Genomic DNA, 288,358 nt, shown 5'->3' with positions numbered 1-288,358 from the left:
TGTGTGCATATTCTCAGTCACGTCCGACTCTGCGACCCCATGGACTGCAGCCCGTCAGGCAAGAATACTGGAGGGGGTTGCCGTTTCCTTCTCCAGGGGATTTTCCTGAGCTAGGGATAGGACCCATGTCTCCTGCATTGGAAGGCAGATTCTTTACCACTGCCACCTGGGAAGTAGAGGTGAAATCCAGGTGAAGTCCAGGAAGTTCCCAGACTCCTGGGAAGTCTAACTAGTTAGAAACAAAAAAGAACCAACTAGTGATACCTGCAACAACCTGAATGAGACTCCACAGAATTATGATGAGTGAAAAAAAGTCAGTCCCCAAAAGTCACACACAGTATGGTCCCACTTATATATTCTTGCAATGACAGTATTATACAGAAGAGGCTAGTGGTTTTCAGGCTTAGAGAGGTGGAAAGGAAGCAGATGTGGCTGTGTAAGCTTAACATGAGAAATCCTTGTGATGATGGAAATGTTCTGTATCTTGGTCGTTTTCTCATCAATGTCCTAGATGGGATACTGTCTATACGGTTTTGCAATGTTACCAATGAGGGCAACTGGGTGAAGGGTATGTGGGAGCTCTCTGTACTATTTCATAAAATTGTATGTAAATCTGTAATTTTCTCAAAAAAAAAAAAGTAACTTCAAAAATGTAAATAAAAAACCAAACTGCCAAATAATTCTGCAAGATCTCTGTATTATATAAAATGATAATTTTATTGTTTATCTCTTGCATTCTCCATTTGATGGAGACACCAATAGAAATAATCTGAATAAAATATTAATGTTGAATAACTATGAGATAGCTCCTTCCATTTCCCAAAATTGCAAAGTCTTTCTTCATTTAAGACTCTGGCAACATGAAAAATGATGTCTCATGTTATTGTATGATAAAAGACATGTCTATTCTTTTTGATATTTCAGACAGCTTGCCTACAAGAACATTTTGCCTCTTAAGAACCACCTTAAAATGAACTTCCACAATATTATTTTCCAGCAATACCTCATGACATGTTGATCCTAGTTAATCTTATAAGCATTCTCATCAGTGTCAAGAGAAACTACAAGTAGCCATCTGTTAGAGACAGAAATCTTAAAAGCTCTCTATAAAAATAATTAGCTGGACACTTTTAGATTTCCAGTTTTTTTTTTTTTCCAAAGAAAAAATCAAATGCATACAAACATCATTTGCTAGCTGTGATCTTGACCAATTTATTTCCTGTGAGTCTTAGTTTCTTCATATATACAATGGGATACTTCCTATGAAAAATGACAAAATAAATGGAGTGTGCTAAATAGTAATAATATCTGACAGAACAGTCATTTAATAAGTTTCAACAATACTTGATAGTTCTAGGTTAAGGCATAACTGAAATAATGTAAGTAGAAATCACATCATACTGCTCTTTAAAATCTTTTGAACCAAAGACAGGTTCTTTTGGGGAAGGAAAATAGATTGTTAGTATTGTATCCACAAAGTGGCACAATTAAAGTAAAACCATAAAAGGATATTTGAAAACCTTTCTAGTGAAAACTATGAAACGATATCTGTGTTGCAAGACACTCCTGATGATGTTGAAGATCACGGACACAGTCAGCATGTGGTGAGGTACCAAGATTTTGAGCTTTCCGTCTTCCCATAAATGTTTTGTGTTTTCCTTTGAGGCAAGGGGACTAAATGATACAATTATCACTTGGGGATGAACATAGGGCTTAAAAAATCCTCTCATCTGTATAGTGTTACTATTAGATGCTAATGGCAAGAAAAATACAAAGTTGTTAAGAACGAGAAGCCTGACAGTGAAAATGTAAACATCTATATTCGCTCAGTTGTGTCCAACTCCTTGCAACCCTGTGGACAGTAGCACGCCAGGCCCCTCTGTCTGTGGGATTTCCCAGGCAAGAATACTGGAGTGGGTTGCCATTTCATTCTCCAGGGGAAATTCCTGACCCAGAGATCGAACCTGGGTTTCCTGAATTGCAGGCCGATTCTTTACTGTCTGAGCCACCAGGGAAGCGAAAATGCCTGGGTTTAAATCCAATCCCTACCACTTCTCAGCTGGAAGACTTTGGTCAATTTGTTCATGTGCCTAAGATTGAATTTCCTCAACTACTAAAAGGGGCAAGAATAATATCACAATAAAGCTCTTTGCACAATATTTTTCAGACATTAAAATCAGAATAAATGTTAGCTATTAGTAACAGTACAAAATTGTCATATTTAATAATCATCCTCATATTCATAATTTATTTTTTAAAATACTTAAAATTTTTATCCTAGCTAGAATATGAGTCAATTACCAAAATATAAGGAGTTTTATAAACATATGAATTTGTCTCCATAATAGACAAATAACTTTAGAAATCAAACTGCAATAAACAAACTACATTATGAAACACTTTAAAATTAGAAACTAGATCTCTAAATATTAAAACATTTGGGCATGGGAAGAAGAAATTAACTAAGAAATTCTATAATTGTAAGTAACAGCTGCACAGTCAATACTTAATCACTATATTGTGAGACAGCTCAGTAGTGGAAGACAGGATTAACATATTGCTTTAAAACATTCCATTACTTTCTGCATCTGTTTACTGATAATAAAAGACACAGCTGTTCTAAACGAAACACACTAACAGGTGTAAAGTGCCAATTTGGCATTTTACATAAAAGTTACTCATTATTTCCTTTTGGAATACTCTAAAATTATACTCTAAGCATAGCTACCAATAACTTAAAGAATTTTTATACCAACTTGGATTATTCTAGTCATTGAGGAAAAGATACGCTTCTTTCTCCATGAATTCAAGATTATTTTTAAACAGTACACATCCTGAACTAATTATAATTACCCCAGATGTTTTCCATAAAAGTGGTCACACATCTGAATTGGGTTTCGTTAGCAACTGTTCTATATCAAATTTACTGCAAACAGCATCAAAATTATGAAGAAAGGCTGTATCGGATTCACTATGTTTAAGCTACAAATGATAATGAAGCTTGAGCTTATAATTTATTTTGACAAGTACTCTAGCTAATCTGCAGCCATATGTATTTAATCCAAGGCCACCATGAGGAAATTCAGTATTGTTTATAATAAATTCTCCATAATCACATAAAACATGTGAAAAGTAACCAAAATTTGTGAATACTATAAAGGTAACTATAATTTTGCAATGCTGTTTTTAAATACCACAACCAATTTAAAATGTCCTAAGTAAAAGAGCCGACCCCATTCTAATAACTTAAATATCTTTGACAACTAATTTTTAAATTAGTTATAACAGTGAAATTTTAATTATAAAATCAATGTCAATGATTAACATACTGTTGATTAGAAAGAAAGAACATTGTATAATATTTTAATTTGGCTATTATATTTAATATACAAAACTCAGAGAGGAAAAGTTAAGGAAGCATGTCAAAGGAGTCCAAAGCGTTCCAGTCGCTTTCTTTTCTTTACTAAAATAAAGACATTTGTCAAATTAGCTTTAGAAAAAGAAGTTCGAAAAAGAGTCCTTGAGAATATGTCCATATTTTGAGATATACATCCGAGGAAAAACCTACAAAATATATACATTATATTTAAGATTTCACAAATCATTAAGCTCTTTCTCCAATAGTTCCTTTTCTTTGTTGGCTTCAGTTCAATTCAGTTTGTATAATTTTAAATTCAAATAAAACACTTTGCAGCTTCGCAGTAAAGTAGCCTCAGCAGGTCATTTGGTCATAACAGTTTTTCTGGTCCTTCTGGAAACAAATTATGATCAATGAAAATACTATTAATTTGCTGTTTAACTTCTGAAAAAAATAAGCAATTTTTTACAACAAAAGAATGAAGAAAAACATTAGTTTTATTGTGGAATCTAATAAAGCTAAACTCTGCCTATGATGTGGTAAAATGATGACATGTTACCTTAGAAAGACACCGTGAGATGTTCTGATTTGTAAAATAAATTAAAGTATATAGTCAGTAATCCAAATCATGATGCAGAAATTCATGTGTTATTTATATAGACTTCATAAGGTCTTTAGTTTTCATAACAAGACAACCCACAGAAGGAGAGAAAATATTTGCAAATGAAGTGGTGGAAACAGCTCATGCAGCTCTGTATCAAAAAAACAAACAGCCCAATCAAAAAATGAGCCGAAGATCTCAATAGACATTTCTCCAAAGAAGACATACATTTTTAGATGGCTACAAAGCACATGAAAAGATGCTCAACATCACTAATTATTAGAGAAATGCAAATGAAGGACTACAGTGAAGGACTTTCCTGGTGGCACAGTGGATATGAATCTGCCTGCCAATGCAGGGGTCTCGGGGTTTGATCCTTGGTCTGGGAAGATTCCACGAGCCCTGGAGCAACTAAGCTGATGAACCACAGCTACTGAGCCCGTGCTCTAGAGCCCGCGAACTACAACTACTGAGCCTACAATCTCTGGAGCCTGCACACTGCAACAGCTGAGCCTGAACTCCACAGCAAGAGAAGCCATTGCAAGGAGAAGCCTGTGCACCACGATGAAGGGATGCCTCTGTTTGCCACAACTAGAGAAAGCCTGCAAGCAGCAACAATGTCTCAGTGCAACCGAAACTAAGGTAAAAATAAAATAAATAAATAAATTAAAAAAAACCCCTACAAGCAGGCATTTCCTTCACACTGGTCAGAATGGCCAACATCTAAAGATCTACAAACAATAAATGCTAGAGAAGGCTGGAGAAAAGGGAACCCTCTTATATCGTTGGTGGGAACGTAAATTGGTACAGCTACTATGGAGAACAGTATGAAGGTTCCTTAAAAAACTAAAAATAGAGCTACTACATGATCCAGCAATTCCACTCCTGGGCATAAACCTGGAGAATACCATAATTCAAAAAGATACATGTCACCCAATGTTCCCTGCAATACTATTTACAATAGCCAGAACATGGAAGCAACCTAGATGCATACCAATGGAGGAATGAATAAAGATGTGGTACATATATACAACAGAATATTACTCAGCCACGGAAATGAGTAAGATAATGCCATTTGGAGCAACACGGATGGACTGAGAGATTATCATACAAAGTCAGACAAATATCACATGATATCACTTAAATGTGGAATCTTTAAAAAATGGTACAAATGAACTCATTCACAAAACAGAGCTACAAATGTAAAAAAAGAATCTTATGCTTATGGTGGGGGTGGAAAGAGGGGGAGGGATAAATTGGGAGATTGGGATTGACATATGCTGCTGCTGCTGAGTTACTTCAGTTGTATCCAACTCTGTGTGGCACCATAGACGGCAGCCCACCAGGCTCCTCCGTCCCTGGGATTCTCCAGGCAAGAACACTGGAGTGGGTTGCCATTTCCTTCTCCAATGCATGAAAGTGAAAAGTGAAAGTGAAGTCACTCAGTCATGTCCAACCCTTAGCTACCCCATGGACCACAGCCTACCAGGCTTCTCCGTCCATGGGATTTTCCAGGCAAGAGTACTGGAGTGGGGTGCCATTGCCTTCTCCGGGGATTGACATATACATACTATTATATATAAAATAGATAAATAATAAGGGCCTGCTGTATAGCACAGGGAACACTACTCAAAATTCTGTAATGACCTACGTGGGAAGTGAAAGAGTGAAAGTCGCTTAGTTGTGTCCAGCTCTTTGGGACCCCATGGACTTCTCCAGGCCGGAATACTGGAGTGGGTAGCTGTTCCCTTCTCCAGGGGATCTTCCCAACCCAGGGATTGAACCCAGGTCTCCCACATTGCAGGCGATTCTTTACCAGCTGAGCCACCAGGGAAGTCTAAGAATACTGGAGTGGGTAGCCTATCTCTTCTCCAGTGGATCTTCCAGACCCAGGAATTGAACCAGGGTCTCCTGCATTACCGGCAGACTCTCTACCAACTGAGCTATCAGGGAAGCCCAACCTATATGCGAAAAGAATCTAAAAAGGAGTGTTATATGTATATATATAACTCATTCACTTTGCTGTGTAGCAGAAACTAACACAACATTATATATCAACTATACTCCAACGTGTGCCTGTGTGCCTGCTAAGTTGCTTCAGTCATGTCCATTCTTGTGACCCTGTGGACAGTAGCCTGCCAGGCTCCTCTGTCCATGGGATTCTCCAGACAAGAACACTGGAGTGGGTTTCCATGCCCTCCTCTAGGGGATCTTCTCGACCCAGGGATTGAACCTGTATCTCTTACCATCTCCTGCATTGGCAGGCGGGTTCTTTATTACTAGCGCCATCTGGAAAACCCACAGTCCAATAATTTTTAGAAAAAAATAAAAAGAATAAACAGAACATGAGTGAGCTGTGGGATAACTTCAAGTGAAAATACATGTAACTGGATTCTTTGAAAGGGGGAGAAATGGACAAAAATAATTTGAAGAAATAATGACTAAAATTTTTCCAAATTCAGTAAAAACTTTAAATCAATAAATACAAGTTCAATAAACCCCAAGTGCAAACAATATGAAGAAAACAAAACAAAAAACAAACCAAAAACTCAGTGCCCTAAAGCAATTGATTCAATTCAAGGAAAAATAAGACAAAAAGGCAACCAAGAAAGACAAAATGACCTGTCAGTTGATTGAAGGTAGCAGGAATCACAGTTTAATGCCTTTAATGAACCAGCCTTTAAAGAAACTAGAGAATGGTTATTTCTAATGACTAAGATAAAATAACTTTAAAAAATCCACATTGTATAAATAGTCAAATTTCTAGATTAAACTAAATTTAGTCAAATTTCTACATATTTCTACTCGACTCTTTCTTGTATGTATGAGTATGGTCAGAATCATGAGATATTTGCATAGAGTTTTACTTAAGTAACCACTGCAATTCATCTAACAAACAAGAAACCATTACAGCTGTGGCTTAATGTTAAGAGATCAATAAGTTCTCTAAAGTCTTTTTCATAATTCAATAATCTTATTGCAGGTATCTTCTACTTCAATCTCAAAAACAGATATATTTCCTCCAAAACTAGCAACAATATATAATTATAACCATATGTACAAATGGGTTTTAATAAAGTGATGTGTTAAGACTAACAAAGCTCAGCTGTCTTGTAAAACTTCAAAAATTGCAAAGTATTGACTGTTATTTCCTACAAACACAATGTGGTTATTCAGCTGTGGATTAATTTAAAAATCTAAGTGGTGTGCTTTCCTTCCACCTTACGTAACATTTCCTCAAGAGTTCTTCTTCCCATACATTTTCTAGTTTCATGATTCAAATAAAAGGTTTCATTAATATGTAAATCCATACCCAGTATTTCATAGGGAATTTTATTTAGAAAAGGTATATTAGAAGCTTAACTTAAATGAATGGAATGAATGTTACCTCTCCTTTACTTGAGATGCTGCTGCTACTGCTAAGTCACTTCAGTTGTGTCCGACTCTGTGCAACCCCATAGACGGAAGCCCACCAGGCTCCCCCGTCCCTGGGATTCTCCAGGCAAGAATACTGGAGTGGGTTGCCATTTCCTTCTCCAATGCATGAAAGTGAAAACTGAAAGGGAAGTTGCTCAGTCGTGTCCGACTCTTAGTGACCCCATGGACTACAGCCTACCAGGCACCTCCATCCATGGGATTTTCCAGGCAAGAGTACTGGAGTGGAGTGCCATTGCCTTCTCCAACTTGAGATGCTAATAGTGCTTAAAAAGGAAATAGATATGGAGGTATACTTATATCAGATAACATCCAATTTCTAGTGAAAAGAACAAATTACATAGTGCTTAAAAAGGAAATAGATATGGAGGTATGCTTACATCAGATAACATCCAATTTCTAGTGAAAAGAAAAAATTACAAAATAGTGCTTATAAATCTTTTAAAAAGTTACATATGTTATGTATCACCCTGTCTTACATCCAAAAATAAAAGTTGTGCCCTTGTTTTCACTGAGAACTTAAATATATAAGTTTTATTGCCACCATATTTACAATTCATTTCTGATTCCAGTTTTAAATAGTGATTAACAGTAAAGAAAGCCTGGCCATGCTTCAATTTTTACAATAAAACAAGATAATCATAAGTATGACAATGTATTACTAATGCATATTGACCCAAAGAAATTTCTATTTTATGTAGTAAATAAGTGAATTTTAAAGAATTCAAATTTTATTGTCAGAATAGATCTAAAAATCAGCTATTGAAAATCAAAAGGAATTTTCACAGTGTTCCACAACTGTAGTTTTATTAGGTTTTAGAAAAACAAGGAAAAATTTAAACTCAAATGTCATATATTACAGACTGGAAGATCATCAATGCATTATCTGGGGTGTTAAAGAGGAGGGTAGAGAAAGACGAGAGTGGTAATCAGGAGATTCAAAGAAAACAAATACAGACCTGGGGATATGCTTTTTTTTTTTATCATCTCTGCAAACATTCCAAATTCTTATGACAGTATAGTTGATTAGAAAAGTATAATTTGGCATGAAGTTGTTAGTTTAAATTCAAATTGGCTTGCCCAGGTCCACTTTCAGGAGAATACTCAAGTAAGTATATTACTGTGAATCAAGACTCTTGTCATACTCTAAAGCCAAAATGTTAAGAACTGTAAGAAATACACTGCATCCAACGCTGATTAAGGCTGCAAATGTTATTGTTAACCTTGTTAAATTAGTTACTAAAAACATTCTCTTATTTTCAGACACTTCTTATATAAAAAGTAGATGTTATTAATTAACATGGGTCATATGCAAAAAGTGCTTTCAATGTTTGTTCTAAAGTAACTGAAATATATTTCATTTGCATATTAATTTATTTGACAAAGTATCATAATTCAGATAAACAACTGCCCTATCCATTTCAAATGATAAATTCTTAAATCAATAAAATTTGGACCATAAGGCTAAATTCAGAATATGCCCAATTTCAGAATATATACACATGAAGCTAATCCAAAAACAGAGCTAAAGTAAAACATATATTCTAGATATTTGACCTGTGTTACAGAAACCATTTTTATAACTGAAAAATACTTTCAGTTCAGTTCAGTCGCTCAGTCCTGTCCGACTCTTTGCAACCCCATGAATCGCAGCACACCAGGCCTCCCTGTCCATCACCAACTCCCGGAGTTCAATCAGACTCACGTCCATCGAGTCAGTGATGCCATCCAGCCATCTCATCCTCTGTCATCCCCTTCTCCTCCTGCCCCCAATCCCTCCCAGCATCAGAGTCTTTTCCAATGAGTCAACTCTTTGCATGAGGTGGCTAAAATACTGGAGTTTCAGCTTTAGCATCAGTCCTTCCAAAGAAATCCCAGGGTTGATCTCCTTCAGAATGGACTGGTTGGATCTCCTTGCAGTCCAAGGGACTCTCAAGAGTCTTCTCAACACCACAGTTCAAAAGCATCAATTCTTTGGCGTTCAGCCTTCTTCACAGTCCAACTCTCACATCCATACATGACCACTGGAAAAACCATAGCCTTGACTAGCCGGACCTTTGTTGGCAAAGTAATGTCTCTGCTTTTGAATATGCTATCTAGGTTGGTCATAACTTTCCTTTCAAGGAGTAAGCATCTTTTAATTTCATGGCTGCAGTCGCGAAAAATACCTTAACAAATTCTAAATGTAAAATTATTATAATTATCACTACTGAAATCAGTATTTATTCATAAAGAGTTTGAGATGCATGGAAAACATAGTTAATTAACCATTAATAAAATACCAATTCAAATTTTTGTATATAAATACTACAGCTTACCATGTTAGTGTTGACTTCTTTGCTGAAAAATAAAAGATAATTCAGAAATCAAATGATGTTAAAACATTATCAGGACATGGGTTCATCTTTTAAAAAGCTTGGGAGAAAAAAAATCAATATTGACACACATAATCTAAGCTATTCCTTATGATACCTACTATTATTGAGCATGAACTATATGTGAAATACTATCTATAATTCTGCACATGGATTATTTGTGATCTTTAAATCATTCCTACAAACTGGAGTTTTTCAAATTTTATAAATGAGGTGACCATATGATTTACTGACAAAATTGCTACATTTCTGAGAATAAAGGCAGTGAGCATTATAACAATCATGCTAGGAGGACAGGTTATAAATCATGATTGTTGTAGGAAAAGTATGGTACATAGTCAGTATACAAATCAAGAAACTGCCTCAGAGAGGTGTATTTTAAAACTTAGTTTGAAACACATTATAAGAGAGGATTCTAAGTTTTTTTGTACAAATTGATAAGGTAATGCATGAATATGGTTCTGAATAATTATACAGTAATAATCATTACACTTCTCCAATGATTTATAGCACTTGCTCTTTACATTCTCATAGGTTAAATATGAGTCACCTATTTAATTACATTGATACCTGCTTAATCTTATGTTACTAACACACTGTTTCATGTACTGAAACCATGTAATTATTACCTGGCCCCACCACTTTTTCTATACCTGCTATTGTTGCTTATTTGTTTTTCCAGATTAAAGTTTAACTCTAGATAATCAAACTAGATAATCAAAACAAGATGGAGGAAATAAAACTTCAAAGAGAAGAAAAAAGTTTTTAGAAACAAAAACAGAAACTGACAAAATGTTGGTTAATTTAACAACTAACATGACACTAAGCTGTGGGTTAAAACACTGGAATAAATTTTCAGTAACTGTAGTAGGAAACTGCTTTGGACATTCTGTGGGTTAAACTAAATTTGTCTTAATCAGGGAGAAAAAAGATGATTATTACCTTTGCTAAAAAAAATGTATATTCAAGAATTTATTTTAAACATTTAAACATAACCATTAAAAACAAACAATTACCACCAAACAAAAATCAGGAATATAAACTATTACTTCCAAACCAGGGGAGATTGAAAAGGGAAATTAATTTTATTATTTCCAAACAGAAAGCATTAATAGGAGGAAAGACAGACACAGACACATTAGTTTGATAAACAAAAAGCACAAAATAAGAAACAGCAGTATGTCCAAGTAGATCAGTAACCACAATACATGTAACTATTTAAATTAATCCACTACCAAACAATATCATATTGTCAAGGAGATGAATAAAGCTATATATCCAATACTGCTAAAGGGCTAGAGGCAGAAAAGCCATGCTGCCACTTGATTTCAATCTTCTACATAAAAAAGGATGATGATCTAGTATAAAGTAGTATGAACTCTCTTTTAAATATTCTCTCCCCAATCCCCTCACCAAAATACGATCACCCATATTGAACAATAAGATCTCCTAGCCTTTGGGTTTCTAAAATGCTAGTAAGCCGGCTTACCCTCCAGGAATGAGATTAAAATATTCTTCCCTTAGGAATATGACCAGCCCAAAGAAAAGGCCTAAAGATAATCCTTATATTCTGGTTTCTCCAAAGCAGCAGTCAGACAGACATAACTTTTCCACAAAGCTTTCAATAAACAAGCCCCACTCAGCAAGCTATTTAATGCCACTTACTCTTAATATAAGAAGGCAGCCAAGATCACACATCTGAGAAAACTCACTAATATAAAAGAGTGATGGGAAAAACTGAAAGAACAACTTATAGGGAACAAAGGGATATGAAACCTTCAAGAGAACTAACATTTCCCATGGAGAAAAAGGATCAGTGGTACAATCCCTTAAAATGAAGGTGTATCTAACAATATTTTAAATGCTTTTACCCTTTGACCTAGAGGTCTTATATCCAGAATCTATCCTGAAAATACATCTCCATTAGTTAAAAAAATATGCACAAGGTTATTCATTGTGTCATTAGTTGTAATGAAGACCAGAACAACACAAATGATGATATCAGAGTACTAGCTGAACAGACTGTAAAATATACATATGACACAGCCATAAAAGAAGTGAGGAAGCTCTTTATGTATTGATTCAGAGCAATCTTCCAGATAAATTGCTATATGAAAAAGAGCAAGGTGTAGAACAACGAATTAGGAAAATTATAACCAAGAAAGCAGGGAGAAGCTATATATATGCAGATATGTATGTGAGCATGTCTTCTTTTTAAGCTTTCTCTTTATTATTTTTTTTATCAGTTCAGTTGCTCAGTCATGTCCAACTTTGCAACCCCATGGATTGTAGCACACCAGGCTTCTCTGTCCATCACCAACTCCTGGAGTTTACTCAAACTCACGACCATTGAGTTGGTGATGCCATCTAACTATTTCATCCTCTGTTGTCCCCTTCTCCTGCTGCCTTCAATCTTTCCCAGTATAAGGGTCTTTTCAAATGAGTCAGTTCTTTGCATCAGGTCGCCAAAGTATTGGAGTTTCAGCTTCAGCATAAGTCCCTCCAATGGATATTCAGGACTGATTTCCTTTAGGATTGAGACTGGTTGGATCTTGCAATCATAGGGACTCTCAAAAAGTCTTCTCCAACACCACAGTTCAAAAGCATCAATTCTTCAATGCTCAGCTTTCTTTATAGTCCAGCTCTCACATCCATACATGACTACTGGAAAAACCACAGCTTTGATTAGACAGACCTTAGTCATGAAGTAATGTCTCTGATTTTTAATATGCTGTCTAGATTAGTCATTGCTTTTCTTCCAAGGAGCACGTGTCTTTTCATTTCATGGCTGCAGTCACCATTTGCAGTGATTTTTTGGAGCCCAAGAAAATAAACTCTGTCACTGTTTCCCCATCTATTTGCCATGAACTGATAGGACCAGATGCCGTGACCTTAGTTTTATGAGTGTTGACCTTTAAGCCAACTTTTTCACTCTCCTCTTTCACTTTCATCAAGAAGCTCTTTAGTTCTTCTTTGCTTTTGGCCATAAGGGTGGTGTCATCTGTGTATCTGAGGTTATTGATATTTCTCCCAGCAATCTTGGTTCCAGCTTGTGCTTCATTCAGCCCAGCATTTTGCATGATGTACTCTGAATATAGTTTAAATAAGCAGGGTGACAATATACAGCCTTGATGTACTCTTTTCCCGATGTGGAACAGTCTGTTGTTCCATGTTCAGTTCTAACTGTTGCTTCTTGACCTGCATACAGATTTCTCAGGAGGCAGGTCAGGTGGTCTGGTATTCCCATCTCTTGAAGAATGTTCCACAGTTTGTTGTGTTCCACACAGAAAAAGGCTTAGGTGTAGTCAATAAAGCAGATGTTTTTCTGGAATTCTCTTGCTTTTTCTATGATCCAACGGATGTTGGCAATTTGATCTCTGGTTCCTCTGCCTTTTCTAAATCCAGCTTGAATATCTGGAAGTTCACGGTTCATGTACTGTTGAAGCCTGGCTTGGAAGATTTTGAGCATTACTTTGCTAGTGTGTTAAATGAGTGCAATTGTGCGGTAGTTTGAATATTTTTTGGCATTGTCTTTCTTTGGGATTGGAATGAAAACTGACACTTTCCAGTCCTGTGGCCACTGCTGAGTTTTCCAAATTTGCTGGCATATTGAGTGTAGCACTTTCACAGCATCATCTTTTAGGGTTTGAAACAGCTCAACTGGAATTCCATCACCTCCACTAGCTTCATTCATAGTGATGCTTCCTAAGGCCCACTTGACTTCACATTCCAGGATGTCTGGCTTTAGGTGAGTGATGACACCATCATGATTATCTGGGACATGAAGATCTTTTTTTCACAGTTCTTCTGCATATCTTGCCACCTCTTCTTAATATATTCTGCTTCTGTTAGGTCCATACCATTTCTGTCCTTTATTGTGCCCATCTTTGCATTAAATCTTCCCTTGGCATCACTAATTTTCTTGAAGAGATCTCTAGTCTTTCCTATTCTCTTGTTTTCCTCTATTTCTTTGCATTGATCACTGAGGAAGGCTTTCTTATCTCTCCTTGCTATTCTTTGGAACTCTGCATTCAAATGGATATATCTTTCCTTTTCTCCTTTGCCTTTTGCTTCTCTTCTTTTCTCAGCTATTTGTAAGGTCTCCTCAGACAACCATTTTGCCTTTTTTCATTTCTCTTTCTTGGGGATGGTCTTGATCACTGTCTCCTGTACAATGTCCTGAACCTCCATCCATAGTTCTTCAGGCACACTATCAGATCTAACTCCTTGAATCTATTTGTTACTTCCACTGTATAATCATAAGGGATTTGCAATAAGTCGTACCTGAATGGTCTAGTGGTTTTCCCTACTTTCTTCAATTTCAGTCTGAAATGGCAATACGAAATTCATGATTTGAGCCACAGTCAGCTCCCAGTCTTGTTTTTGCTGACTGTAGAAAGCTTCTCCATCTTCAGCTGCAAAGAATATAATCAATCTGATTTCAGTATCACCATCTGGTGATACTGCATAGGAACCTGGAATGTTAGGTCCATGAATCAAGGTAAGTTGGAAGTGGTCAAATAGGAGATGGCAAGAGTGAACATCGATGTTTTAGGAATCAGTGAACTAAAATGGACTGGAGTGGGTGAATTTAGTTCAGATGATCATTGTTTTTTATAGAGACAGTTTATTTACGTATTTACGGCTGTGCTGGGCCTTCGCTGACGCACAGGCTTTTCTCAGCTGTGGGGACTGGGGGCTACCCTTTAGTTGTGGTGTGCAGGTTTCTTATTGTCTTGGCTTCTCTCATTGTGGAGCGTGGGCTCTGGGGTTCACAGGCTTCAGTAGTCGTGGCATGTTTGCCCAGGCGTTGCAGCTGTGGGGCTCTAGAGCATAGGCTCAGATAGGTGCAGGGGCTTGGCTGCTCCATGGCATGTGGGATTTTCCTGGATCAGGAATTGAACCCGCATCTCCTGCACTGGCAGGCGAATTCTGTACCACTGAGCCACCAGGGACTCCTGAACGCATATGCCTTTGTATATTTTTGCAAAAGGAAGTAATGAGAAAACAAAAACTAATGAAAATGGTTGTAAGAAATAGGAGCAGAATGGGATGGTGGAGGGAAGAAATACTTTTTCATTCAGGTGTCTACTTTGAACATTATACAAATGTTTTACATAGCTTAAAATGAAACTAAATACAAGTAAACTCTAAGACTGAAAACTGAAGCAAAAACAAATGAAACTCCCAAACTGTATCAAACCAAGAGCAAAACCAGATGAAAACCTTATTATATATTCTCAGAATGCTGACTTTCAGATATATTTAAACATAAGCAGAACATGCAGAGTCAATGCTTAAATTTCATCCAGGACTTTTATAGTTAGTAATAACTAATGGTTTCAGATAGTACTACTGGAAGTCAAGACCAAAAACAAGTAAAGCCTTTAAAGTTTTGTGAGAAATTTTATTTTATACTAGAGTTCTCTATCTTATGTAAGTGATTTCGATATGCCAAGTCTCAAAAAATTCAATTCTCAGGCACTATTTTTCAAAAAAACTACTAGAGGAGGCACGCCCTTAAAATAAGGCAGTAAAACAAACCAACCTAGATAGTGTATTAAAAAGCAGAGACATCACTTTGCTGACAAAGGTCTGTATAAGCAAAGCTATGGTTTTTCAAGCAGTCATGTACAGATATGAGAGTTGGCTCATAAAGAAGGCTGAGCCCTGAAGAAATGATGCTTTTAAACTGTGATGATGGAGAAGACTCTTGAGACTCCCTTGGACTGCAAGGAGATCAAACCAGTAAATCCTAAAGGAAATCAACGCTGAACGTTCATTGGAAGGACTGATGCTGAAGCTGAAGTTCCAATACTTTGGCCACCTGATGTGGAGAACTGACTCATTGAAAAAGACCCTGATGCTGGGAAAGACTGAGGGCAGGAGGAGAAGGGGGTGATAGAGGATTAGATGGTTGGATGGCATCACTGACTCAATGGACATGAGTGTGATCAAACTCTGGGAAATAGTGAAGGAAAGGAAAGCCTGGTGTGCTGCAGTTTACGTGGTTGCAAAGAGTTGGACATGACTGAGCGACTGAACAAAAACGGCAAAATAAGAAAGAGCAAGACATGGGATCCAGGAAATGGAAATCAATTCAAAAGAGATGTAAAAGGAATCCCCAGATGATGGTAGACCTCTGGATATAAGCTGTGTATGATGCACTGATGACATTCAAAATTAGAGCAGGCCCAAGTCTCTAGTTAGGTTAAAGTGAAAGTGTTAATCACTCAGTCACGTCCAACTCTTTGTGACCCCATGGACTATGGTGCGCCAGGCTCCTTTATCCATGGATTTGCCCAGACAAGGACTGAAGTGGGTTGCCATTTTCTTCTCCAGGGGATCTTCCTGACCCAGAGATCAAACCCCAGTCTCCTGCTTTGCAGGCAGATTCTTTAACTAGGGAAACCTCTAGTTAGGTGACTTTAAGAAAATAGAAACAATAGGCTGCAAGATGTGTGTAAATATACTGAAAGGCAATTTAGATAACTGGGCAGATTTGGGGGATGAATGAATAACAGATGTAAAAATCTTGAATAAAAATGTGTAGAAATTGTATTTTTATTTACTCTTAGAATGAAAAAAAGGGTTCTTCAAAAAACTGCTATTAAAGCTGTTACATTATACAAGTAATAGTTTTGTCCCCAACATAGCAAAAAAAAAAAAAAAATTATAAAGTATAGAAAAGCATTTGGGAGAAAATTAAAACCACCTAAAATTCTACTACTCAGAGAAAACATTCATTCATTCAATAAATAATTACTGAATGCCCTTTATAAACCCTGCTCTGTTTCAGAGTCTGTGATTCAGCAATGACTAAAATCTTGTTTTCATGAAGATTAGATTCTAGAGAGTAGTGAGAAATGACTAAACACTGACTAGGTCAGTGATAAAAAGAAAAAGTAGGATAAGTAGCAAAAAGTGATGGGAAGAGAGCAAAGCTATTTTTTATAGAGTGACTAGGGAATTCTTTTTTGACAAAATGACACTCAACCAGGAACATCAAGGAAGTCAGTCAACAGACAGTGCTGGTATTTAGAGTGTTTTTGAATGAAAAGTCACTAGAAAGGCCCTGAGAAAGGAGCATGTTTGACACTTTGAAGGAGCATCAAAGGGCCCAGTGTGGCTACAGAAATGAAACAGGGAACCCGATGCAGGATATTAAAATCAGAGAGAAAATGGAAGTTGCAGCTGGGAGGCACAAGTAAGACTTTGCAGGTCACAGTAAGAACTCAAGATTTCTCTATGACAAAAGCACTAGAAGTTCTGTGCAGAGAAATGATTTTAAATGGTTTCTGTAGGTAAAGCAGCTTTGGCTGTTATGTGGAGAGCTGATGATAAGGAAGGAAGAGTGAAATTAAAAGGTCAGTTAGGAAGCTCTAAATATTCTGGGTGAGAGATAATAGCACCTCATTTAAGACTTTAGTGTAATTCCCTCTAGTATTTGCCCATGCATTTTAGCATATGTAAAATTAACATGATTGGGATTAACAGAAATGTATATTTAAGTGTTAGGCTTATATGAAAATATTTTCAAAATTTAAAATTGTCATACAAAGTAATTATGTATCTGACAAACATTTCCTTGGTTCTTTGTTTGCAAATTTAAGCGTTATGTCAAGAAATTTTAAATTAAAAAACTAAGAAACTACATCCTAAATATTAACAAATAAATGAATGTTTTAAAAAATGATAGTATATCTATCTATATGCTAAAATGAAAAGTGAAAGAAAGTGAAAGTCGCTCAGTTGTGTTTGACTCTTTGCGACCCCATAGACTATGCAGTCCGTGGAATTCTCCAGGCCAGAATACTGGAGCAGGTAGCCTTTCCCTTCTCCAGGGGATCTTCCCAACCAGGGGTTGAACCCAGGTATCCTGCATTGCAGGCAGATTCTTTACCAGCTGAGCCACAAGGGAAGCCCAAGAATACTGGAGTGGGTAGCTTATCCCTTCTCCAGTGGATCTTCCCATCCCAGGAATTGAACCAGGGTTTCCTGCATTGCAGGCAGATTCTTTACCAACTGAGCTATGAGGGAAGGCCATATGCTAGAATAGTATGCAGCTATTAACTGGAGCCTATTATATAGAGTGAAGTAAGCCAGAAAGAAAAACACCAATACAGTATACTAACGCATATATATGGAATTTAGAAAGATGGTAACAATAACCCTGTATACGATTCAGCAAAAGAGACACAGACGTATAGAACAGTCTTTTGGACTCTGTGGGAGAGGGAGAGGGTGGGATGATTTGGGAGAATGGCATGGAAATATGTGTAATATCATATATGAAACGAGTCACCAGTGCAGGTTAGATGCATGATACAGAATGCTTGGGGCTGGTGCACTGGGACAACCCAGAGGGATGGTATGGGGAGGGAGGAGGGAGGAGGGTTCAGGATGGGGAACACATGTATACCTGTGGTGGATTCATTTTGATATATGGCAAAACCAATACAATATTGTAAAGTTAAATAAAATAAAATTAAAAATAATTAAAAATAAAAATAACACTCAAAATTATAAAACATGGAATAAAGTTTGTATAATGGAAAGTTCAAAAAGCAGAATAAGACTATATATACCAAATGTTCTCAACTATAATATATATATATATATATATATATCTCAAATATACTGGAAGAGATATATAAAATATTTTTCTATGTGGTAAGATTATGGATATTTTATTTTATTTTGTATCTGTATTCAAATTTTCTTCAGTGAACTGGAATTAATTTTGTGATTTAAAAAATACCTTCATATTTTGAAAAACTAAGTAAAGGGGAGCAGAATCTGTGACCCCCCCACCCCCCCCCCCGCCCCAGAATAAAACACTTTCACACATTATTTTGAGCTGACGGCAATCAAAATCCCAGCAGATTCAAGAAAAGCTCTTTTCCTCCCCCTCAACTGCCTAAATTTATACTGGAAAGGGGGTTGATACTAGGAAGGGAGCAATTACCAGAGGCACTTTTTACCTAAGACATTTATCTGCATAACAGCACAACTTATGTTTTCTCTGCTTCCTATAATGGGGCATTCCTTGACTTTGCATCCCCAGGCCCCTACCCCTTTCCTTCTCTCAGGATGTTTGGCTGCATTTTTATTTTTTATAATTTTACTTATTTTTGGCAGCGCTGGGTCTTTGATGCTTTGTACAGGGGTCACACAGAGTCAGACATGACTGAAGCGACTTAGCAGCAGCAGCAGCAGCAGGCTTTCTCTAGTTGCTGCGAGCAAGGACTCCTCTTGGATGCGGTGTGCAGGCTTCTCGTTGCAGAGCATTGGCTCTGGGTACACGGGCTTCAGTAGTTGCAGCTCATGGGCTCTCGAGTGGAAGCTCAGTAGTTGTGGTGCCGGGCTCTGATGCTCTGAAGCGTGTGGAATCTTCCTGGACCAGGGATGGAACCTGTGTCCTCTGCATTGGCAGGTGGACTCTTAACCACTGTGCCACCAGGGGAGTCCTGGCTGCAATTTTATATTTGGCTGAGTAGTTATATCTTTATGATGGTCCTGTACATATGTATTTTTTTTTTCCCCTCTTGTTAACCTGTCTCTTGTAAATCTGATTAGAAGGACAGCCAAAGGACCTAGAGAGGCAGAAGGAAAAAGGCAGAACCTAGAAAGGTCCTTCATAAGGAATACAGAGAATTGAAAGATATAGGTTCAAATGCCTGATACGACACTAATCAGCTATTTCTTGGACTAGTTTTTCTCTTAAACATCAATTTCCTCACCTTTGAAGTGAAGATAATAGTATCATACTCAAAGAATGACTCTGATAATTATGAGTTTAGTCAACTCAATATCAGTTCAGTTCAGTTCAGTCACCCAGTCGTGTCCGACTGTGCGACCCCTTGAATCGCAGCAAGCCAGGCCTCCCTGTCCATCACCAACTCCCAGACTTCACTCAGACTCATGTGCATTGAGTCGGTAATGCCATCCATCCATCTCATCCTCTGTCGTCCCCTTCTCCTCCTGCCCCCAATCCCTCCCAGCATCAGAGTCTTTTCCAATGAGTCAACTCTTCACATGAGATGGCCAAAGTACTGGAGTTTCAGCCTCAGCATCAGTCCTTCCAATGAACACTCAGGACTGGTCTCCTTTAGGATGGTCTCCTTGCAGTCCAAGGGACTCTCAAAAGTCTTCTCCAACACCACAGTTCAAAAGCATCAATTCTTCGGTGCTCAGCTTTCTTCACAGTCCAACTCTCACATCCATACATGACCACTGGAAAAACCATGGCCTTGACTAGATGGACCTTTGTTGGCAAAGTAATGTCTCTGCTTTTGAATATGCTATCTAGGTTGGTCATAACTTTCCTTCCAAGGAGTAAGTGTCTTTTAATTTCATGGCTGCAATCACCATCTGTAGTGATTTTGGAGCCCAGAAAAATAAAGTCTGACACTGTTTCCACTGTTTCCCCATCTATTTCCCATGAAGTGATGGGACCGGATGCCATGATCTTCGTTTTCTGAATGTTGAGCTTTAAGCCAACTTTTTCACTCTCCACTTTCACTTTCATCAAGAGGCTTTTTAGTTCCTCTTCACTTTCTGCCATAAGGGTGGTGTCATCTGCATATCTGAAGTTATTGATATTTCTCCCGGCAATCTTCATTCCAGCTTGTGGTTCATCCTCTTAACATATTAAATGCTTTAATAAATACATTTCAAAAATATGAAAGTGTGATGGTTTGAGAATTCATATTTCAAGTAATATGCAAAATCTCACTGTCAGGGAACCACTGACCGAAAATGCCCATCTTGGCGAGGCAGGACAATAAATGCTTGCATGAATTACCTCACAATAGGAGGTCCCAATAAGGAACACAGAACTGACAAGCTACCTACTGCCAACTGAAATAACTCTGGAGGGGCCAACAGGAGGAAGGACAGTATGTCTTGCCAGCCTCCCAGAAACCCTCATGCTGGAAACCATCTTGACTGAAAGATGTGTGCACCACCAGGAAGAGCTTTGAATCAGACCAAGTATGGGCACAAGCAAGATGACTGGCCAGAGACAACCTGCAAAGCTAACCCAATTACCATGAAACCTGATGCTGCAAGTCATCTGGTAGAGTAGTTCTCCTGGGTTTCCGTACCCTGCGGCTCTCAGCCCAGGCACCCCTTTCCAATAAAGTCTTTTGTTTTATCAGTACAGGTGTCTCCTTGGCCAAGTCAACAATTCACTTCCGAGTGTTAGACCAGAGCCTGCTCTCAGGCCCTGGAAGGGATTCCCTTCTGGTAACATCACACGAAGACCTGATTCAAAATGAGTGGAAAATGTTATCTACTCTTTTACTCTGCTCACTGTGGTCTGCAATCCAGCTCAAACTGGAGAAAAATGACTCTAAAATTAATGCAAAAGGTAAACCAAATTGTTAACTTCCTTCCTTGGGACATCTGCCTGCCTAAAGTCCTCCCTAATGCTGGAAATAAATTTTCAATCTTTGCTGCAAAAATCTATATTCCTAAAGCTGAATGTAAATGTTAAAGAGGAATCCTCAAGTTCTCTTTCGTTTAAGCAGATGCTACATGAAAGTGATTAAAGCAGTTTCCCACTGCTGCTGAGGGCTTAGAAACTATGTTGTTCTGACTCAATTTAACAGGAATTCACCAACGGACTATAGATTGAGGATGGGCTTCTCTGGTGGCTCAGACAGTAAGAATTCACCTGCCAATGCAAGACACTCAAGAGATGAGGCTTTGATCCTTGGGTCGAAATATCCCTTGGAGAAGAGAATAACTCTTGTGTTCTTGCCTGGAGAATTCATGGACAGACGAGCCTGGTGGGCTACAGTGTATGGGTTTGCAAAGAGTTGGACACAACTGAGCGACTAAGCACAACACAACAGTAGACTGGGAACAGGAAGCACTTTTAACAGAATAAATATCTAAATTTATTTTAGCCAAAGATTCACTTTGGCCAGAGTCAACGTAATTCTGTTGACTACAGATTTTGAAGACAAAGGATAAAAATTTCCTTTCATGACAGGAATCTAAAACTACCTTATTTGCTACAGATTTTTTTCCCAAAAGGATGAGGTTAGATTTTGATGTGTGTGGCAGGCAGGGGAACTGTGACTCTCAGTCACATCCGAGGTACCTACTTCTAGCTATATCCTTTATTCAGCCAGCCCTGGACTGAGGTAAACGTCCTTATTTTCACATTTTTAAAAGAACAAACAATTTCAAATTACTTCTCTAAGCAGCTTCATAGGAATGGTAACATGGTACACTGTGTATTAGGTCTTCCCAGTGGCACTAGTGGTAAAGAACCCTCCTGCCAATGCAGGAGACTCAAGAGACTTGGGTTCGATCTCTGGGTCAGAAAGCCTTTGGAGCAGGAAATGGCAACCCACCCCAGTATTCGCGCCTGAAAAATTCCATGGACAGAGGAGCCTGGTGGGCTACAGTCCGTGTGGTCGTGAAGAGTTGGACATGACTGAGCACATGGAGCACACTGTGTATTGGCAACTAAAGCACTGATTTCCGAGGAAACACAACTGCAGTTGTCTCTACTTTCATGACTAAAAATCTAGGTTTTGAGAACAAATAAATTATGAAATAGTTACGGTACACAATGTATCTTATTCTTATCAAAGACTATATCAAATTTTCTTTTAGATGGAAACTTCAGTCCTGAATTTAAATATTTATTTGTAAATCTTACTTATTGGTGATAGAGTTTTAGAATCAAAGGGGCCTATTTAACCCCAACCTTCTCTTTTGGATAAAAAAAAGTGACAGAGATACATAAATATACATTATTTTAGTAACAATAAATTAAAATAATTATATAGTGTTTTGATATATATGCTCTTGTTCCATCAAATAATTCTGTCAGATGATAACAGTATTCTTTTCCCCATTTTTCAAGTGAGAAAGCTGGAAAAGAATCAAAGGTGATAAATGACTTTCCTACAGTCACTGAACTAGTAAGTACCAGAGTCATTGTTTGAACATAGGCCTTTTCACTCTAGGTCCAGTGTTCTCTGTAGTACAGAAAATCATCTTTCTTTGCCATATTTTCTCTTAAGGTAGGTTTTCTTATGGTACATGTGAGGATTAAGGACTGAAATTCACTATAGTCAATTATGGCACACAGATTTCCAAAACAATTCCTTCTTTACAAATATCTTATCCCAAAAGTGACTTTAAAGAACAGATTCTGCCTTTAACATGGCCAAAATGACTCACCAGGAAACTGTGTTTACATTTCCCACTAAAGAATCCAGTTAGGTAATTTTTCCCATGCTCTGTTAACAAGTTTAATACATTTAGAGATGACTAAAAGAAACAAATAATTTGTCTGTATAACAAAGTATAAATGGGACCATAATTTTGTAAGCAACTATGTAGAATAGGCTCCCCCGGTGGCTCAGATGGTAAAGAATCTGCCTGTAATGGGGAGACCTAGGGGTTCGATCCCTGGGTCAGGAAGATCCCTTGGAGAAAGGAATGGCAATCCACTCTAATATTCTTGCCTGGAGAATTCCATGGACAGAGGAGCTTGGCAGGCTACAGTCCATGAGGTCACCAAGAGTCAGACACGACTGAGCAAACACACACACACACACACACACACACAGAATGCTAGCATGCTTAGAAGAGGAGTGACCCAACCGTACATAGATCTACAGGGACAAACCTTGGTTTAGTCACTTAACATGTTGCATTTCATCTGAAAAACAGAGTAATGATCTATAGCATTTCTGCAAGGATTACATAAAAATGTATGTGATACCAATCTGTAAACCCTCAAGTACTATGCATAAATGTAAAGAGGCAGAGTTACTGATTTGCTGGTTGTATTTTCCTACTGCTGCTGCTAAGTCACTTCAGTTGTGTCCGACTCTGTGTGATCCCATAGACAACAGCCCACCAGGCTCCCCCGTCCCTGGGATTCTCCAGGCAGGAACACTGGAGTGGGTTGCTGCCAGGGTCCAGCCCCAGCAGGATCCAGGGGTACCCTCAGGATGATGGCATAGGCGATAAGGAAAGTAAAAAGACAGAGAAAGAGAGGCTTGATCTTCCTTGGTTTACACAGAAAGCCAATAAATCTCCTGTGTTCCAAGGAGTCATCCTGAAAGAAGAACAGAGAGAGAAAAGGAGAGAAAAGGAAAAAAGAATGACATGGGGAGACCAAGCTTCAGTGAGCGAGGCCCATAACTTTATTTTCAAAAGGAACTTTTATACCTTGACTTGTGTATAGAGGGAAATGAAAGATGGAAAGTCATACAGAGTCAGCCCAAACATTACATCTGTTTTGTCTTTATCGAAACCAGGATTTTCTCTACATACCTTTCCCATAAAAAATGTTGTGTACAATAGCTTCTGGCCTTGGAGGCCTGTGGAAATTTTATGACCCTTTTTTGATAAAGGCTGATCAGCCAGAAAACTTGTTTTCCCTTAAAGTGTTTCTTCTTTATTTCTCCCAGCCTCAGAAAGTACTAAACAGAGTTACATTCTCACGGAGCAAAGGTGCAGTGGGTCACAACAAAGAAAGAACCAATTAGCTCAAAGGTCTGATGTGGTTACTTCCAAGGCTGCTACTTGTTTTTCTTACATTCCAACTATGTTAACCAATGCACCCCCAGGTGCACAATGGATAAGGGATATGGGCACTTGGCAGCAAGCATTGGCCCAGTAATGAAGCCCTTTATCAGTACTATCTATTCTAATAATTTTTCATCCCTTAAAGGACTCTAAGCTCATTAGGACTTTTGGAATGTTTTGGCTTCCCACGCCTTTCAAGGTTGGGGAGTTGTGAACAATCATGTGTTAATTGCAAGAATATGGATAAACCTGTCAGGCAAGCTAGAAAGCCATTAGAGGGGTTAAAATAGAAATATTCCTTTCATGCCCAGGAGACTTATTAACTAAAGCCCTAAGTTGACTTTTTCCAGAGAAGGTGGTTGGGGATAGCCCCCTGTTAATGTCAGAAGAGTTGGTGAAAGGCACAAAATAGTAAGACAGACAGATTCTGGTTTTGGGGTAGATGCTCGAGCAGATCCAGGGGGTCCCTTGAGGCCTGATCCGCCTTTGCCTGTCAGGTTCTCTCCGCATGAGCTTTGTTATGGGTGGGATCTCCCGTGGTGGCTCCCGGCAGGTTGCCATTTCCTTCTCCAATGCGTGAAAGTGAAAAGTGAAAGGGAAGTCGCTCAGTCATGTCCGACTCTTAGCGACCCCATGGACTGCAGCCTACCAGGCTCCTCCGCCCATGGGATTTTCCAGGCAAGGGTACTGGAGTGGGGTGCCATTGCCTTCTCCGTGTATTTCCTAATGCAGATACTAATCACAATTCAATCAACATGAAAAGTTAAAACATATTTTAAGCTACAGAAGTGTTATTGAAAGTTGTACATAAAACAAAGAAAGCAAGTTTTGAATAATTTAAATAATCACTATCACTTAATATTTGTAGGTTAAAATTTTTACATTAAGAATAACTATAAAATGCTGATTTACTTTTAGTAAGTCATATACATAATCAGTCTTGCTTTCTTATCATCTGAAGTATTTTTACAAATTACCATCCCCCTTTTGAATGCTCTAACAATGTAATTTAACTTAATGTTTACATATAAAAGACACTCAAATTATTACTGATTCTAACAGTGATGATAATGTTGGCTGTCAATATTTGAAGAACTAAAATACAATGAATAAGATATATTTAACACAAACTATAGTGAAAAAAATTTAATCTTCTTTAAATGATTAAAAAATCTCTTCAAGATCTTGGCTTGCTCTAGGAATCATCATTATAAATGTAAATTATTATGCAGTAGTTTAGCAAAAACTCAGCTATCTAAGCACAGTGGTAAGGAATTTATTTTAACATGTGTTTTTTAGCATAAGTTAAATATATGCAATCCCAATATTCTCCAAATTATTCATACTATGTTGGATTAATTTTATCAACCATAATATACCATAATTAAAATTAAACCTAATAACATTCAATACTTAGAGTTTTTATACCTTTCAAGGAAAACTATTAAGTAGAATAGAATATGTAGTTATATAAGGTATACACAGCTATCTTACTCAATTTTTACTCTGATTTTCCATTTACAAATGTTCCCTCTATAGTTTATGCTTTGAATTTTTCTTATACTAAGATCTTAAAGAAACCTATTTTAAAAATCTTCACTGTCCTATTAAATCCACAGCCTTTCCTTTCTTCCTCATCTTCCAATGGCTAGTTTCTATCTTTTGTTTACCCCCATTAGCTCTCTAAGAGATCATAAATAAAGAATCATCTTTATTTGATGCATTTGAACAATGAAAGGGAAAGAACATATATGCTGCCAAGTTGAGCAGTAAAAATTAATAATCTTCCTATTACTAGTCTTCTGTACTGTAACGAGTTTAAAAACTCAAAAATGTTTGACTCCTGAAAAAAATAAAAAGAAAGCAAAAGAGGGACACTGAAGTATGAATTTTTCATAGCTGACCCAAAAAAGGTAATTCTGAGACCTATTACTGATAGTGTTTATGTCCTACCCATGTTTACTTTAACAGCATATTTATAAGCATTCATGTAATACTTTTCATAATTATATTATATACCAGTTGACATATTGAATCCAAAGCTTTAAAGAAAAAATAAAGAAAAGCTCTGTAAGAAATCTCTAATCATGCAACTAGTGTAGAATATATTTTGCATTAAAAAAAAAAAGACTTTAAAATTAGAAAACAGGAATTACCAAGAATTCCTGGTGACTTTCTGAATTCTACATTTGTAATTGCACCAAACTTAATTCTCATATTAAACCTCTGAAAATACATGGATAAAATACTTTATGAATTTAGACTGCAGCACTGGAAATAAAAAATAACTAAAAGAAGATAACATACCTAGTAATTTTTCTAGGAAAAATAAGATACCTAGTAATTTTTACCAGGAAATAAAAAGATAAGAACGGTATTTAGATAAAAGATAAAAGAACAGTATTTAGAGCATCAGATGTTTATATACCTTGTAGAGAATAAACAGTTAATAAAGATAGATGAAATTTTAACAGATAAAAATGAAAACAATCTCCTAAGATTCAAAGAATCAAAGTTAAAGTTGGAAATTTTGCCCTATTAAAGGAGGAAACAGACAGAACAGGCTACATCTTGAAAGCAGGACTCCATCTTGGGCCAGACTGTGGACTTTGAGCTAGGTGCCCAGTATCTATGGAAACGACATACCAACTGGAAAACCAGGCCCCCTGGATGGAAGAGCCCCAGGGCTCGTACCTAGACTCTCTGTTGCCTAAAAGAATACCCTAATTATCTGTGTAACTGAATAGAATCATGAAGTCTATTATGCTTATTGGGGTATGACCACAGGCCTATTGATAATTTTCCACTGTTAACTACCTAGGCTTAAGGCATATGAATCACGGGTTAACTTTGATTGTATCTTTCTTTTCCTTTATTCAGACTAGTTTCAGGGAATTTGGGGAGGTGGGTATGGGCATGTACACTTAGGGTACATAAGGTTTTTCAGAAAAACTGGTCAGGGTCTTTGGCTAAGAGGAGACTCTGCCTTGGGCCCGCCGGTGTAATAAACTGCACTCCACTATCTGCATTGTACTTCTGAGTGAGTTTGTTTCCCAGAATGCGTGGCTACAACATTTGGTGCATGGGCCAGGAAACTCCTCACTTTGAGGAGACAAGACCCATTTGGGACTACTTTGAGGCCTTGCGACTCGAATCTTCTAGGGGGAAGGAGCCTTGCCCTTCTGGAAGGATTCTGCTTCTGAATGCCCGCACTTTTCACATTAGCAGGTAGTGGATGGCAGCAGGGGAACTGATTGCTCAGGTGAGGAGGAACCCACCCAGCAGGGTGGAAGAGGGGGCCTGACCACCCCCTGGGAGGGATTAGAAGGGGCACAGACCCACAGGAGCCTAAAATAGGCAGGTGGCAATGATTGCTTGTACACAGGTTGACGAGCGTGTTAGGGCTTAGGAAGGAAATTTGTGAAGGTCATTTAGGAGGTGGTGTCCATGCCGTCTAGGGGAAATTTATTACCAAGCAATTGCCAGGGGATTTTTAGGAAAAGAAACTTGGTTTTTGTGTGCTCGTATTCTGCCCTCCCCAAGGAGGTGTCTCATCTGCTATGAAATTCTTGACCCCCTCGGAATTCTCAGGCTAGAAGGAGGGGGATACATAAGTGAGTACGAATTGGCTTTTCTGGAGATGGCCTGGGACATGGGATATGTAACCCATCTGTATTTTCATCTGCACCTGATAAAGCCCACCAAGGCAGAATGGACTTTAAAAGTTAAGGGAGAAAAACAGTCTTGGATCACGTGGTGTTCTGGTTCGGCTGTTGTGACTGGCAGGTGAAGACACGCTGGTCCCCCTTCTCCCTCTGGGATCTGGCAGGTAAGACTGTTCTCACCCCAATTAGGAAGGAGGCAGAACGGCAATTTAAGTGTCACTGAGTGGAAATATCAGACATACATAGGGTACTGAGAACTTCGTAGACAGAACGAAAAGGAAAAGTAGAAGAAGGTCCGAGAAGGCAAGCAAGATGGGGAGAAGTGAAGCTAAGGCAACTGTGTTGGAGTGCATGACTAAAAATTTAAAGAAGGGATTTGGAGGAGACTATGGGGTGAAGATGAAGCCTAACCACCTCCGCATATTCTGTGAGGTTGAATGGCCCCCTATGGGAGTAGGATGGCCACCAGAGGACACCATGAACTTACAAATAGTGGAAGCAGTATACACTGTAGTCACAGGAGAGCCAGGACACCTGGATCAATATCCATATACTGATTCACGGCTAGGGTTAGCTCAAGACCCTCCTAGTTGGACAAGGTTCTGTATCCAGAAGGGAAAGGGAAAATATTAATGGCACAAAAATTTGACTGATGATCAAAAGGGAAATTCTACAGGATTTGGACGGGGATGACCTGACCCCTCCCCCATACTGGATAATGACGCGCCCGCCTCCCAGTGCTCCACCAGGACCGGAGGCCGCCTTACTGCCCAATCCAGGGCCAGGTGAAGTTCCTGCAGCAGCCACTGCTCTTCCACCAGCTCTCCCGGAGTTCGTAGAGCCGCCCTTTTGGCAGGCTCCAATCCCAGCAATGGAGACCTCTGGTCAACGCCCCAGAATTCCACCTCAGCTGGACTGCCTAGATTGTATCCCCCTCTCCCGGTGAGTCCTGATGGGAAGGGGGAAGAAAACACAGCAATTAGACAGAGGCTGCGCTCCACCAAGGAACAGGGGGAAAGAACCCCACTACAGATGCCCCTCAGAGAGCTACAACAGCCTCCGGTTCAGGACGCATGGGGCACTACCGTCTGCCCCCTGTAGCCTATTATTGCCAGACATTTTCCTTTACGGATATATTAAACTGGCAGAGACATGCTCCACCCTACTCGGGGGAGCCACAAGCCATGATTAGGCTAATGGAGACTAGTTTTCGAACCCACCACCCTACATAGGATGACATAATCCAACTATTAGTCTTCCTTTTCAGCACTGAGGAAAGACACAGGGTCCTAACTGAGGCCAGAAAATGGTTAAGAGAAATGGCACCTGAGGGTACTGCAAACCCGCAGCGGTGGGCAGAAGGAGCCACCCCCGAGGAGAGGCCCAATTGGGACTGTAACACAGAAGAGAGGGGCCACCTGGAGAGATATCAGGTGACTATTTTACAAGATCTCAAGAAGGGGGCCCAAAAAGCCATGCGTATCACAAAACCCTCCAAAGTGATTCAAAGGGAAAGCGAATCACCCTCTGAATTCTACGAAAGACTGTTTGAGACCTGTAGACTTTATACACCAGTAGACCCAGCTAGAGGCTACTGGGTCTCAGATGGTGATAAATGCAGCCTTTGTGTCTCTAGCCTACCCTGAAAATATCAGATGGGGGGACACCAAGTGACTCATGAATTTTTATACATCCCTGAATGCTCAGTACCTTTGTTAGGAAGAGACTTGCTGTCTAAACTAGGGGCACAAGTGACCTTTCCCCCCACAAAAGACCCACTGTTTGAGTGGGCCCAACCACCTATTTACTCTTCCTCTCAGTAACCCCTCAAGATGAATGCAGGTTGCACGATCTCCAGGAAGGGAAACCAGACAGGCTAAACAGTCGCGCGTGAGAGAGTTAACTCAACAATTCCCACAGGTCTGGGTGGAAGACAACCCACCCCAAGCTTGCAAAACAAGTTCCACTGGTAACAGAACTCAAACCTGGTACAATTACATCAGCACCCACCTTGGGCCTGCCAGACTTTGCTAAGCCATTTACTCTTCACATGACTGAAAAGGACAAGGTGGCTGTGGGAGTGTTGTCCCAGACTTTGGGGACATGGGACAGACCAGTGACTTATAATCAGCTGGACAATGTTGCCACTGGTGGCCAGGATGCTTAACAGGCAGTTGCTGCAGTTGCCTTACTGGTCTGGGAGGCAACCAAGCTGACTTTGGGACAAGATTTGTTCGTAAACATGAGGTCAATGCTCTCCTGCGAGGGGACCCCCATAAATGGCTGTCAACATCCCGGATTACTCAATACCAGGGACTGTTATGTGAGAACCCCCATGTTACTACTGAGCCTTGTCAGGCCCTGAATCTGGCCACTCTCTTTCTTGTGGGAGAAGGTGGGCCTTCACATGATTACTAGGAAATATGCCAGCAGACCTGACTTGAGAGACCAGCCAATGCCGGACCCAGATTGGGTCCTGTACACCAATGGCACCAGCCTGGTGAAACAAGGACAGTGACTGTCGGGACATGCAGTAGTCATGGAAGAAACCATCGTTGAGGCTCGCTCTCTGCCATCACACTGGTCCGCTCAACAGGCTGAACTATATGCTCCAATCCAGGCCCTCCAGCTGTCAAAAGGTAAGAAGACAAACATTTACACAGATTCCAGGTATGCTTTTGCCACACTACAGGGCTCGGTATAAGGAGAGAGGCCTTTGACAGCTCGTGAAAAAGATATTAAAAATAAGGAAGCAATTAAGACCCTATTAGATGCTGCCTGGGAACCAGAAAGGGTTGCAGTCATACACTGCTGAGGACGTCAAAAAGAGGATACCCCTCGGGCTCTGGAAACAGTCTAGCAGTTAAGACCACTAAAACAGCAGCCGAGGGCTTGGGGGTGACAAGTGAAGCCCCTATTAAAGCTCTCATATTGGCGGAGCTCCCTGAGCTAACGCTAGACTCTCCAAAATACAATGAAGCCCAAAAGCGACTAGCCAAAGCAGAAGGGGCCATCAAGACTGAAAAGGGATGGTGGGAATTGCCAAGTGGCAAATTCTTGGTACTGGAGGAACTTCCACCCACTCTGGTAAGCCAAACACACCAAGCGACCCATCTAGGCCATGAGAAACTGGAAGAGCTAATTTGAAAATATTTCTTGGTTCCCCGCCTCTCTTCCCTATGCAGGACAATATCTCAGAACTGCACTGCCTGCTCACAGGTCAATGCTGCCTCTCAGCACAGACAGAAACCTCCAGGGATTCAGGTAAAAGGCACGCTGCCCTTTGAACACCTGGAAGTGGACTTCACTGAAATGAAACCTCACTGACACTACCGTTACATGCTGGTCATGGTATATACGTTCTCGGGATGGGAGGAAGCTTTTTCTACCCGCACTGAAAGAGCATCAAAAGTAGCCTGGTGCCTGCTTAGGGAGATAGTTCCCAGATTTGGATTTCCTACCAGCATTGGATCGGACAATGGCCCAGATTTAGTAGCTGATTTAGTATAACAAGTAAGCAAAACTTTAAACATCAAGTGGAAATTACATACAGCATATAGGTCCCAGCGTTCTGGGACGGTGGAAGGAACCAACTGGACACTTAAAGAGACAGTCTCCAAGTGGATCTTAGAGACTGACTGTTCCTGGGTGGACTTGTTTCTGATGGCTCTGCTCAGACTCAGGATGACCCCACAGTCCCATGGCTCTTCTCTGTACAAAATTGTGTATGGGAGGCCCCCTCCCATAATAAAACAGGTGCCAACAAATTTGCCTCAGGTAAGGGGACATGAGATTTCACAGCAGATGGAACAACTGGGTAAGGTAATAAATCAGGTAACTAAGTTTGTACAACACAAGCTGGAATCAAGATTGCCAGGAGAAATATCAAGAACCTCAGATATGCAGATGACACCACCCTTATGGCAGAAAGTGAAGAGGAACTAGAGAGACTCTTGATGAAAGTGAAAGTGGAGAGTGAAAAAGTTGGCTTAAAGCTCAACATTCAAAAAACGAAGATCATGGCATATGGTCCCATCACTTCATAGGAAATAGATGGGGAAACAGTGTCAGACTTTATTTTTGGGGGACTCCAAAATCACTGCAGATGGGACTGCAGCCATGAAATTAAAAGATGCTTACTCCTTGGAAGGAGAGTTATGTCCAACCTAGATAGCATATTCAAAAGCAGAGACATTACTTTGCCAACAAAGGTCCGTCTAGTCAAGGCTATGGTTTTTCCTGTGGTCATGTATGGCTGGGAGAGTTGGATTGTGAAGAAGACTGAGTGCCGAAGAATTGATGCTTTCGAACTGTGGTGTTGGAGAAGACTCTTGAGAGTCCCTTGGACTGCAAGGAGGCCCAACCTGTCCATTCTGAAGGAGATCAGCTCTGGGATTTCTTTGGAAGGAATGATGCTAAAGCTGAAACTCCAGTACTTTGGCACCTCATGAGAAGAGTTGATTCATTGAAAAAGACCCTGATGCTGGGAGGGATTGGGGGCAAGAGGAGAAGGGGACGACAGAGGATGAGATGGCTGGGTGGCATCTCATCCTCTCAGGATGGCATCTCAGGCTAAACATCTGAATATTTGCTGCAAAAAAAAAAAAAGATAAAACTAAATAAGTTTAAAGTATCTTTTTGTCCATATATACCATAAACAGCATTCTCATTAAGTATGGAATTGACATTCTCTAAAGTCACTAACATATTTTATTGACAAACATTAGAATTAGAAAATGGAAAATAAACATATATGATTTAAAATTTTACTTTAAGTTTAGAAATAGCATATTTTTATACCTCAAGAATGTCAAATTCTTCTTCAAGTTCTTCTAAAGAAGCTTCTTCTTCTATATGGAATGAATACAATGAACATGAGATGACTAAGACATTTGGCTATAAATGGAATTTCAGCCATATGACTTTTTTCAACTGACCTCCCCTCCTCTGTTCTTGCTGATTCCAATTCATTTTTCTGATTCCAACACAGTTTTAATCTAATATTCATAAACTACAGTTCTGATGACTATTTTCATGCTCAAAAGCTGCTTTCCCAAAGTTGAAATCTTTAGTCTTATGTTCAGGTCCTCTCAAACTCTGTTCTGAATGAACTGTTATTTCCCAAGACTCTCCTTGGGGAGAGTCTCTCATGGGGCATGAGACTAGTATTGGCTTGTCAATATCAGCAGATTTGAAACTGAAGTGAGAGAATGCTACATAAAATGCCATAACTCAAATTTGCAGCTGTAGATTGCCTTCTAGGTTAGGCACAATTCTAGATGATATACATAAACAGGTAAAACTACATCCAAGAAGTCAGAATAGCTAGTGACTTTAATACTAAGGTGAACACCGAAATCAGATTGATTATATTCTTTGCAGCCAAAGATGGAGAAACTCTTTACAGTCAGCAAAAAAAAAAAAGACTGGGAGCTGACTGTGGCTCATATCATGACCTGCTTATTGCCAAATTCAGGCTGAAATTGAAGAAAGTGGGGAGCCCATTCAGGTATTGAAAGGTTGTTGTTGAATCACACGAAGACACCGGGATTCTTGGCCCCCCGAGGAGAAGAATTCAATCCGGGGCCAGGGACGAGGCTTGATCGCTCAGAGCTTTTGTGTAATAAAGTTTTATTAAAGTATAAAGGAGATAGAGAAAGCTTCTGACATAGACATCAGAAGGGGGCAGAAAGAGTACCCACTTGCTAGTGTTAGCAATGAAGTTATATACTCTCCAACGAATCCAAAGAATGTCTGGAGGTTGTAAAGACCTCACCAGACCTACTCCCATAATTTACATTTTAGGGTAACAGAATTAGCCAGAAGGTTTAATCCAGAGACTGTCCTCAGGCAGGATACATTATTGTTATATAATCCTAAGGAATGTAGAGAAGGAAAAAAAAGTTTGTCCTTTCTTCCTCCTTGAGAATTCCAGACCCCTCTCTCCTTGGGGACCCCTAGACTCCTTATCAACCTGCCTAGGAAATTACTCTCTCATTCCCCCCTTATCTTTTAGGATAATTATGTTGCCTAGGGAAAAGGGGCGTCGTTCTCGTTCCATAACTGCTTCCGAGCTGACAAGGGGCGTTGTCCCTAAATTGGTGAGACAACATATTCTCCTAATCCTCATATTGAGGATATCTGATCCAGGGGCCCCAAATAGTAGTTGGAGGAAGCTACAGCAGTAGCAGGAGTTTGAGCAACCATTTGTAACTTAAAAGCTTTCATGCGGCTAGAAACAAATTCAGTTATACAGTTACAGATGCAGGGAGCCATGTTGGGAAGCGTAGTACAAAATAGCCGTAAAAGGAGAAAGTCCTTGGGAAAATGGTGAAGGGCCAGAAATACCTGGCTTTGTACATGGACAGAAAAACATCTCCTGCCTTTGGTTATGCTCGGTGCCAAGATTTAATAATAAATAGGGATGTTACTTGTGAAAGCGGGTTGTGGGATAAGCCCATGAGTCATTTAGAGCGCGCTGTCCTTGAAATGTTTTTACTGATTATGTGTTAACTCCGTATGCACTCTGCTGGCCGTATACTTTAAGCTCTTTGTTTCTGCTTCTATAAAAAAGTTTGACTGCAGAAATAAACTTGTCAGTCCTTGCAAGAGACTGTCCGAGTGTCATTCTTTCAGGTTCGTTGCTTCCAAGTCCCGGGGAGAAAATCCCCAACAAGTGGTGCCACGAACAGGGACTTGAAAAGAAGGCTGAACAAAGCGATGAGCCCCTGCAGAAAGAGGTAAGTAGGATGGGACAACATAGCAGTAAAATTCCTTTCATTTCTATAATGCATCATTTTTTGAAACAAAACGGTGTTAATGTTTCAAGAGATCAGTTGAACGACTGCTATCATATTTTACTGGAACAATTCATGGTTCCCAGAAGAGGGGACACTCAATCTAGACATATAGAAAAGGGTTAAAAATAATGTTTTGCGAGCATGTCGGCAAGGGTTACATGGTCACTCATACGGGCTATCATAGAACAAATTGAAAGACATACATTGATTTGGAAGTAAAACTATTCAATCTTTACATGAATATGAGCATAAGGAACAAGATATGCAAGGTGCTTTGAAATATAAGAATGTTATGCTCAATCAGACACAATCCTTAGAAAAACAACTTAGAGACATATATATACAGGATATGTCAAAACTGAAGCCACTTGGAACGGAGGTCATTTCATTCAACGGACAGCCCAAATCTAAGGTTTTTCCTTCTGCTCCACCTGTAACAGCAATTGCTAACTTTGCTCATACTAATCATTTCACTCCTCCTCGGGAGATGCCTGCTTGTGCTTTCGCTTTCCCAATGCAATTTAATCAACCTGCCCAAGACCAAAATACTTGGGCTAATCTAGATTTTGGCATGTTGTCTAGCTTTAAGAAAGCATGCACTCTGTATGGACCTACTTCTCCTTACTGTATAGAATTTCTCAGAGGATGGGCTGACCGTTGGATGCCATATGATTTTTTTTCAAGTAGCAAAGATGGTTTTAAATCCTCAACAATTACTGCAATGGCAAATGTGGGTTAATGATGAGGCCCGACAGCTGATGATTGACAAGCAATCTCATGGTAACCCTGCCAATTTAACCTATGATATACTCACTGGAACAAGAGCCATGGCCGATATGATTGTGCAGTTAGCTAATATTACCCCTCAGATGTTACATTTCATTAAAGAAACTGCCTGCAGGGCATAAGCAAAGGTTGATAGCACTAACTCTTATGGTTCATTTGTTAAGAATATTCAAGGACATGAGGAGGAATATTCTCAATTTATAGGAAAATTAAAGGATGCAATTGAAAAATCTATTAAGGATGTGACTTTACAAAATATTATTTTAAAACAACTTGCTTTTGAAAATGCTAATGAGGAATGTCAATCCATGCTTAGACCAATTTGAGAGACTGGCTCTCTTGTGGAATGTTTGAAAGCATATAGGGATATCAGATCTAGTTCCCATAGAGCAAAATTGGCAACATTGGAAACCTTTAATGTACAAAAAGCTGCTAATGCCAAATGTTTTAACTGTGGGAAGCCCAGCCATATGAAAAAGCAATGTCGCATGTCAACACAGGCCAGAAAAAATAATACTACTTCTAATAAGAAGAGACCCCCAGGAATATGTCCAAGATGTAAAAAGGGGTTCCATTGGCTGAATGAATGTCATTCTAAATTTGATAAGGATGGAAACACCTTGAACCCCGGTGCACAGCAAAAACAACAGGGAAACTAATAAAGGGGCCATCCTCTAGCCCCACTACAAAAGGAGGACCTAATGATATGATGCTACAAGCAGTTACATCTAAGAATGCTTGCATTGATATACCTAGTCCTTATGATATGGAACTATTAGAATTATACAACCCCCACAAAATTCCCACTGGATATTATGGCCCGATTCCACCCAGGACAATGGGACTGATTTTGGGACATAGTAGCTGCACAATGAGAGGTTTAATGGTATTGACCGGTGTTGTGGATGAAGATTATGAAGGGGAAATACATATTATGGTAAATGTTGTGAAAATGGGAAATGTATACTTACAAAAAAGGGAACATTTTGCACAATTATTACTTTTACCATATGTCAAACCAATGAAGGCATCTGATAAAGTTCAGCAGGGAGGCTTTGGCAGTACCAACCTTACTGCTGCACTATCTACCTTATTAAAGGAACATCGGAAACCCATGCTTACTTTACGCATACAGGGAAAGAATTTCACAGGCATGTTAGATACTGGAGCTAACATTTCAATCATTAGAGATGCAAAATGGCCCCTTGATTGGGATAAGGTTATAGCTCCTTCTAGACTATTAGAAGTAAATGAAACTAATGCCACACAAACTTTTGTCAATGCATCCTATTTACAAATGTATCAGATCAGATCAGTCGCTCAGTCGTGTCCGACTCTTTGCGACCCCATGAATCACAGCACGCCAGGCCTCCCTGTCCATCACCAACTCCCGGAGTTCAATCAGACTCACGTCCATCGAGTCAGCGATGCCACCCAGCCATCTCATCCTCTGTCGTCCCCTTCTCCTCCTGCCCCCAATCCCTCCCAGCATCAGAGTCTTTTCCAATGAGTCAACTTTTCGCATGAGGTGGCTAAAGTACTGGAGTTTCAGCTTTAGCATCATTCCTTCCAAAGAAATCCCAGGGCTGATCTCCTTCAGAATGGACTGGTTGGATCTTCTTGCAGTCCAAGGGACTCTCAAGAGTCTTCTCCAACACCACAGTTCAAAAGCATCAATTCTTCGGCGCTCAGCCTTCTTCACAGTCCAACTCTCACATCCATACATGACCACAGGAAAAACCATAGCCTTGACTAGATGAACCTTTGTTGGCAAAGTAATGTCTCTAGGGCCCTAATCAAATTGTAGCTTATCTTAAACCATATATTACTAATATCTCAATCAATTTATGGGGACGGGATTTTCTTGAACAAACGAAAGCCACAATTTCTTTAAATGAACCTTTTTAATGGGGGCCATTGAGTTAACAATGCTGCTCCTCGATTGGGAAGCTGATACCCCAGTATGGACACCTCAATGGCCCTTAACTAAAGAAAAATTGGCAGCTCTTACACAATTAGTTAATGAACAATTACAAAAAGCTCATATAGAACCTTCATCTTCCCCATGGAATTCCCCTATTTTTGTAATAAAAAAGAAATCAGGAAAATGACGAATGTTGATAGATTTAAAAAATGTTAATAATACCATGTTACCTATGGGGCCCTTACAACCCAGATTGCCCTCCCCTTCTATGGTACCAAAAGGATGGTCTATAGTTATTATTGACTTGCAAGACTGCTTTTTTACTATACCTTTGCATCCTAAAGATAGAAAACGTTTTGCCTTTTCAATTCCTTCTATAAATCACATGGCTCCTGTTAAAAGATTTCCAATGGAAGGTGCTACCTCAGGGAATGATGAACTCCCCTACCATTTGCCAATATCTCATATCTGTTTTATTACAACCCATTAGAGACAAGTATCCTACTGCGTTTATAATTCATTATATGGATGATATACTTCTCTTTATGGAATCTGAACTCTCTTTACAACAGTTATATAATGAAGTTATTACTACTCTTCAAAATCATGGCCTGCTTGTAGCACCAGATAAAATTCAATGGAAAGCACCCTTTAATTATTTAGGACATGTTATGGAAGAATCTAAAATCAAACCTCAAAAAACTCAAATTTCTATGCAATTTCTATGCACACTGAATGATTTTCAAAAATTGCTAGGAGATATTAATTGGCTGCGGCCATCTGTCAGCATCCCCACCTATGCCTTACAAAATCTATTTAAAATTTCAAAGGGATCCCCTGACCCTAATAGCCCTAGACAACTAACAAAAGAGGCCAAAGAAGAACTGGCCTTAATGGAGAAACACATTCAACAGTCTTTTTCAACTCGGCTAGATTATGATCAACCAGTTTCTTTAGATATATTCCCCACTGAACATTCACCCACTGCAATTATAGCTCAACAGAGCCCAATAGAATGGGTATATTTACACACAAAACAGTCTAAAAAAAGTGTAGCATATATTGAGAAAATGGGGCACTTAATTGTGTCAGGAAGAAGCCATGTACAAACTTTGACTGGATTTGATCCATATGCAATACACGTTCCCTTGACAAAAAAAGAATTGCAAATTGCCTTACAGTATAACTTGACCATGCAAATGGCATTAAAGGATTTTCAAAATGTTATTTCATTTCATTTACTGAAAGGAAAATTATAGGACTTTCTACAATGTACTAAATTCATTGTAACTAATATCATTGCATCCCAGCCTATTTCCAGTGCACCCACCTATTTCATTGATGGCAACAAGAAAAGCGTAACAGAGATTGTCGGCCCTGATATCAAAGAGAAATTACCCACTACCTATTCTTCAGTACAAAGAGTTGAATTGTATGCTTTATATGCTCTTTTGTCACTTCAACCATTATCCTTCTATGTATATACTGATTCCAAATACCTTGCTTCCCTTTTTCATGATTTTGTTACTGCCTTTTTATACAATCTAGATGAAGAATTATATGCTCTCTTTTCACAGACTCAAGCTTTAATTCACTCACGTACGGAACCCTTCTTTATTGTACATATACGTGCTCATTCAAGTTTACCTGGCCCTCTGGTCACAAGAAATGATGCTGTTGACAGGCTCATAGCTCCCATTTTTACATTTGCCAATGACGAACATGCTAATCTTCATACCGATGCTAACAGATTGCACTCTAAATACCATATTCCTCTCACTGAAACACGGCATATTATTAAAATCTGTGATGTCTGCGCCCCTCTGCACTTACGAACTATGATTTCAGGAGTTAATCCCCAGGGGCAACAACCTAATTCCCTTTAGCAATCTGACTTCACTCACTCTCCTTAAAGAAAATTTTCTTTACTTTTTGTCTCAATAGATACATTTTCCAACTTTATCTGGACAATACCTATCTCTTCAGAACCCAATAAACACGCCATTTCTGCACTCTTACTCACCTTCCCCATTATGGGGATTCCTTCTGTCTTGTTAACAGACAATGGACCTACAGTCACCTCTCATTCGTTTCATTCATTTTTATCAGAATGGAACACCACTCACATTACAAGAATACCCTATAATCCTCAGGGTCAAGACATTATTGAAAGAGCCCACTGCACCCTAAAAACTCATTTACTAAAACAGAAAGGGGGAATATGGAAGATGAGATACACTTCTTATCCTATGAACCCTCAATTATTATTATCTTTAACTTTTTATTCCCTAAATTTTTTAAACTTAACAAAAAATAATTCTGACACTGGTGCAGATAGACATTTTGCAGAAGACAAAAACAGCAAATTAGAAATCAATATACCAATATGCTATAAGCAATTTAATCAATGGCTGCCAGGAATCTTACAACTCCTAGGCAAGGGTTATGGCCTTGTCATTGCAGATGGAGAGGAAATCTGGGTTACCCTTCGCCAAGTCCATTACCGAGAGGGACCCCAAGACCGGATTCCCTTAGGAAGTGACGAAATTGACACGAAGGGTCTCGTCAATGACCCTGGAGGAGCCAGTGAGGAAACGCCATCGTCTGAATCCTTACCCGACATGGGCTCAAGTGAAAACATGACTCATCAGGCTGAGCAGACACTGAAGAGTACTGAAACTCCTATGACTCCAGATATGCTGTTTCTGGCAATGTAAACTGTTCTGAAGAGCAGGAGGAACATCATAATTGCTACTGGTTTAATAGATCAAGCATTGGAGGCTTTCATAACTCTAAGACAAGCTTCTGGACTGATAAGAACATATTGCTGAATTGGTATAATGGGGGCTTATCACCCCCCCACGACCCAGGATTGTCGTCCCCATTGTGGGGCCAGAGCAATGGCACATTTAGAAAATTCCAGCAGCTTTAGAGCACTTCGCTAATGTTTATGGGACTGTGGGTATGTTTCGTCCTTCTAATTATACCTTCCTATATAATAGTACTGGCTATGTTCAGTCATGTGTTCACCTTCAGTACTTGTTTATTGTAGGCCATTTTGATATTGACTTATCAGCCAAGATTGTCAATTGTACTGCATGTGCATTGTATACCTGCCTTAATCACACCATTTCATATCACAATGTTAGCATTGCGCTAGTTAAACAAAGATCTGAGTTATGGCTTCCCGTAAACTTAACTGAACCTTGGACTGATTCTGTATCTCTTTCTGTATTGTTGAAAACTGGGCTTAGGCAATCTAAGTGCATCATTGGGTGGATTATTGCAGGCATCTTAAGCCTTATCTCCATTGTGACTGTAGGAACTTTGTCTGGTATGGCTTTACATAATTCTATACAAAATCATGATTTTATCACTGCTTGGCACAAAGACTCTCATGATCTGTGGACTCGACAAGCTCAAATAGATCAGCAATTACAAACAGGAATTAATGAGTTACAAACTGTGGTTATCTACTTAGGAGATCAAATGCAGCAATTGACTTTCCAAACATGTATACGCTGTCACTAGAATTTTACTTTTTTTTTCTGACTAACATGCCCTATAATAGCACTGAATATCCTTGGAATAAAGTTAAGGTGCATTTGCAGGATCTCACAAATAACTCAAGTTTAGACGTCAATTTGTTGAAACAACAAGTTGCTAATTTTCAAGTTAGGGTAACTACAGAATTGTATAGCACTCAATTCTATGATACTTTAACCAAAACCCTATCGTCTCTAGACCCTAGAGCTTGGCTTTCAGGAAGCAATATTTTTATATATGTATTAATCACCCTGCTCTTTTTGTCTTTGCTTATAGGATACAGAAGTCTCTACTCAAGACTCTGTGCCTCCCACAATGGAGTCCAACTAGCAGCCGCCATGCTTAATTTAAAAACAAAAGGAGGATATGTTGGGAAGCGTAGTACAAAATAGCCGTAAAAGGAGAAAGTCCTTGGGAAAATGGCGAAGGGCCAGAAGTACCCAGCTTTGTACACGGACAGAAAAACATCTCCTGCCTTTGGTTATGCTCGGTGCCAAGATTTAATAATAAATAGGGATGTTACTTGTGAAAGCGGGTTGTGGGATAAGCCCATGAGTCATTTAGAGCACGCTGTCCTTGAAATGTTTTTACTGATTATGTGTTAACTCCATATACGCTCTGCTGGCCGTATACTTTAAGCTCTTTGTTTCTGCTTCTATAAAAAAGCTTGACTGCAGAAATAAACTTGTCAGTCCCTGCAAGAGATTGTCCGAGTGTCATTCTTTCAGGTTTGTCGCTTCCAAGTCCCAGGGAGAAAATCCCCAACAAACAGCAAGAACAAAACATTCAGAATCAAAATTAAAAGTCATGTGATGTCCATAGTTAAAGTGCAAAGTGTTGCACCAGTCCATTTTAGGGTTGGTAGATGTCACGTGCTAAAGCGCAGGCGGCTGCGACGGGCGCGCTAAGCGTGGCCAAGAGGAGCCACCCCATGTCTGAGGTCAGGGCAGAAGCCGGGAGGACCCCATGCCCGAAGGGCGGTGGCCAAGAGGAGTTACCCCACGTCCGAGGTCAGGGGCAGCGGCCGAGAGTACCAGACTGCGATGGCGCAGGAACGGCTGAGAGGAGCTACCCCGTGTCCGAGGTCGGGGGAGGGGGTGGTGGCCGAGAGGAGATACCCAGCGTCTGAAGTCAGGGGCAGTGACGAGAGGAGTTACCCTGCGTCCGGGGTCAGGGGTGGCGGGCGGGAGGAGCTACCCCACGCCCCTAAACCCCAGGCAAGGGGCGGCGGGCGGGAGGAGCTACCCCATGCCTCCAGGCCCGAGGCCAAGGGTGGTGGCTGGGAGGAACAACCCCAGGTCCAAGGAGCCGTGGCTTCATGGGCGCAGGAGGGCCTAGAGGAGCTATCCCACGTTGAAGGTCAGGAAGGGCGGCGGTGAGGAGATACCCCTCGTCCAAGGTAAGGAGCAATGGCTGCGCTTTGCTGGAGGAGCTGTCAAGAGATACCCCACGCTCAAGGTAAGAGAAACCCAAGTAAGATGGTAGGTGTTGCAAGAGGGCATCAGAGGGCAAACACACTGAAACCATACTCACAGAAATCTAGTCAATCTAATCACACTAGGACCACAGCCTTGTCTAACTCAATGAAACTAAGCCATGCCCATGGGGCAACCCAAAATGGGTGGGTCATGGTGGAGAGATCTGACAGAATGTGGTCCACTGGAGAAGGGAATGACAAACCACTTCAGTATTCTTGCCTTGAGAACCCCATGAACAGTATGAAAAGGCAAAATGATAGGATACTGAAAGAGAAACTCCCCAGGTCAGTAGGTGCCCAATATGCTACTGGAGATCAGTGGAGAAATAACTCCAGAAACAATGAAGGGACGGAGCCAAAGCAAAAAGAATACCCAGCTGTGGATGTGACTGGTGATAGAAGCAAGGTCCGATGCCTCAAAGAGCAATATTGCATAGGAACCTGGAATGTCAGGTCCATGAATCAAGGCAAATTGGAAGTGGTCAAACAAGAGATGGCAAGAGTGAATGTCGACATTGTAGGAAACAGCGAACTGAAATGGACTGGAATGGGTGAATTTAACTCAGATAACCATTATATCTACTACTGTGGGCAGGAATGCCTCAGAAGAAATGGAGTGGCCATCATGGTCAACAAAAGAGTCTGAAATGCAGTACTTGGATGCCATCTCAAAAACGACAGAATGATCTCTGTTCATTTCTAAGGCAAACCATTCAATATCACAGTAATCCAAGTCTATGCCCCAACCAGTAACACTGAAGAAGCTGAAGTTGAACGGTTCTATGAAGACCTACAAGACCTTTTAGAACTAACACCCAAAAAAGATGTCCTTTGCATTATAGGGGACAGAATGCAAAAGTAGGAAGTCAAGAAACACCTGGAGTAACGGGCAAATTTGGCCTTGGAATACGGAATGAAGCAGGGCAAAGACTAATAGAGTTTTGCCAAGAAAATGCACTGGTCATAGCAAACACCCTCTTCTAACAACACAAGAGAAGACTCTATACATGGACATCACCAGATGGTCAACACCGAAATCAGATTGATTATATTCTTTGCAGCCAAAGATGGAGAAGCTCTATACAGTCAGCAAAAACAAGACCAGGAGCTGACTGTGGCTCAGACCATGAACTCCTTATTGCCAAATTCAGACTTAAAGTGAAGAAAGTAGGCAAAATCACTAGACCATTCAGGTATGACCTAAATCAAATCCCTTATGATGATACAGTGGAAGTGAGAAATAGATTTAAGGGCCTAGATCTGATAGATAGAGTGCCTGATAAACTATGGAGTGAGGTTCGTGACATTGTACAGGAGACAGGGATCAAGACCATCCCCATGGAAAAGAAATGCAAAAAAGCAAATGGCTGTCTGGGGAGGCCTTACAAATAGCTGTGAAAAGAAGAGAAGCAAAAATCAAAGGAGAAAAGGAAAGATATAAGCATCTGAATGTAGAGTTCCAAAGAATAGCAAGAAGAGATAAGAAAGCCTTCTTTAGCGATCAAGGCAAAAAAATAGAGGAAAACAACAGAATGGGAAAGACTAGGGATCTCTTCAAGAAAATCAGAGATACCAAAGGCACATTTCATGCAAAGATGGGCTCGATAAAGGACAGAAATGGTATGGACCTAACAGAAGCAGAAGATATTAAGAAGAGATGGCAAGAATACACAGAAGAACTGTATGAAAAAGATCTTCACGACCCAGATAATCACGATGGTGTGATCACTGACCTAGAGCCAGACATCCTGGAATGTGAAGTCAAGTGGGCCTTAGAAAGCATCACTACGAACAAAGCTAGTGGAGGTGATGGAATTCCAGTTGAGCTATTCCAAATCCTGAAAGATGATGCTGTGAAAGTGCTGCACTCAATATGCCAGCAAATTTGGAAAACTCAGCAGTGGCCACAGGACTGGAAAAGGTCAGTTTTCATTCCAATCCCAAAGAAAGGCAATGCCAAAGAATGCTCAAACTACCACACAATTGCACTCATCTCACACACTAGTAAAGTAATGCTCAAAGTTCTCCAAGCCGGGCTTCAGCAATATGTGAACCGTGAACTTCCTGATGTTCAAGCTGGTTTTAGAAAAGGCAGAGGAACCAGAGATCAAATTGCCAACATCCGCTGGATCATCGAAAAAGCAAGAGAGTTTCAGAAAAGCATCTATTTCTGCTTTATTGACTATGCCAAAGCCTTTGACTGTGTGGATCACAATAAACTGTGAAAAATTCTGAAAGAGATGGGAATACCAGACCACCTGATCTGCCTCTTGAGAAATTTGTATGCAGGTCAGGAAGCAACAGTTAGAACTGGACATGGAACCACAGACTTGTTCCAAATAGGAAAAGGAGCTCGTCAAGGCTGTGTATTGTTACCCTGTTTATTTAACTTATATGCAGAGTACATCATGAGAAATGCTGGACTGGAAGAAACACAAGCTGGAATCAAGATTGCCGGGAGAAATATCAATAACCTCAGATATGCAGATGACACCACCTTATGGCAGAAAGTGAAGAGGAACTCAAAAGCCTCTTGATGAAAGTGAAAGTGGAGAGTGAAAAAGTTGGCTTAAAGCTCAACATTCAGAAAACGAAGATCATGGCATCCGGTCCCATCACTTCATGGCAAATAGATGGGGAAACAGTGTCAAACTTTATTCTTGGGGGCTCCAAAATCACTACAGATGGTGACTGCAGCCATGAAATTAAAAGACACTTACTCTTGGAAGGAAAGTTATGACAAACCTAGATAACATATTCAAAAGCAGAGACATTACTTTGCCAACAAAGGTCCGTCTAGTCAAGGCTATGGTTTTTCTTGTGGTCATGTATGGATGTGAGAGTTGGACTGTGAAGAAAGCTGAGCGCCGAAGAATTGATGCTTTTGAACTGTGGTGTTGGAAAAGACTCGAGAGTCCCTTGGACTGCAAGGAGATCCAACTAGTCCATTCTGAAGGAGATCAGCCCTGGGATTTCTTTGGAAGGAATGATGCTAAAGCTGAAATTCCAGTACTTTGGCCACCTCATGCGAAGAGTTGACTCACTGGAAAAAACTCTGATGTTGGGAGGGATTGGGGGCAAGAGGAGAAGGGGACGACAGAGGATGAGATGGCTGGATGGCATCACTGACTCGATGGACGTGAGTCTGATTGAACTCCGGATGTTGGTGATGGACAGGGAGGCCTGGCGTGCTGTGATTCATGGGGTTGCAAAGAGTCAGACACGACTGAGCGACTGATCTGATCTGAGATGTCATCAGATGAAGAAGAGGCATTGCATGTGATTGTTGTCGAAGGTATTCACAGACTTGGAGAAAGTCTTTTCCGTGAAGTGGAGATGTCCACCATGGGAAGCCTTCCACTGATGAAGAGGGGAGCGCTCCACAGATCCAGCAGTTAGACCGATTGTGGAATGCAGCATAGGAGTGAGCCCAGGACAGGAAGGCATTGTCTTGAGGATCAAACGGCAGACTCAGGATTTTTGGAGTCAGCAGAAGTAGACTCACATAGATTATCAGGCCCATCTGCTGCCCTTTGCTTAACTATAGAGCTCGGGTCAGAGCCACAAGCTCCGCTAACTGAGCACTGGTTCCCTGGAGGAGAGATTTTGCTTCCAAAACCTGTTCAGCAGTCACCACGGAGTAACCTGCTTTATGTTTTCCATGCCGAACAAAAGAACTGCCATCGGTAATTATTTCCATGTCAGGATTGTCTAATGGGGTATCCTTTAGATCCTCCTGAGCTGCATAGTTTTAAGTTAGGAATTGGGAACAATCGTGATCAGGTGTTTCATTTTCCTTCTCAGGAAGGAAAGTGTCAGGATTTAAATTTCCACAAACTCTAAGCTTAGTTACTGGTCCTTCTAACAACAATGACTGATATTTAAGAAGCCTACTGTCTGTCATCCAAATATTAACCTTAGAATTTAAGATTCCACTTACATCATGAGAAGTCAGTACAGTAAGGTTTCATCCATTAATTATTTTTAAAGCTTCAGGTGCTAATAAAGCCACTGCCCCAATTACTCTTACGCAGTGGGGCCACCCATGTGAAATTACATCTAATTCTCTGCTTAGATAAGCAATAGGTTGCTGGTGAGGCCCTCGGGGTTGTGTCAAAACTCCCAATGCCACACCTTTTCTTTCAGTGACAAATTAAATTCTGACCCTGTGGGCAAGCTCAGAGCTGGAGCTTGCAGGAGAGCAGTCTGAAGAACCTTAAAAGCCTTTTGAGTTTCTGGAGACCAAACCAGTTTGTCAGTTTGGGCCTGCTGAGTTTCAGCTATAAGTTTGTATAAAGGCCGGGCAAGTTCCCCATAACCCGGAATCCAAAGCGACAGTAACCTGTAATTCCCCAAAATCCTCTCAATTGTCTTAAAGTCATAGGCAGGGTATGATTTAGTATAGATTTAATTCTCTCAGGGCCTATGGCCCTAGTCTCTTCTGATATGATTAGGCCCAGATATCTAACCGATTGTTGACAAAGCTGAGCCTTTTCTCTTGATGCCTTGTAACCACAGCCTGCCAGAAAGTTTAAGAAATCTTCTGAGGCTCACGAACAAGCTTCCTCTGTCTCAGCACAGAGCAAAATACCATCTACATATTGTTAACACCACCACTTCAGAGCTGTTAAAGTTTTGTAGATCCCGTGACAAACGTTGTCCAAATAAGTGTCATGAAATCCCTGGGGCAAAACTGTCTAGGTTAACTGAGAAGCTGGCTGGGTAGGGTCTTCAAAGGCAAATAGAAATTGACTTTCTTCCGCCAAAGGCACTGAATAGAAGGCATCTTTTAAATCAATTACTGAGAAATATTTAGCTCAATCAGGAATTTCAGACAATAGAGTATAAGGATTAGGCACCACGGGGTGTAAAGGAACTACAGCCTCATTTATTATTTGTAAATCTTGAACTAGTCTCCATTTACCATTTGATTTCTTTATACCCAAAATAGGAGTGTAGCAAGGACTGTTACAGGGAATTAATAGTCCCTGCTCCTTTAAATTTTCTATGATGGGTTTTAACCCTTCCTTAACCTCAGGTTTCAGTGGATACTGCTTCTTATGTGGAAATACGTGTGGGTCTTTGAGCTTAACAACTACAGGAATAGCATTTTCTGCTCGACCCACAGATTTTCCATCAGCCCATACTCTAGGATTTACATTTTGTTCAACTAAAGGGAGAGAAAGGGAGGGCTCCATATTCATGAAAACAGAGGCATGGACCTTGCTCAGTATATCCCTTCCCAAAAGGAGTGAGGGAGATTCTGGCACGATCAGAAACTCGTGTGAAAACAGCACAGAATCCCAGTTGCAAGATAGAGAATAACTGAAATAAAACCTTTGGCTCATCCAGACCGTCCCATTACGGAAGCGGATAGGGAAGAAAGTGGGCCAGGGGCTTCAGTAAGCACAGAATAAGTTGCCCCAGTATCTAAAAGGAAATCAATGGATTGCCCCCCACAATTATTAATACCTGGGGTTCCTCAGGTGTAATTAGGACGGGAGCTTGTGTGGGGACCCCCGGACACATTCAGTCCTGATTGTCTTGAGAGTCCGACCCTGGAGACCTACGCCTCTGGGGGCAGTCTCTCTTCCAGTGTGGTCCTTTGCAGACCAGACATGGAGCCGGGTGGGGGTGGGGGTGGGGGTGTGTGGCTTAGATGCCTGAGGGCAATCCCGCTTGAGGTGCCCCTCCTTTCCACAATAATAGCAAGCCCATCCCTTTTCACCAGGGCCCCTCTGGGCATTTTTCTCGGGCTGTTTAAGAACGTTTTTCATAGCCATGGAGAAGGCTTCCACCTTTTCCTTTGTCTTTTTTTTGCCTTTCTTTCTTTTCCTCATATTCCCTACCATAATAGACTGTCTGAGCCAGTTGTAACAGAGTATCTAAAGACTGATTTGGTCCATATGCCCGTTTTAATAGCTTACCGCGGATATCTGGAGCCGACTGAGTGAGAAATCTATCCTTAAAGATCACTTTTCCCTCTTCACTTTCGGGATCAATCTCAGTGAATCTGCGAAGGGCTTCTCTTAGTCTATCTAGGAGTTTAACAGGAGCTTCCTTCTCCTGTTCTGTCTGCCGATATGCCATAGTTTAAAGGCTTAGAACGCGCCTGCCTAAGTCCTTCAAGATTACTCAGCCATTAAAAAGAATACATTTGAATCAGTTCTAATAAGGTGGATGAAACTGGAGCCTATTATACAGAGTGAAGTAAGCCAGAAAGAAAAACACCAATACAGTATGCTAACGCATATATATCGAATTTAGAAAGATGCTAACAATAACCCTGTATACGAGATGGCAAAAGAGACACTGATGTATAGAACAGTCTTTTAGACTCTGTGGGAGAGGGAGAGGGTGGGATGATTTGGGAGAATGGCATTGAAACATGTATAATATCATATATGAAATGAGTCGCCAGTCCAGGTTTGATGCACGATACTGGATGCTTGGGGCTGGTGCACTGGGACAACCCAGAGGGATGGTACCGGGAGGGATGAGGGAGGAGGGTTCAGGATGGGGAACACATGTATACCTGTGGCGGATTCATTTTGATATATGGCAAAACCAATACAATATTGTAAAGTTAAAAAAAAAAAAAGAATACATCTAACAAAATGACTCTGATCCCATCTTCCTTTAGCTGTGTTTTAGTCCCAGTCTGGTTCTATAGTTGGGACCGCCTGATTCCCAGTGGGGAGGGCCGCTATCTCATTCTCCCTCTTCCCTACTGATTCATTACCAAGCCATTCATCTCCATAAGCAACCGCTTTTCCCAAAACTCGAGTCTTTGACTTGGGAGTCAACGTTTGTCCCAAGATATACATCACATCCTTCCAAGTGAGGTCATAAAGCAGAGTAACACTTTAAAAGCTCTAATATATTTTTCTGGGTCCTCTAAATAGTCTCCCAGATCCTCCTTGATTCTTTGTATTTCTTGATAAGAAAAAGGCTTATTAACTCTCACAGACTGATTATTTCTCCTGGTGGGTGTTTCATCTTTAGGCAACAGCTTGTGTGGCTGTTCCTCAGTCTCTCTGGCTGCTCTGCGCATACGATCCCAGGGATAGATTGGAGAAACCTGTTTTTCTTCTTCTCTTTGTCTCCTGTCCTCCATCTCATCTCTTACTTCGATGGTCTGAGTTTCTACTGAAACCAGACTAGTCTGAGGTCATACTGAGACAGGAGTTGTTTGGACCTCCACGTGGGCAGTTTGAATCTCAGTTTGGATTTCCACTGAGACCAAGGCAACCCTTCTGAGGGGGGTTCTCTGGCTTTCAGTTTGCTCAGCTTGGAGCCCCAGGTACGGGGGCAAAGTAGGAGGACAGGAGGGAGCTGAAGGTTTCACGCCCAAATCTATACCCTTAGGACATAAGTCTGGCATATTTCGAAGAGAGAAAAAAGGGCAACATATATGCTACTTCTACCCATTTCCCTTGTTCCTTACAGAACCGGTCTAATTGTAGAACAGTATTATACTTAAGAGACCCTCCAACTGGCCACCGTTCGCCGTCCTCCAATGGATACCATGGCCATGCAGTATCACATAGGAGGACCAGGTGTGTCTTCTTTAAGCCCTGGGGATCAAATCTATCCCAGTTTTTCAGGATACAGTTCAAAGGAGTGAGGCTGGAATTGTTAGCTCCTATCTGTAAGACAGAAAAAAAGCGACCAAGGCCATTTTTCTACTGGAGGCGTCCCTCCCTGCTCTAGATGGGGCTGTAGACAGACTTTACACCAAAAGCTTTTCCTTCCTGGTCGGACTTAGTCTGTCCATTACCGACGCAGGTGCCGAACTCGTCCCTCCCGGTTCTACCACCGAGATGGGGTGGGGATGTACCAGGGGTAGACTTGATAGCATCCCTACTTGACATCCAGCTCTTCACCCTTAACCTTGCTTGCCTCTGAAGCCACCCGGGGTGCAATCAGAGTAACCTTCCAGAATGCCTCCCAAGCTAAGACTGCTGAGGAAAACATTTGTCACCTGAGTGCCTGTGCACGACCCTGAGTATTTCCTGACCACAATAAGACCAACACGAACATAAAATGGAGATGTTCTTTTCAAGCATCACCACACCAGTATAAGAGCCTCCTCTGATCCACTAAGAGCCAGCGTTACCAAAGGAAAAATCCCATTGCAGTCCCAATCTGAATAACCTTTAACCTCAGAGATGTTCTTGGAGCTAGAGCTCCATCTAGCTTCCTAACTTTTGATTCCTAGCGAGGCTAGATGCTTTCTTGGCTACCAATCCAAGTTTGGGACCTAAGACACAGTACACAGTAACAGTATAGATCACAAGTCCCTTGAAAGTCTATGATCTGATAGATTAGGTTAGTACTTATAATTCCCAAGGAGTTATGAAATGGTCAAAGAGACCGAAAAGTTTGACCGAGAAAGGAGAGTTCGGTCCACATGTTTTGCCCATTTCTGGTCGGTTCCTGAAGGAGACATTGGGTACCTCTTGGCATTGGAAGGTCAGTATAACCCCCCGACAGGTTTCTGCCACAAGCCGTATGAGATCACCGTGGAACCGCAGAGCAGGGCTCCTTACTAGCTTCACGCAGGGCATGTCATTCATTCACACAAGCACACCGTAGAGTTAGTAAAGCACAGCAGAAAACGTACTTGCTAAGAGAACAAAGAACTAGCGCTCCAAGCATCCTTACCTTGTCCTGAAGGATCCCGGACGAGCCCCCAAGATGAAAGGTTTTTGTTGAATCACATGAAGACACCGGGATTCTTGGCCCCCGGAGGAGAAGAATTCAATCCGGGGCCAGGGACGAGGCTTGATCGCTCAGAGCTTTTGTGTAATAAAGTTTTATTAAAGTATAAAGGAGATAGAGAAAGCTTCTGACATAGGCATCAGAAGGGGGCCGAAAGAGTACCCACTTGCTAGTGTTAGCAATGAAGTTATATACTCTCCAACGAATCCAAAGAATGTCTGGAGGTTGTAAAGACCTCACCAGACCTACTCCCATAATTCACATTTTAAGGTAACAGAATTAGCCAGAAGGTTTAATCCAGAGACTGTCCTCAGGCAGGATACATTATTGTTATATAATCCTAAGGAATGTAGAGAAGGAAAAAAAGTTTGTCCTTTCTTCCTCCTTGAGAATTCCAGACCCCTCTCTCCTTGGGGACCCCAGACTCCTTATCAACCTGCCTAGGAAATGACTCTCTCAGTATGACCTAAATCAAATCCCTTATGATTATACAGTGGAAGTGAGAAATAGATTTAAGGAACTAGATTTGATAGACAGAGTGCCTGATGAACTATGGACAGAGGTTCGTGACATTGTACAGGAGACAGGGATAAAGACCATCCCAAGAAAAAGAAATGCATAAAAAGCAAAATGGCTGTCTGAGGAGGCCTTACAAATAGCTGTGAAAAGAAGAGAAGGGAAAAGCAAAGGAGACAAGGAAAGATATACCCATTTGAATGCAGAGTTCCAAAGAATAGCAAGGAGAGATAAGAAAGCCTTCCTCAATGATCAGTGCAAATAAACAGAAGAAAACAGTAGAATGGGAAAGACTAGAGATATCTTCAAGAAAACTAGAGATACCAAGGGAATATTTCATGCAAAGATGGGCTAGATAAAGGACAGAAATGGTATGGACCTAACAGAAGCAGAAGATATTAAGAAGAGGTGGCAAGAATACACAGAAGAACTACACACAAAAAAGAGCTTCACGACCAAGATAATCACGATGGTGTGATCACTTAACTAAAGCCACACATCCTGGAATGTGAAGTCAAATGGGCCTTATGAAGCATCACTACGAACAAAGCTAGTGGAGGTGATGGAATTCCAGTTGAGCTATTTCAAATCCTGAAAGATGATGCTGTGAAAGTGCTGCACTCAATATGCCAGCAAATTTGGAAAACTCAGCAGTGGCCACAGGACTGGAAAGGGTCAGTTTTCATTCCAATCCCAAAGAAAGACAATGCCAAAGAATGCTCAAACTACCACACAATTGCACTCATCTCACACGCTAGTAAACTAATGCTTAAAATTCTCCAAGCCAGGGTTCAGCAATACGTGAACCGTGAACTTCCAGATGTTCAAGTGGTTTTAGAAAAGGCAGAGGAACGAGAGATCAAATTGCCAACATCCACTGGATCATCAAAAAAGCAAGAGGATTCCAGAAAAACATCTATTTCTGCTTTATTGACTATGCCAAAGCCTTTGACTGTGTGGATCACAATAAACTGTGGGAAATTCTGAAAGAGATGGGAATACCAGACCACCTGACCTGCCTCTTGAGAAACCTGTATCCAGGAAGCAACAGTTAGAACTGGACGTGGAACAACAGACTGGTTCCAAATAGGAAAAGGAGTTCGTTAAGGCTATGTATTGTCACCCTGCTTATTTACCTTATATGCAGAGTACATCATGAGAAAGACTGGGCTGAAGGAAGCACAAGCTGGAATCAAGATTGCCGGGAGAAATATCAATAACCTCAGAGATGCAGATGACACCAGCCTTAGGGCAGAAAGTGAAGAAGAACTAAAGAGCCTCTTGATGAAAGTCAAAGAGAAGAGTGAAAAGTTGGCTTAAAGCTCAACATTCAGAAAACTAAGATCACGGCATCCAGTCCCATCCCTTCATGGCAAATAGACATGGAAACAGTGGCTGACTTTATTTTTTTGGGCTCCAAAATCACTGCAGATGATGACTGCAGCCATGAAATTGAAAGACGTTTACTCCTTGGAAGGAAAGTTATGACCAACCTAGACAGCATATTAAAAAGCAGAGACATTACTTTCTCAACAAAGGTGCATCTAGTCAAGGCTATGGTTTTTCTAGTGGTCATGTATGGATGTGAGAGTTGGACTATAAAGAAAGCTTAGTGCCAAAAAATTGACGCTTTTGAACTGTGTTGTTGGAGAAGACTCTTGAGAGTCCCTTGGACTACGAGGAGATCCAACCAGTCCATCCTAAAGGAGATCAGTCCTGGGTGTTCATTGGAAGGACTGATGTTGAAGCTGAAACCAATACTTTGGCCACCTTATGTGACGAGCTGACTCATTAGAAAAGGCCCTGATGCTGGGAAAGATTGAGGGCAGGATCAGAAGGGGATGACAGAGGATGAGATGATTAGATGGCATCACTGACTCACTGGACATGGGTTGGGTGGACTCCGGGAGCTGGTGATGGACAGGGAGGTCTGGCGTGCTATGGCTCATGGGGTTCCAAACAGTCAGACACAGCTGAGCGACTGAACTGAAGTGAACTGAATACCAAGTCTAGAATAAACATACGCAGTAGGATATAGGAGTTGTATCATTGCTTTAGGGGGAAAAAAGGAGTTGTTGGCCCCCTGCAGGATGTCCACACAGTGGGAATACTTATTAGTGCAGGGTCTCATAAAGTATGAGTGAGGTAGAAACAATGGAAGAGCTTTTGTGGTGATCCAACAGTTTCCCCCAGCTAGGGATTCCTCCTCTCCTTTGGTTCTGGCTGTAGCTCTCCACTCCGTTAATTTTATTTCGTTTTTCTGTGTTCCTTCACTTTCTGTTTCTCTTACTATTTAATTTGAACATTTTCTTATATATGAATGGTTTTGCTCTCATTTATTTTTTTTTAACTGTAATCCACTACAAATCCTTTTTGGAAATAAATGGTGTTCAAGGCACCTTTTCTTTCCTCGTTTAGAGACCCTTTCGATGTGGGGGGTCATCTCTCAAGTGCATGTCTTTAAAAATGGGGAACTAAATTTGGGGTTGAACCCTTTACTGCTCAGGGAGAAGCTCTGGGTTTGAGTTCTCTTTAGTCGTAGGTTGCTCAGTGGGGGTAAGGTTGATGGCAAGGTTGTGCCCCAGCCTATCCAACCCATTTTGATAAGATTTTCTTTTTATCTGCCTGATGCAGAGTTGTCATTCAGCAGTTAGGTTTTTAAAGAGGATAGGTTTTTTTTTTTTTTTTTTTAAGTTTTTAAAAAGGAAATTGTCCCATATGTAGTTGTAGCTTCAGTAACCCCATGGGAGGAGGTGAGTTCAGTATCTTCCTATATTACTAGCATCTAGAACTGGCCAGTCAAGTGAACCAAAGGGACCTACACAAAGACACATAATTGAAATATCAAAAATCAAAGACAAGGAGAAAATATTAAAAGAAGTAGGAGAAAAACAACTTTCTAGGTACAAGGGACCCCTCATAAGACTGTTAGTAGATTTTTTAGCATGAACATTGTGGTTCAGAGGGATAGCATAATATTGATATATTCAAAGCACTGAAAGAAAAAACTTTCAACCAAGAAAACTATACGTGATAAAGTTAGTATTCAGAATTTAAGGAGAGAGAGAGAGTTTTCCAGTGAACCAAAGCTAAATGAATTCATCACCACTCAGTTCAGTTGCTCATTCATGTCTGACTCTTTGTGATCCCATGGACTGTGACACGTCAGGCTTCCCTGTCCACCTCCAACTCCCAGAGCTTACTCAAACTCATGTCAATCAAGTCAGTGATACCATCCAACCATCTCATCCTCTGTCGCCCCCTTCTCCTCCTGCCCCCAATCCCTCCCAGCATCAGAGTCTTTTCCAATGAGTCAACTCTTAGCATGAGGTGGCCAAAGTATTGGAGTTTCAGCTTTAGCATCATTCCTTCCAAAGAACACCCATGGATGATCTCCTTTAGAATGGACTGGTTGGATCTCCTTGCAGTCCAAGGGACTCTCAAGAGTCTTCTCCAACACCACAGTTCAAAAGCATCAATTCTTCGGTGCTCAGCTTTCTTCAGTTAGACCAGGTATTAATAAATATTTACAAAGTATTTCATCTAAAAGCAACAGAATACACATTCTTCTCAAGAGCACAAGACAGATCATATGTTAGGTCAGAAAATATGTCTTAACAAATTTAAGAGGACTGAAATCGTACCAAGCAAGTTTTCCAATCACAGTAGTATGAGATGAAAAATTAATGGCACAAAGAAAACTGGAAAATTCACAGACATGTGGAAATTAAACAAGATTCTACTGAGTAACCAGTAACCAATGGGTCAATGAAAAAAAATCAAAAGAGAAATGAAAAAACATCTTGATATAAATAGAAATGGAAACATAACATACTGAATTTTATGTGATGCAACAAAAGCAGTTCTAAGAGGGAAGTTCACAGTGATAAATGCCTACCTCAACAAACTGGAAAAGTCTCAAATAAACAACCTAACTTTATATCTCAAATAACTAGAAAAAGAACAAATGAAGTCCAAAATTAGTAAAAGGAAGAAAATTACAAAGATTAGCAAAGAAATTAATGAAATAGACACTACAAATACAATAGAAAAAAATCAATAAAACTAAGAGTTAATTTTTGGAAAACTAAAACAACTGGCAAAACATTCTCTAGACTTACCAAGAAAAAAAGAGCCCAAATAAAATCAGAAATAGAAGAGATGTTATTATTGATACCAGAGAAATACAAAGAATTATAAGTGACTACTAGAGTTGCAAAGAATAGCAAGGAGAGATAAGAAAGCCTTCCTCAGCGATCAATGCAAAGAAATAGAGGAAAACAACAGAATGGGAAAGATTAGAGATCTCTTCAAGAAAATTAGAGATACCAAGGGAATATTTCATGCAAAGATGGGCTAGATAAAGGACAGAAATGGTATGGACCTAACAGAAGCAGAAGATATAAATAAGAGGTGGCAAGAATACACAGAAGAACTACACACAAAAAAGAGCTTCACGACCAAGATAATCACGATGGTGTGATCACTGACCTAGAGCCAGACATCTTGGAATGTGAAGTCAACTGGGCCTTAGAAAGCATCACTACGAACAAAGCTAGTGGAGGTGATGGAATTCCAGTTGAGCTGTTCCAAATCCTGAAAGCTGATGCTGTGAAAGTGCTACACTCAATATGCCAGCAAATTTGGAAAACTCAGCAGTGGCCACAGGACTGGAAAGGGTCAGTTTTCATTCCAATCCCAAAGAAAGGCAATGCCAAAGAATGTTCAAACTACCGCACAATTGCACTCATCTCACACACTAGTAAAGTAATGCTCAAAATTCTCCAAGCCAGGCTTCAGCAATATGTGAACCGTGAACTTCCAGATGTTCAAGTGGTTTTAGAAAAGGCAGAGGAACCAGAGATCTAATTGCCAACATCTGCTGGATCATCAAGAAAGCAAGAGTTCCAGAAAAGCATCTATTTCTGCTTTATTGACTATGCCAAAGCCTTTGACTGTGAGGATTACAAGAAACTGTGGAAAATTCTGAAAGAGATGGGAATACCAGACCACCTGACCTGCCTCTTGAGAAGCCTATATGCAGGTCAGGAAGCAAGAGTTAGAACTGGACATGGAACAACAGACTTGTTCCAAATAGGAAAAGGAGTACGTCAAGGCTGTATATTGTCACCTGCTTATTTAACTTATATGCAGAGTACATCATGAGAAACGCTGGGCTGGAAGAAGCACAAGCTGGAATCAAGATTGCTGGGAGAAATATCAATAACCTCAGATATGCAGATGACACCAGCCTTAGGGCAGAAAGTGAAGAGGAACTAAAAAGTCTCTTGATGAAAGTGAAAGTGGAGAGGAAAACGTTGGCTTAAAGCTCAACATTCAGAAAACGAAGATCATGGCATCTGGTCCCACCACTTCATGGGAAATAGATGGGGAAACAGTGGAAACAGTGTCAGACTTTATTTTTCTGGGCTCCAAAATCACTGCAAATGGTGATTGCAGCCATGAAATTAAATGACACTTACTCCTTGGAAGGAAAGTTATGACCAACCTAGATAACATATTGAAAAGCAAAGATATTACTTTGCCAACAAAGGTCCATCTAGTCAAGGCTATAGTTTTTCCAGTGGTCATGTATGAATGTGAGAGTTGGACTGTGAAGAAAGCTGAGCGCCGAAGAATTGATGCTTTTGAACTGTGGTGTTGGAGAAGACTCTTGAGAGTCCCTTGGACTGCAAGGAGATCCAACCAGTCCATCCTAAAGGAGATCAGCCCTGGGATTTCTTTGGAAGGACTGATGCTGAAGCTGAAACTCCAATACTTTGGCCACCTGCTGCAAAGAGTTGACTCATTGGGAAAGACCCTGATGCTGGGAAAGATTGAGGGCAGGAGGAGAACGGGACGACAGAGGATGAGATGGTTGAATGGCATCACCGACTTGATGGACATGGGTTTGGGTAAATTCCAGGAGTTGGTGATGGACAGGGAGGCCTGGCGTGCTGTGGTTTATGGGCTCACAAAGAGTCAGATACGACTGAGCAACTGAACTTAACTGACTGATGATTAAAAAAAAAAAAAAAAACTCAAAATGTGGGAATAGAGAGAACACATCTCAAAATAACAGTTTTCCCTGGTTGCTCAGATGGTAAAGAATCCACCTGCAATGCAGGAAACCTGGGTTTGACCCCTGGTTTGGGAAAAATCCCCTGGAGAAGGAAATGGTTAACCACTCCAGTTTTCTTGCCAAGAGAATTCCATGGACAGGGGTCATGGCAGGCTACAGTTCATGGGGTAAAAAAGAGTCGGACATGACTGAGTTACTAATACTCTCTTTTACTTTCACCTCAACATAACAAAACCAAAAGCCATACGTGACAAACCCCAGCTAACAAGCTAATAGATAGAAGCTGAAGGCTTTTTTTCTAGGATGAAGAACAAAACAAGGATACCCACTTTTATTCAATACAGTATTGAAAGTCCTAGGCATAGTAGTCAGAGAAGATAAATAAAAGAAATTCAAACTGGAAAGGAAAAAGTAACACTGTCACTGTTTGCAGATGACATGATACTATATATAAAAAACCTTAAAGACTATCAAAAAACCATTATAACTAATAAATGAATTCAACAAAGGTGCAGTATTCAAAGACCTGTTTTGTTTCCTTACACTAACAATAAACTATCAGAAAGAGAAATTAGGAAAACAATCCCATTTGTAATCACATCAGAAATGCCAAGAATAAATTTAACCAAGGAAGCAAAAGACCTGCATATTATTTTTTTCTTTTTAAAATTCTTTATTTATTTTAATCGGAGGCTCTTTACTTTACAATATTGTAATGGTTTTGGCCGTACATTGACATGAATCAGCCATGGGTTTATATGTGTTCCCCATCCTGAACCCCACCTCCCACCTCCCTCCCCATCCCATCCCTCTGGGTCATCCCAGTGCACCAGCCCTGAGCACCCTGTCTCATGCATCGAACCTGGACTGGCGATATGTTTCACATATGATAATATACATTTCCATGTTATTCTCTCAGATCATCCCACCCTCGCCTTCTCCCACAGAGTCTCAAAGACTGTTCTATACATCTGTGTCTCTTGTTGTCTCACATATAGAGTTGTCGTTACCATCTTTCTAAATTCCATATATATGCATTAGTATACTGTATTGGTGTTTTTCTTTCTGACTTACTTCACTCTGTATAATAGGCTCCAGTTTCATCCACCTCATTAGAACTGATTCAAACGTATTCATTTTAATGGCTGAGTAATATTCCATTGTGTATATGTACCACAGCTTTCTTATCCATTCATCTGCTTATGGACATCTAGGTTGCTTCCATGTCCTGGCTATTGTAGACAGAGCTGCGGTGAACATTGGGGTATACATGTCTCTTCCAATTCTGGTTTCCTCGGTGTGTATGCCCAGCAGTGGGATTGCTGGGTCATATGGCAGTTCTATTTCCAGTTTTTTAAGGAATCTCCACACTGTTCTCCATAGTGGCTGTACTAGTTTGCATTCCCACCAACAGTGTAACCTTTCCTCTGCACTCTCTCCAGCATTTATTGTTTGTAGGCTTTTGGATAGCAGCCATTCTGACCAGCATGAGATGGTACCTAATTGTGGTTTTGATTTACATTTCTCTGATAATGAGTGATGATGAGCATCTTTTCATGTGTTTGTTAGCCATCTGTATGTCTTCTTTGGAGAAATGTCTTTTTAGTTCTTTGGCTCATTTTTGGATTGGGTTATTTATTTTTCTGGAATTGATCTGCAGGAGTTTCTTGTATATTTTTGAGATTAATTCTTTGTCAGTTGCTTCGTTTGCTATTATTTTCTCCCATTCTGAAGGCTGTCTTTTCACTTTGCTTATAGTTTCCTTTGTTGTGCAAAAGATTTTAATTGTAATTAGGTCCCATTTGTTTAGTTTTGCTTCTATTTCCATTACTATGGGAGGTGGGTCATAGAGGATCCTGCTATGATTTATGTCAGAGAGTGTTTTGCCTATGTTTTTCTCTAGGAGTTTTATACTTTCTGGTCTTACGTTTAGATCTTTAATCCATTTTGAGTCTATTTTTGTGTATGGTATTAGAAAGTGTTCTAGTTTCATTCTTTTACAAGTGGTTGACCAGTTTTCCCAGCACTGCTTGTTAAAGAGATTATCTTTTCTCCATTGTATATTCTTGCCTCCTTTGTCAAAGATAAGGTGTCCATAGGTACGTGGATTTATCTCTGGGCTTTCTATTTTGTTCCATTGATCTATATTTCTGTCTTTGTGCCAGTACCATACTGTCTTGATGACTGTGGCTTTGTAGTACAGCCTGAAGTCAGGCATGTTGATTCCTCCAGTTCCATTCTTCTTTCTCAAGATTGCTTTGGCTATTCGAGGTTTTTTGTATTTCCATACAAATTGTGAAATTATTTGTTCTAGCTCTGTGAAAAATACTGTTGGTAGCTTGATAGGGATTGCATTGAATCTATAGATTGCTTTGGGTAGTATACTCATTTTCACTATATTGACTCTTCCAATCCATGAACATGGTATATTTCTCCATCTATTTGTGTCCTCTTTGATTTCTTTTTTTTTTTTCTTGCTCCATGTTTTTAATTAGTTCTGCCACTTTTGTTTTCTTCAGTTGATTTAATTCTCAACATATTGCAGCAATTATTGCTGCCTACTCAAGCACATTTATAAGATTGCTACATATTATGAATATTCATACTGTTACACTAAAGTTAAAGTAAAATTGGCCAGCAAAGGACTTGTACCAGAACATGTACCATTAGACTTATGTCTCATACATAAAACATAATGACTAATTATCACACCCACACACACTTTATGTATACACAGAAAAAACTAAAATTTATAAATATAAACATGTAAATATTAACATAGCCATTCAAAGAGTTTCAAGAAGATATAATTCAGTTAATGTCATGAAATGTACTCTTAAATAAATGTTGTTAATCATCCCCTTAGATAGCTACATTATTTAATTGAATAATAGAATACAAGGCACAGTAAAATTGATAAAATATTCACACAAATGAAAATATCTATGACATTTGACTTGATGTAAGCCAGGCATTTTGAAGACTCTATTGAAGATTTTCAATAATATTATTAGGAAAAAGTTCAATTTTACAAAAAAAAAATATTTTAGTGATAGAAGAACCTTGACATCTAGCAGATAAAATCATAAATATATACTCATTTTTGAGGGGTTAATTTCTAACAAGATGTGTATATAGTTGGAAGAATAAAAGAATTTGATGCATGTAATATTTTACTAGGACAATTAATAGCAACTGATTTTAGTGTTAAAACAGAAAATGTAGTGGTTTAGTTGCTAAGTCATGTCCGTTCCTTGCTAATCCATAGACTGTAGCCTGCCAGGCTCCTCTGTCCATGGGATTCTCCAGACAAGAATACTGTAGTGGGTTGCCATCTCCTTTTCCAGGGGATCTTCCCAACCCAGGGATCAAACCTGGACAATTTCCTACTGATTTCAATTTGCCATTTATTATTTTGAACTCTTACTAATATTGCCATATTTGTAAGCCTTTCTTAAGTTTTCCTCCTGACTCCTGTTTCTTCCACAGATGTTATCCTCTTTGATTTCTTACATCAGTGTTTTATAGTTTTCTATATATAGGTATTTTGTTTCTTTAGGTAGAGATATTCCTAAGTATTTTATTCTTTTCGTTGCAATGGTGAATGGAATTGTTTCCTTAATTTCTCTTTCTGTTTTCTCATTGTTGGTGTATGGAAATGCAAGGGATTTCTGTGTGTTAATTTTATATTCTGCAATTTTACTATATTCATTGATTAGCTCTAGTAATTTTCTGGTAGAGTCTTTAGGGTTTTCTATGTTACAGGATCATGTCATCTGCAAACAGTGAGAGTTTTACTTCTTCTTTTCCAATCTGGATTCCTTTATTTTTTCTGCTCTGATTGCTGTGGCCAAAACTTCCAAAATTATGTTGAATAGTAGTGGTGAGAGTGGGCACGCTTGTCTTGTTCCTGACTTTAGCAGAAATGCTTTCAATTTTTCACCATTGAGGATAATGTTTGCTGTGGATTTGTAAAAGACCTGATATAAAAAAACTACAGGACATTAATGAAAGAAATTGAAGACAATATAAATAAATAGAAAGATATTCCATGCTCAAGCGTTGGAAGAATTAACTGCTAAACTGTCCATACTACACAGAGCAATATAAAAAATTCAATGCAATCCCTATCAAAATTCATATTTAGTTTTCACAAAAATAGAACAAAGAATTCTAAACTTTTTATGGCACTGCAGAAGACCCTGAATAAACAAAGCAACCTTCAGAAAGAAAAAAACAAACAAACAAACAGGTGAAGGCATCATGTTACCTGTTTCAAACTATATTACAAAGACTAGTAATTAAAATTTATGGTGCGGGTGTGGAAACAGATACATAAATTAATGAAACAGAATAGTCCTGGAAATAAAGCTATATATATATAGTTTATATATATATATATATAACCTATTAATTCATGATGAAGAAGCCAAAAATATACAATGAGGAAAGAACAATCTGTTGAATAAATGGTATTGGAAAAATTGGGCAGTCCCATGTAAAAGAATGATAGTGGATCACTAACTTAAACCATACACAAAAATTAACTTGAAATGGATTAAACATTTGAACATAAGATGTGACATCGAGCCGACTGTGGTGTGGCATACAAACACAGCTGGTGCACAAAACCCCCACGGTTCAAAGGGCAGGGCTGGGCTGTTGATAGAGGGGAGGCACACAAACTTGGGCAGCGTACACAAACCTCCTGGCACAGCCCAGAGAACACATAACCCCCAGAGGGCAGGTGGTAAGACAAAACAAGTGCATATAAACCTGGCGACCATGCAAAGGGAGGCACGGGGAGCCGAAACAAGTCCACACAAGTCCCGCGATGCAGAGTGCCGCACCCAGGAAGCTGATACAAGTGCACACAAGCCCCCAGAGAGTCAAAACAAGTGCACACAAGCCCTGTGACACAGAGGGCGGGCCTCAGGAACTGAGACAAGTGATCACAAGCCGGGCGACTCAGAGGGTGAGCTCAGGGGGCTAAGGGAAGCCCGCACAAGTCTCGGTGACGCAGAAGGTACAAGAAAAGATCCACACAAGCCCCTACCTAGCAAGCTTCCGCCAGAAGCGCAGGGCAGGACAGGAGAACAGAAGCACCGTCAATGATCCCAGGGACAAGTAGGGGGCTGGCAGCACTGCAGATATGCTGAGAGGGTCACTTTGAAGGGGCTGCGGAAATAGACGCGCCAAACACTGCCAAAGCCAGAACACTGCCCAAAGGCATACCGAACCTAAAGACACTCCAAAACCTACTACTGGACACTACACTGCCCTTCAGAGAGAGGAGAACCAGCTCCATCAACCAGAACACAGGCACGAGCTCCCCCAACCAGGAAAAGATCATAGGACACTAACGCAACCCCCTTCACAGGAGTAGACTCCACAACCAAGAACTACGACCTTGAGAGTCTTAAAAATTTTTTTTCTTTTTAATTTTTTTGTCTCTAATAAATCACACTGTTGATTCCCGCAACATATCTCCACCTTCACATTAGCCTTTAGCAGTGCTGTGGAGTTTTCCTCTTTGTTTTTCTTGTTATAAAAATAAAAATGTTCATTTTTAAGATTCTTTCTTTTTATAAATCACACTGTTTATTCCCCAACATATTTCCACCTTCACATTAGCCTTTTGCAGTGCTGTGGAGTTTTGGTCTTTGTTTTCCTTGTTAAAAAAATTCACTTAAATCTTTTTTCTTTTTTTCTTATAAATCACACGGTTTATTCCCTCTACATATTTCTACCTCCACATTAGCCTTTTGAGGTGCTGTGGAGTTTTCTTCTTTGTGTTTCTTGTCAAAAAAAAAAAAAGAAAGAAAGAAAAAGAAAAAAATTAATCTTAAGATTTTTTTCTTTTTCTTGATGAGTTTTTGATATATTCAACTGCTTTTCCTATAGTTCTTTAGTTCTTTACTGGCTATTCCTGAATATATATAAATCTCTTTCACATATGTCTATTAATCTTTCAGTTCAGTTCAGTTCAGTTTCTCAGTTATGTCCAACTCTTTTTGACCCCACGGACTGCAGGACGCCAGGCTTCCCTGTCCATCACCAACTCCCGGAGCTTACTTAAACTCATGTCCATTGAGTTGGTGATTCCATCCAACCACCTCATCCTCTGTAATCCCCTTCTCCTCCTGTTTTTAAATATCTGTAAAATCATTCTTTATGAAACAATAAAGCCCCCTTAAGAAACTAATGTAAAGAGCAATATCTAGACAAATCATGGCATGAATCAAAAACAAAAGTTAACATTTAATAAAGAATATTAATCTATTTCTCACTCAGTTTGATCCCATGGATAGGTGACAGCATTTACTGGCAAGAATGGAAAATTCTAGTGATTATGTGGAAGAGCTGAAAATCAGATTTCCAAATTAATAGTATCCCCAATCTCGAAGGCATAATCATAAAATATGACTCAAATATGTTATTTAATACTAGAACATTTTAATGAAAATAAGACTTAGATATTACATGAGTAAGTTTATAATTAAAAAAAACCCTAGCCTACAGTATTATTTACATGAAAATTTCATATGCATTTGCAACCTCTCATTTTCTGTAAGATCCACATGACATCTCAGTTATAAAACTCGTCAAGCTGGCATAAGGTAAACATTCTGTTTATCTATTTCTGCATGCATTATGTGTGCATGTTTAGTTGTGTCCAATTCTTTTGCAACCCCATGGACTGTAGCCTACCAGGCTTGTCTGTCCATGGAATTCTCCAGGTAAGAATAGTGGAGTAGGTTGCCATTTCCTCCTCCAGGGGATCTTCCCAACACTGGGATCAAACCCGTGTCTTTTGTGTCTCATCTCCTGCATTGGCAGGTGGTTTCTTTACCACTTGCAGCGCCTCAAAACTTAGTGGTTTAACAGTTTATCTTTCAAGGTTTGGGCAGCTGATGAGCTCAGCTGGGCAGTCCTCCCTTGGGCACCTCAAATAATCAGATGGAAGCTGAGATCATAATCAATGAAAGGAGTCTCCACTCAACATCCAGCACCTGAGCTAGGATGACTGAACAATTGGGAATCAATTAGTCAAGCATCTCATTTTCAACATGGCCTCTTCACCTGGCAGGCTTGTACTTTTGGCAGACTCAAGGTAGGCTGACTTCTTAGGAGGTGACTGACTTCCCCAGAAGTTTCAAGAGAGCTGCAAGGAAAGCGGCAAGGCATCTGACTTCGCTTTGGGAGGCATATAGCCTCACTGCTGTTATAATCTAACTAATGATAAAGGGAATCAAAAACTAGTGCAGAATCAAGGGAATGGAGGAGTAGATTCCACCTCTTAACGGGAGATGGCTTGTGTGTATAAGAAGGGAAAGCTGATGGTAGTTATTTTGGAGTCAGCTACCTCAGTAGTGCTTCCTTGGTGGCTCAGACAGTAAAGAATCTACCTGTAATGCAAGAGACCCAGGGTCAATCCCTGGGTCAGGAAGATCCCCTAGAGAAGGGAATGGCAACCCACTCCAGTATTCTTCCCTAGAAAATTCCACGGACAGAGAAGCCTGGTTACAGTCCATGGGTTCACAAAGAACTGGACACGACTGAGTGACTAACACACACCCACCCACCTCAGTAATATTTTGAGAATACAGTTGACCCTTGAACAACACAAGTTTGAATTATGCAGATACACTTATTTATGACTTTTCTTCAATAAGCATACAGCCAGATGTTAGTATTAGCAGGTTCCACGTCTGAGGAAACAGAGGGCCCACTATGGACCTGAGCATTCATGGATTCTGATATTCCCCTCAGACCCCAACCTGCACGGATACCAAAGGCCAACTTGTATATATATCCTACTTCTTTATAAAGAGTGATGTCACAAAAGAAAACCTAAATTTGACTTCCTAACAAAAGTGGAGAGCCATAAACACATTCATAATTCTGACTGACTTTCAGCATATTCAGATTAACAATTTATGTGCAGTCTATTTCAAGAATCTATCATTTGGCCAAAAATTATGTGCACTCTTGTTAACTCAAATATAGTTCCTGAACCAGCAGCACCTGTCAGAAATGCAGAATATTAGACCCTATTCCAGATCTACTAAATCAGACATGTATTTTAACAAGATGCCTAGGAGATTCATATGCACATTAAAATTTGAGAAGTGCTGACTTAAGCTATACTGATATATAGCTATCACTTGGTATCCATGAAAGATTGGCTCCAGAATTCCACACAGATCCCAAAATCTAAGAAGATGCTCAAGTCTTTCACATAAAATGGCATGGTATTTGCATATAACCTAAACAGACTTTTCTGTATATTTTAACTCATCTCTAGATTACTTACAAAATATACTACCATGCAAATACTTTGCACATAGTTGTAAATATAATGTAAATACTATGTAAATAGTTGCTCAGTAATGTCCAACTCTTTGCGACCCCACAGACTGAAGCCCACCAGGTTCATCTGTCCATGGAATTCCCCAGACAAGAATATGGAGTGGGTAGCCATTCCCTTCTCCAGGGGATCTTCCCAACCCAGAAACTGAACACATGTCCCCTACATCTCCTGTATTGCAGGCAGAATTTTTTACCATCTGAACCACCAGGAGCTGGTGTCTGGTGTATGGTAAATTGTTGGTATATGGTAAATTCAAGTTTTGCTCCTGAATATTTCTGATGCATGGTCAGTTGAATGTGGAGAGGTACAACCCACAGATACCGACAACTGACCTACTAGAATACACAGAGTATCCTCAAACTTGTCAATTGAAGAAACCTAGAAAAAATGAAGTATTCGTCTTCAACTCTGGGGGCAGAGAAGGATGGTATATTTTATTTGAGTTTTAAATGGGAAAAGTAGTTAAAACTTGATTTCTCCTATAGAACCTTTGAAAAGTTGGAAACCTCATGTGTGGAGGTTTGTGCTTTAATCTTGTTTTTATCTGGGACATCAAGGATCATCACTATGTATGGAGGGAAAAGTTTGATTTAGGAGTTTTTTTATATGACTAGGGAAGCTAAGAACAAAAGACAAAAAAGAGTGCAAAAAACTTGGAAATAGGTAGTAAATATGTTATATACATTTAGTTATTAAGATGGAAAAAATTTCACTATTATTATTAGCAAAATATTTAAAATATGTTTTTAGGCAGGTTAACATCATTGTCTTGTCATAGATAAAATGAAAGCACATTTAGGAAAAAACTGTCCTTTTAAAATAAATAAAATTAACTTTGAAAACATACCATTTCCTTCCCAAAATATGTTACGTCCATTCAAGTCCATTTCTTGCCAGTTTCTTCTTAATTCATCATTCATTTCTATGATCTAAATTGCAAAATAATTAAAATGCCTATGAGAAACTTCATAAAAATCCAGTAAGTTCAACATTCAAATAAGTTCAAGGTAATTTGAAATTTGCCAGTCTTTATCTGTTAAGTATCTGGATGCAGATGTTATCTAGAAAATTATATTTAAGTCCTTTATAGATAAAACTATTTTAGGAATAGTGAACACTTTAGTTTTTTTCCAAATGGCATCATATACAAGTCTAGATTAAAATTTAAGCACCAGATATACCAATTTTTAAAAAAGATACTCAACACTTTGAATAGTTCAGTTCAGTTGCTCAGTCGTATCCGACTCTTTGCCACCTGAAGGACCACAGCACACCAGGGCTCCCTGTCCATCACCGACTCCCAGAGTTTATTCAAACCCATGTCCATTGAGTCGGTGATGCCATCCAACCATCTCATCCTCTCTCATCCCCTTTTTCCTCCTGCCTTCAATCTTTTCCAGAATGAGGATCTTTTCCAATGAGTCAGCTCTTCCCACCAGGTGGCCAAAGTATTGATGTTTCAGCTACAACATCAGTCCTTCCAATGAACACCCAAGACCGATCTCCATCAGGATGGACTAGTTGGATCTCCTTGCAGTTCAAGGGACTCTCAAGACTCTTCTCCAACACCACAGTTCAAACGCATCAATTCTCTGGCACTCAGCTTTCTTTATAGTCCAACTCTCACATCCATATGTGACTACTGGAAGAAACATAGCCTTTACTAGATGGACCTTTGTTGGCAAAGTAATGTCTCTGCTTTTTAATACACTGTCTAGGTTGGTCATAACTTTCCTTCCAAGGAGTAAGCGTCTTTTAATTTCATGGCTGCAATCACCATCTGCACTGATTTTGGAGCCCAGAAAAATAAAGTCTGACACTGTTTCCACTATTTCCCCATCTATTTCCCATAAAGTGATGGGACTGGATGCCATGATCTTCGTTTTCTGAATGGTGAGCTTTAAGCCAACCTTCTCACTCACTCTCCTCTTTCACTTTCATCAAGAGGCTCTTTAGTTCTTCACTTTCTGGCATAAGGGTGGTGGCATCTGCATATCTGAGGTTATTGATATTTATCCCAGCAATCTTGATTCCAGCTTGTGCTTCCTCCAGCCCAGTGTTACTCATGAGGTACTCTGCATATAAATTAAATAAGCAGGGTGACAATATACAGCCTTGACATACTTCTTCTCCTATTTGGAACAAGTCTATTGTTCCATGTCCAATTCTAACTTGCTTCCTGAACTGCATACAGGTTTCTCAAGAGGCAGGTCAGGTGGTCTGGTATTCCCATCTCTTTCAGAATTTTCCACAGTTTGTTGTGATCCACACAGTCAAAGGCTTTGGCATACTCAATAAAGCAGAAATAGATGTTTTTCTGGAACTCTCTTGCTTTTTTTGATGATCCAGTCGATGTTGGCAATTTGATCTCTGGTTCCTCTGCCTTTTCTAAATCCAGCTTGAACATCTGGAAGTTCATGGTTCACATACTGTTGAAGCCTGGCTTGGAGAATTTTGAGCATTACTTTACTAGTGTGTGAGATGAGTGCAATTTTATGGTAGTTTGAACATTCTTTGGCATTGCCTTTCTTTGGGATTGGAATGAAAACTGACCCTTTCCAGTCCTGGGGCCACTGCTGAGTTTTCCAAATTTGCTGGCATATTGAGTGCAACACTTTCACAGCATCATCTTTTAGGATTTGAAACAGCTCAGCTGAAATTCTGTCACCCTCACTAGCTTTGTTCATAGTGATGCTTCCTAAGGCCCACTTGACTTTGCATTCCAGGATGTCAGGCTCTAGGTGAATGATCATACCATCGTGATTATCTGGGTCTTGAAGATCTTTTTGTATAGTTCTTCTGTGTATTCTTGCCATCTTTTCTTAATATCTTCTGCTTCTGTTAGGTCCATACCATTTCTGCCCTTTATTGAGCCCATCTTTGCATGAAATATTCCCTTGATATCTCTAATTTTCTTGAAGAGATCTCTAGTCTTTCCCATTCTCTTGTTTTCCTCTATTTCTTTGTATTGATCACTGAGGAAGGCTTTCTTTTCTCTCCGTTCTATTCTTTGGAGCTCTGCATTCAAATGGGTATATCTTTCCTTTTCTCCTTTGCTTTTCACTTCTCTTTTTTTCACAGCTATTTGTAAGGCCTCCTCAGACAGCCATTTTGCTTTTTTGCATTTCTTTTTCTTGGGGATGGTATTTGTCCCTGTCTCCTATACAATGTCACGACCTCCATCCATAGTTCATCAAGCACTCTGTCTATCAGATCTAATCCTTTGAATCTATTTCTGACTTCTGTATAATCGTAATGGATTTGATTTAGGTCACACCTGAATGGTCTAGTGGTTTTGCCTACTTTCTTCAATTTAAGTCTGAATTTGGCAATAAGCACTTCATGATCTGAGCCATAGTCAGCTTCCGCTCTTGTTTTTGCTGACTGTATAGAGCTTCTCCATCTTCGGCTGCAAAGAATATAACCAATCTGATTTTGGTATTGACCATATGGGGATGTTCATGTATAGAGTCTTCTCTTGTGTTGTTGGAAGAGGGTGTTTGCTATCACCAGTGTGTTCTCTTGGCAAAACTCTATTAGCCTTTGCCCTGCTTCATTCTGTACTCCAAGGCCAAATTTACCTGTTAGTCCCAGTGTTTCTTGACTTCCTACTTTTGCATTCCAGACCCCTATAATGAAAAGGATATCTTTTTTGGGTGTTCATTCTAGAAGGTCTTGTAGGTCTTCAAAGAACCATTCAACTTCAGCTTTTTCAGCGTTACTGGTCGAGGCATAGACTTGGATTACCATGATACTGAATGGTTTGCCCTGTAAATGAACAGAGATCATTCTGTCGTTTTTGAGATTGCACCCAAGTACTGCATTTCGGATTCTCTTGTTGACTATGATGGCTACTCCATTTCTTCTAAGGGATTCTTGCCCACAATGGTAGATAAAATGGTCATCTAGTTAAATTAACCCATCCAGTCCATTTTAGTTTGCTGATTCCTAAAGATGTCAAGGTTCAGTCTTTCCATCTCCTGTTTGACCACTTCCAATTTGCCTTGATTTATGGACCTAACATTCAGGTTCCTCTGCAATATTGCTCTTTACAGCATCAGACCTTGCTTCCATCACCAGTCACATCCACAACTGGGTGTTGTTTTTGCTTTGGCTCCATATCTTCATTCTTTCTGGAGTTATTTCTCAACTGATCTTCAGTAGCATATTGGCCACCTACCAACCTGGGGAGTTTATCTTTCAGTGTTCTATCTTTTTGCCTTTTCATACTGTTCATGGGGTTATATTTATGATTTTCAGTGATTGTATTTGTTATGTAAAATGTTATACTGTATACAGTGTCTCCATATATACCACCTGTAATTTTCAAAGAAAATTACAGAAATTTTCAAATTTCATTAATTTTAAAATTAAGATGTTTGTGTTGGGAGGTACAAATTGTGATACCTGAAATTCTACCTGTACCTGGGACTTTTTTCCTAGCACTGTCTTGTTTCCAACAACTCAAATACTGGAGTCTTTCCCATTATTCCCTTTAAAAATTTGGGGGCCCTCTCTGGGACACATTTCTGGGAGTAATTCTTTTAAATTTATGGATAATTGAGGAAAGAGAAGTTCATAGAGATATATATAATGACAAAATTTGCATCATACATTTGTACCAGACCTAAGCTAAATTTTGGGATCATTTTCCAGCTTACAGTATATTGTAAAAGGCCCTACATGCTCAATTGCTGTTGTGTCTGACTCTTTGTGACCCCACAGACTGTAGCCCACTAGGCTCCTCTGTCCATGGAATTTTTCAGGCACGAATTCTGGAGTGGGTTGCCATTTCCTTCTCCAAGGCATCTTCCCTACATAAGGATTGAATTTGCGTCTCTTGCGCTTCCTGCATTGGCAGCGGGAATCTTCACCACTGGGGCACTTGGAAAGCCGAAGAGGTCCTGCAACGGCTTCTTAAAAGAATAAATTCATTTTGCATTTTCCTTCCAGTACTTTATATTGGATTAAGTTAGTAGTTAGGACAAGTGCTTACCACCAATTTGCTATATACATTATGTACTTACTTTATATGATCTTATTAATCTTCTCTTCAGATTTAGGATTGTAGACTCCTATCAATTGAGACTCCAATCCCAGAGCTCATGTTCTTTACCATTTTCATACTGTTTTGACGTGAGAAACAGGTCCTACTCATTAAGGTCAAGGTAAGTATTTGAGAGGGGCTCCCCTCGTGGCTCAGATGGCATACAATCCACCTAGAATGCAGGGCACCTGGGTTCAATCCCTGGGTTGGGAAGATCCCCTGGAGAAGGGAACGGCTACCTACTCCATTATTCTTGCCTGGAGTTCATGGTCAGAAGAGCCTGGTGAGCTACAGTCCATGGGGTCGCAAAGAGATGGACACGACATAGTGACTAAACAAAGTATTTGGGGAAAGAAATAATTACAAAACAGCCTTTGTCGCCTCTCTAAGGAGTGCTAGATTAACTGAGAGGCGGTTTGTGAAATCCAGCGGGCAGGATAGCTGTGGGAGGGGTGTTCTGTTGAGGCCCCGCCTCCCAGCTCATGGGGAGGGCGTGGAAGCCCCGCCCCCACGCGCGGCCCCCCCATCCCCACAGGAAGCTGCACCCCGCGCAGCTGCCAACCTTGGGACAGAATGGCTGCAGCGGGCGGTGGCCACGGCGAAGCCCTGCTCCCAGGATGGAGGTGACGGCCGCTGCAGTTTGAGAAGCTGGAGATTAAGGGAGAGGCGAGGAGATCAGGAAGGAAAGGAAAGCCTCACCCCCAACTGCCCGTTTTTATCAGTAGGTTACAGCTTGGCAAGGAAGAGGGAGTACTCCTAAGGTGTAAGTCCCCCAAGAGGCTCCTAAGGCCCAAGGGTTTTGCTTGGAATCCCAGTCTGGGCTTTAGCACTAGGGTGACGTGGAAGTCACGCAGAGATGAAGCCTGAAGGCCGCTTTGGATAGATCTTTCTCATTGTGGGTAGCCATGTGTGATCCATTAATGTCTATAAGGTCTCAAATTGTAAACCTACTAGAAAATGTTAGACCTGAATTCAGTGATCTTAGCCAGATTTAATGGCTTCAGGTTGCAGGAATTGCCATCTATTCCACTGCAGCCTATATTTCTTAACTAAGAATGTAAATATGATCTATTTATTGAAGTTGGAGATGGAGTTTGACTCACTAGTATAAAAACCAAAGTTGCTGAGATTAAAAAATACCAGTAATGATATTAAGGTATTTAGATGAACTAGACATATTCTTGAAATTAATTCTAGATTAATTTTGTCAAACCAGTGTTTATGGATTCATAGTTGCTAAAAAGAATCTTTGAAATGGTGATAATCCGACCCATTTTACAGGTGAGAAAATAGAACCCAGAATAATTAACTCTGAGTTGCCTGAGTGGCCACAACTTTTCTAGTACTTAACTAGTTCTACTTCAAATGTTGATATTACCATAAACAAAAAAAGAGTTTAAATACTGAGAGGAAAAAATCACATATTTTACTGCAAAACCAAATAAAAGGTGACTCAAGATATCAATTACTTCTCTTCATGGACATGAATAATTAAGAGTGACCTGTTAATTTATTCTCCATTTTTTGGGTGATATCACCTTTAACATTTTTAATCATCAAAATCTTCATTGTTTCTTGTAATACTAACAACACAGTACTGAGCTCTCTCCACTTCTGCCTTAAAATTGTTTTCTCTGCTTGCTTATATTTTTAATCACACTTTTTACCCTTAAGCCACTGTAAATTAATGTAAAATTCCTTTTACTAGTTTTAAAAGTTCTGTTTCAGTGGTTATCAACTTTGAGCCACATTACGAGAGCCACAGCCACATCCTATATCAAAGTTCTAACAATCTCACGTCCATTTCTTTTAGCCCATACTTTTTCATCTCTGCAATGAAGATGCTGAACTTGACTCTGAAGTACAGTTATTTCTAACACGCTAATTTTTCCCCTTATTTATCATGAATATTCATTAGCAAGACAGGGGATTTCAGTTAGTTTTCAGTTAATATGGCCAGTATTACAATTGACCATATTTAACTGCTTCTGAAGAGGTCCATTTTTTCCATAAAATCTTTTAAACTAATCAGTGGAGGAGTGGGGAGTAGATTTCTTCCACCCTACTGAAATTGGACTCAGAATCACTTTAACTCTCCCATTTCTCCTTTTGTTATATATTTGTCTCTATGTTTATTCAGTGACATTACTGTCACACTCAGTGCTGAACACATTACAGACAAAAGACACTCCTTGCCTTCCAGATGAGAATTATTATTGCAGTGTAGTATCATTGTTACGGGGTTATGTAGCATGTACTACCCAGGTGGTGCAGTGGTAAAGAATCCACCTGCCAGTGCAGGAGACTTAAGAGATGGGTGTTCGATTCCTGGGTCAGGAAGATTCTCTGGAGTAGGAAATGGCATCCCACTCCAATATTCTTGCCTGGAGAATCTCATGGACAGAGAAGCCTGGTGGGCTACAGTCCATGGGCTCCCAAGGAGTCAGACATGACTGAGAACACACACAGCATATACTATGGAAGTGTAGAGGGGCACCTACTCCCTTGGAGAAACCTGTGGAAGAAACTAGCAAGCAGTTAAGGAATTATCCAGGAGGAGAAAAATAAATGTATTTCAAGCAGGAGGAATAGTATGTGCCAATGCATTGCTTAGTGCAAGAAATCCTACATTGCTGGTTCTTGAGAAATGGAGATTGGATAAGAATGATAGGCCATACCTTCATCCTAAAGGATGAAGTACTGGAGTAGGGTGCCATTGCCTTCTCCGCCTTAGAGGCCTAGGAGAAGGCAATGGCACCCTACTCCAGTACTCTTGCCTGGAAAATCCCATGGATGGAGGAGCCTGGTGGGCTACAGTCCATGGGGTCGCTAAGAGTCGGACACTACTGAGCTACTTCACTTTCACTTTTCACTCTCATGAATTGGAGAAGGAAATGGCAACCCACTCCAGTGTTCTTGCCTGGAGAATCCCAGGGACAGGGGAGCCTGGTGGGCTGCCGTCTATGGGGTCGCTAAGAGTCGGACACAACTGACGCAACTTAGCAGCAGCAGGCCTCTAAGGATTTGGTAGATTTTATCCCAAGGATGTGGTAAGCTAATAAAGGTTTTAAGCAGGGAGGCACACATTAAGATTCAGAGAATACTTTAGCCAAGTTAAAAGCTGGCTGCTTGAGAATTCAGACAGTGCATTTGATCCAAACGAGATATAGGCTCTGCAGTAACAAATAGAGACCAAGTTCACTTGACAGTTATTGAGGCCTTCATTGCCTTGTGAGGATCTTTGGTTTAGATTCTCTGGGATGAGACCATAATAGAATTAGAGAGAGGTCTCACATTTGGCTAGTTTGTGGTGATAACAGATTACTGGAAGAATGGAGAGTCATTTATCTTTCTTGTCTACACAAGCAGTATGATTTCAGCTAATATTTCTGTATCCCTAATTCAAAGTGATCTCCGTTCATTTCCAAGGCAAACCATTCAGTATCACGGTAATCCAAGTCTGTGTCCTGATCAGTAATGCTGAAGAAGCTGAAGTTGAATGGTTCTATGAAAACCTACAAGACCTACTAGAACTAACACCCAAAAAAGATGTCCTTTTCATTATAGGGGACTGGAATGCAAAAGTAGAAAGTCAGAAACACCGGGTATAACAGGCAAATTTGTCCTTGGAATACAGAATGAAGCAGGGCAAAGGCTAACAGAGTTTTTCCAAGAGAACACACTGGTCATAGCAAACACCCTCTTCCAACAACACAAGAGAAGACTCTACACATGGACACTACCAGATGGTCAACACAGAAATCAGATTGATTATATTCTTTGCAGCCAAAGATGGAGAAGCTCTATACAGTCCGCAAAAACAAGAGTGGGAGCTGACTGTGGCTCAGATCATGAAGTCCTTATTGCCAAATTCAGACTTAAATTGAAGAAAGTAGGCAAAACCACTAGACCATTCAGGTGTGACCTAAATCAAATCCCTTACGATTATACAGTGGAAGTCAGAAATAAATTCAAGGGATTAGATCTGATAGACTGCCTGATTAACTATGGACGAAGGTTTGTGACATTGTACAGGAGACAAGGATAAAGACCATCCCCAAGAAAAAGAAATGCAAAAAAGCAAAATGGCTGTCTGAGGAGGCCTTACAAATAGCTATGAAGAGAAGCAAAAATGAAAGATATACCCATTTGAATGCAGAGTTCCAAAGAATAGCAGGAAGATATGAAAGCCTTCCTCAGTGATCAATGCAAAGAAATAGAGGAAAACAAGAGAATGGGAAAGACTAGAGATCTCTTCAAGAAAATCAGAGATATCAAGGGAACATCTCATGCAAAGATGGGCTCAATAAAGAGCAGAAATGGTATGGACCTAACAGAAGCAGAAGATATTAACAAGAGGTGGCAAGAATACTGAAGAACTGTACAAAAAGATGTTCATGACCCAGATAATCACGATGGTGTGATCACTCACCTAGAGCCAGACATCCTGGAATGCAAAGTCAAGTGGGCCTTAGGAAGCATCACTACAAATAAAGCTAGTGGAGGTGATGGAATTCCAGTTGAGCTGTTTCAAATCCTGAAAGATGATGCTGTGAAAGTGCTGCACTCAATATGCCAGCAAACTTGGAAAACTCAGCAGTGGCCCCAGGACTGGAAAGGGTCAGTTTTCATTCCAATCCCAAAGAAAGGCAATGCCAAAGAATGCTCAAACTACCGCACAATTGCACTCATCTCACACACTAGTAATGCTCAAAATTCTCTAAGCCAGGCTTCAACAGTACGTGAACCGTGAACTTCCAGATGTTCAAGCTGGATTTAGAAAAGGCAGAGGAACCAGAGATCAAATTGCCAATGTCCACTGGATCAAAAAAGCAAGAGAGCTCCAGAAAAACATCTATTTCTGCTTTACTGACTATGCCAAAGCCTTTGACTGTATGGATCACAACAAACTGTGGAAAATTCTGAAAGAGATGGGAATACCAGATCACCTGACCTGCCTCTTGAGAAATCTGGATGCAGGTCAGGAAGCAAGTTAGAACTGGACATGGAACAACAGACTGGTTCCAAATAGGAAAAGGAGTACATCAAGGCTGTATATTGTCACCCTGCTTATTTAATTCATATGCAGAGTACATCATGAGAAACTCTGGGCTGGAGGAAGCACAAGCTGGAATCAAGATTGCAGTGAGAAATATCAATAACCTCAGAGATGCAGATGACACCAGCCTTAGGGCAGAAAGTGAAGAACTAAAAAGCCTCTTGATGAAAGTGAGAGTGAGAAAGTTGGCTTAAAGCTGAACATTCAGAAAACTAAGATCATGGCATCTGGTCCCATCACTTCATGGGAAATAGATGGGGAAACAGTGGCTGACTTTATTTTTCTGGGCTCCAAAATCAGTGCAGATGGTGATTGCAGAAATGAAATTAAAAGACGCTTACTCCTTGGAAGGAAAGTTATGACCAACCTAGACAGCGTATTAAAAAGCAGAGACATTACTTTGTCAACAAAGGTCCATCTAGTCAAGGCTATGTTTCTTCCAGTAGTCACGTATGGATGTGAGAGTTGGACTATAAAGAAAGCTGAGTGCCAGAGAACTGATGCTTTTGAACTGAGGTGCTGGAAAAGACTCTTGAGAGTCCCTTGAACTGCAAGGAGATCCAACCAGTCTATCCTAAAGGAAATCAGTCCTGAATATTCATTTGAAGGACTGATGTTGAAGCTGAAACTCCAATACTTTGGCCACCTGATGTGAAGAGCTGACTCTCCTGAAAAGACCCTGATGCTGGGAACAATTAAAGGCACGAAAAGAAGGGGACGACAAAGGATGAGATGGTTGGATGGCATCACCGACTCAATGGACAGGAGTTTGATTAAACTCTGGGAGCTGGTGATGGACAGGGAGGCCTGGCGTGCTGCAGTCCATGGTGTACAAAGAGTTGGACCTGACTGAGGGACTGAACTGAACTGTGGGATCTGGTTTTCAAAGAACACATGCGTTATAAAAACTCAAATCTAAATTTTGTTAAAAATCTGTTTCTTACCATGTTCTGACAAATTTTGATCCCACAGCCCAACAATTTCCATATAAGAAACAGCAACTTCTCATCTTACTCTTACCTGGAAAATCCCGTCTGTTACCCCCAAATAGAGGCAAATAACAGGATTTTGGAAGTTATGTTTTATCTTCTTTCTCTAAATTGTATTTCCTTACTTTTTCCCCACCCTGTTACTTTCCCTCTTTTCCTTTACACAGGATGGATAACTTCTGTCAGATATGCCAGGTGAATGTTTTATTTTTCCCTGAATAGCATGGAACCCAGTGTAATAGTTCAGGCTGCCATAGCAAAGTACTATAGACTGGGCTTAAAAAGCACACAGGCATTTTCTCATAGTTCTAGAGGCTAGAAGTCTAAGGTCAAGGTACTGACATGATTGGTTTCTGGTAAGAGCTCTACTCCTGGATTAGAGAGGGCCACTTTTCCTCTCTGTCCAGCAGCTGGAATAGGAATTGAGATGTTGGTGAAAGGGTAACAGAGAATAAGCAAACTCTGTGGTATCTCTTCTTAAAAGGGCACTAATCCCACCAGGAGTGCCCCAGCCCCACTCTCACTAAACCTAACTGCCTCTTTAAAAGGTTCATCTGCAAATGCCATCTCACTGGGGGTCAGGGCTTCAACTGGAAAATTTGGAGGATACAATTTAGTCCATGTTGTTGATGTTCAGTCATCCCGTCATGACTCTTTGGACTGCAGCACACCAGGCCTCCCTGTCCCTCACCATCTCCCGAAGTTTGCCCAAGTCCATGTCCACTGCATCAGTGATAGCATCCAGGCATCTCATCCTCTAATGCGCTCTTCTCCTTCTGCCCTCAATCCTTCCCAGCATCAGGGACTTTTCCAATGAGTCAGCCCTTTGAATCAGATGACCAAAGTAATCATCTGATGAGAACAGCTGACTCACTGGACTGAGTAAATCAACCACCCAAGAACAGTTAAGTATTTTTCAATTTAGAGTTTATAACCAATAGTAATTATGCTATTATTATTAATAGCAGTACTCTTACCTGGAAAATCCCATGGATGGAGGAGCCTGGTAGGCTGCAGTCCATGGGGTCGCTAAGAGTCAGATACGACTGAGCGACTTCACTTTCATGCATTGGAGAAGGAAATGGCAACCCACTCCAGTGTTCTTGCCTGGAGAATCCCAGGGACGGGGGAGCCTGGTGGGCTGCCGTTTATGGGGTCGCACAGAGTCGGACACGACTGAAGTGACTTAGCAGCAACTTAGCAGTTATTATGAAGGTTGGTTCTTGAGAATAAAATGAATTAATAGTCTATATTAGTTTATTAATTTTTTATAATTTTGAAAAAATTTTCAATATACAAACAGGCCAGTGATTCCTTATTTACAAAACAACCATTTAACTCATGATAGTACACAGATAGTTTAAACCTGATTCATTATTTTATGACCATATTGACTTCAATAGTAACAAATTTTCTGAAACATAATTATGTAGCTTCTGGAAGATGGGTTAAATGATGAAAAAATGGGCGACCATGAACACACCGTGTAATTTCATTTCTAAACTGGTGCTTCATTCTGTAGATAATATCTTGCATGTCCTCTTTTGATAAGTACATGGGTAATTGTCTAGACAGACGTACTGCTTCTCCCTGTGGAGAGAAAGCCATACATTTTACTGTGATATACCTGAAGCAGAAAACAGGTTTTTACTGGCAAATAGGAAGACAGAAAATTGATTATATTCTTTAATTATTCACTCACTCAACAAATATTTACTAAACAACAATTATGTGCTAGTCACTGTTGTAGGTTCTACAAATACAGCAGAGAATAAGAAAAGCAACATCCATGCTCTTCTGAAACTGACATTCTAGTGCAGAGAAGCAGAAAGATAAAAAGATAACCTAGACAACCTAGAGGGGTGGAATGGGGTGGGAAATGGGAGGGAGGCTCATGAGGGAGGGAGTATATGTATACCTATGACTCATTCATGTTGATGTATGGCAGAAACCAACACAACATTGTAAAGCAATTATTCTCCAATTAAAAATAAATAAATTCTTTAAAAGACAAAATTTCAGCAAGTAACTGTACAAAATTAAACTGAGTAATGTGATAAAGAGAGTATGGTTAGGGAAAGTTTCCTCCAGGTGACACTGAAGCAGCTTTTCCTCTTGTAAACAGATAACAAACCTTCTAGAATTTCAAAATCATTTACTATTTTATTAAGAGTTAAGTACCTTAAAATCTAGCCAATCTACATAAGCTAATAATACATACCTCTAAATAACTTATCACTTTGCGAGGTCTACATTCGTAAACTTCCTTTGCATTTTTGTTTAATATAGCATTAAGGATTTCTTTTAAATCCATTACTCCGTAGAATGGAAGGCAATTGGCCATTCCTTCTATTTCCAAGGAGTTTTCAGAAATGGAAACTCCTAAAAAAAAAAAAAAACACATATAGTTAAATTTTATTTTAACGGTATTCCAGAAAATGTCTAAGAAAAACAAAATCACTGTTAAAATATTTGGTGAACATTCATTAGAATCTAATATTGTCGGAAAAAGTTTTGTTCCCTAGTTGAAGAACAAATAATAACTTCCCACAGGATTGCACATTCACATTAAGTCATAAGTGCTCAAAGAAACCATATGTACTTTATATCATTTAATCTCAGATATTATTGTTCTGTTCCCTACATTTGTTTAGAACATTTCTTACTTTGGAGAGAAAATGGAGTCCCATGATATTTATTAAAATAAAACTGGTTTAAATGTTTTAACAACTGTTGCTATTCAGATTCTATCCTACTGGTTTAATATCTAAAAGCCTGAATTATTCTGAAGATTAGTTCTTACAAGTTATTATAAAAATACAGTAAGTTATTTTTTGCCAGCTTTATTTAGATATGTTTGACATATAACACTGTGTAAATTTAAGGTGCACAAAGTGTTGGTAAATATACAGATAAGCTATAAAATGATTACCACTATAGTAACATTAATATATTAGCAGTTTGAGGAAATGAAATACTAATGTTTAGTTTTTAGAATAATGTTTAAATCCGACATATCTATTATTTGAACTTCCCAAGCATCAAATTTAGCTTTAGAACACATTTTATGATTTTTTAGAAAATAGCAAAGATTTGGGTTTTTTGGCTCCATCTGTGCAACAGTATTCTTAATATTGCAGACCACAAAATGTTACCTATAAGTAAAGAAAAAGAGATAGTCCAATGTTGGATAAGCCATCAAAGGGAAAATTTTAAAAGAGGAGTGATGTAGCTTGAAGAGTTTCAGGTCCTGAGATGAACCCATTCCTAACCTGCCATTTACAGACTAGTTCCTTGACCTGAATGGCAGATACATTGGTGGTATAATAAACAGAGCAGGCATCCTAATGTTCCTCCCAGGAAATAACTGGAGAACAATATAAGAAGATACATAATCAAGTGTTCAGGGATAAAATAGAGTTCAGTAAAGGGAGACAAAATGAGAGTCTGAGCAACCAACCGAACTTAAATGGGACTTGAAACAGGGATTAGATAGGCAAAGAGGAAGTAGCAGAATATTCCAGTAAACATCTTTTTATACATATATATACAGATAGTAAAATTTATCAGTCAAGAGACTTTTCATTATTGCTAGTTCTATATTATTTGCAGTATGAATAGACTGAAACATTTAATACTGACTACATGAATGCAGGAACATTTTGTGGATATGGGTAAAAATTGCTGTGTGTGCTTAGCCGCTCAGTTGTGTCTGACTTTTTGCAACCCCATGGACTGTAGCACACCAGGCTCTTCTGTCCATGGGGATTCTCCAGGCAAGAATACTGGAGTGGGTTGCCATGCCCTCCTCCAGGGGATCTTCCCAGCCTCAGGACTGAACCCAGGTCTCCTGCATTGCCCATGGATTCTTTACCATCTTGAGTCACCAGAGAAGCCTGGGTAAAAAGTATATGGGAACAAATGAGGAAATTGAACAATATGTTAATCTCTGTTTGCAGAATATAGATAAGGAAAACTTAAGAGACATTTAAAATAATGTTCAAGAAGTTTTCATAAATTCTGTGAAATGCTTCCCCATCTTCTGAAAATACTTTAATAAGTGATCTGACAAGCTTGCAGTTCCCCAAATGGGTAATTCTTACTGATACAGAACAAAAGCTATTCTCATTAACAATCATATTTCTTTAAGGTCACATTAAGAATCCTTTTCCTTAAAGCCAAATGTATTATTCCTCTCTTTCAAGTACTATTATCCAAAGATGTTTTCTGGCAACTGGCGAACTGCTGATCAAAAGTTAGTCCAATACAGTAAAACTCACTAAAAGACGAGAAATAGTCTTTTTTAAGAAATGACAAAGAATAATGAAGGAAAAAACAGCTAAAAAAAATGAAGAAAGGAAACATGAATATTTTTACCTTGATCTGTTACAGAGAAGAGAAACATGCTGATGATAATCTGAGTAAATTCCACTCAAAACAAGTCAGCTTGCAGATGACTAGCTTATTCATTTTTATATCTTGGTGCCATGCAAAGTACCCTGCATTTATAGGACTTTTAAAAACACTATCTACAAGTTAAATGCGTCCATGAAACAGAAACTTATTGGGTAACTCAAAAACAAACATGCTCCTGAAACAGACAGGCTAATTATCCTAACTTAAACAAAAATTGTTGTGATAACATCTTTCATGAAAAAAAAAAAAAAAAAAAAGTACTTGCCACCAATACCACAAAGTTATTTAGGAAAATAGACTAAGAAAAAAATATCTGCTACACACATACATGAACTCCTTGATTCATCAGATCAGATCAGATCAGATGAGTCGCTCAGTCGTGTCCGACTCTTTGCAACCCCATGAATCGCAGCACGCCAGGCCTCCCTGTCCATCACCAACTCCCGGAGCTCACTGAGACTCATGTCCATCGAGTCAGTGATGCCATCCAGCCATCTCATCCTCTGTCGTCCCCTTCTCCTCCTGCCCCCAATCCCTCTCAGCATCAGAGTCCTTTCCAATGAGTCAACTCTTCGCATGAGGTGGCCAAAGTACTGGAGTTTCCACTTCAGCATCATTCCTTCCAAAGAAATCTTCAAATAAATTTTTAAATGCCAGAAGCCCTGAGGAAAAAAGATTTCTAGGAGGACCTAAAAAATGAGTGTAAGTGTTAGTTGCTCAGTCGTGCCCGACTCTTTGCGACCCCATGGACTGCAGCCCACCAGGCTCCATCTGTCCATGAGATTTTCCAGGCAAGGATACTGGAGTGGGTTGCCATTTCCTTCTTTAGGGGATCTTCCCAACCCGGGGATTGAACCCGGGTCTCCTGCACTGCAGACAGATTCTTTACCGACTGAGGTACAAGGGAGGAGGTGCTGGAGAATGGGAAGAGAAGAGAAAATTTAAACACATACCATTGGCACGTACTATGCTAACTGACCTTCATGAAGTAAATATATCAATTTTAATAGGAACTAAACATAAGAGCTAGGTTTTAAAGGCAGATTGCATGGGTTCATATCCTGGTTGTATCATTAACTCTCTATACTTAAGCAAACTAAATTTCTCCTGCCTTGATTTTTCTAACTGTAAAAAATGTGCATAGTAACTGAACCATAGGCCTTTAGAAAGATCAAATTAATTAATACATGTACTGTCATGCCTATAATTATTATTAGCTGCTATTGATGCAGAAACATTGAGGCCAACTCATTTCCCCTGCAACATGTATTTAAATGGCAGATTTGGGACTTGAACTAACTCTTTACTCCAAATCTAAATATCCAGGATTGAGGTAGGGGGTAGTAAGTTCTGAGTAGGTTTTCTTAAAACTGCTAGTCAATAAAATTAAAGTATGGAACACCAAAGCATTTTCTGTATATATCCTATTTCATGGTTTTGTATATCATTTTTACTTATTTTCTCTTCATGTCTCAGTAAATCATTCCTTTAACATTTTTCTACATTGTTTTATTTTTCTACACTTTGCCCGGGGCAAGTTTAGGGGCGAGTGGGCCAGGGGACAGTGGAATCACTCATCCTGGAACCTTTGTGCCTCTTGATACCAGACAGAAGGCAAAGTAACAGGACAAGACTGGCCTGCATTTGCAGATGGGTTCCTGGGTCGGGAAGATCCCCTGGAGAAGGAAATGGCAATCCACTCCAGCACTCTTGCCTGAAAAATCCCATGGACGGAGGAGCCTGATAGGCTACAGTCCATAGGGTCGCAAAGAATGAACACGACTGAGCGACTTCACTTTCACTTCTCTTTCTTTCCTTACCACTAGCGCCACCTGGGAAGCAGGGGTAGACAGGGCAGAGGCAGTTAAGTATGGAAACTATGAAAGAACAGAGAAGGGGCCAGCCAAGGAAAACTGAAGTCTCCTAGCCAGATGAATTTTCCTTTTTCTCCTCACCTGGTGAATCTCCATAGTAAACAAACAGTATTATAACAGGCTTTATAGCAAAGCCTGGACCATAAAGAAAGCTGAGCGCCAAAGAACTGATGCTTTTGAAATGTGGTGTTGGAGAAGACTCTTGAGAGTCTCTTGGGCTGCAAGGAGATCAAACCAGTCAATTCTAAAGGAAATCAGTCCTGAATATTCACTGGAAGGACTGATGCTGAAGCTGAAGCTCCAGTACTTCGGCCACCTGATGTGAAGAACTGACTCATTGAAAAAGACCCTGATTCTGGGAAAGATTGAAGGCAGGAGGAGAAGGGGACGACAGAGGATGAGATGGTTGGATGGCATCACCGACTCGATGGACAACAGGTTGAGTGAACTCCGGGAGTTGCTGATGGACAGGGAAGCCTGGCGTGCTGCAGTCCATGGGGTTGCAAAGAGTCAGAGACAACTCGGCAACTGAACTGATAGCAAAGCCATGGAAGCAAATCATTCACTCTCCGAACAGTAAGACTGTTGATGTTAGACACCTCCTTGGGAAAACAAGTAAATCATTTTAGAAAAGAAAAAGAGATGTCCAATTTTGTTAGCTGATTCCAATATTCTACATGTTTATTTGTGCTTCATCAGCTAAGGAGTATTTAATAATTTAGTTAGACGCAGCAGGCAGTATGCATGTTGTGACAAAGGATGGCAAAAATTATAGTTGTTAGTTATGGAAATGCTAAACACAAAGCAATGGATTGAAAGAGATGCCAAACTTGCTTGTTTCAGGCAGAAGTGACCTTTTGGAAATACAGTGTTTTTATACAGCTGACATCATACTTGTGGTGAGACAAAAACATACCATCCTATCTATAAATTATGAAACCCAAAAGTAACTTTTGGAACAAGATTTATTTTTCCGACTCGGGAAATATTAAACCATAGTATCATACCTGGTATCAATTTTATCTTGAAACCATTTGCTGTAAGACGAGGATCGGACAGGTAAATTGATCCGCTGTACCTTTGGTCATCTGCTGTCATTTTATGTAAAATCTCTAAATAATGGGATCCATTAAAAAGACTGAAAAAGAAATTATGGCCCTTTAACTTCTTAAATATTTAAAGTAAAATAAGAGAATTTATGGAAAAAAGTTAATCTGAAGGCCCTTTAAAAAATGTTATTATCAGTAACCAAAATACAACGGTGTAAGGAGCCCTGTGAGAAACTCTACTGCTTTTACATTTGCTTAATACTTCATAGACCTACCACATACAGTGTACAGAAAGGAATAGACAAAAGCCAGTTTCTATCTTCTACAACTTTACAAACTAAATGTGAAATTTAAAAAGTGCTTTCGATATACTACAAATGAAAACTTTATTTATAAATAATGCCATGACACAATACACTGTCAAGTTATTGATGCAGTCCACCTTGCGTAATATTCTGTCATTAGTCAAGGCTTCTTCAATAAGAAGATAAGCATGTAACCTTTTCTCCCAGGAACGTAAAAATTTAATAATTCAGGACTCTGGAGAGATTTCTTCTGTATACTATAGGCATGATATGTTTGCCAAAGGTGGCCTATGACATGGTTCTGAGTGGTAAAAGCATTAAACAAAATTTTGAGGTGGTGAAAGATTATCTAGGGCAGAAATTAACCTTTCGTGTTGGTTTTAGGCCTGCTCAGGGTGCTTCATAACATGTTATTCACAGTAATGTGTCTCTTGACACCCACCATATGGTAGGTGTGTAAGGCACTATTCTACATTCTATCCGGCGCAGGATGATAAGCTGCCTCTTGTTCATTAAAATCCTGAACTCCTCGAGAAAGTAAATGGATAATGTCTTTGCTTATCATCTCTGAAAGGTTGAGGAGAGCGGATACCACAGAGAGGAGAACTTTGGCTATATAGCAGAGGTGCTCTGTCTGGTGCAACCCAATATTCAGAAGATCAATCTGAGAGCCAGCAGTGGTGGCAGTGGTGGTGATGATGATACAGTGTAGAAAGCAGTGGTGCAGGATCCAGAGTTACTGTCAAGATTGGAATCTTACATACACCACTTACATACTGACTGTATGAACCTTGGTAAGTTACTTGATGTTTCTGTACTTGTTTCCTTATTAAAATGTGGATACCTCTCATTAGGTTATTGTGAAGGGAGGATCATGAAAGCAAAAACCTTAGTGAAGTTCCTATCATACAGTAAGAGTGCGATAAATATTAGCCACTTTTGTTATTATTATTGAGCTCTTACTTGGTATTTTATAGATCTCTATTCTGTTGAGAGATAAACTATACAACCTGCATTAGAAATCTGATGCAAAAGCAGTCCAACACTTAATTATCCTACTTATGACTCAGTTTTTAAAAACTTATGATGGGGATGGCACATTTCAGAAGAAAGGGGAAAAGAATTTTGAATGAAGCTTTGCTGCTATTCAAATATCATGTATACCTGTGGCGGATTCATTTTGATATTTGACAAAACTAATACAATTATGTAAAGTTTAAAAATAAAATAAAATAAAAAAAAACAAATATGAAAGATTATTCTCAGGCTGTATGGACCCAAATAATAATTTTAATGTAATTTTTAATCTATGTCATATATTTTAATAATTTTAATGTATTATAATAGAATATCATAAAGAAAAATATTTTTAAAAACCTGTAATTCATACAAGCACAAAAAGATTTTTGATATAAATGAAAATTTACAAACATCATTTAGAATAACAATCGAGTATAAAATTTGAAATACACTCTAGCTCTTTTAAAGGGAAGAGAGAGAAAACTACTGTCAAATTTTGTAACTGTTTAAACCTAAGGGTGTATTAATTCTTTTAAATTCTTCCTTTCACAATTTCCTAAGCCAGTTTAAAGAGAATACTGTGAAGGTAACTGGATTTTAGTTACTGTTATTACTACTGCAGTATTCTCTTTAAACTGGCTCAGGAAATTGTCAAAGGAAGAATTTTAAAAAATTAATACACCCTTAGGTTTAATTAAAAGTTAAAAAATTTGACAGTGCTTTTCTCTCCTGTTAAAAACTGCTGGAGTGTATTTGAAATTTTATACTCAAAGACAGCTTTATCAGATGTTTTTCTGTTTCTAGCCCTGTTTTTCTTTCTGGAGGAAGTGTCTGTAACACAAGGGTTTGAATACATTTTTAAAATGAGTTTTGATTTATTTCTGTATGTTCTGATACAGATTTTTGTCCTACAAAACAAACTCACATCTTTTAAATTTTAGGTTACCTCCTTTATCATAACTTCTACCTATGCAAGGCTAAAAAAATAAATATTAAGTATAAAAATGTGAAATGTTAGTATTTTAGTTAATAGATATTTAAGCGAAAACAATTTGCTCATGTAGGATATGAACAGCAAATATTCCATTTTATAATCTATATTAGTGCAGGCAATAATCATCTGTGGATAAAACCATTATGGAAAAGTTAACCGGGAACTTTAAGGTGGAATGTCAGTTTGTCAGTAGCTCATTTCAGTTCAGTCGCTCAGTCGTTTCTGACTCTGCAACCCCACGGACTGCAGCACACCAGGCTTCCCTGAACCTAGTGATGAGTGCCTTTTGATGTGATGAAATATGAAGCACACAGCATCACCTATTAAGCAGTCTTACCAGAAAGTATAATCTAAATCTATTCAATCCTCCTGAACTAATATCCATTTAAAGATGGGAGAGGGAAAAACAAGTTAAACATCACCACAAGGAAACAAGACAGACAAATAGAGACAATGGGATATTCTAACAAATAAGTGACTAAGTATCCACAATAAGTTAATGGTATGATATTAGAAAACATTTAAAATACATAACAAAATGTAGTGGCTGGACCTGGGTTAGATGTAAATTAAACTTGATAATCCAAAATATACAAAAATACATTCTGACACAATGAGAGACAATCCCAATGAATTAGTATTGTGTAGAGAGAACACAATTCTTGCCTGGAGAATCCCAGGGATGGGGGAGCCTGGTGGGCTGCCCTCTACGGGGTCACACAGAGTCGGACACGACTGAAGCGACTTAGCAGCAGCAGCAGCAGCAGGGTATGAAAAAAGGCATTGTAGCTACGTAAGAAAATGGCCACTTTAGTGATACATTGAAAACTCTTTTAGGTGGGAATCATTCTAAATCCTTTACCAAAAGGAAAAACATACATGTGCATATATAAATATCAAGGACAGAGAGAGGAAATGTGGGAAAACCTTGATAACTACTGATAAAGGCAAGCATTGTATAATTCTATGTTGGTATATGTTTGAAATGTTAAAACAAAGACTACACAAGAAGCGCCATGGCAATCCAATGTCAGAATTACCCTGGGGAAGTTACTAATGTACGGGTGGTGGGGGACTGAGCTTACTATTTATTAAGTGCAGAAGTAAACTATCTAGAATATTCTAAAATTATTTAAAAGCAATTAATTCTACTAAATATTAGAAATCAAATTATACAATTTCTTTAAATAAATACCACTTTTCCATACTAGGAAATTCAACTTTTCACCTTCAATTTCAATTAGTAAATGTTGTTAAGGGTAAAAAAAAAATATTACTTCACCATACCTCTCTGTTAATATAATTGGTTTTTCCAGTGGCTCTGCAGGAAGTTTGTGATTCTCAAGAAGTCTTTTAAATAGCAGAGCTTCTTCCACTCTATATGGATTTAACAACATTATTTCTGTTTTGGATGTAATCAGCCATGCGTCAGGAAACTTGAGATTGTGGATCAAGCAAAATTCGTCCTTTTCTTCTAAGTCAAATTTCTTCTGTGTATCAAAATTCTTTTTTAAGTTTTCCATAGAGAAGGGGATCTGAACTATTTTAATGTTTTGGTTCTTTTTTTTTTCGATTTGGGCCTGAAAGAGCTCATCAAGTTTTGGCTGATTAGATGGTGAGGTTTTCAACTTGTGCTTCTGTGCCAAATTCCACACACTGGTGGGTTTCATCCTTTTTTTTCCATCTTTTAATGATACTTGTGACTCCTGTTCAATGGCTCTCTTTATTTGCTTATTGTATCTTTCCAAGTCTTTAGCAGCTTTCTCTTCATATCTATGAATAAATATAAAGATGATCTAATAAAGTCATGAGAAATATATTAACCATCTTAAGTAAATGTTATAAAAAATAAAGAGGTGGCATTCCAGGCACAGTAATGCAAAGGGGCTCATATTGCACTAACCCACCCATATATAACCATGATAAGCTGAGAACAAAATAACGAAATCGACTAATACAGGCACTGAAGAGTACTGAAAAGCAAGAGGATTTGGAATGGATTCAACCCTTGAAGAGATCCACATTTATACCACTTTTAACCAGATGCAGTCCCCAGCATTATGGGAGAATAGCAAGACCTCAGTCAGAAAGCTGAACTCACAATAGACTGAGTCATCAGAGCATAGAACCCCTGCTTCGAAAACAACTGGAAATTGAGGAAGAAAATCTCAGAAAATCCTACGTGTGAGAATCTAGAGGAAAGTAAACACTAGACTCTAAATGAACTAAACAGAGATTTCAATAGCTGCCTGCTGCAAAAGAAAGAAGAGTTTGGAGCTTAAGTTTCACATAATTAGATGACTCGGAGAACAGTTTGTGCTTTCAATTAAAATTGGAGAAGGGCTACTTCTTAGGGAAAAAACACACAACTATATTATAGAACTCAGGAAGTTGCCCTAAGACTAATAGCAAAATTTAAAGTCTTTGCCTAAAGGAAGTATAAAACAAAGCCTCCGCAAGCTCCAGGGGACCTGTCAGTAACTTAACTGTGTGGTAGAACAAAACCCAATACTTTTCAGAAGATAATAGAACCCAGGGTTTCTGCAACATAGCATCAAAAATGTCCATTACACAAGCAAAAGATAACACTCAAGCAATAAAACAGGACAATGTGAGTTATGGGAAAGAGAAAAAATGACCAGTAGAAACCATTTTCAAGATGACATAGATGTTTGAATTTCAAACAAATTTTTAATAGGTTTTTGACAGACGAGTCACGGTAGAGAGTTATGACAAAACATGGCTCACTGGAGAAGAGAATGGCAAACCACTTCAGTATTCTTGCCTCGAGAACCCCACGAACAGTATGAAAATGCAAAAAGATGTAACACCGGATGATGAGCCCTCCAGGTTGGTAGGTGTCTAATATGCTACTTCAGAAGAGGGAAGAAATAGTTCCAGAAAGAATAAAGAGGCTGGACCAAAGCAGAAACGATGCTCCACTGTAGATTTGTCTGTTGGTGAAAGTAAACTCTGATGCTGTAAAGGTTGAATAGGTATTTGGAATGTTAGGTCAATGAATCAGGGTAAATTGCACGTGGTCAACTAGGGCTTCCCTGGTAGCTCAGCTGGTAAAGAATCTGCCTGCAATGTGGGAGACCTGGGTTCGATCCCTGGGTTGGGAAGATCCCCTGCATTAAGGGAAAGGCTAGCCACTCCAGTATTCTGGCCTGGAGAATTTCACTGACCATATAGTCCATGGGATCATAAAGAGTCACACATTACTGAGAGACTTTCACAAGCAAGAGATAGCAAGAGTAAACATCGACATTTTAGGAATCAAGACTGCCAGAAGAAATATCAACAACCTCAGATATGCAGATGACACCACCCATACGGCAAAATGTGAAGAGGAACTATCAAGCCTCTTGATGAGGATGACAGAGGAGAGTGAAAAAGCTTAAAAAGTCAATGTTCAAAAAAACGAAGATCATGGCATCCTGTCCCATCACTTCATGGCAAACATATGGCAAAAAAGTGGAAACAGTGGCCGATTTTATTCTCTTGGGCTCCAAAATCACTGCAGACAGTGACTGCAGCTATGAAATCCAAAGACGCATGTCCCTTGGAAGAAAAGCTATGACAAACCTACTCAGTGTATTAAAAAGAAGTGACATCACATTGCTGACAAAGGTCTACATAGTCAAAGCCATGGCTAGACTCAGGTAGATTATGATAAATTAAGGATGTATAATATACTCCCCAAAGCAAAAAATCTGGCAAAGCCAATAAAGAAATTTAAAATTAAATATGAAATTATATTCACGTAACCCTAAAGAGTCTGTGTCTCTCCCAAAACAAGGAGGAACAGAGAAACAAAACTGAGAAGGAACAGGAAAACTGGTAGACCAAAACAAAACTGTATCAATTACTACATTACACAGACTATTGTATTTGAATGTCATAGACCATCAGACAGAATTTGAAAAGCAAAATTCAGAGATGCAAAGGTGTGGCCAACAAAGTAGAGTAGGAAGATCCTGAGCTTATCTCCTCCCATACATGTGTGCTAAGTCACTTTAGTCATGTCTGATTGTTTGTCACCCTATGGACTGTAGCCCACCAGGCTCCTCTGTCCATGGGATTCTGCAGGCAAGATATACTGGAGTGGGTTGCCATGCCCTCCTCCAGAAGATCACCTGCCATAGGCACAACAAAATTACAAGTATAGTCCATGGGGTTGCAAAGAGTCAGACACAACTGAGTGACAAATACACACACACACACACACACACAGAAACACACAGTAATTATCAATTAGAATGAACTAAAGACCACCAGAGATTTTCTACAACTAAAGACAGAAACCTGTATGCAGGTCAGGAAGCAACAGTTAGAACTGGACATGGAACAACAGACTTGTTCCAAATGGGAAAAGGAGTACGTCAAGGCTATATATTGTCACCCTGCTTATTTAACTTCTATGCAGAGTATATCATGAGAAACGCTGGGCTGGAAGAAGCACAAGCTGGAATCAAGACTGCCAGGAGAAATCTCAATAACCTCATATATGCAGATGACCCACCTTTATGGCAAAAAGTGAAGAGGAACTAAAAAGCCTCTTGATGAAAGTTAAAGTGGAGAGTGAAAAAGTTGGCTTAAAGCTCCACATTCACAAAACGAAGATCATGGCATCTGGTCCCATCACTTCATGGGAAATAGATGGGGAAACAGTGGAAACAGTGTCAGACTTATTTTTGGGGGCTCCAAAATCACTGCAGATGGTGACTGCAGTCATGAAATTAAAAGGCGCTTACACCTTGGAAGGAAAGTTATGACCAACCTAGGTAGCATATTAAAAAGCAGAGATATTACTTTGCCAACAAAGGTCCATCTAGTCAAGGCTATGGTTTTTCCAGTGGTCATGTATGGATGTGAGAGTTGGACTGTGAAGAAAGCTGAGCACCGAAGAGTTGATGCTTTTGAACTGCGGTGCTAGAGAAGACTCTTGAGAGTCCCTTGGACTGCAAGGAGATCCAACCAGTCCATCCTAAAGGAGACCAGTCCTGGGTGTTCACTGGAAGGACAGAAGGACTGATGCTGAAGCTGAAACTCCAATACTTTGGCCACCTCATGCAAAGAGTTGACATTGGAAAAGACCCTGATGCTGGGAGGGATTGGGGGCAGGAGAAGGGGACGACAGAGGATGAGATGGCTGGATGGCATCACTGACTCGATGCTCATGAGTTTGGCTGAACTCCGGGAGTTGGTGATGGACAGGGAGGCCTGGTGTGCTGTGATTCATGGGGTCGCAAAGCGTCGGACATGACTGAGCAACTGAAATGAACTGAACTGAACCAACTGTCTTGACTTAATTGTCACTTTAGCACACTACATCTAACTATAGAATTCAGATTCATTTTAGATGTCCATTCTTCAAGATATGCTGCTGGGCTTGATTCTCAATAAATTTCAGAAGACTTAAATCTAACAGCATTTTACCTGTCCATGGTAAAATTAATTAGAAATTAGTGGGCTTCCCAGGTGGCACAGTGGTAACAAATCTGCCTGCCAATGTAGGAGACAAAAAAGACGCGGGTTCAATTCCTGGGTGGGAAGATCCCCTTAGGTAGGAAATGGCAACTCACTCCAGTACTCTTGCCTGGAAAATCCCACAGATGGACGAGCCTGACAGGCTACTGTCCAAGAGGTCACAAAGAGTAAGACATGACTAAGCACTCAGCACACGCAGCACAGCAATACAATATTTAGAAAAACTCGAAGTATTTGGAAACTAAACAACACAACTTAATTCATAATATCCAGAATCTGGAAAGAAAACAATTTTCATCAGGTGGAGACTGAGAAAACAAATTGTGGTACACTTACACAACTGAGTACTATTTATGGATTAAAAAGAATAAAGTATATGGATACATTCAACAAACCTGAATGAAAACCTCAAAAACATTTTCTTGGGGGAAGCTGGACACAAAGGAGTACGTATCATTATGATTTTATATATAAGAAGTTCAAGTACTGGCAAAACCAAACTAATGTGACAGAAATAAAAATAGTGGCTCCAAGTGGTGACTGGCTTGTAGGTGACATTAAAGAACCTTCTGGGCTGAAGGAGATGTTCTGTATTTTGTTTGTGGTGGTGGTTTCAGCAGTGTGCACACGTGCAAACACACTGAACTATCTACATACAGTTCAGATCTATGCACTTCACAGCAGCTAAATTTTACCCAGTTTTAAAAACCATTTAAGGTACAGGAAACTAAAAAGGAAAAAAAGAAAGAAAGAATTAAATAGAACAGTAAGGAGTCAATTTCAGATCTGAAGAATTCCTTAAATATGTGGTGTAACATCAACATAGAAGAAATGATGCTCTGAGGACAACAAAACTTACATACATTTAGTAATTATATTGTTGTTTAGTCACTAAGTCATGTCCTACTCTTGCAACCCCACGGACTAGCCCGCCAGGCTCCTCTGAACACAGGATTTCTCAGGCAAGAACAGTGGAGTGGGTTGCCATTTCCTTCTCCTGGGGCTCTTCCCGGCCCAGGAATCAAAGCCACTTCTCCAGCATTGTGCAGGATGATTCTTTACCAATGAGCCACTATGGAAGCCCTAGTAATTATATACTAATAAGATCAGGGTCAGTCTAATAGTAACGCTCAAAATAAACATTCTATGATTAAATTTATAAATTTATAATTTAGTTTTATAGCTAAATGTTAATTTCTTCAGTTACTATTTCTCATTTTAGAATTAGCAATAAAAAAATAAGTTCAAATAAACTGAACACAAAGGTCAATTTGGACCTTTTAAAATTATACTGGGTTAAAAACTAAAAAGCCTCTTGATGAAGGTGAAAGAGGAGAGTGAAAAAGTTGGCTTAAAACTCAACATTCAGAAAACGAAGATCATGGCATCTGGTCCCATCACTTTATGGCAAATAGATGGGGAAACAGTGTCAGACTTTATTTTTGGGGGCTCTGAAATCATGGCAGATGGTGACTGCAGCCATGAAGTTAAAAGACGCTTACTCCTTGGAAGAAAAGTTATGACCAACCTAGATAGCATATTGAAAAGCAGAGACATTACTTTGCCAACAAAGGTCCGCCTAGTCAAGGCTATGGTTTCTCCAGTGGTCATGTATGGATGTGAGAGTTGGACTGTGAAGAAAGCTGAATGCCGAAGAATTGATGCTTTTGAACTGTGGTGTTGGAGAACTCTTGAGAGTCCCTTGGACTGCAAGGAGATCCAACCAGTCCATTCTGAAGGAGATCAGCCCTGGGACTTCTTTGGAAGGAATGATGCTAAAGCTGAAACTCCAGTACTTTGGCCACCTCACGCAAAGAGTTGACTCACTGGAAAAGACTCTGACGCTGGGAGGGATTGGGGCAGGAGGAGAAGGGGATCACAGAGGATGAGATGGCTGGATGGCATGACTGACTTGACGGATGTGAGTCTGGGTGAACTCCGGAGTTGGTGATGGACAGGGAGGCCTCCCGTGCTGTGATTCATGGGGTGGCAAAGAGTCAGACACGACTTAGCGACTGAACTGAACTGACTGAAATGAAAAAGTTAAAAGGTCTTTTGTATTTTGATTAATAATAACAGGGATAAAATTAACTTCTAGCGCCAAAAACAGTCTTGTATAGTGGTTATGCTGCTGCTGCTGTTAAGTTGCTTCAGTCGTGTCCAACTCTGTGCGACCCCATAGACGGCAGCCCACCAGGCTCCGCCGTCCCTGGGATTCTCCAGGCAACAACACTGGAGTGGGCTGCCATTGCCTTCTCCGGTTATATCATCCCTTTTCTACTGGTCTCACTCTCAAGAGCTTACAATTCTCCATACTTAGGCTGAGTTTGGGCAATAGTGTTTTTAGAGAGCTCCATGGGTGATTCTAATACAAATCTAGAACTAAAAACTACTATCTGTATTCAGCAAATTGTACTGGCTAAGAGCAGAGACCTTAGAGACAGACTGCCTGGCCTGTCTTTGCATTTAGCAGCTCTACACAATGAATTAACTTTCCTGTATTTCAGTAGGCTCATCTGTAATATCTAGATAATATACATCTTAAATACTTTATAACTTTGATGTGAGGAATAAAATGAGTTAAAATGTTTTAGGTAATTAGAATAGTTCCTGGAACCTAGTGAAATGAAATGAAGTGAATTCACTCATTCATGTCTGACTCTTTGCGACCCCATGGACTGTAGCCTACAGTCTCCTCCATCCATGGGATTTTCCAGGCAGGAGTAGTGGAGTGGGGTGCCATTTCCTTCTCCAGGGGATCTTCCCAACCCAGGGACAGAACCCAGGTCTCCCGCATTGCAGGCAGAGGCTTTTTCGTCTGAACCACCAGGGAAGCCTATCATTTACTGGAACCTAGTAAATGATAGTAAATATATGGTATCATTATTTTCTATCAAGAAACACCTATCTTATAATGAATGGGGCACATAGTTGATTAAAGATTGGTAATTATTTAACCAACCTTGCTAAAAAGATTTTAAAATGAATTTTTAAATGCAGACTAGAGAATGTAATTCTGAGCTTTAGAAACTCTTAAAAAACTGGTTGAGTTATATTGTAGGTAATATACATACATTTTAAAGGAGAAATTTGAATAGGTATGTATTAGAAAATAAAAATACTACTATTGGGAGAATGGTATTAAATGTAGAAAGTGAGACTAAAACACAAGAGACATGCACATTGTGTAGCTTGTACTCAGTACGTATTTGTTGAATAAATAAATACTAGCTGAATAAGAATGTAAAAAAAAAGACTCTATTTCACTGTAAACTAGGTAAAGGAAAAATGCTTCTTGTAGTTGCTGGCTAGGCAGGCCATGCTCATAACGTTATTTTCTTCCATCTCCACTTAGAATCTCAAAGTCTAAGTTATAATGCACAAAGTTTTCAATACAGTTTGCCTTCAATTAGTACTATAAATAAGTATTTTTAGCTTTGGGACAAATTCAAAATTTTCTCCCACAATGGAGTGAGTTCAAGATGAAGGTTACCATTTGTAAATAACTATAATGTGCAACTTTTCACACATGATACTAATCTTTTGATTTATTCAAGAAGTCAATTTAATTAGTTCCTTGGGAAATATAAAAGTTATGTCCAAAGGAATATTAAGTAAATATTAAGTAAAAAGAGATGTTATCTTTGACTTTATGTCATTAAGGGATTTAGTAACTTAAATGAAAAATACTAATTCTGATTTATCACTAACCAACTCAAGTGACTCTATCTCAAGATTACATGTAATTACAAAGTTTATTTACCATTTTCAGTATTATCCCAATTACAGTATTATTCTTAGTTATTCTAAGTAGAAATATATTCATGGCTACTACAAACAAAAGTTCAAGTCAACTGACTGAGATACTAGTAGGAGGACAAAGTGTTTTCTAATCCACTAGAGGAAAAGAGGTGAAAGCAAGGTGGGGTGGGGTGGGGGAGAGGAATCCAGAAAGGAAAAAATTGTAGGAACCTTCTACTGTAAATTTTAAATGTAGGAACCTTCTACTGTATCCTAAGCTGTTGGTAGAAAACCCTGATCCTAGGTCTTATTTAAAACTCTTCGAACCTTCGATGATCTGACTGGATCCCATGATCTGTTTTTGGTAACTGTTCCCTTCTCCAGGGGATCTTCCCAACCCAGGGATTGAACCCAAGTCTCCTGCATTGCAGATGCAGTAAAAAACTGGCTGAGCCACCAGGGAAGCCCATCTTTACTACACTCCCCCATAATACATTCCTGTCATAAAGGGCATCTTTCCATTCCTCAGTAACACTGTCTTCCTTCTAGCTTCTGGGCATTCTTATGTGCTGTTCCTACTAAACAGAAAATTCTCTACACCATCCTGATCAATTTCTATTCAGGAAGTATCTCCTGTCCTATAGATATGATTAAGCCTAACTGCTAAGTGTTTTCATAACTCGTTTCTTTAAGATTGTACTTTTATTAGTGAAAGTATTGTTTTATTTGTCATTTATCACTGTATCTGAAATGATGAGCTAGAGTACACTGGCCTTGTACACAGAATATTCTCAGTATTTCCTGAAAGTGAAGTTGCTCAGTTGTGTCCGACTCTGCGACCCATGGACTGTAGCCTACCACGCTCCTCCATCCATGGGATTTTCCAGGCTAGAGACCTGGCATGGGCTGCCATTTCCTTCTCCAGGGGATATTCCCAATCCAGGGACTGAACCAGGGTCTCCTGCATTGTAGACAGACGCTGTACCGTCTGAGCCACCAGGGACACCTAAGTATTTCCTAATTGAAAGAAATAAGGAAAGAAAAGACAGGAGAGGAAAGGAAAGGAAAGGAAGAAAGAAAAAAGGGAGGAAGGAGGATGGGGAAAAAAACTGGAAACAAGAGAAAAAAGAAAAGAAAAGGAAGAATAGATGGAAGGACTGATTATCTGTAGGAGACTGCTCTCACATTCCTTAGCACTCCTTGTAGAACTTAAGACCATGGAAAAGAATTCTAAGATAGATAAAGATTAGAAGAGAAATGGTAGTTAATGCAATTCTTGAATGTTAAACATTTTTGCTCTACCTTTTCACTAATCATGATTTTCAACCTGGTCTGCCATGATCATCAGATTCTGGCTCTGGAAGATTCTAATAGAGCTTAGACATGTAGTAAGCTCTCTGATCCCAAGAAACCTAAATTTTCTCCACAGGTTTCTATTTCTGACCTCCAAATTAAATTTAATCTTGAATAAGCAAATGAAAAATAATGTCAATCACAAGAGAGAAATCTTTACACAGATTAAAAACTCTGATTAATATCATGAACATTATTTACTATGTGCCAGTCATTTATCTTATAACAAACACATAATATATCTTATTTAATCCTCACAACAACCCAAAAGATACTGTGCACACATTTTTACATAATGCTAGAAAAGAGAGGAACTGAGGTTTGAACCCAGGTGTAGCTTCAGAGGTCTTCAACAATGCTCTTCTGTTTACCTTATGGCAATAAGAAAGAGAAAACTTTGAATTCCAGAATACTGCCTGATCATTTTTAGATGAGGTCTATTAACGATAACCCTTGTATCTTAAAACCTTGGGCCTGCAAGGAGAAACAACGCTGAGACTGGGGTAATAACTGCTGTTTTGAGGTTGAAAGGGAATAGCTACCTTGAGCTGCTGCACTGTACCTACTTCCATGAGAACTGGGAACATCTATGCTTTTTTCCCCCTATTCTTAGACAACTCTCAATTCATCACTTCCTGATCAATGTCATTTAATTTTTATGGGCTTGCTGTATTAAAACTTAAATGCTCTCATCTTTAAACTGAATGTGTCATTTAGGTAAAACTAAAAATCATCATCATTATCATCATCATAGTGTATGACCTTCATTTGCATCTTGACTTAACTTTTAAAATTTGACACTTATGAAATAATTAGCAATTTGAACACTGAAGATTAAGAAATTCATGTTTTAGAAGGTGATGACAATTGTATTATGCCTCTACTGAAAATAAGAGTATCTTAAGCAGCAAGGACCTACTGTATAGCACATGAAACTCTACTCAATGTTATGTGGCAGCCTGGATGGGAGGGGAGTCTGGGAGAGAAGGGATACATGTGTATATATGGCTGAATTGCTTTGCTGTTCACCTGAAACTATCATTGTTCACTAACTGGCTATATCTTCATACAGAATAAAAGCTTAAATAAATTAATTAAAAGATTATGTTTATCTTTTATAGATACACATTAATATATATATATCATACATAAATATGTTGAAAGAAAAAACACAACCACCATCCCCACTAAACAAAAAGAAAAATGTAGAAGTTAACTTATAAAGGTTTTGCCAATTGGTGTTAATAGTGATCTTTATTACTTTAATATTGATAGTGTTTTTACAAGACTGAATAAGCTAATAAAAAAAGAAAAACAATTCGTCAAGTACCCATGTAGTTTATCACCAAATATAAACTGCAGATGACCAGTTACACTTAAAAGTTTTTCCAGATGTCTGACATAGTATTGAGATGCCTCAGGTAATAATATATGATTGGAACTATAATTGCACTCTTTCATTTTCTGGTGAGCTAAATCACTCAAAACATAATATCCTGTGATTATACCAAGTGCCTTCAGTCAACTGGAAACAACCATCATATTTTTTTGGATTTATTCAGGTAATTTGAATTTATTATTGGGTTATTTTTATTTACTGTTAATAGGGTATTATCAGATACTGACTTAAACTTATGCAGGGAGAAAGTGTTTCTTAACATTACTTCTATTTTCTAATAGATTAGTCCAGTATTAGGGCTAGGAGTTAGTTGTTTATTATTGGGATTGGTGTCATTTTTATTGTTGAGCTTTAATGCTTTCTTAATTGGTGGCTGTTTTTAGGCCTACTATGGTGTTGTTGGATCTTACTCTCTAGTTAAGGTTGTATTCGTTTCTAAAAGGCTGTACCTTTTTAGATTAACTTTCAAAGATACAGTAGGATCTATTTGGATTTTTGGTATCTTTAAAGCTGAACATCTAAAAATAGCAAATAATATGTAGTTTTTAAAGAAGAGATCAAACCATCTATTTTACCTACTCCTCCAAACCCACCATAGTTTATAAGTTGCCAATAAATAAAAGATTTTAGAAGAAAGTCTTTTGAGTTATACTGAAGAGTATAAGGAAGAGTATTAAAATCACTGAATTAAATCTGCAACGTTATACTTTTTGTATTGTTACATGTTTTAAAGAACAATTTAAAAAGGGAATATTCAAGATCTTAAAAAAGAAACCCGGTTCTAATATAAAAGTTTAAAAAAGTCCTATAATAGGAAGATTAGTATAAAAAAGAAATAGAAGAAAATGGTAGTCTTAAGAATGTAAAACTTTTAATTACAAACTTAAACCAGAAAGTAGTTTTATACCAAAATAAAAAACAAGCAAAAAGAAAAAAAAGAAAGTAAAAATCTCTAAATTAACCCCCAAAAAAGTGATGTCAAAAAAGTACTCTAGGACAAGCCACAAGGTATTTTCCATTCTGCTTTTCCATAAATAAGAAGAAAAAGAAGCTTTTTCAACCCAGTGAGTCATATAGAATGGAAATATCTGAGCATTCAGGTCACATGAAAGCTCTGGAAACTTACTTCAGTTTTTCCTCTTCACTCAATGTCTTCCACAGTTCTTCAATTTGTACTGTTGCATCTTCCAAACTGGTCTTGGAATTTTCTGTGAGAAACTGAGCACGATGATCTTGAACAAAAAGGGCGCTTGCTGACATGGGTTTCTTGATTACTCGATTGCTAATTAAATCATAAGCTGTAAGCTGTCCAGATTTGTTATCTACCACATTTGAATTTTTGTCACAGGAACTTTCACAGAGATTCTTTTGTTCAGGACTTGTATTATTATTATTACTATTTACATTACTCACTAAACTTTTTTGAGGCACTAAAATTTTCACAGGTTCAATGTTTTCTCCTCTAGAATTAAGTATATTTCCTTTGCTCCAGTCATCTGCACAAATTTCCGCAGACTTCTCAGGAACTGCTGCTTCTTCATTTTCTCCACTCTCATCTCTGTGGCCTTTATTGCCATTTTCTGATTGGGCTTGCCCAACAGAATCCACAGACCAAGTTTCACTATTCTTCTCTTGGGTGTCCTCACACGATGACTTATTCTCTGGGATTTCTTTAAACGCATTTCCATCATTCTTATCAATGCTAGAATTTTCACTATTAAAATAATCATCATAATGGTCACCAATATGTACCTGATGATTTAAACAATAATTAGTGTTTTCCCCAGATGTATCATTACGCACATCATTTTGGAAAGGAATGGCTGAAGTATCAACATTTGGATAATTATTTCCAGATGTTTCCATCTTAGTAAGAAGCACATCTGTTTCTGTTGTTTTACTAACAACCATGTCAGCTGAGGAAACATCTGTTTTATTACTTTCGTAAGAATTTGTACTAGGTAGTGATCCGTAACGAGTCGTCATCAGATTTTCAAGAGCGATTAAAACAGATTCCTAAAAATACAAATTAACAAGTATTAGGGGAAATTATGAGACTAACATTAAAAACATCTATACAGAAAAGTAAATCTTTTTCATATGAAAACAGCTAGGATTGCCTAAGTTTATAAATAATACAAAAAATTATCTGAAAAAGGTTACCTTATTCTGTAACAATACTTGACTTTTATCAGGTGTTAAATTCACATCTACATCAGCTGTTGGAACGTCAATTTTCAGAAAGAAAATGGGATACAATCGAGTAGATTCCTTTAGACATTTCAGATTGTAATAATGTCGGATTAGCTAGAAATACATGTAATGAAGACAAAAAATGACAGAAATATACTAAAGTATTATTATTCTTTAAAGTATTTATAAAGATAGAATTATTTAAGTAATATTATCCTTAAAATACCACCAGAAGAAGCACATTCAACTGAGAAACTGAGTGGATGTAACTGCTTATTAGGAAAAGTAGTATCTAAATACTAAAGCTCATTTAGAAGCTTTGAATTTACGTAACACGAAGTGCAAGCATGCATCCAGTGCAACTGACTTCATGGAAAAGATCACAGTGTCATGGGTGTTTTCAAAGTCCTGAGTTCAAATTCAAATTCTGTTACTTCCCGGCTATGTGGTCTAAGGTAGTCACTAACATTCAGTTTCTTCACTATGAAAGTAAAAGTGAAAGTCACTCAGTCATGTCTGACTCTTTGCAAACCCTAGGACTATACAGTCCATGGAATTCTCTAGGCCAGAATACTGGAGTGGGTGGCCTTTCCCTTCTCCAGGGGATCTTCCCAACCCAGGGATCGAACCCAGGTTTCCCGCATAGCAGGTGGATTCTTTACCAGCTGAGCCACAAGAGAAGACCTTCTTCACTATAAATAAGGATAATAATTCACCACGGAATTGTTGTGAAGAGTCATATGTAAGGTGAAAAGTGAAAGTGAAGTGTTAGTTGTTCAGTTGTTTCTGACTCTTTGTAGCCTGCCAGGCTCCTCTGTCCATGGAATTCTCCAGGCAAGAATACTGGAGTGGGTAACCATTCCCTACTACAGGGGATCTTCCTAATCCAGGGATTGAACCCAGGTCTCCTACATTGCAGGCAGATTCTTAATCATCTGAGCCACTAGGGAAGCGCCATACTATAATTTTTCCTTTTCCTTATTTTAGAACAAATTATTACAAATAGTCCTTATAAGAAGCTGACAAATTACTTTTTTCTTAAAAAGATTACCTTCAATATATCTTTTTGGTGTACTGGTCGACTGTTTATAAAGATGAAACTCCTTTCTGGGGTTGAAAGACTTGTGCAAGAGTGGTCTGCATCATGCTTTGGAAGAAATCCACTTAGAAAAATCTACAATTGTAATAAATAATTATAGTATTGATATGCAATGTCAACAGTAAACATGAGTCCATGGATCTGGTTATATACATTTAAAGCTATAATCAAAATTAACAAATGGATTTTCATTTTAAGGTCTAAACAGCCATAAACTTCTTGATAACCATGTCATGAGCATTAAACTTAAATTACTGAAGCATGTTAAATTGGTGTTCTCAGCTAACTCTCCCTTCTTGCAATTTTAAGGGAAAACTGGCATTCATTAAAGTTTCATGAATACGTATCTTATTGTCATAGGACATACAGTATAAATACTGCTGCTCTCTGCTCAACCCTATTTCCTACTATTTTCAAAAAAATTTCTTCCCTTATAATGTAAATTTCCTCTGGCTGTTCATCCTTTTCTTTTCAGCCACCATTTTCTGTAAAGAAGTAGCTGTTTCTATCTTTATTTTGAGTATGCCATGAAGTCAATCTGACTAGTTTTTCATTACTGAGGGAAAAAAAGATCTCTTACTCTTTGACACATTGCAATGTACTTTATCTTCATTTTTGTTTAGAAAACTATTTCACAAATGTATGAAAAGGAAGAGAGATTTAGTGAACAGAAAGCAAGGAAAATGCTCCTACTTTTAGAGATAATACAAAGAACTGTTAGGAATACAGCAAAGAGCCAGATTGAAATGGTTTAAACTCCGGCTACACTACTAATATGATCTTGATCAAATTATTCAAAATACAGGCCTATAAAATTTCTTATCTGAAACAACTGGAATCAGATGTTTTATTAACCTGTTAAGAAACAGTAATAGTGAGAAATTTTCTGCTTAGGTTTAAAAAAGCAAGAGTGTCAGGGGGTTTGCTATTTTTAGTTAAGTAGAAACCATGAGGCTCCCTACCAACACAGGCTGTAGGCTGCCACCTATGTCTGTGGCTATCCCTACCCTTGGAAATAAGTGTTTAAGGAGATGGATGCATTACCAACTTTAGAACACTAAGTGCGTTACTGTCACAGAGCCAAACTGCGCCAATTAAAAAAAGTTAATACATACAGCAAGATAATCCATTATAAAATGAAACTACTTAATTAACTATAAAACTTCACAACCCTTATAAATGGTTGCATAATTTACCAAGTAATATGAGAGCCTTCTTAAAGCACCTGCTGAGCATCAGGGAGAGCTGTTCACCCTCTGAAAGACTTACTAGGCTTGTTGATGGGGAAAAAAAAAAAAACAGAATAGGTAAGAATAAAGATTAAAATGAAGAAAACATCAGTAATATTGCTAGTGTTTTTCTTCCACACCATCTTGGTTGGCCACTGAATAAATAGTATTACTTCCAAATACTGAGCTTTAAAAATGGTTTAAGATAGATAACCTTAAGAATGAACACATGGTAAGTTACATGGAAAACTAAAATCAAATGGCAAAGTCTTATAAAATGTTACAAAAAGTGAAAATCAGGCTAGTTTGTGGGGAAAAAAAATCTCTGTAAGAGACTAAATCAGTGCAACAAAATAAAAAATAAGATAGGCCTTATAAGATTCTATACCCAAGTATCACTCAAGTAAAAAGCAAAACGAAAATCAAAGGCAAAATATAAACAAAGAATACTCCCCTGATTGCTCTTCAACTATGAACCCTTCTCTCCCTCCCTTCACTTCCAGCCTTTTATCATCTAGCTTCTACCTCAATGACCAACTCCAATAGACACTTAGCTCTACTGTGTCTACCTGACTCTCTGCAGACCCTGACACCAATGGAATTCTCTCCTTTGGGAAGCATGACACTGTTTCAGCCTTCTCTGTTGGATTTTCTACTTCCTCTCTGAAACTTCCTCTTTAGGGAGATTTTCTCTCCCTTTGCTTACAGCCTATAAGGGAGATAGTCTCCCTCAGTCTCCTCATCAGACCCCTGATTTTCTTGCTCTCTATCCCGTCTGATTAATTTCATTCCCATCTATACAACACACACCAGTGATGCTAAGATATAGGTGTACAGCCTTTATTTCTTTCATCTCTAAATGCTCAAATTTTTTAATCTTACCACATTCAAAACTTGATAAAATATTTCAGCTAACTTCCATGCTGCTGTCTAATAGCTCCTCTTGTACTCCTTTACCAAAGTAAAGACGTCTGTCCCCTACTCAGTCTGTCAAACTAACAAGTTTCCAAGCAATGCTAATGCTGCTGGTCTTCAGACGAAACTATGACAGGTAGACTCTCTAAAGCAGAACATAGGTAGCACGTCTGAATCTCCTGTCACAAGCTTCCTGGGTTATCAGCATGGGCAACAAGTTCTAGGAAACCACAAGAACCCAGCAAAATTTAGACAGTACCCTTACTATCCCAAGTCAGCCAAGAGGACCAGTCCAAAACGGCACTAGTGTCTAAACTATTAAACAACTATTAAGGGTGCTCTGAAAAACAGAACCCAAGTCAGATCATGGCTACCTTCTAAGGTAGAGAGAATTCTTAATACATTAATTGAGCACAAGCTCCATCCAAGACACTAATAAAATGATAATTATTAAGAACTCAATATTATACAAGAGAATAGGAGGGGAACTAGTAGCCAAGAGACTGCAACAAATTACAGAAAAGAAAAGAAGTCATAATAATGTATAGTCCATACAAGTTTTCAACTTTTAACATGAATCTTCAAATGAAAGATGGTTACATAAGACACAGGTTCTGAAGCTAGATGACCTGAGAGTGGAGCGGGCACGACAGAGAGCGAGCAAGCAAGACTGGGAGTGTTAGTGGCCTCATCCAGTGCTACAGGGACTCAAGAGACTCTCTAGAGCCGACAGGTCGGAAAATAAAGCTGGAAGACATACTCAAGATGGGAAAGGGAAAACAAAGGTAAGAGGGCTCAACTCCATTTCTTTCATTGAGGAAAGCAAAGAGATGAAGATTCTAAACTGAAAATCACTTAAACAACTAATGTAACCATGATACTTAAAATTAAAAACAATAAACAGAAGAGATAAAAACAGGAAGTAGGGCAGGGAAAAGAGATTTAATATGAGCTTATACATCCTTTGTCATTAAAATTTTTAAAGAGACACTTCTTGTTACCTCAACCCGACAAAAAGGACATAATTAAACAGCTTCAGTGGTAAATTAGAATTATTAAAGAACATCTTTGTTGTATACCTGAGATTCTTCACAGTGGTACTGAAAGGATTCCATATTGCCCATAACAGCAGTCCCCAGAACAGACATGAGAGCCATTTTATGATCTGATACTCTAGTTTTCTGCCAAATAATTGCCTAGGGACAAAACGACACAGACAACTTTTAGCACAACTTGGATTTAGTTAACTCAAGTACTTACAAAATATATTTCTGTATTTAGCATTCATCCCTAGTTTATATTTTCTGCATCATTTATAAGGTATCTATAGGCTATAAAGTTTGAGAGAAGCCTGGTTCTGAGTTTCAGTAGCTGTATATCCTGTAGTGTAGAGTCTATTTTAACTTACCTTAACCTTAATTTTGTTTTCTCTATGAGATGACTAAAAATACTTATCTCCCAGAGTGTTAGAAAATGAAAATATACAATGTAGATAAACACACAGGCCAGAGCCTGGCATGAAAAAATTTCATTAAATATTAATTTTCTCCCCCCTTCTAATCCTAAACTTCAGAATATATATTGCAGAGTGCATTTAAATTAAATTGCTACTTCAAGTAAACATTACTGTTTTATTGAGGATGGACATCAATGCTATAAAATTTCTGTAAACAGTTAACCTGGTATAAAAATTTAGGGTAACGCATGCTTTTTAAAATTACCATTTATATACAGAGAACTTTAAAAAAGCTAACTAAACTTGATGGACAGAAAGGCTGAATAATGGACTTGTATTTTTTTCACTATAAGCATGTAGTAGCTTAAGAGAATCATGGCTCAGACAGACAGCACTAAAGTGTGGCTGTGAAGTGCATGTTGTAACATACTGATATTTTTTCAGTTAATGAGGTTCAGTTATAGTCAAATCTCTTGAGAAACTATCAATATATAGACACATTCATTCAACAAATATTCACTTAGAAGTGTTAAATCCTACAGAAAATGTGTCAAGGGCTTAGGAGAAAACATCAACATTCAAGAGTCAGGCAGAGGAAGAGGAAGAGACTGAAAAGCACTGACACAGAGGCAAGAAGAGCCACAGGACAGTATGGTACACTGACCAAAGAGGCTTTTTAGGAAGAAGTAGGGCTTCCCTGGTAGCTCAGTGATAAAGAAACTGCCTGTCAATGCAGGAAATGCAGGTTGATCCCTGATTCACGAAGATCCCACATGCTGCAGAGCAACAAGCCATGCACTGTGACTAACGAGCCCACGTGCCACAATGAATGAAGCCTGGTGCCCTAGAGCCCGTGCTCCGCAACAGGAGAAGCCACCACAATGAGAACCCATGCGCCAGAACGAGAAAGCAGCCACTGCTCACTGCGAGGAGAGAGACATGGCCACAGGATTTAGCAATCAGCAGTGAAAGCAGTTCTGGGGTAAATGAAGCCAAATTTTAGTTACTGGATAGTGACTATACGGAAAACATATGAAAGGGACAGCTCTTTTAGGAAGTTTGGCTGTAAAGTGGACAGTAATAACTGGAGGCAGGTGGATCAAGGAAAGCTCTTGATGACACTCTTGAATAAAAAGCAGTGAGGGAAATGGGTTTACACAAGCAGGCTTGTATCAAACAGAGGGAATTGAAAACGTTCTCCTTTGTTCTTTCTCTCTCCCTCTTTTTTCTTTTTTTGTAATGTAGAAAGGTTATTTGTTACTTGTCACAAAAGGTTATTTGCAAAACGACACTGATTTAAATATCTGATTGTGGAGAAAGTTTAAAAGAGAGACACTCTGACTGGCTAGATCAAAGGATCCTAGCCAAATGAATTCCTTAACATAACCAGGAACCTATGTAGGCAGGAAAAAATACTAACATTATTATACATAATAAAATGAAAGGGGAAGCAAATGAATTTATGTTGTTCTTTAACTGGCATGTCAGGGGATAGTAGTGAAGGACAAGAAGACAACAGTCCCTGACTCTGCTTCTTGATCTGTATATCTGTAAGCCACTTTTGTTTTTAGAATCTCAAAGACCAATCTCCTTGGGAAAACAGTGTAACAACGGCTCAAGAAGACAAATTACCCAATAATTAGTGTAACAGGAAACCCTTTTATCTATTCTCAGGGTTTTATTAATACTAAGCAAGTAGGAGTTACAATTTATGAAAAATTTACTTAGTAGGCACTAACTACCATCATAGAAACCATTAATTTTCACAACCATTTCAGGCAGGTATTAGTATTTCATTTTGCAGATGAGGAAACAGGCTCAAAGAGATTTATTCACTCAAAGAATCATGATTTACACCTAACCTTTCTGGCTCCAAACTTTTACTTTGCCAATATCTCTTTCCTCACTAGTCAAAGATATTAATAAGTTACAGCCAACTCCAGATCCTAATTGGGAATTCTCAAATAGTGTCTTTGACAAATGCATTTTCATGTATGAATATGTGATATGTTATGAAATACCCAGTTTCTTGAGAGTACTAATACATTCTCAAAATTATTTTAAAAATTCATTTAAAGTTAAATAAATAATCTACTGTTAGAAGAAGGACAAGGAGTAAAAGCAGGGTCTCCATATTAAAGAAATCACACCAGAATAACAGAAGTCCAAAAAGATTGGGAGCTACTCTCACAGCATCCTAGATCTTATTATTGATAAGATTATTGGTAATCCTTATACCTAAAGAAAGAAAGAAAGTCACTCAGTCGTGTCCGACTCTTTGCGACCCCATGGACTGTAGCCTACCAGGCTCTTCCATCCATGGGATTTCTAGGCAAGAATACTGGAGTGGGTTGCCATTTCCTTCTCCAGGGGATCTTCCCGACCCAGGGACTGAACCCGGGTCTCCTGCATTGTAGGCAAACGCTTTACCATCTGAGCCACCAGGGAAGTCCACCAGGAATCTCAGTAGAGGCAGATGGCAAATGCCTTTTGTTAATCCTTATACCTAAGGATTTCTAAATTTCCAATAATTTTTATTTATTAATATTCATACAAATACAGATAGGCAGTTATTTGTCCCAAAGTGCACATTAAAAGGACAGAACTAAAATTTAGGTTTTTTCTGTTGTACATGCCAATTTTTCATTATCTATTGTTTTGAAAGTGATCTGAACTAGAAAAAAAGACTTTAATTAGAAAATTTTTAAAAAGTACATGAAATCAAATGGAAAAATAAGTTGTAAAAAATTTAAAAATTAACATATAGCTTCAATGTGTATATTTTTCAACAAAAAATTATGTCTTGGTAACTACATTAACACTTCAAGAATCTAGACTCTTTAAAATTAGAACTGCTCCAGGAAACACAGGCTGTCATATAAGTATTTTTAATCTTCAATTTCATCATGTAATATATAAATGCTCTGGTTAAATTAAAATTTTTGGAGAAACTTCTAAATTTATTCAGCAAATATTTATTAAACATCTACTTTGTACTGCTGCTGATGCTAAGTCCCTCCAGTTGTGTCCGACTCTGTGCGACCCCATAGACGGCAGCCCACCAGGCTCCCCCGTCCCTGGGATTCTCCAGGCAAGAACACTGGAGTGGGTTGCCATTTCCTTCTCCAGTGCATGAAAGTGAAAAGTGAAAGTGAAGTTGCTCAGTCGTGTTCGACTCTTCGCGACCCCATGGACTGCAGCCTCCCAGGCTCCTCCATCCATGGGATTTTCCAGGCAAGAGTACTGGAGTGGGGTGCCACTGCCTTCTCCGCTACTTTGTACTAGATTCCTGGGAATCCTAAAAGCTGGGAATACAAAGATAGGAGGACAAAGTCCCAGCTTTCAAGGAGCTAAAAATACAAAAGGAGAATGAGGTATTAAAATAATTATAATGCATTGTGAAAACTGCAAATATAAAATATAGTGGGAACATTGTAGATGAAATCTAAGTCTACTTCACAGAGCAGTTGTGTGTGTGGTGAGACCTGAAAGGAGTTTGACACCCACAAGTTATAGGAAGGGCATTTGTGATCGGTAGAAGAGCACAGGCAAAGGCGTGAAAGCATAGAGATATGCCTTGCTGGAGATGAAGCTGGACAGATACCAGATAGACAAGAACAAGATCATCAATGACCTAGCACATCAGGCAAAGAAAGAAGTTTACAGTTTCTTTTATCCACAGTGCAGAATCAATGGACAAACCTAATTGGGAAAAATACCATGATCAGATATGGATGTTAGAAAGAGATCTTTGGACCTTGAGGACTTTCTGCTAAGTGAGATAAGTGAGACAAAAACAAATATTGTGTGATATTACTCATATGCAGCAGTAAGAAACAGACATGGAACAACAGACTAGTTGCAAACTGGGAAAGGAATATGTCAAGGCTGTCTCTTGCCACCCTGTTTATTTAACTTTCATACAGAATACATCATGCAAAATGCCAGACTGAATGAAGCACAAGCTGGAATCAAGACTGCAGGAGAAATATTAATAACCTCAGATATGCAGATGACACCCCCCTTACGGAAGAAAGTGAAGAAGAGAACTAAAGAGCCTCTTGATGAAAGTGAAAGAGGAGAGTGAAAAAGTTGGCTTAAAACTCAACATTCAAAAAACTAAGATCATAGCATCCAGTCCCAACACTTCATGGCAAATAGATGGGAAACAATGGAAAACAGCGAGAGACTTTATTTTCTTAGGCTCCAGAATCACTGCAGATGGTAACTGAAGCCATGAAATTAAAAGATGCCTGCTCCTTGGAAGAAAAGCTATGACCAACCTAGATGATACCATATTAAAAAGCAGAGACATTACTTTGCCAACAAAGATCTGTCTAGTCAAAGCTATGGTTTTTCTAGTAGTCATGTATTGATGTGAGAGCTGGACTATAAAGAAAGCTGAATGCCAAAGAATTGTTGCTTTTGAACTGTGGTGTTGGAGTAGACTCTTGAGAGTCCCTTGGACTACAAGGAGATCCAACTAATCAATCCTAAAGGAAATCAGTCCTGAATATTCATTGGAAGGACTGATGCTGAAGCTGAAACTTCAACACTTTGGCCACCTGATGTAAAGAACTGACTCATTGAAAAAGACCCTGATGCTGGGAAAGATTGAAGGCGGGAGGAGAAGGGGACAACAGAGGATGAGATGGTTGGATGGCATCATCAACTCAATGGACATAAGTTTGAGCAATCTCTTGGAGTTGGTGATGGACAGGGGAGCCTGGCGTGGTGCAGTCCATGGGATCACAAAGAGTCGGACACGACAGAGCGACTGAACTGAACTGATCACTCCTATGTACAATCTAATAACAAACTCATAGAAACAAAGTAAAATTGGTAGTTTACAGGGCACAAGGGTTAGGGGAATAGGACAGATATTATTTAAGAGTACAGACTTGCAATGAGTAGTAAATAAGTCCTAGTGATCTAATAAGTAATAAGTCCTAGTGATTCACAGTACAGTGAATACAGACAACAATTTTGTATTATAACCCTCAAACTTGCTGAGAGACTAATAAACCTAATTACTCCAACCACTAAAAAGACAAATTAATGTGATAGACATGCAATTACTGTTACAATGGCAATCATATTATAATATAAATGTATCAAGTCAACATGTTATACACCTTAAATTACACAGTTTTATGTCAAATGTATCTCAATTAGGAAAAAGATCTCTGGCAAGAGTGATTTAGTGAGATCTTAAACTAAAGCAATATGGATTAAAAAACGTGACTGTAATATTTCAACTCAGAGAATCTCAAATTTTACTGAGCACATACAAAATGGATGAGGTTCAGAGTCACAAAATATTCTCATAGGCACTGAAGATGGTGTGTTATTTCTGGCACACTAGATACAACAGTGCTGCTTTCTCTTCCACTCACAAAAACACAATGGAATGCAAGTCAGTAAAAGTGGTATTTATAAGATTACTTCTCTAATTTTTTAAAAGATAAAACATGTGCAAACTTTAGTATTCTACTAACATTAACACCATGGCTAAGAAATACTGGACCAGGTAACAGAACTAAGCCACAATGCTAAGAGTACAAGACAACAGAGATAGACTGAAGGGCATGAAATAGACTTGATGTGACTTGGCGACTCACTACACATGAAGAGGAAGGAGAATCGGGAATGTGACTGAATCCGTAGTACCTGAAACAGTGTCAAGTACTTAGAAGGGTCCAGTAAACAATTTGCTGAAGGAGTGAGCAAATGAATACATTTTTCTAAAGTAATCCTAATGGCGTTGAAAACTAGCTCTTTGTGCTTAAATATTAAGACTGCTGGTTGTCATAACACTACATGGATCTCTATTATTTTAGGAAAGCCAAAGCAGCCTTTGCTTTTCTTTCTTTTCTTTAAAATAACAGTTTCATTACAATAGAATTGGCACACGATTCAATTTAAGTAAACAATTCAATGGTTTTTAGTATATTTACAGAGTTGTGCAACTAAATCACCACAATCTAATTTTTCAGAACAATTTTACCACTGCAAAAGGAAACCCTGTACCCATTAGCAGTCATTCCGCATGTCTCTGCACTTCGCCTGAGACCATCACTAATCTGTCTTTATAAATTGCCTATTTTGGGTATTTAACGTAAATGGAATCATACAATTTTTCTGAGTTGCTTAGAAATTTAGAAATACTAAGTTTCTTCACTTAGCATAACTTTTTCAAGTTTTATCTTTGTATTAGCAATTCATTCTTTTTTTAAAATCCAGTTTTATTTAGCTACACAATGCTGAAGACCTTATAGATTGTCTCAGGAGTGTCTTGTAGTAGTGATACAATTTAATTTGCACAAAAGGGTAAAATATAAAATATACGAATTTAACTTTGAGTTTATAGTCAGGGAAGAAGCTAGCATAATTAATATTATATGATCTAAAGAAATAATAAAGCTAACAAATTCTGTAACTCAGTGTGAATCAGTCAAGTTAATTAGCATTATTTAGTTTATACAGTCACTATTTTTGGTTTTGTCTCCTTTTATTTTCATGCCACCAACACCTCCCCTCTGGTAATCACCTATTGGTTCTCCATGAATCTTTTGGCTTGGTTATGTGTGGTCTTTTGTTTTCTAGGCTCTGCATTTAAGTGAAATCATAGTTTCTCTTTCACAGTTTTATTTCTCTTAGCATAAAACCCTCTATATGCATCTATATAGTTGCAAATGGTAAGATTTCATTCTTTTCTCATGGCTGAGTAGTATTCCAACGTGTATACATACTCCATCTTCTTCATCCATTTATCTGTCCGTGGGCATTTAGGACCCTTCCATATACTGACTATTGTAACTAGTGCTGCAACGACAAAGGGGTGCATATATTTTGTCAAGTTAGTGTTTTTATTTTCTTTGGAAAAATACTCAGAAGTGGAATAGGTGATGTGATAGTTATATTTTTAATTTTTTGAGAAAGTTCCATGCTGTGTTCCTTAGTGGCTGTACCAATTTACATTCCCAATGGCAGTGCATGAAGTTTCCCTTTTCTCCACAACCTCACCAGCACTTGTTATTTGTTGCTTTTTGATAATAGTCTTTCTGACGGATGTGAGGTGATATCTCATTGTGGTTTTGGTTTGCACTTCCCTGATGAATGGTGGTTTTCAGCGTCTTTTCAGGTGTCTGTTGGTCATCTATATGACTTCTCTGGAAAAACATCTACTCAGGCCCTCTGCCATTTTTAAATCAGGTTATTTGTTTCTGATGTTGAGTTCTTTGTATATTTTGGATATTAAATACCTTATCAGATATACTGTTGACAAATATCTTTTTCCATTTGATAGGAAGCCTCTTCATTTATTGACAGTTTCCCTTGGTGTGCAAAGCTTTTTAGTGTAGTCCCATTATTTTACTTTTGCTTCTGTTTTCTTGCCTGAGGAGAGAGATCCAAAAAAATATTGCTCAGACCAATGAATGTGCTGCTTATGTTTTCTTCTAGGAGTTTTATGGTTTCATATCTTACATGTAAGTCTTATTCATTTTGAGTTTATTTTTGTAAACTGTGTGAAAAAGTAGTCCAGTTGATTCTTTTGCAAGTAGCTGTCCAGTTTTCCCAACACCATATATTAAAGAGACTACCTTTTCCCTGTATATTATCTCCTTTGCTGTAGATCAAATGGCCATATACTGCTGCTGCTACTGCTAAGTCACTTCAGTCGTGTCCGACTCTGTGTGACCCCATAGATGGCAGCCCACCGGGCTCCCCCGTCCCTGGGATTCTCCAGGCAAGAACACTGGAGTGGGTTGCCATTTCCTTCTCCAATGCATGAAAGTGAAAAGTGAAAGTGAAGTCGCTCAGTCGTGTCCGACTCTAGCGACCCCATGGACTGCAGCCTACCAGGCTCCTCTGTCCATGGGATTTTCTAGGCAAAAGTACTGGAATGGGGTGCCATTGCCTTCTCCTGGCCATATACTTGTGGGTTCATTTCTGGACTCTATTCTCTTCCATTGATCTTTGTGTCTGGTTTCATGCCAGCATCATATTGTTTGGATTACTGTAGCATTGTAGTATAGGGTAAAATCAAGGAGCATGATAACTCGTTTTGTTCTTCTTAAGACTGTTTTGGTTATTTTGTCTTCTGTGTTTCCATATAGAATTTAGAATTATTTCTTCTAGTTCTGTGAAAAATGCCACTGGTACTTTGATAGGGATTGCACTGATTCATAAACTGCTTTGGGAAGTGTGGTCATTTAAAAATATTGATTCTTCCGATGAATGGGCATGTTTTATCTTTCCATTTGTTTGTGTAGTCTTCAATTTCTTTCATCAGTATCTTATAGTTTTCAGAGTCCAGGTTTTTATTACCTCCTTGGTTAAATTTATTTCTGGGCATTTTATTTTTTTGATGCAATTGTAAATGGGGTAGTTTTCTTAATTTCCCTTTCTGATACTTTACTGTGAATGTATAGATATGCAACAGGTTTATGAAAGTGAATTTTGCAACCTACAATTTCACTGAATTTATTTATTAGTTTTAGTAGTTTTCTGGGGGCATCTTTAGGATTTTCTATATATAGTATCATATCATACACAAAGAATTAAAGTTTTACTTCCTTCCAATATGGATTCTTTTTCTTATCTAATACCATGGCTAAGACTTCCAATCCTATGTTGAATAAAAGTGGTGAGAGTGGGCAATCTTGTCCTGTTCCTGATCTCAGAGGAAAACCTGTCAGATTTTCACCTTTGAGTATGATACTAGCTGTGAGATTGTTTTGTATGGCCTTTATCAAGGTGAGGTACATTCTCTCTGTATCTACTTTGTTGAGAGGTTTTTTTTTTTTTTAATCATACTTGAATGTTGAATTTTGTGAATAGCTTTTTTTGCACCTGTTGAGATGATCATATAATTTTATCCTTCAATTTGTTAACGTGGTATATCACACTGATCGAAGCATGGATACTGAATCATTCTCGCACTTCTGAGATAAATTACATGTGATCATGGTGTATGATCCATTTAACATATTGCTAAATTTGGCTTGCTAATGTTTCATTGAATATTTTTGCATCTATGTTCATCACTGATACTGACCTGTAATTTTCTCCTTTTTCTAGTGCTTTCGTCTGGTTTTGGTGTCAGGGTGAGGCTGGTCTTGTAGAACGAGTTTGCAAGCATTCCTTCCTCCATTATTGCAGACAGTCTGAGAAGGGTAAGTGTTAATTCTCTTTTAAATGTTTGTTAAAATTCACCTGTGAAGCTGGCTGGTCCTGGACATTTGTCAGGATTTCATGCCTTTTTAATGGCTAAATGATATTCCCCTATATGGACATACATTTGAAATATTATTGCCTCTTCTTATGGACATGTGGGTTACTCCCACTTTTTGACTATTATGAAAGATGCTGCTATAAACATTCATGTACATGTTTTTGTGTGACATACATTTTTCTTGTGTATATACCTAGGAGTGAAATAGCTAGGTAAAGTGGCAACTCTGTTTATTTTTTGAGAAACTGCCAGACTGTAATCTTTTCATTTGCTCCACACATCTTTGTGTTTATGTGTGTGTCAGTGTAAAAAAACACAGAGGTGCTGGCTTTTGCTATTATGGCTATTATTTTAAGCCAGCCAGGAGCTGCTGATTTAAGGAACAGTGCTTAAAACAAGAGAAAGTAGGTTCTGAATAATCTGCAACTGCAGAGAAATTAAATGTCATCTTCTTCACACCTTCTATGTCACAAGTTATTTTTAACAAAGAGTAGCTGAGCAATAAAAACTTATTCACAGAAAATTTCTCTCTTTAAAGCTATGCTAGCTCTGTGATTCATACATATGTACAGAATGTATTTAAAATGAGTAGCTATGAAAATATTTCAAGAAAACTAATGTTTTCAATTTCCTGCACTTAATACAGCTATAAAACCTGTGATATTTCTAATGGAAACATATTATGTATTTTAGTTTGTATTAGTGATGTCTCAGATATAAATCTTAACTGCTGATTAATGCAAATATGCTAATGTACTGCCTGACCTACTAAGAAGTTAGTATACAGAATTGTAAAATGATCACTTGAGGAAATGGGTTCTAAACAAGCTATGAAACATGAGAACCACTGAATGTGAAAAAAAGAATTTAACTACATACTGCTAGTAGTTCCAGAGCATTATTTCACACTGGGCAATTATTGCATCAGATCAAGCGAGCTGATTAAGAAGCATTTTCTAAGTATTTATAGTTAGGCTAACGATAAAGAAGTCTGTCAATAAATTAAACCTTCACTATTACTTAGGCAATTAAGATTCATTTTAAAAATGGGACTTATTATTAAAGAACTAAACAATAAAAGGTAGTAATTAAAAGCTAAGGATATAGAAAATAACAGAATTTTTAAATGCTACATTTTTTACAGCAAAGTTTTTAGTTTGCTTTCCCCACCATTTCACGAATCCTGTATTATTTTCTAAAATACAGATCTGTTCATTTCCTGAAGTTTTTCATATATTCTGCCATTAGGCTGATAGCTTAACATGTTCTAAAAATACACACACATACCCCCATATGTTTTCTATCTAGGTCACACAAAGCTGGAGCATCTGGATGTGCCAAGTAAGAATCTGACTCTAGTCAGTATGATGACAGAGCAAAAACATCTCAATAAAAAATATATTATTACATGCATACCATGTAATTGATTGAAGTTACCCAAATATATCTTACCACTGTTTCTACTTCATTGACATACACTATCTGAAGCTAGATGAGAATATTCAGTATTTAATTAGTAAAGCTCAACTGTGAAAGCAATTTGTGATAATGAGAAAAAGCAGGTTACGCAAGGATAATGCACAATTAACCAAAAACTGTAATGCTAATAAGACTGCCTGAGCAAAGGTGAATCCTAGAATATGAAATCATATATGTATTGGTGAACTGTGCAACCAAACTTTTCATGCAAATTATCTGGAGAGATGTACTAAGAAGTTCACGTTTCAATCTCTTAAAAGTCAGAAGTATTAACTACTTCCAAAGTCTTACTAGTTAATGTAATTGGATCTGCATATATTGCTACCTACTCTTGGACATGTATTTGCACTGAATGGTTCAAAAAAGAACAGGAGCAAAAATACAATATAAGAAAAGATTCTTTTTATACTGGCAATATAACAACATTAACTACTGAAGCTTATAGAAACTTTATTGTTGAATGTTTTGAGTTCGGTGTAAAATTAATATTATTCCATCATTATACAAATACTATTGTTAAAAGAATATCACATTCTATTAACATAATAAGCATTAATATAATTTGATTCTTACTAAGTAGCCCAGTCCAGTGTTCTTGCCTGGAGAATCCCAGGGACGGGGGAGCCAGGTGGGTTGCCATCTCTGGGGTCGCAGAGTCGGACACGACTGAAACGATTTAGCAGTAGCAGCAGCAAGTAGCCCAGAGTTCAAAACTGGTAAAATTTATTTAGAACATTCAAAATTTAAAGCCTCTTATGCAGGAATTCCCTGACAGTCCAGTGGTTAGGACTTGGTGCTTTCAATGAAAGGGCCCAAGTTCAACCCTGGTCGGGGAACTAAGATCCCACAAACCCATGGTACAACCAAAAAGAAAAAAAGATAAAGACCACTCCCTCCCCCTTTAAGAAAAAGAAATAAAATCTCTAATGCCTACTTTACTCTGCTTATTGTTTATTTTATATTCATGTTTTAGAATACAGTATGCATAGTATTTTTTCATTCTACCTATTTCATACTTTCTGATTCATGTAAAAAAAAAGTCAAAAATTTAAGCAAAAACTTGAAAACATAAGTTACATTTTGCATAACTTTCAAAGGGAGATTGCAGATACTCTTTATGGTCTTTAAAGCAAGAAATATTATTTCCAATTGCTAATCAAATCTTATCTACATCAGAAATGTTTTTCTTGCCCATAACCTCTTACACATACTCTGTGCAATTGCCTGGACTACTGAACCAGCTTGTTCTGTTACACAACTATAAAACATAATTGGGTCCATTCTCCAAATGCCATAAGAATTATCATTTTCTATTAAGTCTCCTTCTAAATGTCCTTAAAGTTTTTACAATAATTTTTTACATGGACCATTTTTAAAGTCTTTGTTGCTTCCATGTCCTGGCTATTATAAACAGTGCTGCGATGAACATTGGGGTACACGTGTCTCTTTCAATTCTGGTTTCCTCAGTGTGTATGCCCAGCAGTGGGACTGCTGGATCATAAGGCAGTTCTCTTTCCAGTTTTTTAAGGAATCTCCACACTGTTCTCCATAGTGGCTGTACTAGTTTGCATTCCCACCAACAGTGTAAGAGGGTTCCCTTTTCTCCACATCCTCTCCAGCATTTATTGCTTATAGACTTTTGGATCGCAGCCATTCTGACTGACGTGAAATGGTACCTCATAGTGGTTTTGATTTGCATTTCTCTGATAATGAGTGATGTTGAGCATCTTTTCATGTGTTTGTTAGCCATCTGTATGTCTTCTTTGGAGAAATGTCTATTTACCAACCTAGATGTCCATCAGCAGATGAGTGGATAAGAAAGCTGTGGTACATATACACAATGGAGTATTACTCAGCCATTAAAAAGAATACATTTGAATCAGTTCTAATGAGGTGGATGAAACTGGAGCCTATTATACAGAGTGAAGTAAGTCAGAAAGAAAAACACCAATACAGTATACTAATGCATATATATGGAATTTAGAAAGATGGTAACAATAACCCTGTATACGAGACAGCAAAGAACAGTCTTTTGGACTCTGTGGGAGAGGGAGAGGGTGGGATGATTTGGGAGAATGGCATTGAAATATGTATAATATCATATATGAAACGAATTGCCAGTCCAGGTTTGATGCACGATACTGGATGCTTGGGGCTGGTGCACTGGGATGACCCAGAGGGATGGAATGGGGAGGGAGAAGGGAGGAGGGTTCAGGATGGGGAACACATGTATACCTGTGGCAGATTCATTTTGATATATGGCAAAACCAATACAATATTGTAAAGTTAAATAAAATAAAATTAAAAAAATAAATAAAGTCTTTGTTGAATTTATTACAATATTGTTTGTATTTATATTTCGGTTTCTTAACCATGAGGCATGTGGGATCCCAGCTCCCTGACCAGGGACTGAATCCACACCCCCTGCACTGGAAGGCAAAGCAGTAACCACTGGACCTCCAGGGAAGTCCCTACATGTCCTTATTTTGTTTCCATTCACCACCTGGCAAGAAGTTCATATTCTAAAGTAAAGTGCACAAGATTCTTTAGAATTCAGACTCAACCTTTCCAGCCTTATCTCTTACTTTCTTATAGAAGCTTTCTCTGATCTCTCATGACTCCTTAACCTTGCATATGCTCTGAATGCTTTTGCCCACTGAGGTCTTTCTCAAGAACCAGTTCTAAAACCACCTATTCTGAAAATCCTTTTTGAATCCAACCAGAGTTTAATAACTGCTTTCAGATTACTCGTATTCTTAATACTGTTTGCAAAGATCTTTCAGATAGGTCTTTCTGATCAGCTCTTTTTGTTGTTGTTGCTGTTGTTAAGTTGCTTCAGTCGCGTCTGACTCTGTACTACCCCATAGATGGCAGCCCATCAGGCTCATCCGTCCCTGGGATTCTCCAGGCAAGAACACCGGAGTGGGTTGCCATTTCCTTCTCCAATGCATGAAAGTGAAAAGTGAAAGTGAAGTCGCTCAGTCGTGTCTGACTCTTCGTGACCCCATAGACTGCAGCCTACCAGACTCCTCCGTCCATGGGGTTTTCCAGGCAAGAGTACTGGAGTAGGGTGCCATCGCCTTCTCCGCAGCTCTTTTTAATATATATTTATTTATTTGGCTGTTGGGTCTTAGTTATGCATGTGAGATCCAGTTCCCCAACCAGGGATAAAACCCAGGCCCCCTGCATTGGGAGCACAGAGTCCTAGCCACTGGACCACCACGTTAAGTCTCATCTCGTCAGCTCCTTAATCTTGGATCTCTGAGGCAATCATTACATCCTCCCATATTTAACCATACAGAAAAGGTTATTTGCAAGTCAAGCTGGTACTGCTTTATATGATATTTGATTTCAGCTTTTCCTCTTTATTTGCACTGAATAGAACACCTTCCTATTACATTTTGTTTTTCAAGAGACTTTTTCTCTCCAAACCAACTCTTTCTTCTCCCTAATGTGTTCTAAAGGAAGCCACCCAAACAATCTCTTCTGCAATGCAACTCCATCCTTTACAGGCTTCTCTAGTTTTTCTTTTTTCAGATCAAGACCAATAACAGACAGAAAATTTAGACAGAAAGTCAGTAAGGAAACAAAGGATTTGAACAACAATACAGATCAAATGGACCTAACAGATATATGGAGAACATTCAACCCAACAGCAACAGAATACACATTCTTCCCAAGCTCAAGAGGATTTTTCTCAGCATAGATCATATGTTAGGTCACAAAACAAGTCTTAAAAAAATTTAAAAGCTGAAACATACCAAGTACGTTTTCTGATCACAATGCAATGAAACTAAAAATCAATAGAAAAAGGAACACATTCACAATATGTGGAAATTAAACAACATACTCTTGAACAACCACTGGGTCAAAGAAAAAATAAAAAAGAAAGTTATAAAATACCTTGAGACAAGGGAAAATGATAATACAACATACCAAAAGTTAAGGGGGCAGCAAAAGCAGTACTAAGAGGTAAGTTTGTAGAAAAACACTTACTTTAAAAAAGAAAGATGTCATATAAACACCCTAGCTATATATCTCCAAGAACTAGAAAGACAAAAACAAACTAAGCCTAAAGACAGGAGAAGAAAAAAATAAACATTAGTGTGGAAAATAAACAAGATATAAAATAGAAAAAAACAACATAAAAAGAATCAACAAAACCAAGAGTCGGTTTTTTTAAAAGAGACACAATTAATAGACCCTTATTAGCTAGTCTAAGAAAAATACATTCAAATAAAGAATATTGAAAGTGAAGAGATATTACAACCAATATCACAGAAATAAAAATAATCATGAGACAATATTAACAATTATATGACAACAAACTAGATAATCTACAGGAAAGGCTCGATTCCTAGAAACATTCAACATATCAAGATTAAGTTATGAAAGAAGAAAAAGCCTGAAGAAACTTATAACTAGTATGAAGCTTGAATTAGTAATCAAATACCTTCCAAGAAAGAAAATTCTAGGATCAGATGGCATCACTGGTTAATTCTACTGAACATTTAAAGTAAAATAAATTCTTCTCAAACTCTTCCTAAAAACTGAATAGGAAGGAAGAGGAAGGAAGGAAGAAAACTTCCAAATTCATTTTATGAAGGCAGCATTATCTTGATATCAAAGCCAGACAAGAATATTATCAGAACACAATTGATCAACATCCCTGATAAATACAGATGCAAATGTTCTCAACAGAATACTAGAAATCAAACCAACAGCATATTAAAAAGATCATACACCACAGTCAAACAAGATTTATCTCTAGGATGCAAGGATGGTTCAACATATCCATTTCAATTAATGTAATACACCATACTAACAAAATAAAGGATAAAAATCACATGATCATCTCAACAGATGCAGAAAAAAACCTTAGACAAAACTGAAAGAACCTTCACAATCAAAAACATTCAACAAACTAGGAATAGAAGGAAGTGATGTTGCTCAGTTGTGTACAACTCTCTGCGATCCCACTGACTGTAGCCTACCAGGCTCCTCCATCCATGGCATTTTCCAGGTAAGAGTACTGGAGTGGGTTGCCATTTCCTTCTCCAGGGGATCTTCCTGACCCAAGGCTCGAATCCAGGTCTCCTGCATTGCAAGCAGACGTTTTACCTGCTGATCCACCAGGGAAGCCCACGGAAGGAAAGAAATTCAAAATAATAAAAGCCGTCTAGGTAAAGCCCACAGTACTCGGCAGTGAAAAACTGAAAGCTTTACCTTTGAGCACAGTAACAAGGGCAAGGATACCCATATTGCTATTTCCATTCATCAGAGTTCTAAAAGGCCTAGCCAAAGCAATTAGGCAAGAAAAAGATAAATCAATAAAAGGGATCCAAACAAGAAAAGAATAAGTGAAATTGTCCCTGTTTCCTGATGACAAGGTCCTATTTCTAGAAAACCCTAAAGACTCCATAAAAACCCTGTTAGAACTAATAAATTCAATAAAATTACAGGATACAAAATGAACACAAAAATTGGTTGTGTTTCTATTCACTAACAATGAATTATCTGAAAAGGAAATTAGAAAAACAATCTTTTTAACAATAGCACAGGAAGAAAAAAATACTTAGAAATAAATTTAATGAGGGGAAAGACCTGTATGATGATAAAAACTACCAAATGAAAGAAACTAAAGATGATGCAAATGGAAAGGCATTCTGTGCTCATGTATTTGAAGACTTAACATTGTTAAAATTTCTATACTACTCAAAGTGATCTACAGATTTAATGCAATCTCTTTTTTTTTTTTTTAAACCCAGTGGTATTTTTTTACAGAAGTAGAAAAATACAATTCTAAAACTCATATGGAACTATAAAAGAGCATGAATAGTCAAATGATTCCTGAGAAACAAGAACAAAGCTAAGAGGCATCACAGGTCCTGAGGCTGAAATAGATTAAAAAGCTATAATAATCAAAACAGTATGGCAGCATACAGACAGACATAAATACCAACAGAAAAAATAGAGAGCCCAGTAAAACATCCATGCATATAAGGTCAACTGATGTCTGATAAGGGGCAAAAATACAGTGAGGAAAGGATAGGTTCTTCAATAAACAGTGTTGAGAAAACTGGATATCCTCATGCAAAAGCTGGACCCTTATATCACTCCACACATAAAAATCAACTTAAAACAGATTAAAGACATAACTAAACACCTGAAACTGTAAAACTAGAAAAGAAACACAAGAAATGCTTTATGACACTGGTCCTGACAATTATTTCCTGGATATTACACCAAAAGTACAAGCAACAAAAAGCAAAAATAGTCAAGTGGGACTATATAAAATAAAGACGCTCCTGCACAACAGAGGAAGCAATCAACAAAGTGAAAAGGCAAGCCATGAAATGGGAGAAAACATTTACAAACTATACACCTGATGATTGACATCCAAAATATACAAGGTACTCCTACAATGCAAAAGCAAAAGAATCTAATAACCCAACAAAAAAAACAGGCTAAGGATTTAAATAGACATTTCTCCAAAGAAGAAATACAAATGGTCAACAGGTATATGAAAAATGCTCAATATCACTGACCATGAGTGAAATGCAAATCAAAAGCACAAAGAGGTATCACCTCACACCTGTCAGGATAGCTATTACCAAAAAAAAAAAAAAGGAAAAGACAACAAGTATTGGTAAGAATATTGGTGGAGAAACTAGAACTCTTTATAGTTTGTGGAGATGCAAAATGGTGCAGCTGATACAGAAAACAGAATGGAGATACTTTCAAATATTAAAAATAGAAATATCATATGACCTAGATATCCAATATCTGGGTATTTTCCAAAAGGCAAATTTCAAAGAGATATTAGCATTCCCATGTTCACTACAGCACTATTTACAATGACCAAGATGTGGAAACACCCTAAGTGTTCACTGATGGATGAATGGATAAAGAAAATGTATTATATACATACAATGAAATATTATTAGGCCTCAAAAAAGAAGGAAATTCTACAACATGTGACAACACGGATGAATCATGAGGAACATTATGCCAAGTGAAATAAACTAGTCACACAAAGACAAATACTGCATGATTCCATATATATCAGGCATCTAAAATGGACAAATTCATAGCATCAAAGAGTCGAATGGTGATTAACAAGGACTAGGGGTAGGAAAAAATTGGAAGTTACTAACAAATAGGCATAAACCTTCAGTTAGGGTTCATAAGTTCCAGAGACCTGCTGTACATCATACCTCTACTCAACAATACTATATTGTACTCTTAAAAATTTGTTAAGTGTGTAGATCGTATGTTAAGAGTTCTTAATACAATAATACTGAAAAAAAGAAAAAAGAAGACCAAATCCACAGATTCTGAGCTGCCAACACTCCTATAATCAGCTGGTTCCCTGATGCTTAGTTGATGGCATTTCTTTTCCCATACATCCTGTTCAGGCAAATATCCCAACAATTACCTTATGGTTCTTTATTTTTCTAATTCTGTCCTCTTATTTAAAAAACAAGCAACAAGTTTTAAAGCTAACAAATAATATCCAGTATGGAGTTGATCAGCTTTTCTTTCTTAACAGACTAGTCAACAAAAACTTTGTTGATGAGGTAACAAATAACTTCACTTCCAAAGTTTTGCTTGATTCTATTAGGTCCTTTCTGGAGAGAAATCAAAATTATGCCAGAGTAATTCATGAGTGCATTGTCACTCAGTCATGTCCAACTCTTTGCAACCACGTGAACTGTAGCCCACCAGGCTCCTCTGTCTATGGAATTCTCCAGCTAAGAATACTGGAGTGGGTAGCTATTCCCTTCTCTAGGGTATCTTCCTAACCCAGGGATCACATCCAGGTCTCTTGCATTGCAGGCAGATTTTTTTTTTTTTAACCTTCTGAGCCACCAGGGAATTCATGAAGGTGCTACATATTGGAAAAGAAAGACAGACGCACCCATTCAGGAATAAAACAGGGATGTAATATTACCATTTTCCTAAGCATATAAAGTTAAATAAATCAGGTATCCTCATCCTTGTATCTTCATTATCTACGTGCAGTCTCATGGATTTTTCCTTACAATAGTGATCACCCTCTTTGTTTTCCATGCCCAATCTGTTTATCCTAATTCAGCCACGTAGTGTCTGGATTTTTGTTATAGTTTCCTAACTAAGGTCTCTGCTTATAGCTTCCTATAATTCCTCCCAGCACGTTACTACCAAACTAACCGCCACAGGTTAACACCTTGATCAAGTCACTTCCCTACTCCCAATTTTCTACTAAAAACAAAACAAAAAAACAGCCTAGCATTAAAGACCCTTTATAATCTAGACTCCAACTGTCTTTCAGGATTTATCTTCCTGTATTCCTTTATATAACTACCTACTCACATAACTTGACTTATTCACTGCCTCTAAATACTTTCCTACCTCCATCTTTTATATTCATACTATTCCTATACCTAGAATGATTTTGATCCATTTATCCCTATTAGCAAAGTATACTGTAGTAAAATCAGCCCATGACCCACCCATTTGTGGAATCCTAGGTGAGACCACTTTGATAGGTTGTTCCTACTCCACTGAAGCAATTAACACCCACCTGCCAAGTGGCTTAAGTCAGCCCTCCCTCTTCTGTGACTTTCAAGCAGGCCTCCAGAAAGAAAGGGAAAGGTCTGAGTATAAAAGTTGATGCTTGATATTTTGCACTTCTCTGTTCCAGTTGTTATTTTTAATTCTATTGATACCATCTACCCCTGTATCTTTGGTGCTTTAATATCTATGTTAACAATCCAGTATGGGCTGGTGCCACCAATGGGATGGAATTCTCCTGTCCTGCGTGCTCTCAACCCGTGATCACACTCATTAATTTAACATATATTTTTTGAGTACCTACATGAAGTACTACTGTCAGCACTAGGGACACATCAGTGAAAAAAGTCAGAAGTCTCTCCCCTCATGGAAGTTGTATCTAGAGGAGGAAAGAAAGACAATAAATTAAGGTAGGTACAATATACAGCATGTTAGTTAGAAGTTTTAGTAAGAAAAATAAAGCAGGAAAACGTGTGTGTGTGTGGGGAAACAGTTATAGTTTTAGGGTGACTAAAGAAAACGTCACTGAGGAAGTTTTAAGTAAAGAACTGAGAGATAAGGATTGAGCCAGATATACAGAAGAATGTCTGAGGCAAATGAACGACAAATAAAAAGGTCCTGAGTTGGAAGTATGATTGGCAGGTTCAAGGAAAAAACAAGGAGGCCAGTTAGCTGGAGCCAAGAAAATAAATGAATGAGATCAGACATAGTAGTGGGTCAGATTACCTATATCGGATCAGCAAACTATAGCCTATGGACTGAATCCAACCTACCACCTGCTTTTTAAAGTAAAGTTTTAATACCTCTACTTTCATGCTACAACAGCAGAGCTGAACAGTTGTGAGGCAAACTGTATGAGTTAGAAAACCCCAAATATTTATACTGCGGTTCTTTACAAAAAAGGTTTACTAATCTTCCAGATGCCTCAGTAGTAAAGAATCTGCCCACGATGCACGACACACAGGTTCGATCCCTGGATCAGGAAAACCCCTGAAGAAGGAAATGGCAACCCATTCCAGTATGATTACCTGGGAAACCCTATGGAAAGAGGAATCTGGCATGCTACAGTCCACAGGGTTTCTTTTACAGAATCACTTTAGCTGTTAGGCTCAGAATAAAGACAGCAAGGTAGGAAGTGGGGAGAATTAGAAAATTACTACAAAAATCCAGGTGGGCGATCATGGTGGCTTGGATCACACACATGGTGAAAAGTGTTAGATTTTAGATATATTTTGAATGCAGACCAACAGAATTTACTCTTTTATCAGATTAAAGTGTGGGAGAATCAGTAGTTAAGGATAACCCTAAGCGTTTTGGTTTGCCAAGAGAAAAAACAGAGTTCTCATATACTGATGGGGAAGGATATGTAAAGAGCAATTCTGAGAGACAAGGGAGGGAGCTTTACTGTTTGTCATGTTAAATGTGAGGAGCTTATTACTAAACAAAGAGAAATTTGGGGAGGTAGTTAGATCTATGAGTTTGGAGTTCAGGAAAGTTACAGAATGGAGATAAAAACTGAGGAGTCATCACTGTATAAATGACACCCAGAAACATGAGATGCACTCATCAAGAAAATGAACATATACATGTGTGTGAGTAACTATATATATATATGTGAGAATGAATTATATACATAAACTCCACAATTGAGCCACAGGACACTAAATGTTTACAAGTCAGGATATGAAGGGGAACTAGAAGACTGATAACAAATGGTAGAAAGATGAGGGAAAAAACCAAGGATGTGTGTTGACCTAGAAGCCAAGTGGAAAAGTGTTTCAAGGATGAGATCAACTGTGGTAAACGTTAAGTAAGATAAAATCTGAGAAATGACCACTGGATTCAGAAATCTGAAAGTCAATGGTGACCTTGGTAAAAGTAGTTTTGGTGGAGTGGTAGAAAGAGAAAGTCTGACTAGAGTGGGTTCGAGAGAATGGGAAGAAAGCTAATTGGAGACAGTGAATACAGACACTTATTTTAAGAAACTTTGCCCAAGTGAAGCAATTGGCCTTGCCTAAAAACATGAGGCATGCATCTATAATAATAGAAGAGAAGGTTGAATGTTATGGGCACAATTGCAGACAGGTGGATAGTTTATAAAAGTTCTCTCAATTTTCTCAGTAAAATAGGATGTAAGATCAAGTAAGAGTGAAGACAGGGAAGAAAGACTTGATTGTCTGAGAAGAGAGATGAAATAGCTTTTTGGGATTTTGCAACTCAACATATGGATTATGGACCAGCAGCAACTGTACCACCTGGGGACTGGTTGGAAATGTAGAATCTCAAGTCCTTGCTGAGCTACTAAATCAGAACCTGTTAACAAGATGCCCAGGTGATTTGCTTATACAGTAAAATTGGCTTAAAGCACTGTGGATATAGGAGACCAGGAGAGAAAACAGACCACAGAAACAGTATGACTACCAGGCAGTACTAAGATTAGTGATCATGAATTTAAAGCGGTACTAGTCATTCTGATTTGCATTTCTCTAATAACTGGCAACGTTAAGCATTTTCTCATGTGCCTTTTGGTCATCTCTGTATGTCTTCTTTGGAGAAATGTCTTAGATCTTTTGCCCATTTTTTGACTGGGTAGTTTGTTTTTTTTGTTTGATAATGAGTGTATGAGTTCTCTGTACATTTTGGAGATTAATGCCTAATTAGTCACATCATTTGTAAATATTTTCTCCCATTCTGTAGGTTGTCTTTTTGTTTTGTTTATGGTTTCCCTTGTGGTGCAAAAGCTTTGTTAGGTCCCATTTGTGTGTGTGTATATATATATACACACTAAGACATAAAGTTGGAATATTACTCAGCCATGTAAAGGAATGAAATAAGGCATTTGCAGAAACACGGATGGACTTAGAGATTATCATACTAAGTGAAGTTAAGTGAGTCAGAGAAAGACAAATATTATGTGACATTGCTTATATGTGAAATCTAAAAAAAAAAAAAATGAACTTATATACAAAACAGAAATAGATCCCACAGAAAATAGAAAACAAACTTATGATTACCAAACTGCCAATCTGTCCTTCCCCCACACCCCACTCCCACTTGGCAACCACAAATTTGTTTTCTTTGTCTGTGGGTCTGTTTCTGTTTCACAGAGAACTTCATCTATGTCATATTCTATATGCCATATATAAGCTGCATCATATGGTATTTGTCTTTTTCTGGCTTACTTCACTTAGTATGATAACCTTTATGGCATCATTTCATTCTTTTTTATGATCCATACTCAGTATCTTGTAATACTAAGTGAGAATTAAAAGGAAAACAGATATAAGTAAAATGCAGCCCTCCCTTCCACAAAAGGCTGTTGGGACAGGGAGAGAGAACGCAAATCATTTCCAATAAAGCAAAAATCATATAATAGGGATAGAGAAAATGCTATGGAAAAAGTTACAGAATAAGTCTTGCTGAGAGACAGCAGAAGGCTTTAAAGATTTCTTAAAAATAGTGTCAGCAAACATCAAAATTAGAAATCAACTAAACTAAAATTTGACTTATATATGTCTCTTATCTTTTCTATATAGTATTTCTCAGAAGTCAGGTGAAAAGTAAAAGAATTTAATATAACAAAGAAGAAAACATGAGAACCATTAAAAATTTTATCCTTAATTTGCAAGTAAAAACAAACCAAAAGACAAACAACCAATCATAATTGATAATTAGCCCCAAGTTAACCTTAAAACATATCTGAAGGAACATTCACTTTCACTAATGAAAAAAGAAATAAAAACAATTCCACCCAAACTTTCAAGATTGGAACTGGAGGGATATATTCTTCAGAAGAAAGGAGCATTCAAACCATAATCCTGAACTGAAATTTCTCTTTGATTATACTGCCTCCACAACACTGGAGGGGATGGGAGAGGGAGGTGGCCTTTAACACTGGTCCAGTTACGGGCAAAAGACTTTTCCTTGATTCCTCACAGCACAGGTGAAACAAAACTGGGACATTCACAAAATATGAGTAAAAGGCTAAAAGATGCAAAGTAGAATAAAATGAACAAAGGGAATGCCACAAATGTACAGGATACAGATTGTAAACTACCATTTATTTATCTTCAGTTTATTACCCAATAAATGTGTCCCTTCTTTCTCATTCTTAGTCATCATTCTTCCAGACTTCAAAAATAAATAAATTAATCTCAATAAGCCTTAACAGTCATGTCATATAAAGGAGAGATAGGTAAAAAGTCATTAATTAATTTCCCTCTTGTAACAGTAAGACCTTATATCCATAATATCCAATTCAGCTTTTGTAATACCAGTGGGCCTCTAATTATCAAGATAGAATTAAATTCAAAATAATTTTTAAAAACACAAATGATACTTTAGGCAAAGGAAAATATTCCCCAAAATCAACAAGTATGAAGTATTAAAGTATCCATTATTTGAAATCACATATTTATCATTATGTTTGAACTAGTGCTCTGTAAAATTACTCATGAACATATGAAACAGCTAATATTAAGTGGGTTTCAGATCTTACCAAATTGAGAAAAACTCCTAATTCTGTGAAATAACTATTTTATAAATGAAAAAAAAAAAACATTTAACAGGACCTCACAGGGATTCAGTTACAAAACTAAGGCTGAAGACTGTAGTGCTTATCTAAGGAATGGCTCTAGCATTTCTCCAAATAAAATCTACTTTAAATAAAGTCACTGAATCCACTTGTAAATTATTTCCCTTTGGCTGTCTCATTATTCAATATGCTTTCAAGGAACATGGTGATGAAAGAAGAAAAATACCTCTTTCTAACATAACCATACTGGCAAGAACATTAACATTATCAGTATTCAAAGAATGTCTTGGCAGGTTATAAACCTTCATAAAAAGAAGGAACACTAATCCAAGATGTCAAAATAGCAATAGTACTTCTCATAGTATGTGCAATATGATTGTTTGTAATGCAGAAAAAAATTTTTCAAATGAAGAGAAACCAATATTGCCATGTTTAAATTTTAAGCTAAGGCAAAAAAAAATTTCTCAGAAAAGCACATAAAGTATGATAAACATAAGCATTATTTGTAAGAGTAGAGCATAACTCAATGTTCAGAGAGATTTATGATAATGTGTTGATGCTATTTTTGGAACTTAAACAATATATTTAACATTTGAGGTACAACAGCATACTAAAAAATAAAAGAGTGAAATAATAATTTATACTAAAAGAAAAAAGCTTAGAAATATAACTGAGTCCATGATTTACTTGTGTAGGTAATACTTAATTTTACTACAAGACTTTATTTGGGCTATATTAGTAGGCACAATTTACTTTAAAGTCATAAGAAACTTTTAAATACAGCACTATCTTCAGGTCTCATAATCTAGCTCTATTTAAATACTCAATGCTAAAAACTGATGCCAAGACAGTGACATTTTACTTACAGTACTTGCACCTTCAGAAATGTCAAATTCCCCAAGAGGAAGGCAGAGCCAGTTACCTCAGCATGTGCATTAAAAAAAAGATGACTGATGAAACTTTTGATTAAACAAAGACTAAACATACTGTGTCCACAATTATTATAAAACTATTTCATGTGCTATTTTCCACTTGAAGGTTTTTACCTTCCTTTAAGCTTTTCATGTGGCTCTTCCTGTCCACAAACTGATTTATAATTTTATTGTAAGACTTTTGATAGTATTACATTACTTTAATAGTGCAATACTCTCCAAGATTTGCACTGCATCTGAAATTATTGAAGGCCACTGAGAGACCTGTGTTTGCTCAATATAAGCTCAGATATGGTGTACATGAAAAGTTATAAAATACATTGTATTGAAAAATACTACTTTCCATTTTCAAAAGAAAATACCTACACTGATGATCTTACACAGGTTGGGAAAATAATAAACTTATCCTAAGTTTAGAAGATATATATTTGACTTCAAATACTCATCTCCATTACATTAGACAATAATCTTATTTTATTCTTCTGTTTTCTCTTCCTCAAAACTTTTCTCTTTGGTTGTAGTCACTATTCTGCTATAAAAACGTAGCTCTTGTCTTCATGTTTTACCTTTCGCCATCTGTTTTCCTCTCCTGATCATTCTTTCTTTTGCCTTTGATATTTTCTTAACTTGGGTACATTCAACTTTTAATAACGAAATGTTCTTTGGATCAAGAGGTCATAGGGTTATTTATATTAGCAGGATGAGCCTCCATCCATCAACATCCTGAGGAATTCTAGCATGATAGAGCTGGAAGAGATTTCAAGGTATCATTTGGTTGAGCTCTATGCCAGCAGTAACAGGTGGCTGACTATTCTTAATGTTTTTCTTTCTTTTTTATTTTTTTAGGATGACTAAAAATTCTGATCATAAATATTCCACTGTAATTTGGTTTAATATGAGAATCTTCTTGGACTTCCCTGGTGGTCCAGTGGTTAAGAAGCTGCCTGCCAAGGCAGGGGATGTGGGTTTGATCCCTGGTCTGGAAAGACTCCACATGCTGCGGGGCAACTAGGCACACCCAGCACAACTACTGAGCCCACACGCCATGACCACTAAGCTTATGCACTCTAGACCCCACAGGCCGCAACAGGAGAAGTCACTGCAACGAGAAGCCCAGGGACTGCAACTAGAGAAAGCCTGCTCGCAGCAATGAAGACCTGGAGCAGCCAAAAATAATTAAATTAAAAAACATATGGATACAGGAAGCTTGGGGCTGGTGCACTGGGATGACCCACAGGGATGGTATGGGGAGGGAGCTGGGAGGGGGGTTCAGGATGGGGAATACGTGTACACCCATGGCAGATGCATGTTGATGTATGGCAAAACCAATACAATATTGTAAAGTAAAATAATAATAAAATTTTTAAAAAAGAAAAGAAAAATGGAGATTAAAAAAAAAAAACATATGGAATCTTCTTAATAACAAGCATAAAGACATGGAGTAGAAAGAAAACTGGATGAAAAAGTGCTTGGATCTCAGTAGAATTACTTACCGTAAAATAGAAAACGGGGCTTCCCTCATCTGCCTGCCAATGCAGCAGACACAGGTTCGATACCTGATCCAGGAAGATTCCACATGCCACAGATCAACTGAGCCCATGTGCCAAAACCATTGAGCCTGCGCTCTAGAGCTCGGGAGCCAACACTACTGAGCTCACATGCCACAACTACGGAAGCCCACATGCCCTAGAGCCCATGCTCTGCCACAAAATAAGCCACTGAAACGAGAAGCCCGTGCACCGTAACTGGCGAGCAGCCCTTGCTCGCTGTCACTGCAGAAAAGCCCATGCAACAACAAAGACCCACCACAGCCACGAATAGAGATAAAATCAGGAAAACTGCTAGTTGATGTTTAAGAAGGAAATTTATTAACAAGAACAATTCCTTAGATCATTCTGAGCTTCCCTATACAAATAGAGGTAAGGCTGTCTACCCTACAAGGTTATTCTAAGTGCTCTGAAACCTAGAAAAGAACTACACAATGTAATATAGTATTAAAATACAAAGACAAAACAGTAGAGTGTGAAGAATCTATACTCAGTAGGCATGTAAAGTTTCAAAACCAATCTCAACATTTACCAGCTGTGCAATACTGAGCAAACCTCTCTAAGTCCAGTGTAGAGGACCACTGCAAGTTGATATAATGTCTCTTCACTCGGCTGCTGCTGTGGAGTACAGGAGTTTCATGAAACTAGCACAGGCACTGGCCCTGTGCACACCCTCAATAAATGTTACCTCTCTACTCCCCACCAGGTTTACAAACTTCTACTCTCCTTACAGTAAATATTTTGAGGTGCACATGTAGAATTTTATGAAACAGAACATTCAGAAGATATGTAAACCTTCCTTTCCCCTAAGATTTATCAAGCAACAAGAGGAATTCCTCATCAGCCCTGCTTTGAAAAATGGAAAGAAATGAGTAGAGTTTCCTTTAAAAAGCAAACACAAAACTCTTCCAAAGAAGAAACCATTTAAAATAAAAGGAAGAAAATATCACTAAACAGTGAACTTTTTTTTTTCATTTGTTTGTTTTTATTTTTATTTTTTTTTTCATTTGTTTGTTTTTAAACAGTGAACTTCTTAAAGGAAAATAACAAGTCTCAGTCATCTTCATATTTAGGAAGCACTCAAACATTCCTTGGATGAAAAAGTCTCTTGATGGAATAACTTATCTTAGAAATTAAAAAATAAAAGGTTCAATCAGATTTCATATAGATGTGAGGTAACAAAGATGCTCTTTATACAATAAAGAAAAAAACTAAACAAATGTGGACAAATTTTGAAAGACTCTTACACATCTGATTTAGACAAAATGCACTGTCCCGTTACTACGTCACGTATCAAAAAATTCTGTAGAAAGTACAATAATGCTTACCTTGTTATGTATAAAAACAATCCTTACATCAGGTTTAAGTATACCATAGCTTATAAGGAGATCTTGAATCTTTTTAATTTCATCTTTACATTTTTTAGCAGTTGAGTAAAATTGCTTTCTTACAGGTAGATTCTTAAATAATCGTAAAGCAGTTACAGTTGTACCTGTTGGCAGATAAGAAGAAAGCATATTTAGATGTAAAAGGAACCTCACAGATCTTCAAATCCACATACAATCAGTAATTAACTCCTTTTATTACTGAAGGCCATTTCTCTTCAAACTGTGGGAACCCAAAGAAGGCTCAACTGTGTGAGCTATTCTGATCTCTTGCTAGGCTCTCCTCTTTCTAACAGGTCTGACCCATTAAGTATGATCTCTTTTATGTGGGCTTCTCACGTGGCGCTAGTAGTAAAGAACCTGCCTGACAATGCAGCAGACTTAAGAGCTGTGGGTTTGATCCCTAGGTTGGGAAGATCCCTGGGAGGAGGGCATGCCTTACCCACTCCAAAATTCTTGCCTGGAGAATTCCATGGACAGAGAAGCCTGGCGGGCTACAATCCACAGGGTTTCAAAGAGTCAGATATGACTGAAGCAACTTAACATGTGTGATCTAAATAGGAATAATCTTATTTCTACCACTACTGAAAAACATGGGCTTACTGCTGATAGAATGTAGTATCTTAAGAAATCTGCTGATATTCTAACTACCTGGGAATGATGCTTATTCTGCACTTTAAAACATACAGATGATATAAGGCTACACAGCATATGTATAACCTTAATTATTCAAGTAAAAATTCTTATCTGATGTGCAACACCATTAATTATCAGAGAAATGTATATCATAATTACAATGAGGTATCACCTCTCACTGGTTAGAATGGCCATCATTAAAAAGTCTACAAATAATAAATTCTGGAGAGGGTGTACAGAAAAGAGAATCCTCTTACACTGTTGGTGGGAATGTGAATTGGTACAGCCACTATGGAAAACAGTATGGGGGTTTCTTAACAAAAGCTACCGTATGATCTAGCTACTCTGCTTCTGGGCATATATCCAGAGAAAACTCTATTTCAAAAAGATACATGTACCCCAATGTTCAAAGCAGCACTATTTACAAAAGTCAAGACATGGAAGCTACCTAAATGTCCACTGACACATGAACAGATAGAAAGTGGGGTGATAAGGGAAGTCCGAGATGGAGGGGATATGTATACATATAGCTGACTCACTTTGTCATACAGCAGAAATTAACAAAACACTGTAAAGCAATTATACACCAGCACAATTAAAAAAAAATAAAAAAGAAGATGTAGTACACACACACACACACACAATGGACTGAGCCAGAAAAAATAAAATAATGCCACTTGCAACAACATGAATAGACTTAGAGATTATCATACTAAGTGAAATAAATCAGAGAAAGACAATGTATGATATTACTCATATGCAGAATTTAAAATATGACACAAATGAATTTATTAACAAAACAGAAATAGACTCATGAACACAGAAAACAAATCAAAAGGAAAATAGCAAGACGGAGAGAAAATCAGGAATTTGGGGTGAGCAGATACAAACTACTATATATAATACAGGTAAACAACAAGGTCCGACTGTACAACACAAGGAACTATATATTCAGTATCTTATTTATAATAACCTATAATGGAAAAGATATGAAAAAGAATATATATGTGTATAACTGAATCACACCAGAAACTAATACAATATAAATCAACTATACTTCAAGTAAAAAAATTCTTATCTGAAATAATATCTAATTGCCTGGTTTAATTTATCTCATCTTCTGAAATATGCAAAACTAGGATAATGAAACAAAAGCTTTTTTTTTAAATTGTGAACTTATTTAACCAAAAACTTGAGGGGTGGGGTCAAGATGGCAGAGTAGGATACAGAGCTCACTTCCCCCTACTAACACATCAAAAATACATCTATGTGTGGAGCAGTTATCACCGAAAACAAAATGGAGACTGGCATTCAGACTCTTCCATAACCAAAGGTGTAAGAAAGACGCACGTGACACTGAATGCAGGGGAAGGGACGCAAGTCCGTGCAATTGCCCGCCCCTTCCGAGAGAGGGCGCAGAAGAGGAAAGCGCACACGGGCCCAGAGGCCCTTCCCAGGGAACAATCAGCTGGAACCAGTTACTGGGCTCCCTATCCCTGGGGTCCAACACCAGGAAGGTGAGTCCCTTCAGGTGGTTTCAAAACCAGTGGGACTGACAGGCTCTAAGAAACCTAGACTCCACTCATGAAGAGTGAGCAGATGCTTGCTTACTCCTGAAATAGGACAGAGGGAGCAGGTCTCTGGCCTGTTTCCCACTACCACCTCAGCACACACCTTGGACGAGTTGAGCAGCCACTCTGGCACAGCTCCACACTATAACAAGGGCTGCCTTAGCCAACGGAAGTGCACAGTTGCAGGGGACCAGCGTGGCTTGAATCTGGGGCAGCATCCAAACAGGTCAGGGGCAATCGTTGCTGGTGCCTGCAAAGGAGGTGGACTGGGAACAGTCTGGAACTCTGACTGGTAATAGGGCATCCACGGTGCATGCCCAGTCCACACAGGGCATCTGCCTTGGCCCTTCCTGCTCCACAAAAGAGCTCCACATTAGGGCAAGGGCTGCCCTGGCTGTGGAGAATGTAGTTGTAGAGGGTGGAGCTGGCTCAGGCCCGAAGCAGCATCTGAACAGGGAAAGGCAACCACTGTGGGCACTCCTGGAGAGAGTGGATCAACAGCAGTCTGGTACTCTAAAATGGTGCCAGAACCACAGGGCATGGACCCCAATCCATGACAAGTGCCCACACGTGCTCCTCTTGCTTCAGCCCCCCTCGAGGGCAAGTGTGCCAACGCTGGGAGGGGGAGCACACATACTTAGAGAAAACAGAGCCAGCTCAGACCTGATCCTCAGGCCTTGTATTCCGGCAACACGGAACCTGATCTCATCCACAATCGGGTGGTATTGGTCACTAGGCAGAGAAGCCCCAGCTCACACTTGACTCTGTTCCAGCCCATCTGTCTGTATCCCTAGACCCAAATAAGCTGAAAGCTGCCAGCACTCCGTGGAGGAAGATGTAATCGTGTTCATATAAAACCCAGCTCTCCTACCAAAGGCACCTGGTACTAACTAGGGATGACCCAACAGACACCCCTACAAGACTGCAATAGGTAACTGTTTCACCAAGTTTCATAGAGAAACAGAAAAGTAAGCAAAATAACAAGACAGAAGAATTTGCTTCAGATGAAAGAACAAGACAAAACCCATGAAAAAAAAAAAAAAAACTACTAATGACACTGGTAAATAATTTACTAAATAAAGAATTCAAAGCATTACTAATCAGAATGGTAATTGGACTTGGGAAAAGAACAGATGAACACAGTGAGAACTTTAACAAGGAACTAAAAAAAGAAAAAAGTCAGAACTGAATACAATAACTGAAATGAAAAATACAGTAGAAAGAAATAACAGTGGACTTGGTGATACAGAAGAACACTTTTTAAGTGGTATGGAAGACAAAATAATAGAAATCACCCCATTAGAACAACAAAAAGAAAAACAAATTTTAAAAAATGGGAAGAGTTTTTAAGAGACCTCTAGGACAACAACAAACATATTAACATTTGCTTATAGGGTCCAAGAAGGAGGAGAGAGAAAAGGGTTGAAAATATATTTGAAGAAGTTATGGCTGAAATTTTCCCAAACCTGAAAAAGAGATATCCAAGGACAGGAAGCATAGACGGTTCCAAACAAAATGAACCCAAACAGAGGTACATCAAGACATATCATAATTAAAATGGGAAAGGTTAAAGATAAAGGGACCCACTCCAGTGTTCTTGCCTGGAGAATCACAGGGATGGGGGAGCCTGGTGGGCTGCTGTCTATGGGGTCGCAGAGAGTTGGACATGACTGAAGCGACTTAGCAGTAGCAAAGATAAAGGGAGAATTCTAAAGGCGGCAAGTGAACCCTCATAAGGCTCACTGGATTATTCTGTAGAAACTTTGCAAGCAATCAGGGACTGGCAATGATATATTAAAGTGCTGAAAAGAAAAAACCTACAACCTAGATATATTACTCAGCAAGATTATCATTTAAAATTGAAGGCAAGATAAAGAACTTCTCAGACAAGCAAAAGCTAAAAGAGTTCATCATAAACTCTTAAAAACAACCCTAAAATATATGTTAAAAGATAGTTTCTAAGGAAAAGGAAAGGTTACAACAAGAAAAATAAAAATCTATAGGAAAGATAAAATCCTACTATACAAATATAGGGGATTCCCTGGCAGTCTAGTGATTAGGACTTGGCACTTTTACCACTGAGGGCCCGGATTCAATCCCTGGCTGGGGAACTAAGATCCGACAAGCTATATGGTGCAGTCATAAAAAAAAAAAAGAAGGAAGGAAACCCCAAAACCAAAACAAAAAAATTCACAAAAGCAAATACATAGTAAAGGCTACAGATCAACCACTTACATGATATGCACTCATCTTCTCCTGCAAGAACACCAAAACTGCAATCACCTGCTGAACAATCATCAACAGGATAATGTTGGAACCCACCAAAAAAAGATACCCCACATCCAAGGGCAAAGGAGAAGCAACAAGACAGTAAGAGGGATGCAACTGCATTCAAAATCAAACCTCATAGCTGCCAGAGACTCCTGGAGGGCATGAACAAAACCTTGTGTACACCAGGACCCAGGGAAAGGAGCAGCGACCCCCATGAGACTGAGACAGACCTACTTGTGAGTGTGAGGGTCTCCTGTACAGGTGTGAGTCAACAGTGGTGTGCCGCAGGGACAGGGGCTCTGGCAGCAGCAGTCCTGGGAGGTAACACGTGTGCGGTAAGTCCTTCTGGAGGAGGTCGCCATCAGCCCCACTGCAGAACCACCAGGTGGACAATCACATAAGTGAAAGTGAAGTCGCTCAGTCATGTCCGACTCTTTGCAACCCTGTGGACGGTAGCCTGCCAGGCTCCTCCATCCATGGGATTTTCCAGGCAAGAATACTGGAGTGGATTGACATTTCCTTCTCCAGGGGCTCTTCCCTACCCAGGGATTGAACTCCGATGTCCGGCATTGTAGACAGACACTACCATCTGAGCCACAAGGAAGCCCGATCCACAAACTGGAGAACAATTATCTCTGGTGGAGGCACAGGTCAACAGTGGCCTGCTGCAGGGTCAGGGACACTGACAGCAGCAGTCATGGGAGGCACAGTGTGCAGGCGAAAGTCCTTTTGGAGAAGGTCACCATTGCCCCTATCATAGTTTGGCCTCAGCCCAAACTACAGGAATGGAACACAACCCCACCCATCAGCAGAAAGTCAGATTTAAGATTTACTGAACACAGTCCTACCCACCAGAGCAAGACCCAGTTTTCCCCATGGCCAGTTCCTCCCATCAGGAAGCTTACACAAGACTCTTATCCTCATCCATCAGAGGACAGACAGAATGAAAACCACAATCACAGAAAACTAACCAAACTGATCACATGGATCACAACTTTGTGTAGCCTAAAGAAACTATGAGCCATGCTGTATAGGGCACACAAGACAGACAAATTATGCTGGAGCAGTCCCACAAAACATGCTCCACTGGAGAAGGCAATGGCAAACTGCCTCAAAGTTCTTGCCTTGAGAACCCAATAAACAATATGAAAAGGCAAAAAGATAGGACACTGAAAGATAACTCCCCAGGTCAGCAGGTGCCCAATATGTTATTGGAGAAGAATGGAGAAATAACTAGAGAAAGAATGAAGAGACTGAGCCAAAGTAAAAATAAGACCCAGTTGTGGATGTGACTGGTGATGGAAGCAAAGTCTGATGCTGTAAAGAACAATATTGCATAGGAAGCTGGTCCATGAATCAAGGCAAATTGGAAGTGGTCAAACAGGAGATGGCAAGACTGAACATTGACACTTTAGGAATCAGTGAACTAAAATAGACCAGAATGGGGGAATTTAATTCAGAGGACCATTATCATATCTACTACTTTGGGCAAAATCTTTTAGAAGAAATGGGAGTAGCCCTCACAGTCAACAAAAGAATCGAAATGCAGTACTTGGATGCAATCTCAAAATTAACAGAATGAGCTCTGTTCATTTCCAAGGCAAACCATTCAATATCACAGTAATCCAAGTCTATGCCCTAAACACTAGTGCTGAAGAATCTGAAGTTGAATGATTCTGTGAAGACCTACAAGACCTTCTATAACTAACACCAAAGATGTCACAAAAAAAGATTCCCTTTTCATATTAAGGGATTGGAATGCAAAAGGAGGAATTGAAGAGAAACCTGTAGTAAGAGGCAAGTTTGGCCTTGAAGTACAAAATGAAGCAGGGCAAAGGTTAACAAGAGTTTTGACAAAAGAATGCACTGGTTCCAGCAAACAGCCTCTTCCAACAACATAAGAGATGACTCTACACATGGAAAACCACGAGATGGTCAATATCAAAATTGGGTTGATTATATTCTTTGCAGCCAAAGAAGAAGCTCTATACAGTCAGCAAAAACAAGACCAGGAGCTGACTGTGGCTCAGATCAAGAACTCCTTATTGCAAAATTCAGACTTAAATTGAAGAAAGTAGGCAAAAACACTAGGCCATTCAGGTATGACTTAAATTAAATCCCTTATGATGATACAGTAGAATTGACAAATAGACTCAAGGGATTAGAACTGATAGACGGAGTCCCTGAAGAGCTATAGAAAGAGGTTTGTAATATTGTACAGGAGGCAGTTATCAAAACCCTACCAAAGAAAGAGAGATGCAAAAGGGCAAAACCATACTCCTAGGAGGTCTTACAAACAGCCGAGAAAAGAAGAGTAGCAAAAGGGAAGAGAGAAAAGGAAAGATATACCTATCTGAATGCAGAGTTCCAAAATGAGAGATAGAAAAAGCTTTAAGTGAACAATGCAAAGAAATAGAGGAAAAGAACAGAATGGGAAGAGATCTCTTCAAGAAAATTAGGGATACCAAGGAAACATTGCATGCAAAGTAGGCACAAAAAAGGACAGAAACAGTACAGAGCTAACAGAAGCAGAAGATATTAAGAAGAGATGGCAAGGATACACAGAAGCACTGTACAAAAAAAGCTCTTAAAGACCCAGATAACCATGATGGTGTGATTACTCAGCTAGAGTCAGACATCCTGGAGTGCAAACTCAAGAGGGCCTTAGGAAGCATCACTAGGAACAAAGCTAGTGGAGGTGATGGAATCACAGCTGAGCTATTTCAAATCCTAAAAGATGATGCTGCGAAAGTGCTACACTCAATATGCCAGCAAATTTGGAAAGCTCAGCAACACAACTGCACTCATTTCACATGCTAGCAAGGTAACGCTCAAAATTCTCCAAACTAGGCTTCAACAGTACATGAACCGAGAACTTCCAGATGTTCAAGATGGATTTAGGAAGGGCAGAGGTACTAGAGATCAAACTGCCAACATCCCCTGGATCACAGAGAAAGCAAAGCAATCCCAGAAAAACATCTACTTCTGCTTCATTGACTATGCTAAACCCTTTGACTGTGTGGATCACAACAAACTGTAGAAAATTCTTCAAGAGATGGGAATACCAGATCACCTTACCTGCCTCCTGAGAAATATGTATGTAAGTCAAGAAGCAAATGTGAAAACGAACTGATTCAAAATTGAGAAAGGACAACGTCAAAGCTGTATACCGTCAACCTGTTTATTTAACTTATATGCAGAATACATCATGTGAAATGCCAGGCTGGAAGAATCACAAGCTGGAATCAACATTGCTGGGAGAAATATCAATAAACTCAGATATGCAGATGATCCTTCCCTTGTGGCTCAGCTTGTAAAGAATCCACCTGCAATGCGGGAGACCTGGGTTCAATCCCTGGGTTGGGAAGATCCCCTGGATGCAGATGATACCACCCTAATGGCACATAGCAAAGAGGAACTAAAGAACCTCTTGATGATGGTGAAAAAGGAGAGTGAAAAAGCTGGCTTAAGACTCAACATTCAAAAAGCAAAAATTATGACATCCAGTCCTATCACCTCATGGCAAACAAACGGGGAAAAAATAGAGTGACAGCCTTTTATTTTCCTGGGCTTCTAAATCACTGTGACAGCTGACGGCAGCCATGAAATTAAAAGATGCTTGCTCCTTGGAAGAAAAGCCATGACAAACCTAGGCAGCATATTATAAAGCAAAGATATCACTTCCCTGACAAAGGGCCATATAGTCAAAGCTACGGTTTCCCAGTAGTCATGTACAGATGTGAGGCTGGACCAAAAGAACACTGAGATCTGAAGAAGTGATGCTTTCAAACTGTGGTGCTGGAGAAGACTCCTGAGAGTCCCTTGGACAGCAAGGAGAACAAATTAGTCATTCCTAAAGGAAGGCACAGAAGAACTGTACAAAAAAGATCTTCACGACCAAGATAATCATGATGGTGAGATCACTCACCTAGAGACAGACATCCTGGAATGGGAAGTCAGGTGGCCCTTAGAAAGCATCATTATAAACAAAGCTAGTGGAGGTGATGCAATTCCAGTTGAGCTATTTCAAATCATGAAAGATGATGCTGTTAAAGGGCTGCACTCAATATGCCAGCAAATTTGGAAAACTCAGCAGTGGCCACAGGACTGGAAAAGGTCAGTTTTCATTCCAACCCAAAGAAAGGCAATGCCAAAGAATGCTCAAACTACCACACAATTGCACTCATCTCACACGCTAGTAAAGTAATGCTCAAAATTCTCCAAGCCAGGCTTCAGCAATACATGAACCATGAACTTCCAGATATTCAAGCTGGTTTTAGAAAAGGCAATTTCTAACCAGAGATCAAAATGAACCAGACAGCAAATAGCCAACATTTGCTGGATCATCGAAAAAGCAAGAGAGTTCCAGAAAAACATCTATTTCTGCTTTATTGACTATGCCAAAGCCTTTGACTGTGTGGATCACAACAAACTGTGGAAAATTCTGAAAGAGATGGGAATACCAGACCACCTGACCTGCCTCTTGAGAAATCTGGATGCAGGTCACGAAGCAAGTTAGAACTGGACATGGAACAACAGACTGGTTCCAAATAGGAAAAGGAGTATGTTAAGGCTGTATATTGTCACCCTGCTTATTTAACTTCTATGCAGAGTGCATCATGAGAAACACTGGGCCGGATGAAGCACAAGCTGGAATCAAGATTGCCGGGAGAAATATCAATAACCTCAGATATGCAGATGATACCACCCTTATAGCACAAAGTGAAGAGGAACTAAAAACCCTCTTGATGAAAGTGAAAGAGAAGAGTGAAAAAGTTGGCTTAGAGCTCAACATTCAGAAAACGGAAATCATGGCATCTGTTCCCATCACTTTATGGGAAACAGTGAAAACAGTGTCAGACTTTATTTTTGGGGGCTCCAAAATCACTGCAGATGGTGACTGCAGCCATGAAATTAAAAGGCACTTACTCCTTGGAAGGAAAGTTATGACCAACCTAGATAGCATATTCAAAAAGAGACACATTACTTTGCCAACAAAGGCCCATCTAGTCAAGGCTATGGTTTTTCCAGTAGTCATGTATGGATGTGAGAGTTGGACTGTGAAGACAGCTGAGCGCTGAAGAATTAATGCTTTTCAACTGTGGTGTTGAAGAAAACTCTTGAGAATCCCTTGGACTGCAAGGAGATCCAACCAGTCCATCCTAAAGGAGACCAGTCCTGGGTGTTCATTGGAAGGACTGGTGCTGAGGCTGAAACTCCAATACATGGGCCACCTCATGTGAAGAGCTGACTCACTGGAAAAGACTCTGATGCTAGGAGGGATTGAGGGCAGGAGGAGAAGGGGACGACAGAGGATGCGATGGGTGGATGGCATCACCGACTTGATGGACATGAATCTGAGTGAACTCCGGGAGTTGGTGATGGACAGAGAGGCCTGGTGTGCTGTAATTCATGGGGTTGCAAAGGGTCGGACATGACTGAGCCACTAAATTGAAATGAACTGAAAGGAAGGCAATCCTGAATATTCATTAGAAGGGACTGATCCTGAAACTCAGGCTCCAATACTTCAGCCTACTGATGCAAAGAGCCAACTCACTGGCTGAGAAGGACAAAAAATTTTTAAATCAACTATAACTATATACAGGATATGGAATAAAAATGAAGATGTAAAATATGACATAAAAAACAGAAAATGTGGGAGAAAGGAGTAAAAATATGTAGATTGTTTATAATGTGTTTGAACTTAAATGATTACCAGTTTAAAACTAGTAGATATAGCTACAGGTCAACATGTATAAACCCCATAGTGAAGTCGCTCAGTCGTGTCTGACTCTTTGTGACCCCATGGACTGTAGCCTACCAGGCTCCTCTGTCCATGGGATTATCCAGGCAAGAATACTGGAGTGGGTTGCCATTTCCTTTTCCAGGAGATCTTCCCAACCCAGGGATCGAACCCGTGTCTCCCGCATTGCAGGCAGACGCTTTACCATCTGAGCCACCAGGGAAGTACATATACACCCCATGGTGGTTACCAAATTGAAAACTGCAATAGGAGTTTCCTGGTGGCCTAATTGTTAGGATTCCAGTCTTTAACTGCCACAGCCCAGGTTCAGTTCCTGACTGGGCAACAGATCCCACAAGTTACTAGGTGCAGCGAAAAGAAAGAAAAAATATATAGGGTGGCTGACTGAATTAAAAAACAGGATCTAACAACATGCTGCTTAAAAGAGACTCACTTCAGAGCTAAAGACCCACATAAGCTGTAAGTGAGAATATGGAGAAAGATATTTCAAGCAAATAATGACAAGAAAGCTGGGGAAATAATCCTCATGTCAAAAAACATTTTAGCACAAAATCTATAACAAAAGACAAATAATAAAGGAATCAGTGTAAAAGCAGGGCTTAACGTGCATTAACATATATGCCCCTAATATAGGAACACCTAAATACATAAAGTAAATACTAACATATATAACTGGAGGGGGAAGTGGCAACCCACTCCAATATTCCTGCGTAAACATCCCATGAACAGAACACCTTGGCAGGCTACAGTGCATGTGGTTACAAGGAGTCAAACACGACTGACCAACTAAGCACAAACACAACATATATAAATGGAGAGACAGACAACGATACAATAATAGTAGGGCACTTTAAAAACCCACTTACACCAATCATCTAGAAAATAAATCAATAAGGAAACAGTAATGGGTTGGCCAAAAAGTTCCTTCTTCTTCTTCCTTAAGTTAAAAAAAAAGACACATTTTTCATTTTCACCAAGAAGTGAACAATGTATTCACTGTTTTGTTCCACTGCTGCTGCTGCTGCTGCTGCTGCTAAGTCGCTTCAGTCATGTCTGACTCTGTGCGACCCCATAGACGGCAGCCCACCAGGCTGCCCCGTCCCTGGGATTCTCCAGGCAAGAACACTGGAGTGGGTTGCCATTTCCTTCTCCAAGGCATGAAAGTGAAAACTGAAAGTGAAGTCGCTCAGTTGTGTCTGACTCTTCATGACTCCATGGACTGCAGCCTACCAGGCTCCTCCGTCCATAGGATTTTCCAGGCAAGAGTACTGGAGTGGGGTGCCATTGCCTTCTCCTACCTTCTGCCATTTTTCAGGCAACTTCATAATTTCATCTTCCCTAAACTTATCTTTTGAACAAAGAACTGTTTCAAGCGCCTTTTACAGTCTTCCAGTGAACTGAAATTTTTTCCATTAAGAGAATTTGTAAGCCAAAACAAATGGAAACCTGAAGCTGCAATGTCTGCTAAACGTGGGAGATGAATCAGAACTCCTCAGCCAAGCTGTAACAACAGTTTTGCCTGGTGATCAAATAAACATGGTCTTGTGCTCAAAATTCTCCAAGCCAGGCTTCAGCAATATGTGAACCGTGAACTTCCTGATGCTCCAGCTGGTTTTAGAAAAGGCAGAGGAACCAGAGATCAAATAGCCAACATCCGCTGGATCATGGAAAAAGCAAGAGAGTTCCAGAAAAACATCTATTTCTGCTTTATTGACTATGCCAAAGCCTTTGACTGTGTGGATCACAATAAACTGTGGAAAATTCTAAAGAGATGGGAATACCAGAACACCTGACCTGCCTCTTGAGAAATTTGTATGCAGGTCAGGAAGCAACAGTTAGAACTGGACATGGAACAACAGACTGGTTCCAAATAGGAAAAGGAGTTCGTCAAAGCTATATATTGTCACCCTGTTTATTTAACTTATATGCAGAGTACATCATGAGAAACGCTGGACTGGAAGAAACACAAGCTGGAATCAAGACTGCTGGGAGAAATATCAATAACCTCAGATATGCAGATGACACCACCCTTATGGCCGAAAGTGAAGAGGAACTCAAAAGCCTCTTGATGAAAGTGAAAGAGGAGAGTGAAAAAGTTGGCTTAAAGCTCAACATTCAGAAAACGAAGATTATGGCATCCGGTCCCACCACTTTATGGGAAATAGATGGGGAAACAGTGGAAACAGTGTCTGACTTTATTTTTCTGGGCTCCAAAATCACTACAGATGGTGACTGCAGCCATGAAATTAAAAGACGCTTACTCCTTGGAAGGAAAGTTATGACCAACCTAGATAGCATATTCAAAAGCAGAGACGTTACTTTGCCAACAAAGGTTCGTCTAGTCAAGGCTATGATTTTTCCTGTGGTCATGTATGGATGTGAGAGTTGGACTGTGAAGAAGGCTGAGTGCCGAAGAATTGATGCTTTTGAACTGTGGTGTTGGAGAAGACTCTTGAGAGTCCCTTGGACTGCAAGGAGATCCAACCAGTCCATTCTGAAGGAGATCAGCCCTGGGATTTCTTTGGAAGGAATGATGCTAAAGCTGAAACTCCAATACCTTGGCCACCTCATGCGAAGAGTTGACTCATTGGAAAAGACTCTGATGCTGGGAGGGATTAGGGGCAGGAGGAGAAGGGGACGAAGGAGGATGAGATGGCTGGATGGCATCACTGACTCGATGGACGTGAGTCTCAGTGAACTCTGCGAGTTGGTGATGGACAGGGAGGCCTGGCGTGCTGTGATTCATGGGGTCGCAAAGAGTCAGACACGAATGAGCAACTGATCTGATCTGATCTGTGTTATTCTGATGGAAGACTATGCATTCCTTGTTGACTGATTGTGGTCACTTTATACACAACATATTCTTTGGCTGAAGACTGGCCTTTGGTGTGGTTGTTGGTGGTTCATTTCACTTGCCCCATGTTCTCTTCTGTTCCACATTACTGTACAATAATCCACTTTTCATCATCTGTCATAAGTCATTTTAAAAACGGAACATTTTCACATGTAGAAATACGGTCAAGAAGATTTTTTTTTGCTTTGGAATGCAAACATCAATATGACAAGCTGGTACAAATGATATTCAATGTTGATTTGGATATTCTTTGTATGATGGCTATCTCCTGCATTGAATAACATTGACTGTTCTCAGTTAATGTCTCAATTTGATTGCTGCCAACTTCAACTGGCCTACCCAACTGTGGAACATTGTTCAGTGAGAAATCTCCAGCACAAAACTTTACAAACCACTTTTGACATGTTTAATCAGTCACAACACCTTTCCATACACTGCACAAATCTTTTTTTGCATTTCAGCTATGTTTTATCTTTTGTGAAACAATACAGCATAATATGCTGAAAATGTTGCTTTTTTTCTCCCATCTTGAATATTAAAATGGCTATACAAAAATTCACCAATATTGATAAGCTTCTTAAAAACTGTATGCTGAAATGACTCAAAGATTTAAGAGAAAGAAATAAGAAAAAAATTTAAGAGAACAGAAATTATATCAAACATTTTTCCTGACAGCAACAATATATAACTAGAAATCCATTACAGAAAGAAACTGGGAAAAACGCAAACCACATGAAGACTAAACCACGTTATGAAAAAACCAACAGATCAATGAAGAAACTAAAAAGGCAATCAGAAAATACCTTGAGACAAATGAAAAAAAAAAAATTTCTCCAAAATCTACCCAATACAGCAAAAGCAGTTTATTATTTTTTTTTCAAAAGCAGTTTAAAAACAGAAGTTTACACAGATACAGGACTATTTCAAGAAATTAAAAAATCTCAAATAAACAATCCAAACGACCATCTAACGAATTAGAAAAAAGAAGAACAAGCAAAACCCAAATCAGCAGAAGGAATGCAATAATAACACTCAGAAAGGAAATAAAGAATCCAAGAAAACAATAAAAAGATCAATGAAACAGAAAATTGTTTTCTTAAAAACACAGACAAAATTGATAAGCCTTCAGCCAGGTTCATCAATAAAAAGAGATTTTAAATAAATAAACTTAGAAAATGAAAGAAGAGAAACAGAGATAAAACACACACATACAAGACAATAGAGATACAAAAAAAAAAAAAAAGCCACACAATAAGAAAATATTGTTAACAGTTATATATCAACAAATCAGACATCCTACAAGGATAAATTTCTAGAAACATATAATCTTCCAAAACTGAACCAGGAAAAAACAGACAATCTAAACAGACTGATCACTAGTAATGAAACTGAATTTACAATAAAAAAAACTTTCAAGCAAAAATTTCCAGGACCAAAGAACCTCACAGGTGAATTCTACCAAACATATAAAGAAGAAATAATACCTATCCTCTCAAACTATTCCAAAAAACTGAAGAGGAGGGAACACTCCCAAATTCATTTTATAAGGCCTCTGTTAACCAGATACTATAAAAATAAAATTATAAGCTAATATCTCTGATGAATATAGATATAAAAGTCCTCAACAAAACATTAGAACCAAATTCAACAGTATATGAAAAAGGATAATACACCATGATGAAGTGGGATTTATTCCAGGGATGTAAGGATGGTTTGACACCTGTAAATCAATCTATGTGATATATACCACATTAACAAAAGGATAAAAATCACATGACAACAGACACAGAAAAAGCATTTGGACAAAACTGAACAACCATTCATGATAAAAACTCTCCAAAGCTGGTATAGAGGGAAGTTATATTAAAATAATAAAGACCACTGATGAGAAATCCACAGCTAATACCATGCTCAAAAGAGTAACACAAAGATTCCAAATCTTGCCATTTCTATTTAACATAGTATTGGAAGTGCTAACCACAGCAATCAAACAACAATAAGATGACCTGATATTATACATAGAAAACCCTAACGTCTCCACTAAAAAACTACCAGGACTAATAGATGAATACATTAAACTTGAAGGATACAAGATTAATATACAGAAATGTGTTGATAATAATGAAACAACTAATAACTAATAATTAACTATCAGAAAAAGAAAATAAGAAAACAATCCTATTTAAAATTGCATCAAAAATACCGAGGAGTGGTTTCTGGTTCAAGATGGCGGAGTAGAAGAACATGAGCTCATCTCCTCCTGTGAGAGCACCAAAATTGCAACTAGCTATTGAACAATTATCAACAGGAGGATACTGGAACCCACCAAAAAAAGACAGCCTAAGTCCAAAGACAAAGAAGAAGCGGCAGCAAGATAGTAGGAAGAGTGCAATCACAATAACATCAAATCCCATACCGGCCAGGTGGGTGACCCACAGACTGGAAAACATTAATAGTGAAGAAGTTCTCACACTGTTGTGAACGTTCTGGACCCCACGTCAGATTTCCAAGCCTGGGGATCTGACAAAGGGACTGGGAATTCCCAGGGAATCTGACCTTGAGAGCCAGGGGATTTGATGATAGGACTTCCAGAGGACTGGAGAAAACAGAGACTCCTGTCTTGGGGGGGCACAAACAAAATTTTGCATGCACCAATAAATACCCAGAGGACAGGGGCACTGACCCCACAGGAAACTGAACCAAGACAACCTGATGGCGCTGGAGGCCTCCTATGGAGGCATGGGTCGGAAGGGGCTCACCACAGGGACGGGGCACTGGAAAGGCCCCCTTGTAAGAACCTTTTGGAGTTTGCCGTTAACCCTACCACAGAGCCTGCAGACCCCAGGGCTAGGTTGACTAGGGCAAACAAGTACCAGGGAGGGAGTGAAATTCCGCCCATCTGCAGGTTAACTGGATTAAAGCTCTACTGAGCAAGGCCCTGCCCACCAGAGCAAGACCCAATTCTTCCCATCACCAGTTCCTCCCATCAAGAAGCTTACACAAGCCCCTTAGCCTTAGCCATCAGAGGGCAGACAGAAGCAGCGGCGAAGCAGTGTCACAGAGGCTAACACAAAAACCATTATCACAGAAAGTTAATCACAATGAAAAAGCAGGAAGTTATGCCCCAGATAAGGGACACAATAAAACCCCATAGAAACAACTAGATGAAGTGGAGATAGGCAACCTTCCAGAAAAAGAATTCAGAATAACCACAGTGAAGATGATCCAAGATCTCAGGAAAAGAATGGAGGCAAAGATTGAGAAGTTGCAATCAGTTCAGTTCAGTCGCTCAGTCATGTCCGACTCTTTGTGACCCCATGAATCGCATCACGCGAGGCCTCCCTGTCCATCACCAACTCCCGGAGTTCACTCAGACTCACATCCATCAAGGTGGTGATGCCATCCAGCCATCTCATCCTCTGTTGTCCCCTTCTCCTCCTGTCCCCAATCCCTCCCAGCATCAGAGTCTTTTCCAATGAGTCAACTCTTCGCATGAGGTGGAAGTTGCAATAAGTGTTACCAAACACCTAGAAGAACTAAAGAACAGAGATGAATAATACACTAAAAGGAATCAATAGCCGAATAATGGAGGCAGAAGAATGCATAAAAGACCTGGGGGACAGAACGATGGAAATCACTGCCACAGAACAGAATATAGAAAAAAGAATGAAAAGAAATGAAGACAGCCTAAGAGATTTCTGGGACAACATAAAATGCACCAACATTCACATTATATGGGTCCCAGAAGGAGAAGAGAGAAAAAGGACCCGAGAAAACATTTGAAGAGATGATAGCTGAAAACTTAGTCAACCAAGTCCAGGAAACACAGAGAGTCCCAGGAAGGATAAACCCAAGGAGGAACATAGTAATCAAACTGACATAAATTAAAGACAGAGATAAAACATTAAAAGTGACAAGGGAAAAATGACAAATAACATACAAGGCAACTCCCATCAGGCTATCAGTTGATTTCTCAACAGAAACTCTACAAGCCAGAAGGGAATGGCATGATGTATTTAAAGTGATGAAAGGGAAGAAGCTACAACAAACAATACTCTACCCAGCAAGACTCTCCTTCAGATTTGATGGAAAAATCAAAAGCTTTCCAGACAAGCAAAAGTTAAGAGAATTTAGCACCACCAAACCAGCTTTACAACAAATGCTAAAGGAACTTCTCTAGGCAGGAAACACAAGAGAAGGAAAGACCCTACAGAAAATAAACCTAAAACAATTAAGAAAATGGTAACAGGACCATACATATCAATCATCACCTTAAATGTAAATAGACTAAACACACCAACCAAAAGACACAGACTGGCTGGGTAGATGAAAACATGTGTATGTATGGATTTCTACTCACCACATCACTCTGCTTAACCCCTCCAAATTCTATCTAATTAATTTATATTGTTAAGTTTATCATGTTCCCATTATGGCATGCAATTGTAATTATCTTTTATTTTTTCTCTGGATGGTGATTGTGAAAGCTGATAAACATCTTTTACTACTGTGATTATGTAACTGTTATTCACTTAATACCATTATATCATGACCGGTCAACAGAAAAGTAATAGAACTCTATATCACCCAAACTAGAATCTAATAGAAAAACCTGCAATTGCTTTTTAAAATCGAGATGCATATCAGAAGTATCTTGAAAGTTTTTGAAAAATACAAATGCTCAGGTATTGCTATTTTCTCCAGAGTTCCAGATACGTTTCTAATGAGCAGTCATGTTTAAAAACAACTGGATTCTATGATTGTCTTTTACTTTTACTAGTTTTTTTCACTTTTTCTATTTCATATTCAGTGCTCCCATTTCATTTAGTTTATGTTCTCCAGTTTTTCCAATTGGAAAAATTTCTCCAATTTCTCTCTTTTTTTAATATTCTTTCTCAAGCATTTATCAAGTATATTAGAAAAACTTTTGTATAAATACAAATATGCATAATATGTATTTTAGAAAACTTAAAATTTTTGGCTTACTTAAAAAAAATGACATTTTGAATCCACTGGTTTGACTTAGTATGAATAGAATGCTAGATTTCTAATTAATAAGTAGATATGCAACAAGTAACAAAGGTTTAGTGTATACCATAGGAACTATAGTCAATATCTTATAATAACCTATGATAGGAAATAATTTCAAAAATAATGTTGCTTTTATTTATAATCAAATCACCTTGCTGGGCACCTGAAACATTGTAAGTCAACTCTACTTCAATAAAACATATATATTTAAACGTTAAAAAAATTACTAGAAATAAGGAATAGAACTACAGTATGACCCAGGAATTCCACTACTGGGCATATATCCTTCAGTTCAGTTCAGTTCAGTTGCTCAGTCGTGTCCGACTCTTTGTGACCCCATGAATCGCAGCACACCAGGCCTCCCTGTCCATCACCAACTCCTGGAGTTCACTCAAACTCACATCCACTGAGTCGGTGATGCCATCCAACCATCTGATCCTCTGTCGTCCCCTTCTCCTCCTGTCCCCAATCCCTCCCAGCATCAGAGTCTTTTCCAATGAGTCAACTCTTCGCATGAGGTGGCCAAAGTACTGGAGTTTCAGCTTTAGCATCATTCCTTCCAAAGAAATCCCAGGGCTTATCTCCTTCAGAATGGACTGGTTGGATCTCTTTGCAGTTCAAGGGACTCTCAAGAGTCTTCTCCAACACCACAGTTCAAAAGCATCAATTCTTTGGCGCTCAGCTGTCTTCACAGTCCAACTCTCACATCCATACATGACCACTGGAAAAACCATAGCCTTGACTAGACAGACCTTTGTTGGCAATGTAATGTCTCTGCTTTTCAATATGCTATCTAGGTTGGTCGTAACTTTTCTTCCAAGGAGTAAGCGTCTTTTAATTTCATGGCTGCAGTCACCATCTGCAGTGATTTTGGAGCACCAAAAAAATAAAGTCTGACACTGTTTCCACTGTTTCCCCATCTATTTCCCATGAAGTGATGGGACCGGATTCCATCTTTGTTTTCTGAATGTTGAGCTTTAAGCCAACTTTTTCACTCTCCTCTTTCACTTTCATCAAGAGGCTTTTGAGTTCCTCTTCACTTTCTGCCATAAGGGTGGTGTCATCTGCATATCTGAGGTTATTGATATTTCTCCTGGCAATCTTGATTCCAGCTTGTGCTGCCTCCAGCCCAGCATTTCTCATGATGTACTCTGCATATAAATTAAATAAGCAGGGTGACAATATACAGCCTTGATGTACTCTCTTTCCTATTTGGAACCAGTCTGTTGTTCCATGTCCAGTTCTAACTGTTGCTTCCTGACCTGCATATAGGTTTCTCAAGAGGCAGGTCAGGTGGTCTGGTATTCCCATCTCTTTCAGAATTTTCCACAGTTTATTGTGATCCACACAGTCAAAGGCTTTGGCATAGTCAATAAAGCAGAAATAGATGTTTTTCTGGTACTCTGTTGCTTTTTCAATGATCCAGCGGATGTTGGCAATTTGATCTGTGGTTCCTCTGCCTTTTCTAAAATCAGCTTGAACACGTATATCCTTAGAAAACCATAATTGAAAAAGATACATGTACCCCAACGTACACTGCAGCACTATTTACAACAGCCAGGACATGGAAGCAATAAATAAGCTGTGGTGCATATATACAATGGAATATTATTTTCAGACATAAAAAGGAATGAATCTGAGTCAGTTCTAGTAAGGCAGATGAACCTACAGCAGGTTATACAGAGTGAAGTAAGTCAGAAAGAGAAAAACAAATACTGTATATTAACACATGTATATGAAACCTATAAAAATGGTAGTAATGAACCTATTTGCAGGGCAGGAATAGAGACTCAGACATAGAAACAGACTTCTGGACACAATGGAGGAAAGAAAATGTCAGATAAATTGAGAGAGTAGCCTTGAAATATATACATTACCATACGTAAAACAGATAGCTAATGGGAAGTTGCTATATAACACAGGGAGCTCAACCTGGTGCTCTGTGACAACCTAGACAGATAAGATAGGGTAGCAGGTAGGAGGGAAGTTCAAGAAGGAAGGGACATATGTATGCCTATGGCTGATTCATGTTGGTGCATGACAGAAACCAACATCACACTGTAAAGCAACTATCCTCCAATAAAAAGTAAATAAAATTTTTAAAATGCCTAGGAATAAACTTAACCAATGAGGTGAAAGATCTATATTCTAAAACTATTAATACAAAACAGTGAAGGAAGTTAAAGGTACAAAGAAATGGAAAGATATATTGTATCCACGGCTTGAAAAAATAGTATTGTTAAAATGTACATCCTACCCAAAGCAATCTACACACTTTAATGCCATTTCTGTCAAAATAGCCCATGACATTTTTCACAGAACTACTACAACTAATCCTAGAATTGATATGAAACCATGAAAGCTCCTAAAGGATCAAAGCAATCTTGAGAAAAAAGAACAAAGCTGGAGGTATCATACTCTCTGACTTCAGACTGTACTACAAATCTTCAGTAATAGTATGTATGGTACTGACACGAAACAGTATGTATAATTGTTGTCTAGTCACTGAGACATGTCTTTTACAACCCCATAAGGCTGTAGCCCACCAGGCTCCTCAGTCCATGGGATATCCCAGGCAATAACACTCTGGGTTGCCATTTCCTTCTCTAGGGGATCTTCCCAACCCAGGGACTGAAACCACGTCTCCTGCATTGGCAGGCAGATTCTTTACCACTGAGACGTCAGGGAAGCACATGTATGTACAGTACTGGCACAAAAAAACAGGCGCATAGATCAGTTAAACAGAATAGAACCCAGAAATAAATTCAGATAGTTATGGCCAATTAATGACAAAGAAGGCAAGAATATGCAATGGGGAAAGGACAGTCTCTTCAGTAAGTGGTACTGAGAAAGCCGAACAGCTACATGTAAAAGAATGAAATTAGAGCATTTTCTCACACCATTTACAAAAATAACCTCGAATGGATTAAAGATCTAAATATAAGACTGGAAACCGCAAAACATCTAGAAATTATGGGCCTAACACTCTAAGATAAATCATAGCAATATTTTTTTTAGAGTATCTAAGGCAAAGGAAATAAAAGCAAAAATAAACAAATGAGACTTAAAATATTTTGCAAGGCAAAGGAAATCATTAATAGAACAAAATGGGAGAAAAATAGGAGAAAATATCTAAAATAATAACAATAATAAGGGATTAATATCAAAAATACAGAAACAGCTCACACAACTGAATATCAAAAACAACTCACCTGGTTAAAAAGTGAGCCAGAGACCCAAATAGACATTTTCTCAAAGAAAATATACAGATGGCTATGAGACACGTGAAAAGATGCTCAACTGTTCTTAATCATTAGAGAAATGCAAATGAAAACATGAGTTATCAACTTAAGAATGGCTATCATATGACTGCAAACAACAAACTGGCAAGGATGTGAAGAGATGTGAAATCTAACACACTGTTGGCAGAAATGTCAACTGGTGCCGCCAACTGACTATGGAAATACATTATGACAATACACTATGGAAAACAGTATAGAAATTCATCAGCTAAAACTAGAACTGCATTATGATCCTGCAATTTCACTCCTGAGTATATATCTGAAAGAAAAAGATAACACTAAGTCTAAAAGATATATGCACCCCCCAATAATCACAGCAGCGTTATTTACAATTGCCAAAATATGGAAGCAACCTAAGCATCCAACCACAGATGTATGTATAAAAAAGATGTGAAGTGAAAGTCGCTTAACCGTGTCTGACTCTTTGGGACCCCATAGACTATACAGTCCATGGAATTCTCTATGCCAGAATACTGGAGCAGGTAGCCATTCCCTTCTGCAGGGGATCTCCCCAACCCAGGGATTGAACCCAGGTCTCCCACATTGCAGGCAGATTCTTTACAAGCTGAGCCACAAGGGAAGCCCATAAAAAAGATGTAGTGTATATATATAACAGAATACTACTCAGCCACAAAAAAGAATGAAATTCTGCCATTTGCAACAACATGTATGGACCTAGAGGGTACTAGGTTTAGTGAAATAAACCAGAGAAAGACAAATATTGTATGATTTCACTTATATGTTGAATCTAAAACACAACGAATGAATACAATAAAGAAAGATTCACAGATGTAGAACAAAATATCGGTTACTAACTGGGTGAGGGGCAAGATAGGAGTAGAGGAATAAGAGTTATAAGCTGCTTTGTATAAAAGAAATAAACTACAAGAATATATTGTACAGCACTGGGAATGTAATCAGTGTTTTTTATAATAACTTTAAATGAAGTATAATCTATAAAATCATTTAATCACTACACGGTACATCTGAAACTATTATAAATCAACAATATTTCAATAAAAAAAGGAAAAACTCGAATAAAGGTATAAAAATCATACCAGTTAAACATCAAGTTAATAATTAGCTTTTGTTGGAAAAAAACCCATGAAATTAGTACTAGATGCTTTTTCAGGGCCATATACCTTAAGTTACTATTTTTTCAAATACTAAGCAACTTCAACGACCAGTCACCAGCTAATCCAGATTTAATGAGTCAATCTCCTCCTGTCATTCTAATGAATGTACAGTAGGGCTGAGATACAGAGCACTGAAAAGCCAAAGAGTCAATGTAGTAGACGGTTTCTCAAACTTAGCACTGCTGACGTTTATTGTGGGGGCTGTCCAGTGCATTTCAAGACGTGTACCGGGATCCCCGGCCTCTACCTACTAGATGCAGCCAGCAGCCAACCCAGTGTGACTATCAAAAATGCCTCCAGACACTGTCATATGTTCCTGGGGGGGTGAGGGGGGGACCATCATTGGCTGAGAATCAGTGATTCAGTATACAGCAACTAGCATTAAAAATAAAAAAATACTAAAATACAAATAGACTAAATGATAACAAAGTACATCACCCATAATAAGTATATTTTTTGTTTTGATTGGATTTGTATAAACTAGGTTGCTATGTAAAATGTACTTCTTACTGTGAATCAGAATCAAAACACCTGAAAGTTGCTGCAAAGGTGCAGCAACTGACCTAATGTGACCTACTTCTCATGCTATGCAATGCTAAGTCACTTCAGTCGTGTCTGACTCTGTGCGACCCCATAGACGGCAGGCCACCAGGCCGCCCTGTCCCTGGGATTCTCCAGGCAAGAACACTGGAGTGGGTTGCCATTTCCTTCTCCAATGCAAGAAAGTGAAAAGTGAAAGTGAAGTCGATCAGTCGTGTCCGACTCTTAGAGACCCCATGGATTGCAGCCTAACAGGCTCCTCCGTCCATGGATTTTCCAGCCAAGAATACTGCAGTGGGGTGCCATTGCCTTCTCCGACCTACTTCTCATAACAAATGGCAAAAACACAAATGGCAATCATGAAGGAAATATAAGACTTAGAAAGCCTAGCTTAAAATCAGGAATTCCAGGAAAAGGAAAAGAAACAAATGCAGATGTATTTAAATAAATAATAGAAGAAATTTTTCTTGAGTTAAAGGTTTGAGTGCAGATTTCAAGAGCTTAAAACCATTACAAATAGGAATTTAAAAAATCTAAAAGACACCACATTCCACTGGAGGTCCTAAATTTTAAGGAGAATGAAAAACTTTACAAAAACTTCAGAAAGAACAAGTTCTTTATTAGGAAAGAATAACATTAAGTTTGCTATCTATAATACTAGAAGACAGACAATCTCAAACTACTGAGGGGTAAATAAGAAATGTATACCCACTCAAGATAAATATGATATGCGTAATGGGCAAAACATAGACTGTTCTGTACCTGCAGAGATCTTAAAGTATATTACCCAAGTATATTTGATGAAAACAGTGGAGGATAAACACTAACCAAATGGCAATTACATAAAAACCAAAGAATTACATGATAAGAGAAGAAAAAAACTTTATGAGCAAAAAATCATCAGACAGAAGATGGCAATGTGGCTGCCATTTGAAATATAACTGTTAAATAAACACTAATAAACATTCTTAAAATGTAAGCAATACAACATAGGGGAAATCCTAACTATAGCTTGGAACTCAATGTTTTAAAAGAAAAAACTCTTAATGATACTGGGTAAAAACTGGAGAAAAGGGTTAGGAATAAAAAAGATAAAAGCTTACATGATCTTATTTAACTTTCACTATGGAAGGCAATGGCACCCCACTCCAGTGCTCTTGCCTGGAGAATCCCATGGATGGAGGAGCCTGGTGGGCTGCAGTCCATGGGGTCGCAACTGAGCGACTTCACTTTCACTTTTCACTTTTCATGCATTGGAGAAGGAAATGGCAACCTACTCCAGTGTTCTTGCCTGGAGAATCCCAGGGACGGGGCGGCCTGCCGTCTATGGGGTCGCACGGAGTCGGACTCGACTGAAACAACTTAGCAGCATGGCTATCTCCTTTCCTCCAAATGTCCTTCCTTCCATTACTTCAGCACATCAGACTTCTTTCCACCTCAAGGCTTGTGGACATGTGTTCTTTCCCCTACGCTTTGCATTGCTAACTCCTTTATCAAGCTTCAGATCTCAATCTAAGTAACACCCCTTAGAGAATCCACTCCTAAATGCCCTATCAAAGGTTGCTGCTCCCGAAGTTCAATCATGTTTTCTCTCTTCCTAGAGATTATCAATATTTGAAAAAACATGTGTCTACCTCTTCTTTTAGAATACAAGTAGCATGAGAACAAGTTAGGGTTAGGGTCTGCCACGTTTGTCATTATTTCTCTAGCAATTCAAACACTGAATTGCTAAATAAATAAACAAAATTTATTTAAAAATTTTGAATGAACAACAAAAGAATGCATGAATGAAGGAATGCACTGAAGAAAGAAAATAAACAAGGTAGTAAGAATAAACTTTGTATTTGTTTAAATTGTTTCTGCAGTTAAAGAATTACACATGGTATTTTTATAGTTTTTGAAAGGGAATTTACTAAAAGAAAAAATAATAATAAAAAAACAAGGTTAAGAGAAAAAGATCTTTGTGGAATAGGACCAAAGAAAATCCGTATTTCTACTTGGCTCACACTTGATGTTCTTCTGCTTTTCTCTTGATCAGGTGCATCATTAGCATATCACAGTCAGTCTCCCTTATCAGTGGGTTCCACATCTGTAGATTCAACCAACTACTGAGCCGAAATAGTTGGGAAAAAAATTTCATAAAGTTCCAAAAAGTGAAACTTGAATTTTCTGCAACCAATGGCAACTATTTACATAGCTTTTACACTGTATTAGGTATTATAATTTAGAGATGATTTAAAATGTATGGGAGGATGCATGTAGGTTATATGCCAACGACTACACCATTTTACATAAGAGACTTGAGCATCTGACAATTTTGGTATCTGTAAGGTGCCCTGTAACCAATCCTCTGTGAATACTGAGGGATGACTGTACAAACACTTTGAAGTAGGGTTTTCTTTTTTGGCCTCCCTCCAGGGTATTTTCTTGGCCTAAATCCAAGTCACTTTCACACACAGAACAGAAGTCCTTGGAACACCACAGCACTCCTCACTAGTAACACTGTGGTGCTGCTATTCCCTGCCTTAGGGAAGTAAAAATACCACTGCTAAATTCCTAGGTAAAGCTGACGGAGAATAAGGTGTGCACGCACCCAGCAATCAGAAAAGGTAGGCACTCTGTCTCCATTGCTAAAGAGAGGTCACACACTCACACCAAAATTCGCCTCACACCGTATTCTGAGACCTCTTATGCCTCCTCATCTCACTCTGCGTTCTCCCTAGATACTTCCTCCACTCCCACAGCTTTAAATGCCACTCATATGCCAATAATTCCTTTCAGCAAAGCTGTAAGAAATACACTTTTATGACCCTCTAAAAAATAAAAAAACAATATGCCAATTAAACTATGCTACAATGCCCAAATAACCATCCCAGGCAACAGAACTAGTCACACCAGCCTTTCATTGCTCTGAAATTTCTTTTAAAGAGCCTGACAGATAAGGCAATTTCCTTGGGTGTATTGAATTTCAATGCTGGGCCTGTGATGGCAATCCCTTTCTATTTAACACAGCTTTTTCACTTGTGGCTATTTTCCCTTTTTAGGTCTCATAAAACACTTGTTTTGGAGGAAAATGTAAAATTGTTGTTTATCCCTGCTATCAATACACAAATTACAAACAATACACACAACTGCTTATCCAAAAGGGATTCAGTTCAGTTCAGTTGCTCAGTCGTGTCCAACTCTTTGCGACCCCATGAACCACAGCACGCCAGGGCTCCCTGTCTGTCACCAACTCCTGGAGTTCACCCAGACTCATTTCCATCAAGTTGGTGATGCCATCCAACCATCTCATCCTCTGTCGTCCCCTTCTCCTCCTGCCGTCAATCTTTCCCAGCATCAGGGTCTTTTCAAATGAGTCAGCTCTTCTCATCAGGTAGCCAAAGTACTGGAGTTTCAACTTCAGCATCAGTCCTTCCAATGAACACTCAGGACTGATCTCCTTTAGGATGGACTGGTTGGATCTCCTCACAGTCCAAGGGACTCTCAAGAGTCTTCTCCAACACCACAGTTCAAAAACATCAATTCTTTGGTGCTCAGCTTTCTTTATAGTCCAACTGTCACATCCATATATGACTACTGGAAAAACCATAGCCTTGACTAGATGGACCTTTGTTGACAAAGTAATTAGGGAGGCCATTAATTATAAGCCACAACCTGTTTTCTGAGATGTCAAAATGTGCATCTTATAAATAAGATATACATGTCTGAGACCTACAATACTCAACTTATATATAGGTACTTATTCAAAATTATTACCTGGATACAAAATTACTACAAAGATACTTCAAATCACCATGCCTAGATCTTTCTCCTGGAGTCCGATACTACATTTATCCTCCCGTTCTCGTATAACATTGACATCAAACAGTTTCCAAAAACAGGTACTCTATATTGAACTGACTCTTTCCCCCATCTCTTACTACCAATATTGCCTAAGTCACCTAGGCCTAGCCATTCTATGCCCAAAAGATCTCTCAAATTTATGTCATGTCCTTTCCTTCTCCTCAAACCTTAGTTCAAGATAACATCTCTTACAGTAAGACATAAATTATGGTAGGAGTTATAATGTCCTGCTGGTTTATTTTGTAAATGGCATGATATCCATCCTCTACCTAAAAAGTTTCAGTGGCCCAACACTGGTTGCAAGAAGGGGTAAAAAACTCCTCACCATAACATAACATAACCTAATATCCAAGCTACCATTTTCTAACTTCATCTCCTGCATCCACTATCTCCAAACATTCTCACAGAACTCTGCTATGTCATTCTTAGTACACCAGTTTAATCTACCTTATTGGTTTTTCAGCTTTACTTATTGTATTATTTTTATTTTTTTAATTTTATTTTGTTTTTAAACTTTACAATATTGTATTGGTTTTGCCAAATACAGAAATGAATCCGCCACAGGTATACATGTGTTCCTCATCCTGAACCCTCCTCCCTCCTCCCTCCCCATACCATCCCTCTGGGTCGTCCCAGTGCGCCAGCCCCAAGCATCCAGTATCGTGCACTGAACCTGGACTGGCGTCTCGTTCCATATATGATATTATACGTATTTCAACGCCATTCTCCCAAATCATCCCACCCTCTCCCTCTCCCACAGAGTCCAAAAGACTGTTCTATACATCAGTGTCTCTTTTGCTGTCTCGTATACAGGGTTATTGTTACCATCTTTCTAAATTCCATATATATGCGTTAGTATACTGTATTGGTGTTTGTCCTTCTGGCTTACTTCACTCTGTATAATAGGCTCCAGTTTCATCCACCTCATTAGAACTGATTCAAATGTATTCTTTTTAATGGCTGAGTAATACTCCATTGTGTATATGTACCACAGCTTTCTTATCCATTCATCTGCTGATGGGCATCTAGGTTGCTTCCATGTCCTGGCTATTATAAACAGTGCTGCGATGAACATTGGGGTACACGTGTCTCTTTCCCTTCTGGTTTCCTCAGTGTGTATGCCCAGCAGTGGGATTGCTGGATCATAAGGCAGTTCTCTTTCCAGTTTTTTAAGGAATCTCCACACTGTTCTCCATAGTGGCTGTACTAGTTTGCATTCCCACCAACAGTGTAAGAGGGTTCCCTTTTCTCCACACCCTCTCCACCATTTATTGCTTGTAGACTTCTGGATCGCAGCCATTCTGACTGGCGTGAAATGGTACCTCATAGTCGTTTTGATTTGCATTTCTCTGATAATGAGTGGTGTTGAGCATCTTTTCATGTGTTTGTTAGCCATCTGTATGTCTTCTCTGGAGAAATGTCTTTTTAAGTTCTAAAATTTTCATTAGGTTCTTCCTTAGAATTCTATTTCTCTGCTCAAATTTTCCACTGTCTTATCAATTTTGACTATCTTTTTCTCTAAATCCTTTAACATGAAAGTTCTTGTTTCCTAATTCAAACATATGCAAGTTTGTTTATATCAACTACTTTTTCTCTTGACTATGAATCCATTTTCCTTTTTTCAAGTCTCTCAATATTTTTATTTTTACGAGACATGATGCATAAAGGAACAATAGATACTGAAATAGATATTTTCCCCAGTGAAGGTAAATTCATTTTCTCTGTCAAACAGCTAGAGTGAAGAGTAGCTCTCTTCAATACAAAAGGAGTTCATTTGGGTTGGAGCTGAGTAGCCCTTTAGTTCCAGTTCACTTCTGGTTTCAAATGTCTTGAAGATGGAATCAGGTGTCTTCCTATGGCAAGGCTTTGGGATTTAAACACTGTAAGACTTTAAGATACTTCTCTCTTTGCTGCTAAGTCACTTCAGTCATGTCCGACTCTGTGTGACCCCACAGACGGCAGCCCACCAGGCTCCCCGGTCCCTGGGATTCTCCAGGCAAGAACACTGGAGTGGGTTGCCATTTCCTTCTCCAATGCATGAAAAGTGAAAAGTGAAAGTGAAGTCGCTCAGACATGTCTGACTCTTAGCGACCCCATGGACTGCAGCCTACCAGGCTCCTCCATCCATGGGATTTTCCAGGCAAGAGTACTGGAGTGGGGTGCCATTGCCTTCTCCTCTCTCTAGCTCAGTCCTAACTTTCTTCATCACTGCTTACTCAGCAAGAGTCCTGATAAGATTTGGCTTCTCAGGTGAACCAGTATTTGAGGATCAATCCTATCCTCCAATCTGTCAGGTCAGCTCGTATGCAACTAATAAAGTTCAGCTGGTTTCTCTTAGGGCCATAAACAATCCCATATAGCAGGCTTGCTCCATTGCCTGCCTACGCCTCCAGGCTCAGTTAATGCTCTCAGGGACACAAGCAGCCACCAGTCTCTTTGTGCCTAAGTGTGTCTAGGAAGGCACAAAGGTGCATCTTGAACTTGGTTCATTTAACTTCTTTGTGACACAGCTTTCCAATGAATTTTAAAAAATACAACTTTTTAAATCATGTGCTTCCCCCTGTCATTACACAGAGAGCAGTCGTCTCCTGACATCTTCTACATCCATTCTTCTCTTATTGAAAAGTTATATTCCCTCCTTTTCTTACCATCTTCAAACTGAAATATTATGTTTTCTGAAAAATTTGCTTTCCGTCCTCTAGATAGCTATCATTACCTCTTTACTCATCTGTATTCTCCACTAGTCTGTGAATTCTGTTCACTCACCTGTGGTCTCCATTAGCCTGTACAAATATAATGACGTATACTGTAGCTGTGGACAGACAGTGGTAAGGAAGGTAGGCAGAAATCAGAGCAAATATATGTTTATGAAATGAAGAAGATGTATGTTGGCTTTTAAATATATGTTATGCATTGAAGACCACACTGTACCTAATCTGTACATTAACTGATGGTTTATTGCTTCACCAGCTAAAAACATTTTCTCTCAACAAATTGAGAATTACCAATAAGCCAAGAATTATACACATATATTTGAACAAAACTTAATGATGGAAAACTTTGCTGATTCCAAATGAAATGTATATCCTTAAAAAAATACCAAGCAATATTGGCCAATAGGGAGGAGGCCCTAGTATACTATCATATTTTACAAGAGAACTGCTCAGCTCTCTAACTTTAGCACATTCTATAAACACCAGAATTAAACTGCAGTCCTGTAATATGCTCCCTGTTATATTTTTACATGACCCTATGTTATGCCATAAGGCAGCTATTTATATTCCTAATGTAAAGAGGTATGGTTGCTTGAATATATCAATGTTTTCTTATTCAATGAATAAAGTTCTATTCTCAAGAAGAAAAAAAAATTTTTTCAATACATACACAATCACACATACCAAGCATTTACAAAGAACATGATGCTCTACTCTAAAAAAGGGGTAGGGAAAAGATATACCCTGATCAGAGTACTTTAAATATACTAATTTTGATATCTGAGAAATTCCTAAGGCAGAATTACTAAGAGGTGTTAAAACAATTTGTCTAGGATGGTAAATCAATTTAGAAAGCTTAATGCTGATTATCTAGGGTAAAGGAAATAGAATCGATGACAGAAAAAAGATATCAAAACAAGTCATTTAGTCAGAGTTCTTGGTAAAATAATTTGAAAGCTAGAAACTTATTTTTACATTTCTTGTTAATTTTTTAAATGTCTTAAAACAGAAGTGAACAGAAGGTAAGGGCAATTTAAAATGATATTCCATTAAACACACAAATTATTTTAAATGATTAAATTAATCCATAAAATAAATACCTATATCTGGAAAAATCAGAACTGGGACCTCTAGTAAACAATTCTGAAACATTTAAAAATATGTTTTAAAGGGGTAATGAATTTTAAAATGCCTAAGAAAGATGTTGCTATGAGCTGTCCCTCCATCTACAGTTAGGTTATCTACAGGTATCACCATTCTATCAGATGATATGAGGAGTAACTGCTAAGCAAGGACATTCACACCACAGAAGAAATTAATGTGCAAGAACCCTAAATGCACAGGTATTAATTAGGATGGTTGTACTGTAGTTTTATCTTACACAGAAAATATTTAAATGGAAGCTGAATGACAGCTGGTGGTGAAATGTGAGTCTGTGATTTAATCACTCAGAAACTATCAGCACTAAGGCAATATAAGTGTAAAGGGCTTTCAAAAGTGCTTGTGGGTTTCTATAATATGCTTACCTGGAGCAACAACAAACTAGGGGTTTGATTTTGTGTTGTTTATCTAGGCAATTGGTGGGGGGAAGTGAGTTATGAAAGACACTAACTACCTTCACAACCACTGACCTTCTAAGTAAGTAGTTTCTTAAGATAAGAGGAATATGCTAAGAAAATAAGGTTCACTTACTGACTGGAGAAATTTCTTAATATGCCTACATGGTCTCACTAAAAGTACAGAAGGCTTAGGTCACCAAGAAAAAAAATGAATCAGCAAATGGGCAAAGATCAGAAGGATTCCATATTTAAGGACTGTTATTTCATAGTTCCCATGGAAATGAATATAGAAAAGCATGAGAAGTATGAGTGATGCAGAGGCACTGGCCATCCAGATTAGACTGGCTACTACTAAGATCAAAATAAATACATTTAAGTTTTATAAGGTGACTAGATTACTTCAAAGTCCTCCACAGGATAGCCACTCAAATATCTCCTAGTGGTTTAACTTGAACTCCTAAGAACTGGGGTAAGAGCATTTCTGGATAGGGACCATATTAAAAAATGCCTTGTCTTTGTCTTTATTTTCAGCACATAAAAAAGAAAAGAATCACAATCTATTACTTTTAATTAAAGCATGCACAATATAATACATCAAATTAAACTGCTATTAGACTTGAGCTCATTTTTATTTACCAAATAAATTAGGGGGAAAAGTGTGTTTTCTTAAGGGTTCATATTAACTCTTTCCTTTATGTAGATGGAAAAATATTAATTTTTAATGATCAAAAGTACAAATGAAGATTTATAAAATAAGAGAAAGAATGAGAAAATTTGGTATCAGTATTATGATACAAGAAAATAAATTTCAATGAAGAAAGAAATCATTTGAAAAAATACATCCAATAATTTAACATTAAAATTGGAGGGAAGAAACCACAGAAAAAAATACCGTGCTTTGATAAATTACAATGAGGGACCAAAAACTTAAAAATGAATTTACAACACAAATCAGAAGGACAACTAACAAAATACTCAACAATGCAAGTCCTTTTTCGGATCTCATAATTCTTTTGGGAATGACTCTAAACAGGCCGTATCTTTAATATTCTCTCAACTTCATACATCCCATTACCAGAATTTAATAGCAAAAGATTAAAGTAGATATGTGAAACTCACACCTTAAGAGATATTTTTCTCTAGATGTAAATAGGTAGCTGTTCAGTCCCTAAGTCATATCTTACTCTTTTGCAAACCCATGGCCTGTAGCCCACCAGGCTCTTCTGTCCATGGGATTTCCAGGCAAGAATAGTGGAGTGGGCTGCCATTTCCTCCTCCAGGGGAACTTTTCGAACCAGGGATTGAATCATGTTTTCTCCATTGGCAGGTGGATTCTTTAGGGGAGGGACTTAAAAAGATGTCAAGTAAAATGTACTAACATTGTGTAAGTGTATAAAATACTAAAGAACTAAACTACAAATAGCAAGTATAATGTATTTATTTGCTTCAAATAATATGTGAAACATTAGCAATAAGTTGATAATTACTGAAACCGAGAGATGGGTACTTATTCCTTTTGTACATATATTTGAAGTTTTCCATAAAAAAAAATATTTTAAATTATTTATTTAATAATATCTTGCTTAGTATGGTTAACTGCCATACATTACTAAATCAATAATGTTTACTGCCATGGATTACTAAATCAATAATATTTTAGTCATTTCAAAAAATATATTATCCTTCATATAAAGAAGACACTAATGACCAAGTAAAACAGCTGCTCTGACAATTTTTATAGAATAACCAATTCATGTTGTTGCTCAAAGTCTTTCACACAGTTCCTCTTGAGAACTCTATGTATTTAAAAAACTCAGCAGCTAGAGTAAGGCTAAATGTTCAATTAGAAGTTAACCAGACTTTATGAGAATCAAACACAAAGCAATACCTTTGAATTTAAAGAGAAAACAATTTTTTTTAAAAAATAAGAAAGAAAAGCAAAGAATGCTACAAAGCTTCTGTCTTACCTTGACCAAGATGTGAAGGTTTTTGAGAAATTATGTGACCACCACCATCTAAAACATACTGGGTACTAAAGTTATCAGCAGCTGTCTTTGTTGTAATTGAAACCTAGAATAAGAAAAACTCAAATAAAATTATGATTTTATATACTGCAGTGGGCTCATTATAAAATGAGGTTTAAAATAACAAATGTATATTCTCTCAACTGAAAAAAGTTTGACTTAGTAAGTTCTTACAACCACTTCTCTTTGAAATATTCCATAGTGATACACTAATAAACAATAGGCTAGCTTACATTTTTCATGTTGCAAATTACTGATTTTTATTCCAAATATATTACCTTAAAACATACACACACATCAGTAAACTTGAATGGCTATTTGTACTGTATGTATTAAATGACTTAACATCTGTAAAATCAAATACTTCAATTGCATTAGGGAAGCTTGCTTTTCAACGGACAATTCCCACAAAGTTGCTGGCAAAGTGAAAAATTCTTTTGTAAAGTGACCATTCACTCCTTCCTTTATGTTGAGTATAAAATTGCACTTCTGTATTTCAAGTTAATGGTTCAAAAGAATAAAAATCAATTAATCAAACATATATGTTGATTTATCAGCAATATTTCTTAAACCCAAACTTTAAACTCACTGTTTAAGTGGAAACATTTTATTATTTAAAAAACTAGAATTAAAACATATAAAAAAGGATTCCATTCAGCATGAAAATATTTCCTAAGATATTACAGTCATAGAAATATAAATTTAAGAATGTCTGAACTCTTCTGAGCCATCCTCACCCTCAGCTTTCTACTTACCAACTTTTGTGAGATTACTAGAAGAACACATGCTATAACAATGGTAAAACATTCCATTATGAGAAAACACCATAGTTGGTGAGTGGGAATGCTGGCAAAAAAGCAGGGTGGATTCAAAAAAGCCTTCTCACATTTTGAGTGAGCAATGACCACCCAAAATTGGGAGCAATCTTTCTCAGTCATCCTTGGACTAAGCAGAGCTGACTATCTTAAAATACATCTATATAATTTAGAAAGAAGCCACAAAGATTCAGCACCACTACTGGAATTCATCTAGGTCCAGTTGGGTCTACATGTGATGATTCTGTCACCAAGTCCTAACCATGCCCTGATTTATGGTAGGCCAGATGGCTCTGTGGAACATGTGGGTACCACGAAGGCAACACCAGTCACCACAAATACATATGTGTGTATGTATGTATATATATATATATATATATATATATATATATATGGCATATAAATATATGGCTTCTCTAGCTCACAGTACTAGCATACTAGCAGAGTCTGTTAGATTTTCTCCAAGGGTGATGTCCATAAAATCATTATTAGAGGCTCATTGCTGCAGGCTGCTATTTCTGTCATAAATGTTCCCCCACCCCCGCAAAAGTTGTACCTGAGGACTTCCCTTGGGGTCAAATGGTTAGGAATTCACCTGCCAATGCAGGGGATACAGGGTTTGATCCCTGGTCCAGGAAGATTCCACATGCTGTGGGGCAACTAAGACCGTGAAGCACAACTATGAGCCTGAGCTCTCAAGCCCGTGAGCTGCAGCTACTGAAGCCCATGCACCCCAGAGCTGGTGCTCTGCGACAACGGAAGCCACCACGATGAGAAAACTGAGCACTGCAAAAGAGAGGAGCACCCACTCGTCACGACTAGAGAAAGCCTGTTCACAGCCAGGAAGACCCAGTGCAGTCAAAAATTAAAAACAGATAAATAAAATAAACAACAACAATCTTGCTACCAAAAAAAAGTTGTACCTGAAACAAAGTTGTGAGCCTCTGTATACTCTCCAGTGATTCTTCTATTTCCAATAATACACTTCATGGTTCAAAAGTTGTATTTTAAAAAAGTTTTCCTGATAACCAATCTCAATCTTCCCAGCTGCATCCCAACTCTATAGTGTCTAATTGTGATTCCCTCTAGTGAAGTGAAGTCGCTCAGTCGTATCCAACTCTTAGCGACCCCATGGACTACAGCCCGCAAGGCCCTCCGTCCATGGGATTTTCCAGGCAAGAGTACTGGAGTGGGGTGCCATTGCCTTCTCCAGATTCCCTCTAGTAAAGTTTGTTAAAAACAAAGAGTACAGAAATTCCTAGAGATTTTCTTTCCTATTTCTAATTTAATCACTTTATGATTGTCCCTCTAAAAATAATTCTACATTTAACCAAACACTGCTCCAAGATGCCAAGGTCAACTGAATTCTTTTTCTATTCTCCAAAGAGCTAGCCACTTGACGTAAGCCGGTGTCACTGAGTAAAGGCAGCCCTGGAACTCTGAGTTCTAGTGCTAACTCTGCCAGTGGCTTGCTAGATGGTCCTGAATAAATGATTACACTATCATCTTAGGAGAAGGGTGATGATAAGATGAAGATGATGCTAATACTTTATAAGGTTACACGGGTTTTTGCTTTAACTACTTCAAAGCACTTTACAGATTTAGCCTTAAACCATTAGGGAATAGTAAACAAACTCCAGCCTAGATGAATAAACAGAAGTGCTAAAAAGCAAAATAGAACCTTAGTGGTCATAATGCAACATTTACGTTAAAGAAGTTTAAAAAAAGAAAAAAAAGAAAGAACATAATATCGTCTTCCAGTGTTAAAATTTTAAAAACTAAATTGTTTATGGTACTATGGAAATTTATTTAGATAGGAAATCCTTTGTAATTCCCTGCAAAAGACAGTGAAGGATAACACACACACACAGTTTCACAAATTCATAAAACACAGTGTGTTCCTCAGAAGAAGGAATTGTATTTCAAGAGTTCATTTCATCATATGATCCTGTGTCCTGGACAGGAAACCTTTTTTTGGACCAGGCACAGGTTCAGAATGTGTTAGCTGCTATTAGCTGTGCAGCAGCTAACACATTTGAATTGGTAATAACTCCACCATCAGAAGCATCTTTAATATTACAAATTATTACTGGTGCTTCTGACTAGAGACATTGAGGAATTGTGGCAGTGAATGACTCCAGTGGTGTTCTCAAGAGAAAAAATAAATTTATTTTAAAGAATTTTAAAATGAGTTTATTTTAAAAGAAGTTTTAGAAGTCCTTAGAGGTTATATTAATTATCAATTGTTAAAAACTGACTCTCTGGTCTAGTTAATGAATTTCAATAAATTATAATACTATTACAAAGTTAAAATTGCATAAAAGCATTTAAGCTTTAGATAAGTACTATTTTTCTCAATGTTTCAGAAAGTAAGTAAATTAAAAGCTTAGTATATATCTTTAAATTCATGAGAAAAAAAAATCCTCTCCTAACAAAATTTCATTTAAGATAATTAAAGTTTTGTGGAGGTTTTTTGGTTTTGTTTTGCTTCTGCTGACTTTTGGACAAATACTTTACTTTGGCACAAAAACAAAATCTGAAAAGTAAGGTAAATGGTCCTCGTGATTCAGCTGAAATGTGAACCACACATGGATCACTGACCTGTCTTTTCTTCCTCAGTGTGAGTATGCCTGCCTGTCTGCCTACAGCTGTACGTTATGACTTCCCCCAAATACTCCACTGTGGGACACTAGCAACAGGGAGATCCTGGTCTTGGCTTTTCCCCTTTCCACAGTTTTATTATCAGTGAGAAAGTTGCATTTACGAAACATGATATACCAACTGCTTAAAAAATTCTGTGCCTATTCTAATTAAAGGCTTACTACAATGGCTCTCAGGGACACAGGAGGCATCCTGCGCCGTGTCACAGGGAGCAGGAAACATCAGAACGAAACTAGAGGCTTCCCTCTGCTCTTCCACAGCTCTGTGGGACCACAAATAAGGGCATCCCAACTTCCATCTCGGAGAAGGCAATGGCACCCCACTCCAGTACTCTTGCCTGGAAAATCCCATGGATGGAGGAGCCTGGTGGGCTGCAGTCCATGGGGTCGCTAAGAGTCGGACACGACTGAAGCGACTTAGCAGCAGTAGCAGCAGCTCATTTTAGTTAGTATGTTTAGTAATACGTACCAGGAATGTAACACTGAAGACTGATGAATATTCCAAAATTACTGTTCCACAACAATAATAAATTTCAAGAGATGTTATGCTTAATGATATAATTTAAAAAAAAAACATGAATCACTTTGTTTCAGTCACTGATACATTCATCAGATTATGAAAACAGGTAATTCCAGTTTTAAATGCCACTCTGTTATAAAAATTTATTTTTTACTGTTTTGGACTGATTGGAAGTCATTTTATAACTGAAAAATTAGGAAAACTGCTTATTCTTTTAAAATGCATAAATTAAAAAAACAGAATTAGATATATTTTAAATTTCGACAGCCAATTTTGCTGAAAGTCTACTTAATTTTTCTTTTTATAACTAAAATTATGATTAACTTTAAAATAATCTAACACAAGATAATTTAAACAGCTGGAGTTTTGAGTGATGGCTGTGTGACAAAACTATATCCCAATTATTTATTATCAATTTACCTAGTCAGAGATGATTTACATCTGTATGACTTTAAATCTATCTACATCAGTTAGTTTGGCCAATAGAATAACCAAATCACTAATTTTTATTATGTAATCACAATCTCTATCCAAAAATTTTCAAAATAAACTGGAGCCTTTAAAATAAACATGTAACTTCTATCCTTGCAACTTCAATTCTTTCTGAATGGTGAAGTATATTGTTTAAAAAGTAATATTTTTCCCCAGAAAAGCACTCATTAGTTTGTCTTCCTAAATAATGTTTTAATTTTAAAATATAATTGACTTTAAGAACTATATATTACTATGTTTCTGAAATAGTATTCAGAAGCCTCCGATATACATTTCAACTTGACTACTCCTTGATAAAATCTCTATTGAGCACTATGGACCTGAGTATATTCATTATTTTAATATGAGGCATTTTTAAACTTACTAATACCTTTTTAATCATGCTAGTAAGAAAGCAGCATGAGGTACTGTGGAAAACCCAGTACTGAGAGGTGTGAAATTATAAATGAATTTTTGGCTTTGCCATGGATACATTATGTGTCTCTAAAGAAATCACAATTTTCATACTCCATTTACTTCACTGTGCACAGTTCCTCTGAACTAAACCACTCACATACAGTAGGTAAATAAACTTTAACTGAATTATTATTAGACTGTTTTGAAGTTGGGTTAAGAAAACCTGGCATTATTAAAAAGAATGCATTTGAATCAGTTCTAGTGAAGTGAATGAAACTGGAGCCTATTATACAGAGTAAAGTAAGTCAGAAAGAAAAACACCATTACAGTATACTAACGCATATATGTGGAATTTAGAAAGATGGTAACGATGACCCTATATGTGAGACAGCAGGAGACACAGATGTAAAGAACAGACTTTTGGACTCTGTGGGAGAAGGCGAGGGTGGGATGATTTGAGAGGGTAGCGTTGAAACATGTATATTATCATATGTGAAATAGATCGCCAGTCCAGGTTCGATGCATGAGACAGGGTGCTCAGGGCTGGTGCTCAGCACTGGGATAACTCTGAGGGATGGGATGGGGAGGGAGGTGGGAGGGGGGTTCAGGATGGGGAACACATGTACACCCATGGCTGATTCATGTCAAGGTATGGCAAAAACCACTACAATATTGTGAAGTAATTAGCTTCCAATTAAAATAAATTTTTAAAAAAGAAAAGAAAACCTGGCATTTGGCTTCAGAAAACCTCATTTTCTTATCAAAAATATAGGGAGACTAAACCATAAAAGACTAAGATGGAGACTAGCACTGGGGAGTGCTCCAGAGATGATCATTTGTGGGGGCAAGACAGAAAGAGAAGTGGGGCTGTGCCACAGTCACAGCAGGCCTTGGCAGGCCCCAGGGGGCACTCTGGAGCAGAAACAGCATGGCAGAGTTGTTTCTGAATCAGAACAGGGCCTTTACAAGGTTGCCCTGTATAAGGTGGGTAAGGGTCCACTACTCATACCGGAATCCTTTGTATCAGAAAGAATCTAAATCATCAAAACATTTGTGACGAAAGAGTATATACTGTAAGAGTCCATTTAGATCAAGTTCAAGTACAGGTATGACTAATCTCTGTGATACAGACCAGAAGAGCCACTACCTTTTGAGGCATACTAGCTGGAAGCAGGAATGAGAGAGGCCTTCAGGGGTGCTGATAATGGTCTAAATCTTGATCTGAAGTATACATACATAAAAATTTACACACACACGCACACACATCTATGTGTGATTTTCCCAAAGACTTATAAGACTTAACAATATTCCATAAAATACTGGAATATTTTCTAAGATAAACTTTGGACTCTAAAATATGTAAATTGAACATAATGTCTTAAAGCTTATAGTTTTCTATCACTGTGATAATTTGACAATTCTTCTACTCCTTTTGTAATTTTGATGAACAAAATTATTTTAAGTATTTATACTCAAGACATTCAAATACTTCAAAAATGAATCAAGAGATCAAACGATAAATTTGGATACTAAGTGGGCTTAAGTAATCAAATGAAAAAACAATGCTGAGTACCACTGGATAAAGACTTGCCAAACTGCCATCAAAAATTGTAACTACAGTGAAGATTTGGATAAATTATGACTTATGTACAGTGTATTTTAAAAGACTAAGTATAGTACTGCCACCTAGCAGACAAAGTTGATAATGACCAACTTCAGTTCTGAAAGGCCAATATACACATCTTATAGAAAATACAAAAAGGCTGAACAATATATTATTTAACAATACCTGTCAAAATAAAGCTTAACAACTATTTGCCAAATTTGGACAACACAGTTAGAAAATCAAATACTTTACTCTCAAGTAAATAATACAATTTTTAAAACAGCCCTGAGAACTCAAACAGCAGTATTTAGTACTGGGAGCTTCAAAGCCTCTCTGGTACAAATCACACCCCAATTAAAAAAAAAAAAAAAAAAATTTCTACAAGATTTCAGGACTATAGATTCCAACGTACAGTCTACGGTGATAAAATTGGGCAATGGCCAGTAAATTGTGGAGACTCAGCAAACTCTAAATAAAACAAGTGCTGAGAAAGATAGAGAAAGCACAGGGTGTGCAAGATTTTGGATAAAGATTTTTACACAGTATACACTTAAGGAATGACAAGGTCTTTTCTCCTTTAGTGATGTCTGAACATCTGGATTCTAATAAGCAAGGTCCTCTGAGCTAGAACAGCATAACTTCACCCTTTAAACTCCTGTCCTCCACAACCCACAATTTTTTTTTCTTTCTTAGGCATCAGCTTACAGAGCCCTGAAGTTAAAGAGTGAATACCTAGATGGGACCTTTCCACCAAAAGTGGAGAAAACCTACTTTATGCAAACACTCTAAGGGAAGGGCTGAGGGAAGACGGAGAAGCCTGGAGAAGGGGTCACTGTTGGGGAGACTAGATCACTAAATAGACAATGAAAGCAGCAATATCTCATATCTTTGCCACTTTTCTGAGACAAGTCCCATCATTTCACTGCACCTGAGCATGCTCACCCAAACAGCAGTCAGCACAAATGAAAGGATACATGGCCACCAGGCAAAAGCAGGTAGCTAAGGAGACCCTCACAATTACCATGTAAAACAGTCACCTTGGCACACAATCACACTGTAAAACAAACCCGAACACAGAAGAGAGCAGTACAGCACAAAGCAACTAGTGATCAAACACAACGGATATACATGGAGATGGAGAGATTGAAAGGTTGTTATTGAATCACACGAAGACTCCGGGATTCTTGGCCCCCAGAGGAGAAGAATTCAATCCGGGGCCAGAGACGAGGCTTGATCGCTCAGAGCTTTTGTGTAATAAAGTTTTATTAAAGTATAAAGGAGATAGAGAAAGCTTCTGACATAGGCATCAGAAGGCGGCAGAAAGAGTACCCGCTTGCTAGTGTTAACAATGAAGTTATATACTTTCCAATGCATCCAAAGACTGTCTGGAGGTTGTAAAGACCTCATCAGACCTACTCCCATAATTTACATTTTAAGATAACAGAAGGTTTAATACAGAGACTATCCTTAGGCAAGATACATTATTGTTATATAATCCTAAGGAATATGGAGAAAGAAAAAAAGTTTGTCCTTTCTTCCTCCTTGAGAATTCCAGATCCCTCTCTCCTTGGGAACCCCTAGACTCCTTATCAACCTGCCTAGGAACTGACTCTCTCAAGATAAGGTTCCAGATGGGCTTTGCCAAAAACCAGTTGTGAGATCTAGGGAAGAGGCAGTGACACAGAATTGATACTATGCAACGCGGTGGGTCAGACATCAACTGAATGAAGGGTTTATATACACTGAAAACATCCAGCAGTCAGGAGAGGAAAATTCTAACTAGGGTTTAGCCCAAGCCATTGCACATCTCTAGTGAGTGACTGAGTGTTTGCTCAGTCGTGTCTGACTCCTTGTGACCCCCATGGACTGTAGCCCACCAGGCTCCTCTGTCCATGGGACTCTCCAGGCAAGAATACTGGAGTGAGTTGCCATTTGCTTCTCTACATATCTCTAGAGCACAGTCCAATTATCTGTGTTGACCAGCGTAGTATTTCCAAAGTGTGTTCCACAGCAGAACAGAATTAACAGTGATAGCTATCTCAATAAATGGGCTTCATAGCGAAGTGTGCAGGAAATGTCCCTATTGTAAACCACCAACCTCAGAGATTCACAATGCACTTTAGTACAGTAAAGGCTCTGAGAAATGCTTATAGTTACCTGTATAACTTTAATACTTTTCCAAGCCATTAGATGATCAAACCATTTTTTCCCTGAAAAAACACTGAAAAACACTCTTTGCCATTCCTCAAAAAATTAATTACAGTAGTCCCCCTTACCCACAGGAGACATGTTGCTAAATCCCCAGTGGAGGCCTAAAACTGCAGATAGTATCAAACCTTACATACACTATGTTTTTTTCTAAATACACATATCTAACATAAAGTTCAATTAATAAATCAGGCACAGTAAGAGAATATCTGAATTGCTGGCATCACTACTCTTGTACTTTGGGGCCATTATTAAGTAAAATAAGGGCTCCTTTGAAAACAAGCACTATGATACCTTGACAGACCTGATAACTCACCCAGCTAGAAAGCGACTAAAAGGCTGTACTGTGTGCAGTGTGGATACGTAAGACAGACAATTCACATCCTAGGCAGGACAGAGCAGAACCACACCATATTTCATCATGCTACTCAGAATGGCACACAACTTATGAATTATTCCTGGAATTTTTCCACTTAATATTTTCTGACAGTGGTTGACTGCGGTAACTGAAACCACAGAAAGCAAAACCAGGGATAAGGGGGGATTACTGAACCATTTGACCCAGCGATTCCACTTCAGGGTATATACCCAAAAAAGTGAAAGCAAGGGCTCAGACATTTGTACACCAATCTTCACAAGAGTCAAACACTGGAAACAACCCAAATGTCTCTTGATAGATGAATGAATAAATAAAATATGGTTTATACATACAATGGAGTATCATTCACCCTTAACGAGAATGAAATTCTAATACACATTATAACATGTATGAACCTTAAAGACATTATGCTAAGTGAAATAAACCAGACACAAAAGATAAATATTGTATGATTCCAAGTATAAGACACACCTAAACAGTCAAACTCATAGAGACAGAAAGTAGAATATTGGTGACCAGTGGACAGAGGAAAGGAGAATAGGGGCTTATTGTTTAATGGGTACAGCTTCAGTTTGGGATGATGAAAAAGTCCCAGAGATGGACAGTGGTGATGCCTACACAACAGAGCCAATGCATTTAAAGTCACAGAACTGTAAACTTAAAAATGACTAAACTGGTAGATTTGATGTCTATTTTACACAATAAGATGGTAAATGTTACATGTATTTTACACAGTTAAAAAAAAAAACTGCCAAATTCTGGGTGAGTTTTCTCTTAATTCTAATACCATGTTATTATGAAACTGCTAAAATGATCAATACAAATTACCTTACCTCGGCTATACAACAAATTGACCCCAAGGCTTCTCCACGAAAACCATACGTTGTCAAATTTTCAAGGTCTTCATGACTACTTATTTTGGAGGTGTAGTACTTTACTGCCATTACAGGTGCATCAATAGCCTTGATACCTTCACCATTGTCTCGCACCTCAATTTTATCAAATCCATAGTTTTCCTAGGAAAAGTTCAACAATACTTTTAGTATATAAAGACAATAAACTATTATCACATTTAGACAGAAGGTAACACAAATGAAACAGTTTTGTTATTTATCTATCTCTTATGGAAACTTAGGACTTCCCTGGTAGCTCAGTTGGTAAAGAATCTGCCTGCAATGCAGGAGACCGTGGTTCGATTCCTGAGTCAGTAAGAAACCCCAGAGAAAGGATAGGCTACTCGCTCCATTATTCTTGTGCTTTCCTAGTGGCTCAGATGGTAAAGAATCCAGCTGCAATGCGGGAGACCGGGGGTCAATCCCTGGGTTGGGATGATCCCCTGGAGGAGGGCATGGCAACCCACTCCAGTATTCTTGCCTGGAGAATTACCATGGTCATGGAGCCTGGCGGGCTACAGCCCATGGGGTTGCAAAGAGTTGGACATGACTGAGCAACTAAGCACAGCACAGCAGAGCATGTAAACTTAACATTAAGGAAGTTAAAGAGTTTAAATTCTTAACTCTACCAATTCCTACTCATGGTACAATGGGCAAGTTCCTTGTTTTCCTTGGACTCAGATTCAGTGTAAAATAATATCAGTATGATCTTCATGGTTCCCTTGAATTGTTTCCATATAATAGGTATTTACATTTAAATTTATGTTTAAACTTCCCCAGAAATATTCTCCAAAGTTATATAGACCTTTTAATATATTGTTGCAGTTGTTCAGTCACTAAGTCGTATCCAACTCTTTGCAACCCCACGGACTGCAGCTACCAGGCTCTCTGTTGTCCTCTATCTCCTGGAGTTTGCTCAAATTCACATCTACTGAATTGGTGATGCTATCTAACCATCTCATCCTCTGCTGCCCCCTTCTCCTCCTGCCCTCAATCTTTCCCAGCATCAGGACCTTTTCCAATGACATGGTTCTTCCCATCAGGTAATCAAAGAACTAGAGCTTCAGCATCAGTCCTTCCGATGAATACTCAGGGATGATTTCCTTCAGGATTGACTGGTTTGATTTCCTTGCAGTCCCAGGGACTCTGAAGAGTCTTCTCCAACACCACACTTCAAAATAATCAATGATTCAGCACTCAGTCTTCTTTATGGTCCAACTCTCACATCCACAAATGACCACTGGAAAAACCAAAGCCTTGACTATATGGACATTTGTTGGCAAAGTGATGTCTCCGTTTTTTAATATACTGTCTAGGTGTGTCACAACATTTCTTTCAAAGAGCAAGTGTCTTTTAATTTCATGGCTGCAGTCACCATCTGCAGTGATTTTGGAGCCCAAGCAAAGAAAATCTGTCACTGCTTCTACTTTTTCCCCCTTCTATTTGCCATGAAGTGATGGGACCGGATGCCAAGATCTTAGTTTTCTGAATGCTGAGTTTCAAGCCAGCTTTTTCACTTTCCTCTTTCACCCCCATCAAGAGGTCCTTCTGTTTCTCTTCACTTTCTGCATTAGAGTGGTATCATCTACATATCTGAGGTTGCTGGTATTTCTCCCAGCAATCTTGATTCCCGCTTGTGAGTCATCCAGCTCAGCATTTTGCATGAAGTACTCTGCCTATCATCCATCTGTCCGGGGTGGTCCTGCATGGCATGGCTCATAGCTTCACTGAGTTACGCAAGTCCCTTCACCATGACAAGGCTGAAGGGTGCTTTGTGTATATATAATCTCCCAAATAAAACAGAACACCATCACCATCAAAACAACACCCAGTTCTACCCACCAAGAGCCCAGCAATTATCAACATTCAATCTGATTTTTACTACTTTCTCTCTTGAACTACTTATTGTAGTCATAAATAAATAAAAATCTGTTAATTATGACTTTCTGAATTTCTTTCTGCAAATAGTCACCTAACAGACTGCTCAGAAAATACGCCTAATTAGCAATTTCAGTGAGTTTTTAATTTGAAAATGGAGGAGGAAAAACAAATCATAGCTTAATATGGGTAATTTAATACTAAAAATATGCATATATTGCAAATACAAAGCATAAATTCCTATGGTCATCACACTTTCTATGAGTACACATTTTAAATTTGGTAGCAAACTTCTATCATAAGCTTTACTTCACAGAGTTTTATGTGTATGGCCATAAATGCAAGTTATATAGGGAAAAAAAAATCTTCCTACAATTATAATGACTGTTATTTAAAAATACTACAGTACCTTTTTAATAACCTAAAATTATATGATACTGTGTCATTCTTTTTTAGATAAATTAGAAATACAAGGTGCTGGGGAGAGTCACCTAAGATTTAGTTTCTTATCTCTCCCTTAATCTAACATTATGATTCTGGAGATAGCTTGTCTACTTTGTTTTATAGAAAAATAATTAATTATAGAAATGCCAGTCTTTAAATACAAGTAAAAACTCAAGGGACCTGAGTAAAATAATACAAACATCTGTTTAAATGTCTGAAATAATGTCAACACATTTAATTTACTAATTATGAAAATATTCATACCCAGGACAATTATTACTATATGAAACTACAATAAAACAGATCTTATTATATAGAGCAAAAGAGCTGTTTTAAAATTCTACAAACCAGAAACTGATAAATGTCAAGAGACTTAAATATATAACCAGGTAAAAATGTGTACTCTAATTTCCTTTTTAAAGAGGACTTCTGTTGGCTCTGTAAAATTATTTTTTAAAACTATATTTTTCTTCCAAGACCTTTCAGAATAAGATTTATGTTTGCCTGCTTAAGATTCTTATGTTAAATTTGTCAGTTATAATTATCTAATCCTATTTAAGTATTATCAACTGTATTCTAATCAGACTGAACTGTATAAAATGTTTAAGAAAAAGGAACTGTCTTTCATTTTAATTTTTTCATATTTATAAAGCTTTTACTGTATCATTTAAAATCAAAGTACAAGTTTGACATAGGATAGAACAATGCTTCTCATTATCAACCAGAAACTTTTTAGAAACACAAATTTGGGGCCCTACCTAGAATATGAAATTCTAGGGCCCAATAACTGTTTTAACAAACTCACTAAAATTACTGATGCACCCAAGTGTTGTGAGAACCATTAGCATTGACAAAAAATCTTGAAAGGTTTTAGAGTCATAAAGATCTGGAATATAATCTCAGCTCTACTACTTACTACCATACTTACATGACTTTGGGAAAGTTCTTAGAACCTTTGTTATTTGTAAAATGGGTAGTGGTAGCTAATTTATAGTTTTTATAAGGATAAAAAGGGATAACATATATATAATATATGTACATGTATATGAAAAGGGAAGGTCTCTTTCCTACAAAGATATTCATATCAGTATTCTTGCTAATGCCATAATACCAGAAATAATATAAATATCTGATGATCAGGAGATTACAAAAAAAATGCATTCTTACATTCACTCAAACAAATTTATTTACCATTTATGTACCAGATACTGAACAGGTATAGACAACACAAAAAAATATAGACCTTACCTCCATGAGCTAGTAATTTATAATAGAGGTGGTAGAGGTTCAGACTCATTGCAATAAATCATAGTAAGTGTCATAAGTCATATTAACTCAAATGATTTAATATGTAGCACTTAAATTTAAAAATGTGAAAACTATGAAACAACAAAGTTCTGAAAGAGGATTAAGTAGAAAAAACAAAATACAAATGAGAATATATAAAACAAATAAGCACATATAACCAAGGGTAAGTAATAGCAGAAAATATGGACAAATTAAGTTCATTTATGTGAAAGAGTCCTCAAGAGTAAGTTTTCCTTTATGACTTCCTTTAGTGTTACTGTATATTGATTTAAACTAAAATGCATTTTTAAGGATTTACTCTTAAATAAGACAAAAGATTTAATGTTCTAAAAATAATTTACTGGTATATAAAAAAAAAAAGGTAATAGTTGTAAGGAGAAAACATCTGTCCAACTCCTTTTTGTTTTAAAGGTAGTTGGCAGCATCTCAAGAACACTCACCAGTTTAACATCTATGCTTGTGGCACGGGCATCCAAGGAGTTTTCAATGAGCTCTTTTACAACACTGACCACGGAAGTGATTACTTGAGAGCTTGAAAGTAGGCGAACTGTTGCTGCAGACAACTGTTTCATTCTAGCTTTCAGCACAGTAGCTAGAAAATAAACCATAAGGTGTAAAAATAAAAATTGTTAAACATTCCTAACAGAACTGATAGCAGTTTGGTTACGAGTCTCATTGTATGTCAGGCTCTACTGTTAAGCACGTACAGTATTAAATTGCTTATTTCTTATGAATATCCTTTAAAATCAATGCCATTATCATCTGCATATTGTTAAGTCTAAGGCACAGATATATTATTTGGTAAGTCACACTAGTTACTAATTGAAGAATGGTAAGAACAATTGTGCAATAAGTGTAATATATGACCTGCCTGGCTAGGAATGACCAGATGGTGCTGTCAACTGATAAGCAGATAATGTCAGTCATGTGCCTTAATGGCAGTGGCTCTTGAACATCATTAGTCATCGATACATTTCAATGAATTACAATTTTCTCTTTTAATTACTGAGCTCTTTTAGGGTTAGGAAATTTAGACTATAGAATTACCCTTAATCTAAACTAGTCACATCTCCGACATATCACATCAGATTACCATCCTGTACACTACTCAGCCTAAAACATCTTTCTAATCGTATGGCTCCCCAAAGCCAAAATAAGATAAAGCTCAAATCCATGTGCTGGCATTCAAGGTCCTTTACCTGCCGATCCAACTTGTACATCCGAATCTCTCTACCAGTAATTGTTTAAGCCATGAAACTCTCTGTCATGAAACTTTTGCAAAGAAACAAAAAACCTCCTATGGAAGTCATATATACAAAATCTGCAGGGAGAGGGGTTTGCATCTACTTTAATGCCTAACTTCAGAAAACATTTCAATAAATTAAAAAATACTAGCTTGACAACATACAAGTTCCTCTAGAGTTATGATTTTATCTGACAATAAAACGGGGGAGGGGAGAACCCAAAGTACATCCTTAATTTACCACGACTTGTTACATGCACACATGATGGTATGATCCTATGGAATCTAGGTCCAAACAAAACAACGATACCAAAGACAAACAAAATTAAAAGGTTTCTGTTTAGGATTCTTTCTCAGGCAACTTAGATGTAAACAAGCAGAGTGACATGAAGTTTAAGAATAAGTAATTGAGCAAGAAATGGAATATAGCCACTAAGATTACACAGAATTTTGAGAGATGCATTTCTGGGAAGCAGTCAATATACTGACTTCTGAATGGTGTTAACTGTTCACAATTCATAACTACATTTTGCTTTGCACAAGGCAAAGCTGATTAGCACGATGGAGAAATACGCCAGACCAGAGTCTAAAAAAACAGGTTTGGGTGTTCATCTTTAGTCACATAAACTGAAGTTTACTTAAATCCCTCTGTAAAATCAACTTATCACTTGTATGCTGTTGTTCAGTCGCTAAGATGTATCCAACTCTTTGTGACTTCATGGACTGCAGTGCCCCAGGCTTCCCCGTCCTTCATATCTCCCAGAGCTTGCTGGAACTCATATCCATTGAGTCAGTGATGCCACCCAACCACCTCATTCTCTGCCACCCTCTTTGTCTCCTGCCCTCAATCTTTACCAGCATCAGCGTCTTTTCAATGAGTAGGCTCTCCGCATCAGGTGCCCAAAGTACTGGAGCTTCAGCATCAGCCCTTCCAATGAATATTCTAAAGGGTGGATTTCCTTTAGGATTGACTGATTTGATCTCCTTGCAGTCCAAGGGACTCTCAAGAGTCTTCTCCAACACCACAGCTCAAAAGCATCAATTCTTCAGCATTCAGCTTTCTTTATGGTCCAAATCTCACATCTGTATGTGACTTCTGGAAAAACCACAGCTTTGACTATATGGACCTGTGATGTATCTGATTTTTAATATGCTGTCTAGGTTTGTCATTGTTTTCCTTCCAAGAAGCAAGCATCTTTTAATTTCATGGCTGCAGTCACCATCTGCAGTGATTTTGGAGCCCAAGAAAAGAAAATCTGTCACTGCTTCCACATTTTCCACTTCTATTTGCCATGAAGTGATGGGACCAGATGCCATGGTCTTAGTTTTTTGAATGTTGAGTTTTAAGTCAGCTTTTTCATTCCTCTATTTCACCCTCATCAAGAGGCTTTTTAGTTCCTCTTCATTTTCTGTCACTGGAGTGCCATTACTTAAATCCCTCTGCAAAATCAACTTATTACTTGTATAAATGAGGATAATCCCTCACTAGTCTGTTGTGAGAATCATATAAGAAAATACACACAAAATGTTATGTAAATGATAAAGCCATATAAAATATACAGTATTCTCATTACCATGATCATTATATACAGAAACACTGAAAATCTTTTTCTAACAATTAACTTCTAATTACACTATGTATGTAATTTGGGGGTAGCCCAGTCTTAGGAGAGTAGCTGTCAACAACCACCTTTCAGTGTTTCTTTGTGGCTCTCACTGGGCGGGAGGCCTTCCCAGTCAGTCAGGAAAACAGCACACGGTCAGCTGCTCCATTGCCATAACAGTCACACAAATTAATGCTGTCACAACAAAAGGCACCCTCAGGCTTCAGACTGGCCTCAGGTCTAAAGGTACAGAACTACATGGTACTATTAGCAACTAGCACACACACGGTCGTCACCAGCCACTGTGACGGCTCACACATGAAACAGGGCTACTCCAATTGCGATGTGCTAATGCACTCTGGATGTCAAACTTGGTATAAAATACGTAAATAAATTTAATTTTTTACATTGATTAAAATTAAATGATATTCTGAATATACTGGATTATATATTTTTTAAAATTAATTTCCCTTAATTTTTTCCCCTTTTAATGTGACTTACCATAAAATTTAAAAGTGCGTGTGCATACATATATGCAACCCCATGGACTGTAGCCCCCCAGGCTCCTCTGACCATGGTGATTCTCCAGGCAAGAATACTGGAGTGGATTGCCATGTCCTCCCCTCCAGGTGATCTTTCCAACCCAGGGATTGAACCCAGGTCTCCCACACTGCAGGTGGATTCCTTACCACCTGAGCCACACCAGAGAAGCCCATGAATACTGGAATGGGTGGCCTATCCCTTCTCCAGGGGATCTTCCTGACACAGGAATCGAACCGGGGTCTCCTGCACTGCAGGTCAACTCTACCAGTTGAGCTACCAGGAAGCCCATATATGGCTTGTATTAGTGTTCTATTGCACAGTCCTGGTGAGAGTAGTGGTTACAAGATCAAGTTCTGAAATCACACTGCTTTGGTTCTAGCTTAGCCTTTACACTAATAATTATATAAATGTTGAGAAAATTAAACTCTAAAATTTAATCATCTAATCTACAAACTAGAGATAATAATGGTATCATATGGCTGTGGTGAGAAGTCAGTTCAGTTCAGTCGCTCAGTCATGTCCGACTCTTTGCAACCCCATGGTCTGCAGCACGCCAGGCCTCCCTGTCCATCACCAACTCCCAGAGTTTACTCAAACTCATGTCCATTGAGTTGGTGATGCCATCCAACCCTGTCGTCCCCTTCTCCTCCTGCGAAGTAAAAAAAAATAATGTATATAACTCATTGGGCTTCCCTAGTGGCTCACTTGGTAAAAAATCTGCCTGCAATGCAGGAGACCCCAGTTTGATCCTTGGGTCAGGAAGATCCCCTAGAGAAGGAAATGGCAACCCATTCCAGTACTGTTGCCTGAAGAATTCCATGGACCTAAGTGTTGGCAGGCTACAGTCCATGGAATCGCAAAAGTAGGACACGACTGTGCGACTTTCACTTTCATACAACTTATTATAGTGCTTGGCATATACATGCTAAAAGATCCCAGGATCTTTGGACTAAATTGAATTCCTCCAAACTAGTAAATGAATCCCACCCCCACCCCTACCTAAACACACGCAGCAGACCTCTAACTACCCCAACAGGAGCTAATCCACAGCTTGAAATCAGATGAGGGTTGGGTTTAAGAAGTCTGCTTCCTCAGTTTGAGAGTCTCAAGGATGTAAGAAAAACACTTTTGGGGTATTAACTTAGCCTCACCTCAACCTTCCCTTTCTGCAGAATCTTTTTATTCATCTCATCATCTTCATCTAATTCTAACTTCTCTTTCAAAATCTATTTCCTGCTCCCCAATCCCTAAATTCACCCCAACCTTCCTCCTCTTCTACCTACTGAGATCAAGGCAGACCACAGCATGATCTCTATTTTCACACACTTTACCTTCTCACCACAGTGTTCTTTGGTTTTTTTAAATGTTTACATACTCTTCTTCCCTCAGTCTCAGACTAATGTCTCTTTCTTCTAAGCTAACAATTTCACCTAGTTTCTTCAGTCCCACCACACCTCTAGTCATTCTGGCCTTGAAAGCAAAAACAAACCAAAAATTCTTCCCTCAACCCTATTACCTCTATGATTATCTTCTTTCTTTATGAAGCCAAACTTAAATAAGTAACCTATATTCACTGTCACCAATTCTCTATCACAGACTCACTTCTAAAACCTTGCAAAACAGGGTATACAACCACTGATAGGATTCTGTTCTCAAGCTCACCAATGAGCTCTTATGTCATCAAACCCTTTTCTCAGAACTCATGTTCCTTGACATCCCTGAAGCATGTGACATCGATGATACTGTTTAATTCTCAAGAATTATATCATCTACCTATACCTCTTGAATCTCTTCATATTTTCCTCACTCTCCTCCCAGAAAATGGGCATTCCATAATCCCTCCACACTCTTCTTATCTACCTTAAAACCCAAAGCTTCAGGTATAGAATCACATCTAAATCTACATCCCAACAGTGATCTCTCTCAAGTTAAGACAAGCATTTCTTACAATCAGCATCACTGATACCTCAAAATAGGTATTTATAAAAGAGAACGTCTCTTCTTATTCCCCCTTCACATCTCCCACTTAACTTTGTTATGTATCTTATTAGCACATTGTTCTTACTGACAGCAGTCAAAAATGTCAATCTTGGTTTGCCAGCAATCCCACCCTATTTGCACCTTCACACTCTCCTAATGCAAAACTATCTACCATTCTAGACCCAATTTCAGTATCATTTATAACCTGGTCCTTTATGATCACTGAGCCACGAATGACCCTTTGCTCACCCTACATTCTGAAAGAACTTGGCTCACTTAACACACCTGTGTCCTTATCTGAACAATGTCTGAATGCAGGGAATTATTATTTCCGGATGCAACAAAAGAGTAATCAGAGTACTTCACAAATTAATAAAGCGGGACACAAAAAATACTTTTATCAGCACTTACCTCTTGCAAAGGTAAACATTAGGAAGAGTGACCTCCCTTCCTTTATGTATTCTAATTGGCCTCCGTACTATCCCCTACACACCACTCGTACCTCCTAACCAGGCTTTTTTTCTAGAATCCAGGGCCTTATTTCCAACTACTTTCTAAATATCATCATTTAGATGACAGGGAGGCACCCGAAACTTAACATGACCCAAGGGGATCTCAGATCTTTCTCTAACCTTCTTCTTGAATTTATTTGATAATAAAAAAAAAGCTTACATAAGCTACTTTATATATTAATACATACAAAATTAATCCTCACAAGTTTATGTATACTGTCATTCCTCTATCACAAACAAGATTTAAGAGCTTGATAACTTGTTCCAGAATCACACAGCTATTAAGTGACAGAGGCACACCTGCATATCTTGGCATGCTTGACTCCAAAGGCTATGTTCATCCATTCTCACAAAGCAAAATTAGAAACCTTGAGTCATCCCTGAAATTCTCCTCACCCTCTACATCCTGCCACCCAGTCCTATCTATCCTACTGTTTAAATCTCTCTCAAACCAGTTCTTTCCTGTCTAAAGCTATGGTACTACCTCTGTTCAGCCTCTTAACAATTTTCCCCTGAACTACTGCCATAACCAGGTAACTGAGATTTTCCTGGGATCTCAACCACCTACACTGTTCTTTATATAATTTAATCATGTTGCTATCCTACTTAAAATTTTATAAAGATTTCCAACTATTAGGTTAAATCCAAACTCCTTAACAATTGGACCTCTATCTCTCTAATCTCATCCTACTCTTCTCCAAATAACACACTAGACCAGTCACACTATATACCATTCGTCTCTCTTAATGTAGCAGCCCTGATTCCTTCCTCAGAACATAAGGTTCCCTTTCTCTACTAATGACTTCTAACTATACTTCTAGATTTAGTTCAAGTACGACCTCCTCCAGGAAGCCTTTCTTATCAGCTCCAATCCTTGCCCCAACAAATTATACCCTCCTTCCTCTGTACTCCCAGAGCACTTTTCCCTTATTTCTAACCCCAAACTCATCACAGATTATTCTAAGTATTCTATTTCTGTCCCTTCCCGACTGAAAGCTCTTTGAGAACAGAGATTGTATATTAATTTATATCCCAGGCAATGGCACTCCACTCCAGTACTCTTGCCTGGAAAATCCCACGGATGGAGGAGCCTGGTAGGCTGCAGTCCATGGGGTCACTAGAGTCAGACACAACTGAGCGACTTCACTTTCACTTTTCACTTTCCTGCATTGAGAAGGAAATGGCAACCCATTCCAGTGTTCTTGCCTGGAGAATCCCAGGGAGGGGGGAGCCTGGTGGGCTGCCGTCTATGGGGTCACACAGAGTTGGACACGACTGAAGTGATTTAGCAGCAGCAACATAACTTTTGGAACAAGCACCGATGTGTACCAATCAGAATCTTTTGAAAAGGGATATCAGGCTTACGAATCACAGCACAGATTGTCTAAGAATGTCAGAAATCAGTCTTCCATATTTGCTGAGGGGTAAATCAAACATTCCCAAAAGAGGGCTGATAATCAGGAAAATCAATTAAGCATAACAATGTATCTAAAAAAGAAGCAAAGATCAGAGAAGTCATAGATAAACTTTAGGGAGAATAAATGAAACAATTAAAAGGAAAAAAACAACTGGTTTCATAGGGCCAATAGAAATGCTATTATACATACATATAATAAACCCATATGTATATAGGGTTTCCCACATAGCTCAGTGGTAAAGAATCTGCAGGCCAAAGCAAGAGACACAGGAGATGAGGGTTCAATTCCTGGCTAGGGAGGATGCTCTGGAAAATGAAATGGCAACCCACTCCAGTATTGCCTGGAAAACGCCACGGACAGAGGAGCCTGGCAGGTTACAGTCCACGGGGTCACAGAAGGTTGGACATGACTTGACAACTGAGCAACCACGCATATATATAGTCCACCTTCTCTTACACCAATTTTGAAATGCCCACTTAAAGTTATTTCAGAATTACAAATAAACTCTGTGTATTGCCAAAGTAATAAAATTCAACTTCAAAGATAACTACAAATAATCTGATTTTTTCCCTCTCTTATCTTGAATAAGATCAGAGACCACCAGGCGGTCCAGTGGTTAGGATTTCACTTCGCTACCAAGGCCCGGGTTCAATCCCTCGTTGGGAACCAAGGTCTCCACAAGCCTCCCTGCAACCCACGGGGAGCGGCAAAATAAATAAACTCTTGGAACCCATATTTCCTCAGCAAACAAGTACCCGTCTTCTGCGTGTAGAGAGATCCAGAATGACATAAGTAAAAATCATAGTCAACCTTAAAGTTTGCTTGCCCCACTTGCATGATGCTACTACATACAATATTATGAAGCCTACCCTCACACTCAAAGCCAGGCTGAATTATGGCTGTCCGGAGGTAAAATTCTGCCTGGCAAACTTTAAGACCTGCACTCAAAAGGATCTGAGGAGTGGGCTGAGACACCGTTTAGTCAAGAAAGCTCAGACACCAAGGAGGTCCGCAACTGGTGGGAGGCCGCTACCCGCGTGTGCGCGCCCGCTAGCGCCGCTGCGCCCGCTTCCCGCTCCGCGCGTGGAGAGGGGGAGGGGCGCCCCTGCCGGCCCCCTGTACTCGCGCCAGACCAGGACGAGGTCAAAGGAGGACGCTCTCGAGCCTACGACAATGTAACAATGAATGCCCGTTGGCCACACGACACTACCTGCTTGCTCGCGCGAAGTGGGCAATTACAATCCACTAGCGGACCGGCCAGCGTTCGGACGGGAGCCCAGGCCCGGCCTCGCTGAGTCCCGACTCACCCACCGCGCGCGCGGGGCGGGGCAGACACGGAGCGCACCGCCCTCAGTCCCGCCCAGTCCGGCGAACGTGGGATTGGCGCCGCTCTCAGCCAATCCGCGGGCAGCGCTTTCCGCAAGGAACGCTTCCGCCAGCCGCGCCGCGCTGCGCGGCACTGAGGCTGACTACTTGCCTCCGGCCTGAGGAGACGCCGCCTTCGCCTCCGCGGCACTGGTACTGCTTCTGTCCGGCCGCCGGGAGTGGGGCGGCGGGTGAGTGGCCACAAACGGCCGCAGGGGCTGTGATGCTGCCTGTGCCGTGGGGAGCTGCCAGCAGGCCCTCGGCTTGAGGGGAAAGGTGGAGTTTGGCTTCATCCGTGGCGCCCTGTCTGGCGATGCGGGCCAAGTGGCCCCCACGACTTGCTCCCCAAATCCTCGTCGTCGCGTCCCGGCCCTGACGGGATGTGCAGCTCCGAGAAGAAAGAGTCGGGAGTCGGGGCGGTTTGTCGATAGCACAGCGGCTTTTGCTGAGCTTCCACTACCCGGGAGCTCCGGCCGCTGGGGAAGGCTGCCTGCCCTTGGCTGTGTAGCGGGTGGTCGCTGGGTTCCCTGCATCCGCGAGGGCAGCGCCGAGAGGGTTCTTTGCTCTGTGAAGTCATTGTTTGCCAGTCCTTAAGTGGCGCGGCAGACTCCCTGGAAAGGTTTTCCGTCCTGCGGTAGGATCAGTCTTTGCCTTCCGCCTCAGATGTAGATTTTTAAGGTCTTTCGAGCATTAAAAAATATCTGTCGAAAGTGGGAAAAGCACCCTGTGTGGTGGCACGTTCTAAGTACAATTTATGGCGTATAAAAATTATATATTATGTACGGTGGATATTTAGACTGGAAGACATTTACACGTTTAATTTTGAGACTGACTTGATTTTAGTGTAACTTTCATCACCGTAAGCCTATAGATTTTTAGAGGGAGAGGGCCATTGTACTCTGGAAATACTTGTTGGATGGAGTTAGGAGAAATTTCCTCTCTCAGTGCTAACTCTGTAATGGAAAGGGTTTGTGTATTTTTAATTCAGCTGTTCCCAATACACTGTAGCACGCCCGCCCCCCCCCCGCCCCCCCCGCCAATCTCAGAAAAAAAGGGGAGAGGGAGGAAGGAAAGAGAAAAAAACAGTATTTTAGGGACGGTGACTAGAATTACAATGTGCAGAAGAAAGACTCCTTGTTTTAACCTTAATTGTATCACAAGATTGAGAAAGAAACCTTATCCTTTGACCATGTAAATTTTCCACCTCTTTATGTTCCTCTCATTTTCGGTGTTCCTGAAGGAGTGATTTGAACTCTGACCACTCTATGGATACATTGTTAGGTGTAAGAGTCTGGCTACTCAGAACAGACTGGTTTAGGTTAACTTTGTTTTTTTGTATATTAGTTTATTCTGTTGGTAAACTTACTTCCTGAGTTTTCACTTTGCTCTCATGATATAAGAAAATGTAGGTTTTCTCTTTGAGTTTTCCTGCCCATTGTTTCATTTAGTAAAACCAACATGCTTGAAGACAAGCTTTAGGAAAGGAATTTTAACTTTATTTTCAACAAGAAGCATAAAAATAAGTCTTGTCTGTCTTACCTTAGAGTCGGATGTGAAGAAGAACTATTGACCTCCTGGGCATATGGAAGTAGCATATATTGGAGGGTCTGTTCGATTTCAGAGCGATGAGGCGGCGGAGGTGGAGGGGGCAGTAATCCCAGTAGCACACTTATTTTGTCATGTCAGAATTAGGAATATTTGGGTTTCCAGTTACATCAGTGTTGATTCATTTCATTGCTTTTCTACAGCGCAAACATGAATGTTGGCGTTGCCCACAGCGAGGTGAATCCAAATACCCGTGTAATGAACAGCCGTGGTATGTGGCTGACATATGCATTGGGAGTTGGCTTGCTTCACATTGTTTTACTCAGTATTCCCTTCTTCAGTGTTCCTGTTGCTTGGACCTTAACAAATGTTATACATAATCTGGTAAGAATTTCACCTTATACTAAACACTTAAAACCTTAAGGTTTAATGATTTTTCAGAGACTGGGCGAGGGAAAATGGGGAGTTACTGTTCAATGGGTAATGTTTTGTAAGATGAAAAGTTCTGGAGATGGATGATTGTAATGGTTGCATAACATTGTGAATGTACTTAATACCCTAGAACTGTACACTTAAAAATGGTTAAGATGGTGTATTTAAACAACTTTTTAAGAAAGAAGCTTAAAGTTTTATATAAAAAGAAAAACACATGACTTAGTTTTTAAACAATTTGAGTTATATAAAATTCACCCAGTTAAAGTGTATAGTTCAGTGATTTTTTTGTATCTCTGACAGTTTTGAAGAATTCTTATCTCGAATAAGATTATATTTTTCTATCACTTTATATTTAAACATTGGACCCTTTTTATAAGTAAGACCTTTTTTTTTCTTCCTGTTGGTTTTATAGAATCTGAAAAAAGTAATTTTAGCAAAAATTACAAGATGCTTTAACTCAGACTACTATAATATATTGATTAACCAGAATGCATCAGAAGTAATTATGTTTTTTGGTTAACTAGAATCTAATGAACATCTTTGGCTTAAATCCTGGTTAAGTCTTTCTAAATTGTATAAATATACTTTTCTGTTTCAGTGTAGAAAATTTGAGTTTAATCTGTCTTAAATGATTCAAAAACTTATGATGCCTTACCTTCTTCTGTTAACTATTGCTCTTTTGTTATTATGTGATAGCTCTACAAAGTACCAGAGGTTAGACCAAATACTCTGGAAATTGCCTATTTAAATAAACAAAAAACCTGAGGGTGACTTTTTTTGTCTTTAACAAACTATTAATGTAGAATGAAAGGGGAGAAATCTAGTTATTTGAGACTTTTAATTGAATCCAGATTAACTCTATTTGTTTAAAGATATATCCAAAATGAGAAACTTAGAACATTAAAACAGAAAAGTGTAGGATAAATAGATTTTTTAAAAATTAATATGATTTATTTTAAGTCTTCTGGAAAGTATATGAAATTGGCTGTGCGTGCTCATTCATGTCCAGTTCTTGTGACTTGGTGGTCTGTAGCCTACCAGGCTCCTCTGTCCATGGGATTTTCCAGGCAAGAACACTGGAGTGGGTTGCCATTTCCTCCTCAAGGGGATCTTCCTGATCCAGGGATGGAACCTGCATCTCCTGCATTGGCAGGTGGATTCTTTACCACTGACCCACCTGGGAAGCCTTGAAGTTGACTGGAGAAGGACAAAGATGATGTGGTAGAAATAAATGAATGTCCAATTAGTTTATTTTATATGATAGACTTTGAAAGGAATGTTTAACTCTATTTTTAAATAGTGATCTCTGAAATATTTGATGCTAATCATATCCCTTTTCCTTTGGCTTCCTTGGGACTGCTTTTTCCTGGATATATTTTGGATCTTTCCTTTACTACTTCCTCTTACAGTCTTCTCTTTTGCTCTCAAGTATTGCTATTACCAAGGTTTTCTTCTTTATCCCTTCTTATGATATGTATTCTACCTAGGTTACTTCATCTATCTGTATTTTCAGTTTCTACCTGTTAAATGATGATGACCATGTTAATACTGCCAGATCACCTTGCACCTTAAAACCAAACAAGTATAAATTACACTCACTCCTGATATATTCCTTGCCACCCACCACAATCTGTTCCTGGACTTTGTTCCTAATCTAAAGGCACCACTATCTCCACAGCAAGCCAAGCCACATAGCTGAATGTCAAGGTAAAGTGATTAATAAATATATCATCCAAACCAAGACTGTTTTGAGGGTAAAAGAGAGCTCTAGTAATAACAACCTTAAGAGAATAAGTATAAATCAGGACTACCCATGCAAACTAGTACATATGGTCACACTAGTCTTAGGGTAACTTTTTTCTTTATATTCCACAGCCATTTAGTCAAAGCCATGTCCTGTTTTACTGTCTTCAGCTTGATCCTTACTGACACTACTGTAATTCATGCCCTTTTTTACGCTCAAGTAGATTACTCCTACTTGGTCTCCTTGATGCTCCTCTACTCTACTTTCCTTCATTCAAGTTTGGCAGAGTGATATTTTTAAAATTCATGTTTGTTCAAAACACACTCTTAAGTCTTTCAATGATTCTATTGCATTCATAGTAAAATGCCAAGTTCTTTGTGTGACATACAAAACTAGTTGAAAATAGTACAGAGGCAAGAAAGAGACCCAATATTAACACATCTCCAAACACAACTATGGTCTCACAATAATGAAAATCATCTCTCACCTTTCTGCTTTGACTTAGGCTCTTCTTCCACTATTTTAATACCCCTCCCTCCTTCCTGCTCTGCCTGGGTGATCCCTGCTTGTCCAGGGAAACTTCTCAAGTATCACCCTTTCTAGGAAGCTACAAAATTCCCATGCTGCATTCTTTTGTCATGTGTTTATCATACTTTTATAATTAGCAATTTATCTCTTTTCTATTTTTTAACTTTTATATCTCTAAAGACCTATTTAAATGTTGCTGAATAAATTACGTATGTTCTCACATAATTTTCCCTTCTCCAGTGGCACATGCATTAAATGAACTTTAGAAGTCATCTGCCCACTTCATGTTTTCAAGTTAGTTGACTGAGACTGAGACACAGTATATGGCCATGGACAAAGGATCGAGTAATTGAGAACATGTAGGGAAGTAAACTTCCAACTTCTTAGTCCTCTATACTAAAAACCTGACTAACCAGCCATAAATGTTGCAATTACATGATGCCAAATGTAAATTTCTTTTGATGTTAACCTACATTAAACCAATTAAAAGTGTGAAATATGTACTGCACGCTTTTTAATATGGAAAAGTAGACCTAATTGTTATCCATGGTTAGAAAAAACATGGCCTCTGTCTTTATAAACTATATACTAGAAACCTACAGCAGTTGTTTTACTCAGAGCTACAGTTCAGTCTTACAAGTTTTAATACTTCACAAAGTTCTTACCCTGGCTTTTAAAATGAAAGAAAACTCTTCACTTTGAGTCAGTAAATATTTGTTAAGGGCTAATCATGAGCTACATACTTATTTCCCTAATTCTTTTAATGTGGGCATAAATCATCACTAAAATTTTATAGAAAAACTTAATAAAAATAATGGAGTAAAAGATAAATGGTTAGATAAGATTTTTTTCATTAAAAAGAATACATAAAATAAGCTTTGAATTATCTTCTAGACCCTGGTGAGTGCATGTGGTTTGAAGGACATAATGATAGAATTATTTTTTCTCTTCAATAACGTCTAATACATATATGGTCTAAAGCAGAGATTTTTAACTTTTGGGGGTCACATTCCCCTGAGAATTTGAAAGCACAGAATTCCCGTTTTATACTCTTTTAAAACCAATGTGAAAGTGATTTCCTTGTGCTTACAGAATAAACATTCCTTGGTTTAATGTCATCTTGGCTTAGTATCTAATAGTTGCTTTGTATGAGTCCCTGTTCCTGGGGTATTCAGGCTAATGGGAAAACAAACATTATATAAATAATTTCAATACAATGTATTGTGCTATAATAAAACTATTTTATTTTCTTTAACTATTTTCAATAAAATTCCATATATGCACATAGGGAAGAGGTTAATTAATGCTAATGTGAAGCGCTTCACTAAGGAATTATCATTGAGCTGAACCTTCAAGAATAAGGTAGTTGACAAGGTACCATCAAGGCTTTTGCTTTGCATTTCCTGTATTTCATTATACCTTTGACAGAAATTTCTGTCCTACATTGTAGTTGTTTATGCATATCTTTTCCTTATATCTCAGAAGATTGAACTTTCTCAAGGGGTTGCACATGTCTTGTTCAAGTTTCATATATGTATACAGGTCCTGTGTTCTGTACATATTCAGTTCAGTTGCTCAGTTGCGTCCAACTCTTTGCGACCCCGTGAATTGCAGCACATCAGCCCTCCCTGTCCATCACCAACTCCCGGAGTTCACTCAAACTCACATCCATCGAGTCAGTGAGCCATCCAGCCATCTCATCCTCTGTCGTCCCCTTTTCCTCCTGTCCTCCTGCCCCAATCCCTCCCAGCATCAGAGTCTTTTTCCAGTGAGTCAACTCTTCGCATGAGGTGGCCAAAGTGCTACAGTTTCAGCTTTAGCATCATTCCTTCCAAAGAACACCCAGGACTGATCTCCTTTAGAATGGACTGGTTGGATCTCCTTGAAGTCCAAGGGACTCTCAAGAGTCTTCTCTAACACCACAGTTCAAAAGCATCAATTCTTCAGTGCTCAGCTTTCTTCACAGTCCAACTCTCAAATCCATACATGACTACTGGAAAAACCATAGCCTTGACTAGACGGACCTTTGTTGGCAAAGTAATGTCTCTGCTTTTTAATATGCTATCTAGGTTGGTCATAACTTTCCTTCCAAGGAGTAAGTGTCTTTTAATGGCTGCAATCACCATCTGCAGTGATTTTAGACCCCCCAAAAATAAAGTCTGACACTGTTTCCATTGTTTCCCCATCTATTTCCCATGATGGGACCAGATGCCATGATCTTCATTTTCTGAATGTTGAGCTTTAAGCCAACTTTTTCACTCTCTACTTTCACTTTCATCAAGAGGGTTTTTAGTTCCTCTTCACTTTCTGCCATAAGGGTGGTGTCATCTGCATATCTAAGGTTATTGATATTTCTCCCGGCAATCTTGATTCCAGCTCGTGTTTCTTCTAGCTCAGCGTTTCTCATGATGTATTCTGCTTAGCCACTTATTAAACATTTGTAGATTTACATCCAGTTGAACATGAATCCATGCTTCTGTTGCTTATGTGTTATTGCAGGTAAACAACTTTTAAACTGCCTAATGGAATAACTAGGAAGTAGGTAGACTAAGCTTTAAAGAAGGGCTGTCTTAAGCTATAACATAAAATTTCAAATCACTAAGTTTTCTATTTTTTCCATATATTTATTAAAAGTTGAAGTTAAAAAAAAAATATCACATCATGGGGTAAAACTTCATTGGGTAAAACTGTTCCACAATAATATATATGCTTTATTCTGTTTACAGTGCCTTAGATGGTAATCCTGTTACCTATAAATCTAAGTGGTTATCTCCAAGAAACCAAATCTAGCATACATTGTTTTTTTTCCTAATTAACCACAAAATTAGATACTTAAACGTATCACTGGCCAGAATGGCTCTTAGTAATTTTTTTTACTTTTATTTTTAAAAACTACCTTCTAAAAACACACTATTGACTTACAGTGGTGATTTTAAAAGCAGATTGTGTTAAACATTATACCTAGTACATCAAACCATCTTTGTTCAGACATATTGACAAAGAACTATTGAGACAAAGACTAATGTTAAATATTTTCAAACAATTTTCCCCTATACAGATTATAATATTTGCCAATTTATATGTTTTTATCATTACATAAATATCATCAGACTTACTAATATAACACTCTAAACTTTCTTACACACTGGAGATAAGGTAATCCTATTTCCTAATAGGAAATGTATTAGAAAATCTAAATGTAATGATGCAAAGCTACCCTAATGGTACTTTTTCATTTATTTTCAGTTTAATAAGAGATGAAAACAGGTTATTTTTGGTGGACTTTATAGTGGTTTTCACCAAATAATATTTCCATATAAGCCCACAGAAGTTTAGTTTTACTATGAAGAAACTGGCCACAATCTTTCACAATAATATGAAATCTTAAAACATGAGCTATTAAGTTTATCATGCAGTCTGACACAGTCTGGAACTATCTTAATGCTTAATGACAAATACTCATTTTGTATTTGATATTAACTGTATACCCCCTTGCTTGTTTTTCAGGGGATGTATGTATTTTTGCATGCAGTAAAAGGAACACCTTTTGAAACTCCCGACCAGGGTAAAGCAAGGCTCCTAACTCATTGGGAACAACTGGACTATGGAGTACAGTTTACATCTTCACGGAAGTTTTTCACAATTTCTCCAATAATTCTGTAAGTGGTGGAAATTTTAGGTGTGAGGAGGTCTTGATGAGATGAAGCCATTCTTTTATTAGATTAAATTTGAAGTAGAAACAGATTGTTTTGTTTATAAATTGTTACTTCATAGAGAATATAAAATACAGGCAAAATTTAACAGTTAAAACCAGTTTTCACTTCAGTCAAACATATGGAGACAACATTACATGTTCCTCAGTATGCCAAGACATTCTAGAATGTACAAGTCAGATATATTCTAGTTCACTTTCTTAAGCTGCTTGCAAGAAAACTAAACACATAATCTTGTTCTGTTGTCCACTATCAAATTAATTTCCCTCAACAAAGATTTAGATGATTTCAGATGAATTTCACTGACTACCTGCTGCATTTGAATGCTCAAACTCCCTGGGAGAGACAGTATGGTTTAGAGAAAACAAGTTAGGCTTTCATTATAGGACAGACCTGGGTTGAATCATGTAGCTGTCACTCAGCCTGCTTGGTTTGTTCATAAATAAAATTCTAGCCAGTGGTACCTAACTCAAATCCAATGATATAAAAAATGAATGAGATAAGATCTATCTGTAAAGCATCTAACCTTATATCTGGTATCTGATTTCCTCCTAATATCTGATATTCAGGATCCTCCACAAAATGGTTCCTACTTTATTTTTCCTTTATGTGAATATTTTACCTTAACCCAACTCCCACCTAGCCACACTCTTCTAAGCAGCGTTTCTTAAATATGTTATGTATAATCCTATTTCTATGCCTTAGTTCAAGTCATTTTTTCCACCTGAAATGCTTTCTCCTTTCTTAATTTATCTGTCTTGTTTTTCTTTCAAGATTTAAATAGTGACCATCTCAGTGAAGTCTTTTCCTTAGCAACCAACCTTCAGTGAAATGCTCTGCTTTGAACTTCTGTAGTAGTAGTAGTTATCGGAGAAGGCAATGGCACCCTGCTGCAGTACTCTTGCCTGGAAAATCCCACGGACAGAGGAGCCTGATAGGCTGCAATCCATGGGGTCGCAAAGAGTCAGACACGACTTAGCGACTTCACTTTCACTTTTCACTTTCATGCATTGGAGAAGGAAATGGCAACCCACTCCAGTGTTCTTGCCTGGAGAATCCCAGGGACAGGGGAGCCTGGTGGGCTGCCGTCCATTGGGTCGCACAGAGTCGGACACAACTGAAGTGACTTAGCAGCAGCAGTAGTAGTTATACATCCCTTAATTTATGCCACTTTATATTATTTCTCTATTATTTTATTTCTGCAAAGAATTTATAAGTGCATAGAGTGCTTTGAATTCTACACTCAGATGCTTTCATACAATGGATATTTAACATATATCCCAATCACTCACCCAGTCACAAAGAATATATATAATTACATATCCATTATAGAATCAGTGTGGTCTGCAGTAACTGGAAAGACTTCTTAGAGGCGTTGTTGTTGGTCAGTTGCCAAATTGCGTCCAGCACTTCACAACCCCATGACCGCAGCACATCAGGCTTCTCCCTCACCATCTCCCGGAGTTTACTCAAACTCATGTCTATTGAGTCGAGGCATTAGAATCCCTTAAAATGGAACTTAAGGTAGGTTAGGTGTTACATTGATGTTTAAGATAGGGAAGGCATTTTCAAATGAAGAGAATGAAGTAATCATAAAGTGGTAGATTTCTTTTTCCTTATGTAGATTTCGTTCCACATAAGAGGAAATTTTTTAAGTTTTTAATTATTTTAGCCTGACATAATATCAAAAGAAAAATATGTATGATCTAACAAAGTGACAGTGAAGTTGCTCAGTCGTTTCTGACTCTTTGTGACCCCATGGACTGTAGCCTACCAGGCTCCTCCGTCCATGGGATTCTCCAGGCAAGAGTGCTGGAGTGGGTTGCCATTTCCTTCTCCAGGAGATCTTCCCAACCCAGGGATTGAACCGGGTTCTCTCGCACAATAGGCAGATGCTTTACCGTCTGAGCCACCAGGGAAGTCCAATGCAATAACAAGAATAATGGCTATTCAGAGAGCCCTAAATTTGTATTTTAGCTCTACTACCCTCTAGCTATCTGACTTTCAGCCATATTCTTGAAAGTCTCAGTATCCTCATCTATAACATGTTGAAGATTGCATTATAATATGGCTGACCATTGAATAATGTGGGGCTTATGTGTGCCTAGCTTCTGTATAGTTAAAAATCTTGAGTATAACTAGTTAGCCTTCTGTATCAAGTACAGTACAATGCTTTATTGTTTACAGTCTTTACATCCTCTTTATATTAGGATACTCTTTTGGTGGCTTCTTGATGTGTCTTCATCCTGATGTACCCTTGGGTCAAACTTGGGCATTCTGAATTGATGATTTATAGTCTTAAAGGTGGCTTAGGCTTCTTAAAACAAATTCTCAGATATTGGATATCCTGAATATATACACTCAGATGTTCAATTATAGAAAAACAGCTGGAATCTTACAGTAATATCTTTCAAGTTGCCAATTATACTGGTTATATCCCTGTTCAACTACAGTATGGAAAAAAGAACATCAAAAGGGCAATCAAGTATTTGTTTGCTTCCGCAGATGCTATTACAAATTGTACTAATGCACTAACACCCTGTTTTTCACAACTTTACAGCAGTGGCTTTTAACCTTTTGGTGGGTCACAATAAACCATTTGAGAATATGATGGATGCTCTGAATCTGGATCTTCTCTTTAGATATATACACATTAATACAAAACTATACCTAAAGTTTCAAGAAGCATACGAACCCTAGTTTGAAAGCATTCTGCTTTAAAGGATGCTAAGTAGTAACTGTCTTCCATTAAATACATTTTACACAATTGCAAAAATGCAAAATGTGCATATATGCCTCTATTCAACCAATGTTTCAGTCTCAATTAAAGTTAATTTAGGCCCCCAAACTAAAATGTTTGCTCTTGTTCTAGTGCTCAAAAAAAATGGTTCTGCTTTTAGGTATTTATGTTTCAGTGGCCTTTTTCCCACCTTTAAATATTTAAAGACTTCTAAGCAATTTCACTTTTAGATATTTTATATATATATATTCTTACTTTTGTTTCTACAGATATTTTCTGGCAAGTTTCTATACGAAGTATGATACAACTCACTTCATCCTAAACACAGCTTCTCTCCTGAGTGTGCTAATTCCCAAAATGCCACAGCTACATGGTGTTCGGATCTTTGGAATTAATAAGTATTGAAATGTTTTGAAATGGAACAGGAAGTTTTACAGCTCCTGAGTTTTCTGTAAGGAAGGAGTGGTTAGTAAACTGCATCATGTGAAATGAGAGGTAGCTACATTGGAAGGCCAGTTGCTAGTTCTTCATAGGCTGTTTTGAAATGCAGATTCTTATAGGAAGATGTCTCTGTTTAATGCATCTGGTATCTTTCTGAAGAGAGGCTTTATGGGCAGGCTGGGCAGGCCCAGCTTATAAGTTAAATGTCTGTAAAGTAAGGGTGTAGTAGATAAATCCAAGAAGTAGAGATTTATAAGAAACTAAGTCTGGCTTAGCTTATAATGAATGGGCATTATGTTGGGAGAAGAAAATTTTCAATCATTCAGTCATAGTCAGTTTAAGCCGACTTACATGTAAACCAGAATCATTTCTTTACAAGTTTATTATAAATTGTTTTTATTACCATACATATTCCTCTTGTGTTATATAAGAGGATATATATATTTGTTTTATACAAACCAATTCCTACCTTATGAACTTTTTTGGTTTTGCAGGCTCCACATTGTTTGATAAATGAGTTTATTTTTACATTTATTACTGAGTTCATGAAAGTCCACTTTCATGACTGATTGATGATAGAAGATAGTCAGGCATCTTAGAAGCAGCCTCTGAGCTGGCCTTCTAATTTTGGAATAGAGTGGGTTTTGCTGCCTTTCCATATACAAGGCTGCTAAACCAATTAAGAAAATAATTTATTTTTCATAATTAAAGTATATGGTAACTTAAAGTCTCTGCTTATTTGGTGGAGCAATTTAATTGTTGCCGTCTGCCATTCTTTAGTAAAGAAAATTAAAATGGACAACTACCTAGCCCACCTGTGACCTGGCAGAAACTGCTTCTCTAGTAATAGTATCAAAGTAAATAACGGAGTCTTCTTGTAGCAGGTCTGCAGTAAAAGATAACATCATCTTTTCTTAGTCCTCCTGCTCTCAACCCCCATCATTTACCCATTCGTATTTTACCTTTCAATATGTGAGTCTTAGTGTAGATAACTCAAATTTCCAAAGCAGCAACCATATTGAATTTTTGTCACATAGAGAAGCTTTCTATAGTTGCTAACATTAATTCCAAGAAATAACTATATACTACTTTGAGAAGTAAACATGTCAGAAAAAAGTTCTGATATGGAATGAAACCGAAAAACCTAGTAACGTTTGTAAGCAAGAGTGAGTAAAAAGAATTATAAAACCAACTCAAAAGTCAGTTTGTTTCAAACTGACTCTTAGGGTAATGATCATTGTTTTGTATTTTAAAAGTATTGAGTTTAGAAATCAGTTGTATGATAATGCCTTTGTATGTTTGTATTTTTAAATAACCAGTAATCTATACTTAAATAAAATTTTTCTTTGGTGTAAGGTTATTGCAAAAGCTTTCTAAATTCAGTCATTAAGTTATGCTTAAATTTTTTGTTTTAAGCAACTGAATTTGCAAAAGTCAAAGTGTTAGTGGCTCAGTGGTCTCTGACTTTTTGCGACCCCATGGACTATAGCCCATCAGGTTCCTCTGTCCATGGGATTCTCCAGGCAAGAATACTGGAGTGGGTAGCCATTCCCTTCTCCAGGGAATGTTCCCAATCCAGGGATTGAACCTGGGTATCCCACATTGCAGGCAGATTCTTTACCATCTGAGCCACCAGGGAAGCCCTTGTAAAATTAAGGCAGCTAAAAAGTATTCTTTCATTTTTCTTCATTTTAAAGTTTATCTCAAAAGGCTTAAATTTTTTTCCACAGACTTCAGAGACAGAATTCTGCCTCTAATACAGGCCTTCTGCTCTTTCCTCTACTTTAGCCCTTCAGTGTGTTAAAAGATATTTATTCAATAGATATTTGAAGGCCCACTCCATTGTAGGAACTATTTTAGGTATTGTGGGTACAGTTTGTAGCAAGACAAACCAGGTCCTTTCCCCTATGTGCTTACATTCAAGTTGGAGAACAGATGAGTAAACAAATACATATTATTTTACATAGTGATAAATGTCATGGGGCGGGGGGGCGGGGAGGAATAAACCAGTAAAAGGCAGGGGAGCCTGCCTCAGAAAAGTCTTCCATAAAGATCCTAACTAATGTGACACTTAGACAGAGACTTTCCTGATGTAAAGGAGCAAGCAATACAAAGATCTGGGGAAAGAGGCTTTCCAGTACTGGTGATGGCAGGTACTAAGGCTCTGGGGCAGGAAGGAGGTGGTATGTTTGAAGGACAGTCACTGTGCCTGGAAAGGAGTAATAAGCAACAAGGATAAGAATGGTAGCAGGTGAGTTCAGAGAAGTAGGTAGGGGTCGACCAAGGTAAAGAGCAAATTTTATTCTAAGCCTGACAAAGCCATGAGAGCGTTTTGCACAGGAGAGTAAAGGGATCTGGGGTTTTTGTGGTGCTTTGCTTGTGTGTCTGCGAAGCTCACTGGCTAATATTGGAAATAAACTATAAGGGAATGGGAAGCAGGAAGAACAGTTGAGAAGCTACTGCAGGCAAGAGGTAGCTTAGACTAGGGAATTAGCTGATGCAGTGGTGAGAAGTGGTAAAATACGGGATATACTTTGCAAGTACAAATCCACAAAACACTCATACAGTGAAAGTAAGTAGGGGGAAGGGAACTAAAATAACTCATAGTTTTTTAGCCTTAACACCTAGGTGAGTGGTTGAATGGTAAATAAGAAAACTTCCTAATTTCACAAATTTGTACAGTTTAGTGTAAGATAAAACTTTTTTAAACAAAATCTATAATGACTATTATTTGGAGTAAAATCAATTGCTATGCTATAATTGCTCCTAATTTCAAGTCAGGACACATAATACCAATTTCTAAATAGGTCTGAGTTCAGAAATGCTACTAATTTTAGCATGCATTGGTGACTCTTTACTGCATTAGTTATTACTTTGGAGTTCCAATGGTGGTGTTTTATTTCCCTCATTCCTTCTACATGTATTTACTGGAATTCTTTTGTAAGGAAGATTTTTCCCTTCTCTCCCATTTATTCAGTCATTTATATTATGAGCTCATGGATGTTTTATTCTTTGTTTATAATCCATTATAACACTATTAATTTGTTGCTCAAATTGTCCTCCAGCTTTGACCAATGGGAGTTCCCACTGGAACGTCCAAAGTTAACCCCTGTATTCTTTTCACTTGCCCCATTTTTCATTTTTGTTTTTAAGCATAGACTGGTATTTGTTAGGTTTATGTCACTATAGTCTGTTAAACTAGAAAGATCTTGAGGGGCATAGCTGTCTCCTTAACTAATATCTGTATGAATTAGCCTTATAAAACTATATGATGCCAAGAGTTGGAAAAGACCTTAGAGGCTATGTAATTGAACCCCACCACGCCTCTGTTCAGTCCTGTGTTAGCACTAATAAAGGAGGACTTACAATAATACAAGGCTGCATTTTTGTAATGGAATTTATAACCTGTTTTAGCCAAAATTTAATGCTTATTCTACATAACTTTTCAGCTATTTAACTTTTAAACTGTTATCAACAGCACTGAATAAATACTACCAGAGCTCTCACCATTGTCCATTATGATACGGTTTCAAATTTCTCCCACTGTCCTGATAATTCTGCTCTAAGTTGCAGTTTATTATATTTCACACTAAGGTAACTACAGATATGATGTCACTCCAACAGTACCACTTCCCTTGCTCTGGATACTTTTTATTTATTTTTTTTTTTTTGGATACTTTTTATTTTTAATGAAGCATATTATTTTAGCTGTTTTGAGAGCCACATATCACTGATTCACTTTATGGTCACTAAAATCTCCAGTCCCAACATGCAGTGCTGTTCAGTGATGGTTTTCCCTTCATGTACTTACTTAATGGATTTATCTATATTCCTGTAGATCCCCATGTTATTGGATTTTAACCTGTTGATTCATCTTGTCTAGCTGATGTTGAATCTTCTCATGCAATGTATTTTTCATGTCTCTTGTATTAATCTGTGTGTGTGTGTGTGCACGCTCAGTCATGTCCTACTCTTTGCAGCCCCGTGGACTATAGCCTGACAGGCTCCTCTGTCCATGGAATTTCCCAAGCAAGAATACTGGAGTGGGTTGCCCTTTCCTCCTCCAGGGAATCTTCCTGACCCAGGGATCAAACCTATGTCTCCTGCATTGGCAGGCAGGTCTTTACCACTGAACCACCAGGGAAGCCCTTTATTAATATATATCACTAGTAAATATGACTCCAAAATATCCTCATGCAAAAGACAAATGCAGGAACCCAGTATAGACCAATGCAGTTTAATATTCTTTCTAACAGGACAGAAAAGTGTAATTCCCAAAACAGTTACATGGATATTACATATTGATGTTGGAAGTGTAAACAAGTTCAGTACTGGGAAGATAGGTCTAGGTTAAAAAAAAAAAAAGTAATTTTTGAATAGCACTGGGCCGAGAAGTAGGTAAGAGCATAGCAAGGATAAACACCTTCATTTTGCTTGATGTCAAAAAGTAGTGAGATGTCTCAGATTTTTATTTTACTCCATAATTATAGTTCCAGTTAAAAATGATTCAGCAGATAGTTTGTTATGGGGAGTTTAAAAGTTTTTGTTTAGGGCTTCCCTGGTGACTCGCTGGTAAAGAATCCACCTGCCAATGCAGAAGACACAGGTTCGATCCTTGATCTGGTAAGATCCTACATGCGACCGAGCAACTAAACTTGCTCCACAACAAGAAAAGCCATCACAATGAGAAGTCTGTGCACCACAACTAGGAAAAGCCCGTGCAGCAACGGAGACCAGCACAGCCAAAAATAAATACTTTTTTAAAGTTTTTGTTTAGCTACAAGTGAATGAATACATAAGAATTATAAACATCAAACTTAGAATACTGAATATTGGGGTATACAGTACACAGCTTAACTGAAGGGTGACACTTTAGCTCTTAAATTGGGTGTTTGGTTCACAGAAGTTGATTATATTATTTTTGACACTTTCATAATTAAAATATTTCATAATTTAAAATAGCTAATAATATATTTGTATTTTATGTTCAGAATAGTATAATTATTCTATTTTTTGACTCATTCAAGCCTTTAATAAAACAACTAATGCTTATGAAAGTGACTCAACCTGTAGCTCTAAAGATCTATGTAATCTCAAATTAGCACATAAGCTAGTTTTGTTACTGTGACCTTTAACTGCATAATTACATGAATAAAAATAATTCTCAAATTCAAGAATTGAAAGAACATCATTAATGCTTAGAATAAACTCTTTACAATATGAAAGGAGTTTTACAATATATAAATTTTCTGAATTTCCAATTATGTTGTTCAGTCACTTAGTCTTGTCCAACTCTGTGACCGCATGAACTGCAGCACTCCAGGCTTCCCTGTCCTTCACTATCTGCAGAGTTTGCTCACACTCATGTCCACTGAGTTGGTGATGACATCCAACCATCTCATCCTCTGCCACTCCCTTCTCTTACCCTCAATCTTTGCCAGCATCATGGTCTTTTCCAGTGAGTTGGTATTTCACATCAGGTAGTTACAGACTTTTTGACACTTTTTTAAAAAGTTACAGATTTTGGAAAATATGTGTTACTTTGACCATATTATAAAGAAGATAAGCATGCATCATTTTATTCATTTTATAGTTTTCTAAATGAGAACAGAAGAGCCAGATGATTCATTGGCTATTGCCCAGGAAAATACCAGTATACCAGCTACTACATGAAAACCTGATACAGTGATCCTGCTTTGAAATGTGTCCCTCCTTGGAGTTACCAAACTCGTGCTTCTACCATGGCACTTAATGGTCCCAGGGAGTTTAGGGGAGCAACAAAGAGATTCACCCTCTCCATCTACTACCAAAAACAGACTCCACACACTTGAAAAATAAGATCATCTGAGTATGTTAGTTTCTCAAAAAGTTAAACAATTACCATATGATCCAGCAATTCTACTTTGGGGTATATACTCCAAAGAAGTGAAAGCAGAGATGTGAAAAGATAGTTGTACAACTCATGTTTATAGGAGCACTATTCACAAGTCACAAGGTGTAAGTAGCTAAAGTGTCTGTCCATTGACAGATGAATGTGTCAACAAAACGGTTTATATACACAATGGAATATTATTGAGCTTTAAAAGGAAATTCTCACATATGCTACAACACTGGATGAAACGACATTAATGCTAAGTAAAATAAGCCAGTTACAGAAGGACAAGTACTGTGTCACCTAGAGTATGAGGTACCTAGAGTGGTCAAAGTCATAAAGACAGAAAGAATGGTGGTCGCCAGGGGATGGGAAGAAAAGGAAATGAGGAATTAAGTGTTTAATGGATAGTTTCAGCTGGGGAAGATGAATTTTGGAGATGGATGGTAGCGATGGTTGCACAACGATGTGAATGTATTTAATGCCACTGAACTGTACACCTAAAAATGGTTAAAATGGTGATTTTCCTAACATTTAACATGATTTTTTTAAAAAACAGTAAATTTGTGATACAAGCATCATGGTTCAGCAAATGAAATAAAACATGTTCCAAAGATGAGACCTGCCTGATGAATGGTATTACCATTAATTAAAGAATGTAAAGTCAAGTGTTAGTTGCTCAATTGTGTCTGACTCTTTGCTACAGACCTCCTACAGCCTGCCAGGCTCCTCAGTCCATGGGTTTCTCCAGGCAAGAATACTGGAGTGGGTAGCCATGCCCTTCTCCAGGGAATCTTCCGAACCCAGAGATGGAACCTGTGTCTCTTATGTCTCCTGTCTGAGCCACCAGGAAAGCTGTGATGAAAGAATGTTCCACATCAAAAAAGATATTTGTTAGCAAAGAAACTTAAGAGAAAGGCAAATGACTTTTTTTTTTTAGCACAATTCAACCTATGAAAAACAAGACAGCTCTGTGACTCAAGTGGAAAGGGGTGCATCAAGCCTGAAATATTAGCCATTAAAAGCACCAAACTCATTTCTATTGCTTCCATTCCATTATGCCAAACAATCTGGTTAAAATTTGGATCTGGCTTTCATTGTAATTTGATCAACACAGAAAAGGTGAGGATCAGCAGGCTCAACTATCCTAGACCCTTCATCATTTCTCTTAATACATTAGTACTATGGTTTTTACATAGCAGTTTATTAGCAAATTGTGACACAGCACTCCAGAGTCCAATCACTTCTAGACCTGATAAACTGATTTCAACCCTAAAAGAAAATCAGATGTTGAAACCCAATAAGCACACTATGGTCCTGCTAAACTGTGGATAAATCTGTGGCAAGCTGTCCCCTTCCCCAAGTGACTCCTCTCTTAATGTACATTTTCCATAATGCTGAATTGTAATTGCCTATTATCAGACTCATGGGGCTTCCCTGGTAGCTCAGTGGTAAAGAATCTACCTGCCAATGCAGGAGATGCCAGTTCAATCCCTGGGTTGGAAGATGTGCTAGAGTACCAAATGGCAACCCACTCCAGCATTCTTACCTGGAAAATTCCATGGACAGAGGAGGCCTTGCAGGCTACAGTCCATGGGTCTCAGAGACGGACACAACTGAGCATGCACACATTATTAGACTCCATTCCTTGAAAATAGAAAATGGATATTTTATCTTTTATCCCTAACAACTAGTAAACTGCCTAGAAAAAGGAAAGAATCCAATAAAGATGTGATATGTGAAAATCCAATTTAGTATGACATAATTAGGATAAAGATTCTTCTATATAAAGTTTTCCTCTAAAGTTTACAAGTGGAAAGCTAAGCAATAGCAGAGAATGTGAACATACTTATAATTCCAAACTCTCAATTCATGTTGCAGTTACAGTGGTTAGGCCATGTTTTCTTGAGAATGCCCATGAGAGTGGCATTCAAACCATATGATGTGATCTGCATAAAAGCCCAGACAAGCCCCAGAGAGCATACATCTTTCCCCCAATAACTTCTCCAGTATAATAAAGAATGTGGAAGAATTATACCTTCCCTTGCCAAATATCAAGGACTGGTGTAAGTGCCATTCTTTCCACTACCCATATTGTTCCTGTTGTTCAGTCTCTAAGTCATGTCCAACTCAGCGACCTACCAGGCTCCTCTCTCCATGGGGTTTTCCAGACAATACTGGAGTGGATAGCCATTTCCTTCTCCAGGGTATCTTCCCAACCCAGGGATTGAACCTGCATCTCTTGCATTGAGATGAGGAGCCACTGAGCCACCAGGGAAGCCCCAAATTCCTTCCTAACATCCTTAAGTTCTGCTCTTTCACCTAATGCAGCATTCAGACTCGACAGCAGCCAAGGGTACCCAGATAAGGAGTGCCCAAATAAGGTATCTATTGATACAACCAAACACAGCAGGGATAATTCTGACAACACAGGAGAGCATTGGGATAATGTAATTCAAGCTGCAAGAAAATACCAGATGTGAACGACTTTATGTTCAGAATAGATCCCAGTGTATAAGAGAAAGTAATTCCTGGCCTATCATATGCAATCAGGATGACTAATTATTCTTAACCTTTAGGTCTTAATTTTTCTTTTTTCCTCTTTTTGGGTCAACAACACATCTTAGGGAAAATATGAGCTATTTAATATTCTATCAGTTAAGAGAACAGACTCCAGGGCAGCTGGCCTGACTTCTAATCCTAGTTCTGCATTTACTAGCTGTGTAACCTGCAAATCACCCAAACTCTGTTGTCCAGTTGTCTCATATGTAAAATGAGGGCAGTAACTACCTCATGGGGTTGTTACGAAGATTAAATCTGCAACAGTGCCTAGCGCACAGTAAACTCCACTTTATTGTTAATTATGTGCATTATTTCATACATAAATGAAATTTTTTATAAACATTAAGTTCTACCTTAAAAATTCTTAGTAGTGCTGATAATCATAAATTTCATACCTGGTGATTATGAATTACATATCTGCCACTAGACCATAGCTGTGACTTTCCCTACCTCATACCAAGACCTTCACACCAAGAAAGGCATAAACATGAGCCGGCCTTGTCCAGCCTTGAATTTATAAAGACCTTGCGGTAAGATCTTAACGCCTTGCGGGGAAGAAGAAAGAATAGATTCGGACAAAGCTATTCAAATGGTAATAAGTTCACTTACGAATAAAAACAAAAAAAGACTGAAGGAGGTTAAAGAATAGGAGTACATACTATGGTGAAGACTGCCTCCAGAGTAAGCAAAGACCATACTTTTCTCACAGTGGCGTCCAAATTCCAGCCTAAGGCAAAAAATTTTTTTTTCTTTTACTGTAGCGTACGTAGTGTTCGGAACTAAATGCTACATAGTCGAATCTGTGCTCTCGTAGTCGAATCTGTCTCCGCTGTATCAGTCAGTAGCCGTGTGACCTTGCAGACTACACCTACAGGTCTGGGAGAATTGCTTGAGCGCACGCAGAGCATCTAGGGAAAAGACAGCCTTTGCGATTGTATTTATTCTGAGTGACGCCCTCGGGGAAACAGCTGCTGACCCTGGCGACGGGACGCTGGCCCCATGTTGATGACATCACTTCCGGGGTGGCAAGTTCAGGCTTTCCTGCGCCTGGGAAAGGGCATTCAATCGGCTTTGCACGGAAAGGAGATGAGTACTAGCTACTAACGTTGACGAGTAAGGTGGGTGAGATAGCTCAGCCCTCTTCTCTCTGTTGCTTTCGCGCGGCTAGAATAGCGGTTCCAGTTAGAATCCCTCGCCGCCTTAGAGCAGAGACCAGCGCTGGCCAAGTCCCAAGACAGACCAGGTTCACTTGGGATCCGGCTTGGCTCCAACGAGAAGGGCTTCGCACAAGCTTCCTTGGCTGGATTTAGTGACTATAAATCTAATTTTTCATGGCGCGTCTGTTGGGACTGCATCCTCTGCAGCTGTCCTCTGTGATTACGTCGCTCATCTCCAATCCCTGGACGCCCCTCTGCCCCTGTGGAACAATAAAAGTTCCAATATTTGCTCTTCCCGCCCCCACCCCCCACCGCCGCATTCTGTCCACTAGTGTGATAGAGAAAGAATCTACTAAATTTCTAGAAGGTTCTAGAACAAGGTGATTTGGGCGACATGAGATTAGATACTTGGCAGTGTGAAAAAAACAAAGTGCTTTAATGATGGACAGCTGTTATTGGAGACAAGAGGATTTGGGGAGATCTCTATTGGTGGCTCAGTAATAAATCATCCCTGGGTGGGAAAGATCCCCTGGAGCGGGAAATGGCAACCCACTCCAGTATTCTTATCTGAAAAATCCCATGGACAGAGAGGAGCCTGGAAGGCTACAGCCCATAGGGTCGCAAAGAGACAACTGAGCATACACACCAGTAGGATAAACCTGTGGCAAAAGTGGAGATTTAATTAGAAAAATTGTAATTAATAGATAAAATAGGTATTAGGTTATGGTCGTTTTAGCTGATGTGTTCTTTTAAGATGAGCTTTATGAGAACGCCTGTGTCTAAACTTACACGCCTGAATCTTACTGTGTATTTAATGCGAACTCTTGTTTTTCAACCACATGATTAAATTTTTCTTTGGAAAGATGTTTCCGGGAAATGGAATGCATTAGTTTTCATTAGTTTTGCTTTGCCTTTATTGTGTTGACTTTTTAAAACAACAACTTGTCTTAATTTTGGCTATAAAAAAATAAATAGCACTTTTCAAGGGACTATGTAACTATTGTACTGTAATATTAGCTCTTTTATAAAGAATAATCGTTTGCTAAGAACATACAAGTATTAGTAATACAGAAATTTTATATATAATTTTATGTCTATCTAATGTTCCCTTAAAAGAGCATTACTTTAATTCATAATTATTTTAAATAACTTTAAAATATTGTGCTAACTTTTAACAAAACTTTCCTAAATTTTTATAAAACTATATATTGAAAAATAAACCAAGTTTTCAGGAATTTTGCTTTACTGAATGGGCTAGTGGCAAATGTCAGTTCCAAATAATAGTTTGTTTCTTTCTGTTCTAGGAATTACCCATACAGTAAATATGCTAATATTGAATAAGACAGCAGGAGTCTTTTTTAAACCATCAAGAAGGAAAATTTATGCATTTTTAGGAAGTTTTCATTTTCATCCTGGAAAACTATTCCTTCATAAACTAGTATTGGGAATTGAAACCAGTTGTGATGATACAGCAGCTGCTGTAGTGGATGAAGCTGGAAATGTTTTGGGAGAAGCAATACATTCCCAAACTGAAGTTCATTTAAAGTGAGTAGGCATTATCTTGGTAGTTTCCACTTTTTTTGAAAAATAAAATGAAATAAAATCTTAATGTATTACATATAAAAGGCAAATTTTAGAATCTAATTTCTTCTTTTGTGCAAGTCTTAATAACTGATGTATAAAACCTTACACCTTTCAACCTGGCTTTTAAGGACCTCCACAGTAACTTCCCGACCTTAGCTAATCCTGTTGCCAAAAACAAACAAACTTTGGTGTTTAGCCATGAATTCCCTTCAGCAATGCCATTTCCTTTTGTCCAGCTGTATGTTTCGTGGTCTCCACTGAAGTCCTAGGAAAGTATGACCTGACCTACAGCCTGTGTTAATCACTGAAAAAGAAAATCCTATTACAAATATAAATATAAATATATATACGTCATGTCGATACTTAATAATATACCATTGTATTAAAACATAGAATGGTGCCAGGTTTATAACCTCAGCTATTTCCAGAGGGCCACCAGGCAGATTGCATAAATAAGTGGGCTGGGAATAATGTAGAAAATAACTATAGGAGGTCACTGCTCCACTCCAGCCAGTTGTTGCCATACAGGAATGTAGGCCTTATATTATTTGATCATAAGAATTTTCAAGAGAATGGAAATCCGGAATGTTATGGTAATATCTCCCAAATTTTAAAAATTAGTAGGTAACTCCAACATATTAAAATACTGTGCAGTACAACTACACCAAGCCATTGATTTCCAATGTCTGAGTAGTGAAAAAGGCTGGCGTTTTGAGACCATAAACTAGTATTTGAATCATGAAGTAGCAGTCAGTATTGGCTCTGACTTTGGGAAGTTCCTTATCCTCTCTGAATCTGTTTTTTTTTTTTTTTAATTTATTTTTAATTGGAGGATAATTGCTTTACAATGTTGTGTTCTTTTCTGCTATACAACACCACGAATCAACCATGAGTATACATATAGAATCAACCATGAGTATACATATGTCCCCTCTCCCTTGAACCTCCCTACCACCCCTGCCCCTATCCCATCCCTTTAGGTTGTCACAGAGCAGCAGGTTGAGCTCTGTGTGTTATATACAGCAGCTTCCTCCTAGCTATCTGTTTTACACATGGTAATGTGTATGTTTCAGTGTTATTCTCTCAATTTGTCTCACTCTCTCCTTCCCCTGCTGTGTTCACAAGTCTATTCTCTATGCCTGTGTCTCTATTCCTGCCCTGTGAATAGGTTCATCAGTACCATTTTTCTAGATTCTGTATATATGTGTTTATATAAATATTTGTTTTTCTCTTTCTGACTGTTTTACAGGCTTTAGGTTCATCCACCTCACTAGAACTGACTCAGATTCATTCCTTTTTATGACTGAGTAATATTCCATTGCATATGTATGTGTGTGTGTGTATACCACAACTTCTTTATCCCTTCATCAGTCTATGGACATCTAGGTTGCTTCTGATTCTGTTTTCACATCCATAAAATAGGAAAGATAATACCTGCCTTATGGAATTGTGGGTTGCATGATACTTATAACAACAGAATATTATAATTAGAAATAGTATACTTGAAGAGGCAGAGTAGGCCTCTAATGGTTACATATTACATCAAAGGGGCTGCAGTGGGCCTTAATAAGGCGCAGTGACATACTAGCAAGTCCTTACCTCCAAGAAGCTTAACCTACTCTTTGAGACATGATATATAGACCTACAAGGAAATTTAGGAGTGCAAGGCAGCATAAAGTAAGTATCACAGAAGTAGTACAGACAATAACTTATTACCATACCTCAGTTTCACAATCCTTTTACTATTTTGGGGTTATTGGACATCTGAACAAAGGAATGTTAACTGCACAGAAAAGCCTACCCTGACCACTTTATCTGAATTAGGTACTCCCACCCAGTTTATTCTATATCATCATATCCTGCTTATTTTCTTAGTAGTTCTTTTCATAATTTTTATGTTTACTTATTTAGTGTTTCCTCCAAATAGACTCTAAGCTCCAAGGTGATGGAGGCTGTGTCTGTATTAATCACTACACTGTACCTAGTGGCCGGCACAACACTTGACATGTTGCATGGGTCAGCGGCCTTGAGAGACAGATAGGCCTTTAATGAATGGAGATGAAAGACTTGTAGACTGAGATAGTGTCATTGGCAAAGGAAAGAGGTGAGAAAGTGCTGGACAAAAATAAACCTTTCAGTTTAGCTAGGGTGAAAGTCACGTGAGAATACTATACAAGCTGTTGGATACCAGCTCATCTCAGCATGTATTGAACACCTATAATTGCAAGGTAGCCTCTGAGGCACTGTGGGTACAAATATATGATTTTTTTCCTCTGAGCAACTTACCATATAAAAGGGTTTAGATTCTGATTCAGCCACTGACTAGCTTGGAGACCTTGCACCATTTTATGTGAGTCAGTATCCCTATCTGTGAAATGGGGATAATAATGGCTCCTAGCTCATAATATTGTTGTGAAGATTAAATGTGAATTCTTTTAAAGTATATGATGTAGTTCTTGTCAAATAGGAAGGGCTGCAAAAACCCCATCTATTACTGGTAACAATACTACTCTTTCTGTTATATATTAGTGAAGAAGACAAAGAGGCAAACAGGTTGTTGTAAAACAGCATGTAAAGTGAAGTAATATAGGTCTGCTCAGGAGAGGAGTTCCTTTCTTCCAAGCCAGAGACCTGGAGGACAATCTTGACTTCTCCCTCACCACTCTGTACCCAAATCAGTCATCGGTCATGGTAAATCTACCTTCCAAATATGGAAACTTTCCTCTCCCTATTCTCTGACTTAATTCAAAACCCTTACTGTCTCTTGTCTGAACTCCTGGCTCCAGCCTTGAGGCTAAATGGTTTCCATGCATCTTTAGTAGCTTTGTTCCTTAATCATCCATTTCCATACTGTCTAAAAATTATTTGATTATTAATTGACTTGTAGCAATCATTGTTAATTGTTTGAGAATAAAGCCATTGTGTTTTTCATCTCTTTCATCTCTGATGCTTAGCATAATCCTTAGAATACAAAGAAGAGGCACAGAAAGAAGGGAAGTGTAGGCAAGTGGGGGAAGGAAGAAATACGTAGAAGGGAGAGGATTTGGATTTAAAGTCTCCCAAATTCAGTCATCACTGCTTTTTTTCTGGCAACACAGTATAGTACAACTCCAAGGATCAGAGAAAGTATCTGGAGAAGTATAGTTAGAAGGCTTTGAACAGAGTGACTTAATGAGAGCTTTTTGAAATTGCTGGTGACAATCAAACAGCCTGACCTCATCAATACTTATAAATTTAATTAAATGTGGAAAGTGAGGGAAAGGAAGGAGATAAAAGATGAGCCTTGAAACCTAAGCAGTTTGGAGGTTATTGATGCCATTAACAGAATTGAGGAATATAGAAGAAAAAGTAGCTTTAGAGAATTAAGGAAAATTGTATTACAATATGAATGTGTTGAAATAAGGTAATTCCTCTTAAATAGCGCTCTCATTGACTGACACATACATATTTTAACTATTAAATAATTGAATGCCATTTGTATAGAACCTGCAGATCTTACAACATCAAATCGTCAAATATTTGAAGTTCTTTTTTGAGAGTAGAGGTATATCTTGCAGACCCTCTACATTTTTGCTCTGCCCTCTGATCAGTCACATGCTGGCCGTTGTTTTGCTAACAACCTTTGCCTTCTAATTCTTTACTCTTGACATTTGGAGTGATCTTCCTCTGCTTGTCCTACATGGACCAAAAATCAAAATTGGATTCTTGGATTAAGATTGGATCCCAGAATTTATTTCAGGATTGCAAGCTGTCTACTGTCCTACCATGACCTCAAGTGCAGTGTGTTTAAAAATAAACTCATCTTCATCACAAAACTGTCTTTGTGTTTCTGTTAGGATTTCTTTTCTCCCAGTTATTCCAGCTCAGGATTTACCTTTGATGGCTTGGTTCCCCCTTCCCCTGATATCCAGTTAAAATTATTACAGTTTTTGGTTCTTGGTCCCTTTCCATTCTCATGATCACTCAGTTTAAGATGTAATAACCTTACACAAATACTTTTGCAATAACCTCTTTAAAAATCTCCCTGCCTGCATACTGATTCCTTCCCCCAAAATCCTGATTTCCTTTCCTAAAACCCAATTTTATCCTGTCCTTTCCTTATTCAAGACGTCTTCCTTAGAATGCTTCTCAGAATTATTTTGGTGATTTCTTTTATCAAGAAATAAATGTGTGGGAGTTGTATACAATTTTGCAAAGTCAGCAACAGTAAATTACATCCTTAATCATTGCATGTTGAGTTCTTATAATGTCCTACATATTATAAGGCACACATAATTAGAAAATACTTGACTTACTGATGTTTTTAGTTATATAATGATAATTTGAAAACATGCCTTCAGCCATAATACATACTTTTTCTTCCTCTATTTTTACAATCTTAAACTTACAAAAGTTGGGGGTTTTTTTATGTCTTTCAGAACAGGTGGGATTATTCCTCCAGTAGCTCAACAGCTTCATAGAGAAAATATTCAACGCATAGTACAAGAAGCTCTCTCTGCCAGTGAAGTCTCTCCAAGTGAACTCTCAGCAATTGCGACCACCATAAAGCCAGGACTTGCTTTAAGCTTGGGTGTAGGTTTATCATTTAGCTTACAACTGGTAGACCAGTTTAAAAAGCCCTTCATTCCCATTCATCACATGGAGGCTCATGCACTTACTATTAGGTTAACAAATAAGGTAGAATTTCCGTTTTTAGTTCTTTTGATTTCTGGAGGTCATTGTCTTTTGGCATTAGTTAGAGGAGTTTCAGATTTTCTTCTTCTTGGGAAGTCTTTGGACATAGCACCAGGTGACATGCTTGACAAGGTAATTATTTAAGAATTAATATCTCCATTCTTTTTTGTTAGGTGTCTGTTTCAGCTAAATAGTAATTTCACTATTCATCTAAATATTTCTGGATAATATCATATTAAACTGAAAATATTATGTGAGCAAAACAAAAAGTAAGTAGTGCATAATTTTATGAAAGATTCCTTCTTACCCACTCTGAATAAGATGATATGAGGTTTACATCAGTATATAAAGGTTCTAATAGTTTGCATGTATTACATTTATGTTTTTAGTCAAATGTGAAAGAAAGTGCTTTGTGAAGTGTAATGTACCTTTTAAAACTGAACAAGAGGATATATAAAATGACATAAGGACATTAAAGATGCACAATGTTTCATTATTAAATGTTATCATTGCTGATACCACTGACGAGCAGATTTATTTTCCTTTGTTTTAGCATTCTAAAAATGACTTCTTTATGTAAAAAACCTGCTTCTATCAAGCTGAAATTCAAAAGAAATAGGGCAGGTTCTTATTCTGAAGTTTATAATTGAGCAGTCATTGTCATTTTCAAACCTATTTTCCATCCCCAATAAAAGAGCAAAAGTAGATAGGAAGGCAGTGATTGGCCACTATTGAGCACTTGTCAGAAGGAGCAAGATGTCTGTCTTGACCGACCACCAGGTATAGTCCTTAGTTGTAGAAGTATAGCATGTCTTACTCATCCAGGGTAAAAATCATTTCCTTTGTATCTTGGTTTCAAAGTGTACAGTTTCATGATGTTACAAAATTTTTTATTTTGTTTTTGGTAGGTAGCAAGAAGACTTTCCTTAATAAAACATCCAGAGTGCTCCACCATGAGTGGCGGGAAGGCTATAGAACATTTGGCCAAACAGGGAAATAGATTGCATTTTGATTTCCAGCCTCCCATGCAACGTGCTAAAAATTGTGATTTTTCTTTTTCTGGACTTCAACACGTTATTGATAAGATGATAATGCAAAAGGAAAAAGAGGAAGGTATATTTGTAATTAGTAAAGTTGGACAGATAAGTAACACTGGATGGTACCTGAAAATACCCGCTCATTCTTGCAGGTATCGAGCAGGGGCAGGTCCTGTCTTCAGCTGCAGACATTGCTGCTGCGGCCCAGCACACCGTGGCCTGCCACATTGCAAAAAGAACACATCGTGCTCTTCTGTTCTGCAAGCAGAGAGGCTTCTTACGTCAGAGTAACACAGTACTGGTGAGTCTTGTCATAGAATAGCAGTAATCCTTTACAGTACGTTCCTTTGCTTTCCAGAGCTTAATTGACCATAAGTGTAGGATGAAAAGATCTTTATGCCATAAGTTGTCCCTGACAGTAAGAGATTATTTAGAATGAAAACTAACAGCCATTTCTTGTACAGGTGTGGCACTTTTATAGGACATCTGTACAGCCTGTGTGGCAAAAATGTTCAAGGCTGCATCTTACTGAATTTAAAAGAGGGTTTACAGTATGAAACAAAATGCAGTGTAACTGCTATCACTGTCTTTAGAAAAATGGACTGTTTCCTTCAAATGTATGTTCCTTTGATGAAATCCCTTTAAATGTGCTTAAAAGGCTTGATAAATTTCCTGTGTAAGTGTATCTTAAACTTCATCCTTTTGAAAATTGTAAAGTGGGAAAATATTTAAACAGTAGGTTCACAAAATGGAATATAAAGGTAATAGTTTAAGAATTATGTAGTAAAATTTAAAAAATGCTTATAAGCAAAAACTACAGGGTCTAAAATACTGTATAATGATTGTACTGTGAGGAAAGGGTTAGAATAAAATGTACAAAAATGATATTGATCATATGGTAATATTGAAGTTGTTTTTTTTTTCTTTCCCAAATGTTTATTATATAGATATACTACTTAATCATTTACCCACCTACCAAAATGTGATATGGTCTTATTGTATAATCCTGGTATTTTCCCCAGGTTTACCTCACAGCTTACCTCATATTCATGTGTGCTATTTGTTCACTTTGGTTTTCTGAACTTTTTCAGGTTGTATCTGGAGGCGTCGCAAGTAACTTATATATCCGAAAAGCCCTGGAAATCGTGACCAGTGCAACACAGTGCACGTTGCTGTGCCCGCCCCCCAGACTCTGCACTGACAACGGCGTTATGATTGCATGGTAAGCCGCAGCGCGTTTGTGGCTCACTCAGAATTATGCAGATATTACTTGCTATTTCATCCTGCTAAAGTTTCTTCCTTTACATCTTCAGCTAGTTATTTTATTTTTAATGGTTCTTATTTAGGAATGGTGTTGAAAGACTACGTGCTGGCTTGGGCATTTTACACAACACAGAAGGCATCCGCTACGAACCAAAGTACGTGGTACCATTCATAATCTCTCTGCAGGCTGTACCGTAAAAGTCAAAGCCTGGATTTTGCTTTTACAGTTAAGGTTTTCATTGACATACTGGTGGTACTTGAAGAAAGATCACATTAATTTTTTTTCTTCTAACCTAGGTGGTAGATAACTTACAGGAAATATTTTTGTTATAGCAATAAATTATACAAATGTTGGCCAATTATAGATTAGAAACACGGAATAGGTAAGGATGATGAATTCTCTCGTTTGGGACCAGAACGGAAACCATGTCCGTGACCTGGACTTCTGCAGCATCAGAACCATCTCAGCACCAATTGCCATGCTGAAAATAACAGAAATGTGCAAAAAGGATTCAAGTGTGAGATGGGGTTGTGAGTATACAGCTCCACAGGATTCTGAGAAAGTGCCAAAAGATAGTTTATTTTCTGCAGTCCTTGGATTTCCCCTCCCAAATTGAAGTTCCTAGGAGTAGCACAGTTTTTCAATTTGTTATCAAGTTCTGGTCTAAGTTAATTCTGGAATAGTAAAAATAGTAAAGCATGATTATATTTCATAATCTAACATAATTCTATTTTCAGTATTGTTTCATCTGCTGTTTTAAAACTTTTCAGCATTTTAGTACATAACTATCAGCCACGTGAACCATAGACTATTAAAGCTGATCATCAGTGGACAAATTTTAGTTAGTAGTGACAAAAAGAACCCCTTTAGTTGTTGCCAGCCTGGCCTCAGGTGGAATCCACCATCTGACCCAGCACAGCCTTCTCGTGGCAGTGTTGAGGCTGGAGATGATGGCTTTTAGGTTGGGCTCCAGCTGAAGCCTAGCATAGGGCAACATGCTAAACACATAAAAAAGCAGAAATCTGAGGCCAGAGTTATTTACTGAGGAAGAACAGAGGCCAAGGGTAGGATCTAAGGCCTCTCCTGTCACCAGTGACAAAGGAATGTAGAAAGGAGCGAGCCTGCTTTTGAAACCTCAGAGAAGAGCTGGTGGAAACCTAGTGAATTTCTCAAGTAGGAATGGATAGTTTAGCTGTATGGTAAACTTTTTAGCCTTTTAGCTTTGTAGAGCATAAAGCATTTTTTTAATGTTTTTGTTTCAACTTTAACTTATTTACAGTATTTGAGAGCAATAGAACTCTTTCAAAAACATCTCAACCCCAAACTCACTAAATTGTGTACATTAAATATGCATAGTTTTTAACATGTCAGTTATACCTCAAAGAGATTTCTTTTGTTTGTTCACTTTTTTTTTCTTTTAGAATAATGAAAGAGGTTTTAAAAAATTGCCAAATTTAGATTTCTAGTCTTTCTTTACCTGTTTTGCTAGTTTGAGGTCCTACTCTATATGTATTCAAGAACCACCATCACATATGATAGTTATACACTAGATACATATATTTTTTGTCAGAATTCTAAACAAATAGTTTGCAGAACTAGTGACAGATCAGTAAGCAAATATTTGAAATAATGTGATTTGTCTGGTTTTGATGCAGATGTCCTCTTGGAGTAGATATATCAAAAGAAGTTGGAGAAGCTGCTATAAAAGTGCCAAGATTAAAAATGAAGATTTGATTTTTGCTTAAAAAAAAAAGTCCCTAAAGGTTTTATTTTTTTGTATATAAAATATATAATATTAACTGTTCATCAAGACTTTCTTTGTTATTACTTTTCTTATGTTTGATGTTTAACCTGCTCTTCTGAGAGACAATAATAGTCTTACAAGAGAGTATAAGGGTTTTTCTATTTAATTATCAAAAACCAAAATAAAACACCTTGTGAGGAAAATAATATACTGATATTGGCAGGTGAAAAGAAAAATCTTGGAAAAAATGTAGCAATTCTGCTAAATCATGGCCCCATGTTAACACAGGCATAGATCTTTTCCCACCTCTCTCATATCAGAATAGTATAAGTTCCTATGGAAACATTACCCTGACTTTTCTAGTGAGACAGCAATTTTTGAATGGTAGCCAGGTCAAAGTCATGTCAACTCAGAATTCTAGGACAAAACAAAAGGAGACTTTCTCTAAAAAATGTAAGTTAATAATTATAAAAAATATATATTATTAGGTATCTTCTCTGGAGCAAATGGGATTTCTATACATTTCTTAAGATCCATCTGAGATTTTAAAAAATATGACATGCAAGTAATCCCTCAAGGGTGTATTGTACTTTTTAGTTGGCCACATATATTGACATTCATTATTTTAGAAAGTATATTTAATCAGTGAAAATACATGAGATGAAAAAGGTTTGTTTTTTTGGTTTTTTGATAATGTCCTTTGAATCTGAACTTTTACTGCAGATATCATAACAGTTCATGACTTTTCTGCCCAGATTAAAGGAACTGAATGTACTGTCCTTTGAATTTAAGGATGATGCTACCAACTGTTCAATGTCCTTTGAGAGGTTTTGCTAGTAGAGATTTATGTTACACCATCCATAACTAGATCAAGTTGTTAAAAGTCCATAGGGTCACAAAGAGTCAGACACAACTGAAGCGACTTAGCGTGCATGCACAGGTTAAGAGGCAGGTGATTTGATGAATTGAGGCCTTTCTCATTTTACATATAATTTTTAAAAATAAAAAGAAAATGCAAGGTAATAAAAATAATCTTTATTTTTGCCCTGTACTTAAAGAGAAATACTGTAAAGTTTTAAGCATGGTAGGATGGTCTGTCTCAGAGAAGGCAATGGCACCCCACTCCAGTACTCTTGCCTAGAAAATCCATGGATGGAGGAGCCTGGTAGGCTGCAGTCCATGGGGTAGCTAAGAGTCGGACACGACCGAGCGACTTCACTTTCACTTTTCTCTTTTATTCATTGGAGAAGGAAATGGCAACCCACTCCAGTATTCTTGCCTGGAGAATCCCAGGGACAGCAGAGCCTGGTGGGCTGCAGTCTGTGGGGTTGCACAGAGTCAGACACGACTGAAGCGACTTAGCTTAGCTTAACTTAGGATGGTCTATCTAGGCCAAGATACTCAGAAAATGCCTATGTTATTGAATGCAATAATGATCCTCAACTTTGAACCCACCTGAATCTAGCAACAAAGTTCAAAATTTGCTTCTAAAGGCTTTTTTCTTTTAAAAGTCTACAGAGGCTTAATGTTTCGTTGATGTGAATTCTTAACAATGCTGAATAAATGATACTGGTTTTTATCATTTGAATTATTTATCCCTTTCTAGTATAAAATTCTCCCCAGATTTTTCCCTGGAATTCCTGTATTTTAGTCTCTCCACCAGGAAGTTGTGACTCTGGACTGTTAAGATAATTTAGAATTGAATTGGAGATTAAGGAAGTCTCTTATTGTACAGTGGTTAAAAGCACGGGCTTTGGACTGTGACACATAGAAAGCCCTAAGTACCTGTAGCCGCTGTCACAATCACCATCACCATCGTTACGTGAAGGCATGTTGGAGAAAATAACTGCTGATTAACATATATGTTCTAGTGCAGACCAGATAGACCATAGAGACAACTGAGCAAAGTGGACGAAGAAAAAGGAGTACTCTTTAAAGGACTCACTGAAACCCAGTTAGCTTTTATGTCAAATCTGTTTGCTGCTGTAAAATATGAGAAGCGGACATACATCAAAGCTTGCACCCACTGGAAACAGTAGTCTTTGGGCAAAGACATCCTGTGATTCTGAGCCATAGAGAATATCATCTGTTCCAGCTGCAAACCAAGGATACTCTGTAGGTGTGGAGTCTGGTCAAAAGTGGTGGCCACAATTTTTAGCCACACTTTTATGCTTGATAGGAAGTGATTTCAGATTTTTTTCAATAAAGTATTTTTAAATGTATACATTTCAGATTTTTAGAAGGCTCATGCATCTGTGGTATCTATCATTAAATATCTTATGGTAGCACAATGAGTGTTAACATGTAGGCTACTCTGAATCAGACCTTTTTAGCCCAGCATACCAATTAAAAAAATCTTTCTATATACACTAATTGTGTCACTTGTGTCAGCTGCTTAATGGTTTTAGGTGCAGGCATTCTATTTTAGAAAATGCTACTTAATTTTTGAAGCCATATATCAGACCTGATGTTAAATTCCAGTAGACATGCTAAGGAAATTTTGTTAAACATCAATATCAAGAATTTGCATTCAAAAAGATGATTCAGTTATGTATATTTTAGCATAATTGAAAATGAAAAATTTTACAAGATTGCTCGGGAATCCTTTCACACTAAAATGCTTTTATTAGCCTTCTCCAGGCTCTGGATTAGCTTTCTGTACATGTTTCCCAAGTTGGTTCAAAAGCACTATTCTTGGTCTTGATACCGTTATGATATCTGATGAAATTGCAGATGAAAAGGAAAAAATATTATGAGAAACAGTAGTCTTTTTTGTTGTTTTGAAGAGTCCCATGAAGTTAGTTACAGGAGGTATAAAAGTCAAAGAATCTCTTGGTTGAATTTTGGGTTTTAATTTTCTTCGGTGCTCTTTCCCTAAAAAGGAAAGAGCCATAATTAAGTGTCTCTTAAGCCTAAGAGCCCTAGGAATAGTCTCATTGCTTTTCATTCTATATATTTCTAATTCTTCACATCGCTGAAACATACTAAGAGAACAGATCAGTAGCTTCCAGACTTAAGATGCTGGAATGCAAAAATCTGTGGAGATCAATATATGTTGCAAACTTTTTATCATGCCAAGTTGGCACTAATGAAAGAACAAATGCCAGCTACTTTAACATCATTTTGGAAAAGAAGGGATATTTTCATGTCAAAAGAAGGTGTAAAAGCCATTATCTTAAAATGGAGGACTTTACTTGAATGAAATTAACTTTATTAGACACCTAGTTGTCCTTTTTCCTTTTTGTCTTATGTTATCACAAACCTGGTCTGCACTTTGCAGACCATTACTGGTATACATATTATTCAGAAGCCAATTCTAAAATGAAGGAATAATCGAACCAGCTTTATCCTTCTAGGTAAATTACTCTTACACTAAAGAAGCTATCCAAAAACCAGACCATACAGAAACCATTCTACTACCGATGATATTCAAAAATATAGCTTCTCACACATACCTACCTTCCCTCAGATACTCCCTGATAAATGAAGTTCTTCCCTGTCCTTTTCTTTTCCTATTCTCTGTCTTTCCATTTGTGACTCCAACAAAGTGATCTTGATTTCAGAAAGTTCTGTCTTTGCTTTTACAGTGAGGTAATATACCAAGTGGACTGATTTTGGGTCCTACACTAAGCACACATGATCAGGCACGAAGCATGTACATCAAGTCAGTACGTAATTTATTTTCCCTATTACTTGTCTAGTAGGAATTGGACACTAACATGATAAGATCTGGATTCTGATCTCACAGGCCTCAGCCACTCAGCCATCAACTCTATAAACTTACCTATCAAGTCTATAAAACAACATAATATCAACGGAAAGAATGTCATCTCTGCTGTAAGAACTTATAGGCAAGTGGTACATGAAACGGAGTAATAGCAAGATCGTAATTAAAGTCATATGTTTTTCAATAATGACATTTCTATGCATGGCTTGTGAGAAAAAGCAAAGTAAGAAAGGGATTTCTGTCAAATGCTTTAAGTGGGGAAGCCTTAAAAGGAATGATTAACACAGCATGGGCTTGTAAATGGGAAGATATTTTAGGTATGTAAAACTAGAAAAGTAGAAGTTTACCGGGAAACATTTTTTGGTAGCCTCAGCATTTTGAATTCTTAGAAATAAAACAATTATAAAAGGTCTGAATTGAAAGTATCTTAGAGATAAAAGAAAAAATCAATTACCTTTCTTAAAGACAGGAATTATGGATGGTCCTCCATTTTTCTCCAGACTGAAAGGAAAACACTTTTATCACAAAAACTAGAAATATATAAAAACTTAGTATACCCAGGTACCATATTCAGTGCCTAGGGGTCTAATTTATACGTGTTACCTGTACTAACTATGCATGTTACCTGTAAGTATTTTATAGTCCATCGGTCATTTATTCACTTACCACCCAAAACATGTGGAAGATTCAGTATGCTTGAAGTGAATAGGAAAAGTTTCCTGGAAGAAGAGACACTTCAGCTAGGTTTTGAATAAAATAGGTCTTTAAATAGATGAGTTAGGGGAGTGTATTCCAGATATGGGGAACAGAATATGAAAAATTACAATACTATAAAACAGCATGGCACGTTCGAAGGGCACTAAGTACTTAGTCTAGTGTGATCAGAATTAAAGTTACCTGGAGACATGATGGGAGGTAAGATTGGAGAATAAAGATCAGTCATTTTGTGTACCATGAATAAGAGAAAATTTAAACTTTATTTTCAAAGTAATGTGATACTAATGAAGTATTTCAAGCTAAAGAATAATAAGCTATACCTAAGTTGATATGATGTAGCTTTAATAGAAGTATTTTAATCATTATCCTGTACATGTAACATAAATATGGTGTTACAAAATTTGCCTGGTAATAAAATGTAATTTTAAATATTAAATATTAAAACTTCTTATGACGGATGTGTTCCTGGTTAATTTGATGAGGAAGGAACATTTGCTTTTGTCAACTTTAATAAGACAGACCCCAGTCTGTTCAATATGCCAACTTCATGGCTGTAGGGTAACATGAAACTGGCTGGTACTTTAGGCTCAGATTATTTTCACATAGGGTCAGTTAACAGTAAGATTTTGTTTGTCTACATACTTCAAAATTTACACATCCAAAAACTTCTAATCTGCCATTCTTGGGGCTGAATGAGGGTGTGGGAAGAGAGAAGTGGTATATACTCCAAAACAATGCTGCCATGACCCCAACCAAAATCAATCTACTTTATGTTTCCAATAGTGGTATCAAGGAATATTTTGTGGGAATTAATAATCTTTTAGCACATTCCCCATAGTTTCATTTAAATAAAATTCCTTTGTAGGATTGTTATGAAAATTAAAGGGAATAGTCAATCTATATAAATACTGTAAGGAGACTGCATAGAATTATTAGTTATGGGAGTAATTGTTATTTGTTTACCACTTCTACCTCACTTGGTAGTCATTCCCATCAGTTTGCTGATCACTTGTTATTGTTTATAATCCTGAAAATTGAGAGTTCACAACTCCAGGGGATGCCGTATAAAACCTCACAGTAATTGTAGATGGCAGTAAAGTGCACCGAGGAAGGAGTATCTTATTCTAATTCCCCAAAAGTTGCCATATGGGCTAGCTGTGAGAGTGATTTCGTAAAATAATACTTCCATTATTTAAAGTATATTAATTTTTTGAATAAGTAAATATTATTTTAAACATTTTTTAAATTAAAAATTTTAAACCCAGAAATTTAAAGCAATTGTAATTTAGTTTTCCCTGGATTATATAAAATTAGATAATCAGTTTTAGGTATTCAGTTTTTCATTCAAATTAAAGTGACTGAAGATATACTCATTTTTCTCTGTACTTAAAACTGATTTATAGAACCATGATACACTTCTATTATCATAGAGTTAATATATATCTTGAGTAGTTCTGTTTCCTATGTGTAAATAGCACTATTTGCAGAGACTTAATTCAGCTGTAATTACAGAAGAAGAGAAAATATGCCCATTGTAAGGAGATTCTCCTCTCCTTTCTTTTTACAGAAACTTAAGTTCATGGTAGAACTGCAACACTGAAGCAAAATCCTCTGAATAAATGCCTGGCAAACTTTGCCATAACTTTAGCCACTGGGTCTGATTTAGCCCTGTTTATACCCTGTGAATTTGGCATAGCTTTGAATCATGTGTAAAAGCCCCATTTGATGCCAAGGTCATAGTGGCATTCCTGGTTGCCTCAGAGCTCTCCGATATACCCCAAACCTACCAAAGAATGACTTCCTGAATCACCCCGCCAGGCTCCTCTGTCCATGGAATTCTCCAGGCAAGAATACTGGAGTTGGTAGCTATCCCCTTCTCCAGGGGATCTTCTTGACCCAGGGATTGAACCCCAGTCTCCTGCATTGCGGGCAGATTCTTTACTCCTTTGAGCCACCAGGGAAGCCCAAATTGAACTTGGAGGCAACTAATCTTCCAAAAACTTCTGAAAAGGGGGATGAATAACCCTGACCAGACAGGACCCCCAAGATCAGTTGTATTCTTGTCTGCACTCTAAATTCTGTTGCTAAGTTGGAATTAAAAAGAGGCTTTGGCAATGGACATTTAGAATGAAGTCTTTCCTTTGTTACACAGTGCATAGATTCATATCAAGGATAGTTCTCTTTGTTTAATCTTCCTTAAACTTCCTTAAAAGTTCGTCTCAGTAATTTCACTACTGCCACTTCAAATATAGGAATAATACCTTAGGGAAGGAAGTCCCACTTTTTGTTGCATTTTAAATTCCTTTAAAAATGCTGGGTTTATACTTGCATCTCTGCTGATATTATTTGTTATACGAAGGAACTGATTAGGCTTATTCCTGCATTCCTTTAATAAGAGTCGGAAAGCATTTGCATTGTAAGTTAAGTAACCAAGAGCACTGGAGCAAGCCATGCGAACCTAAGCGAAGAAAAAACAATTTCCCCTTAAACATTGAGCTTTGTTCTTAAAATATCTAACCCAGTGTGCTCATTAAATATTTCATAGGAAATCTCTGTAGATATCATACAGCAAATACGTATGTCAGCTGATGGCAATTTATAGACAGGCATAGCCATATTTTTCGGGAGGGCTGTGAGTTGCCATTGATTTCGAGTAGTTGTTCTCAGTCCTGGCTGCATTTTGGAATCACCGGTAGTTTTTTGTTTTTTTTTTTAAAGCCCGTCAACTAAATACAATCTCTCTTAGTAGAATCTGGTATTAAGTGCCACAGGTGATTCTAGGGCAAGTAAGAACCTTTGAGTTTGAACTAAGATAGTAGGTCTCAGTTTTCACTGTGAATTGGAATCACCTGGATAGCTATGAAAATCTTGTCTGTATTCCACCCCCTAGAAACTGATTTAATTATTTTGGAGTGCAGGGAACTGAATATTGGGACTTTTCAAAACTGCACAGATGATTATAATATAGGAAACTAGGTAAGAAGCCAGAGCATAAGAGTAAGTTAAAAATAAGCCACCCAAGGAAGGAAGCAACTCAGTTATCCACTGAAAGAAACAAGCACAAGTTCCAGGCCATGGGACTCCAGGAAAAGTAATCCTTCCTTTGAAGGAAATACTCTCTGCATTTCACTCTGAAGTAATTAGGTTGTTCATATAATAAAGTACACCCCTGGGAAGTTCTTAGGAAAATCTCTTCGTGGTGGCATAAAAAACGTTGAAAAAATGAATGTAAACCAAACCCATGCAGGGTACCAGAAGGCTGACATATTGGTCTTTACGTTGACATACGACTTCTGTCTATGCCCCCAAATCTTCCATGGCTTGCACAGTGCTTCTGGAGCAGCAGCCTCAGCTTCTGGGAACACGTTAGAAATGCAAACTATAATGCTAATTCTACACCATAATGCTAATTCTACACCAGATCAGAAACTTTGGGAACGGAGGCCAGCAGTCTACGGTGTAACGAGTCCTCCAGGTTATACAGCCTTAAAGTTGGAGGAATACTGCCTTAGCCCTTCCAGGAAAAGCAAAAGAAACAGAAGCAACACTATCATAGCCAACTGGGCTTCACACACCCTCACTCTTAACTGTTGGGCAGGTAAGGAAAACGTTCCAATGGATTCCACTTTCATCATTACAAATAATCACAGAAATGACTGAGTGACTTTAATTATAAAACATTTTATAAATAAGTATTTTTGTATCATCCACGTACTTATTCATAGACTGCACCTTAAAGCCTGAAGTTAAAACCAATGTGCATATTTTGTGGGAACCAGAATTGTGAATGGCAAAGGTAGGACTAGAAAACTCATAAAATTTTGAGTTAGTAATATGAACTGTTAATATTATATAACACTCAACCTGTGGAGAAATTGGCCCACAGAAGTGAGAGAGAGGCAAATTATTTTTAGGATATTCTGTTTTAGAATTGCTTTTTCATACCTCTTCTTGTCCTGAGTACAAATGATAGCAGAGCTGTTGGATTGTCCCTAATGTGGTAAATGCTTCTGGAATACCAGCTCTAGAATGAGCCAAGGTAGCTATTAAGTTCCCTATAAATTAAACAAGAAAAAATGCATGTGTCATTTAACTGATATAAACCAGTATACTGTGCCTTCATTCATTTGCATATATGAAAGTATTAAAAAGCTTTTGAGTCACATCTCTATTAATGAAGAACTGCTGAGGAAAAATATGTGTGTGTTAAATATAAACTTTTCCCGAAATTATGGTTTGGTTTTCTGTCACTAACAGTAAAAGTTAAATAGGTTCATTTAAGTGTGAAGAATTTTGAAAAATCAGAGGTTGTCTTCCTCTTGGCTTCAGAATATATTTTATTTTGAGGTTTTATGTTTTTCAATGATTATGAACATAATGTTTGAACTATGTAAGAAAATTTAATGTCCTTTTTGCAATTCAAATGGTTTTGAGTTAAGAGCTTAATTATATTTGTAAAATCAAGCAATATATCGCTTATTGACATTTAAGATCATTGAAGTTTTTCCCATAAAAGCAGTGTTTTGAGATTGAAGTAATAAAGTGATCTAGTAATTAAATAACACAGAGAAGGCAATGGCACCCCACTCCAGTGCTCTTGGCTGGAAAATCCCTTGGACGGAGGAGCCCGGAAGGCTTCAGTCCATGGGGTCGCAAAGAGTCGGGCACGACTGAGCGACTTCACTTTCACTTTTCACCTTCATGCATTGGAGAAGGAAATGGCAACCCACTCCAGTGTTCTTGCCTGGAGAATCCCAGGGACGGGGGAGCCTGGTGGGCTGCCGTCTATGGGGTCGCACAGAGTCGGACACGACTGAAGTGACTTAGCAGCAGCAGCAGCAGTAATTAAATAAAGGTGCAGCTACCAACTTAAAATTGTTTCATTACAATTTGTGTTTTATTTTTAGAGATTTCATGTGATATTCTTTCACAATATTGTTGCTGTGTTGGAATAAGTGTAACACAATAAATCCATTTTTACATTTGTGGGTGGATACTTTATTGAGGTATTCACTGAGTTTTTGTTCTCCTTTTGTTTTTTCCAGCCTCCATTAAAAAGCCAGAAAGACTTCTGTATTTATGGCCTCAGGATGAGTTGGGTGGTATGGTCTAAACCAAAAATTATCTAACAATAACCTTACTTTCAGGCTTATATTTTCTAAAGCCTGAGTTTATAGAAGGGGAGGATGGGAAAAAGTGTCTTTAAATATAGGGAGTAAGAAATGGGTAAGGGCAGAAAATCTAAGACTAAAACAGAGAGCAGGACTTTTTGTGAAGAATGGCTAAATGGTACACATAGGAAAAACTGAACTGCTGGCAACAGAAATATCAGCTTATGTAAAATTTCTGTGCTTTTGGAGCCTCTTCTGGAAACCATACCAACCTGGACTTGAGCATATCACTTATTTCACTTTATCCCTGAAATCTAAATACCTGGCTTTGCTTGAGAAATCCAAGACATGCATATGACTCTGGAGGTGCATATGACTCCAGTGATGGAGTGCAGAGAAAGCCAAATAATTTTTGAGATTCAACATCTACCAGCCTGGGAAAATTAATATTTGAAAGCTAAAGTAATACGTCATTTCTTGCACAGAGGAGTTTATGAGGTAAAATTTAAACCCACTACAATTGTTTTTCAGAGTCATAGAATTACTATGACTATGAATGTCATTTAGATAAAATATATTTAATAACTTATATTAAACATGTATTTTTTTCTAGCTAATTTTTGTTTGCTTGAATTTACCTTACACCATACAAATGTAACTTTGTGGCAGCAAGTGAAATTTTTTTTTTTGGTGTGTTCAATAATCCCTTTCAGTTAAAAAACAAATACTTTATTTTTTGGTAGCTGTCTGTCCATATGGCTGTCATTTTGATACTGTTTTATGTTGAATTGAGCGTGATAGATCAAGCAAACTAAGATATTTATCATCTGGAGAGTTAGATCTGGATAGATACAGTCAAACAATTACCACTAACTGTGTCAAGAGTGCTGCTAGACCATTTTGCTCTGCTACATCGCATAGCAACATAGAGAACTCAGACATTAGCCAAATATGCACATTTAGTCAAAAGGAAACACAGGTTATCAGCGTAAGTCTGCCAGTATGACTATAAATTAGTGTATAAATTTTGTGGTTGGTAGTTCATAGTTGAATTCTCATTTTACATTCTGAAAAAATTAATTATAGGTTTAAAAAAGTTAATTAGGAAATCAGAAAGGCTCTAATTGGGGTGCAGAATAGACTTCATTTCATTCCATGTAGACTTAACTCTGGAGTTCCACGTAGACTTACATGAATTCATTCTTAAAACCATTTGACAGAGTATCAGGCTTATTTTATTACTCCTCAGATTACCAAAAAAAAAAAAAACTTTTTTGAAAATAGTTTTATGTGGATATGATTGACTTCTAGTTATTTCTTACCTGTCAAGACAATAGTAGTGGAATCAGCTGAATATAGACTGTCAACTAAAATAGTAACACCTCTTGCAGTCAAAGTAATGTGGTCCACATCTATAATGACTTTAGCTAATACAATAATCTAAAAATAAAAAAAGCAGAGACTCATTGAACATTTTGTACTCCGCTTCTGTAGTTAACCTTTCATTTCTGAGGGGATGCTTCTCAGGAAAGAGGGTCAATTTGGTATGATCCAATAGAAGAAAAGCAAGCTGTGCGGCGAGGACCCAGAGTGTGTTTCCCTATCTGATTACTGAGTAACCATCGTAGGCCATATTATCCTTCCATCTTCTTTCCACAATGTTTGCAACTTTTGCATCTGTAAAGTATGGGTTCACAGAAAACACTTCTCCTAAAGGTCATGAGATAGACAAAGAGGAGAGAATAAGATCAAGAAGAAGCCAGAGACATATGGTTGTCTACGTGGTTGAAGAATCAGGTGATCAGCTAGAGATCCGCAGTTAGAAAACTTGTTTCTCTACCTACTGCCTGGTAAAATAGGGGTGATGAAAATAATACTACCTGCCTGTCAACCTGATGGGGTGGTTTTAAGCATCAGATGAGGCAAAACCGCCTATTAATTTGTAAAAAACAAACAATAAAACCCACATCATGTTGTTTAGTCGCTAAGTCATGTCCAATTCTTTTGTGACCCCATGGACTGTAGCCCACCAGGCTCCTCTGTCCATGGGATTCTCCAGGCGAGAACACTGGAGTGGGTCGCCTTTTCCTCCTCAAGGGGATCTTCCTGAGCCAGGGATCAAACTTGCATCTCCTGCATTAGCAGGTGGATTCTTTACCACTGAGCCACCAGGGCAGCACCTAACCTTGTAAAACTCTACATAAATGAAGGACTCCTCATAAATAATGGAATTCTTATGAGGTGGAAGGGGGAGGTGTAAAAAATACTGTGAATTTTACAAAATCAGTTAATATTTTCCAGATCCAATGTTTTTTCTAACTTTTCAGTTTTCACTAGAAAGATACATTGATTTGAAATTTTAACCCTCAAATTTATACCTGAAATGCTGCCATTGCCTTCTCAGTTTCAATTGTTGATTCAAGGAAAGGTTCAAAAATTGATATGCTCATTTTTCCATTTTCCAATATTAAGTATTGTTGAAAGCGATTATTGAAGGCAAAAAGGGTTAATGCATAGCCTGCTCGTAAACAAATATCCTGGAAACAGGAGAAATGCATTATCTTTAGTTTACTTCATTTATCATGTTACTCAAGGCAATAGGTTTTGAATTCTTGCATATTAGGATACATTTCATTCTTATCTCTGGGAGTAAAATAAGACATTATTAGGGAAAACAGGTAGTAGAGTTGCCCCAGAGTGTTATTGAACAGATAAAACAGAGAATTAGGTAGTGGTATCAGGGAAAAGAGAAGAGAAAAAATTTTTAAATTTTAAATGGAATGTTAGATTACTGATTATATAAATGAATACCTAAATGGTAATAAGAATCTCCATAATTGTATTAACCTTCAACTTTTTAAATCATATTTTTATTTCAACATTTCAAAATACAATTGATAAAAAATTAAAATTTCTCGTATAGCATGATATATATTGAATTTTATGCATTCTGAGATGATACCGCTCATTTCTTAAATTTACTTATAAAATTCTGCTGTAGTCTAAGGGAGAATAAAAAATGATTTCCTTTTTAAAAGTCGAATTTTAACATTCTGGGACTGGGCACAGAGCAAAAGTCAGTTTTCCCTTTGGCAGTCCATTTGCCAAAGATTTACAAGTATGGTTGATCTTCTAGAAAGACCCAAAAGATAGAATCTTATCACTAAATCTTATTTTTAATATTTTATTTGAACACTGTGATAGAGAACCATTATTTTCAGTGTGAGAGAACATTAATCTTAGTGAGTTTTCTTGTCACTGTTAATCATATTAAAATGCTATAGGTACCTATGAAATATTCACAGATAAAAGTATATGATGCCTGAGATTTGCTTCAAAAGTAATATATGGATAGTGAGGGAATATATAAATGAAATAACTGCTGAAGACAGGTCATGGGAATATGTGAGTATGCTACTTTGTCATTCTATTTGTTTGAATTTTTCCATAATAAAAAGTATGTACTCACCAAGTACTCTGATACAAAGTAGCTCCAATACTTTAGCCACCTGACAAGAAGAGCCAGCTCATTGGAAAAGACCCTGATGCTGGGAAAGATTGAGGGCAGGAGGAGAAGTGTGTGCCAGAGGATGAGATGGTTGGATGGCATCATCAACTCAATGGACATGAATTTGAGCAAACTCGTGGAGATAGTGAAGGACAGGGAAGCCTGGCGTGCTGCAATCCGTGGGGTTGCAAAGAGTCCAACATGATTTAGCAACTGAACAACAACTTACAAAGGAGTCCCCTGATCACAGGCAAGAAGAAAGGTATTAGGTATAAAAGGGAAGGGTCCAGAGAGTGGCGTAAGTGGTGACAGCCCGGGAGGGGTTGTAGAATGATGGAAAGTAGAATGGGCAGAGGGAAAGGGAGAACCTGGTGTCCCTGAGGAGCGCGTTAATGAGAGTAGCACGCAGATGGAACAGAGTAGAGGGCGCACACGTGGTTTAGAAAGTCAGATGATTCCTACCCTATTATTGCCCATATTACAGCAGCCCTGCTCATCTTTTTGTGTACTACAGTAGAGTAAAATTCTGTTTAAAAAAAATAATGCAGTGACTTCATTTCTCCCCTTTACCACTCCCCTTTCTTCCTCAACATCTCCCTGAGCTGAGACATAATTGGCAATGTTCTTTCCTTATTGCCCAATGCACCGTAGAATAACAATAGTTTGGGAGTTTCTCTATTTCTCTAGGGTTAGTGTGGCCCATGGACCGGTGATAGTTCACAAAATAGTTGACAAAAGGATTATACAAACTGAGAATACTTAAAAGAAACAGCTCTTCCTTACAGTTAAATACCAGTTAATAATAAAGGGAAAAAATTTTAAATCACCATTAGACATATCACAGTAATTATTATTGCATCAATGGATCCTGAAACCAGTGAGCAAAAGTACAATGCGTAACACAGTATTTGCATAGTCTCAGAGACACTCACCTCCAAATACTTGTTCATTACAAAGGGAAGAACGGTAACTAAAGGGAGAAATATGGAGACACCACTTTAACCAGGCACCCAAAGTTAACACGGCCAGTTATGAGACATCAACATCGTGTACTCCCTGCAGTGATGCACTGGGAAAGTGAGTGAAGACTATGGTGTTCTCGACCAAAATGCATGACCTCAGTTTAACCATGAGAAACAGCAGATAACTCAAATTGAGGGACTTTCTAGAAAACAACTGGCCTGGACTCATCAAAAATATCAGTCATGAAAGGCAAAGGACTTGAGTGTCACAGATTAAAGGACACTAAAGAGACATGATAACTAGATGCCATATGGGTTCCTGCATTGGATTTTGGAATAGGAAAAGGACATTGGTGAGCAACGGGCAAAAGTTAAATGAAGCCTGCAGATTAGCTAGTAGTATTGTGTCAATGTTAATTTCCTGATTGACAGCCAAGAAAGCTGTGTACTTTCAGAACACTCTGTACTATTTTTGCAGATTCATGGAAAGTCTAAAATTATTTCAAATTTTACAGCTTGGTTGCTTTAAAATTATCTCCTCATAACAGATTGCTGGGGAAAAAGCTATTCCTTTATCACAAGTAGTTTGAGAACCACCACTCTAGAATACTGGGTAAGAAGTAGATGACTGAAGATTGAAAGGTCATAAAATTAAGTTGAAATCTGATGCATCCAGGACAGAAGAGATTTGTTTTTTGGCTTGTCACCAAGCATTAAAATGGCTACATTTCAAAGATGAAATATGACAACTATGAAAAATATGGAACAATATTATTACATCATTACAAACTAACAACCGACCAAAGATATTTTACATTTTTAAAATAATACATTTGAATATTGTATGAAAAAGACAATGAAATTTTAAGGATGTAGTCTAAAAATCATTTTCTTCTAAATGAGCTCTAACATTTCATAATGTTATTACCTTATCTTCTGAGTGAAGAAGATAAAGGACATCAGCATAATCAAATCCTTCATTTTCTTGTAATTCCTTCTGTAGGAGATCATTCCTTAGGACAATGCATGCCAAGGAAAATGCCACTTCAACCTACATATGTAATTTTCAGAAACATATTTTTCACTCATGGTTTATCAAATGACACATTTCATCATTCAGATATTTATATAGGATATACCAACTCAAAGATACCATAGAATACCATTAATTCCATTTCTCTGACTAGTATTTAGAGAGTGGCAATTACAACTTCTGGAAAAATCCCCCTCATAATTTTTAACAGCTGAGAAAACAATCTTTCTGTGTACTGTGCAACCACAAAGGTCCGTGTGAGGGCACATGGGGAGGTAACCAGGGCTTGCAGTGCGTGTGAAGAAATTTATCATAAGTGCATAGCTGCATTCCTTCTACATTAAAAAAAAAAAAAAACTTTTTTTTTTTTTTAAATTTCCTAGCATGGTGCTTGTTAGCTACTGACCATTGAGATATAATGCTCTAATGGAATGCTTTCAACTGAAGCAAAGCATTGGGGAATAATCCAGAGGAAGTTTTCTTCTTCTGGTTCTGGAGTTGTTTAAGGCACATTCTGAAGCCCTTTAAGGAGACTGTTAATGAACCTTGGTATTACTGGGCTCAGTAGACAAATTTTTAAGTACTACACCATGGATTTCTATACAAAGCATTGTGAATTCGAAAAGCATGATTATTATTGCAAAATATTTACTATACAATCTTACTTGAGGAAAAGTTTTAAAATGTTAAATATTTATGTTCTGTTTTAATAAGTTTAACAACTCATTGAAAATATATGCTTAAATATAGACACAACTGAAATAAACTGTTTTGCCATGAAAATGTACATTTTTAAATAAAAAAATGTATTCTATATGTCATTTTCCTTAGTCTTGAGAAATTTATTTGTACTTTGAAAGTCAGTGCTGCTGCTGCTGCTAAGTCGCTCCAGTCGTGTCCGACTCTGTGCGACCCCATAGACGGCAGCTCACCAGGCCGCCCCGTCACTGGGATTCTCCAGGCAAGAACACTGGAGTGGGTTGCCATTTCCTTCTCCAATGCATGAAAGTGAAAAGTGAAAGTGAAGTCGCTCAGTCGTGCCCGATTCTTTGCGACCCCATGGACTGCAGCCTTCCGGGCTCCTCCGTCCATGGGATTTTCCAGGCAGGAGTACTGGAGTGGTTGCCATTGCCTTCTCCGGAAAGTCAGTGCAGTTTTTATATATAATTCAAGCCAAAAAGTGCTAGCATGTGCCTCTTTGTTTCCCTAATCAACATCTGTAATGACATAATCTCTTCATGGCAAGAAAAGCCAGATAACGTATAACATCTTTTCTGATAGCAAAATAACAAACACCTTCCTTAAAAGAAATCATGCTATATTTACTTATATATTTTCTTCATATGTTATATTTATTTTCTGATTTCCAGCAGAGCCCTTACCAAATTTTAAAGAGAAAATAAATTCTTGTCATTATAGTTTGTGTGGCCAAGTATAGATGTCCTGAATTTCTAAAACCTTGGTAAAGGATTTTAATACATGTGAATGTCATTTTACTAAAGGCATTTAACTAGAAGTAAATAGAAGAATGAATGACTCTGCAGCAACTCGTAGTAATTCCTAGCAGTGTCCACCCTTGAGAAAAGTATTGCTGCCAGCCAACACAGGTTGCTTGGTGGAAGGTAGGGCTGTTCTGATGGTGTAAACACGGACAGGATTCATTTATATTTGAGAAATTTTACTACATAAATCACACATCCTCCTTATCCCCACCCAGGTTTAGCAACCAGTATCTGAGGAAGAAGGGAAGAAATTCTATGAATAATCAAATATCTGAGGAATAAAACTTCTTTGATAAGTAAGGACAGAAGACTAAGGCTCTCTTGTTAAATCTGAAGAAACCACATTTTAATAAAATTTAGTAATATCTTTGCTACTATCTTTGTAGCAATTTTTTTCACTTTAAAAAGGGGTTTTAATTTCCTTCATATTTTTGTTTTTGGCATTCTAGTCTTAAAATCTAGATAGGAAAATTAACCCAATTCCCCAGAATTCAGGTTTTTTTTTCTTTTGAAGTATCAAAGAATCCACAAAACCTCTTCCTATGGCAACGGTTTTCTTTAAAACTTCTGGGATTTTGTGATTTTGTGTTTGTCAGAAAAAACACAATTCTGTAAAGCAATTATCCTTCAATGAAAAAATAAATTTAAAAAAATTAGGATTTTTCTTTGAAAGGTTAGATATTTTTATTATACTTCTTAGCTTGCCTAAAGATAAAAATTATTCTTTAAAAAGTCATTTATGTTAATTTTTACCATATCACACAAAAGTCTTGTATATACCTTAATATTAGGAGAAGGGTGACTTCTCAGTAGTTGAATAAGTACTGGAAAGGCATTTTCATCTACAACAAATTGTTGACTAATTGGATTGCTTGTATGAGCGACACCTGTAAGAACCCACATCTCAATGAGATAACATTTTTTCCATTTTGGAAATGTTACAGTCAAACATAGCTCAATCTGTTTGGTTCTCAATGTGTCCTAGCATAATACGGTTGGTAAATTACAAAAGGAAATGCTTTATTGACACTATTTTACCTTAATTAACTTTTTAAAAGGCAAAGTGAATAATCCTGGAAAATTTACTGTTAGAACAGTTTTCTAATAGTCACAAAACTAAGAAATTAGAAGTGCTGGACTATCAGGGAATAATAATGTAATAGCTATCATTTATTTAAAAAAATAATTACGTGCAAGGTACTTCAGCTTATAGCTGCTACTGTTTTCCATTAAAAGTTTGTTTTTATAAACATAACGAGTAATCACCTGGTTAAAATTTCTGGATTCCTTAAATACTCATACTAAAAAGATAATCTTACTTCTTCTAAGCATACTGCTTTAATTTGCAGCTCTAATCTCAATTAAGAGACTCAAATCATCTTTCTAGTGGACATGAACGAACAATTTAAAATTTGTTCTTTTACCAATAAATGCCACACTACAAATACAGTGGGTTTACATACTTAAATATAAGTACAAGATCGGGCCCCTTTAGGAACAATGAAGAGAAAGCACCTACTTACTATTACCTGGTGCTTGAAGTTTGAAGCAACTAAGGGAATAGGGAATAGGAGCAGGGAATAGGAACAGCAGAAAACACTTTTGTTTGCTTACTCCTTGGAAGGAAAGTGATGACCAACCTAGATAGCATATTCAAAAGCAGAGACATTACTTTGCCAACAAAGGTCCGTCTAGTCAAGGCTATGATTTTTCCTGTGGTCATGTATGGATGTGAGAGTTGGACTGTGAAGAAAGCTGAGCGCCGAAGAATTGATGCTTTTGAACTGTGGTGTTGGAGAAGACTCTTGAGAGTCCCTTGGACTGCAAGGAGATCCAACCAGTCCATTCTGAAGGAGATCAGCCCTGGGATTTCTTTGGAGGGAATGATGCTGAAGCTGAAACTCCAGTACTTTGGCCACCTCATGCGAAGAGTTGACTCATTGGAAAAGACTCTGATGCTGGGAGGGATTGAGGGCAGGAGGAGAAGGGGACAACAGAGGATGAGATGGCTGGATGGCATCACTGACTCGATGGACATGAGTCTGAGTGAACTCCGAGAGTTGGTGATGGACAGGGAAGCCTGGCGTGCTGCGATTCATGGGGTCTCGAAGAGTCAGACACGACTGAGCGACTGAACTGAACTGAGAGAATAGGAGCAGCAGAGAACACTTTTCTTTCATTGTTTCCTACTCCCCTTTTCCATTGGCCACCAGGGGATGCACACAAGCAATAATTACATGAATATTCTTCATTCAACACACAAGTATTGAGTGCCGGGTGCACCAGGCACTGAGGTAGGGAGTGTTGCATGCATATTATATGAAATACCTAAGATAAAATTGGCAAAATATTGTGCAAGAATTGTACATTGGAAACTATAAAACATTGCTGGGATATATTAAAGGCCTAATTAATGAAGAAGTATGTGTATTTATGGAAAGGTTGATTCCTTTGCAAAGAAAGGAACAGCAAGACCTGGTGGCCCCTACATAAACAAAGAATGACTATGCAAAGAGAATGGAATAGAAAAATGTGCCGCAGCATTAGAAACACTTCTATATCTTCAAAAACATATAGTTCCTAAGATTCAAAATAAGAAATATTTTTCTCTTAAACTTAAAAATAAGAGATTGCTTTAAGTCAAAAGAGCCAAGGCTCATGGTCCTCATTTCTCATTCTAACCAGAATTCAAAGCAAGACTGATACACTATGCTTAATTACATCAGCTCTACTCATTAAGGTCTTTGAGAAATAAAAATATTATAATAACAGATTAGATATGGTTAAGGGCTGCAACAGTAGGGATAGAGAGGAAGAGTAGTACCTTACTAATATTTTTAGAACTGAGAATAAATTTACAAACCAATACAGATGGACCCCACTGCTTTGATGACGCTTAGCAGCGTGCCATCGGCTATTTTACTAATCCTTAGTAAGCGGACCAGTGGTGCGATCCCATTCCCTTCACATATTTGATTCTGGTGGATCTTGCTGTCCTTACTTAAAGCTATGACGGCTTCACCTCCTGACAAAGAAAAGCAAGAAACATGTCTAACCCTCCAAAGTCCTGTTCTGTATTGTGTAGATTTATGCACAGAACATAACTTACCAACATACTGCATTTTAGCTGATGGTGACAAAAGCATATTTATGATAAAGTTGTATCCAATCTGTTCTGCCATATACTTTTGTTGTTTCAGTGTTTGTCCTGCCAAGGCCCAAAGCGCTACAGCTCCTTGTTCCTTAACATCTATTTGAAACGCCTATAAAAAAAATATTCCATTCAGTCAATGAGGATTTACTGAATACCACAGGAATGTGCGTTTAATAAAACATTTATTCTAGAATTGGCTTTAGTTTTCTTTTCACTTAATTTAAATTCAATATTGGATACTTTAAGAAAAATGAAAAGTAATAAAATTCCTACCTTGAGAAGTTTTAAAAGATATTTACTCAATGATTTTTCTAGAAACGCTCTCTGGATAGCAGGGTTGTAACTTGCCAGTGCTTCCACAGCCATTGCACCCTTCACTTGGACACTAAGCTGCTTTCCTTTAAACAGAGCCACCAGAGGAGGAATGGCTCCTTCCAGAGCCATAGCATCCTGAACTTCTTTATTGTCACGAGCAACCTCAGCAATTGTAACAGAAGATACAGCTGTCAACACATCTTCAAATGAATTCAAGAACCAGTTAAATAAATCTTTTAAAAAGTAGGAATATAAGCATGCAGCATATCACTAGTTTTCCATATTTAAAAGTCAAGTTTATAGAGTCTAGAAAATTTAGAAAATAAAGAAAAAAAGAAATAAAACTCTTCAGACTTTACCACCCAAGCACAAACATTCCATGTAATATCATCCACTATTTTTGTAAATATATAATATAGATTATATAAATATAGATAACGTTGTGCTTAGTCACTCAGTTGTGTCCGACTCTTTTGTGACTTTATGGGCTGCAGCCCACCAGGCTCCTCTGTCCATGGAGATTCTCCTGGCAAGAATACTGGAGTGGGTTGCCATGCCCACCTCCAGGGGATCTTCCCAACCCAGGGATCGAACCCATGTCTCCTGCATTGCTGGTGGATTCTTTACCATCTGAGCCACCAGGGAAGCCATAGATAACTTTGGATAGTGTTGTACTTAACACAGTTGTACATAAACACAGTATCCTGCATTTTAATTTACCAGTAAAAAAAAATTTCTCCCATTCCTTATGAACATCAGTGTCTCCTAAATATTCCATTAATGCATGTCTCACATTTCCTTAAACATTTACATGTTTAAAAATAATGGGTTGTTTCTAACTCTTCACTGTTTTAAACAATGCTTAGGAAAAATCTTGGCACATTTCCTTCCTGTCTGTATATTTTTCCCCTTAGCATAGAGTCCTAGGAATTATTGGAATAACTGAATACATTCATGGTAGATTCATTTTCACTTTTCCCCCTTTTCTCTTTTTTAAATTGAAGTATAGTTGACATACAATATTATGTTCGTTTCAGATGTACAGGAAACTACCACCTCAAAAAGTAACTGTCTATTCCCATACAAAGTAATTTCAATATTATTGACCACATTCCTTGTGCTGTATATTACAGCCTCATGACTTATTTTATAACTGGAAATTTGTACCTCTTAATCCCTTTCACTTACTTTACACAACTCCCAAACCCCTTTGCCTGTGGCAATCACAGTTTTTTTCTCTGTATCTACAAGAGAAAAAGTACACTCTTTTCTCTGTATCTACTTTTTGTTTTGTTTGTTCATTTGTTTTCAGTTTTAGACTTCACATATAACTGAATACAGTATTTCTTTGTCTGACTTATGTCACTTAGCATAATACCCTCTAGTTCCATCCATATTGTTGCCAATGGCAAGCTTTCATTCTTTCTGTGGCTGTGACTATTCCACTGTGTAAATATACTACATCTTCTTTATTCATTCACCTGTCAATAGCCACTTAGGTTGCTTCAATATCTTCATTATTGTAACTAATGCTGCATGGAACATGAAAGTGAAAGCCGCTCAGTCCTGTTTGACTCTTTATGACCCCATGGACTCTACACTCCATGGAATTCTCCAGGCCAGAATACTGGAGTGGGTAGCCTTTCCCTTCTCCAGGGGATCTTCTCAACCCAGGGATCAAACCCAGGCCTCCCGCATTGCAGGCAGATTCTTTACCAGCTGAGCCACATGGAACATAAGGGTGCTTTGATCTCTATAAATTAGCCTTTAAGTTTTCCTTGTGCAAATACCTAAAAGTGGATTTGCTGGATCATTTGTTAGTTCTATTCCATGTTGGCTGTACCAATTTACATTCCCTCCAACAGTGCACCAGAGTTCTTTTTTCTCCACACCCTTGCCAACGCTTGTTATTTGCTGTCTTTACAGTGACAGCCCTTTGGACAGATGTGAAGTGACACCTCACTGTGGTTTTGATTCACGTTTCCCTGATGGTTAGTTATGTTGAACATCTTTTCATGTGTCTGTAGGAAACTGAAACTGTCTTAAAGGGTGCATGCAAAATCTCACACGCTCGGAGGCCCAGTGCAGAGAGGCAGCAGTGTGAAAGGTGCCTGGGTCAGACCTACTTGCTCATCTTGGAGAGCCTCCAGGGAAGCAGGAGGCAGCTGGCACTCCACAGGGGAATGAGACACAGAGACAGCTAGTTCTGTGATCTCCTTCCACTGTGCTGATGCCGGCGGGCACATTTTGGAATCCTCCTTCTAGCCTATCAGTTGGAGAAGGCAATGGCACCCCACTCCAGTACTCTTGCCTGGAAAATCCCATGGATGGAGGAGCCTGGTAGGCTGCAGTCCATGGGGTCGCTAAGAGTCAGATACGACTGAGCGACTTCCCTTTCACTTTCATGCATTGGAGAAGGAAATGGCAACCCACTCCAGTGTTCTTGCCTGGAGAATCCCAGGGACGGGGGAGCCTGGTGGGCTGCCCTCTATGGGGTCGCACAGAGTCGGACACAACTGAAGTGACTTAGCAGCAGCAGCAGCCTATCAGTGCTAGGGGCCTGCTCCTCCCCTTCCACCAGCTTGCCTGTACCAGTTAATGACAGGCCTCACAACTAGCTACCCATCAGAATCTGCCCTGCCCGCCAGTTGCCCATAGCAACTACACAAGGCAAGGCCTCTCAGCCAACGAGACCAGAGGCCAGCCATGCCTACCAGTGTGCCTAGAGTAGCTGGCCCCACTACAACAGGAGGGGGCATACAGCCCACATAAGGGCTGTATTGAGCATCTAGGTCTGATGGCCAGAGGGTAGCCTGAGGCTGGACTCCATAGGACATCTCCTACATGAGGCCACTTCTCCAACCTACCCAATACACAGAAATAGATTCAGAGAATTAGGCAGAATGGGGAGACAAGTGAATATATTCCAAATGACTTTATGAATTTGTAACAAAGGAAAAGAACTTTCAAATGATTTCACTACATGAAAGAAGTTCTTAGATGATAATTGCTTAATTTGAAGTACTAAAGTAAAAGAAAACCTTCTGCAACAAACCCCTTATCCATAACCTTGTCTTACATTATAGCCAACATAGTTATTCTGTATTCATTCTTAGAGAGCTAGAATAGAAAAAAAGATGATAAACTGAGCAGGAAGGAAAACATACAAGCTTTTCCCCAATTTTTTATTCCTCCTGCTTTCTCCCAATTTTTATCTCCCCATATGTGGGGGAAAACCACAGACTTGAAGTTCACACTGTTACGTGTATGCTCATTGGGATGAGAAAATTCTGACAGAGTCTAAGAGACCATTTGCAGTAGCTGCAGAAACTGCCTCATAGCTTCTGGTGTTCTTGGTATTTATATGCACTTCAGAGTCTGACAATTAGCCTAATTACCTCCTTATCTTGAATTTTGATATCCAATATCTCACAACAAATCTAAAGTCCTTATGTAACCTGAAAAATAGCTTCCAATGATCAAAATGTGTCTTATTCATCTAAGGAGACGTCTACTGGCATCCCTGGGCATATTAACTACATTATTTTTATTACTTGTGCCAATGTTTCCATTTTTTTAAATGTCTAGTTCAACATTTTTATACTTAATGGCTTTGAGAATCAATTCTTTTTATAAATCCAGTGGTTTAAATTTAAGTGTTTCAGAAGTTAAGTTATATTACACATGTCTAGATCCATCCTAAGTTAAATCCAGGACATCTACTCATCAATGACAAGTTCAAACCTTTATTTGCTTCACTTAATATTTCTGGTCACTTTAAAATATATAGAAATAGAGACTTACCTGAGTCAGAACTCAGAAATGAAATAAGGTATGGGATGCCTTTATGGTCTCTCACTGCTCTTTGGTTATTTTTGTTTCCCATACATAAGACCCGCACACAGTTCATCACATTTACTAGCACGCTTTCTATGTCTAAGTTTAAGAGATTTATCAGAGCTGGGATTCCATTCTAAAAATAAAATAGTATTTAATTATAATCAAATTTATTTAGGAGGTCTGCCATCTTTATTTAGAAACACAAGTCTATAATCTTTCTTGATATAAATATCTGCTTATTTAGGACAGAACAATTGCCCATAAACAAATGTGTGTACTGCTATGGTACATGAAGTGACAGTTGTCACAACTTTGAGCATGTCTTGAGCTTTAATTTTAAGGTGAGTATTCTATAAATATATTTTCTCTCATTTTTGGCCGTGCCATGCAGCATGTAGGATCTTTGTTCCCCAACCAGGGGTCAAACCTGCATTGGAAGTACAGAGTCCTCACCACTGGACAGCCAGGGGAGTTCCTATAAATATATTTTCAAATAGCTTCCTTTATACCAAAATAATTTGAGGCTGCAAGTTCACTGTAACATTTAAGTGTCTAAAAGTGAAACAACTGAGTAATATCAATTGAATACAATGCCCATTTGGAAATATCTGTCATTGTATACATTGCACTGGTAATTGGCAGTTATATTTATATAACACAAAATATTCTTTTTAAATGTAAATATAGTTTACTAATTTTAAGTGGAGTAAAGATGGCACTTCTCCCTACTAGCAGTAATAATGAAAGAATATTAAACAAGACAAGAAACAGAGGTGTAACATTATCTTCAATAAAGCTAGGAGACATCTGTAATGCTAAATGATAATAAATGTTTATGAGTAACCAACAGAGCGCCGAAGAATTGATGCTTTTGAACTGTGGTGTTGGAGAAGACTCTTGAGAGTCCCTTGGACTGCAAGGAGATCCAACCAGTCCATTCTGAAGGAGATCAGCCCTGGGATTTCTTTGGAGGGAATGATGCTGAAGCTGAAACTCCAGTACTTTGGCCACCTCATGTGAAGAGTTGACTCATTGGAAAAGACTCTGATGCTGAGAGGGATTGGGGGCAGGAGGAGAAGGGAACGACAGAAGATGAGATGGCTGGATGGCATCACTGACTCGATGGACATGAGTCTGAGTGAACTCCGGGAGTTGGTGATGGACAGGGAGACCTGGCGTGCTTCGATTCATGGGGTCGCAAAGAGTCGGACATGACTGAACGACTGAACTGAACTGAACTGAACTGAGCCAACAGAGATGAGAGAGATTTCCCATGGCCACTGGCTACAGGAAATACTGGCAGAACACAGTTTTCTAAAGTAAATGGCTCTACTTTAAGGGACAAGGAAAATGCACACACACACAATTCCCTGTCTGGAACAATAGGAATGGGCGTGGAGGATGGCAACAGGATCTTCCCTGGACCAGTTAGTCATAAAGTGTTGAGAGTTAAGGAAGGCAAAGATGAATAAAGAATTATACTGATAAGATGTTTAGAAGAAGTAGACTTATTGGTGAGATAAAAAGAAAGAGACAGATTTTTACACTGTGGAGGAAATAGAAACGACATGATGGGTACTGTATCGCTGTCAGCTAAGGGAAAGCAAAGCTGAAAGGTCCCATGCATACAACCCTGCAGCCTATGTCATATTCTTGTAGCCTAGAACATGGACCTGGGCTCTTTCCCACATGCATTTCCTGCAAATAGCTAGATTAGAAAGAACGTATTTCATTCAAGCTGCTGCTGCTGCTGCTAAGTCACTTCAGTCGTGTCCGACCGACTCCGTGCGACCCCATAGATGGCAGCCCACCAGGCTCCCCTGTCCCTGGGATTCTCCAGGCAAGAACACTGGAGTGGGTTTCCACCTCCTTCTCCAATGCATGAAAGTGAAAAGTGAAAGTGAAGTCACTCAGTCGTGTCCAACTCCTAGCGACCCCATGGACTGCAGCCTACCAGGTTCCTCCATCCATGGGATTTTCCAGGCAAGAGTAATGGAGTGGTGTGCCATTGCCTTCTCCGCATTCAAGCTGAGTACTGATCAAAAAGGACCTAGAACGGGATCTGTTCAAACATATTATAAGAGAAAAAATAGAAAGAACTTATGACAGATAAAGAATGCTCATCAGAAAAAATATATCACAAGGTATACGAAAAACTTTAACTGAAAATGATTTTGATACTATCAGTGAAAAAAAATTATATTAGGCAATCACCTTTATAAAACAAGGGTGCACAGAAGAGACAGCAGGGCTCAGGGAAGATTTTTTGAGACAAGGGGCAGTGAAATGAGTTGGAAAAGCCCAGGAAAGATGTGAAGAGATATAAAAGATAAACAGTAGTCCACACAAAAATAAATAAGGCCAAAAACATAGCAAGAGACAAGGAGGGTAGGACTGGGTGGGGGGAAATGAAATAAAATCAAACAGTGGGACTTCAGGACAGGGTTGACACACAGCCCTCACTGGGCCTGTTCTGGGCACAGAGCTCTTGTTCTTACTCTTGTTCACTTTGGTACTCATGGTATTGTGGCTGGTTTGCTCTTTGCATCCTCACTGAGATTGGAATTCTCCCCTGGGAGTTTATGAGGGCCACTGCAGAATGAAAAGAGCATCTTTCTAGCTTCCACATGAGAGAGTCACTCAGTCAAAATGATGTTCTGTGAAAAGAGCTTACGTGTTTGGCAACAACATCCTTGTTTTCAAGTTGAGCGATGTCATATAGAATGACAGCGCAGCGAGAGTGTAGTTCAGGTTCCTCAGAAACCAGTAGGTTAATCAAAGCTGGAATGGCTCCTGCCTCTACTAAAGCATGCACTATACTTGGGTGGGTTGAGATATTACTCAATAACCCAACTGTTTTGCACTGTAATTTTATTTTGGAGCCTTTTAATAGATTGATTAATGCAGGAATGGTGCCTACAATGAAAAGATCAAGAAAGAGCGTGGTTTGTAACTATTTGTAGCCAATTTATCATGATAGACTTAATATTTATGGGCATTGCCATATAAACAATTAGCAAATAATTTGATGACATATTTATAAAATTATCATTTGAAACCACACCAATGCACGTTTCTGTCTTGTCTATAGTATGGGCAGTTCTCATTGTCTACACATTGGATTTTCACACAGCACACAATCATACATTTCATAGTGGCAACACTAAGCCACCTTTGAAACACTGAATTTTGGCTTAAGATAATTGAAAAATAAAGTATTTGCACTACCATATGGTAGAGTTCACTTTGGTTATCGCATCAACTTTGCGTGGCAGTGGTATATGCAATTCTTTGAGCACTTTATTATATTTTACCCATATTTTATATAAGTAGCCGTGAAAAATGAAAACACTTGGTTCAAAGATAGAAGTCAGTGGGCACGGTGAACATAGAAAATATGGCTTCAGTTGGATGCTTGTTACTTAGGTTCAGTGTGAAGGAAAAACACTATTCAAAAACTTTTTGTACTTGTTTTTAGGAACATGTTAGGGGACTGCCTATAACCTTTTCATTCATTCATTTATTCAATCAATCAATATTTCTGAAGCATCTCATTTGGGCCCAATATTCACATTAGAGTAATGGCTACCATAATGGATAGTGTAGATAGAATATTTCCATCATTTCAGAAAGTTATAATTGGTAGTGCTGTTCTCAAAACAATCCTATGAGGTAGCAACTATTTTACTAATGAGGAAATTAAGCATACAGAAAAGTAAGCAATCAGTCTAAGTTCTAAATTCAGAGCTAGTTACAGACCCAGGCCTGATCCTGTAACTGCTATTTTTATAAATAAAGTGTACAAATAGAGAAAAGGGATAATTTTTAAGTGAAAGTAAACATACGGGTAGTATGGTAAATTAATTTAATATCACTTTTAAGCTTGCAAAGTTTTAGAGAAATGAGCTTTATATAGTTTTTAGTCCTGTGCCACTTTCACTTGAAATATAAAATTCAAGGTTTACAGGTAAAGGGAATTATCTTAGAAAAAAAGAAAAATAGAAACTTAAGATCAACTGAAAAGTTTTCTTCACAATTAAAAATACGTTTTAAAGTTAGTGGGCATATCTCTGCATAAAATAGCATGAGTAAAAGATAGCTGATAGATTTTACATCACCTGCATCCAAAATACATTTCCAGTATTCATCATGTGCTAAGCAGATAACTTCTAAGGACATGACGGCCATCATCCTTCGCTTATAGCTTTCGCACTGCAACATTTCTGATAAGTATTCAACAGAAAAATACACGTTGTAATTTCACAAGAGGTAAGAGAACGGTTGACTCTGTTTCTGTATAGGCCAACTGAAGCCATGAGTTGAGATCACCAACGTCACCATCAACTGCATTCTTTAAATTTCCCTCTGTGCACGTGAGGTGCTTAGACAGACTGAACACCTATGATCTTCAAAGTTTATAATCTATAGAATTAGCATAAAATATCCTAAAATTCTTTATCTTTGGCCTGAATGACTTAGATTGGGCAGTCACAGGGTTCAAAAATCATCTGGAAAATAATATAGCTCTTATGCCTGAAATCACTTGAATAAAATTTGAGTATAGGTTTTCAAGCATAGCAAAGTAAACTACATTACTGTCAATAAAAATCCGTTGCTTTTGTTCAGTTGCTAAGTTGTGTCTTACTCTTTGCGACTGTACCACGCCGGGCTCCTCTGTCCACAATCTCCCTGAGTTTGCTCAAATTCATGTCCATTGAATCAGTGAAGCTATCTAACCATCTCATCCTCTGCCACCCCCTTCTCCATTTGCCTTCAGTCTTTCCCAGCATTAAATCATATATGAAGCTTTATACATTGCCTGAGTATGAAGAAGATACTTTTAAAAACCTTGAATGAACTTATACTCCAGATGGGAAATAATACAAATATACAGGATTCTAAACAATTTATCTGGTGCAAACAAAGCCTCATAGAAATATCTTCATTCATCTCTTTTTACCCAGCCCCCATAATAACAAATCTAGTCCCAGCTTCTACCTAGGTAGCTGACTCCATGGTATTCTCTTTTAAAATTCAGGTTCCAATCCAAGAGCTAATCCTGGAAAGTTTTAACTCCTGTCCATCAAGTCAGTGATGCCATCCAACCATCTCATCCTCTGTCATCCCCTTCTCTTCCTGCCTTCAATCTTTCCCATCATCAGGGTCTTTTTTCAGTGAGTCAGTTCTTCAAATCACGTGGCCAAATTACTGGAGCTTCAGCTTCAGCATCGGTCCTTCCAATGAATATTCAGGACTGATTTCTTTTAGGATCGACTGGTTTGATCTCCTTGCTGTTCAAGGGACTCTCGGGAGTCTTCTCCAATATCCCAGTTCAAAAGCATCAATTCTTCATCACTCAGCTTTCTTTATGGTCCAACTCTCACACCCATACATGAGTACTAAAAAAAACATAGCTTTGACTAGACGGATCTTTGGTGGCAAAGTAATGTCTCTGCTTTTTAATATACTGTCTAGGTTTGTCATAGCTTCTTCCAAGGAGCAAGCGTCTTTTCATTTCATGGCTGCAGTCACCATCTGCAGTGATTTTGGAGCCCAAGAAAATAGTCTGTCACTGTTTCCATTGTTTCCATCTATATGCCATGATGGAACCAGATGCCATGATCTTCATTTTTTGAATGTTGAGCTTTAAGCCAGCTTTTTCACTCTCCTCTTTCACTTTCACCAAGAGGCTCTCTAGTTCCTCTTCACTTTCTGCCATAAGGGTGGTGTCATCTGCATTTCTGAGGTTATTGATATTTCTCCTGGCAATCTTGATTCCAGCCTGTGCTTCATCCAGCCCAGCATTTCGCATGATGTACTCTGCATAGAAGTTAAATAAGCAAGGTGACAATATACAGCCTTGATGTACTCCTTTGCCGATTTGGAACCAGTCCATTGTTTCCTGTCTGGTTCTAACTGTTGCTTATTGACCTGCAAACAGATTTCTCAGGAGGCAGGTAAGGTGGTCTGGTATTCCCATCTCTTTAAGGATCTTCCACAGTTTTTTGTGATCCACACAGTCAAAGGCTTTAGCATAGTCAATGAAGCAGAAGCAGATGTTTTTCTGGAATTTTCTTGCTTTTCTATGATACAACTTACCACTGTATTTCAAATGTGTTAGCCTTTATCAAAAGTAACAAGATACTCTTCTTAGTTTCTCCTATATATATATATATATACACATACTATCTATATATATGGGTATATTTATACTATTTATATATAAATATACATAATATCTATATACATATCTATGGATAGTATATATATGCATATCTATATATCTGATACAGATATACAGATATATATTTGAAGGTAAGTGAAAGTCATTTAGTCATGTCCGACTCTTTGCAACCCCATGGACTCTACTGCCCATGGAATTCTCCAGGCCAGAATACTGGAGTGGGTAGCTGTTCCCTTCTCCAGGGATCTTCTGAACCCAGGGATTGAACCCAGGTCTCCCACATTGCAGGCAGATTCTTTACCAGCTGAGCCACCAGGGAAGCCCAGATATAGATTTAGATAGATATATATTATATATACATATCTATAGATATCTATAGATATATTGGAGAAGGAAATGGCAACCCACTCCAGTGTTCTTGCTTGGAGAATCCCAGGGATGGGGGAGCCTGGTGGGCTGCCATCTATGGGGTCGCACAGAGTCAGACACGACTGAAGCAACTTAGCAGCAGCAGCAGCATAGATACATACATCTATCTATAGATATGCATCATATATACAATGTCACAGCAAACACTATCCTCAATGGTGAAAAATTGAAAGCATTTCCTCTAAAGTCAGAAATAAGACAAGGGTGCCCACTCTCACCACTACTATTCAACATAGTTTTAGAAGTCTTAGCCTCAGCAATGAGAGAAGGAAAGATATACAGTGATATATATGCACACAAATAAACATTGAAAACCCTATCCAGTATCTCTTGGGCTGATATAGTATATATCTACATTTATTTCTCTGTCTATATCTATAGATAGTATATATATAAACATATATCTATGTATCACCTAGAGGTGATAATTTCCTTATTTTATTTCATCTGCTTAGTTTTCTCTGTACCTGTTGGTCATTCCTCCCACATTTTCCTGCTGGTCTGGGTACACTCTTTCCATTCTGGGACTTCCCTTTGCTATCATCTTTGAAATTTGCTTTGCTTTTCTCTTGGTTCAGATTCCCAGTTTCCAGTTAGTTGGAGAGAATTCCCTCTTTAGATCTGTAGGTCTTTCCAGGTTAGCCTTTGCAGAAAGCTCTCCAGCCAGCCTAGTGGGGATTTGTAGTCCAAATCTGAGATGTTCTCAGCTTTCCCATAGTTGGCTTGGAATGGGTTTCTCTGGTCTGCTAAGTCCTGGGATTTGCCTGTCTGCTTTCAACATTTTATTGCTTCTTCTGGTTTTCTCTTCAGTGCTTGCTTGCTGCTATTTAATTGCCATGTAATTTTAGTTGGGACTTAGGAGGGAGTAAAATTAGATGTGTACATTCAGTTGGCCAGTAATTCTTACCTTTATAATATTTCTGGCTAGATCAAATAAAAATTGAGTGGGGGGAATGCAAATAGAATTTTTTCATACAACATTATCAAAATATGAGGAAAGATGTTGCTGAAACTGTTTCTAAAATTAGGAGGTGAGGAATAAATCTTGTATTTTCCACTCAAACTTTAATTTCCTATTTCTTCTCTTCTTTTTTTTTTTTTTTTTGATGAAACAGAGGATGGTTGCTTTTGGAGAAAGTTTAAAAAGTAAAAACAAATATAATTGTATAAATTATCATCTGGGTTATCTTATTTTAATTCAGAAATAAAACTAATTTTTCACATACAAAAATAGTTCAGTATTTTTGTATTTTTGGTTTTAACTCAAAATATGATGCATGCTTTATTTGTTCTATTTCAGAGTGCATATCAATAATTAAATTGAATAATGATAAGAACATTTATTTATAAAGAGAGTATGTGTTCCATACTCACCAACCAATGTTTTCCAAACTGGGAGTTCAGGAATATTTAACTCTATTATATGCTTGAGCACCTCTGTGTGAAAGGTTAGCACTGATAAATGAATGATGTTATTTCCTTTAATATCTGTTTTTCTCCAGTTAGCACCAAGAGAAAGCAGGTATTGAATAGAGTCCAGGGCTCCCGATGTGGCAGCAAGAAGCAGTGGGGTACACTGATTCCTAAAAACAGAGGAAAACCTGGTAACAACTGAGCACACGTATAGTGTCGAAATCCCTTTTTGAAAGCTATCCAAACCGCTGTTGGAGGAACTCTGGTGGCTACATCACCTTCTCTTCCTTCCACAGTGTTCTTCTGTAGATACCATAGGTAAATACATTTGCCTCCCTGGCCTTAGTTGTCCCCACCCTCCCTCCCAACTTAGTTATCATGCCTTGTAATCTGTTCAGAAGTTGACATAATCTGTACAGAGGTCTTAGAATATGCCATCTCACTGATTCGTCACAACAAGTCAATGAATGAAGGTGAGGAAGCAAGGCAAGTATGATCAGCCCATTTTACAAATGATGAAACGGAGGCTCAGACAGTGTGTCAACCCGTCTCTTTAGAACTCACGTCCACTTCTCAAATGCCAGCGTCCTCAGTGTGGCGGAAACCAATACTTTTTGTCAAAAACTCAGGATCTGCTTTTTAGACAAGTGAAGGTCTTTTGGCTGGGCACAAGACCGGCCAGCCCAATGCCATGTTTCCTCGCTTCCCATGTGGACAGGTATGGTCACACGACTGAGTTTGGCCCGTGTGGTGTTAGTAGAAGTTACCTGGCGATTTCTTAAAGAGAAATGGAGTGTGCCATCACTTGTCCTCTCTCTTTCTCTCAAGGCTAGAATGCAGGCACAATAATGAAAGCAGAAGTGGTCATTCTGTACCAGAATAGGGGAACCACACACGAAGACGCCACAACAGGACCTCTGGTTTCTCACACTGCCAGCCCATTACACCAGCGTTCGACCGCCAGCCTAGACTTCACGAAAAAGAACTACATTTATCCTTATTTAAAATACAGATACTTGGGGCCCTCTTTGTCAAGGCAACCTCGACTATAACTTTACTAACAGATCTATTGAATAACAATGTGACCTTAAGCAAACTGGATTACTTTATTGTCCATAAAAGAATGAGAGTACCAACAATCAGCTTATTAGCACAGCCTTCATGCATAGTCTCCTTTCCTTTTTTCACCATATTACATGGCCTCAAATATTAATTTTCTAGTCCTTACAACCATGCCTTCTGAACCCCTTTCTCTTGCTGCCTGTCCTTAAACTCACTAATATCCAGCTGGCCCAGGCCTCTCCTCTATCCTCTTTTTCCTGGGCCCAGGGAAAACTTGTCCTTTATGAGTAAACATCTCTTCATTTTCTCCCTTTTCTATTTGAACAAGAATGTTTTCTTCCTGTTCCTTTCTTTCTCCTACTCAGTGGTAGGAATAAAGGTTACTTCTATAATACTTCTAACACCATTGCTCTGATTTCCCTCGCTTGAAAAATAGGTTATCAGATTATATTACCCTTTCCAGGTCCGCACTGCCACTGCCCTCCTGCCAGTGGGTCCCTTCCACCATCCTAGCTCATGCATTGGCTGCCTCACCAACATGCCTCCTTTCTGTTATCAGTGACTTCAACACCCATGCTAACCACCATCTGTGTCCTGATCGCGCAGGTCCCCGTCATACCCTCCTGATCTGTCTCCATATCACACATGGTCACACTTCTCATGAGCTCCACATAGATCTCAACCTTGGTAACTGTCCTCTCTATAAATCCTTGGCTTGTTCCTTATGTTCACAGATAGCTTCGTACTTCAACTTCTCATTTTCAACTGTTTGACGTTTTTAGTGCTTCCAGTCTTTTACCCCACTTGCGCTCAAAGACACACTGTCAAAGCACGACAGAACTAAGAACTGCACTCTGACCTCCACTTCTCTTGGCTCTTTCCAGAGTCTATTTGCCAGAGATCCTGGTTTCCAGAAAGCTTTCTCCACACGCATCTCTGCCCCAACCTAGGGAGGATTTGTTTCTACAATGAATAATAATGGATAAGTTGTTTGAAGATTCAGAGATATCTGAAACTCTGCCTAGATCAAAACAATAGCCTGGTAGCTAGATTACTGGCCAAGAAAGTACCCTCAGGAGAAGTTTGCCTTCACCCTAAAGGTCGCGAGCTAGCTAAGTTGTAAAACAGAACATTGCATGGGATGTTGCCCTGTTGCAAAGTTTTTCCCTCTTTGTATTGTCTTCCTATCTTGGATACCACTAGATATTTCTCCTCTTGTCCATGGTCTGTCCACCTTGGCCTGGAGCGGCCTCCTGGTTGTATAAGGCTCAATTTAGAACAAATTCCTCCTTCCCTTGTTTCGTGTTTCTTCTAAGACACTAAGTAGTTAACTTGATAAACTAATCTGTAGAACCACCCTTTGGGAAAAGGTTAGGAAAAAGTTCCTAGGACTTACTCCTTATTCTTCCAGAAAACTTGTATAGGTTAACAGAAGTTCGATCTTTATAAATTCTAAAGATAAGTGGCAGAAGAAGAGAGTGACCAGAAAAGGCAGCAGAGTAAGCCCAACATAGCCTTTGAAATCAGTCATAACAACCGTTCCTTTTAGGGTCAGTGCTTGGGGCAAGACATGAAAGCAGAAATTTGTATTTTTACAAATGATTAGTAACTTACTCAGCTGTTGCCTCAGCTTCTAGTAAACTAGGATCCTTCCTGCAGAGAACAATTATGATGCAGATATTGTCATAGAAAGCAGCAAAGTGAATTGGCATCCAGCCTCTTTTTTCAGAAAGTGTATAATCAGCTTTGAAACAGAGTAGACAGATGGTTGTTTCTAAGGAGCAAGCCTGAGCTGCCAGGTGTAGAGGTGTTGGACCTAGAATGGATAGACAATTACTTCAGTGCTCAAAGATCTAACATTCCTAAAAAAACGTGCCTTTTTATTAATCATGCCCAACCACTGAGCTTAGTTCTGTGTGATATAAAAGCTCTAAGAAGATCACTAAAAGGATTTAGGCAACTCTATATTTCTTTAACTTGGGATACCTGACCATTAAAAATAAATACTTCTTTATAAGTTATGAAGAATAAATATAACACTCAAAATATTAAATATTTGAAAATTTAAGTCAATATATAAAATAGTCTTATCAGTGTTATAAACTATTTCTTGTTTAAATAATTTTCCATTTTATTCAAATGCTTTGTAGTAAGATAAAGTTCTTTAAAATTAAAAATATATATATGCTCATAAAAGATCTCTATGTCACTAAATCCTGGTGGGTATTTTTCAATTCTTATCGTCTCAACAGTAAGTTGAACACTTCAGTTTTAAAATGGTTTCTTCCCCTGGCTTTTGAGGTATGAGACCCTCTTATTTTTCTCCAATTTATCTGGCTACTTATTGTGCAGTCTCTTTTGGGACCTTTTCATTATCCTGATGTCAAAATGAGCCTTAAGACTTTTAGCTCCTCAATGGCTTCATTTACAACCTATAAATTGATGACTCCTAGGATTATGCCTCTAGATCTGATTTATTCTCCAAGTTCCAGATCCGTTATCTCGCTAGGCATCTCCACACCCCCTTCAAACTTATCATATTCAAAACTGACCTCCCATCTTTTCCTCCAAACTTGATCCTCTTTCATTGCTCCCTAATTCATGAAGGATGTTGTCATCCAGCCAGTTCTACAAACCATAAACCTGGAAGAGTCCTCTTATTTCAGCTTCATAACCAGCTCTCATTACTAAGTCTGGGGATTCCCAAGAGGCTCAGCATCCGCCTGCCAAGGCAGGAGATGCGGGTTCAATCCCTGGGTTGGGAAGATCTGCTAAAATAAGAAATGGCAACCCACTCCAGTATTCTTGCTGGGATAATCTCATGGACAGAGGAGCCTGGTGGGCTACAGTCCAGGATGTTGTAAAGACCTAGACATGACTGAGTAACTGAGCACACACGCACATCACCAAGTCTAAGTATCTCTAGAACCTCAACTGATATCCCCACTTTGCTCTTGCCCTTCCCAATTCACTTTTCAAAATGTAAATCTGATCTTTTTTACCTCTTGTTTAAAACTCTTTAGTGGCTTCCTGAGGCCACTTGATAATGATGCACAAAAAAGGGATGCACTAGCTCCAACTTAACCTGAACCATCTCCCCTCCAAGAAGAAAAAGAAAGGAAGAAAGAGGGAAGAAAGAGAGAGAGGTAAGTTAGATGGAAAGAAATGCAACACACACACTGTGCTCTCTTCATTCTTGTAGCTCCTCAAACATACAGTGACTGACCACACATTCCAGGCTCCCAGGAAAGTACTGGTCTATGCCTGTTGCCCAGCATAATAATTAATAGTGCCCATTCATTTTCAAACTCCTTGATTTGGATGATGAATTATTGATCACTCTGGGCTATTTCTGCTGTCTGAAAGCTTCCTTCTCCCAAACAATACCTCTATGATTGGGGTCTACCTAAATCTTATTTATTCCTCAGCCAAAATGGTATTTCCTCAGTGAAGCACTGTTTTTCTCCCAACTCAGAAAATTTCAATGGCTTCCTGCCTGTCTTAGCAGTCTAAGTTCTATATCATCAGTTCAGTTCAGTTCAGTTCAGTCACTCAGTTGTGTCCGACTCTTTGCGACCCTATGAATCACAGCACGCCAGGACTCCCTGTCCATCACCAACTCCCGGAGCTCACCCAAACTCATGTCCATCGATTTGGTGATGCCATCCAGCCATCTCATCCTCTGTTGTCCCCTCTTCCTCCTGCCCTCAATCCCTCCCAGCATCAGAGTCTTTTCCAATGAGTCAACTCTTTGCATGACGTAGCCAAAGTACTGGAGTTTCAGCTTTACCATCAGTCCTTCCAAAGAAATCCCAGGGCTGATCTCCTTCAGAATGGACTGGTTGGATCTCCTTGCAGTCCAAGGGACTCTCAAGAGTCTTCTCCAACACCACAGTTCAAAAGCATCAATTCTTCAGCACTCAGCTTTCTTCACAGTCCAACTCTCACATCCATACATGACCACTGGAAAAACCATAGCCTTGACTAGATGGACCTTTGTTGGCAAAGTAATGTCTCTGCTTTTGAATATGCTACCTAGGTTGGTCATAACTTTCCTTCAAGGAGTAAGCGTCTTTTAATTTCATGGCTGCAATCACCATCTGCAGTGATTCTGGAGCCCCCCCCCCACACACTCCCCCGCCAAAAATAAAGTCTGACACTGTTTCCACTGTTTCCCCATCTATTTCCCATGAAGTGATGGGACCAGATGCCATGATCTTCGTTTTCTGAATGTTGAGCTTTAAGCCAACTTTTTCACCCTCCTCTTTCACTTTCATCAAGAAACTTTTTAGTTCTTCTTCACTTTATGCTATAAGGGTGGTGTCATCTGCATATCTGAGGTTATTGATATTTCTCCCAGCAGTCTTGATTCCAGCTTGTGCTTCTTCCAGCCCAGTGTTTCTCATGATGTACTCTGCATAGAAGTTAAATAAGCAGGGTGACAATATACAGACTGACATACTCCTTTTCCTATTTGGAACCAGTCTGTTGTTCCATGTCCAGTTCTAACCGTTGCTTCCTGACATGCATATAGGTTTCTCAAGAGGCAGGTCAGGTGGTCTGGTATTCCCATCTCTTTCAGAATTTTCCACAGTTTTTGTGATCCACACAGTCAAAGGCTTTGGCATAGTCAATAAAGCAGAAATAGATGTTTTTCTGGAACTCTCTTGCTTTTTTGATGATCCAGCAGATGTTGGCAATTTGATCTCTGGTTCCTCTGCCTTTTCTAAAACCAGCTTGAACATCTGGAAGTTCATGGTTCACGTATTGCTGAAGGCTGGCTTGGAGAATTTTGAGCATTACTTTACTAGTGTGTGAGATGAGTGCAATTGTGTGGTAGTTTGAGCATTCTTTGGCATTGCCTTTCTTTGGGATTGGAATGAAAACTGACCTTTTTCAGTCCTGTAGCCACTGCTGAGTTTTCCAAATTTGCTGGCATATTGAGTGCAGCCCTTTCACAGCATCATCTTCCAGGATTTGAAATAGCTCAACTGGAATTTCATCACCTCCACTAGCTTTATTCGTAGTGATGCTTTCTAAGGCCCACTTGATTTCACTTTCCAGGATGTCTGGCTCCAGGTGAGTTATCACACCATTGTGATTATCTGGGTCATGAAGATCTTTTTTGTAGTTTTTCTGTGTATTCTTGCCACCTCTTCTTAATGTCTTCTGCTTTTGTTAGGTCCATACCATTTCTGTCCTTTATCGAGCCCATCTTTGCATGAAATGTTCCCTTGGTATCTCTAATTGTATTGAAGAGATCTCTAGTCTTTCCCATTCTGTTGTTTTCCTCTATTTCTTTGCATTGATCGCTGAGAAAGGCTTTCTTATTTTTCCTTGCTATTATTTGGAACTCTGCATTCAGATGCTTATATCTTTCCTTTTCTCTTTTGCTTTTCGCTTCTCTTCTTTTCACAGCTATTTGTAAGGCCTTCTCAGACAGCCATTTTGCTTTTTTGCATTTCTTTTCCATGGGGATGGTCTTGATCCCAATCTCCTGTACAATGTCAGGAACTTCTGTCCATAGTTCATCAGGCACTCTATCAGATCTAGTCCCTTAAATCTATTTCTCATTTCCACTGTATAATCATAAGGAATTTGATTAGGTCATACCTGAATGGTCTAGTGGTTTTGCCTAGTTTCTTCAATTTGAGTCTAAATTCGGCAATAAGGAGTTCATGATCTGAGCCACAGTCAGCTTCCAGTCTTGTTTTTGCTGACTGTATCATAGTCTTTAATAATACATAACATCTGAGCCAAATCTAATTATTTAAAATTATTGCTTAGTCTTCTAGTTTCTGGTCTAGCATGTAGCTTAAAATTCCCCAATCCTTCCTAATAGCAAAGAAAAACTTGAACAAGCTGAAAAATGAACAGCTCTTCTCAGATCCATTAGAGAAGTGAGGTCACAGGGCAGAAATGCTGCTCCTAAAACTAGAGAGGTAGACAGGAAGATTACAGAGAACCACAGCTTACTGGAGCAGAAACCCAAAAGCAGAAACCTCCACAGGGTCTTCTCCTTCTCCTCTCTATCCTCTTCCAAAAAATACGTCAGCACAACCTAGGGGCAGGAATAATATTCTTACATCCCCCTCTTACTCCTTTTAAAGTATGTTTAATAGGAATTTAGGATCTTGGCTCGCACCCAGGCCCTCTGAATCAGTCTTCATTTAACAAGATACATGTGATTCCTACACACTTGAAAGTTTTACCCCATAATAGTGGGATAAAGTGCCCTCCCCTTGACATAAGCAATGTCTGATGGTGTTTTTGGTCGTCACGTCTGGAGTGCGGGTCACTAGTGGCATTTAGTGGGTAGAGGCCAGGGACGCTATTAGACATTTTACAGTGCACAGGCAGCCCTCACATCACAGAACTGGCAAGCCCACCACATCAGGAGTACTGAGGCTGAGAAACACTGTCCTAGTCTCCTCGAATCAGGGACGTTCTGGAGGGATTTATATAGTCCGAAGAAATTCTCGGGTAAAGAAAGAACTCTGGTCTAAAGAACAGATGCTTTCTTGGGACCTTTCTCTCTCTCTCTCTTTCCTGAACGTCTACAGTACATTACTCTATACGAATAATGTCAGTGATTGTGAAATACTTCCCTGCCTTCATCCATCATGTGTTCACTCAATAACCATTCCTGACCACCTACCATGCTGGGCTTTCTTCTAGGATACCAATGCAAAGTAAACCAAATTCTTGCCCTTTATAGACCTTATATTCAATTCAGGGAGTCAGAGTAAACAAATAAATATTATACAAGGTAGCCATAAGTAATATTTAGAAAAGAAAAAGAAAAAAATAGAGCATGAATGCAAGAAGCATACCATTGCTCAGCCATGTCCTATTCTTTGTGGCCCCATGGGCTGTAACCCACCAGGCTCCTCTGCCCATGGGATTCTCCAAGCAAGAATACTGGAGTCAGTAGCCATTGCCTTCTCCAGGAAATCTGACCCAGGGATCAAACCCAGGTCTTCTGCTTTGCAGGCAGATTCTTTACCATCTGAGCCACCAGGGAAGCCTTACTGGGCTGTAAATTCCTACAGTGTAGATGGGCCAGTAGATAAGCTTCCTTTGTCCCCCCAGGCCACTCACCTCCCTCTACCACCCTTCTTGCTCTCTTCAGACTCTGCAGGCCTCTGCAGATTTTGCAGCCCCTGCCCTGTGTCTTCTTGTCTGTAACTTCCCGTGGGAGCCCTGGCAGGAGACTGGAGGAGGAAAAGGTGAAGTCAGGATACCTAACCCCCTGGTCACCTCTGGTTAGTTGTTCTTCCATCAACGGCAAGAGGCTGGTTTGCATAACTATTGCCCTTCCACTAGGCTTCCCTGGGGGCTCAGATGAGAAGAAATCTGCCTGCAATGCAGGAGACCCAGGCATGATCCCTGGGTTGGGAAGATCCCCCGGAGAAGGAAATGGCAACCCACTCAAGTATTCTTGCCTGGAGAAGCCAATGGACAGAGGAGCCTGGTGAGCCACAGTCCTTAGGGTTGCAAAGAGTCAGACACAACTGAATGACCATCACTCTTCCCCTTACAAAATTCAGGTCTTTGCAAATGATTTCTTTAAAAATAAACCCTCTTTGAATTATCTTATATAGAGTATGAAGGTATAGTCTTATATATATATATATATAGTATATCCTTTAAAACTTTTTCTGATTTCTGCATATGCAACACTTGGGTTAAAGTCTCCCCTCAGCAAGAACGATGCATTCTCAGACTGCACAGAATGTGCCTGTCACTAGGTGGCACATATCTAAATAATATTAACTGCTCATTTTGGGGGCATAAAACCCATTTTAGGCCCTGATTTTATAAAAATAAGTAGAGATAATTTGCAAATTCCGTGGTTAAAAAAGGATCTACTGCCCAAACTGAAAAAATATGAATACATAATCACAGGTAGAAAAAATGTACACTTCAAATTGTACAGAAAGATCATTTTGTGTTATCCTCATGTGACAGAATTTGAAGATTATATACTATAAGTTTTAATATATGCAGTGAACTTTTAAAAATGTGAAATATTTTACTTAAGTCTTACCATTTCTTTCTTTTTTCATGTCTACTTTTGATGACTCTGTTTTAAAAAGGAATACATATAGAAGTATGATTATTAATACGTAACAGTTTCCCAAATTAGTCAAAACTGACTCATATGAAGGTGAACAAAATGACTATGTTGAGATGCAGGTGACAGGATTACATCAAACAGGACTGAGTGTAACTTCTGGCAGAGCCACCTAGGCGTGGGTATGCGCCTGGTATGCCATCAGACAGACCCAGGAGTGCTGCCTCCCACAGGGCTGGCCCAAATTCACAGGGGACAGCTCTGTGTTGGTGAGGTCATAATACACAGACATTGCTGGTAGTTAGATATTTTCCATATCTCAAGCTCTACTCAGTTCTCAGCAAATGGAAGTCTATGTAATCACAATACGACACAGAAACTTTAATTATGAAAGCTTTTTTTTTTTTTTTTTTTTTTAACATCAAAAACTCTTAAAACACATCTTCAAATAACAGGCCATCTACTACATTTTGACTGGATTTTGCTCTATTTTAACTAAGTTCATTGTCTGCTGAATATTTTAATTAAGTAATAGAAGCATTTTAGTGCCAAAACATTTCAATTATACTGACAGAGTACGAAATCGTTCAACAGTCAAGAGGATTAAAGCAGCACATTTTGTTTTGGTGTGAAAATTTAACACAGCTTCTTAAGACAACATATTAAAATATAAAATCACCATTTCTTACTGCCAATATTGTTGCATCAGACCTTATTTCCCCTCTTCAGTTATGGAGGGCTTCTACTTTCATTTTCGATTGTATTATTTTTATACTGGTTAAATTTATTCCAATGAACATATAAATATGTATGTAATTCTAATAATCAGGAAATTTTGCTTTTTAAAGTTTAAACCAGGTTAGCCTTAAAGGGGTCATTAATCCTAAAATTATGGTTACAGAGGAATGTTTTGTTATTACATATGTTTATGTAGTATGAAGAAACTATTACCTGGTTAAGAACCTGGGATAAGAACAGGGTGTTCTGTCGGGATCTCTAATTATCTCCCTTTTCTCAGAATTTCTACGGAACATCAGTGTATATTAATTATGTCAGTGATTAACAAATACTACCCTGAATTCACCATCATGCCATTCATTCAACAAGTATTTCTCAAGCATCTACCAATGCCAGGTTTTCCTCTGGGCCCCAGGGCACCATGGCAAACAAAGCAAGCCAAATCCTTGCCCTCACGGAGCTTCTATTCAATGAAGGAAACACAGTAAACAGATGAATAATACTATATAAGAGAGCAACAGGTGATACTTAGAAAACTAAAAGGAGCCCCTCTGAGATAAGTAAAACCGAAACAACTGTGCTCTCGTCTCCAATACTAAATTTTAACCTTGTGTTAAAATCAACATGCATTTGTAATGCTGAAGTAAAAGAAAAACATTTCAAGAGATAAAAACGTGATGGCACCTTGGCTAAGTATAATGAAGCGTCTCTGATTGACGTTGAAGTTGGCATTGCACAGCTGACATATGATCGGGACTCTGTTGTGTAGAGCAGCATGATGGAAAATAGCGTAACCTGCCTCGTCCGAAATGTTGATCGTCGAGCTTGAGGTTTTACGGCTAAATGTATGGAAAACAGCATATAATCCTCTTTCAACAGCAGACTTCATACCAAATGGGATACTCTAAAATTATGAGGAAGGTCAGAATTAGTGTTTTCCAAATGCACCTAAAATTTAGTGAAAGGACAAAAAGGACAATGAACTATATTTATGTAATCACATGATTGGTGTTTTATTACAGTAGAATTTTCACAAGATCCATGTGTAAAGTGTCTCACTGGGCAATGAAGTTGTTAGGGCTATAAAGAAACTCTGAGAACTTCAAAAACATTTGGGGGGATTTTTTTTCCTTCTTTTTTTTAAAGGAGAAGTTGTAGATCTTTCTTCTTAGGAGACAATTCATGCAAGGTAGACAAATACCCTTCTGAAATATTTAAAAAGCAAATGGACATCAAATTCCTTCTCTAACTTAAGAGCAGTCTAACTTAGAAGTCCAGAGACTTGAAATATATAGCTACAAGAGTAGTCTTCTTTGCTTTATGTCTCAAAGTGGAGAGGTGAAAATGTCCCATTTTTAGATGTTCTGACTACTCAATATTTTAAAATTAAACTAAGTTTATCAATACTTATCATTTATGGACATTAAAACAAATAAATGCCAATGTGTCCTTTGAAACTGGTGAGCTCACCACTTAATTTATCAGTTTCAAAAGTTGTAAGTCAAGGCATATTGAAACAGAGATGTGATTTAGGATGCCAGGGTTGTTCCTTAGATTTGGTCCCCACAACTGAAGCCTGATTCTGTAATTTACTAGCTGTGTGATTTGGGAAAGACCTCAACTCACTGCATGTCAAATTTCTCATTTGTAAAATAGGATTGATAACAATAGTACTAGTGTCTAGAAAGAGTTTGTTGAAAGAATTTGTAGCAGTGCCTAGCATACAAAATAAGCACTCCATAAATATTAGCCATGATTAAGATTAATCACAATTCCATTCATAAACAGTTTGTTTTGTAACTTGGCCAGAAATGTATAACTCAGAATTTTCAGCTACTAAAATGTAGAATCTTAATTGTATATTAAAGACTTCATTTAACCCATTATTTATCCCTATGATAAAAATTTGAGATACCTACTTATTTATAATTTCTTATACTAAATTATGTGGTAATCACTGAAATACCTTGCATTTCATAGCTTTCTTGAAACCAAATTTTTTCTTAAATTGTTCATGTAATTGAGCATCTGTCAGTGGAAGTCTTTTTAGCCTCAAATTGTTCACTATTTCATTTATGGCTCCCCACCACTGTGTCTTATACAGTTGCTGATAGAAAATTTCAAGTTCAAAACTGATCACGTAGTAGCTGTTAAAAAAAATTTTTTTTTTAAGTTTTTCTGACTGGGAATGCTGGCAAAACTTTTTTATAACAGTTACAATTTTCTATGACAAAAACACCTCCATCCCCATTTAACCATTGTGTTCATTATAAGAATGAATTACCATGTCTAAGGATTATTACACAGAATGTATCAAGGTGTTATTGTCATTTAGACGCTAAGTCATGTCAACCTTTTTGTGACCCCATGGACTGTAGCCATGAGGCTACGGAGGACTGTAGGCGCCTCTGTCCATGGGATTTCCCAGGCAAGAATACTGGGGTAGGTTGCTGTTTCCTTCTCCAGGGGATCTTCTCCATCCATGGAGTGAACCCTAATTTCCTGCATTGGCAGGTGGATTCTTTACCACTGAACCACCAGGGAAACTGTATCAAGGTATACGGAGTCATAAATCTAGTATTTAATACTTTAGAGAGTTTGCAGTCATTCATGGTGGAGAAGGCAATGGCACCCCACTCCAGTACTCTTGCCTGGAAAATCCCATGGACGGAGGCGCCGGGCAGGCTGCAGTCCATGGGGTTGCTGAGAGTCGGACACGACTGAGTGTCTTTACTTTCACTTTTCACTTTCATGCATTGGAGAAGGAAATGGCAACCCACTCCAGTGTTCTTGCCTGGAGAATCCCAGGGACAGGGGAGCCTGGTGGGCTGCCGTCTATGGGGTCGCACAGAGTCGGACGTGACTGGGGTGACTTAACAGCAGCAGCAGCAGTCATTCACGGGGACTGTTATTGTTCTGGGATCTCCATCCTGAAGTTTGAAGTTAGCCTTTTCATTTTGACAGTTTCCTCTTTTCTTCTTTCAACAAGTTGTAAGACTGTGAGCAGTTACTAAAAGTTCCTTACCTTTTTCCATTAAATTTCACAACTGGTATTGAGTAATGTTCTTTGTATCCTGAGTCTTCTGCAAATGTATTAACAGCACAATCCCGTATTTTTTCTAAGTTATTCTAAAATATAAATTATGTTACTAAAAAAACAAGTATAAACAATTGTAAGACTTATTTTAGATGAAATTTTATACATGTAAAGAACACATTTTTAATAAAATATCCCAAGAGACCCTGATAATAACTGAATGTATACAATCCCTAATTTGGATTAGAGGGAAATTTTTTTTTTACAAGAAATATAATATGGAGAAGGTAGAAAAGCAAAGACAATTGAAATGTATTGTGTTTTCCAGATGAAGAACTATTGTTCTCAAACTCTGGAGGATCTCCATTTTAATGCTAATCCTTGAGAAAAAAATGGAAGGATACATAGTTAATGTTCAGGGATTTCTTCTGTACTTGGTTAACTATTCCAGGGCAAATATGGCCTATAAAGTCTGCAGGGATGATAGTTGTGACATTTAACACAGGACCTTACACAGACCTGCACTTAATTCGTGTATGTTATGCAATGTATGAAAGACTAGCGAGCTGTGGAGGTCATCATCTGGAGAGCTGCCTAGGGCCTGCACCAACAGAAACTCCTTCTGGTTGGAGAATAGGATGAAAGAGTTGTGAAATGACGAACAATTTCAGGAACAACAATAATGTAAACCTTAAAATCTTCCGAAGCATTCTCAATTGAAGGGGTGCTGATGTCAAATTCAATTCCTCCATGAATATGAAAATACTGATCCTCTTTGTAGTGAAAATTTTGGCATTTAAAATCTCGTCCATAAATAAATGGAGGCAATTCTCGCTCTGTCTTGACCTTGTCATCTCAAAAAAATGAAAACAAAATTTTGTTTAAAAGTTCAACAATAGAATATAAGCAGTCATATTTTGGAGGTCTCAAATCATTTTTACATAAAGTGAAAAGAATCCATGTGAAATGGAAATCTTCACAATTGTAGTCTATAAAATATATGCTCAATGTATATTTTAAATATTGAAATATATTTATATCATATGTTTCGGGCATTTTTGATAGTTTCCTTGTACAGACATTTCAAAAGAATACTCAAAACATTAATTCACTTATTAATTACTATATGTGAGCTCACAACTAATATTATACCTCCATTATCAATAGAGATTTGAAACTCTGTGCCATGGAGACTCTCTAGTTAAATAAACAAAAGTTACCCAAGCTAGTTAAGGAAGAGAGACATTATAAAGAAAATGTGAGTATCTCTCATATGACAAAAATAATCAGTTCATTTTTCTAGAAAGCTACACATATAACATTTATTTTTAAAAATAATTTTCTAAAATCCTGGCAAGGATTAGTTTATTCAGTATTTTGACTTGTGAGCAGAATATAGTTTCATCAATATAAGGTATATATTATAAGAAATGCAAAAGGTCCAGAAAATTACAAAGAAAAATGTAACACCCACATCTCACCACATGGAAATTAATTATTAACATTTAGTCATATTTGTTTCCAATAATTTAAGTAGTAAGTCATTACAGGTACAGCTAACATCCTCTAAGAGCACATTAGTTCCATACACGAGACACTGCCCCCACCCGCATCCCTGGACAAGATTGTCATGAGTTCATTTTTAAATAGTTTACAGGTATGGATTATAAGCTTCACTATCATAATTCTCATGACACAAATTTTATTAAATGATTTGCAAAATTTCTACTGAAAATCTGCTATCTGAATAGAAAACCTGCTATAAATAAGCCTATATGTTTAACCACCAACGAAAATATGCAATTTGTGTGCTAATCTGGGTGGGAGGAATAGTTTTCTCTGTATTCCTGTCAAATTCCATATAAACATGACCCTATTTCAGCTCTGTCTACTCTTTTGTTATAGGACCAATTACTAAAGCTTTTAATATATTTTCATCTTTTTTTTCAGAAATGTAAGACCATTCATGATCTTTTACTGCCCCATATTAATCTGGATCAATTTCTAATTTTCCTGAAAAACACAATAGGGATGTTGAGCAGAAGTGCACTGAATTTCTCCTGTGCATGAACTATGATATAGCGTCATACTGTCATGGACATAACATATCTCAGAAATCATTTTGTTTTTCAATCATCCTCGTACTTGATAAAGATATGTACCTTGCCTTGCACTATGTGAATACACCAGGCATTTTAAATTATTTTGGAGACATCACATTTTGTTTTGTATTTATTTATATTTTAACTGAAGGAATTGCAGATTGCTTTTTTGTAATTGCTTTACAGAATTTTGTTGTGTTCTGTCAAACCTTAACATGTTTTTCATTTTTAACATGCTATAGCTTGGTTATATGCTTGGATCCACATACTATAAACAGAATTGAGTTTAAACATAAATTCAATATATATCTACATTTTAAATATAATTTGGGCAGTATTCTTACCTGAAAAAGGCTGAAGCAGACCACTTAAATATGGAACTTTCATCTTCTTTTTTAAGCTCAGTAGAAATGGAGTCAGAAAACATATTAATTTTAGGTATCCTATCCCTTTCCTGATTTCTTTTTTCTTCTCCAAGTGTTTTTGAATAATCTTTTTTTGAAGATATAATCTTTGATGTAATCTCTGGTAGGTACAAATATCAAGATTATCCTGATTACATTTTATAGCATTAGTAAGCCAGTAGGCTGTTTCAAATATAAAAACATTTTCACACTGTTGAACTTGTGTGGTGCTGAATGTCATCTTTAGTAGGATATATTCTGCATATTTCATAAATACAGCTTTTTCTTCAGGGCTATTGGGATTATATGTTGGATCTTCATTCATGTCTTCATCATAGATTCCATCAAAGTCTGGATCCTTTGTAATATCAATCAAACCTTCACAGTAAAAACGAAAAATTTAAGATTGTGAAATTTTCATACTTGGCTTCTGGATAAATAGATTGAATACAGTTTCATCTCAAAATTCTACCAAAATGACAGCAAAGGAATAATGAAATACCACTGAAACTGTCAAAGAAGAAAAGCAGACAGATACATGATAACTAAGCAGAGTAAAGAAAGAGAGAAGCTGGTGAAATTGAAAAGAATTGATTTTCATTCTCTTTGAAAGAATAATACAACACCATGGAAAGATAATAACATGTCTCATGTTTAATCAAAGAAAATATGGAAGAACAAAAGAGAAATGTGATCTTCCTTTAAGCAAAGACTCCGCTTCTTACTTGGGCATAAAGTATATTTGTTTATTCAGTTCCTATAACACACATTTCTTCTCCTTGCTGATAACAGAAGCTAAATATATACAATAAATAACTTTCCTACTAACTAATCATAATGAAACAAGAATTAAAACTTAGTTTTATTCTATACTATAAATGACAAATTTATTACATTTTCTTTCCATTTATAATGAAATTGTCATTTTCTTGTTGTCAAATTGTCTTTTTTAAGACAATTTGTCTTAAAGTTGTCTTTTTTAAAGCAACTTTAAAATAGGCTTGAGACAATGGCTTAGAATCATAAAATATCACTTGGTAGAAAATATGGTGCTTGTGTGTAACATACGTGCCTTACAATGTAAATAATACATCAGTGTGCCTCCCCACTTTCTTTTTCCTTTTCTTCTTCCTCAAATCTACATATTTAAAAAGCAAGAATAGGCTTGGATTTTTAAGATGACCACTATGATTCATATCCCTTTTGCAAAAGACTAAGATAAATTATTGAGATGAAGAAGAAACTGAAGTGTTTCTGACAGTTAAAATAGATCTAAATACAAGCTAGAGCATTGCTGATTCCTCTAAAACTTTGTGGCTTGGGTGGATGGGAGTCAAAATGCAGCGAGTCAGTTCTCACCCCAGAGAGGCAGGAAGGCGGAGATATTGGAAGAAGAGGGAATGAAGAGCTCCACAGCCCCTTCCACTTCTCGGACACCAGACTCACTGCCCCCTCAAAGCAGGAGACAGAAGGAAACAGACCAGTCAGAAAGATAATGGCATCTGGGGAGAGGCCCCCCAGCGATTTACTAAAGGAAATCAGTCCTGAATATTCATCGGAAGGACTGATGCTGAAGCTGAAACTCCAATACTTTGGCCACCTGATGTGAAGAGCTGACTCGTTGGAAAAGACCCTGATGCTGGGAAAGATTGAAGGCAGGAGCAGAAGGGGATGACAGAGGATGAGATGGTTGGATGGCATCACCAACTCAACGGACATGGGTTTGGGTGGACTCTGGGAGTTGGTGACGGACAGGGAGGCCTGGCGTGCTGCAATCCATGGAGACTCAAAGAGTCAGACATGACGGAGCGACTGAACTAAAATGAATAAATATCTTTACTTGAATGTCCTAGAGGCACTCCCAAACAAAATCCATTTTTCCTCTCCCCCAAATTTGCTTTTCTTTCATTCCTTATCATAGTTAAAAGCACTATTTATCCATGATTCCTCAAACTAAAAGGGCTTCCCTTGTGGCTCAACTGGTAAAGAGTCTACCTGCAATGCAGGAGACCTGAGTTCGATCCCTGGGTTGGGAAGATCCCCTGGAGAAGGGAAAGGCTACCCACTCCAGTATTCTGGCCTAGAAAATTTCATGGACTATATAGTCCATGGGGTCGCAAAGAGCCGGACACGACTGAGCGACTGAACTGAGCTGAACTGAAGCACTGTAGGGGGCTTCCTGGTGGCTCAGTGGCTTGGTGGATAAGAATCCGCCTGCCAATGCAGGAGACTCAGGCTCGATCCCTGTGTCAGGAAGATCTTGGAAAATTCCATGGCAGAGGAGCCTGGCGGGTCCATGGGGTTGAAGAGTTGGACACAACTTAGTGACTAAATAACAACAAAGCACTGCAGGTGTAATGAGAATTTAAAGACAAAAAAAGACACATTTCTGTGCTCTCAAGTTCTCAAGCACAGATCTATTAAGGAAGACAGAGATGAAGCCAACAATTCCAATAAAAAGTGGTACAATGTGCACAGAGGAGGTGGTGTCTGAATCAAGCACTCAAAAATGAGTAGCAATAACCTGGGAAGGAATGCAGAAGAGTGGGGAGTGGGGTGAGGGATAGAGCATTCCAGACAAAGATCAAGGAATAAAAAAATAACCATTTCACTCTACCAGCTTTGGGTATTAAATAAGGTCCTCAGATCAAGGGACCTGCCCTAATTAGTATCTTTCTCAGCAAACTGGAGAGTAGGACCAGATTTTTGGTGTGCTGCATTCTCTACTACTGTTGCTACTGTTTTCCTAAGGGTGGTGTTTCCTGGTGGTTTTGTGCTATGCAAAGCTCTTAGAGAGCTGAACTTGGTCTTGTCCTCATTGATTCACAAAAGTCTTCCTTCCCCCCAATATTGATGGCTTCCTGCAGAGTTCCTTGGAAATCCGTTTTAGCACAGTTTTTAAGACAATCACATGGTCAGTTGCAAGGTTTGAACCCAGACTCACAGTCAAGAGAGGAGGTGCTCTTTCTCCAACCATGAAAGATGAAATAGCAAGTCTTCCCAGCCTCTTGCCGCTATATAGCAGCAACTATCAGAACTAAACTGGGAGCATGGGGCTAAAGCCAAATTGCCATGAGTCACACTCTATATCAGACACCTTGCGTTCCCTGGCAATCTATATTTCACTCTGGCTCTTATTGCATGGACCAGCTCCACACAGATATAACCTGACCACACCTTGCCTCAGATGCGCCATCTGGCCCTTACTTTTGCCCTGGGGTTTCTCTTCACTGCTGTGTTGGACTCCTGATGGAATCCAGTCAGCCACTCTGATGGATGAACAAATCTGCACACAGAGTTAACTCCCACGTAATCTTTGACCAATGCAGGAGAGGAGCCAGGGAATACATGTTCCCCTCCTCCATCCCTCAGGCTGACAATCCTGAAGTATATTCTGTGTGACTCCACAGGGTCCCAGCCAAACCGTAACTACTTATCTAAGTGGTGAAAGTTCAGCAGCGTATCCTTGGGTTGATGATTCCTCCTTTTCTATGCATTTCCTGTCCCTTGGAGTCATTTTCCATAAACTGCCCTGACTTAAGTCCTCATTTCAGACCCTAATTTGGGGGGCAACCTAGGCTAGTCCACTTTGCACTGGTATGCTGGTACCTGACCCTGTACATCCTTAAGCATGCAGCATAAAAGCTCCCTCTCCTAAGGGTCCAGGTGCCTTTCCCGCAATCTGATGCTTGGCCCTGCAGGATTTCACGGGATGCTCCTGCTGTGGTGGCTGATGGGAACCTGTACCAATCCGTGCTGCCTCACTGAGGTTCCCCCTGCAGACTGCGCCAGCACTCTGGTGTCTGCGTCCTTTACCATCGTTTGCACTATACCGTCCTTACAGTGCCTGGGGCATGCTGATGCTGCCAGGTCTTCAGCAGACTCCTGAACAGTGTGAGGGAGAAGAAAATCTCTATCCACATAAGAGGCACTTCTTTGACTGCTCGGCAGCCAATATTACAAAGTGCTTTGGTGTAACACAGTATTTCTCCCAAGGCACATGGTTGTAGAGTGACAGGATTTGCACGATTTCTAGCCTCATTCATTTTCAGTGAAAAGGGATCATAAGCAGAGAGAGCAGTCAGAAGGCGGTTGCAGTATGTCAGGCTAGAGAACAGGATGTTCTGTATCAGGGTGCTGTAGCTGAGATGAACCAAAGTGGATGATTTTGAGATAGTTTAAAGGGAGGATCATAATAGTCAAGGCATGAATTCTCATCCAGGAAAGAAGAATTAAGTAGAAATATCCAGGACTGATATTTAGCTATATACCAATATGGCTACATTGTTAAAATACTGAAACCTTTGATATTGTTTGGTAAACTGAATTGCTCTAGCCCTGAGCTCTTTGAATGCCACCCTCCTGGGGGACAGTCTAGAAAGCTTCATGATCCAGCAAAGGGTACATATGGCAAGCGGGAGGCCTCTGAGATCTTGTTCCAGCATTATTACTGATGCCTGTTCTAGCTGGCCAGTGCTTATGATTAATTCTGAATATCATCCCTGAAAATGTAGACAATGGAAGACAGACAACTTCAGTCTCTGGGTGCTCCCCAGCTCCACCCACAACTTGATTAGAATGTTTCCATGTGGCTCTGATCCCCTCAACCAGGAGCACCCCTGTGAGGGAGTCCTCATAGAGAGTGGCCTCAGACGTGACCGACAGCTGGATTCAATAGACCAGAAGCTGGGCTGCGAAGTTGCTTGATATAGTTGATTTTATCATCGACTAGGCGGGAGCCCTCTGTCCTTAGATATAAAACAGGGCATGTGCTCCCTCCTGCCCTGCTGATGTCTCTTCCTACGACTGACGCTCTCACACGATGGCCCAGAGGCTCTTGGGACTTTTACATATGAATGGCTGAATCCTCCATGTGTGCCTCTAACTCTCATCATGCTCCAGAATTTGACTTCTATACTGGAAGTTTCCACCTGGGTACCTACCTAGTTTCTACCTAGAATCTAAAGAGGGGCCATTGTTTCTTTACCAGTTAATCTGTCATGTCTGGCCTGTGCTTTGCTTGACACATGCCAGCTTGGAATGCTGGTTCTTTAGTCCTACCTCTTCTCCAACGAGGGCCTCAAAATGATTTTTGTGAAAACAGAAAAAAGGCAAAACCCCAATTTTTGTCGGGATTGTCAAAGCTCTAACATTGTCAAAAGCTGCCATCCACTCCTGCTGATCCTTCATACCCTCCATGGAGCTCAGATCTTCACAGAGCTTCTGTCACCATCTCGATCAAGGAAAGCAAATCATGAAACCTAGTTTTCCAGACATGTCTTGGTCAATGCAAGCAGGCAGAAACATCATCTGACTTGTGCCATGCTCCTTATAGCCTTCCAGTGACTAGTTAGTAGATCACTAGACAATTTCCAGGATAGAAGAGTCATTGACTACTAAAATTATATCCTAGTTTAGTTATATTTTATGTGACCTGAACTAGCCTTGAAGGTCCTAAACTACCAGAAATGATAGAACTTCTGGGTGAATGCTAACAAAAGTTTTTAAGATTTTGACCATGCCATATTCTCATCAACAATGTATCTATAGGATGTTCAAAATATCAGTACCCTTTAAGAGAGAACTACCAGACCAGTCAAGGGAATGCAGAAATTAATGGAATTTACTAGCTATTACTGGCAGTCTTTCACATTACTTCACCCTAATCATCCCAAGATCTGAACAACAAGAAGAGATTTTTAGGTTCCAGTTATGGCTATGATTTTTTAGTAGCCAGTGACCCTTCAGTCCTAGGAGCAGAGGATATAAGCACTTATCCAGTGGCATTCGTGCTGATTCCAGCAACATCACAGACTAATTCTCCCCCAGAGGAGGAGAATTTCTGCCTAAACTCACTACTCTTGGACTCTCCTCTGAACAGAAGTTGATGACCTTGCATGGAAATGAGTCAGATTACCAGACATAGTCAGATTACCAGACAAATGACTCTATTACCGGACATAGAGGGACCATCTCCAAGAGATGGTACTGCTTGCTGGCACACAAAAAGCTTCAGAACCTGAAAAACACCTGGATACCCAACCCATAGCAGGTGAGTCAGGCTGCCTTGTTGTGATCAAGTAAATCTTATTCACATACATTTGAACTTCACAGCAGTCTAGCCACAGATGTAGTAAAAAGCAAACGAACACTTCTGTGGTTCGGGTTCTAACCAAGATTCAAAAGGTGACATTGAAAAAAAAAAGGTTAATTATTGAAAAGATAGATTCTTTGGAATTAAAAAAAAAATCTTTTAAGAAATATGGCTAAAATAAAACCAAATCACATATAAATTACTTTTAATTTCTAAAAGAAGATTCTAATAAAAATAAAACATGTTAAATTCTCTTACCTGCTGAACTAAATTCTGCAAATATATCTCTGTTTGTTTGAGGCTTCCCATCTGGATTAATGTCCATGATGGTACGCCACAATTCAGAAAATCTAGCTCGTTTTTCTTTGGGCATATATATTCCATGCCATAGTGCTTTCAACATGTAGTCAATATTGATCAGAATTTGCCCAATTCTGGTATCAAAATAAGCTGGGGGTAATTGACAAGAAGAACTCTGATCATAATTAGCTTCTAAACTGATTGAAGGAATTTGATTTAAGCAATAAATTCCAACAGCCAATTCTCTTATGATCTGATGGACTTCTCTATAGTCTAAGAGGGCAGTAGGGTCCACAGGAGTTAGTAGGATTGCAGTGGAGAAGCCTACGTTATTCATTTGACTCATAATTCCACATGGCATGTCTAGTTGAGAGCGAACATCTTCTTTGGCAGACAACCAGCTAACTAGTGCAGTAGTTAGCAACTCTTGTACTTCACTCCGATCATATTTTTCAAAAAAAGCAGAAGCATTTCTCTGGACAGCTAAATTTTCCAGGTAAGTTTCTTCATCTTGATTTTGATCAAATCTAGGTGCTCCTTTTTTGGGCAATCTTAACATTTCTAATTAATTCTAGTGTGTCCTTTTTGAAGTTTCTGCAATGAAATGAAAAAGAAAAGACAAGCAATAAAATTTATCATGGCAATGAAGCTGAATTTCTCAAGAAATAAATCTATGCCTTTCATCTTTATGGTTAATTGTTTCATGGTCAACCATTACATAATTGACATACATTATGTTAGTTTCAGGTGTACAACATAGTAATTTAATACTTGTATATATTTTGAAATGATCACCACAAAAAAATCAAGTTAACATCTGTTACCATACATAGTTACAGAATTTTTTTTCTTATGGGAACTTTTAAGATTTACTCTTAGCAATATTCAGATATGCAATATGTTATTATTAACTATAAACATTTGTTTATTTTTGGCTGCTTTGGGTCTTTGTTGCTGCAAGGGCTTCCTCTAGTTGTGACAAGTGGGGGCTAATCTTTGTTGCAATATACGGGCTTCTCAGTTGTGGTGGCTTCTCTTGTTGCAGAGCACAGGCTCTAGGTGCACGGGCTTCAGACGTTGCAGATCACCAGCCCTAGAGTGTGGGCTCAGCATTTGTGGCACAGGGACTCAGTTGCATGTGGAATCTTCCCAGACAAGGCACTGAACCTGTGTCTCCTACATTGGCAGGTGGATTCTTATCCACTGTGCCACCAGGGAAGTCCTGGTGTTATTAACTATTGTTGCCACGCTATACATTACTTCCCCATGACTTATTTATTTTATAACTGAGGTTTGTACCTTTTGACTCCCTTCACCCATTTTGCCCACCTCACCCTCTGCCTCTGGCAACCACCAAACTGTTCTCTGTATCTATGCTACGGTTTGTTTTTTGTTTGTTTTGAGATTCCACATTAAGCAAGATTATATAGTATTTGTCTTTCTCTGTCAGACTTATTTCACTTAGTAATGCCTTGAAGGGCCATCTGTGTTGCCACAAATGGCAAGATTTCATTCTTTTTTTATGGCTAAACAATATTTCATTGTGTATGTGTAAATAAATGCTCCACTTTCTTTATCCATTAATCTATCAATAGGTTGTTTTTATATCTTGGCTGTTGTAAATAATGCTGTAATAAATATGGAGGTCTATATATCTTTTGGAGTTAGTGTTTTCATTTTCATTGAATAAATACACATAAGTGGAATTACTGGATGATATAGTTGTTCTATGGGCTTCCCTGGTGGCTTAGACAGTAAAGAATTTGCCTGCAGTGTGGGAGACCTGGCTTTGATCCCTGGGTCAGGAAGATCCCCTGGAGAAGGGAATGGCAACCCACTCCAGTACTCTTGTCTGGAGAGTTTCATGGACAGAGGAGCCTGCTGGTAGACAGTCCATGTGGTCACAGAGTCAGACACGATTGAGCAACTAACACTTTCATGGTAGTTCTAATATATTTTTCAGGCTTAAACTAATTGCAGCATAAGAAAGTTGAAATCTGAGTTAAACTTGTAGAAGTTTTAACATTAATCATAATATGCTTTTCAAAAGAGGTAAAAAGATACGAAGAAGTATATCGAAAAGAAACACGTTTATATATAAGAAGATACTGCTGCATACCTATTCTTTTGTTGTTGTTGTAGAGGCATTTTCACAAGGTCAATTTTTTCAGGGTTTTTGTTTTATTTTCTTAAAGCAAGAAAACAAACACTTGCTTTAAAAAAAAAAAGCGAAGGCAAGAAATACTTCCTTAACGTTGTATCTCTGTTCAATAGAAATGGGATTCTATGCTGCTGCTGCTGCTGCTAAGTCGCTTCAGTCGTGTCCGACTCTGCGACCCCAGAGACGGCAACCCACCAAGCTCCCCCGTTCCTGGGATTCTCCAGGCAGGAACACTGGAGTGGGTTGCCATTTCCTTCTCCAATGCATGAAAGTGAAAAGTGAAAGTGAAGTCGCTCAGTCGTGTCCGACTCTTAGCGACCCCATGGACTGCAGCCCACCATGGGATTTTCCAGGCAAGAGTACTGGAGTGGGGTGCCGTTGCCTTCTCCAGGGATTCTATGCAGTGCCTCTCTATTTCTGGAATAATAACCTAACTACTGTTTACTGAGCATCTATTTACCCAGCACTTTATACACAAAATTTTTCATTTAACTGGCCTCTCTGTACAACGATTCTCAAAATCTAGGCTGTGTTGAAATCACCCGGGGCTTGTTCCGGCAGACTGCTGGATCCTACTCTAGAGATTCTGAGTGGGGTAGGAGTGGGGCCAGAGGATTTCCATTTCTGAAAAAGTCAGATGCTGCTGGTTCTGGCAGGATACTTGGTGAACCCAGTTCCGCGACAGGCGTTGGGAGCCCAACTCCACAGAGACAGAAACCAGGCTAGAATAGAGGATGCGCCGGAGGTTTCACACCTTCAGAATCAGAACAAACTGATTCCTCAAGTCAGGTCCAAGCCCTGTGCCCACACAGACACGGGAAAGGGAAAGGACAGGGCAAAGGAAGAAACCTGCTCTGAGATGACAGTTTATCTAGGAAAAGAAAACGTCATCCACACCGGCTCCCAGAGTACTCCCGGGGTCAGGGACGGTAGTCTTCTCCAAGGGTCTCTAGCCTGGACCCGAATTCACCGTCTGGAATCCCGAGTGACCGAGGGCGAGGGGAGGACTGGGCGGGACTCTCCTGAGCAGAGGCCTGGGAGGCCCGCTTCCCCCGCGGGGTCCTGGGAGCCCTCGGCCTCGCCTGCGGTCCTGCCACCCGCGCGGGCAGCAGCCGTTAGTCCTCGGGCTTGGGGCCGCTGGCCCGGCGCCTCCGCGAGAGGGCGCTCCTATACACCCGTGAGAGGGGCCTCGCCCAGAGGCCGCAGGCGCCCATCCCGGCTAAGATTCGTCCCTCACCACCACCCCTCGCACCACCCCTTTACAACTCAATGTGGACTTGGGCTTAGGAAGTCAAGTGGGCCTTAGGAAGCATCACTAAGAACAAAGCTAGTGGAGATGATGGAATTCCAGTTGAGCTATTTCAAATCCTGAAAGATGATGCTGTGAAAGTGCTGCACTCAATATGCCAGCAAATTTGGAAAACTCAGCAGCGGCCACAGGCCTGGAAAAGATCAGTTTTCATTATAATCCCAAAGAAAGGCAATGCCAAAGATTGTTCAAACTACTGCACAATTGCACTCATCTCACACGCTAGCAAAGTAATGCTCAAAATTCTCCAAGTGAGGCTTCACCAGTATGTGAACTGTGAGCTTCCAAATGTTCAAGCTGGATTTAGAAAAGGCAGAGGAACCAGAGGTCAAATTGCCAACATCCGTAGGGTCATAGAAAAAGCAAGAGAGTTCCAGAAAAAAAACATCTGCTTTATTGACTATGCCAAAGACTTTGTGTGGATCACAACAAACTGTGGACAGTTCTTAGAGAGTTGGGAATACCAGACCACCTTACCTGCCTCCTGAGAAATCTGTATGCAGGTCAAGAAGCAATAGTTAGAACCAGACATGGAACAACAGACTGGTTCCAAATCGGGAAAGGAGTACATCAAGGCTGTATATTTTCACCCTGTTTATTTAACTTCTATGCAGAGTACATCATGTGAAATGCTGGGCTGGATGAAGCACAAGCTGGAATCAAGATTGCTGGGAAAAATATCAATAACCTCAGATATGCAGATGACACCACCCTTATGGCAGAAAGTGAAGAGGAACTAGAGAACCTCTTGATGAAAGTGAAAGAGGAGAGTGAGAAAGTTGGCTTAAAACTCAACATTCAAAAAATGAAGATCATGGCATCTGGTCCCATCAGTTCATGGCAAATATATGGGGAAACAGTAAGAGACTTTATTTTCTTGGGCTCCAAAATCACTGCAGATGGTGACTGCAGCCATGAAATTAAAAGATGCTTGCTCCTTGGAATAAAGCTATGACAAACCTACTGCTGCTGCTGCTCACATCCATACATGACTACTAGAAAAATCACAGCTTTGACTAGATGGATCTTTGTTGGCAAAGTAATGTCTCTGCTTTTTAATATGACAAACCTAGACACCATATTAAAAAGCAGAGACATTACTTTGCCAACAAAGATCCATCTAGTCAAAGCTATGATTTTTCTAGTAGTCATGTATGGATGTGAGAGTTGCACCATAAAGAAAGCTGAGCACCAAAGAATTGATGCTTTTTAACTGTGGTGTTGGAGAGTCCCTTGGATTGCAAGGAGATCCAACCAGTCAATCCTAAAGGAAATCAGTCCTGAATATTCACTGAGAGGACTGATGCTGAAGCTGAATCTCCAATAATTTGGCCACCTGATGCGAAGAGCTGACTCATTTGAAAATACCCTGATGCTGGGAAAGATTGAAGGGAGGAGGAGAAGGGGATGACAGAGGATGAGATGGTTGGATGGCATCACCAATTTGGATTGGACATGAGTTTGAGCAAGTTCCAGGAGTTGGTGATGGACAGGGAAGCCTGGCATGCTGCAGTCCATGGGGTTGCAAAGAGTCGGACACGACTGAGCAGCTAAGCACACAACACTCAGCCCAAGTCCAGTTCAGTTCAGTTACTGAGTCATCTCTGACTCTTTGTGACTCCATGGACTGTAGCTTGTAAGGCTCCTCTGTCCATGGAATTCTCTAGGCAAGAATAGTGGAGTGGGTTGCCATGCTCTCCTCCAGGGGATATTCCCAACCCAGGGATTGAACCCAGGTCTTCCTCATTGCAGGTAGATCCTTTACCATCTGAGCCACCAGGGAAGCCCAAGAATACTGGAGTGGGTAGCCTATTCCTTCTCCAGGGGATTTTCCCGACCTAGGAATCTAACCTGGGTCTCCTGCATTGTAGGTGGATTCTTCACCAGGTGAGCCACCATCTCTATCATTTCTTACTTTGACAATTTGTCTCCGAGGAAGCACAGAAGCAGAGGTGGCGTTGGCAAGGCGCCAGGCTCTGAGGTAGTCCTGAAATGGAATCCCTCCTCTACCATCATTCTTTCCTTCAATGAACACTTATAGAACGCTGGTTATGAGTTAGGCACTGGAGACCCTGGAAAAGGCAGATGTAAAGCCCCAAGGTTAGTTCCTCCAGTAAGCATACAGCTGTATTTAAACAATGCCATAAGTGTATGGTGTAATAATAGCACGTGAAGGAATGCTAAGACCAGGGCTGGGAAAGGCTGCCCCGAGGAAGTGATCTTTTAAGCTGAGCCTGATAAAGATCTATCCACGCAGAGAGTTCAGAAGTAGATTTCTGAGGATAGGAAACAATAGGTGACGAGCAACTGAGCTGAGAAAAAAGTTGAACTTTTGAGCAATGGAACAAAACTCTGTATGGACAACATGAAAGATGTGGACACAAAAATATGATGAGGGCTAGACTACACAGGCTATTTAAAGATTTTGAACTTTATCCCAAGAGTCTGGGCTCGATTTGTGGCAGTAGAGGGTAGGTACAGGCTTGAGTAGGGGCGTTTGAGAAGTAAGGAGAGACGATTGGTAACAGATCGAGTAGTGGGAGAGTTTAAAAAGAAGGTGGTCGTGTAGCGACAACTGTTTGTCAGACATGCAGGATCAGGGCAAGATTAAGAGTTCAGTTTTACCCATGAGAGAACCAAGCAGAGATGTCAGATGTGCCTTAGATGCAAAATTGGAGTCGCTCAGTTGTGTCCGACTCTTTGCGACCCCGTGGACTGCAGCCCACCAGGCTCCTCTATCCATGGGATTCTCCAGGGAAGAATACTGGAGTGGGTTGCCATTTCCTTCTCCAGGGGATCTTCCTGACCCAGGGATTAAACCCAGGTCTCCCGCTTTGCGGGCAGAGACTTTAACTTCTGAGCCACCGGGGAAGCTCAAAGATCTGAGTTAAAAGCAGCAGCTTGGGTTAGATGAATACACTTGGGCTGGCTTAGGGTAAATGAAGCCAGGGAAATGGCTGGAATCGCCATGAAAGAGAATAGAGACTTGAGAACCCAGGATGGAGACCTGAGGGATTTAATTATTTAAAGGTCACGTGGAGAGGGTGGAGGCAGGAAAGAATACCAACAGCGAGCAGCCAGGAGAGCAGAAAGCCAAGTCTGGTCATACAAGCCAAGAGAAGAGACTGGCCAACTTCACCGGATGCTGCTCTAGGTCAAGGGAGATGAGAACCCAAGCTTTTCACTGAATTTAGCAACAGAGGGGGTTTTGGTGGGAGAAGGAAATGGCAACCCAGTCCAGTGTTCTTGCCTGGGGTCCCGTGGACGGAGGAGCCTGGTGGGCTGCTGTCTGTGGGGTTGCACAGAGTCGGACACGGCGATGTAGCACACACGCGTGCATTGGAGAAGGAAATGGCAATCCACTCCAGTGTTCTTGCCTGGAGAATCCCAGGGACGGCGGAGCCTGGTGGGCTGCTGTCTATGGGGTTGCACAGAGTCGGACACGACTGAAGTGACTTAGCAGCAGCAGCAGCAGCAGGGTTTTGGTTAACTGTTTGAAGGTAGAATTTCTTAGTCCAACCATGTCATTATTTTAGCTGCTGTGGTGGTAGTATTAGTAAATTTGTTATTGCTTTCCCAGGGCAAGGGATGTCAAATCACTGTCTTCTTTAGGAGTTGCATGTTTGCACTTATGAAGTATGAGTAATGTAAATTTCTCTACCTAAAAGGTTTTGTTCAGGTACCCAGATGGTTTGTTTTACTTGGGATCTTGGGAAAAGTCTTTTGCTTTGTTTGAAGGATTAACAGAATTTCATTCCAGTTTATGGGATTAAGTATCAAAAAAGTTGTAAAAAATCAGGCCCTCTGGGGACAGAACAAAAACCACAAAAAAACCCCACAAAAAACATGCACACAGAGTATCCTGCCAGAACAAGTGAACTAGAGATTCCCTTTAGAGATTCAGTTGATTAAATTAATACACATAAAATTCAGACTAGTGCCTGGCTTGTCTTTAGTATTGAACTATATTGTTATAAAAATCATTACATTCAACTCTGGGGTGCAGGGCAAACCTCAAGTTTATCTACTCCCATTAGGAGCATCAATTTAATGCTCAGGACCACGAAGTCATCCAGTTGAAAGCTATTCAGGTAACACCTAAATCTGGTTTGAACACTGCATTTGACGGGAAATAAATTCAGGGCGTGTGAAAATCTGGACACATGCTTGTGGTAAGTTGCTTCAGTTGTGTCCAACTGTGTGACTCTCTGGACTGTAGCCCACCAGGCTCCTCTGTGCATGGGATTCTCCAGGCAAGAATACTGGAGTGGGTTGCCATGCCTTCCTCCAGGGGATCTCCCCGACAGGGATCAAACTCACGTCTCTTACGTCTCCTGCATTGGCAGGCAGGTTCTTTACTAGAGCCAGCTGGAAAGCCCTGATACACGCCTGCTAGTATCCTTTCTTTCCCACTACACTTAGGAGAACCACAGTTACGTCCAGACCTAGAAAGGGTGTCAGCCCTAAACGGGGATGGATGCCAAATGTGACCTTGGTATCATGGTCACGAATGAATACTGTGGGTGGATGTCTGGTTGGAGTGAACTTCAGTAAACAGGTGAAAAGGCTGAAAGGGGGAAGGTGAATGGGAGGCAAGAGATGGAAGATGAGGGACCAGGAATATGCATTTTACATTGGTATATACTGGAACACTTTAAATACATTTCTCTTTCTAATAGCAAGAAGGGAGAAAGGATGGGTGCACGCACAGGTAAGTTAGGACTTTGGGTGTCAGAAAACCAAGTAGTCCTTGGCTTGATTTTGATTTCTCTGTGAAAATCAGGTCACGAGCTGACAATGGGAAAACAGAGGGACGTTAGAGATTTGTGGGACAGGAGAATATTCAAAATGGTCTTCAAAAGTTCTCGGAGCAGGGCAGTGAGCTGTCTTTTCAAAGAGATGTACCACACATCAATCAGAGTGTGAACCCCCAAAACCTTAGTTCTCTCGTCTGTTAAATAATAATGATAACAAATTGAGTTACTAGTATTTCTGGATGTAGCTACCATGAAGAGAGTCCATAAAAGCTGCCCTTTTTTCAGTGTTGCTGGTGGGACATAACCATCTAAGAGTTCAAAACAATATTAATATCACAGTTTAAAATATCCAGGTTGTTCTTTCAAGTGTAATCTCTTTCTCTAGAGTATCAATTTGATTAAATTGGTTGCACTACAAAGTTATATAAAAATGCATGTAATGAACTTTAAAACCACATTATACAATAATAAAGCAGCAGAGTATTTTATTTTTTTAAAAAACCACCATTCAGTAAATGTTGTTACACTATGAAACATCTAGTTTTCAACAGAAAGGTTTTCTAAGGAGATGATTTGGAGCCTTCCACATTTATCAGACGCCTTTTCATTATTCTTTTCCATTTTTGCAATTCTGGATCCAAATTGCATGGCCCGCTTTGGCAGAAGAGCAGAGGCTGTTAGACCGAGTTCCACCGCTGCAAGACGCAAAATTAGTTTTTCACCAATTCCACGGGGTAAAGTCAAGTTTGCCTTTTCCCAGACTGGTAGGGAATTTAGCAAGGAGACAACATTTTCATCCAGGAAAGGAAATCTAAAATAAAAAGTATAACCACTATTAAAAAAAGTTTTCTCTTGTGATTATTGTGTTTGTATTTTATTCAGTATGTTAAAATTTAAGGTATAATTTAATTATTGAGGGCACAATTTTTCTAAATTAAAAATATTCGTTACTTATAAATTTTTACAGCTAAAATTTAATCACATTAAAAATTATTTCACAACACTTGTTTAATTTTAATAGACATCCTAAAATGTAAAAAAATTTTCCGTCAATAAATAAACAAATTAAGCCTATGATGTCAAGAAATAATTTCAAATTGTTTCATAAGGTGTCTTCAGGAATGCCTTGAAAACAAGCATGGTCTTGAGTTAATGATTCAACCTGTGTCTCCTCTTTACATGTCTAAAGAAACTGAACTTTTTACAACTCACTGCTCTTTAGGCTCCCCTAATTTCCTAGCAAATTCTGTTCTTTTTTGGTTTGTTTAAAATACTCTAATCCCTCCCCCATCCGCAATTACACTAGTGTTTTACATTTTACTTTAGCTTAAGCAGAGAGATCGGAAAGGGTAAAGGCATTCTTTAAACAGAATATTTTATAAAAATGAATTGTGAAAGCAAATTTAAATGAGAAACTAATTAACAGAGTATGGTTAATACTCTTGCCAAAATCCATAATAAACTGGTTCAGATCTGGCCACTACAGTGGTATTCATTCAATTACAAATTCTGCATTAGCTGTTTTAAACATTATTCATATCCATTTTTACCCATGGGTATCATATGGAGGGGGGTCCCTTTAGAATTAACTGCTTTTACTGAATAAAATAAATTTCCTTTTCTCTAACTTAGCTGAAATGGGTTGAATTTTTTTATCTCTCATATACAGATACACGTCAAAAGGAAAACATTTTACACACTTTGTACTGTGGTGTTACTTCTTTATGATAAAATTTTGAAAATTATGTTAATTTTACATGTCAGAACTGGCAACACAGGAATAACAAAGTAGAGACAAGAAACAATGACATCTCAGAGCTGGTATATTATGATGTTCCAACTCCCACAAAGCTCATTTGGACTCCTTGCATGCTTGTACCCCTGCAATAAAACTACCACTTAATAAATGAACAAACTTCTGCTTTTTATAATTAAACGACACATCTTTTTCCTTAATGCTTCAAAAAGTTGTATTCAAGCATTTGTTTACTATCATCAGAAATATGTTGTAGGTAAACACAAACCCCTAATATGAAAAAAGAATATACACATTAAGTGCCTTGATCTCTGAAACTATTAAGAGAACTTGGAATGTTTATGACTAAGTTGTGTTCAAAACACCTATGATAGAGGGGATCCAGTACTGGAACCACCGTTTAAATCAGTATGGATCTTGTGTTATTGTGCTTCACTGAGACTGCTTTTTTTTTTCTTAACAAACTAAAAGTTCGTGGCAACCCTGTGACGAGCCAAGTCCATCAGTGGTGCCATTTTTCCAACAGCATTTGCTCACTTCGTGTTTCTGTGTGACGTTTTTGGAAATGCTTCCCGATTTTAAATTTTTCTTGTTATATCTGTTGGGCTTCCCTTGTAGCTCAGTGGTAAAGAATCTGCTTGCCAGTACAGGAGACTTGGGTTCAATCCCTGGGTCGGGAAGATCCCTGGAGAAGAAATGGTGGCAACCCACTCCATTACTGTTGCCTGAGAAATCCCATTGACAGAGGAGCCTGGCGAGTGACTATGGGGTTGCAGAAAGAGTTGGACATGACTTAGCGACTAAACAACAACAAAAACAAGAACAATTATATCTGTTATGGTGATATGTGATAACATAAATAATCTTTGATGTTATCACTGAGATTGCTTTTTGTTTTGTATTTTTGAATTAAGGTATATATATAAAAATTTAGACAAATGTATGTTTATTTATTCTAAATACATAAATACATATTTTAAAGACCAAATACATAAATACATATTTTAAATACTAGATACATAAATGCATATTTATGTCTAAATACAGCAAACATAAAGTATGCTACTGCATACTCAATATACTATAGCATAGTATAAAGATAGTTTCCCTATGCACTGGAAAACCAAAAAATTCATTTGACTCGCTCTGTTGCAATGGTCTGGAACTGAGAATGCAGGATTTCCAAGTATGCCTATACATACAAGGAATGTCTACAAAGTCAGGCTCTGTAACACTGGAGGAGGAAGCCTGGGAAGAAAGCAAACATTTGAAACAAAACAGAGCCCTTGAAATACCTCCCCTCAGTATTTCACTACCTCAAGTTTTACAGTCTTTCACTGTAGCCTTTAATCAGGTCATTGTATCACCTTTGAAAATTATTGTAAAGCCATTTCTTGGAGAATGAGTTCTGGAAAAACTGTTCCTCTGGTTCCTCTCCAGCACTGCTTCTGACTATAATACAAAGCCAAGATACTGCTGCTACTGTAACTCACTGGAACAAGTATCCAAAGAAAAAGGAACCTAAAAGTCTCCTTTTTAGGTTCAGTCTACTGCTTTTACAAAATTATCGAACAACCCTACAACAGACAACAAGAATTACCTTGCTTCTTTTCCATGATCACTGATAACTCTATCATCACGACCGAGATTTCTAGAAGAAATTCGACCCAGTTCCATTTCAATTTCCTTATTCAGTCCTTCCAGCCCATGTGCCAGGAAGCGGACCCGATGACGAGAATAACCTGCAAGCTGCTCATCTGCACCAATTCCAGTAAGAACTACCTACAAAGGTTGAAAGAAATCTATGTAAGAACATTACCTACCATGCAGTAAGGAAAATAAAAGCTTAAAAAAATAATAACCCCAAAGATAACATTTTCAGAAAAAATCCACAAGGCAAAGTCATAAGATAGTAAAATATGCCCAATTTTTACAAAGTCACATACTTTGTGTTGTAGTTCAAATGCAATTAAAAGATGCTATATTCTTGCAACTTGCGTTAAAAGCTTTAAGGGTCAAAATTAGGTCTCAGAAATCCTGAGCAGCCGTGTCATACCTTTGCACTGCTCTGATATGGCTGTGCTCCATCCTGGGTCACTAACCAGCCAGCTCCTCGGGAAGCAAACCAGACTGCACAGCCAATGCTATCATCCAGAACTGTATCCAAGGGCTGGATTAAGTGCGATATTCGAGTTCTTCTTAATCTTTGCAGTTCTTCTAGAGAAACATTAATTTCAACAAAATTCCAAATCTGTTAAGGGTTGGCAGCTTGCAGTTCCTTCAGTCCGGCCCTTCCTGTGACTCGATCTGGCACATTCAACTGTTCACCAGGGCTGGCAGCAGCAGCAGCAGCAGCACGTTTGGAGAATTCTTCAGAGGGCATTTCACAATGATTTTTCTGTTTTCTCCCTTTTTTGTTAAAATTAACTGGTATAGTCTTTTCTTTAGTCATGAAAGCCACATTAAGAAGATCAATTGGTTCATCTAAAGGAATATGATGGTCAGCAAGGGCTGTGATGACCATGGAATCAATCCCTCCAGAAAACAGAACTGCAACATTTGCTTTCCTATTACTAGTTTTCAAAACTTTGCTTGGTGCCAGGTTTTCATCCCTAGGTAAACACAAGACACGTCTCTTGACTGCGGTGCTCAGGACACCAATGAACTGCTGAACTACTTCCTTCATGTGTCCATCTGTAAGAAAGACCAGAAGGGTCTCTCTTGTCAGTGGACTCCTGGAAATGCTGCTGCAATGGGTCTCAAATGCAGCTTGTGGCAATGCCATATTTAAAGGGACAACAGGTTCTTTAAGATACAGTTTGGCTTCATTTGCTGCCACCAAGACAAAAGTTGGCAAGTCTGCTGAAATCTCAGTCAGGCTATTATTAACACATTCTCTGATATCATCCCCCCCCGAACTGTATTTCCAAGGATACAACTTTAAAACGACAGATTGGGAAATGGAAACAGACTTGAGATCAATTCTGAAAATTCCAGATGCTGGAACATCCTGCCACTGATCAGCCACTCCAGATGCTTGGGTGCCAACTGAAGAGAGGCAGAAACTCTTGCCCAAGTTACTAAAATGCCAAAGCAAGCTATGATGACCAAAAAAGTTTCTACCAAACCACAAAGAATGGCTAGATGCTTGATAATATATAAAAGACCAAGGACCTTGGACTTTTGAGAAGAGCGACAAAATATCAGATTCATTCTTACAAGAGGAAAGATAATGAAACATGATTTGAGTATCATTCTCTTCGGCTTCAACCTTGATCCCACTAAAGACTTCTCCATTCCACAGGAATACATTGCCTCTTTCATCTTCCACAGGTTGGGCAGTCAACACACCTCTTAAGTGAAGGACATGGCCAGAGAATAAACACTGGTAGTTAACAGTAGACCTTAACAACTGTTTACTACTATTGGGCCCCCGTCGTTTAAGATTACACAGTAAATCCTCTTTCAAATCTCTGCAAAATGCTCAACAGAAAAGCTTACTGCACAACAAATGCCACACATTGCTATGTAAAATCAAGTTGGCTATTTCTTGATTTTGGTCTTCTCTGAGTTTTCTATTTCTTGATATTCTTTCCTCAGCTCATCCAATGTATCTGTGGGAGATGGAAGAAGACACATTAAAGAATAAAAATTCTTGAAGCTTTACCTAGTAATCCAAAAGGCAAAACAAGCTATTTTTCCAAGATTGAACCACATATGTACTGTGCTAGTTTAAATAATAATTTACAACAGACTTCTGATGAAGAATGTTTATTATTTAGGGATCTAGTTTCTGTTGATAAATGCTTATTCTGACCCAGGCATTGGGCTATGCACAGTTTATATTCATATCATTTTATTTAAATACCCTAAGACTTGGCAGGCTCAAAGTGATTCACTCAAAATAAAAAAGGCAGAAATTGGTAAAACATTATTTCATACCTATATCTGTCTAAAATTCCAAAACTTACATTAATTATTGTGGCTTTCTAACACTTCTTACAGTTCTTAAATTTGATTTTATTGTTACTGTTAACTCACCGTTGGAAGGCTAACTTGAAGAAAACCAAACCATTCCACTAATTTTATTAACTGGTATACCACCATCCAATCTTTAGATATATATATTTATACATTCAGCTGTAGACAGTATAATTTAGGCACCATCATGAATTTCCACAGAAAGCCCACAAAAGAATTTTTTTGTTTCTGTATAATGTACCGAAAAAACTTACTTTTGCTTTCAGAAAGCATTTCTGTTCGGTCTGCAAGAAAGAATATGTTGCTGTTCTGCTGCTGCCTATACACTTTCTGCAAAACATAATTTAGGCTAACATCATGATTTGATCTAAAAGGTAGATGTCAAAACTCTGAACCCTATTACTGCTTACTATTGAACTTTAGTAACATGTTCAGAACAATACCTTGGCGAATAAAGATAAACAAAGAACTCACCCATTATCCAACTATCTAGAAACTGCTACCATTAACACTGAGGTAAAACTTTTTTTTTCTGAATATACTTAATACCATTTTTCTTCAGTAATATTATAGTTCATCTGGTCATTTAGATGTTGCTGTTGC

General features: G+C 38.5%; 6 protein-coding genes and 1 long non-coding RNA gene across 14 annotated transcripts in view; 2 read left to right on the top strand and 5 right to left on the bottom strand.

Moving 5' to 3' along the window:
* Positions 1 to 78,568: 78,568 nt before the first annotated feature.
* PMS1 (PMS1 homolog 1, mismatch repair system component) lies at positions 78,569 to 189,009 on the bottom strand. Of its 5 annotated transcripts, XM_014476319.2 has the most exons (13): positions 188,888 to 189,009; positions 180,818 to 180,969; positions 176,688 to 176,870; positions 166,722 to 166,824; positions 133,474 to 133,637; positions 105,483 to 105,599; positions 102,212 to 102,334; positions 101,131 to 101,274; positions 100,094 to 100,983; positions 88,269 to 88,754; positions 84,621 to 84,751; positions 79,545 to 79,705; positions 78,569 to 78,913 (listed from the first exon to the last, which is right to left on the bottom strand). In XM_014476319.2, exons 2-13 carry the CDS (start codon positions 180,947 to 180,949, stop codon positions 78,749 to 78,751), a joined length of 2,799 nt encoding a protein of 932 aa, XP_014331805.2. In that variant the 5' UTR covers positions 180,950 to 180,969; positions 188,888 to 189,009; the 3' UTR covers positions 78,569 to 78,748. The 5 variants fall into 5 exon arrangements, with proteins under 5 accessions (XP_014331805.2, XP_070215671.1, XP_070215659.1 ...); XM_070359550.1 differs by lacking the exons at positions 78,569 to 78,913; positions 84,621 to 84,751 and having other exon boundaries at positions 79,553 to 79,705; XM_070359570.1 differs by lacking the exons at positions 166,722 to 166,824; positions 176,688 to 176,870; positions 180,818 to 180,969; positions 188,888 to 189,009 and adding an exon at positions 113,125 to 113,257 and having other exon boundaries at positions 133,474 to 133,589.
* Positions 189,010 to 189,091: 82 nt separating this feature from the next.
* ORMDL1 (ORMDL sphingolipid biosynthesis regulator 1) lies at positions 189,092 to 201,548 on the top strand. 2 transcript variants are annotated; one of them, XM_014476320.2, is made up of 4 exons: positions 189,092 to 189,195; positions 190,791 to 190,971; positions 196,802 to 196,953; positions 200,017 to 201,548. In XM_014476320.2, the coding sequence occupies exons 2-4, from the start codon at positions 190,798 to 190,800 to the stop codon at positions 200,150 to 200,152; spliced, it is 462 nt and encodes a 153-aa protein (XP_014331806.1). In that variant the 5' UTR covers positions 189,092 to 189,195; positions 190,791 to 190,797; the 3' UTR covers positions 200,153 to 201,548. The 2 variants fall into 2 exon arrangements, with proteins under 2 accessions (XP_014331806.1, XP_005889593.1); XM_005889531.2 differs by having other exon boundaries at positions 189,098 to 189,233.
* LOC138984675 (uncharacterized) lies at positions 190,999 to 209,467 on the bottom strand. Its single transcript, XR_011461927.1, has 3 exons — positions 209,282 to 209,467; positions 207,610 to 207,707; positions 190,999 to 192,219 (listed from the first exon to the last, which is right to left on the bottom strand). It is a non-coding gene; the product is annotated as an uncharacterized lncRNA (long non-coding RNA).
* Positions 209,468 to 209,604: 137 nt separating this feature from the next.
* On the top strand, positions 209,605 to 220,142 carry OSGEPL1 (O-sialoglycoprotein endopeptidase like 1). 3 transcript variants are annotated; one of them, XM_005889532.3, is made up of 8 exons: positions 209,605 to 209,740; positions 211,084 to 211,324; positions 215,782 to 216,169; positions 216,946 to 217,150; positions 217,227 to 217,375; positions 218,166 to 218,296; positions 218,421 to 218,492; positions 219,994 to 220,142. In XM_005889532.3, exons 2-8 carry the CDS (start codon positions 211,104 to 211,106, stop codon positions 220,070 to 220,072), a joined length of 1,245 nt encoding a protein of 414 aa, XP_005889594.1. In that variant the 5' UTR covers positions 209,605 to 209,740; positions 211,084 to 211,103; the 3' UTR covers positions 220,073 to 220,142. The 3 variants fall into 3 exon arrangements, with proteins under 3 accessions (XP_005889594.1, XP_070215613.1, XP_070215608.1); XM_070359507.1 differs by lacking the exon at positions 209,605 to 209,740 and adding an exon at positions 213,893 to 214,054 and having other exon boundaries at positions 211,188 to 211,324; XM_070359512.1 differs by lacking the exon at positions 211,084 to 211,324 and having other exon boundaries at positions 209,652 to 209,740.
* A 2,566-nt stretch (positions 220,143 to 222,708) lies between these two features.
* Positions 222,709 to 274,350, bottom strand: ANKAR (ankyrin and armadillo repeat containing). Its single transcript, XM_070359485.1, has 22 exons — positions 273,750 to 274,350; positions 267,338 to 267,775; positions 265,582 to 265,745; positions 264,880 to 264,983; positions 263,821 to 264,001; positions 262,539 to 262,758; positions 254,654 to 254,855; positions 251,939 to 252,147; positions 248,070 to 248,174; positions 246,626 to 246,867; positions 243,916 to 244,084; positions 240,070 to 240,311; positions 239,752 to 239,905; positions 239,506 to 239,667; positions 237,423 to 237,529; positions 235,036 to 235,158; positions 232,016 to 232,174; positions 230,960 to 231,077; positions 228,472 to 228,581; positions 226,788 to 226,984; positions 224,264 to 224,310; positions 222,709 to 222,956 (listed from the first exon to the last, which is right to left on the bottom strand). The coding sequence occupies exons 1-22, from the start codon at positions 274,348 to 274,350 to the stop codon at positions 222,709 to 222,711; spliced, it is 4,302 nt and encodes a 1,433-aa protein (XP_070215586.1).
* Positions 274,351 to 282,475: 8,125 nt separating this feature from the next.
* On the bottom strand, positions 282,476 to 287,296 carry ASNSD1 (asparagine synthetase domain containing 1). Its single transcript, XM_070359468.1, is given in 4 exon segments — positions 282,476 to 282,829; positions 285,375 to 285,556; positions 285,831 to 287,251; positions 287,254 to 287,296. Coding segments are annotated over 4 exon segments (1,920 nt in total). The 3' UTR covers positions 282,476 to 282,555.
* ASDURF (ASNSD1 upstream open reading frame) overlaps positions 282,476 to 288,358 on the bottom strand; it is a 9,650-nt gene continuing 3,767 nt past the window's right edge. Inside the window, exons 3-6 of the mRNA XM_005889535.3 lie at positions 288,010 to 288,085; positions 285,831 to 287,388; positions 285,375 to 285,556; positions 282,476 to 282,829 (exon numbers count right to left, since the gene is read on the bottom strand). Coding sequence (XP_005889597.2) covers positions 287,318 to 287,388; positions 288,010 to 288,085 — 147 coding nt within the window. The 3' untranslated portion in view covers positions 282,476 to 282,829; positions 285,375 to 285,556; positions 285,831 to 287,317. The remainder of the gene's footprint in view (positions 282,830 to 285,374; positions 285,557 to 285,830; positions 287,389 to 288,009; positions 288,086 to 288,358) is intronic.

Source organism: Bos mutus, chromosome 2 (assembly GCF_027580195.1).
Source record: "Bos mutus isolate GX-2022 chromosome 2, NWIPB_WYAK_1.1, whole genome shotgun sequence".
NCBI lineage: Eukaryota > Metazoa > Chordata > Mammalia > Artiodactyla > Bovidae > Bos > Bos mutus.
This window is presented reverse-complemented; position numbering and strand designations above follow the sequence as displayed.

Bases quoted from the DNA above. Each gene is read 5' to 3' on its own strand.
- PMS1 (XM_014476319.2), bottom strand. From the start codon at position 180,949: ATGAAACAGTTGTCTGCAGCAACAGTTCGCCTACTTTCAAGCTCTCAA. The intron at 100,984-101,130 runs GTAACCTTTTTC...TTGTATTTTTAG, and splicing joins AAGTATTGTTACAGAATAAG to GAATCTGTTTTAATCGCTCT. The intron at 78,914-79,544 runs GTATGTATTATT...TTCTCTCCACAG, and splicing joins AAGTGATAAGTTATTTAGAG to GGAGAAGCAGTACGTCTGTC.
- ORMDL1 (XM_014476320.2), top strand. From the start codon at position 190,798: ATGAATGTTGGCGTTGCCCACAGCGAGGTGAATCCAAATACCCGTGTA. The intron at 190,972-196,801 runs GTAAGAATTTCA...CTTGTTTTTCAG, and splicing joins CAAATGTTATACATAATCTG to GGGATGTATGTATTTTTGCA. The intron at 196,954-200,016 runs GTAAGTGGTGGA...TTGTTTCTACAG, and splicing joins ACAATTTCTCCAATAATTCT to ATATTTTCTGGCAAGTTTCT.
- OSGEPL1 (XM_005889532.3), top strand. From the start codon at position 211,104: ATGCTAATATTGAATAAGACAGCAGGAGTCTTTTTTAAACCATCAAGA. The intron at 218,297-218,420 runs GTAAGCCGCAGC...GTTCTTATTTAG, and splicing joins AACGGCGTTATGATTGCATG to GAATGGTGTTGAAAGACTAC. The intron at 218,493-219,993 runs GTACGTGGTACC...GTTTTGATGCAG, and splicing joins GGCATCCGCTACGAACCAAA to ATGTCCTCTTGGAGTAGATA.
- ANKAR (XM_070359485.1), bottom strand. From the start codon at position 274,350: ATGTTAAGATTGCCCAAAAAAGGAGCACCTAGATTTGATCAAAATCAA. The intron at 246,868-248,069 runs GTGATGTAAAAT...TTTTCATTGTAG, and splicing joins GAAATGTATTTTGGATGCAG to GCACCATTCCTGCATTAATC. The intron at 239,668-239,751 runs GTAAGTTATGTT...TTTCTTTGTCAG, and splicing joins AGCTAAAATGCAGTATGTTG to GAGGTGAAGCCGTCATAGCT.